General features: G+C 43.3%; 1 protein-coding gene across 10 annotated transcripts; it reads left to right on the top strand.

Moving 5' to 3' along the window:
- The first annotated feature begins 37,091 nt into the window (after window positions 1-37,091).
- ANK2 (ankyrin 2) lies at window positions 37,092-202,743 on the top strand. 10 transcript variants are annotated; one of them, XM_069855102.1, is made up of 51 exons: window positions 37,092-37,898; window positions 70,430-70,531; window positions 79,417-79,515; window positions 80,622-80,720; window positions 95,750-95,848; window positions 99,959-100,144; window positions 100,604-100,627; window positions 102,585-102,683; window positions 103,811-103,909; window positions 111,269-111,367; window positions 111,777-111,974; window positions 114,880-114,978; window positions 115,151-115,249; window positions 117,643-117,741; window positions 118,411-118,608; window positions 120,325-120,423; window positions 120,935-121,033; window positions 122,735-122,932; window positions 124,551-124,649; window positions 124,756-124,854; window positions 127,505-127,603; window positions 130,952-131,050; window positions 134,466-134,538; window positions 141,941-142,085; window positions 147,352-147,454; window positions 148,000-148,100; window positions 151,504-151,545; window positions 152,344-152,379; window positions 158,849-159,073; window positions 160,729-160,827; window positions 161,980-162,134; window positions 163,472-163,683; window positions 164,513-164,717; window positions 166,633-166,729; window positions 169,705-169,933; window positions 170,349-170,474; window positions 171,889-172,011; window positions 173,558-173,590; window positions 175,279-175,300; window positions 178,238-183,994; window positions 185,855-185,929; window positions 187,675-187,806; window positions 188,289-188,435; window positions 189,725-190,007; window positions 193,228-193,513; window positions 195,264-195,356; window positions 195,787-195,870; window positions 196,522-196,686; window positions 197,600-197,782; window positions 198,728-198,819; window positions 200,413-202,743. In XM_069855102.1, exons 1-51 carry the CDS (start codon window positions 37,776-37,778, stop codon window positions 200,594-200,596), a joined length of 12,021 nt encoding a protein of 4,006 aa, XP_069711203.1. In that variant the 5' UTR covers window positions 37,092-37,775; the 3' UTR covers window positions 200,597-202,743. The 10 variants fall into 10 exon arrangements, with proteins under 10 accessions (XP_069711203.1, XP_069711212.1, XP_069711210.1 ...); XM_069855103.1 differs by lacking the exons at window positions 37,092-37,898; window positions 198,728-198,819 and adding an exon at window positions 61,147-61,296 and having other exon boundaries at window positions 200,413-200,571; XM_069855106.1 differs by lacking the exons at window positions 37,092-37,898; window positions 151,504-151,545; window positions 160,729-160,827; window positions 178,238-183,994; window positions 195,264-195,356 and adding an exon at window positions 61,147-61,296.
- Window positions 202,744-219,545: the final 16,802 nt, after the last annotated feature.

Genomic DNA, 219,545 nt, shown 5'->3' on the forward strand with positions numbered 1-219,545 from the left:
TGTAAATCCATGTGAGGAAGCAAAAATCAAATGATCAGGTGCCTCCCTGGGGTTTTCATTTGACTGTTAGATATCCTGGGAACAACACTGTGTGAGGTGAGAGGCCATGAAGACCTAAGGAATCAAAGTGGTTGATTCCATCTCTTTTTTAATCCACGTGAGCGTGGTTTCTTGCTTTTATTGTTTTCCAAGTAAAATGGCCCAGAGGCTTTCAAGGCTGAAACACAAGTGTACACCACGGCTGCCAAATGGGTGCTTAGAAAGCACTTCTTACACTGAGTCTCCGGATTCCAAGTCTTCCAGCAGCTGGTGCATCTTCATCTTCCAAAAATGTAATGAATGCTTAGGTACCTTTTTTGAAGTTGTCTTTTACAAACAGAAAATACTGATCAGGCATTTTCAGTGGACAAAGGTAACGAGAAAAATCTTAATCACTTTACTTGGATGCAGTGGATGTTGGTGCCTCAGGTCTGGTGGTGGAGTATCTGTCCTGAACCTTCACCCTTAATGCTTCCATGTGGAAACACAGCTCCAGGCTTTAATATTCCTATTTTCAAATATAAGAAAATTCTTCTGTCTTCAAAACTGAAAATAAGTAATTTTTTAATGAGAAAGGGGTACCTTGGAATAGCTAAGAGTACAGGATTCCCAGAGTGAATTCCTCTGTTTTTGACTAGGTAGGCACAATGTCTTTTGGGAACAGAGATGAAAGAGCCATGTGCAAGAGCTCCACAATCAAAAGTAACATAGCCTGTTTTCAGCTCCTGAGCTACTTTTGCTGATCGAAGCTGCATTGCGCCATCCAACGTGCCCTCTATCTGTTCTGTGGAAGTTGATCCCTTTTGTGTGGATAATTAAATATTAATTGAGCCAGATGAGTTTGATCTGTGTATTGGGGGAGAAAGAGCGAAATGCATCTTGGATACGGCAATCAGCTGGAGCTTCTGTATTGCTAGGAAGCAGTCTCAGATTTTCTCCAGTTTTCAACAATGTCCATTTTTATGCACTTTTAAATGAAAAAGCTTCATTTTTGTCCTAGTACAGGATGGGAAAAATAGGATTTTTCATGCAGTGGTGAAAATGATGACCACCCAAACCCAAATGTAATCCTAGTGATGATGTTTGTTGCTTTGTGCATTCTGGTGAGTGAGTGACTGCCTTGGTAGGTTTGAATCCAACAGCAGGGTTGCGTCTGATTTCCTTGTGGTACTTTACCTCCATATGGTAACTGGGATGTGGTGAAATTTGTGTTCCTGGGAAAAGATTGCACTAAATTTCTGTGTTGATGCAGGTGTAGTGTCAGAGAGCGTAGGCTGCGTTCTGCTGGGGGCAGAAACAAGCAGGTTGGTGTAACCACATGGAAACCCAGCGAGAGCAGCGCTTGGTCCACATTGCTCCTCCTGTCTCGGCAGCCGAGGTACCATTTGTGTTGAAGCAATAGCGTAGCAAGTGAACCTGGATTTATATTCTTTTAGTTTTTTGAGGCCTCCTTCTGTATCTTGCCAAGTGCATCGTAGAGTGTCCAAGTACCAAATTCCTATAATTGCTCCCAAGGATTTTTTTTTTGTTGTTATAGAATCTTTCAGGTGAAAAACAACTCCTGTTAGTCATATTCCTGTGTCTAGTGCTAAAAACACCGATGGCAAAGAGGTTTCCAGAAATCCCAGGTCCCCTGGCCGCAAAGCACACACCATGGATGGATCAATGCAGAAATAATCTGCTTTAGCTTATTGCAGAATTCCATTCCTGGCACTAGTGTTGCTCATTCCTTTAGAGGAATTGAAAACTTGGAGTCAGGCTCCTACTGGAAACGACTCACAGGAAGTTGTAAAGCTGATTTAAGGGAAGATAAATGAGTTTTCTTCTCCTGACCTAAGCATTGCCTCCTGTTTTAAATGTATCTGTGGAAAATGTTCAGTTGGGTGAGGTGCTTCCAGTGGAGGTCGGATGCTTGCTAATGGCATCGTTACAGTGTACAAGCTAATGCTTTTAATTCATTTTGATTACCCCAAACTTTTCATTCTGTACATAAGGTAATTGAGATCCATTGTGTAATACAAGCTCAGTGTTGGTTGCCTGCATTTAAGAACAAGAATCCAAATGCAAACAAAGCATGTGGAGAGGGATTCCTGGAAGAGAGAGCCTGCCTATGGAAAACCTGGAAATGCTTAGGTTTAGTGTGCCAAAGTAAGAAGCTATCTGAGGAGAAAAGGAAACGAGGCTTGTCTGCAGGCTTCTAATAGATTTAATCACATAGAAAGCAAGGAGGAATTTGATTAATTATGAATGAGATGCAATTTTTCCAACGTATCACTGGACTGGATTCAACTGAAGGAGGTCCTTCTCCCTCCAATGTTCCTGTGTTTTCACCTGTGTAATTTATGGTGCTGTATTAATCATACACAATGGTTTAGTTGATGGCAAACGTGGCTATTTAAGTCTTTCATAGTGTTTGTTTACCTGTTTATTTCACTCTTCCAGCTACCAAATTTAATGGGAAATCGAATGCCATCAGAAGAAATATTTGAAGCAGCGTCCATCTCTCCCTAAAATCAGCATGGAGGCTTGCATGGTGCAGCTGCCAAGTCCCACTTTGCCTTCTCTAGGTGCTATTTCCCTTCTTATTCTGACTGTCCTGAATCTGGTGCAGTGCCTCTGATATTCTTGCATTGCTCAGATCAAGTTTTGCCTTTTCTTCCTATCACGAGGCTTCCAGCACGTTTTGTGCCAGGTATCAAACTAATGACACAGCTGCAAATGTTTTGATGTGTTTTTTCTTCTCTCCATTTCTGCCTTTCCCCTTGCTGTACTTGCAATATGTCATGGTAACAAACCAAAAAGGATGTCTATTCATCCCACATGGCGATACCTTCCCTCTCTCTGTTGCCACCCAGCAACCACCGCTTGTGGTGGTTGCATCAGCACAGTGCCCTGTGTTTCACTCTCGGCAGCCCCGTGGTGCTTGATGCTCTGGAGGAATAATTTCCAGGTATTTATGGCAGTGAGACAGGGAATGCAGCTGAACACCTGGACCTCAGCGTTCTGTGTTGCCCCCGTGCTGAGGGACATGGTTTAGTGGTTGATAGCCATTGCAGTGGCTTATCTAGCTTTGTAAGGTGTGTAACGCAGAGAGCGCGTGTGATAGCGGCCGCACGGCCAAGCTTGGCCTTTCTAGTGTAACAGGATCACTTTGAGTATCACTCTGCTTTGCTGTATTGATGGAATGAGCCATGAACAAGCCTTAGAATAGATACAACTACTTATAAGGTTACATTTAGTCATCGCAGGCTTTAAAGTTTATACTTGTATTGCTTTTAAAAATGGATTTGTTTTAATTAGAGTAATAGGAATTTAAAAAGGGGGGGTTATTTCAGTGTATTAGGAGATTTGTACAGAGTATTATGAATACTGTGAGGATAATGAGGAAATCAGCTGGATAAGAAAGAGTGGTGAATTTTATACAGAAATGTGTGGCGTGTTGAGCCTGCATCTGCCTGCCTCGTGTTCTGGGCTCCTGATTTATCATTCGCAGTTCTTGCTCATTTTCATCAATGTTTGGCAAACATCAATTGAGTCAGAGAAGCAAATCCCTTTTTCCCCGGCCAGCTTCCCGTTCTTCCTGTGGGATGCCTGGGGCTGTCAAGCTTCGCACAGATTGTATCGCATCTGCACATCTCGCAGCCGTGTCACGCGTTCCTGCAGGGAACAGTGACCCGGGCTGAGCTGGGTGTCCCAGTGTGAGCTTGGAGCTGCCTGTTCTGGCTGACTGGGGACACGGAGTCCGCGCTGGAGGCAGCCACGTGTTCACACTTTGCCCCCCCCCTCCTGCTAGTGATGCTGTGGTGGATGTACGAGATCCAACACAAAAGAATTGAGTCTAACCCTATAGCTTGAGAACCAAGAGTGGGAGGGGAGAGACAGAGGGATGGTTATGGAACATATTCTGACCTGTCAGAGAGACAAGGCTCAGCTTGATCGCTTCACTCACTGCAAGTGGACATGAATTCAAATAGAGACGTTTCCTTACCCTTGTTAGGAAAATGTTGATGTGCAAGAATAAACAGTGAGTGAACATCAGGTTTCCTGTGAAACTGAAGAAATTTGCAATTGGAACTTTTCAGTTAATGACTGACAACCGAAGAGATCTCTAAGATCCAATTGGTGCTGAAAGGAATCCATTTTTATTGGTAGAAGATGTGAAAGGAAAAACAATGGAGACCCTCAGCAGACTTTCAGTAAGTGATCTAAGGAATTACCGTGAATGTTGGCAGCATCACATGCTGCGGTGTGTCAGCTCAGAAGGGAACTGGTTTGAAGGTGATTGAAGTTGATTTTCTTAATTTGTTAGAAAGAATTGCATACTGAGTCTTGTTTATTTTGTGTTGGACGTTGTATGATGGAAGAACATCTGGGAGAAGGATTTTCGGAGTAAGACAAGTGAGTGAGAAGGCCTGATACATATAGGTCCGTAGTGAACATTCAGTTGGTCTTCTGCAGATTATTTTTGCTTTATGTCTTTTAAATCTTGGCTCTTGAGCCAATGCTGGACCATTTCTCCCTTCAGGCAGCCTTTGTTCAGCAGGCGTGGCGATCCTGTTGGCTGGAGCGGCAGTCAGGGCCGTATCTGCAGCCTCTCGTGTTCTCTACCTGTCCCTGTCAGAAGTGCCATGTGCTTTGCAGCTCTGTGTCCCTGCCTCCCCTGGACATGCTCTGTGGATGTTTAGGTGGCATTTCTGGCTAGGAAAGTTTTTTCTGCTCTACAGATTGAGACTGGCACGTGCAGCACACAGATATTTAGGCTGGGCACCGGGGAGCCCTGCAGCTCTGAAATGCAAGGAACAGAGGGAGGCCAAGAAAGTAATAAGATGGCTGGGGGCTCTTACATCCTCATTTATTTGCAGGAATTAATTATTTCAGAATCTTATCTAGCTGATTAAATGGGTTGCTTTTGTCTTGGTGACAGAAATCACTGAGCTGAAAGCTTGAACTTACTGTTATTATTCCTACACTGTGTAGGAATAATGCGATATTTCCATACTTCATTTTCAGTGGGAAATTGCTGTACTGTTATTAATTTCGTGCGATCCTAGTAATTTTGTGTTTTGTCATTTATTTCCACTTGATTTAGTTGTGCTCTGGCACCAGATATGGGAGGGAAAAAGAATTTTAAAACAGGAGATAGAGATCATAGAATGATGGAATGGTTTGGGGTGGAAGGGACTTTAAAGCACATCCAGTTCCAACCCCCTGCCATAGGCAGGGACCCCTAGTGTTTAAGGCTCACTCAGAGTATTTTCTAAAATGGCATGAGAGGCTTCAGGTTACCTTTTTGTAAACAGTTCATCATTGAAAATACGTGTAATTAATTTTCAAATTCGTCTGTCTTGTTAAGTGTGGGCTTGAAGGATGGAAATGAGGTGTTAGAGCTTTGCCTTTTAAACCAAAAGAGACTGCATCCTTGCAGGCATCGCAATAAAATGTGTGTGCATTGATCAGTCTTCCCCAAACCCGGTTGAAATAAAAATGTCCCTTGAGCAGACAGCAATTCAGGGAGTAAAGGCAGATGCCAACCAGAATTATCTTACCTTTCTCGTGGCCACTTCCAGCTGGCCTGCAGTTGGGTTACAGGTGGGTAAACAATTTGTAACCTGCTTTCCTCTCAGTTTAGTTCACACACACACGCACACAAAGATGAAGTGCTCTCTAGAGAATAGGATCAGCTCCTAAGGAAGCAGTAGAGTAAATGGCAGTAATTGCAGCTTGAAGTGGTTTTCAAGGTTAAGCAGCAGCTTGTTTTCTGCCACAAGCCGAGTGTTTACAAAGGGGTTGGTTGCTTCTCTTTATTCCATCCAGTCTGGGGTGGCATGTGGTTGTGCTGTGCTGTAGTGCACAGCCCAGGGTTGGAACTGACTGTGCTTCAAGGTCCCTTCCAGACCAAACTGTTCCATGCTTCTGTGGTGGCAATTCTGTGATCTGAGCAACCAGTGTATGGATGTAAATCAGCACTGGGAAAGCACAGATTCCTACAATAATTTAGCTTCACAATCCATGGAATCTGCTAATCATTCCACTCCTAGGCTGTCTAATAGTGCTTGAAGTATGCATCGAGGCAGTGAGGATCATTGGTAATGACTTTGCAATGCATGAGGAAAGCATGAACTGATGATGTTTATAAACAAATTATACCCTTCTACAGAAGATAGAGGAATCATAGAATCATTAGGTTGGAAAAGACCTCTAAGATCATCCAGTCCAGGTGTCAATGTGCTTCTGAACCTTGTTTGTCTCTTACTGTATTAAAAATTGCACAGCTTTCCTGTGACCGAAAGATTCTGCTAGTCCCTCTCTTTTTAATGTTTCAAGTACCCAATACATGGAGCGGCTTTCAGTATCAGAGAGCTGATGTCAGTGTGTAATTGTCAAATAGTGGCAGTTATTAGAAACCAGACCTGGCCATCCAGGGAGAGACGTGGCTATGATGCCACCAAACAGCGAATGAATGGCATAAACATGGGGAGAAGCGAGCTGTGGGTGTATGTGTTTGTTTATGGGTATGTATATGTGTTATTGTGCTGTAACTCGGCCTGTTTGTGCCTGTTCCATTCTGGCACACGGCAACCGGACACAGTGGGCCGTACCCTGGGCGGGATGTTGGCGTAGGTTTGTTAGAGCCAGCTGAAGGTCTGCTCCCTCGTTGCTGTGTACCTACACAACAGAGGGAGTGTGGGGAATGTCAGAAAACAGAAGCACTGGAATGGGCACAGATTTTCTGATCAATCTGTGATTCATGCTCATTAGCTTTGAAACGCTGAAGAAAGACGCTTTATGAGCTGGCATTTCCATTTGCGCTCCAGCTGCTTTACTCATGCTGAGGACAGAATGATGACTACAGCATTCCCAAAAACAAGTGCAAGAGAAGGATGAGAAACACATTCTGTGCCTTCTGTAAAGGTCACTGCCCTGCCAAAGGCTTACGGCTCCGGCTGGAGGTCGTGGCCTCCTCCTCAGCCCCTGGAACCACTGAACCCTGTTATTTTGTATGAAGTGCCAGTTGAACAGATTAAGGGTGGAGTTTGGTTACTGGTTTCCTTTGGAATTGGGGAGGAAGGGTGTAAGCACTCTCCCCTGCGCCTGAAAGACCAGCACAGCTTTTGTGGTTGCATTTATTTTTAATTAACCGCTTCTAACTGTGCAGAAGGTGTTTCCCAAGGAAGCCCGGGCACTGGCAAAGCTCGCAGTCACTGGGATTGTGCTGGGAGGGGTAAGCGTGTGCGGGGCTTATGGTTGATTCCATTGAAGCTGTGTATTTGTCCACGCCTCTCTCCCCACTGATTGCCAGCATAACTGCCTTCTTCGCAGCAACAGAAGCAGCAGGTGATGCTTTCAGTTGTAAAACAGCTGCCGTGAACTCATTAGGCACTAATGTGTACTTTAAGATGCAAGATTGTGCATTTGCAGGGGAAGCTCAGGAGTGTGGCCTGCATGAAATACAGTTGATGGCAATTAGAGTAGTGCTGTACAGCACGCCTTGTCTAGAAATCATTGTTATAAACCAGTTGCTCCCTTTGAACAGCAATAATACAGTCTGGCTCGAATTTGTACAGGAATTCCATGAGTGGTATCCCGGTGTTTTTAGTGAATGAACAGAAAAATCTTACTTCTGACTGTGATTCGTTTGTATTCTAGTTTATGCCATTGTCAAGATTAAGGGTTCTCCTTCCCCTGCACATCTGAATGCTCCATCTCACTCTTGTAAAGGCATTATTCAAGTTACAGGATATGGCAGCGTTTTCCTGCAGGTTGCTGAAGCACTGGTTCATGATCAGTAAGAAGGAAGCTGGAATTAGACGCAAACATATTGATTAGATGAGCCATTATTTTGCTAAAATTTAGTTCTTTTGTAGCTAGAGTAGTATCATCATCTTAATTATTGGCACTGAGGTCAGTATATGGACAATTTGCTTTTCCAACGGTCAGGAAAGTCTGGATAAATTTGTAACAAGCATTGAGATTAGCATGAATGAAATATGAATGGAAATGTATGGAGATGAGTTGGTCAACACCAGAAACAACTGGGACAAGAAAATCAGGGTTCTAAGAAAAGCCTCTGTTGATGATGGGGCAAAATGGACTTTAAAGCCTTTAAAATAAATATCAGATTCCCCTTTGTAAGATGCAGAGTTCTTTCCCTCATTTCCTACAAGCCTTCCAAGTGTTGCTGGAAGTAAGGATGAGTTTTTGGAACATCAGGCTGTGTGATTGCTTCCAAAATAGGAACTGAGATGCCTCTTTATTGTGCCTGAATGTGAAAAAATTGATGCTGCCTTGTTACACAAAGCCCCCAGCCAACAAAAGGGTTAGCGTGACTGGTTTGAGGAATGTCTTGCATGGTCAGAAGGTAACTTCATCGAAAGCGTTACAGTGTTCTGCATCATTGAAAGGCTTCGTCAGGCTTGTGGTGTGTAGATGTTGCAGTCTAAAGGCTGAGCCAAAATGTGGCACATAAATGTGGTGCTCCAAGGGCAGTGGGAAGGGCACGCAGCTGTGAGGATCTTTTGCAACAGCTTCACTGATGGCAAATTTCATTGTAAGATAGATAATGAGTTTCTATCATTACAGGAGTAACGCCAAGGGACTTAGACGATGTTATTGGATCCTTGTGCTAACGGAGAGCATTACTTTCCTTTTTTGTAGCTGTGAGATGTTTTCCTGTGATTGGTGCCCAGAATTTCGATCTCGTGTTGGCTGTGGTTGGGAGTAGTGGGAAAGGCAGATGCTGTGTTGCAGGCAGGTGTTAAGATCCAGGTGAGTGTGGAGGGGATAGGCTCTAGAGCTGCTATAGGGCTGCATCTGCAGAGGGAGGCTCTGAACTACTAAGAGCATACCAGGTGTGGAAAACCTTTCCAAATGATGGCAAGGATTATTTTGGGAGCAGCAGTGTCCAGTGTGATTGTAAGGAATTGGAAGCTCTCTTAGGCCAATGAATTACTGTACCAGTAACTTTACTTACAAACGAGTCAATTCTGGTTTGGGAGAGCATGCTGAATTTAGCTTGTACCCCAAAACTCACTCTACAGTTCCATCTTACGAAACATTCCAGACTGGAGGTGAAGGAAATGTACTTTCTTTCCATTGATCTCATTCAGCATCTGTTAAAGATGCGATAAATCTTGAGGTTTGGTCAAAAGCTGTGTTCATATGATTGCTGGAGACCTATATCTGCTCCAGCCATGCAATGTGTGATGCTCAGTGAGTGTTTTTCTTAGGTTGTTAAATGCCTTCAATGTATCTGTCTGCTTGAATAAAGAAGTATTTCTTCAGCTGTTCTAAATGAAGAAATATTTCTGTAGCCGCTGGGACTTCACTGGCTGCAGAGGCTTTGTGATTGGATTGCTGGCACGTAGTAGAATTTCAGGGGAAGAAAATGGAGACTCACTGAAGGAAAATTTATGGAAAGTTTTTTAGGAAGATAACTTGGAATCCCAAAAGGTATTAATCTGGGAAGAGAATTGCATTATGTTTCTAAGAAATGCGTTTCTTTTGTCAGCAGCTCTCTGTTCTTTAGATGCAATGCTGAAAATAAGATTTATTGTCTGCTTTCCTTCAACTCTTCTCTCTCTCTCGACCAGGCTACTTGCCAGGTATTTAGTGTGAAATGGGGCTTTGAGCAACCTGATCCAGTGGGAGGTGTCCCTGCCTATGGCAAGGGGTTGAAACTGGATGGGCTTTGAGGTCCTTTCCAACCCAACCCATTCCATGATTCCGTGAAAATCATAGAATAGTTTGGGTTGGAAAGGACCTTAAAGATCATCTAGTTCCAACCCCTCTGTGATGGTCAGGGACACCTCCCACTGGATCAGGCTGCCCAACCTGGCTTTGAACACCTCCAGGGATGGGGCAGTCGCACCTTCCCTGAGCAACCTGTGCCAGGGCCTCACCAGTCTCGTAAGTGAAGGAATTCTTCCTTATTTCTAGTCCAAGTCTTGCCCCTCTGCAGTAGTAGGTGTCTGCACCAACAGTACAAGTAGAGCTAGAAGATAGAGATTCTGAGAAGCAAACCACCTTGGGATTCAGAACGATAAATATTTTAGCAAATTATATATGGAAAATTAAATAATTTCCTTTGCACTGCAGTTTCCAATTCAATGCTTTCAGAAGGAGCTGTTTTCCTATGGCTGGTGATGCACAGTGTGGAAGTTTGTTGCTTATCAAACCTCCTGTGAATTTATAGCCTGCAGGCAATCTGGCTAGCAAGTGAATTTCATTACTGGCCACGCGGTGCTGTCTGCCCAGACTTCAGTGAGCTCTGCTGGAGCTGAAGCCGCTCACTGTCAGCGAAAGCAGCGGGAGCACGGCCTGGCCAGGAGCTCTGTGTGCCAGGGCAGAGGCGTGGGTTTCTTTGTTCTCCTTGACAGGAACACTGGCAAACCATCACATGAACAACACATGCCTACCCTGGGCGATCCATCAAGCCTTTCGCTGCCTCTCTTACGGCTTCTGCCCCAGCTGGGCCTTTCCTGTGGCTCTGGGTAATGCAGGATGTGTGGGGCTGCTGCCTGCTGCTTGGGGCACTTCAGCTTTTACAGAAGCATCTCTCTGTGCTGCAGTTTTTGTGTGAGCGTTAATAATACCAGCTGCATGGCTTACTGAGATAAATTATAATTTATTATAGCAGAAGCTGATAGTTGGTTTATGAAAGACACCAGTCCCTGGTTCACAGTCCATGTCAGATGGAACTTGTAGTGTTCTGACTGGGAATAAAGGAGAGAAAAAAAAAGACAGAAACATTAAAGTTAATTTCCTCCTTTGTCTTATCTATGATAATTTCGGTGTTGTATGTTAATTTTCATGAAACGAATGTCCAAATCAAAGACAAATCTTCACTGAAATTAGTTTATCTGCAGCAGGCTTAGCTTTTTTCCCTTTGATTATTTTCAGAGGAAATCTTTTTATGTAAAACTGGACAATGCGTTTGAAGAGGCAAATGGAGTAAGGAGATATGTCTGTTCTGTGTTTGTGTTGGAATTACCAGCTAATAGAATTAATAGATGACTGCAGGAACCCTACCAATTAGAGCAGAAGGATATATGGAATCTGTGTTATGGCAAGAGGGTTGGTTTAGAGCGTGTTTATCATCTGCACTGGCAGAAACCCAGAACTGCTCCCCTGAAATTGGCAGAACTATTGATTGGTGTGTGCTTGCTTTAAAGAAACTGGTTTTGGGTCTAATTTTGCCCAGTTCTGATGTTGAAGTTTAAACCAGCAGTGGAGAAGCAGATGAGACAGATGTGTAGAAGCTCTTGTGACATCACCTTCTGGACTCAGGTTTTTGGCAGTCTGATGAACCAGTAGATCTGGTTCCATCCCCTCCTGTCCTGACTGATGGAGCTCCCCACCGATGCTTTACCTTCCAAACTGCTGAAATTTCTGCATGCTTTACTAAGGCTTTCCCTTTGGTTTCTGACTGACCCTGTTCAGCCTTGGACTTGTGCTCATAAATTACAGGGGGAACCCTGCCGGGGGATACAAAATCCTATCCCAAGTAAACACGGTGGTGCAACCATAGCATCATGGAATGGTTTGGGTTGGAAGGGACCTCAAAGCCCATGCAGTTCCACCCCCTGCCATGAGCAGGGACACATCCCACTGGATCAGGGACTCCAAGCCCCATCCAACCTGGCCTTGAACCCCTCCAGGGATGGGGCAGCCACAACTTCCCTGGGCAACCTGGGCCAGGGCCACCCTCGGAGTGAGTGTTGTCTTCCATTGCTGCTGCTGAGTAATTCCAGCTGCTTTGAAATAACTTCCCTCAGGAGTGGCGTAATTTGAGGGTTGTTGGTTTTGCCCAGAAAAATGCTCAATTGTAGATCTTCACATTCATGAGGAAGTCCTCAGGGTGTGCAACAGTCACCTCTCAGGTGTATTCATTGCTTTTATCCCTGTGGAGGAACAGTGCAGCCCTGTATTTTTCCCATGCTGAAAAAAGCTTGGAGTTACTTTCTGAAGGTTCAGAATTTCTGTTTGCAAGAGCTGTGTACGCAGCTGATGAAAGGTTTCCCCAATCCAGTGTTTTGTCTCCAGCGTGCCTGGGTCAGAGGCAGAACAAAGAATGTTCTTCTCTGTTCTGCTAAGCAACAGCCTTGTTTTTATTTTTCTCTTATCTATTCCATACTGTTTTGATTGCAAAGGTCCATTAGAAAGGCCTTGTTCAAATAGAACCGCCCCCCCAACTGTAATTTATTTGACATGATTAGTTTACAACACATTCACGTTGGCTACTCCTCGTGATCATTATTCCCTTTATGTCAGGGCTCCTCTGTTGTTATTGAAGTCCTCTGGGTAATTTTGTGAAGGTTATCCAATTTGTCTGGAGCTCCCGTCAGCAGGAAGCTGGTTGCCAGCTCCAGTTCTGCTGAGGTGTCTTCAGTCAGTTTTGCAGCTGCGTGGGAGGCTGAGCAGACAAGACGACAGAGCAGGTCTTGCAGAGGCGTGACAGCCACCGTGGACTTGGGATTTAGATTTCAAAGGGCAAAAATGCTTCACAGATGGGTCAGAGGAGCCTTGCCCTGAATCCTTACAATGGGACTCTTTAACAGGGGGGTTGGTATTTTTCTGTGTATGAAAATTTTGTCTGGCTGGTCAAGAATGGTTCCTTCTCTGCTGTTATCTGAACTTGGTGCAGAACTCTATTCTTTGTGTCTAGTAGGCACATTACTTCAAAATTGAGATCGTCATCGAACTCTAGAATTGTTAGGTTGGAGAAGACCTTTAAAGGTCATAGAGTCCAACTGTAAACCCAATGCTGCCAAGCCTGCTACTGAACCATGTCCTTAAGCACCGCATCTCCACATCTTCTAAATACCTCCGTGCCTGGGAACTCTACCACTTCCCTGGGCAGCCTTTTCCAATGCTTGCCAACTCTTTCTGTGAAGAAATTCCTCCTAATATCCAGTCTAAACCTCCCTTGGTGCAACTTGAGGCCATTCCCTCTTGTCCAGGTGGTCCCTAGCTCCAAGTGTCCTAGCTGGCCACCGCAGTTGACTTTCTCCCTAGGAGGCCGTGCCCCCTCCTGCTGGGCCCAAGAGAGCGATGGTGGGAGACCCTGCCTGTCCCTGGAGGAGATGCCTCCACAGCGATTCTCTAAGCAGTTAATTGCAGCCAGTGGCTTTGAAATTTCCTGTCTAATTCTGTGGATCACCTTTCCCTGGGATTAACTACAGGGATGTAGGCACTTGAAGCTCAAGGAAGCATTGCTTCCTTTGGAAAGGCTGCAATTGTAAATGCAACTTAGAAATGGGTAGAAATTTAGGACTGGGTTGTGGAGAGGTATTAAAAAAACATTAGGCCTTGCTTTCTGCAAGGCAACAGCTTGGCTAGCGATCCACTGCTCCTGTTTATACCATTGGCATTACAAGACAAAGGGAGACAAAGGGAATAAACACCAGTTACAGCTGCTGGTACTGAGTGCACCCAGTTTATCAATACAAAGGGACTTTGTCCCTCAGCCTATTGTCACTCCACACCAGTTCCAGTCTCTTGAGGTTTTGCCACATCAGTAACGCTGCAGGGGATTATAGTAATTAGCCCAGGCTTTCAAAGAAAACCATTCAGCCTCCTAGAGCAGCTTGAACAAGTTTTGGATCATTGATGTTACTAGCCAGGACGGAAGGAAATTGTGAAGGTGGTTTGACTCTGTTTGTTCTGTAAATGACCCAATGTGTCTGACAGAGGAGTGAAATTATTTGGAAAGGCACCAGGTGCCAGAGAATGATTCTGTCATTCTGTGGTAATCGGGACAATGTCATGGAATGGCTTGAGTTGAAGGGACCTCAAAGCCCATCCAGTTCTAACCCCCTGCCTTGGGCAGGGACATCTGCAACTGGATTTGGTTGCTCCAAGTCCCATCCAACCTGGCCTTTAACACCTGCAGGGATGGAGCAGCCACTCTGTTGATCCGTAACATCCCCTTATTGCAGTAGTTTAAGCTACTTTTACTTCTTGCTCCTCTGCGCTGATGCTGCTTCCTGTGTTCTTGCTTGAGCTACTCAAAACCGAACTGCAGACTGTACTTGGGAACGTTCTGCTGGAAAAATCTTGAGTTGGGAAGCCTTTTTAGGCAGCTGTAAACACATTAACCTGCAGAAATACAAACTGGAGGTCAACTGTAAAATGTTTTCTTTTAAAACAATGCTAAAATAGGTGGAGTTCCACATTAATAATAATCAAGTATTTGGAATGTTACGTCTGTGTGAAGATCTTAGTTATGTGATAAATACAAAAAAGAGCTGTATTTTGCATCTGGCGTATCAGGACAGGTGTCTCGATGTGGTTATTGGTTCCTCTTGTACTTGGTTGACCACGCGGGTTGCAAACAGGCAATTTATCCTGTGCAGCCGGAGGTGCCAGCAGTGCCGCGCTGAGAACTGACTCTTGCTGTGCTTGTGTCTATAATCTCTTGGCAATTAGTGACGCGCTGCTGACTGTGTAGGTTGGTCTCTGCGAACACAATTTGGCCAAACTCTGTTTTGTTCAATTGAACAGGAAATCTGTTCCTGCCAAGTGATCTTTTGTTCACACCACAGTGTGCAAACAAACCCGTAGTCGCCTTGCCCCATCTGCTTTACCCCACCAAAAAGGACACCCCACTCCAGCCCAGCTCAGCGGTGGGGAGCTTTGTTCCGTACTGTGGTATCTGTTCCCTGTTCTGTCGGGTGGTTTCTCCACTTGGCACTTGTTCCAAACTGTAGGACGTTGTGATGGGGAATAAGGCAGCGGCTGGGGGCTGCTTTTAGAAAGCGGTGTTTGCAGAAATTGAGTGTATCCTACCACCGGCACTAAAATACGTCTAGACAGAGCAGCAGAGCTCCCTGTGCTGTCACGCCTGTTGTTATGGATACAGTACGAAATTCATGTGAGGTTGTTTTTTTAGATTTTATTATTAATGGCAAAAGTGAAATGATTTGCATGCAGTCGCGACACAGAACTACATCAGGATCCTGGAGAAAGAGCACGGGCACTGGTGGTGGAGCCTAATTAGCTGACACAGTGCTGGGCCGTGCAGTCTGTTGCAGTTAGGAAAATTAGTTGTCATGGCAAAAATGATTAATTTAATTTAATTTGAAAAGCTATTTTAAGTCTTGCTCTTTTTGTGCTGAAGAATTAAGCCACAAGACTCTGGGTTCACCAAAGTGCATATAGGTGTACTTGCATTAGTGTTGAAGCTAAATAGACTTGGGGGATCATAGTATCATAGAATCACCAGCTTGGAAGAGACCCACCGGATCATCGAGTCCAACCATTCCTATCAATCACTAAACCATGTCCCTCAGCACCTCGTCCACCCGTGCCTTAAACCCCTCCAGGGAAGGCAACTCAACCCCCTCCCTGGGCAGCCTCTGCCAGTGCCCAATGACCCTTTCTGTGAAGAATTTTTTCTTAATGTCCAGCCTGAACCTTCCCTGTTGGAGCTTGAGGCCATTCCCTCTTGTCCTGTCCCCTGTCACTTGGGAGAAGAGGCCAGCACCCTCCTCTCTACAACCTCCTTTCAGGTAGTTGTAGAGAGCAATGAGGTCTCCCCTCAGCCTCCTCTTCTCAAGAGGATGTATACTTACAGTGAGCCAGCTGTTGCGCAGATTCTTTATCCCAGGTGAGGGATACAGCTTTGCACTCTCAGTACTTGATCCTGGTTGCTTTGGGTTTGGCTTTTATTCATCTGTATGTGCTCTTGTGTCATTAATGGCTGTGAAATAGAGTGATCTGCTCACTTCTTGCTGCTCAGACTGAGCTGTCTGTCTTCCTGATACACAGAACAACGTTTGCTGAGACTTTCCCGCATGCGCTGTTGGTGTTCCTGTGGGGATTCACACAGAGCCTTTGCTTGGGCAGAAATGTTTTGTTTTGCATTTGGGTAACCCTTCTGTGATGGCTCAGAAGAGTTCTTCAGAGGAGTTCCTCAGTAAAAATCACAGTTCAGGATAAACCCAGCTGCAGCAGGACATTTACATCATTACAAGTGTTTTTGCTCATGCTTGACCATCTGAAAGCCCTTCTAAGGGAAGTTTTCTCCCTGGTAAAACATCAGCTTCTCATTTTCTCTTTGCCAACGTAATTCCTGTTAGCATTAGAGAAAATTACAGTAGGTTCTTCAATGCCTTCTTAGTCAATGGAAGCCTTTCTTTGGCTTAGTTGGATTTTAATTTATAAGTGTGTAAAAGGGATGGAAAGTTCCCAATTATAATTTACTAATGCGTTTTAAGAATCTTGTTACAGCAAGCTTCTGTAGAAATATAGTTCAATAGAGTGGGTAAAGCTGCAAGAACTCATTTTCTACTGGATCGAGTGCTGGGTTGATTAGAAGTAAGGTAACTTATCTGTTGTACTTGTTGTCTACGAGAGCCCTGAACCCTAACTATCTCATTCTGGAGATTCTTTCAAGGCTAGGCAGCGCTCCTTGATGGATCTTCATATGTCAGAATGGGGTATTTTGGTCTTCTGTTGGGCCCATGGCATGAGGGTAGTGAGCTCCCTGCCATGAAGAGCTGTCTGCAGGAAATGAAACGCCTTAAATCCTGTCAGACACCCTTCAGAGGTTTCTGCAACATTCCGCGGCTTTTTTTTTTGTGCTGGTCAGTGATTGTTTAGCAGAGACTTGTAAGAAAAATGGTTTTGTTTTGAAAGGCATGAGGATGTTGCTGTGCTGTTATGATCTTTTATGTAACGCCTAGGAAGATACTGGTGATAAATGATGGCTCCTCTTTTGTGTAAAGTAGGAGGGGTTCATTTAACAGGTCACCAGCATACATTTAATTGTTAATTATGCATACAGTATTCCTCATTAATAATCTGCAGCATAATATCTTAATTGGGTTTATTCTTACAGAATCACAGAAAACTGATGTCGGAAGGGGCCTCTGGAGCTCCTATGATTGGCTCCTTGCTTGGAGCAGAGCACAGCCCAAAGCAAAGGTTAACTTTTGACCTAATATAATTTGTATGCATTTTGTTGGTGTGAGGAAATGCACACTGTTTACTTACATCTTCAAGAGACCATCACCATCAGTGTGCTCGGTAACCTCTGCATAAATCAAAGACTCGTAGAATGGTCTGGGTTGGAAGGGACCTTAAAGCCCATCCAGTGCCACCCCCTGCCTTGGGCAGGGGCACCTCCCACTGGATCAAGTTGCTCCAAGCCCCATCCAACTTGGCCTTCAACACCTCTCGGGATGGGGCAGCCACGGCTTCTCTGGGCAACCTGGACCAGCACCGCCACCTCACAGGAAAACATCTCTCCCTAAGATCTCATCTCAATCTCTGCTCTTTCGGCTTCAAACTGTTACCCCTTGTCCTGTCCCTGTGTTCCCTGATAAAGTCTGAGCTGCAGCTGTATCCTTCAGCAAGGAAGGCCCCAAAGGGAGCAGAGCTGCTGCAGCAGTTCTCCAGAGGCGGTGCGGTGCCTCCTTAACTGCCTGCTGCTCAGGGAACTGCTCACCCCATCTCACCTGCCTAAGGAGTCAGCTTATCCCTTTCTTTCACCCTGGAGTCTCTTAAGTGTGTGTAGGTGTCTGGTGAACCACATAGCTTATTTCACATAAATGGATAATTGATGCTTTTGCAAGAGTTCCCTCCCAAGCTCTTGTCCGTTATTGTTGTTTATATTGTGGCACTACTGTGCTTTTGTGTTCCTAGCACAACTACCGTTATCCCATGAACGCTGTTCCCTAGTTCTTCCTGACCCTGGGCTCAGCTTTCCTTATGAACTCAAAAGGGAATCCTTGGATTGGGCTTTCCTCTGACGTTTAGTGCATTGATTGATGGTACCATCTTCTACATCACCTCTTACAGTTCCAGTTGAGCTTGCATGTCTAGGAAGACACATCAGCAGCTGTTATCTTAGGTTAGATGGGTCTGTTACATGGCAGCTCAGACCATTTATGAAAAAGCAGGAAAGGAAATGGAGAGAAGAAATGTAATCAGTTTATTATTCTGTATATTACAATAAGTACTGTAATGTCATGGATGGCATTGGACTGGAAGGAAAACACGTTTTCTTCCCCTCCTTGCTGGAGAGTGGGGGGATAAAAGGTGATGGGAGGCAGAAGTTTATGCTAAAAAGATTAATCTGCCTGGAGGTAGGTTTGTGGAACTTCAGTATCTGTTGTTATCTTGATGTCACACCACATCTGCTGTCAGATCACTGTCTTACTTTAGCAGATGTGTTTGTTTGCTGAAGTTATTAGATTGCTTGGCAAAACCATGGACAATGTCTTGGTCTGCATGTTTTGACAGAATTTCTGTATGTTTTGCCTGAAGAAAAATAGAAAATCAGCAGGTGAGCCCCAAAACCCCTGTGAGTGTGCATTCCCTCTCCAGCTTCTGGAGCACAGTCCCTCCATGGTGTGTCTGTACTTTGTATTCTGCTGGTGATTGCTGCCGGAGGCGGATTTGCACAATGGGTAGGAGTGCCACGGGTTGGTTTAGCAAAGCATTTGTTATGCTGGTCCTTTTGGAAACTCAGCTTGGAAATCCCGCAAACCTCAATCCACTCCTCTGGTGTCAATCAGTGAGGGTGCATTTTGCTCAACTTCTGGGTTTCCGCATGCAGAATTACAGGCTCTGTTGCTATGGAGACCAGGGCTCACTGCAATAACGATCCGTGATAACTGGCATTAATGATGCCGTATAATCAGAGGCAGGGAATGGACATGGAGACCCATCACTAAGCTCCGATGAACCCATCTGCTGGTGTCAACTGCAGCAAGTGAAGCGTGTCCGTGGCCACTCTGCAGGTCCCGGGTGCCCGCACTGGAAATGGTGTGTACGTTGTGCTATGGCTGGGGTTGGGAAGAGGGAAGGTGTTTGGATTCGGGAAGGATGAGCCCAAGCTGGCTTTGCTGCTGAGCTCTTTGATTTTTCTATGTCAAAAGCCTGATGGGTGAGTGAGATAGGGGCAGCCTGGGTGGAATCGGGGAAGAAGAAAGGATATGGGGAAACACTGCTGAGTGGCAAGGATGAAGCATTGAAGAAGAGGTGAGATGGGACTGGCTGCCAGAGGCACGAGGAGATGTCGATAGATGACCCTTCAGGCCAGGGGCTTGTTTGGAAGACAGGCAGCAAACTGGTGTTATGTGCAGTCCTTCCTGATGGGTGGTTTTTGCTTGTGAGTTCAGAAATACAGATCCATTATTCTTTATCTGTAAGATTTTTATCACCGTGCTTGCGTGTGGTCTTTGTGCAGGTACAAACAGTAGCACTGCTGGTGCCCGTCACGGCAGCCTGATGCTTCGTGTTTCAGGCGTGAGAGTGCTACTGAGCATTCAGACTCTCCCTGGAGCAGCACTGAGGATGATTATGCATGAAGAATTATGCCAGCAATAAGGGGTGTGTCTGCTCTCAGATGCAGGTTTCTGGTGATGGATTGTGTGCTGGTTTTCCGTATCTTTGATGTTTTCGGGGCACAAGCTAGACCCGAGTTACACGTGAATCAGAGTTTAATACTCAGGGGAGGGCAGCGTTCTTGTCTGGCTTGTGTTACATGGGGTGTTTGCTAAGACCTGGGATCGTGGGGAAGAGAGAACTGGCCATTTAGGAAACTGAGTGCTGCCCTGGAGATGTGGGTTCTAACTTTCTTCTCGGATGTGATGCTGCTTACATCAGAAAGCTCAGGCTGGCAGCATTTCTATGCACCTTCCTTTTGTTTGACAGCTTGACTTATGATTCATGGTGTACCTGGAGAGGTACTGAGCACCGGTTAGAGCAAATGAAGCCAACAGAAATGTCACTTTGGAATTGTAAATGCTCTGTGTAACATATATATCCTGAAAAATAAGATCCAAAGTGTTTCTGCTTGGTGCAGACAAAATTAGAGGATGCATTTGGCCTGGTGAATTGGAGATTAAGTGCCTTTCATTTCACAAAGCTGCTCTTGAAAATAAATGCTTCAGTACGTATTACAGGTACCTATATAGACACATATGTAACAGAGAGCGCTACAGAAAGGCCTATGAGGACATTATAATAATTTCATTTTCAGGAATCAGGGTTATCGTGCAGAATGAAAGTCCTTCTGCCACCCATTGAGCATCAAAGAGAAAATTAAGTGCTTAAAGCTCCATTTCTTAAGTGCACGCTGCCTGGGCCTGCTCAGTGGTGGAGGCAGAGGTCTCGTGAATGTATGGGATGTGATCTCTAATTACAAGCTGTCTCACAGTACATGCACATAAAGCAGTTGAATAATGATTATGGTCTTAATTAGGAATTTTTTAGATTTTAAGTGCTTGTCTTTGCAACCCAAATGATCATATACTGTGCACCGTTTGACATGTATTGGTCTAGAAGACAGATGCTAAAAGCACCAGTTTGAACGTTGCCTACAGAATTTGGTAGCCTGGCTTTTGCACTTCCCATTCTCTTAGTGCTTGAACTAGTCCAGGCAGTGGAATACATGGCAGAAGAAATTATTAACAACAAGCTCTTTTAGCAACGCACTTCACTTCAGAAAGGCGTACGTGGAATTTGGATCTGCAGCTGAGCTACATTTTGGCTGTGCAGTTGACTCTCTGTGCTTGCTGTAAGGCCCCTAGAAAGAACAGTAAAGAGCGACTCCAGGAGTCTTGTCAGGGAGCCTCCTTGCACTCATTTTTTGTAGCGAACCCCTAGTGTTCAGAGCTCTGGGGTTCGTTTCTCGTTGGAACCCGTAGTGATGCAGGGATCACGTGAGAACAGTGGCTGTAGGCGCACCTCTTTGTGCTCCTTAAAATGAGTAGGATTTTGCGCCATTGCCCATCTGATATGGTTCTCTTCCACAGCCCCCTTGCTCTTCTCTTGGGCTGCCAGCTGCATCTTCCCCCACATGTCTCACCTTGGCTGCATTTCTCTTATGGTGTTGGGCTAAGCACGTATTCCACTGTTTAAGATGTTGTAGAAGGTGGGAAAATACGTAGAATCCTGCCAAAAGTGTCTATTGCAGAAGTTCCTTCTTCTCCCAGTGTAGGAACAGCTTAAACCAGCACCAGTAAATGAACTGGGCAATAAAAACTAAAGGGTAAAATACCAGTAATCAGATTTCTTGTACAAAACGACAGCTGGAGTGAGTATTCCTGCACACACATGCAGTTGGATGTGTGATTAAATCAGAAACAGTCCCCTTGTACCTGGCTCCACAGCAGCCGCTGGCTGATCTAGGAAGCAGGAGGCAGCAGGAGCATTCTCAGTGGTTGCTGTGGTTTCTCCTCTGTCCTTACTGAGCCTGCCTCTGGGAGATGGTTAGGTTGTGGAAAGCACCAGTCTCTGAGGCAACTCTGGCTAAGAAGAATGTATTTTGCATTTGAAAGTGGAAGTTTTGTCCTTCCTGTGTGCTAAAAGGCAGCATTAGATCCCAAATGCATTTCTGTAGGCGAGAGCCCCGTGCTATTCTTTCTCATGTAGAAAGAGTTTGATGCTCCTCTGAATATTATGTGCAGTTACACTGTAGCTAGTATGATGGAACGTCCTTCATTATTAACCAGTATTAACCACAACACAGCAAGAGAAATGAGAAAGGTACCACGGTGCAAATATGCAAGAGGCACACTCCTCTATTCTGGGTGGAACAGAGGGCTGGGAAAGCAGTGGTTCGTCTTAAATGCGACATAGAACTGTACATGTCAGGGTTATATGGCCTGGTAGTGTTTTTTAGCTTCTCTTGCATTGCATTTAACACTAAATGAATGTAAAGGATGGTGACGATGAGAATTCTGTGCCGCTCTTTGTGCTTGTTGCAGTGTAAAATGGTTAGAAAAGAGACTGACCTGGGGAGCTCTGGGCCGTGGGGTGGTGATTCCAGCCCCATCCCACTGCCAGGGGGTCGGGGCAGTGCTCATAGGATTTCCTTAGTGTTTCAAGTATCTTGGGCATCATCGTCAGGTCCTCTCCATAGTTTTGTGTTATGCTTTCTGCGACGAGGATGTTGGGATGGTTTGCTCTTCAGTTTTCCCTTCCCTCTTGCTTGGTGGTGGGAGGAGTGGAGAGCCCTTGCTGGGAGCTCGTCTAGCAGAGTGATGGTTGGAGAGCGGCAGGGTCACTGCGTTTGCTGCAGACAAACAGAATTCCCATTTCCCTGCCCTGGACCTGGCAATCTGGAGGAGCCCTTCCCCAAGAGAAGGTAAAAATTAATGGAAAAGTGGCTTACTCTATTTCAAGCAGTAAAAAGCAGTTGCCCACTGGACAGCTTTTGCTTTTCTAAGCTGTGTTAAGCTGTTAAAGTGTTTCATCTGTGTCAGATACAGTTCAGGTCAGGCTGAAATGTTGGTGACCAGAGGTCAGGCAAGCTGTCGGCTTTTCCTCCCACCATCCCAGGGTGAAGGTTTGAGGCTGTCCAGGAGCGGCTGCTGGAGACAGACGGGCCGGGAGTGCCACCGTGTGGTACAACAGACCCGACTGGGGAAAAAGAATTTCATTTATCGCCAATTAAGCTAGATTTGAGCAGTGGGAAGCAAAAAGACAAGCATTACAGCAAACCCTTATTTTCCCTGCCAGGCTCAACTTCACTCCTGACTCGTGTGCTCCCCTGGAGCAGTGCAGGAAGATAGTACAGGGTTACAGTCCATACGGAGTGGTTCCTTGCTGCCACTCATTCCCTCTCTTATTTAAGAATACATGTAACGTAATACGATAGCTGCTATGTCTCTAAGACTGTTTCAGACTCTGAACTTCTGTATCCGAAAACATGAACCCAGTTGTCACTTGTGAAATGGAACAGTTGGTACAGCGTTGTGTATAGCTGTTCTCTGCTAGGTTGCAGTTCCCCTCTTCTTTTTAGTTTTAGTAGTAGTTTAGTAATAATTCTACCAAAGAGATGATGGAAATGATAAATATTTTGATTTTTTAAACCCAGCTCGGAGTGTAGCCTTCTAGGGGAGGAACAGGACACCCAGGATGTGCTTCTGCAATTCTAGTTACTGTAAAACTCCATATATGCAGGTAAACTGTTCCTCCTCACAAACCACACCACCTGAGGGTGTGCAAACTCTGTTTCATCTGTGGAAAGCCAGAGGTGCAGCTTGTGTTTGCAGCACTCAGGACCAAAGCCCGCTTAGAAATGGCCAGTTAGCTCAGTAGAGAGAAGTGTGGGTCCAAGACTTGAAATTTGAAGTGGTGTAGTTCATCCACCCCTCATACCTGCTTGAGATTGAAATGCTTTCTTCCACTCGGGTGGTCCTTTTGTCTTGATAGGAATGCAGCTTATCAAAGGAGGACTTGAATATTGTAGGCTGGACAGAAGAACACGCAGTGGCTCTGAAATGCCCAAGAACAGAATTGCTGCTGTTTAAGTTCGCAGTGATGTTCTTCTTAGAACCCAGACTTTTTTAACCTCACTGAATTAAAAACTATTTAGAATCTTCAGATCTCATAGGATCTGAACCTACTTGTATTAGAGGAACATAACAGCATATGCTTTACTGTTGTTTTGAATATCCTTCACTGTTAGTCAAACACAAATCTCAGTCTCAGCTAATGATTAAAGACTAATTTTTTTAGGAAATCTCTTTGCTCCACATCCTTGTGTCCTCAAAGAGCAGCGATGACAACTAGAGGAGTGGAAGGGACTGGTAAATCCTCTTTGCAGGCTTGCTGTGGCTGTGGAGAGGTGGAGCCTAGGGATTTTATTGTTCTATTGCAAATATTTCCTTCAGTACGGAAAAGATGATTTCTCAGGATATCGCTGCGTTGTGCTGTGGTGGACAATGTGGTGACTTTCGAGTCAGCACCATAGGGACAAGATGCGCATGTCAGCACAAGGCTACAAGATGTGGTGTGAGGTGCTGATGTGCTGTTTCTGCTTTCACACCCAACCAGTGTGCTCCACCATGCTGGCTCGATGTCTGACTGTGCCTTGACAGTGTGCTCCATTGCACTGTGCTGGGTGCCCATGGAAAGTGTGGGGATTAAGGCTTTATTTGGAGATCTGTGGTTCAGAGGGGTTTCCGAAGTCCCAGATGGATTTATTAGTGCCTGGCTAGTCTCTTCCTGCTTCTTTGGAGCTTTTCTATTTTACATAAATATTATGTTTTAATTGGGTCGTGCATTCATTGAGGTGATGGGACACCTGGGATTTTGAATCTGGGTTTCTCTTATCCTCAATGATGTGCAAAATGTTAGCTTATGTTTGTTATCTCTCACTGGCAAGCCCAACCTCTGCCTTTTCCATACAAGCCAGTTTACTCTTGCTTTGAAACTCCTGTAATTGTTAGTGTCATCGGGAGAACCTCCATGTCTTGAAAGGTGTTCTTGTTCTGGCAGCTCTGTGACCAGGAGGGAGGAGAGTGTCTGTTCAGCACTCCTGGAGTGCTAACATGGCTGAAGGGAATTAACGTGCTGTGTGAAACCCAGTATGGTCTGTTGTGGAGGTACAACCTTGTTTTACTCTTTGCAAGAGCTTAAGGATGATAAATGGAGCTGTGAGGGAAAGCCTGGGATGAGTAGATACTTGGTCAAGACTGAGATTCACTAAGTTCTCATCCTCCTTTTTAATGTGAAGTCTCTGTTCGCTGCCTTTATCCCGTTTCAGTGGAGACCACAGCCTTAACCCCACACGAATGAATCATCTGCCCTTTTGCTACATATGTGCAAACTGCTACGGCCAGCACAGATTTGAAATGGTCTGGCAGCCGAGGGGTGGTTTTGCTTGGATTTTTCCAGGAATGTGTCTAGTCCATCCCAACCAGGGTTAGCTATCTATTTAACTGTGATTGAAGGGATGTCTGATTTTCTAAGAAGATCCTGTGTACTGTCTTGGGAGCGTCTTATTGTACACACTACACACTTCTGGGGCAACAAGGAAGAGCATCCCATTTTATACTTTTTGGGTAAGGTTGAGGAAATAGATGAATTGCCATATACAGGACCTAAAGGAAGTCTGCAGAAGGACTCTTGATCCGGGAGTGCAGGGATAGGACGAGGGGGAATGTTTTGAAGTTGAAAGAGGGGAGACTGAGATGAGATCTTAGGCAGAAATGTTTTCCTGTGAGGGTGGGGAGGCCCTGGCCCAGGTTGCCCAGAGCAGGGGTGGCTGCCCCATCCCTGGAGATATTCAAGGCCAGGCTGGATGGGGCTTGGAGCCCCTGATCCAGTGGGAGGTGTCCCTGCCCATGGCAGGGGTGGGACTGGATGGGCTTTGAGGTCCCTTCTAACCCAAACCATTCCATCATTCTATGATTCTATTCATCATTTTTAATGCTACTGTCTTGGTGAAACGTAAATTGCTAAGTATACAGTGATAGTCAAGGGGGATCAGTTGATGGACTCGGCTGAGTTACAGCAAGGCCTCCAGTTCCATCAGTATGTCAAATTACAGCAGGTTTCTGCAAGGATACATTTTTTGGTAATAATCTTTGCAATGCATTTTCAAATCTCCATAATAGCAAGAGGTTGTTTAGAAAAGTGGTTCAAACAGCTCCCTTTTGGTAAGCTCTTTATTCCCAAGGCTCCCGAGAAGTCACAAAGAGTGTTTCAGCAAGTATTCCTTTTAGAAAGACGCTGCTTTTACAGTGAAGAGGGTGATTAATTCAGACAGGGCACTGCCTTTATTCTTGCTGTGAACTGGGACTTGTTCCTGTTAGTTGTTTGAGGAGACAAGCTCTTCTTCCTCATCTTCCACAGGAATTAATGGAAAATGAAGGCACATCAGAAACAAATCGATGGTAATGTATGAGACATGTTGTGATTCTGGGTAACGCTTTGTTTCATGTAACTGTTGTACAGTGGTGGGCAAGCTCTTTCCTGGTGGGACAGACTTCATAGTAAAAGAAAAAGCTGTGCATCGAATAAACCTTCCTGTATTTAGCTTGGGACATAGAGTGACCTGTGCAAATCAGCTTCAGGTCTGGAATGTTTTTGCCTTCGGTACAAGCTCAAACCCAGAGCTGGCAGCTCAGTTCAATGTGAGCACAGTTCTGGCCTGGCACATTTACATGGATCGGTGGTGCAGTGATCATAGAATCGTAGAATGGCTTGTGTTGGAAGAGAACTTAGAGCTCATCCAGTTCCAAGTCTCCTGCCATGGGCAGGGGCACCTCCCACTGGACTGAGGGCCACATCTGTGCTGCTCAAGTGCAGCACTGTGGAAGTGATCTGCAAGCCCTTTTGACAGGAAGCCAAGCTGCTTCTTGACCATTCAAGCTGATTACAATTAAATTCTTACAGCCAGAATTGGTCTCTTAAGTGTTTGAATGCTCCAGACACAATAGCTGTTACAAATAAGTAGGAGTCTTGCTGTAAAATGTAAAGTAAATGTAAAAATGACAATTATATTTCATTGTCCTTGAAATGCTTATAGGTACTGGAAGTGTGTATGATAGCGGTGGGCTCCTGTGCTCTTTGTGTTATGTAGTCCCATAAAAAACATGAATTATAGTATTATTTTTAGAAAATACAAGAGCAAAGGCAGGTGTTTGGAAAGCGAGATCTGCATTAGGTTTTTAAGTCATAAAAGGGCAATCAGCTACATCCCCTGTGGTTTCTGAGGAGCTATTTCTTCAGCTGACTCAAAAGTGACTGTTGTAAAATTGATGTTATTTAGGAAAGATACTGCTAATGGGTTATGAATTGCTTTCAGAAGGTCATCTAGCAGGTGCCTACTAAAGAGTGTAGACTATTAATCCAAGGTGAGCAGAAGCTCATGAGGAGGGGTCCTTGATCAGCGGGGGTCATACCCTGACCAGAGGCCTGTGGCCTGCCCTTGATTTGGCCTTCAGACCTTACTTTCTGGCATTTATCTGTCATGTCGGTGAAATGTTTCTTCATTCCTGCCACCTCAGGGGTGTTTGGATCCTCTTTCTGTAGAAATTCCTGTCAGTCTGTATCTTGGGACCACCAAGGATTTCATGATGTGTGTGGTACAGAGCTCACTGTGTCTCATCCTGACTGATAGTGGGACAGTGGAATGGAGGTGGAATCTGTACAGTAGGACCCCTCTCTCATGGAGTCTGTCCTTTGCCTCCTCTTTGTAATCAGAGTTAGGTCATTTTGTCCTGTTGCCAGCAGGACATTACCTGGGGGGAGTTACAGGTTCATTAATTAAACCCTACCAGCCATCCTTGGCAAACGGTTCCAGAGCTGTTAGATGGGAAACCGTGTCTGTGGATAGAGATCACAGTGGATGTCCTGAGGAGATGAAATACTTACACAAACCCAGATGGTTGCTGCAGCCTTTGCAGCTAGAGCAGTGGCGTGTTTTAGCCACGCCAAAGCTCTGTGCTGGAGCTACTGGAGTGCGGAAATAAAGGTCTTGAAATGTGGCTCCGTTGCTGCCTTAGCGTTACTTGACCAGGAGAGGGGGATCATTTCCCATCCATTTTCCCTGGTGAGAAATACAACACTGACTGTTTTGCACTTGTGTTGACTCCATTTTCAGCTGAGATAAGCGTATGCCTCGGTGTCAGGTCTGGCTTCTCTGAGCTTTGAAGGTGAACTTTTCAGCTGGGAGTTTAGTCCAAATTTACGGTTTGTTTCCAAGATCTGGCATTCACCACTGATAAAACATTTAGAAATGTGAAGGTTCCTCTTGGTCTCTTTGGTCTTTGCTGCCCTTGCATTCTCTGAGGAGAGGTTTTCGGAGGTGGCAGTCGTTGGCTCGGAGCATGTGCACCACCCACACCATTGGCTGCTGGAGCCCATGCTGGGTCTGAGATTGAGCAGTTGGGCAGCTGTGCCAAACACACATGAATACACACAATGAAATAGGACTGGCACCTGTCCTCAAAAGTTTCTGACCCTTCAGTTTTTCATTCTTGATGCTTCTCTGCAGGTGACGTTACTTGGCGCACGCTGGGGTGGGAAGGTGGCCGGGCGCTCTCCATGGTGCTGGCGGGGCGCTCTCCGTGGTGCTGCCCATCTGCCCGCTCCTGCCGTGCAGTGCCGTGTTCCTCCAGGTGCTCAAATACACCTCCCACAAACGCTGCCCAAGGAGCCTGGGAAGAGCCTCTGGGGGAGCAGAAAGTTCTCATCCTTGGGATTTGCTCTGTAGGAAATACCTCCCATCACTTATTGTGTTCTTGCCAAATAGATGTGTGCTAAAGGCACAGTTTGCCTGTAGGCTAGAGGAATTCAGTACACCATAGGTAATAATGCTACTCTATGTCTTGGTTTCACCAGATATAAGAGACCACTTTAGTTACTTGGATGGGGGAGACGCTCCAAAAGAAAAGCAACCTCAGCATTCTTTCTCTTGTGAGGAAAAGGTGGAAAACATATGGCTTAGGAGAAGGGTTTAATATGTTAACATGTTTAATATGGTTGTTAATTTAAGGAGTATCTGAAAATGTTTTTTGAGAGCTCTTTGAGAATCCTCAGCACAAAATTTTATGCTGTGGTTTTATAAACGTGTCAGATAGGTCTTCTCTTGTTATAAGCAGCGGGAAAATGTGTTTGAAAGACACCTAAAATGGTACAACTCTTTGCCGTTAGTATTTGGTGAAGCAGTGCAATGCATTATTTATCTCTTCTTTATGTTTTTATTACATCAGACAAGCAAGAGAGGAAGGAAGTATCATTATTGCCTTTAGAGTGGATATATTAGGCTTTTGCAAGTTGTTACTTATGTCACATTATTGCTGATCTGCTCTAGAAATTTTGCAGTTAGAAACTTGCTTATGACTGGTTGTGTGTAGTCACTTCATTTTGACATCCCCTATTGTGGCCTAAACTTTCAGGCTCCAAGCCCGAGTAGAGGTGGGTAGGGGAAATGTTATTAGTCCTGGTGGAACGTCGGTGATAGAAATGCCATTTCAGATACCATTTATATGGCAGACAGAAATATAAAGATGTTTCACTTGGTCTCATTCTTCTTCAATACTTTACGAACTGAAATAACCTGTGGAAGACAATTGTTTATTTTGTGGGTCATCTTTAATTTTAGAAGGCTTATTTTTGGGGTCAGACTGCTACATATACAACACAGGCATACCCATGGGGCAATGCTTGTATAATTAGCAATCACTCAAGCCTTTGTTTTGATATCTACAGGTGTGTAAACTTCTAATTCAAGGTAGATGAGGCCATTGAAATGTGAATCCATGTGACCTGATCCAGCACTAATGAGCAGGCACACTTTTACATGTAACAGCAAGGATGCTTAAGCAGAGCTGATTATATGCAGCATCTAGTTTGCAACAGAAAGGATTTGAGGTGGATGAGATCTGGGTCGCACTGGATTACAGCCTTCCAGGGAGTAGCAACCTAGTCAGTTTTACTCTTCTAAGCTCTTGTTGGCCAGGCATAATAATTTTTCCTATCATTATAATTTGCAAAGTTATTTTTGTTTCCATTACCCTGAAGCACTTACCTTTCAGATAACGGTATTCTGTTTCCAGATCAACAAATGCACCTGTTTAATTGGTTATACAGCATACAGCGTTGTAGTCCTGCCACATTATTTTAACAGGATTCTTGCTGAATGTCATGAACTGTTACATTGAATATGTCATGGTCACAATAAGGAGCCCTCCTTTTGCCTCTTCTCACAGCTCATTGGGAAGACTCCCCTGGTGTCTGGGAAAAGAAGTGATAGGATGATTTAATCACAAGTGGTAGGATTGATCCATCAGAGACATGAGTGGAATATATGCAAGTCCCTTTCAGCATGTAACTTGCTTTCTTGTGACTTTGTCTCACGTGATTACCCTCAAGCTTGAAATACGCCCCGTCTCTCAGAGTAACTCAGCAGTATCTGGCTGGAATGCAACTGCTCAGAAAAAAAGGCACAAAAAAGCCTTGAGAGAGCAAGCTGGGCCAATGTATGGGAAGGCATTCAAGCAAAAAAAATAAAACATGTAATTTTGTCATAGAATTCAAAATCTCTGAAGTTTTGGCCACTCCCTTCATCTTTCTTGTCTTCCTGTTAATCTGGTCACAGAAATCACATCTAGTCACACAGAGGAGGCAGGTATCTGCCTTGTGGGATGAGAAGAAGGAGTATTCCCTCAGGGAATGACACTAGGTGGTAACTGGGGAGCAGGCAGGATGAATGCAGACCCCGACAAGCTGCCCTTTGCTATGGGTGGCCTCTGTTGTGTTGTCAGCAGAGCTGACCAGATTGGAACCTGCGAAAGATGGGGCCCTTCATGGGTGAGCGGCTGTCATACCCTTTGCAGCTGGTCACGCTGATGGGAGTGCCAGGGAGGGAGCCTGAGGAACATGCTACCCATTTTGGGAATCAGACGTGGCAGGTCTCCTGCACTTTCAGGATGACCCCTCAGCTGTTTCTTTGCGTTAACAGCAGCTTCTGTCCCAACCAGATCAAAACCAAATGCAATAAAGACAAAAGAAGGCAGGACTGGAAGGAACAGGAAAAAGCACATTGTAGTGTTGAATAATTGTGGTCCTGATCCAAAGTCCATTTAAGTCAATAAAACGTCTGCAGTTGTCCTTAATGAGCTATTGGATCAGACCGTGTTTGACTTAGTTAAAATAGAATGTGATGTCAGTGTTTTCAGTCGATATGAAAACTAAAATAAGTGGAGCAATATTTAAAATTAAAGCAACTTAGCTGTCGCAAGAAAACTGCAAGATGGGCACTCTCAGAAGAACTGTCTCTCTCTAGTTTAGTTAGGATTCCGATGAAAAGAGTACGCTTCTTGAATTGCTGATTTTGTCACAGCTGGGCTGTCTTTACCCCATATTTACGGTATTTATTTAAACCAGAGGCGTCAGGCTGTGAAGAGCTTCTCTAAATCCTATCCTGGGTGTTCAGAAAGGCAGTGGTGTGTGCAGAGCACTGCTTTGTCATGCTACAGCATGGACAGTGGTAAAGGGTGGCAGCGAGGACTTGGGTGATTTGAGAATGGCAATTCTTTCCTCTTGCCTTCGTTGCTAGTCTGTGAGCACTTGTCTGTGACAGTGGCACTTGCAATGTGTAATTGTGCTGCAGAACTCTGCCTGACTAGGTTGTGGATGCTGGAAATTGAGACATTTGAGAGATTTGGGGTTGTTCAGCCTGGAGAAGAGAAGGCTTCTGGGAGACCTTAGAGTGGCTTCCAGTATGGAAAGGGGCTCCAGGAAAGCTGGGAAGAAGCTTTTGATCAGGCATAGGGCAAGAGGGAACGATTTTAAGCTGGAAGACAAGAGATTGAGATGAGATCTTAGGGAGAAATGTTTTCCTGTGAGGGTGGGGAGGCCCTGGCCCAGGTTGCCCAGAGCAGTGGTGGCTGCCTCATTCCTGGAGGTGTTCAAGGCCAGGTTAGATGATGCTTGCAGCCCCTGATCCAGTGGGAGGTGTCCCTGCCCAGGGCAGAGGGATCGGAACTGGATGGGCTTTGAGGTTTCTCCCAACGCAAACCATTCCATGATACATTCTATGAAATTCAGAGAGTGGCTGAACAGGTTCATGAAAAACGGTCGGTGAAGGTGACTATGTAAGTTGAACGTCTGGTGGGTCTCTTCCAACCTGGTTATTCTATGATTCTAAATATCTGTGGACACATGTCCTACAGTATGAAATGCCAAGAGTACTTGAAAATATTGTACACATTTTCCTTCTTCTGCCCTTTGCCAGGTATCTGATTTTGAGACTGAGGGCTTTGATGTGGGATGTTTGTAGGAGCGAGCCTCTGCCCTCAGTTTCTTCATCTGGAATAAATGAAAAATTAGTTTTGTAAGCGTAGATGAGTGCTGTCAGTAGCTTAAGGTGAAGGTAGTTAAGCAGGATCTTTTTTCTGGTGTTATTATTTACATTTACAGTTTTTCAGTGTTGACCTTGAACACCTTCAAGCCAGAAACCCGTTATCTAAGGCAGGCTGTGGTGTTGCAAGTGGTGTGTGACATGCAACGTGGTTTCAGTGCTGACCACTGAAGGCATCAACACTGTGAGTTACACCCAGGTGGGACAACAGAAAGGAAGAGAAAGACATTAATCGTGGTCTGACTGATCTCTATGCCATAACTTGCCCTTTTTCATTTCTTGTTCTGTGTTGCCTCTTTTCAATTAGTAAAACAGATGTAATCAGGATACAGAGAAAAACCAGAACATAGATTTATCTATTATTGTTTCCATACCAAGTCAGTCATTTCCAGTCCAGAGCTTTCTGGAACACATTGCCTTCACCTATTCAATAACATCAGAGTGAGAGAGTGTAGAGCCTTATTTTTCTTGGAAGAAAGAATTATTGAAGATAAGAAGTGCATGGAAAGCCATACAGCGTGGGTATGGGTATTGCTAACTTGTTTCCAGGGTTGCTGTGCCTTTAGAATTGGTACAATTGCTACTATGTACGAGCACTAAATAAGAGTGTGAATTAAACAGTAAGTGAGACAGGAGGCGGTTTATAAATGCAGTGTGTATTTCCATACTGTCTACTTTTGCTTTCCACAAGAATTCTTTTGGCTTTTTTTTTTTTTCCCCCTAGGAATACGTAATTCTGTAGATCTAGAAGTGTCTGAATATGCTAATAAACACAATCCATCTGAGTAATTTTGAATAGTTGAATTATGTGCATTGTTAGCGCTGTTCTGCAAATATTTTCATCCCTATCAAACATACTCCCATTATCCTCCTCCCTCAAGAGGTGTTCGGAGAAGAGTTTCCTGACCAGAGGGGCAAAGATGCCAACCTCTGTTATTATTCCAGCCAGGTTAAACATCAGAGAGGGCAGGGTGACATCCCTGCCTGTGGGCAGAGGTGAGCTAATGCTGCAGGGCAGTGCTTTCTGGTTCCTGGACCGCCAACATCTGTGTGTGTGCATCTCCAAGCTTGGTGTAATGTGAGCAGCCTTTCAGTAAGGAGAAGTTTAAATCACAGTACAGCTTGTACGGACAGAGGCAGTTGTTTCTCCTAATACCCAATCTAAACCTCCCCTGGTGCCACTTGAGGCCATTCCCTCTCATCCTATTACCTGTCACTTAGAAGAAGAGGCCAACACCCACCTCTCTACAACCTCCTTTCAGGCAGCTGTAGACAGTGATGAGGTCTCCCCTCAGCTTCCTTTTCTCCAGACTAAACAGCCCCGCTTCCCTCAGCCTCTCATAATGCTTGTTCTCCAGCCCCTTCCCCAGCTTCATTCCCCTTCTCCAGATGCACTCCAGCCCCTCAGTGTCCTTCTTGCAGTGAGTGGCCGAAAACTGAACTCAGGATTCGAGGTGTGGCCTCATCAGTGCTGAGTAGAGGAGCAGAACCCCTTCCCTGGTGACAGCAGGTGTACTTTTTAGATCCTGTGTACAAGTTAGGCCGTGCATCACCTGATTCCCCTACAGAGTTGTGATCTAGAAGGGTCTTCCAAAATGTTAGAAAGTTGAAGTGCCCAGCTTTCATCCCTACCAAACTGCTGTGTGGGACAGCTGTTTCCCATTTTTAGCTGTTTGAAACCAGTTTTGATATACAGACCATTTCCTGAATGTGCTAGCAGCTTAGCACTGGAGAGAACGGTCTCCGTTCTGCCTGTGGGATGTGAAAGGCTTTTCCCACTCCATCTTTGCCTCCCTTCATTTGTAATTCTGGGAAATGTTGAGAACAGATTTGAGCCACACTTTTTTTAGCCGCACATTCTATCCAGGCTTGGATTTAAAGTTGTTTTTTTGCATTGCCTGTGTGATTTATGTGGCGAGAACCTTATCTTTACCTCTGTTAGCAGATGTGCTTCAAGGAAAGTAATCAGTTGTTGCCGTCCTCTCCTGATGATTTTCATGCAGTAGGTTTCTACAGACAGAAAATGCTGATTTGCTCAGCAAATCCTGCCTCTTTACCTGAAAGCTGGGAGCTAAACTCAAGGGCTGATGGTAGCTGTGGCTGGTAGAGCGCTGCAGCGCAGGAGCTCATTGTCTCAGCTGGGGGGTCAAGTTAGAGCAACAAAACCTGAAGACTGGGAGGTGAGGAGATCAGGCCAGGAGGGTAATGATTTATAGCAGTTTGTAAACCAGGCAGGTAGGAACTGGAACCCCAATTAAGTGCTGCTTCAGGACATGGTTTAGCAGGCACAGTGAGGCTGGGCTGACGGTTGGGCTGCATGAGCTGAGATGTCTTTTCATAGAATCATTAGGTTGCAAAAGACCTTCGAGATCATCAGCTCCAGCCATACCTATCCACTACTGAATCGTATCCCTAAGTACTTCATCTACCTGCCTTTTAAACACCTCCAGGGAGGGGGACTCCACCACCTCCCTGGGCAGCCTCTGCTGGTGCTTAAGAACCCTTTCTGTCAAGAATTTTTTCCTGATGTCCAATCTAAACTTCCCCTGACTTTAATGATTGTATGGTTCTATCCATGGATCTCGTGGTAAGGTCTGTTACTCGCAGCCAGCTCACAAATCACGCAGGACACTGCGCAGCTTGAAGTCTCCCAAGCTTCATTATCCCAAATGGGAATATGTCAGACCTCACGAGTTATGGGTTTCTACATTCAGAGCTAATGATGACAAATGCTTTTTTTGGAGAAACCCCACCCTGTTTCTGGTCCTGTGTTCTTTTTCTGTTGTTGTGCATCTGCCTACTCTCCCACTCCCCTCCCACACACCGTTTGGGGCAGCATCACTGGATATTCTGGTTTTTTTTTGTTTAGCAGCTTTCCAACACGTTTTCTCTGTTTGGGGGGAGATCGTTCAGTCTCCATTTTCACTGAACAGATCTTGCAAATTTAATCTTTGGGCTGCTGTCTGCAGAAGGATTTCCTTTTGTTGAGAGCTATGAACACAGGGCAAAGATGAGCCATTTTCTACTGTTGTTAAAAAAATCTTTTTATCCTAAACCAGAACAGTTCTTTCCTGCAGGGATATCAGGTGCATCAGGTATTAAATTGTAACATACTCAATGTTCTTCAACCCAGACTGGGTGTGTTATTTCCAAAACAATCTATTTGAAAGTAACGTGTTTTTTTTTTTTTTTTTTGCTATGTGACGATGGCACATTTTTATGTAAGGGTAGGGGGAGATGTTTATGGCCATACTGGTGAGGTCCTAGAACTTCATTTTGGCACCAGTTCTGCAGTTCAAGTGTCTGATTTCTTTTCTCTTGTGTAGCATGGGTTACAAAGTACATCCAATCCTTCATTAACTTTTGAGTTTTCTGAAAGGAAAATTATTTGAGACTGAGCTGATGAGCCTGCATGTATCAGTCACCAAAAGGTGACAGGTTGTTCAAGAATCATGACTCCTGTAAACTGTCCTGTGCATCAAACCCTACTGTGTGCACTGCTTACCTGGGCTTAAGCATTTAGTGGCTTAAGGAAACCTTATAAGAAAGCTGGGGAGGGACTTTTTACAATGGCCTATAGTGATAGGACGATGGGGAATGGCTTTAAATTGGAGGGGGGAAGATTTTCATTAGACATTAGGAAGAAATTCTTCATGATGAGGGTGGGGAGGCCCTGGCCCAGGTTGCCCAGAGCAGTGGTGGCTGCCCCATCCCTGGAGGGGTTCAAGGCCAGGTTGGATGGGGCTTGGAGCCCCTGATCCAGCGGGATGTGTCCCTGCCCATGGCAGGGGATTGGAACTGGATGGGCTTTGAGGTCTCTTCTAGCCCAAACCATTCCATGATCTAGGGAAATTGTAAGGCCTGTGATTTGATCTTATTTTCAAATTTCCTGCTTAAGATCCCATGAAAAGGTTGGGAAGACAAATCCCTTCCCACTATATCAGGAAAGTGGAGTTCTTGAGTTCATTTCTGGTTGACAAGTGATGCTGCCTGTGAGTTTCATACAACATTGAGAAGGCAAGGCAATTTCTATTAAAGAATCCAATTTTCTCCTTTATTTTACCCCTTTGGCTGTCTCCACCTGTCTCACTTTGCTGGTGGCTGTTGTTGTAGCTGCTGCTTTTGTTTTAGCAATTTGTTTTCATAGCCTAATTTCTTACAAATGGGAACAACCGTGAGAAAAGCAGGCTGTGCGTACACAGGAGCTGGAAAAAAAGGTTGGCTGGCACTCTCTACCCTGCTTCTTCCACTCGAGAAATCCATTTTTGATTGAATGCACAGATCGCCGGCTTGAACACAAAATAGATGTCTGTGTTAAAGATGCCTTTATGGTGCTTTGTAGTTCCCATATACAAGTACTCTGTGAAAATTCTGTCTTTGAAATTCGTGACATTCTCAAAACCTGCTGCTAACAAGACAAGCCATCTATAAGGATCAGTTCCACGTAATAATAAATGGTCTTGGTCTGCGTGAGCTGAAAATAACCAGGTTCTGTGGGCACAAAATCAATGTGAGGCAGGGGTTAGGCCTGGTCCGTGAGCTGTTGGCACACGGAGAACTCACAGGACATCTTCTCCTGGTTCAGTGGTGCTGTGTCATCGTGGAATTGGCAGCCATCTGGTTGAATTCTGCCTGGAGTCAAGGAATATGTTGCAGAGGGAAGCTGGCTAAGGGAATTGTCTCTTTACTTCGGTTATTTAAAGTTCTGCTCTCAGTGAGCTCCCATATCTCTAGCTTCTCTCAGGTGGTGAAGCCAGGAATGCAAAGATACCTGCTGCGTTGGAGCGTTGCAGTCCTTCTCTCCCTCTGGACCTGCCTGGAAGACACCAGATCAGTGGTCTCGGAGGGAGTTGGAATGTGATCAGCTGTTTGCCAGGGACTAACGCAAAGATTCTCTTTGTCTATGCACGCCCTGTGCCCTATTTTAATGAATAAATGCTTGATGCTAGTAGTGATAACTGCTAGCACCAGTGAAGCAGGAGCAGAGCTTTGCTGTGCTGGTTTTAGCAGGAGGATAAGCAGTGACAGAATGACAGACCCATCTGTCTCTGATATTAACGCTATAAATTAATATCCCAAGCCCAAATAATATTGGGAGGGGAGGTGAACAACATCTTGTCTCCCTCTCTTTTGGTCTCTGTTGCTCCACAGCTAAAATCATTCTACATCTTCAGCGCAGGGCTTTGTAAGTTGTGTTAGGAAGCGTTGAGAGCTGCTTCTGGTGTTGAATAATAATGAACAGCACGCTGGTTGGGATTATTTTTACCTCCGTGGAGTTGAGCTGAGTGGGGCAGGCTGAGCCCAGATTATGCTGCGTGCTTCCCCGAGCATCGTCCCCCTCCTCGTCCCCCTCCTCGCCGCGTTTGGTTTGCTGCTTAATGCAGCTCTCCTGATGCAGCCTCACGTGGCTGCATAAAGGCACAATGAGGACTTGAATATCACAAGCCGTTTCAGTGCTGCCTGCAGGTGAGCAGGCTCAGTCTCTCTGAGCCTGACAGCTTTTCCTCCTGGCTTCCTACTGACTGACTCGGCACTGAGGGAAAAGAGCGTGAGGAGGAGACGAGCTAGAAGGCGCCTGCTGGGCTCCAGCACGGATGGTTGCAGCGGCAGCAAGTCAGTAAGTCAGACTGCACCATTTTCTTCTCACCCTGCATAAACGCGATGTGAGAAGCTGAAGGGAGCTGCCTCCTCCCCCGCCTGGCGCTGATGCTGAAGTGGAGCCTTCCTCCCAGCCAGAAGACGCAGCCCATCCAGAGGAATCCCAAAAGACCTCTCCCATTTGGCGATGTGTGTTTAAAGGCTGATTTTCCTTTTTCTTTTTCATTTTCTCTGCTAAGTCTGAAGATCCAGCCTGCCAGCAGATATTTGTCGCGTGCGTGTGTGGCTGTGAGCACTTTCACACGTTCCCTGTGTGGACGTGGTTCTCGGGCTTCTGAGTTATGGGTGCTGCAGAGGCCGAAGCGGAGCCCTGACCTTTCCCGGGGTGCTGGAGGAGGAGCAGTGGATGTGGAGTACACTGTGAAGTTCTGGCTTGCAGCCAGTGCCCTTGCGGAAAAAATAAATTACCTGGATATCTGCGTGTGGTGGAAAAGGCTTCCTTGGAGGTGGTGTTTTCCTCTTCAAAATGGCTCATGCAGCCGCTTCCATCAAAAAAGTTCGAGAGTCTGAACTTGAAGAGAGGGAAAGAAACCTTGAGAAGGAAAGGAAAAGGCAGCGGAAAATCTCTAGGGCAGATCGGAAACGCAAGGTATGAGAGGAAAACCAACCCCCTTCTCCCTTTCCCCCCACACCCTTCCTTTTGGTGCAATGCTTCACAGGTGTCCATTCCCATGCATTCATTCCCCCTCTTCATTTTCCTAACCTTCCATGGTGTGTTTCCCATCTGCATCCCTTCCCATCCTCTCAGAACCCTGCTGGGGACGTAGCCCAGCTGCAGAGAGGTTAAAGTGCCACCAGTCATGGCAGCACACGGCTACCCAGGGAACGTGCCAATAAAGATGGCCCTTGGCCACAGCACTATTGCCTTCTTCCCTCCTTCCCCCAAAGGGCTGGAGATGCTTGTCATCCTTCAGAAGCCGAGGCATTCCAAGCCTCCAGCTGATCTGAAGGAGATGCCGGGGAAGGAGGTGGCTGTGTAGGTGCTTTGCAGGGTGAAGGTGCATTTCTGTACTTCACAACAGCAGTTTCCCCCCGTTTTTAGCTCCAGCTCCCACACTGCTGGCAACACTAAATGCTGCGGGTGAGCCCTGTCCTGTGCTGCTGGTTGTATCAGCCGAGCCGTGATGCAGTCGGGTATCTGTGATGGTTCCTGGGTTGCAGCTGTGAGTCAGTGTATTCACACTGCAGGTGTATTTTCCTAGCGCAGGTCTGCAATCTGTTGGGTTTTTTGCATCAGTTTGCAATCTTTGCTTCTGTCGAGGCACAGCTAGTTGGGTGCTTCGGGTTCAGGGGAGGTTTCTCCTAATTTGTAATTAACTGTTGTTTTCCTTGTGTTAGAAATGAGGAATGGCATCTCCAATTGCATTAAAAGAAAGAGAAAAATATTATTTCACTTATTTATTTCCCAGATTGCGCTGTAGTTTCCAAGAACACAAAAAAATGTACAATAGTGGAGAAAATATTGAACCCCCCAATGCCTCTGTTAAGGTTAAGCTCTAGGCCTGAATTACATTGTGCCAGTGCCTCCTCGCTGCTGTTTCTGCTCTCCCATCTCAGGAATCTCCAGATCGTGGCAGGCGTTAACTCATTCACTGATGCCCTGGTTTGAGCCATTCTTTATCAATTTCTTCTGGAAGGGATAATATCCAGAAACATAATCTTTCTTCTTTCTCTTTTCTGCTACGTTGCACGTAAACACAGATCTCTGTAAAAAGAAACAAAGCAGGATCGAGCAATGTAACATTTGAATTTAGAGCTGGGTTTGGCAGCTCTCAGGGATTTGGAGGCCATCTGCTCCCTTGGCACACCTGGGAAACGCTGAATGCGTTTTGCATTCACACTGTATGGATTTTCATCTTCTCAGCTGCAGGCTGAAATGAAATAACCAAGGCTGTTTGCTGCCGTTGAATGTGATCCTGGCTCGCTTTGTGGAGTTAGTTGAGTTGTGTTAGAATTCTCTTTATCAAAACAAAAATGCCATTCCTGGTGTGTGCGGGGCTGGGGGAGAGCTGCTTGGGGCAGATTGTGATTACAGTTTAATCCCCTAAATGGGACGCTGCAGCAGGAGGTAGTTTTTGTGATTATGTTTGTGATTGTAGATTCTCTGCAAAATAACCTTTTTTTCTTGGTATTTCTTTACTGGGTGGGTGTCCTTGCTTTGGAGGGTCTTTATTTCATGTTTGCCCAGCCCCCATTTTGGCTTCTTCTTGACGGGGTGTGGTGTTGCGCCTGATTTTCACATATCCTGCTCCCCCAATGTGTTTGATTCAAATGTGCATTCTACTACTTTAATTAAAGCTGGATAGAATTAATGCCCTCCCTTCTGCTCTCTCTTTCCCTCACTGCAAGCAGACAGGCTGAGGCTGTGTTCGAGTTGGCAGTGATGTATGGAGATGCAGGCTATGAAGCAGCTTTTCCCATCTAGGAAACACCAGTAGCCTTCGCTTAGGAAAGATGGAGAGAGCCTTAATGCTTTTGTTGCTTCTTAATATTCAGCCCCGGCACTGGCTCCTGTCTCCCCTTTACTGCGGCGGTTCATTGCTGTTATGTAAACAAGTGCTTGGCACCCTGAAGTTGCCTTCAGACAGTGCGGGTTGGGCCGGGCACCTCCCCTCCTGCTCCTTCCACGCGACACCGACAGGGACACAGGGATGAGTTTGTTTGTGTTTGTGTGCGTACGTGCTCATCCCATGCAGAATACAGAGTGTGGAGCGGGTGGTGGGGTGTGTGAATATGTGGACACACACACTCGTGTAAATACAGAATGTATATTATATATAATATTTGTATTTATGCATCAGTTTAGTGATACATAAATCATGCATAAATGCTATATCCATCTGGGAGCTATATTATATATCTGGGACTTAAATTGCTGACGAACAATAGGTATTTCTGCTGCAAAATGTAACTGTACCCCAGGATGTGCTGAGCCTTCTCCGCTTCTGTTGACTTCCCTGGAAAATGGAGGCTGTGAACAGATTGTATGTGCGGGCCCAGGGGAGACAGAATGTAAATGAGTGGTGTTTGATTGCTCTCTGCACTTCAACTCTTCTTACTTTTGGGGAATATGGTCCCAGCTTTGTCACTGATTTAAAAGCTCTGGCGTTGCGGTGGCTGGATTTTCGGTCCAACTGAGATACATTTTGTTTGTAGGAGCGATGATGAGCAGGGGGAACTGATGTTGGGTGCTGCGACTGTCTTTTCAAAGCCTCACATGGATCCATGCCGTGTACTGGTCCATGTGGTATGTGTGAAGGTGCTTTGGCCTTGGGATGGAAACTTTTCCTCTGACCCTGCAACATCCTGATTATGCAGAAGAGGATAATGAAGGGACGTGACTTTAGCCCTTCCCCTCTGCCAGCATGTCGGGCATCTGTTAGTACTGTCCCAAGGTGCTCCTAGCTTCCAGGGATGCTGCAGGGTGTGGGATCTTTGTGGCTTCGCCTCTTCTCTGGAGTATTTTGCTTATGATGCCCTGCTGTGGGGTCGTCATGTATCTTCATAGCAGTGTTACAAACCATGGCTGTAGCTTCTGTGCTTTTTGGATAGCACCAGAATCTTCTTAAATGTCATCTGTCTGCTCCCAGACACGGCTCTGGACAATAACAACTCCCTGGCCATTAGCAGAGCTGGGAAGAGGGCCAGTGTCAGCACTATCCTTGCTCAGATGATCTCTTTGCAGTCCTTAGACTTTGGTAGTTCTTAAGGATGAACAGCGTTGTTCCACACCCAAAAACTGGAAAAAGGTGTTTGCGGGCTGAAAACTGATTTCAAGGCCCTCTCCTGCGTTTTTCTGTCTTGATGGATTTTTAAAACCAGCTGACAAGAGTCAGCACTGCTCATCTTGCGTTCCGATGGGAAATGTTCGCTTTAATGCGTGCAGTCTTTGCTTGCGCCGCTGCAGAGTCCAGGCTGATGCAAATACCTGCATGTAAACAAAAAACCCCAGCGGTCTGAGATGCTGCATGAAGACCTGAATGGATTAAAACCCAGGTACTAACAGAGCAGGTGAGCAGCTTAAATAGTCAGATAGCATTGACATTTAGGCATCACTAATTCCTTAAACCTCAACTAGGATCTAAGGCCCAGTTCCACTTGCCTCTAGCTGCCTTTTGAGAGAGCTAGAACACGGTTAATTTTTTGCAGGGCAAGGAAAGGGAAACGGTGTGATTGTGTGGTGGTCACTCCCTGAGTCAGCAGCAAAGCTGGAATTACAGCCTTGGAATCCAGCTTCCTTGCTCCTGGCAGTGTGAAACACACTTGCTTTCCCCTGTTTTCAAAGCAGACAGAGCTTCCTCTCTCTTTGTGTGGCAAGCGTTTAAAAGATTTTAGGAAACCCACAAAAAGTAAAACCCCAAACGTAAAAAGCTGTTACCAAAAATGATTTTACTGCCAAATAAAACTGAATTTGAGCAGACAGATATGGTGAACTGATGCCTGTTACCTTTTATCATCTGTCATGAGGACAGAGTTTGGCCTCTGGGTTCTGCTAGCACTCAGTGAGTATTTATTTAGTGTTTAAATACACTGCTTTAAGGAAGCTCTTTAAACTTTTGTACCTTTTTTAAAGGCCAGCCTCATGAGTTCAGCATCCTTTGACGTAAAATGTCTCACGGTGTCTGGAATATTCACTGCTGCTCATCAAGAGACTGGGAAGCAATTGCATCCCAGCGAATTCTGTCCTTCAGTTGACACCCTAGGCATTGTCAAAGCTTGCACGGAGCTGCTGCTGCTGCCAGGCAGTGTCTGCAGAGTGGCAGGGATGAAGGGAGAAACACAGAGCTGCTGCAGTCAGCGGAATTCAGGTGTGTATGAGAGAGAGTCAGTGGTCAGTAAATGGCTTCCATCGTGTACGTGCAGAAAACAGGGATTGAGTTTTGTTTTGCAGAGCTTTTTCACATTACCGTCTTCTTCTCCACAAACCAAATATCAATAAGAAATGACATGTTCCAAAATTCACCTAGAAAACGATGTCAACATTTGTCTCAGAGTGGGGTGGAAAAGCCCATTCAAGCGTGCCTTTGGCAAGGGAAGTGAGTGTGTGTCATCTGGTACCTGGGCTCTGTGCTGAGGCTGGTAGCCACAAAGTTCATCCCTCTGGAAGGGGCCAAAGCTCCAGTGAGGAAGGGAGGACCACAGAGGCATTAACGAGTGCTTGAATTTTATAGTAACAAGTACCAAGGAGAGATGCAGTTCCTCACTCTTGGGCGCTCCAGAGAAGTGGTGGCTGCCCCATCCCTGGGGTGTTCCCTGGAACAGGCTTCCCTGGAGCCCCCTGACCCAGTGGGAGGTCTCCCTGCCCATGGCAGGGGTGTGGGAGTGTATGGGTCCCTTCCAGCCCAAACCATTCCATGATTCTATGCCAAATGGTCTCTCCCCTGGTGCGAAGATGCTGCAGGATCAGTGTGGAGTTCGTATGGGGCTAAGGAAGAGGAGGAGAGCATCTCACTGTTCAACCTCACTATATTTAGAGCCTTCAAGGTTTATTGCAGCTTTAACCTACTGTTTTTTTCTTTAGCACTGAGAATTTATCAGTTCCATGTTCTGCTCGTTGCCTTGGCAAACATCTTTGTGATTCACCAGAATTTCTAGATGTTTCAAATGCCTCTTCAGCCAGGAAAAAAACCCCTCTTCCTGGTGTTTCATAACGGAGTGTTTGCGTAGGTGGTGCCTATTCCTGATGCCCTTTGAGCATTCACCTTCTGTTTGCATTATGGAGCTGTTTCTTGGCATGGATGTAATACCCCACTGTTTGCTTTCCTGTAAAATGGAGCCTCTTTTGATGACACTGCATTTCATAACAGCGAGGTGTTTGCTGCTTCAGTTTGTAGAGTCCTGTCTGAGGGGCGATTCGCATGCGACTGCAGCACTGCTGGAGCTTGCAGATCCTCAGCCATGCAGGCGCTCTGACTGCATTTAACGTGCGTGTGCTGTTCAGCGTCTTTATCAGGCGAGTCAAAGCCCAAGTTCCCCGTGTATTTAATCCAAATGAGGTAAACCAGGTGGGGCTCTGCAAGGATGGCTGATAAAGCTCCATTCACCCTTCTGCAGAAACAGAGTGTTACCATAGTGCCAGGTGTCGTTATTTCTCTGCTCTTCTTTGAGAAATTTGCACTGCTTTCCATAATAAAACTGGTAGCAAATAGACAATATTCCAAAATAAAGCAAGCCAGAAGTTGTAGTAAAGGCTGATGATCTCCAGCTCCCTTATGTCTGATGGGAAAGGAGCAATCTCACAGCATCATTAAGGTTGGAAAAGCCCTCTAAGATCATCCAGTCCATGCTCCATCCCAACCCACCATGCCTGCTAAACTGTCCTGAAGCCCCACATCTACATGGTTTTTGAACACCCCTCCCTCCAGGGATGGAGACTCTACCGCTGCCTTGGGCAGCTTCTGCCAGTGCTTCACCCTCTTTCAGTAAAGAAATTTTTTCCAATATCCAATCTAAACCTGCCCTGGCACAACTTGAGGCCGTTTCCTCTTGTCTTACCACTTGTTACCTTGGAGAAGAGACCAGCACCCACCTCCCTACAAGTGTGTGAAAGGAAGCTGTAGAGAGCCTCCTCTTCACCAGACTAAACAACACCAGGTCCCTCAGCCACTCCTCTACAAGTTTAAATTTGGCATGAGGAATACTGGGTTTGGGACACCTGACTTACTGGAGCCTTCAGGGCTGCTGCTTGGTTGGCAGCTCGAGCATGGCTCCTGGTAGCTGGGGCTCCAGTTCTCATCTAGCCATGAGCAGATGGAGCAATACAAATATGTGCATATGTCTCTGCTTCTTTCTCCCACCTTCCTTCTCCTGATGGAGATAAACTGTCAAGCTCACCGCTTTGTTGTGTTTGATACTGGATACAGGAGGAGGAAGATGTGTTCCTGGCATGCTCAATCTGTCTTTCTGCCTTGTACAGCTTGCCTGATGCAGTTTGATGTAATGATGCTTAAGGTTTTACAACTGAATCGCCTCATAGTATGGTTGTTTCCATAAAGCCGTGAAAGTGTCCAAAATGCCCAAGTTATCATCTCTCCCCCCATTTATTTCGGTACAAAGAGCTTTTGCTGAACTTGAGAAAGAGCAACCAGGAGAGAGGAGAGATGGCAGCACTTGCCTGTGGTGACTGCACCTGTCCTGGTTTCTACAGATTTAAAAAGGGTAGATCCCAATTATCAGGAGCTAGCAGTGATTTAAAAAAGGGAAATATTGAAGGAGATTATTGCTGTTAAAGTTTTATGGCTTTTTGTTTGGTTTTGTTTAATCTTCTCATAAAATGTCTTGTTGTGTCCTTTATGTTGGTGATATTTTCTGCACCACTGGAAGAATTATTGCATTGTGTTTGGGCAGGTTTCTGTTAAGCAATTAAAAAGTGTTTTAAGGGAGGTTTTACCAGTGGAGGTGAAGAGCTAAGAAAGTAATGTAGATGTCAGATGTTAAACTGGGATGTCAAGCTTTTAGGAACCTGGCTTCTGTAATTCAGTGCCTCGGGCTTTTCCATTGAGCTCCTGGGGAAAGTTTGGCACCTGCACTAATAGTGGCATACGAGCATTGAGTGATCATACTTTAATGGCAAGATCTGGAGCCATGCCCCAGTGTTTATATTTGGCAGCCTATAGCGCATCCAGAGCTATAGGGAAACAGTGAGTGTGTCCGTCAGCGGTGCCGTACGATTGCTGCCACTCGGGCAGCGGGCCTTTCCCCGAGATGATGCCCTCTCCAGCAAAGCCTCGCAGCCCAACGGGAGCGCATTGCTGTGGGAAGTGTCATGAGCTGCAGCTGCCTTGTGATGGGAGTTGCTTTTCAGTCTTTTCTTTGCAAACTCGTTTCTTGGTATGGCTTCAGAATTGAAACAAGCATGTTTTTGTAAATACGCCTTTCTTGGTCAAACATGTATTTGGAAATAAGTGTTCGTGTACAGTCTGGGATGCTGCCTGGTGTTTAACTCCTGTATGATGACTTTAAAGCGTTTTTAAAACTGAGTATTGATGCCTAATAGGTGAGTTATTGTGTGAATTGGGACTGGCAGCCACCCCTTCAGTCCTGGCCATGTTCAAGTTACGAACACACATTGGGGGAAGGGATCTTCGTTAGACATGCAGTGTCGTGCTGAAGATATCATGACAAATAGGACTAAAGAAAGCTCAGACCTGCTCTCGGTAATTAAGGGCTTTAGAATCATAGAATAACCAGGTTGGAAGAGACCCACCGGATCATCGAGTCCAACCATTCCTATCAAACACTAACCCATGCCCCTTAGCACCTCGTCCACCCGTGCCTTAAACCCCTCCAGGGAAGGTGACTCCTGACCCCCTCCCTGGGCAGCCTCTGCCAGTGCCCAATGACCCTTCCTGTGAAGAATTTTTTCCTAATGTCCAGCCTAAACCTCCCCTGGTGGAGCTTGAGGCCATTCCCTCTTGTCCTGTCACAGAAAACTTTCTCCTTTCAGTATTTTCGTGCTTCCAGTCAGGATACAGAACACGTTCCACAGTAGAGACTTGAACTCTTTCTTATTTAGGAACAGATCCCCTGGTGTTGGAATGTTATTAGCTGTAGGTCAACACCACCAGACCTGTAGTGTTGTTCAGGTGCAATGGAAACCTTTGTTCCCTCCAGGATCTGGTTTTGTCCTGACAAAAGAGCGTGTGAGTTCCCAGTTTTAATTTTTAAGAAATACTTTGCATTTCTGTGAGCTTGTCACCAACTTTATATGAACTTGCTATTTTTTTCTTCCTCTCTTTTAGTAAATCGCTACAGTTGGTTGTAAAATGCATTTTAATACTTTACTGACTCGACTCTGTGCTCGCAAAATATCTTGTGTGTTGCTTTCTGAGAGTGGAGGTGTTACTTTAAGTTTATTTTAAAACAATTCCTGTTCTCTTCGTGGATTGCAAGCAATTCTTTCTGTGCAGGCGTTGTGGCTTAGTTTCAATCCCTGACAAACCTCTCTTTCCTGGCTGAAGCCGCTTCTTTAGGGGAAGACACATGGTTTGCAAGAACTGCTTTCCTGTACTGAACTATATCCCAATGGACGCTCCTGTTAGCAACCTGTTGGTAATCCTTTAGCCTTAGACAGCTAAAATCAGCATTTGTGTTCCTCACCACTTGCCCAGGTTTGAGCAAGAGCAGATATTCCACGCTGTTGCACAATTCTATTTAGCGTTGGTGCCTGTAATACTGGTCTGACCAATGTAATTGAGTGAATTTGAGGTGGTTCCCAGCAGCGGCACAAGGTGCTCACATGATGGCACTGCTCAAGGGTTTCTCTTGGGTATTTATAAAAGTTCCATCTGTTGTAAATAGATCTAGTGTTTTGCTGATAGTTTATCAGGGTTTGGTTCAAACCCTGTTAACACTCGTTCCTGTATTGAGATCTCCCACGTATAGGTCAATGCAGATTAATTGCTCGCTACCCTTTTAAAAGTGACTGAAGACAAAGGCTGCAACTAAAAAATCCTCTGTAATCGCCATCTGTTTGTTGATGATAATGAAGAATTCAGCACGTTAACCTCTTCAAAATATAGCAGATCTATTAGCTGCTTCAGAAAGAGGCAGTTTTAGGGAATGGAGCCTAAAGAGGTTCCAGGGGACACATTTGGGAGTCATCTTACAATCATAGAGTGGTTTGGGTTGGAAGGGACCTCAAAGCCCATCCAATGCCACCCCCTGCCATGGGCAGGGACACTTCTCACTGGATCAGGGGCTCCAAGCCCCATCCAACCTGGCCTTGAACGCCTCTAGGGATGGGGCAGCCACCACTGCTCTGGGCAACCTGGGCCTCCCCACCCTCACAGGAAAACATTTCTCCCGAAGATCTCATCTCAATCTCCCCTCCTTCAGCTTAAAACTGTTCTCCCTCATCCTTTCCCTCCACTCCTTGATAAACAGCGTCTCATCCTTGAGCAGAATTCCTAGTGTATCTGGTAGGAAATGTATTGTGGATTCCATTCCCTTTCTCATGAAGAGAAAGAAGGAAGAGAAAGGGAAAGGGGAGGAGAAGTAACACCAGATTTAGCAAGTTATCCTGTTTGCAGGCACACTGGAGAAGTGCATGGAGGCTCATTGTGTGCAAGGGAGATGGGTTGGATTAGGTCATGAAAAACTGCAGTGTTTGATAGTTAGACAATATTAATGTGATGCTATTACTGTGTGTGGTCTGGGGAAGGGTGTGGATTTTTTTTCTCCCCCCTGATAATTTAGGTCTGCATTGTCTTTATTTCTGCCTGTAAAATAAAGCCAGTGTGGAGAACCAGTGTTCAACCAAAATGGATGTAGGTCTTGTTTCTCCAGGCTGAAAGTAAATGATTTCAGCCTATAGAACCATAATGACAAACCTTTCTAGGCTGTTTTAGGTTTAATAATTTAAGCTTGTTTTCAATTATTTACTATTCCTGGCTTATGCTCTGTTGGGATGTCTAACAAAGACATGTCACCGCTCCAAACCAGTGAAGCTGACAACGCAATAGGGGGCTTGGACAGCTGAAAGCCAGTTAGTGCCTCTGTGCTCAGGCCAGGGCTTAATCGGGAACGCTGGCGCTTGCTGAGCCTTCTTACTCCCCTGCTTCATCTCTTTTTAAAGGCACCAAAGCAGCAGAGAGGAAAGAAATTCCATACACTGTGTTAATAATATTGACACTTCTTTAGCAATAAGAGGCATTAATTAGGATTTACTGATGAGCAGACCTTCAGGCCCCAGTCAGCTCACAGAGGGGACTTTAGCTGCTCCTCACATAGTGTCCCCTCTAAACCCTTGACCAACTTTGTGGCCTCCTCTGGACGCTCTCCAGTAGCTTCATATCCTTTTTATACTGTGGTGCCCGAAACTGCACCCAGTGCTCAAGGTGAGGCTGCTTGTCGCTGTTGGGAAGTGGTTATTGAAATAAGAACATCAACCTCTCTCATTATAAAACTTAAATTTTTGCACTGAATTGAAAGAAACCCACAAGCTCTATGGAACGGCAAAAGGGAAAAAACCAGTTATTTTCTAATTGATGCCTATTTCTTTTTATGTTGCTCATGGAAAAGGTCTTGTATTGATAGATACCTTGGGAAAATGGTTTGGTAGAGCAACATCGTTCTGCAGGAGGAATTCAGTAAAATTTAAAGCACTGATGTGAGCCTTAAATGGGAGCGTGCCTGCAGTGTGCCGAGCAGGCTGGGCTTCAACGATTATGGAATCATTTTGCAAAATGACATTTGCTGGAGGAAAAAAAAAAGTGAATTACAGTTAGAAAAAAAAAATAGGCACTATTTTGACTGGTCAGTGGCAATCACAATGATGCATGGAGACTCCATAGCAAGTGGATGCAAGATGTGCCGCATCCTCAACGCTGCTCCTGAGGTTTCCGTGGAGAAGCCAGCCTTCACCCCTGCCACCACACGTGCTGTCTGCACCGCTCGGCCCAATTGCACTTGGCAGCTGCGGCGAATGACCACTGCAGTGAGGTTATTTTTAGGGCGACCAAAAATTCCCTGAGCTGTATTTTATTTCCTTTTCTTAATTACCATAAGGCCAACTCAGAGCCTGCAGTGCTGTCTGAAAGGTGGATAAACCACCCAGGCGCTTCTTCAGTCATGATTTATTTACTACCTTCTCCTTCCTCAGGTACAGGTGCCAGCAATAGGTACTCAAACAGAGCTGTCTTCTTGTGCACGGTGAACGATGAGGACTTGAAAAATGTCTCCCAAAGAAGCGGAACTGGGAATCTCTCAATCTGAGCTGTGCACAGAGCTGGCTCCATTATGGAGCTCTGCAGCAGGAGTTCTCCCAGGCTAAAGGAAGTCTGTGTGTGGCGTTTTCACAGACTTGGAGCTGTTCAGCCCTCTGATTTGATGTTTGGGTACCTTGTGGGCATTGCCAGTGAAAATGCCATCAGGGAAGGAGCTCAGCTAGGATGCAGTTGTTTGCTGAGGTGAGGTGATGCCAGGACAACTGATGTGGGCTGGAGGCTCCTGTGTAGCTCAGGGTTATGCTGAGGAGTTGTTCCTGCTGCAGTTGTTTTGAACTGTTTTTTCACCAGTGCTCTGATGGAAACTTTAGCACGTTTGCTCTTAGTAGTGCTTGGTAACTTCATTAAACTGGGGGCGATTCTCCAAGGATGGCTTTGGGGGAACCAAGGTATTGCTTCACGTTACAAATCTGTAGGAAGCAAAAAAAGTCAATTAACGTTGGGTTTCTGTTTATCTCCATTTAGCCATTTTGTAAATCATCTGCGTGGGTTTAGGAGTACAGATTCTTTAATTTCAAGCAATAGAATCATAGAATGTTCTGAGTTGGAAGGGATCCACAAGGATCATGGAGTCCAACTCCCGTCCCTGCACAGCACAACCCCAACATTCACACCGTGGGGCTGAGGGTGTTCTCAAAATGCTAGTGGAACATTGTCAGGCTTGGCGCCGTTTCTGCTTCCCTGGGGATCTGTTTCAGTGCTCCACCATCCTCTGGGGGTAGAACCTTTTCCTAATATCCAACCCAGCCCTCCTCTGGCACATCTTCTTGCCATTCCCTCCGGTCCTATCGTTGGTCACTAGAGAGAAGAGCTCAGCGCCTGCTCCTCCTCTTCCCCTTGTGAGAAACTGTAGATCATGATAAGGTCCCCCCTCAGTCTCCTGTTCTCCAGGCTGAACAGACCAAGTAACTTCATCTGCTCCTCTTATGGCTTCCCCTCTAAACCCTTTATTTCACTAATAATCCATCTTTATTATATAGTCTCTACAGAGGTGTAGTAACAATCATTGGTCCAGAAGCCTGAAATGCAGAAAGTGGTATTTGATTGGTTTTAAATGTAGATAATGAGACCAACTTTAATATGCAATGTTATTGTGATGAAAAGGGAATGTTTGAGAGGAACCAACCTCCCTCTGGAAAAAGGTGTTGAGGTGGACAGGGATAATGTGGAGACAGGGATTTGTAATTCAAAGTTGTAAAAGAACACTTGGTTTTGTAACAGTATGGAATATTATCTTAACACATTGAAATCCCTGAATGATTTGTTAATGATTTAAATAGATTTAGGATTGTGCCCAGAAGTTACCAAGCAGGAGATAATTCACCTCCTATTTTGTAACCACCTGAGCGCTTTGTAATTTCAAGTGTCATTGGTGAGAATTTGTTCACATTCTGTGGGGCAATGAGAGATGAGTTCTGGTGGAAAACAATGTTAAGCAAATACACCTTGAGGACCAAAATGTTCTTTAGATAAGTCTGTTCTGTGCCTTGTGCTGTTCCCATCACCGCAGCATTGGCATGAGGAGAGCTTTGATGTCTTGAAACTATTTATAATCTTAATAGGCTTCTAAAGATAATGAGTAAAATAATTAGAGAAGCAGAAAGAGCTTGAAAATCACAAGTGGAATTGGAGAGAAGTTTGTGAAGGCAGAGAAATAAAGTGAAAGTGGCTTTTCCCAACCCCGGGAACTCGAGATGTTCGTATGCTGTCGATGTGATGCCTTTTGAAGGATGAATGTGCTTGTGTCAGCCTTGCAAAGGTGCTAGTCTGCTTCTAACCCATTTGAACATAATTTCTGAATATTCTTCTCCAGTTTTACATTTGAAAGGAATTTCCAGTCCTTGAGATCTGTGGTCTGTTAAGTTTGTGTGGGTAATAATTAGGCGGTTTAGGAAGGGTCTTGTGAAAATGGTTTGCTGCCTATTTTAGCTTATAGTCATCATGGCAGCATATATGGAACTGAGAGGTTGGATGGCTAGATTCGATGGGACTTCAAGCCCCATGATCCACAGGGAGGTGTCCCTACCTGCGGCAGGGGGTGGAACTGGATGGGCTTTCAGATCCTTTCCAACCCAACTCATTCCACGATTCTAGGATTTATCGGAAGTGTCCCACATAGAAACGCTGGTGACCTTGCTGCTTCCAGGAGGACTGGGGATGCCTGACCACTGCCAGAGGAAGCTATGGGTTGTAGAGCAGCCGGCTGACAGAACTGCTGTGGGATTTTCCTTCTTTGATTTTTGCCCTTGACAGTCCTTTAATGGAAGAGGGAGTCGGAGCAGGGACTGGGAGCCGACTGCCTGGCCCAGGGATAAACCGATCCTTTTGAAATCCAAAGGCAGAGATGGGGTTGATTTCAGTGGGTGCAGGAGGAGGCTTATGGAGAATGGATAAGAATAGCCAAATATTCATTTAATCAGACAGCTGCTTCCCATGGCTGCGGTGTTGATGTCCTCCCATAAATGAGTCATCTTTGCAGCAACACAGAAAGCATTTCATTTGTCACTTTGAATGCAGTAGGACTTTTCAGAGCTCTCGCGTAGGATCTGAGGGCTTTCACTTAATGTTCATTTTGCCTGGGAAACATTTGCCTCTTCAGGTGTTTTGTTACACAAAAATCACTTGGCTTTAGAGTATCATTGCACAATATGTAAACTTCTGCTTAGCTGGATTGTGGGTTTTTTTGGCTATTGTTTACCCTGCCATATAAAGAATATATGTATTTTTTTCCTGTTAGTTTTACTCATCTGAACGTAAAATGGAAATTCAAGTGGGAATTGTAGTTTGTCTGATCCTTTGTCAGTGACCTTAACAACAGGCTGAGGTCTGATTCTGGCAGGAGTTTCTTATTCTACTTTGCAATACAATTAATAATACTAAGGCAAGTATTATAATTATGTTAAGGTTTGTAAGTATTGTTATTAACATTTTGCTTAGAAAAACAGCTGCTTTACCAGAAATCTGGCAAATTTCATAAACATTCGTATCTACTGCTTCACTTTGACATGGAATCAGAGAATCATAGAATGGTTTCGGCTGATAATGACCTGAAAGCCCATCCAGTTCCAACCCCCTGCCATGGGCAGGGACACCTCCCACTGGATATGGGGCTCCAAACCCCATCCAACCTGGCTTTCAACACCTCCAGGGATGGGGCAGCCACCACTTCTCTGAGCAACCTGTGCCAATGTTGATATAAACCATTAAACTATTGATTTATAGCCATTTATATCTCAAGTATAGAGTGTATTTTACATTTGTTCTGAAAGATTGGGTTCCTGGAAGTACGAGTATCATAGGAAATCTAGTGCAATATTCCATAAAATACAGAGTTTCTTCAAGTGAGATTGGAATCTTGTTTCCTTTTCTCTGCTCAGGCTGGCTGTGTGAAGAAGTGCTGCTCTCTGATGGAAAGGGTAACAGGAGTCAGAGCTGGGGAAACTGGAATCCAATTCTGACCCTGCCTGTTAACAACTGCACTTGCCTAATTGGAAATGTATTCATTTTCCATCCTGTGTCATGGAAATTTTATGTGTCTCTATCCCATTTGATGCTATAAAGCTGCTGTTGGAGAGACAAGCTGGAAATGCAGTGTTGGGAGAGGCATTGGAGAGGGGAGTGATTTCTGGAGGCTTATGACCTATTTTCCGTCTTGTCATTGCCTCTGGGCCAATCTTTGGTGCTCGGCTATGAATAAATAAGCTGAAGCAGTGACAGAACGGGGCTGGAGAGAAGGGATACAGATGTGAAAAGACGCTCTGAAATGGAATGGTGCTGTTTTGTGAGGGATGTAACACTTGGTTGCTTGACTTGACTTCTGCTCCTACCCAGACTCCAGCCACTTGCACACAGAATTGAGGGCTTGGGGTAGGGGAGTGGGCATTGCCAAGGGTTTCTTCGATTCTTGGGGCACTGTAGGACATAGAGGATAGCTCAGTCACGTAGTTTATCTGGTAATGAGCAAATATTAGCTTATGATGTAACACAGAAATTAAAATGCTGCCAGCACTTCTATTTCTTGCTAGCAGTAAATCTCACTGACATTATTCATATGGTTGATGCTTCTGTTGTTGTTCATTTTAATTGACTTTTATAGGGTTTACTGGCATCGAATTGTGGTTCTGTCCTGTTTGATGAAGCTATAACCTAGGCAGGACCCCTCAAAGACTGCAGTGTGAGGACAGCACAGGTTTTATTAATATATACTAGAAGATCTGCAACCTCAGTTTGACTAAATGTAACACCTATAAATCTGGAGGCCAGAACTGCGGACTTAAGTTCTGTTTTGAAGGAACCTTGCTCAAAGCAATGCACTTCAGTCCTGATCTTGGATACACACGGACCTTGATGATGCTTCTCAGTCCATCCTTGGGTGTTTCTAAGCAGTGTGGTGGGTGGTGGGCTTTTCTGGATGGCTGATAAACTGCATGAAGACATGTTTTCAGTCACAAGATCTTGAAAGGTGTATTTCGATCTGTGTACGTGGTTGCAACAATGACAGTTTATTTGGTGCCATTGCACGCATACTTGTTTGTGATGCATCACTGTCCCTCCTTTGGATGATCTATGTGACGATAAGGGCCAAATTGTTTGCATACAGAACCCCAGATTCTTGATTGCACTCTGTAAAACTCTTCTGATTATAGAGAATGGCTTTTGGAAGGTTGTCATCTTCTATTTGTCATCTGTTAAAAACTACTCCAGTGTGGGGACAGAAAAAATGTTAGGTAGGAGTGATAGAAACCCAAGCTTTCAGATACTGTTGGCGTACGTGGAGCATCGTGTGTAACTTTGCATTCCATGACTCAGTCTTCTTCAAAGGCTGGAAAAATAAGCCCTTTAGAGTGTGCTCCAAACAGGATGTCTCTATGCGCCTGCACGAGGCCTTATCGACTTGTTAAAGCCAGGTATTTGGAGTCAGTGACACTGGATTCTGTTTTGGTACTTAAAATGAGCCAGTCGTGTGGTTAGTTGAGTGCATCTAACCCACGCTGTACTATTGCAGAATAGAAAAATTACATTAAATGTAAGTCCATTTTGCACAGAAAGGTCGTTATCAATATCAATACAGATATACTCAAGGTGCGTGTATGTGTGTGCGTCTCTCCATCTGTCAGTGTGCATTGCCCCATATTATTGTGTGAACTGGAGGGTATTAGATATAGTTTTCTTTCTTTGATTCTATTTTAGCCATAAAGAGCAATTTACTATAACAAATAGCTTAATCATAGACTCATAGAATGGTTTGGGTTGAAAGGGACCTCCAAGCCCGTCCAGTTCCACCCCCTGCCATGGGCAGGGACACCTCCCACTGGATCAGGGCCTCCAAGCCCCATCCAGCCTGGCCTTGAACCCCTCCAGGGATGGGGCAGCCACGGCTGCTCTGGGCAACCTGGGCCAGGGGCTCCCCACCTTCAAGATGAAGGTATTTTCTTATGCAGATCAGTAGGAACACTCGTTATAGCAGATATATTCGGTGGGCCCTGAGATCATGGACAGGCAGAGGATGCAAAATAAAGAAACGGAGTAAATGAACAATGGGGATGTACTGAAGAACCTCTGTAATTCTGTATCGCAGCAACTGGTAATTAAGTGGGAGAGAACAAGCTAGAAGCAGGGGTGCGATGCTAACGAGAGATGCGTCATTCTGTGAGGATTCCCTAAGAATATCCTTTTTTTTTCTTTAATTGCCAAATATAGAAATGGAAAAAATGTTGCGTGTAATTACATCTGGTGCTCGCTTTTTTTAAGCTTAAGCTGGTAGGTGACACTGAAATTCATGTTTCTGTGTCCTCTTTTCAATTCCTTGGAGCATTTCTTAGGTTTCAAAGGCCCCAGTCCGCCTCTTCCTATCACCAGAATGCCTGCCTGGTCACTGCCTTTGAGGCCGGAGGATGCTTCTCTACCCAGGAAAGAGAAAGAGAGAAAGACTAGTTTTATACAGGCATAATTTCAAAATGTATTTAATACTAAAAGAAATTATGCTTTTTATTTCATCTGCCAGCTTTCCACAGATAAACTGGTTTGCCTGGTTCCACAACAGGGCTAGTGACGTCGTAGAACTCTCAGTTCCCAGCTCTGACATCTTGCATCTGTTAGGCTGTAACTGGGTTCCTTCCTCCTGCTTGGACAGAGCTTTGGGGAGGATCAGTTAATTACAGACCATTTATCTCTCTGAAGTTTCAGTGCAAAAAATATTCAAATCTTTTGATGAAGTAACTTTTTAAGGAAAAAATAATCGATTTTAAAAACCAGTACTGCTGTTTTCAGTGTAAGGGGATGGTTTGCATTGGGAGAAATCTCAAAGCCCATCCAGTCCCGCCCCCTGCCATGGGCAGGATCACCTCCCACTGGATCAGGGTCTCCAAGCCCCATGCAACCTGGCCTTGAACCCCTCCAGGGATGGGGCAGCCACAGCTTCTCTGGGCAACCTGGGCCAGGGCCTCCCCACCCTCACAGGAAAAAATTTCTGTCTAAGATCCCATCTCAACCTTCCTTCTTTCAGCTTCAAACCCTTCCCCCCATCCTATCTGATCTCTGATCAGGAGCCCCTTCCCAGCTTTCCTGGAGCCCCTTTCAGTACTGGAAGCTGCTCTAAGGTTTCCACATGTTTAACTTTACCTTTCACTTCTCATTCAATTAATGAATTATTTTAAACTACAGCTGAACAGAAGATGCATCGTGTGGAAAACCATTATGTATGGTGTATACTGTCTTCTATATGGTATATGTGGAACATCTATTCCCTCAACAAACTGGTTATACATGAAATAAGTTTCGTCTTTGAAAGTTGTATAAAATCTGTAAGACATGAGACTGAAACTCAAAGTAAAAGGATCGGTTTGCCATTCTTCCTAACACAGTGGAAGCATCCATGCAGTGCTTTTGTGGGGAAGGGCACCAGAGCGGTCCGGCAGGCTGAAGGGGAGCTGTTTCTCTCCATTCTGCATGCCAGTAACAAGGAATTAAGAGACTGGGATTTTCAGAGTCAGCGGTGATCTCCTGCTGTTGTAGTCAAAAGAGAAGATGGAATGATTATCTTAGAGAAGAGGATTGAGGCCTTACTTGGATATTCCAAATTCTGAATGAGATCACTTTGCAAAATCCCACGAGATGGCTTTAAGGCAGAATTAGTACCCGTCTGCGTTAAGGAACAAACATTAGAGCTAATCAAGGGCCCGATATTTGATGTAGGTTTAGACTGAACTGCCCAAGACAAATAGATCCCAGGTAGAGCTTGCTGGCACAGAGTCAGTGGTGTTAACGCATGTGTTTCTCTTCTGGTGAGTGTTTCTCCTTGGAAAACACAAGATCGAGGCAGGGCTGAGAAAGCAAAGAAATAGCAACTGTAGTTTTTGAGAAAAATAGGCGTGTGATCCATAAAGTGCAAGGGGATCTCTATCAAACAGAGTATGATAATCTGGTTTGGTTTTATCCCCATGTCACACCACGCATCCAAAAGCTCCCAGACACTGAGAAGGCGCCATTGTAACTGTGCAAAGGAAGGATGTGCCACATTTTAAGATATCTACAGAATGTGGGAGCCTCAGTGGCTTGCATTCGGAGGAAGGGCCTTGTAAATCCTCCAGGGAGCCATGAGTATTTACCAATAACAGCGATTGCATAGCTTTTTAAAAAATGTAAGTGTCATTTTAAACTTTTCTTTCCATGAAACCATCTTTTCCTGGTTCCATCCCACCTGTGCCCCTCTGGGATCTGAATATAACTCCAGGTTATCTATTTGCTACTTCTCCTAGAGATACAAAGCCATATGGTACTGCTTGGATTAAGAGCTCTGTGGCACTGTCCAGAGAGGGTCGTTAGGCTTAATGTGTTGAATGATTCGCTGTCTAAAGCAGAGCAAAATGATTTGTCCTCTTCAAAATGGATCAGAATAGATTTTTTTTTTGCATTGGATTTGGATTATTTAAATCAAAGAGGGTTTGATGCAAGGTCCTCTGTAGCAGGTAACTGCTTGGGTTTCAGGAGTTGTTTGGTGTGGCCTGTGTGACCAACAGGGTAGCAGAAGAATGAAAAAAATGCATTTTGGGGAAATAATAATCATATCAGTGCTGTTATTGTGAAATATAAAGGAGCATAAATGATAAATAAAGGCACAAATCATCAGTGTGTGTAAGCTGCGTGAGCTCAGGATCTGACCCTAAGTAATCGCCAGAAAGAAGTCAAGTTCCCATCCCTGCAGGTGTTTAAAAGCTGGGTGGATGCGGTACTCGGGGGTCTCATTCAGTAGTGGACAGGTACAGTTGGACCCGATGACCTAAAGGTCTTTTCTAACCAAACAATTCTATGATAAGTGAGCAGTGTAGTACTTAACTTTCCCACAGAAGAATCTGTAAAAGTGAAAGACTTTGCATTTAGAAAACGTTCCCAATTTCATGAAATGTTTGGAAAAGTGAAAACAGAAGCCGGTGACAGAAAAACTGCTGTAATGAGGCGAGCGAGTTCTGGTTGGTGATGATGTTATAATCACTACATGGTTATTTTTATTCTTGGTGATGTTATGGAGCAAAACGTGTGCACAAGTGTGATAAAAGTACAATGTCACAAGTGCAAAACCATTGCTTTCAATACTATTTTTGTCTTTAACATTCATCTTTTGGGTGGTAAGGCTTCTGATATTTTCACACTGGGTTTTGTGTCGCCTCAGGCAATGCTGTCTGTTTTTATCTTTGGGGTTTGTTTTCCATTTTTAATTGACAGGACTTTCCAAGTGTTTTACATCTGTATTCCGTGTTTTTGTTCGGTGCTTGAAACCCGTGCCTTTGTGTTCTGGTGTCTGATGGGATAGATTTGCAGCCCAGACAATAGCAGCAAAAAAGAGCATGGGAACGTACAACAAGTTCCTCCACAAAGGCTTTGAATCCCACATGGTAAGGCGGATACTTTGTTAGGATATGATCTCCTAACTTAATCTGGCAAAACATGAACATGATTGCTTCCTGAGTAATTTGCCCTAATGGCTTTGAACCCTTGTGACAAACAACAGTCATACTCTTGGAAGGCTCTGGCACAAAGCTTATCCATCGCTATCCATCAGATGGCTGCCCAGATTGTGGCTTTCTGCGAGCGTTAGTTCAAAGGAATCCTTGGGTTTTGCTTTTTCCCTTGAGCTGGTGCCTTGTTCTGCTCTCTTCTGTGTTTTGCACTAAGTTCATTTCACACTAAGTAGATTTCTCTATCCAAGGATTTCTAGTTCCAGAACCTCAGTCTAATGAACAGTAGTCGAGTTAAGCTTTTGGTGGGGTTCCTTCTTGCATGTGTTTCTTTTATAGCAACATGAAGAAGTCATGGCAATGTGTATATGCTGTAATATTATAGCCTAGTGCTTGGAAGAGCTGGAGACGCTTAGGGTCAGCTCAGTAGGGGAAGGCTGGCCTTGCAGGAAAATTTCAGTTAAAGGCAGTTTCTGCTTTCAGTGTTTTGGGAACCATCGAGTGCAGTCACAGAATCACAGAATAACCAGGTTGGAAGAGACCCACCGGATCATCGAGTCCAACCGTTCCCATCAAACACTAAACCATATCCCTCAGCACCTCGTCCACCCGTGCCGTAAACCCCTCCAGGGAAGGTGACTCAACCACCTCCCTGGGCAGCCTCTGCCAGTGCCCAATGACCCTTTCTCGTCATCGTGACCAGTCACGATGGTTGGGGCTATGGTTGTTCTCAGCACAGTCAGCGGGTGTCTGAACCTGCCCAGAATGAAGGAGTAATGTGTGCGTGTATTAAATTTTATAAAGGTAAGGTGTAATTTTAACATGAGATGAAGCCTGTGCTTGTTCTTTTGCCATTTTACATCACCTGGAGTCCTGCATTCAGTTCTAGAGTCCTCAGCACAGGAGGGATGTGGATTTGTTAGAGTGAGTCCGGAGATGGCCACAGTGTTTATCTGGGATCTGGAGGACAGGTTGGGGTTGTTCAGCCTGGGGAAGAGAAGGCTCCAGGGAGATTTTGGAGCAGCTTCCAGTACTGAAAGGGGATCCAGGAAAGCTAGGGAGGGGCTTTTGATCAGGAGTGCAGGGATAGATCAAAGGGGAAGAGTTTTTAGCTGAAAAAGGGGAACTGCCCAGGGCAGTCATGACTAACCCATCCCTGGAGGTGTTCAGGGCCAGGTTGGATGGGGCTTTGAGCAGCCTGATCCAGTGGGAGGTGTCCCTGCCCTGGCAGGGGGTTGGAACTGGATGGGCTTTTAGGTCCCTTCCAGCCCAAACTATTCTGTGATTCAATGGTTTTATAGTTTGGGTTCTGTTCAGTTCTGTACGAGCACATAACCACAGAGCCACTGTTCTGTGCGCACTCCTGTCCACCGTGCCCTCACATTCATTATGCACCAGAGCACCCGAGGCCTTTCAGAGGAGCCGAACGATCCCATCCAGGAGCGTTCATCAGTGGAGGCAAAACATACAGAGCTATTTAAAATCTATTAACCCCTCATGGTAATTAGCCCGGAGGACAAACCTATACAGATCTATAATAAATCAATTAAAAGGTCACTGGGGAGTGCTTGCGCTCTGGTTGTGACTGGCACTGCCGGGAAGGGCGGCTGGGCAGAAATCAATGGGATGCTCTGGACGGGTGCCTGCTGACGTGTGTGGCCGTGCCGGCAGCAGTTTGAAACCCCAAAGCAAAACACGTTGGCTTGAGGTTTCAGTTCTTTGCAGATCACGCTGTTTGTCAGGAATTTGGGGCTTAAGCTTTTCAACTCTGCTTGCGGAGTGCGTGTGCGTGCAGTGTGTTACCTATGGACAAGCAGGTCGTCACCGTTAGCTCCGTCACCTCCAGCTGTTCCTGGAGCATTTGAAAACTGGTGATGATTTCTCAGCCAACCTCGTGGGATTTTTCTTCTGGTTCAGTTATTTTTTTTAATTCTGCAGTGGACTTCTGTGATAATGGGTAGATTCCAAAAGGCAATCCTCAAAATTGTTTTTAGCCTGCTGGGAACAATTATGATAACTAAGTCAAACCTAGAGGGAATGTCCTTATTCTCAAGTTTGTTGGGGGTTTTCTTGGTTTGTTTGCTTTGGGGTTTGGTTCTGTTTTTTGTTTTTTTGGTTTTGTTTTTCTTTTAAATATCACTGTTCTTGCTAAAGAACCCCAACAACCCTAAACCAAGCCAACAAAAACAAGATCAGAGGCAACACATAGAAAACCTAGAATGATCCAGCATCAAAGATTGTTCTTTTTGGGTACGCTTGAGCTCCTCTGGAATCAAACTTAGGGATATTGGAAGGGGGAAGATTTAGATTAGACGTTAGGAGGAAATACTTCACACTGAGGATGGTGAGGCGCTGGCTCAGGTTGCCCAGAGCAGTGGTGGCTGCCCTATCCCTGGAGGTGTTCACGACCAGGTTGGATGGGGTTTTGGGGAACCTGATCCAGTGGGAGGTGTCCCTGCCCATGGAAGGACGGCGTTGGAACTAGATGGGCTTAAGGGTCCCTTCCAACCCAAACCATTCTATGTTTGTATGATATATCAATTGAAAAGCAAGCTCATCATTGTCATCATCTACCTGCAGATTAAATACCATGTGAATCGCAGGAATGAAATGGTCCCAAAATCTCTACTCATATGTTTTGTCTTGTGTTGTAAATATCAAATAGATGCAACTTGAATTTAATAATCTGAGTTAGAAACTTAGGTGGCTTTATCAGTGTTCTGAAACGTAGCACTTTCTGTAAATGCAGTGAGAGCGGGAGGAGAAAAATCAAAACACTGAAAGGCACACAACTGCATAATTCAATAACCCTCACATGCAGGGGCGTTTGGCTCCGTGGGACTTTTAACTGGACATGCTGGGCAGGCTGGCCCTGTGCTGGAAAGCAGCTCCCCCCTCACCACCTCACCCCTTGCATAGCTGGCCTGGTAGGTGTAAAAATAGACCGGCAGCACTGGAATTGGAAATGGTCACCGACTGCTGCCCGCAGTTGCTGGGGTTTCGGGTTCTGTGTGACACAGGACGGCTCGGGAAAGGGAGCCTGGTACGAGTGGCTAGGGAACAGAGCAGAGGCGGGATCCTCCTCCAGGCTTGTCGGCTGCCCTTAGGGAGCACTGGGCACCCTCTGCGCACGAGGGCGATCCCACTTGTAGGAGTCAGCGCAGCAACTGATATGGGCAATGCACCGATTTGCCAGTCCTGCCATTCCGATAAGGGTTTGAGAACGCAAGGGAGCACGCAGGATTTTGATAAAACCCCTGACTATTATGGATGCAACAGCGAAGAACACAAAGGTCCTGAAACTCTGGTAAGTCTTGACTGAAGAAAATGGGAATCAAAGGGGAAAATTTAGGGATTGTGCATCTTAGATTTGAAAACGATCTCTTTGCTCAGCCTGGATTCACTTGGTAGCTTGCAATATGAAGAGATTTGCTGAATGTGTCCCTGGTCAAGCGTGGCTTTTGTTGTTCTGGCTATACTGAAAAAGCAGCTGTCGCTAAGCTGTGCACTCACTTAAAAGTGTTGTTAGCTCCCAAAACGTTTGGGTGTGTAAGGAAAGAACACTGTCAAAGTTCTTCCTGTGAAGGGATGTATTCCACTATCCTTGTTACACGACTGCTCGCAATTACCCTGCACTGAGCATTCTCAGAACTTGAACTCTGGAGCGTTTTTCCAAGCTGTTGCCTGTCTGGCACACAACAATTTTGTCGGACTTTGCGGTGGAGACGGAGCCCTACGGCTCTTTTTGCAGATGAGGGTAAAGGGGAGCAGGACCAGACATAGGGCTCACAATGATGCCAGTGGGGTGTGAGAGCTGGACGTGCAGGGAGTGAGTAGAATAGGAATGTCACCATTTGTTCAGCAAAGCAGAAGAAAATCATGGAGATGAACACTCATATAATGTCTGTGGCAAGGGAAGCACCTCTTTTCTCTAGTTTTATTCTTTTTTTTTTCCTTCCTCTGCTTGGGAAATTTGCTATGAAATAGGTATTTCAGTCAAAATTGGCAGTGAAAGGAAATGGTTATCAGAACTTCTGGAAGAACAGGAAGGTCAGAAAATGTCAATTTTTACATTGATATATCCAGATATTATGTTCTCCCTTACTGATCTAAAATAAAATTGTTCTCAGGTCACTGTTGTGCTTTTGCTCTTGCATGAGTTGCGTTGCAGGAAATGTAGCTGGGGTGAGGTTCGGTGCTGGTAAGAGAAGAGACCGGAGGCACTCCCAGTGGCAGCTCCCAGCAGCTTCTGCTTTCTCCTAGAAAAAAATTTTGATGCTGTCTTGGTTTTCTGGTAGGAAATATTTTTGGCTGATATTTTCAGACCAGTTCTGCTGCTTCCTTCACCAACAACATGGTTGAACAAGTTCTTCAGAAATAAAGCTGGGCAGGAGCACCTTCCATCTGATAACAAGCTGAGAGAGTTGGGGTTGTTCAGCCTGGAGAAGAGAAGGCTCCAGGGAGAACTTAGAGCAGCTTCCAGTGCTGAAAGGGGCTCCAGGAAAGCTGGGGAGGGACTCTTGATCACGGGGTGCAGGGAGAGGATGAGGGGGAAGGGTTTGGAGCTTAAAGAGGGGAGATTGAGATGCGATTTTAGGAAGAAATGTTTTCCTGTGAGGGAGGCCCTGGCCCAGGTTGCCCAGAGCAGCCGTGGCTGCCCCATCCCTGGAGGTGTTCAAGGCCAGGTTGGATGGGGCTTGGAGGCCCTGATGCAGTGGGAGGTGTCCCTGCCCATGGCAGGGAGCGGGACTGGATGGGCTTTGAAGTCCCTTCCAACTCAACCCATTCCATGATTTTATGATAGCTCTCCTTGAGCTAAAACTTGATATTAAACTACTTCTTTGAGCTTTCAGATACTTTTTTTTCTCCCACCCAGCATTTTTGGTTGAATTAGCAAATAAGCCTCAGCGTTTCTGTTGGGAAAGGTGAAGTCAGGGGGGATGGACAGTGCAAGCACAGAACCTCTTGGGTGGTGGAAGGGGGAGGACAGGCCCACTTCTTTTGCTGAATGTGTGCATTTCAGCAAGTGTTGGAGTATTTTCCTTAAGCTGGGTGGCCTGAAGCTGTTAGGGAATGTGTGGAAGTTCCTTGTGACTCAAATAAGTAAACCCTGATACAGCTCTCTCCCCCAATGTACCAGTTGCCCTTCTGTTTGGGCTTGCAGGAGACAGGAAGGAGCCAAATGAAGCAGTGTGCGATTTCAAAGTTTTTTCCCCCAGCTTTTTGTTTCCTGGATGCAGTTCAGTCAGCCTTCAGAACTTTCCTTAGCTGACAGAGGTCAGGCACTTTGATAATGTCTTGAAATCTTCAATCATAAGATCTTGTCTCTACACAGCTCTGGTAGGGACTGACAGACTTGCTTCAGAATATCCCCCTTCTTCTTTTATAGAAAATCCAGGCTGTATTTTCCAGGCACTTTTGATTTTCAGATTCACACTGATGAGTATAATTCTCACTTGCAGGTGTTCTTTCCAAGCTGGGCTTGTACTTAAAATGTTTGGTATGTGAATAGCCCAGTGGGACATCAGGGATTATACCTGCCCGAAGCTGGAACTGAGGTGCCACTCTGGATTACAACCCAATTACTACTGCTACTTTATTCAGTCTGGATTAAAATCACTTCTGTCAGTTCACATGCTGTATTTGGAAGGGGTGTGCAGCGGGCATAAGACTTCTAATTTATTCTTTTTTGTAGCAAACTCTGCAGTTTTGCCTCAGTCCTTACAAATCCTTCATTGACACAAAGTCGTCTGGCAGCGCGTCCAGTATGTCAAATAATGAACGTGGGGGGAGGACTCCTACAGATGTCTGTGGTGGGTAAGCATCATAAAGGGTTCATAGAAGGCATTTGTGTCTTGGCTCAAGTAAGGGTTGATTTTACTTCAGTTTTCTCTTCCTCTTTTGCTGCTGCTGGATTTGCTGATGTTGGCGCAAACTCAGGAACGCAGTTGAGCATGTATTTAAATCCATCCTTTAGCAAGTAGCTCAAACTTGGTTAATTTGAGATCAGTTGGACCTAAAGATGTGGTAAAAATTAAGCATGTGCTGAAGTGTTTTGCCAAGCATAGCCTTTTATCATTTTTATTCTTCTCCTGGTTAAAACCAAAGCAAAACTAATTAAATACCGATACGTTCCAGGGAAAAGAAAAGAGCGGCTGGATGGCTGCTGTCCTGCAAGCTCTGGATCAGGGAATGTAGCGATAGGATGAGGTGGAACAGTTTAAAGCTTAAAGAGGGGAGATTGAGATGAGATCGCAGGCAGAAATGTTTTACTGTGAGGGTGGGGAGGCCCTGGCCCAGGTTGCCCGGAGAAATATTGACTGCTCCGTCCCTGGAGGTGTTCCAGGCCAGGTTGGATGGGGCTTGGAGCCCCTGATCCAGTGGGAGGTGTCCCTGCCCATGGCAGGAGGTGGAACTGAATGGGCTTTGTGGTCCCTTCCAACCCAAACCACTCTGTGATTCTATGATCTGGAGCAGTCTTATAGCAGGAGCTGGTACTCAGATACAGCTGGGAACTGGGTGTAGGTTTCTCCTCTTTATATTACTCAAAAACAAGTGTTTGTTGGGGTGGTGTAACATCAGTGAGAAATTTTGAAAATAATATCAGCGGCAGCTTTCTGAGAAGAGGCTTAGTAATAAGATATGAAACTACTGCAGAACTCTCTTAGGCAAATGTTAAAATTAATGGAAGAGGTCTTTATATTCTACAATTAAAAAATAAAGTGTATCTATATTACATGTTACATTATAATGTGCATAAATCATAATGGATTCCTCGACCTAGTTTTATTTTCTGAGCTTCTTTTTTATGGTGGTTCTTTCCATCTCTGTTTTCACCAGTGAAATTCATTTCTCAAGGGTGCCCCAGGTCTTAAATGTTGTTGCGCAGTGAATCCTTTGGGTCGCAGCCTCCTTGTCTGACATCAGAAAGCTCTTACTGGGATGTATAATGAACGCAAATAACATTGGTCTTCCCACCAGCCTGGGCGCTGTATTTTGGCTCCTCCACATCCTTATTAGAGCTAATGAGAGGTTATTCCTTCTGAGAAATAAAGGACATACTGAAGGGATCACTGCTGGATCCAGTCAGCTCCATCACACATCTGTGTGTCAGGCAGTCGTTTCCAGCCCCTCCAAACTAGCTCGGATTTGAGGTCACCAAACGTTTTAATCCTGGGCCACATGCAGTATGTAACACAAAAGCATTTTCTTTTCTTTTCTTGTTGCTATTTCACCATTGTGTTATGACTCTGTACTTCTTGCTGTAAAAAGCACTCGTCTTTATGCCCATGTCCATACGTTGTGGGGAGGGCAACTCCAGCCACAGGTCTAGCTCAGTGCCAGCAGAAGTGGTGCCAACTTCATCTCCTTCATAGTTCTATGATTAACTGGCCTCAATACTCAAAGTGCCTTAAATTATTCAGGTGCATAATAAGTACTTAAAAGAATATTTTTATTTTTCTGATTTAGGACCATCATCAGCCTAGAGCGAGAGAGCCCTGAGATTAAAGTAATCAATTGCTGGATGCTGTTAGCCGCATCTTGGTAGAGAATATTTAACTTGCCAGTGATTTCTTGTCTCAGAAAGCTTGTCTTCCTCTTCAGCCTCACAGTTCTGTCATTCATCTTCTCACTGCTTAAAGAGATGTTAGTTTGTTCAGAGGTCATTGAGTCTTTTTCCTGGAGAAGAAGGTGCTTTAGGTTATGAGAAAGAGATTTTTGTTTAGTTAAGGCTCCAAGTTTAGAGTTGTGGGCTCTTTGGTTCTGCTGTTTGTTAACCAGTTGTGTACAACCAAAGGTAGCAGCAGGGTGAGTTAGATCTGAAATGCCTGTACGTGCTTGAACAGGCAAAGCTGTGCGATAAACATTGGTTTTTGGAAATGAAATAAGAAAATCAGGCACATTGTTTGTCCAAGAATGTAGATACTGAAATTTCTTTAAGATCTGTGATTTAATCCATCTTCCTTTAAATCTTCGAGGGGAACACACACACGTTTATAAGCAAAGGGTGTGGCTTTGGAAGTAACAAGCTGTTGTGTTTCTTTTCTTCCAGAAGATGAAGGTTACTTCATTAACGGCTGGGGAAATACGTTTCTGTTACAGCTGTTATTTTCTCATTTGACTCATTTACTAGTGTTAGATTGAGCCTGTTTTGTCACAAGTGCAAGGTTCAGCTCACGCTTGTGTAGCAGAACTGCAGGCTGAGACTCTGCTGGGGTCGTTAAATCTTGCAGTCAGAGCCACATCTAAGGCTCACACTTCACAATATCCCCCTTGTTCTGTTGCAATGCCCTTTTGGAGATCAGTGGTGATTCAGCTCCATAAGAAGGAAGATGAAATGTGAGCTTCTCAAAAACCAGGTGGTAAGGTTAGCAGAAACCCTTGTGGTAGGAAGGAGCATTCCATCCTTTTCAAGTCCCATCCTTTATAGTTGAATGCTGGTATGGAAAAAGCTGCCATGCTGGCAGAAAACACGTATGTGACAAATGATTTGGGTCCCAGCAGTACCTCATGCATGCTGTTTTTAGAGTTGCACCCAATTAAAGGATGGCTGGTAAGAACAGATGGGTTCTGAAATCAGAGAACGGGGACAAAGTTTAGTAGTTATCTCAAAAGCAGGAGCATAAATCGTTCCACTAGAAGATATGGCAGAACAAAAACTTAATGGAATGTGTTGACATATCTGTCATTTTCCCCCTGCATCTTTTAAGTACTGGAAAAAATCAGGAAGCCATGAAACCCAGAGTTTAGATGATGCACCTTGCCTTCTGCAGCGAGCTGGATTCTCTACTCCAGGTATTACCTGAATATATTAACATGATGAGCCAAGAGTCAATTAAGAGCTTTTTAATGAAGATGAATTAGCAAGCCTTCAGCGTTTTGCTAATCATAGAAACAGCTGTTGGACGACTACTGCCTCACAACTCAGAAGTTTGTGAATGGCATCAATGCTGCAGACTGCTGTCTCGCCAGATTCTGTCACAACGCTGATTTTATGGGCAATAATATAAATATGTAATGATATAAAGCATACAAGTAAATAGCAGATTCTCCTCACCTCCCGATCAAGGACAGTCTCTTCAAAACATAGAGTTGAATAAATGTTCTCCATAAAATCAAAGCAATATGTCCCAGAGTTGATGCTTGAAAGCTAAGATTGAAAGGCTTCTTAGTGTTTGTATACGCACTTTAATAGGTATACAGACCAAAAATGCTAAACAGAGATGCAAAACTAGTATTTGATTATTATACATCAGTTCTGAATTCTGTTTTTTGCTGTCATTCAATTAGTAAACTGTATTTAACAGCTGAGAATTTTTCAATAGGCCTGGTTGGTGGGCTTTGTTCTTCCGCAGAGGTATCTGTGGCTATGGACAGGCTGAGGTCCCTCACTATATTTGGAGGAAGAGAAGAAAAAAGCATCCTGCAGGAATAATTTTACTACAGAAGTGATTTCAAACAAGTGTTGTGATGTGTTGGATAGCGTTGTTATGAATCATGGAATGGTTTGGGTTGCATGGGACCTTAAAGCCCATCCAGTTCCACCCCTGCCGTGGGCAGGGACACCTCCAAGCCCCATCCAACCTGTCTTTGAACACCTCCAGGGATGGGGCAGCCACCACTGCTCTGGGCAACCTGGGCCAGGACCTCCCAAACCTCACAGGTAAACATTTCTGCCTAAGAGCTCATTTCAGTCTCCCTTCTTTCAGCTTCAGACTGCGCCCCTTGTCCTGTCCCTGCCCACCTGGAGTAAGAGCCCTTCTCCAGCTTTCCTGGAGCCCCTTTCAGTACTGGAAGCTACTCTAAGGTCTCCCTGGACCCTTCTCTTCTCCAGGCTGAACAAGCCCAGCTCTCTCAGCCTGTTCTCATACAGAAGGTGCTCCAGCCCTTGGGTCGTCTTTGTGACCTCCTCTGGATGCTTCAAGAGCTTTATGTCCTCCCTGTTCCTGTTCATCAGAGATCAGTACATGTTACAGTGAGAAGGTCATAAAACCCCAAAGATCATGTAGGCTGATATTTTCAAAGGCACCTACAAAACATCAAGATCTCATTGTGTTCCACTGGGATTTGAGCACTTTTGTTCCTTTTCTATTCACGACAAGCACAAGTATGTTCTTTCAGAGTGAGAACACACACAGCAAGAGGGGCTTCTGCAATAGAATTGCCTGTGCAGGGAGTAAGTCATGAAGAATTAATTCATAATAACTCTTCCCATAGACAAGCAGCATCCCTGTGATCGATAGCCAGGTGTGCAGTGTGTCTGGAGGTGATGTGCCCTGCCATAATTGATTTGGAGATAACAAAAGTATGAAACAGGGAAAGGAGAATCTGTTTTGAAAGTGCTGCTTGCATATTCTCAGCCAGAAACAAATGGAACATATTCGTGTGGTCTTCTCTACAATCGGAGGCTTGAACATTTTTAGTCTTCCATGTTACTCTGCATGTAAGGAAAACAAGTGATGATTGATTCATCCCTGATAAAACAGAAGCTGTGGATGTTCAGCTGTTGTGCTGTTCTCACTTAAGCTTTTAAAAGTTTAAAACCCAAATGATTGCAGTTTTGGCCTGTTAAATTATTGTAGAAGCAGAAAAGCATAGAAAAAAATGAGGATAAAGAAGGTAAAAATGTGTGTCCTATGAAGGGCAAAGATGCTTTCCCATGTAGTTCAAGCATCTCGATTTACTCTCTGTGCTTAAATATTTGTCCTTGGTGCATCTTTGTACTAAGTCAGTTAATTTTTTAACGACATTTAACTGTTAAAATAGAATTTTATTTCTTTATGTGCACATATGCCTCTCGGCAGGCAGGGCAGCGCTCATAGCGATGGCAGAAGGGATGTCTTTGCAGTACCTGTCAGTATCTGCTCCTGCGTCACCTCAGCCAAACGCTTCCCTGAAGCCTGAAGCTACAGACGGGTTCTGTCAGCGTGAATTCCTGTGCTACCTTCCCCTTCACCCTAGAAAGATGCACTGTTTTCTTAACAGGAAAAGATGTGGAAAATGTGCTGAAGTTTGCTGAAAGGAATTTTAAAGGAAATATTTTTGTCTTGGCATGTAGCGCGGTTGTAAGAGGAATCGTTTTGACGACACCCATCTGTTGCAGATTAAAATAGGTTGGAATCGGGGACTGCGAAGTGAGTTACTACACCAGGAGAAGAAGGGTGACCCAAATAAACGCATTGAAACGGATTGGGTGACTGAAATAAATTGCTTTGTCGATTGGTATTGATAAGCAGAAAGTGGGAGGCTTTTAGGATATCCTCATGATATAAAAGAATGGTTTAAACCCAAGGTTTCTTTTGGGGACGTGAGGAACATGCTCCATGGGAGGTGTTTGAGGGGAACGCTGAGGATGAGTGCAACAGCGTGCGTGGCCTCCTGCACCTCTCTATCCACGGCCCCACCAAACGGGCTTTTACAGTAACTTATCTGCTTCTTGAAAGTCGCTTCTGCTCTGTTTATTTAAGTATTGTCTCTAGAGAAGCTGGGGAGGGGCTCTGGATCAGGGAGTGCAGGCATAGGATGAGAGGGAAAGGTTTGAAACTGAAAGAGGGGAGATTGAGATGAGAAGATTTCAGGAAGAAGCCTTCTTAAGGAAGAACTGTTTCCTGTGAGGGTGGGGAGGCCCTGGCCCAGGTTGCCCAGAGCAGCCGTGGCTGCCCCATCCCTGGAGGTGTTCAAGGTCAGGCTGGATGGGGCTTGGAGCCCCGGATCCAGTGGGGGGTGGTTCTGGATTTAGATCCTCAGTCTTCATCCCCTTTGTTCTGTATTTCAACACTGGCAGTGCTGCCCTGTTCTCTGAGACTTTCCTTTTCCCTGTAGCCGGCCCCACAGGTGACAAAATACATCCATAGGACTGCTTTGCTCTTGGATATTATCTTTTCTCCTGTGTGTGGCTTGCTGTTAGGCCAGCGTGTGCACGTGACTATGCACTGTAGTCCTGTAACTGTTTAAGGCAAGTACAAATCCAAAGCAACTGTATGTTTTCTGGAGTAGCATAGCAAATAACAGGATTGATCAATCATTTTCTAGGGTTTTGAGCAGTTACATATAAAATATATATAAATAAACATATAAAAATATACATACAACCCCCCAAAACTATGGCTAACAACTCAATGTGTTTATTGTTTTCTTGATGCTTATATCAGATACTATGATTCCTGGATTTTTTTTTTCTTTCTTCCCTTTGATTCATGTGAGATTTTGAACTTCGGCAATGATTGCACTGCGTTAAGATCAGCAGTTCTTCGGTGCCTGTGTTGCCGTCTTTAGGTGTATGTGTGCTAATTAATGCAGATCTAATGCAAAATCTGTTTTTTTCACGATTCTATTCTCCCACAGCCTAAAACGTGGAAAGCTTTCCCTACTGATGAAGTTTTGCCCTTTTTTCAGCAGGAGCTAACTGATATTTTTTTTGTTTTTTTCTCTTTTTACAGTCTGACAGCAATGCAAGCTTCCTCCGAGCTGCCAGAGCTGGGAATCTGGACAAAGTAGTGGAATACCTGAAAAGCGGAATAGACATTAACACCTGTAATCAGGTAAGATATTCAAAGGGCAGAAGCTTGCAAGAGTGAGTCATGAGAAACACACCTCAAAACCTAGGTTTTTTTAAGCTGGATTGCTTTGTACAGATGTTTTGATTCACTTTGTTTTTTATCTTGTTCTTTGCTGGTATCTTTCTATAAGAGGTTGATGATGTCTATAAAATGGTGCTGCTTTTAGTAAAGCTTTGTTGTGAGCCTTTTGAGGCTCCTCTTTCCTGCAGGAATGGGTTTATGTTAGTTAAATACCTATAACTGAAACTTGAGGTGCGCTTCGGTAGCCTAACACTAATGGACCCGCTGTTGCTAAGTTCTAGTCCTAATTGAGGTGGTAAGTGCTAAATGCAGTTGTCGTCTTCAAAACATGCAAGCTATGTGAAAAAAAGGTCTAGCTGAGGATGTTATTGTGTAGCGTTCTTTGGATACAGGTAGCAGGAGAAAATGCACCTGGATATCAGGCTGAAGGATCTCCGTAGTTTTGGTTGGATTCTTTGCTGAAAGCTACAGCTCAGGTGTCCTGGGGCATCTGTGTTCAGCTTGACCGCCTCGCTCCCAGGCTGCCTGAGTTGTATTGCTGTGACAGGGCGAGTCTGAGCTTTCTGTCTCACCAGGAGACTCGGAATTTTGAGGCCCACCTTCTATCCAGCTGGCTTTCCCATGCCGAGAGTCTCTCTGTTATTTGTCTGTAGAAATCAGACTATGCCAACACTCGTATTTTTTGCTGTTAGTTTTTGCCATCTACAATTAATGCATTCTTCCTAACATCTAGTTTTAGCTATTCTCTTTTGCCTTTCTGGTACATCTTTGACTGCAGTGGCTCAGTTCTAATGAAGAATTTATTGGTCTGTAGGTTATTTAATGCCCAAATTCTCTCTGGGCCTTTATTAAACTTCAGAAGGTTTTTTTTGCAATGGTGCAGTTAGTGCATGACCTCACGGGTCTCCAGCAGGCTCTGAAACCCTTGTTTATTTTGAAGTCGAAAGGAAGAAGAGAGGGTTTAGCGCTCCATGGTGCCGATCTCCTGCCTTAGGAGCAGTTGCTGGAACTGGAGATGTCACTGTTGCCCTAAGAGCAAGTCCAGCTCAAAATGCACACGCACGTAGTAGAATACTGGGCGGACTGGACATTACAGAAATATTGCATCGGTGAACAGGGTGTGATGAGCCAGTTGATTTGCCTTATCCATCCCGCACGAAGCACCTGATCCCCTGTGACCCGAGGTGCGGAAGTCTGAGGTTTCCCTTGCTATTTCGGTGAGGTGGCAGCCGGTCAGTAGATGCAGCAGGTGGTATTTTTAGCTGACTAGCTAACTGCTGTCCAAGCAGATTAAAGTCTTGCAGCTCACTTGCATTAGCAGTGCCTTCTCAGCACCCTCAGAGTAACTGTGGGTGTCTACGTTGTTTCAGAAAACTGTAAACTTATTTAAGTTTTTATCAGCGGTCGATCTTCTCTGTAACATAAATTGCTTTACATATTGTTATAAAAAGTTACTTAATTTTTTCTGCTTAAAATGCTAGCTCTGCTTTCATGAAAATTATTACTGCTGTAAAAATGCCCTGTTAAAGTTTCACCATTGGTACAACTGAAACGTGATTGAACATTTTAGCTTGGCGCTTTTGTAAACCTGTCACGTAAATCAAATTACTTTTGCTTCACAGCCCAGGGACCTGCACTTGCAGTGCTTATTTATGTGTCTCAGTGCCATCAAATTTAATAGACTGTAACTGTGACTTAAAATAAATATGCAAGTAACTGTCTGCATCCATCCTAAAAAATGTCGTGACATCTTAGTGAAATCAATGGCGTTTCTTTGAAGGGGGCCTTGAAACCTCAGGTGTCTACTTTTCTACTAACTCCTAGCCAGGTTTAATTAAAATGACCATTAACTGGACAATGGCTATGGAGTTTGAAAGTAAAATTGCTTAAAGGTTGTTTTTAAGCAACATTAAAACTAGTAAACCATCCAGTAGAAATTCTTTTGTCTTTGCTGTCCCTTGGGCACACACAGGCACTTCTTGCAAACTCCAGTTCTAGTGCCATAGAGAGGTGCTCACAAAGCTTTTTGATAACTGAGACCCTCAGCATCTCTTGATTAACATTAATGAGGCATTGTAAGTTTTACTGGAAGCGGGAGCAGGCTCTTTCAGGTTAGGGACATGTGAATCAGCCATGGTAGCTCCTCCTGCAGCCTCAGAATTGCAGTTGCTCCTCCTCCATGGGGTTTGAATGGATGTCAACGTGGTGGTGCTCCAGCTGTCCAAGGGGAAAAGCTAATACACCCTGTGCAAATTTGATTTTTTAGAGTGAAATATCTGCATACTCTTTCAAAATTGAAGCCTTGTATATGCAGGATTTTGTTTCTTGGTACAATGCTATTTTTAGGCTCAGAAAATGGTACATAGTGTTAAAAATAACCTTCCTGAACAGAGAGAACATGAGATGCTTTCTTCAGCTGTAGTGATTGTTTCTTGGATCCTGAATGTTCATAGAGATCTTTCTTTATTAGTCAAAGCATTTCCCAAGTCTAACTTGTTTCCGAAATCTGATGGATTCTAACGTTTATGGATATACTGGATACAGGGATCAGTTACAGTTATTAATATAGTTAATAATTAATTATTACTTTATTATGCTTTGTTGAATGCTACCTGCAGTTCAAACCAAGTTAAATTATTGTGGAGTTGCCTCCTTTAATCTGATCTCCAGTGCAATCATGTATTCTATATAATCAATATATCCAGTGGGAGGTGTCCCTGCCCATGGCAGGGGGTTGGAACTGGATGACCTTTAAGGTCCCTTCCAACCCAAACCATTCCATGATTCTATGTTTCTATTCTAGAAATCATAAATTGTTAGTATTTCTGGAGAGAGTTAGAAATGTCTGTGGAAAAAAGTGCCCTGTTTTAAAAACAGTCCCTTTAAAATATCTGATTATTGGCATTTTATAGGATAAAAAATGAATTCCTTTAAAGAAGCTTTTCTTATGTTACAAATGTATTTTTACATTAGGCTGCGGTTGTTATTTTAACTTAAAGTAGCAATAGAAAACACTTTGCTTCTGAATCAATGTTCAAAATGTTCACTAGCACAATGAGCTTTAATTTTACAGTGTGGGTTTGCGCAGTCCCAGTTCCAGCAGAAATTACACCCCAAAATCTGACAGGTCTAAGGGCTCCTCAGCTGCCTGCTGCGTTGTGAAGCAGAACTGTTAATCCTAAAGGCGTCATTAAGTAAGCTTTCACCATCATGTCTTTGGAGGCTTGTCCATTTTCATGGTGATAGAGTTACTTTCTTGGAAGGAAAAATTTATAGTGGATTTTGGCATTTGTTTTGAAGAGGTGTTCTGTTCACAAGGAACGTCTGTGAAGTCTGATGCCTTGAATGGAACAGGATTCAAATATCAAGTAGTTTCGGGGCCCTCCAGCTCCAAGGTTGTTTAAAACTTAGATCTGTTTGGCTTTTGCGCTCATTTTCTTGGCTTCTTTATAATTTAGTTGGTGTCTTTATTGCTTCACCATCTATTAATTACTCCCTCATTAAGTCCACGTTGCAAGCTCCCAGCAGTGCCAACTATAGAGTGAAGCGACACTGCAGTCAGAACAAGGTCGACAGTACCGCGTGTCGATGCCACTCAGTAGGTTAATTCATTTGCATTAGTTCACAGGCTCTAAAGCAACAAAGAATGAACTTTCATCATCTGAAATGATTTTTCATTTTTCAACTGTCCGCTTTATTGCTTTGTGATATTTTTGGGAAAGACTTCAACAAACGTTTGGCTTTGAGAAGGCCCTTCTGTCCAACGTGCCCTTCTCCAAATCGCTCTTGAAAAGAAACTGGCCACAGGCACTTTCTGCTTCCCCGGGAGATTTATTCAGAGGAGAAAATTTGCAGCAACCTTAGGCTGACATCTATTAGAGAGATGGAGAAGAGTATTTGACTTGAACAAAGACTATGATGTTGCTTTTTAGTCTTCGTCCTCTACTGGTGAATGCAGATGCCTTCTCAACTCTGGCAGAACATATAGAAGAGTGAGAGTGACCATGCAGAGTTTGTCACAATAGCTTTTTAATTTCCATTGTGTTTGTAACCTATGCTTTGCTACTGGCCTGCTGGAATGCATAAGGTTGTGAACACAGCATCCATAGAAGGAACTTGGTAACAGAACATTGCATTTCATCCTTCAAGAGAGTCATAGAATGGTTTGAGTTGGAAGGGACCTTATAAGCTCATCCAGTCCCACCCCCTGCCATGGGCAGGGACACCTCCCACTGGATCAGGGGCTCCAAGCCCCATCCAGCTTGGCTTTGAGCACCTTCAGGGATGGGGCAGCCACGGCTGCTCTGGGCAACCTGGGCCAGGGCCTCCCCACCCTCACAGAAAACAATTTCTTCCTAATGCCTAATCTTAATCTTCCCTCTTCCACTTTAAAGCCATTCCGCCCTTGTCCTATCACTACAGGCCCTTGTAAAATCTCTCCCCAGGTTTCATGAATGTCGAAGCATGAAAAAAATAGGTTTTTGTTTTATTTTTGTTGACTTTCATGACGTTTTCTCTGTAAGTTGCTTGTATGGCAAAGGGAGGAGTAATGAGAAACTCAAATGCTGGCAAATCTTTTTGGAAAATATTGCATCCCAGCTTCTGTCAGAGGGGATGGGAGTTAGAAGGGATCAGACTCTTAGTGAAAAAGACAGAGGAGGGTTAATTTTATTAACATACGTTCTTGCTTCCTAGCGTTCTTAGAGGTATTAAGTACTTAATGAATGCCTTCAAACAGAGTTAAAGTTCAGGGAAGCAAGAATAATTATATTTAACAAAGGCTGTTTTCTTTAGACCTTTATATACTGAAGGAACACAAGCAAATGTTCACTTGTATAAAGAATGTTTCCCCACATTCTTCAAACGCTTTCTTTCCCCCATTTGTACAGTTTTATGTTCCTATATGTCTAACTCTCACCAAAAGAAGGCTAATAAAGCTTTCTAGGACTACCAGGTTATTGTCTGTGCCTGTCACCGCTGGGCCTAGAGGGGAGAGGGTGGAAGCTGGCTCTGTGCCCATCTTGCAGTGCTGGTGTGCGATTTGTCAGTGTAGTTGCTAGACAACTGCTGGGGCTGTATTTCATCTTTTTAATAAGTCCATAGCACTCCAGAAGAAGCGATCGTGGCCTTGCCCTGGCTTGGTGGTTGTGATTTGGTGCTGTGCGCTCTCCTGCGCTGGCAGAGGCAAGCGTGCAGACTCACAGTGAACGATTGAGTGACCTGGTCTGCAGAAAGGTGGCTGGGGATAGAAATGAGCAGAGGAGAGGGCAGGGGAAGCAGCAGCGCTTCTGGAAGCAGTGCTGATGTTGCTGATTTAAAAGGTTATTTGAACTGCAGGTTGATGTAATGCTCTGCCAAGAAGTTGCCTTTTGGTGGAGTCAGTTTGCTTTGGCACAACAGGGTTAGGCAGGAATGGTGTAAACTATTATTGCTGTTGGACCTAACAGCAGTTTAAGTGATGTGCCAGAAGGATTAAATGGCACAGCAGGATTGACACTGGACTGGGCAGCAGCTGAAGAACTTCCATTCCATGAAGATCGCTCTGTGAGGCGACTGAATTCCAAAGGCAGGAGTCGTATGGGCTCCCTTGGGTGATTTTCAGACAAAAGCAGTGAGGCGGTGCCTGTCTTCTGGGAGAAAGGGGCCAGCCTTTCAATTAGCTTTGGAAAGGTTGGTGATGTTTATGATGCACAAGAAATCTGGGGGCTTTTCTGCTGTGAAAATATGTAGGGTGAGGCTATAATAAGGGCTGTGAGCAGTCATAGGGTGTGTGCACACTTGCAGCGCTCTACGGGATACAAAAGATTGATGCCTCCAGCTCAGTGGTAGAGGAGAAAAAGAACCAAGGGAATCAGGCTCTGCAGGGAAGCACTTGAAGTAAACCAAGCTTGCAAGGCTTAGTATTATGTTCTTTTGTGAGAGTTAGAATTACAGGTGAGCCTCTAAAAGAAAGGTAGTTAGGGGTACGCTTTGTGGGGAGGAGCAGCCCCTGTGCTGTGCAGTTCTGCTTAGCAGACAACTAATTCCATCGCTCCCCAACCCACAACTTGTCGGGAGGCACAGGAGAGGGAACGGGAAGTGTCAGAAACCTTTGTTGTTCTAAAATACAAGCAGCTGGTTGACAGGAACGGAGGAGTTGCATTGATTAAATCTGAGCTTCCATCGTCATCAGTAGCAGGGATCAGGCACGTGGGCTGGGAAATAATTACAGCGTTGGTTCCGATTACAGAGGAACAAAGCTTGCTTTAAGGCTTGAGTGGCGCTGGCCCTCAGCGTTCAAAGTGCAGGGCTTGCTGTATTGAAGGAGCTACAGGAGTCAAATGTGCAGTGGGAACTGTGTTTAGGCTGGAGTTTCTTCCTGTAACCCTTTATTGTACCTCATATATTCATTTTGCTTATGTTTTAGTGAATAAAATAGCCATATGTAAGAAAAGTTGCATCATCTGGGCAACATTAGCAGCTTTCTGCCACTTAACGCAGTATCATGACATAATGGGATGAGATTCAACAAGGCAACAGGTGATAGGACAAAAGGGAACGGCCTCAAGTTGCACCAGGGGAGGTTCAGATTGAACGCCAGGAAACATTTCTTCACTAAAAGGGTTATTGGGCTCCGGCAGAAGCTGCCCAGGAAGGTGGCAGAGTCACCAAGCCCAGATGGGTAGATGAGGTGCTCAGGGATCTGGTTTAGTAGTGGACAGGTACAGTTGGACTCGATGATCTCAAAGGTCTTTTCCAACCAAGGGATTCTGTGATTGTGTCATGGAGGTACACGTACAGATATTTTAGCATTGTTACTGATGAAGCACCAGGGCAAGCCTTGCTTCCTCCGTACTTTAATACACGGTAAACTGGAAAAAGAAGCCTGTCCTCAACTTTTTGCTTTCAGAAGGGTGGGTGCGCACACGTAATTCACGCGGGCCACACGATATTGCAGTTTCTGTGCTGTTTGTGGACTTCAGTCTGCTTGCAGAGTGAAAAAGGTTAATAATATTTTATAGCAATGCATGGGCTTTGTACAAGTTTAAGGAGCCCGAGTTACCACTCACGCTCTCCTAGAAAGCGTTGATGACTGCATCTGTGGGATTGGATATGAGAAGAGGTCTCTGTTCTCAAACAATGAGAAGAACACTGTGTGTTTCCCCACAAAATACTATTTCAAAGCTTTCAACTGCTGTAGGTAGTAATTATGGTTATTTAATGCTCAGCTGAGAGTAAAAAACAAGGAAGATTAGAGCATTCCAAAATGTTTTCAGCTTGCAAAACATTCCCTTATGTGTACAGTGTTCCTCTTTATCATTCTGGTCCACCTCGCCACGTAATTTTGGCTAAACTCTTGATCCTTGGTGCAGGGCAGGGCGCTGCTGCTCAGGAGCACAAGTGATCCTCTGGGATAAGGAAGATCTGCTTGCTGCTGGTTTACCCGTATAATGGGATTTGAAACCGTATTGCTCATCGACATTCCTACCGACCAGGCTGTGTAAGGGTATTCGTTGTCATTTAGCAGCCGGAGTGTAGCTTTCCTTCTGTGCCCTTGCTTTTCTCATAGTTGCATTTCTGAATTTGACCTCAAAATATGCCTGTGCTGCTTACACGAACCTGGAATTAAATGGAGTTGCTTGGGAAATGCATTTGGATGCTGGGTCTGCAGCTGCTGGACCCACTCCTGTTAAATGCCTCCTGTGAAGTGCTAAGAGCTTTAAAATCCTACTGGGAATGACAAGTTTGAACTGCCTCAGTGGATGGGCAAGTCAAGGACCAGAAAGCTACTTGTTTATTTTGCAGTAGAAGTGAGCACAGCCTGCTTAGAGAAGAGTAAAGTGGTAAAAGTTACGCAGCGCTGAAGTGGCTGCAAGTCACTCAGTACCTGAGTGTCACTTGTGATGCCTGCAATGTGGGAACCTGGAGAAGGCTCAAGGGCAGTGGCAGGATCTGCGGCTGTCACCTGCCTGATGCACTGTGAAAAACACCGTGATGTTGTGAAAAATGGGCTGGTAGTTCAGGGGCAATAGGCCATCATTTTCTGGTTTGCCCTTGAGTGGAATAGGGATAGTGGCAAGAGGAAGGTGGAGCTTCCATGGCTGGAATTTATAAGAGAGAAGGTATCCTATTCCTATTGAATGTGAAAGGATTTAGATGCTAACTTCCTTAGGCTGCTTTTTTTCTTATTTTATTAATTTTCTTTTCATTTTTGAAAGAGGTTACAAAACCGCAGAGTACAGCGAAGTCTTGCTCACCAGAAACCAGCCAGGGTACCAAGTCAAGGGCCAATACAATTTGTAAGCCACATGTAATCAACAACCATTTTGCTCTGCTTTTGGTTTTCTGTTCAATACCGGTTATCCCAGAGGAGAGGAAGAGAGTCCAGGATTCAGGACTGCTCCGTCAGCTGGGAATAGTGCTGACTGCACAGACGCATCGTGTGTGACTCTGGCTAAGTCCTGTGATTGCTCTGTAATGCTTGCTGATGCCTCAGTGAGGCTGGGTTAGGTTACAGTGAAAAGAAAGCAGATAGGCTCTCACGTCTTGAAGTAATGGGCTCCGTGGAGTTACCCAAGGTAGTAATCTTGAGAAATGTGATACTATCAGAAAGGAACGAATCTTTGATAGACTTGGAAAATATGGTTTGTTTTGATGTCTTTGTTGCTATGACAAAAAATTTATTGGAGAAGTTTGTCACACAGTACCCTGGCATAACCAGACAAGTCCAAAATATCTGACTTATGTAGACAGCCAGCTAAGAAATGTGATAGTATTCCAGCTACTAATCTTCTTATACCAGAGTAAGGCAGGAATGTGTGTCTTCAGAGCTGATATTGTAACTGATATGGCCCTTGTGCTTACAGAATGGACTCAATGCTCTGCACCTGGCGGCTAAAGAAGGCCACGTGGGACTGGTACAGGAATTGTTGGAAAGAGGCTCGGCTGTGGATTCTGCCACGAAGGTAATTCATGCATCTCTGTAAGATGATTCACAAAAAGGATAAAGTCAAATACATGGGAGAAATCTAGGAAAAGAATTGTTAATGTGCAAAATAAGAGAATAAAAAAACCTCACTGATATTCAAAATATTATTTTGGTTGTGGCGTGTGAGTTTGTGTTCTTTGCTGAAGCTCATTGATAGTAAATGGAGAGGGCAAGGTTATTATTTGTACAATCTGTTTACAGGGGAAGCATTAAAAGATTTTAGCAATTCCAGATTTTTATTTCCAATGTCTGGTTCCCAATGCCAGAGAGTGAATAGAGTTCAAAATAGTTTTTTCTAAGTTGTGAGAATTAGTAATTAATTGTATCGTACCCAGAGCCTTATCACACAGGGCACAATGAAAAACACACCTGTGTGTCTGCTTTGCCTTCAGCCTGTCCCCAGGCAGGCACATGTGAGTGTCCAAAGCATGCAGTCAGTAGGTTTATGGGTGGCAAATTCCTTCCAACGGGCCAGGTTTGCTGACTTAAACGATGCATTGACTCTTAGAGTCTAGGTGGACTGGTTGTGTTTGGCCTTTGCATTCCATTACCACCCCTGTAGCTCTCGTATTTTATGATTTCTGATGCTCAGGATCTCCATCAAGGTTAACGCTTGGTCCTCAGCTCAGAGTGCTTCTTGCTGAATTTGTGATATTCATAATTGATGAAAAAACTGAAGTTCCCTTCTTAAAAAATACCTTTACATCACCCCTTGGTGAAGCTGTTGGTAGAACCGCCAGGTTCTAGATAGGACTTTGGGGGTTTGTTTTGGTTTTATGAGCCTTGTTTGTTTAATAAAGCCATTTAAATATTGGTCTCGGGATGAGAGATTGGCCTGGAAAAAAATATAAGGCTATTATAAAAGCAGTGATCTGCTGCACCACTTCTGTTCTGTAGAGATAAGTTATGTAAGCAAGAAATCTTCGTGGCTGCGACTATCAGTTCCATCTCTTGTGATGTTTATGGAACATCATGGAGCTGTAAGGTTAAATCGTACACAAGAAATGGATGTTATAAAGAACTGCTGGCTGGAATTATTCCTACAGAAGGGTAATGTCTTTCTTTTTTTCCCCCCCATCACAGAAAGGGAATACAGCCCTGCACATCGCATCCCTAGCAGGCCAAGCGGAAGTTGTCAAAGTTCTGGTTAAGGAAGGAGCCAACATTAATGCACAATCTCAGGTATGAGCGACTCCCTTCTCTTTTCTGAAAGTTATTTGGTGAAATTTTGTAAGACCTGAGAGGTTGGGCAGTGATTCCAAGTGTCTGAGCCTGGTGAAGCAATCGAATTGAGGCTTGCATAGCATTCAGTGGTAAGTAAAATGAAAGTAAATAGCAAATCAGAGTAGTTGTGTACTCATTGTGTAATACAGGAACTCACACTGTTGTTGATTGAAATCTTGTAGGAATTCCTAGTGTGCTTTAATCAGTCGTTTCAGAAATTTTTCAAAAGGTGGAAATATCACATCTATGTTCGAGTTGAATTTAGTGAGACAGAGAATTTGTTTTAGAGAAGGTGATTTCAGGAAGACTTGATTTATAGACTTGCTTTTCATGGTTATTTACTAGCTAGAAAATTGCAGATGACTTACTCCAGGCTTCTGAACTCATATTGGGTCAGAGAGAATGTAAATCAGAGGTTTGGAATGTACATTTGAAATGGGGAATTCATCTTGTCTGGTTAGACAAAGCAGCCATAACCAGAGCCCTGCTATTTCCACTGCTGGGAAGCTTCTCTGCTCTTTTCCGATCTAACTGTCCCTGTCTCCTCTGCCCTATCAAGCAGATGCACAACTAGCACCATAAATTAGTTGACCAAGTTATCCTATCACGTATTTGAGATACCTTAATTTTCCTCTGTTTAGGATGAGGAACAATTTCTCAGATAAACAGTTTGATTAATGTTTGTAAGTGCTTTAACTATGGCAGCTGTCTGTAGCTGTGGGGAACGGAACAGATGGTATGGATGAGGACTATATTTGATAAAGAAGCTGCATCGTTCTATAAAGCGTGTAGTCAGCTCGTGACATTCTTAACGTAAATCATTGAGCTCACTAACAGTGCTCAAACTGAGTCCTAGTGCGTCAGTCAGTGACCACAAATACTGTTTTTGCCGTGATGGTGTAAGCTAAGACAGTAAGAAAAACAAGTCACCTTTAAGGGGTCGATTAATTTCAAATTACATTTTCCTAGCACTGACTTCCTCCAGGTGAGATAATGGCCCTGAGCCTAATCTTGCTGGGGTTTGTGAGCAGAACAAGGAGAGAGTGATAGGATCTAACGGTGCAGCTAGGAACTACTTTGGTTGACGAGTCTCATAGAATAGTTTGGGCTGGAAGGGACATTAAAGATTATCTAGTTCCAACCCCGCTGTCCACTGTAAATTTGTAAGTAGAGAGCAGAAGGTGGTAGGTTTTATAAAATGTTTGTCTGTACCTTCATTACCTTTTAAGACAAGAGAGAAACAGTAAAGACCTTTAAGCTGCCTGACTCCTAGATGCTTTAAATGCTTTCTTTATTACACTTTTTGCCCCAAAGTGTGCTCTCAGGACAGCTGTCGGGAAGTTACTCCCCATGCCCTACTTCCATTAAAGATAAGAAATGTTGTAATTCCATTGCCCAAAAATTTAGCAAACTCCTTTCATAATGACCCAAATGAGTGCTTTCTTCACATGTTTATCAGCCTTCTTATGTGTATAAGAAGATAAAGTAACATCTTTCATGTTAGGATTTTGAGCATGGTGAGGGAAATAATGGTAAAAATGATACTTTCATGAAGCAGCATCCCTCAAAAAGCCTTCATAAGGCTTTTCCTTATGCTGGAAAAATAAATGAAGTTTTTTAAATTGAAAAAAAAAAGAAAATCCTTCCACAGTTGGTAGTTGTTTTCACAGGTATTATTTTTCACCACTGTTCTGGTTTTAAACTTTCTGTGTAATGTGCACAGATATGTTAAAAGGCATTTGCTACTTGAATTGAATGAATCTGATGGAGGACGTTTTTTTCCGAGCCCTGGTCACCGGTTTCCTCAGACAGGGTCTCTTCCAACCTGGTTATTCTATGATTCTATGAATTCAAACTGTTGTGGTAAATGTGCCTGGGATTTGTGCCACGTGGTCTTAATTAAACAAGTCTCCTTGACTTGAATTGGATGGGGGGGTGAATCTTTAATGCAGCGTGATGCAGCTGTGGGGCCTTTGGGTTGTGTCTTCCTGGCCTGTTCCGCTTTGCCAAAAGGGATAGATCGTAGGACTTTGTACAGGGTTTGTGTGAGCGCCTACTCAAGATCACATTGACATGCTCAAGGGTCACGTGTGTAATAGATAATTAATAAACTAGCAAAAAAAATAAGAAAAACAGAAACTTGAAGAATAGACACTTGGTTTATGATAAATGATGAAGAGAGATTTAAGCTTACCTGACTACAGCTGGTAAAACAAATTAAACCAAGACATTATACAGGAAGAGTAAAAGAGAATGATTGACAAAGTTTGAAATTAACAGAAATAGAAATTGAAGGTAAATTTGAGTAAAGAAGTAATAAATTATGAGCTAAAAGCTCAGGTTCTCTTTTTTATGTTTTCTGTGTATTCCATTTTTGAAAATAAATACTATATTGTCGCTCTTAAATCTGTTAGGAACAGCTGTTGCTATTGAGGACATATATTACATCCTTTCCTTGGCATCCCTGCCATTTCCCACTTCAGTTTTCTGAGGCCCCAGCTCAATGCTGTTTGTTGGTTGTGATTTAAAAGTGATGAAGTTCCTCAGCTTGCTCCCTAACTTCCTCTTTAAAGAACTCTGTATCTGTCAAAGTCGTTCTTATTTCCCGCGATGACAATTTGCCGTAGTGATGCAATTTCTTCCCTAATGACAAACTGATAGATAAAGAAGTATTCTCAACTCCAGCTTGCTTGATTTATTATTTTTCCTTCCCTTTGCTCTGCTAAATCACACAAAACCTCTGGCACATCTGAAACACCACACTGATGTCCCAGACCCCTGCACCAATGCAATAACAATATTCACTGAGAAAATGACATAAAAAACCTAATGTAACCGCTGGGATTGCAACCCTCTCTGTGCTGGCTGAGGCTGTTAAGCATTCAGGACTTTGATTTTATGGATTTTGGTTTTCAGTTTGATTACTTTGCTTTGCCCTTCAGTGTCAGGTTGGCCTTCAGAGCTGTGATTTTGTTCATCTTCCTCTTTTAACAAGTCTGTTCCTTCTCAGCTAATATGCCATCACTGCTATTTTTAGAGGAGTAATTTCTATTTTGATACAGAGCCTAATTGCCCTGTGATCGCTAATTGAGTGATTCCACTTCCACCTGCATGCGTGTCGTTAGAGAGCTGGCATCTTCCTTGACTATGTTTGAGGTGGATGCTGAAATGAGGGCGCACCCAGAAATGGCCAGGGATCTGGAAGGTGCTGGTCCCTTTTTGGCTTAACCCCACCTAGAATTTGACAAAGGTGCAGTTGTTTGTCTCCATTGGAATCACCTTTTGCTACAAGTGTGGCTGGAGTGAATATATTTATATAATGGAGATCGGTAAAACCTTTACTTCGTGAAGTGAAGCAGATCTAGATATGTGTCATCAAGCAAAAAAATAATTTTCTGCAATTTCTCTTCTCGATTTGACCAGTTTTTTTGGTCAGGTATAGATGTGACCAAGCTGTACTCACTGATAACGCAAAAACTTGTCTGGGGACGGGGTGGTGAGAACTACGATGTGAAGTGGGTAACAGATCTACTGGGTGTGGCCCAGGCTGTGTTTTTGAGCTGGGATTGCATTTCTTTCTGGAGCAAAACTTCATCCCATGGCATGATGTAAATTTTTGCAATAGGTATTCACTTGGGTGGGCGATCCTCTAGCAAAAAGCCCTCAGGAGACACTGAACTGTTTTGTTATGCAGAACATGGAAGTGGCATTGGCCATTTATTACTCACACCCACCATCACACTCACTGAGCCCACTACTGTGCTCCTTTCACAGCAGGATCACCTCTTTACCACAAACCTCTTCTTAGTTGTTACTTGTGCAGTACAACAGTAATTATTTTCACAGAATCCTAGAATGGTTTGGGTTGGAAGGGACCTTAAAGCCCATACAATTCCAACGCCCTGCCATGGGCAGGGACACCTCCCACTGGATCAGGGGCTCCAAGCCCCATCCAGCTTGGCCTTGAGCACCTCCAGGGATGGGGCAGCCATGGCTGCTCTGGGCAGCCTTGGGCCAGGGCCTCCCCACCCTCAAAGGAAACCATTTCTACCCAAGATCTCATCTCAATCTCCCCTCTTTCAGCTTCAAACCCTTCCTTATCATCCTATCCCTAAACTCCCTGATCCAGAGCTCCTCCCCAGATTTCCTGGAGCCCCTTCCAGTACTTGAAGCAGCTCTAAGGTCTCCCAGAGCCTTCTCTTCTCCAGGCTGAACAGCCTGAACTCTTCTGCCCTCCAGCCCTCAGATCGTCTTTGTAGCCTTCCTCTGGACTCATTCCTACATTTTCAAATCCTTGTTATGTTGGAGGTTTCAGAACTGGACACGTCCTTTCAATAAGTGTCTACTTTTGCGACAAATTAGGAATTTTTATGCCAGTTCTTGCTCTTTTTTCCCAAGTGGAAGAAACATCACCAGATTTAGTCAGTCCAGCCCTTCTCTTTGATAAATTACTGTTTGTCGTTATTACTTTCCTGTAAAGTCAGGTTGTACCATCTGACTCATGTATAGGCGTCAGAGGTGTCTGATAACTGCAGTATTGGTCTGCCAAATGTGGCAATCTCCCTACTGCAATGATCTTGATAACCGTATCTACCTGTAGCCTGCCCCTGTGGCGATGATTTTGAGCTGTTCTGACCTCATACCTTATAGAATTGATGCATCCCAACCTTCTCCATTCCAAACAAGGTCAAAAAAAGCCTCGTGCAAAGAGTTGCACCTTCTAGGATGCGGTGATTTGACAGATGTTGAGTGCTTGAGGTACAAAAGACTGAAAAGTAAAAGACAAAATGGGGAAATAGAATTCTCTCCTGTTCAGTAATTGCAAGGGAACTGTCATGTTCCAGGGCCACCGAAGAAAGAAATCACTCCATTTTTAAACTTACTGCAGCTGAGTTTAGGAGAGAACATGTTCCCGTTAGCAGCTAAGGTTGTGCTTGGAGCACTGCTTCATCTGGGGCCCTCGTAAACCGAGGAGCTACCTTTTAATCATCAGATTATTTAAAGTGACCCAGATACAGAAAGCAAGGATTAGATAAATCAGTCCTCCCCCAAGCTGATCTTGTTATTTAAAAGCCCTCTGGTTTCCTTTCCTCTCTATCCTTCTCTAAGCTCATTGCAAACACATTAGCCAAGAAATATTTTTGTTTAAATTTGCCCCCGTTATTATTCACACTTTTCCTTTCAACACGTAAGAGAAGCTGTCATGACTGCTTGAGTTTTTTCTTGCCTGGACTGTTCCTCATATTGGAACAATCCTTAGAGAAGCACAAAACTTCCAGCATCAATTTGCCACCCCAAAAATGAGCGATGATCTAGCTTGTTGAATGTCCACATTCAGCGTTAGCACAAAAGCAAGGGAGGATTTATGGGATTCTCAGAGGAGCGATCAGCTTGTGTGTCTCTCAGGGTGCCCTAGGATTTGCTTTACCAGGATTGATTGCTCTCCCCATGGTCTGTAAAGATAATCTTACCTTCAGAACGGAGCATATTTTTCAGAGTATTTGCTACTCCATTATGGCAAAAGGCTTTAATTCCAGCAACTGGGCTTTCTGCTTTGACATCCGTATATTTAGGGCACTGGATTTTTAGCTGCTGTTTATCTAGAGGAGTCCTTTAGCTGCAGTTCATCACTGCTAATGTAATAAAGGATCAGGCCCATTATCTCCTCTCTAGAGGGGGGAAACAGGAAAAAAAGAATGCCTTCTGGAGGATTAAATGGATTTTGAGAGATGTAAACAAAAGCCATACATTAAGAACAATGAAAGAACAGATATATTCATTCATCCTGCTTTAAACTACTCCAGGTTTCAGCTGGCTCTTACAGTGATCATCAGTTAATGATAAACAGCCCTTATTCCTGATCTTGAAGTATGATCTTAGGCAACCATGGAAGAGGAGCTGAGTGGGATGGCTGCGTGCGCCAGCCTGAAGTGGTACTTACAGATTGACACAGGATTACAGGATAACAGGGTGTGAACCTGAGATAATGATTGTTTATATCAGCACATGCATGTGGGACCTTCCCATTTCCCTGAAGAATTCACACAGTTGAAATATAAAAGAGCCCTGAGGATGCCCAGTTCTTGGTGTCACCTGCGGAAGCAGCAGCTTGGTGATCTGGAGTTGTGGGACTGGTTGGCTTTCTCTCCAAAAAAGAACACCTCTGGAGCTCCTCTGCTATAAGGACAAGCTGAGAGCTGGGGTTGTTCCATCTGGAGAAGAGAAGGCTCTGGGGAGACCTTCCAGTACCTCAGGGGGGCTGTACAGGAAAGCTGAGGAGGGCCTTTTTACAAGGGCATGGAGTGATAGGACAAGGGGGAGTGGCTTTAATTGGAGAGGGGAAGATTTAGACTAGACATTAGGAAGAAATTCTTCATGATGAGGGTGGTGAGGCACTGGTACAGGTTGCCCGGAGCAGTGGTGGCTGCCCCATCCCTGGAGGTGTTCAAGGCCAGGTTGGATGGGGCTTGGAGCCCCTGATCCAGTGGGAGGTGTCCCTGCTCAGAGCAGGAGGTTGGAACTGGATGGGCTTTGAGGTCCTTTCCAGCCCAAACCATTCTATGATTGTATGAAAAGCTGCTCTGAGGAGCAGGAGCTTTCAAAGAACGCAGGAGGGTACTGAGCCACTCCATTCAATGTCTGTCTCTGGGGTCCCAACTGCAGCCATAAAATAACTGAATGTGTCAGGATCACAGCCAAAACCAAACTGAAAATCTTAACAACATATGCTTTAGTTTATTTTGTTAACTTGCACTCTCTGTTAAAATGCTATAAAGGGACCAACCAGACTGAAAGATTTGAATTTGAACTAATAGTGGGGGTTTTAGCTAAAAATGTGATACGTGGCCTCTAATATTTATTCTTAAAATGAAAAAATTGTAGGAGCCTGCAGTGAGACATCATCTCAGCTGGAAGGGTGAGGGCTCACGAGGCCAGCACACAACATTTCACCCTGCTGTAATGACTCAACCTGCGCTGATAAGAACCAGTGGAAATGTTATCTGCGTGTATTTATAGGAGTGTAGATTCAGCTGAGTCACAAGCAAGTACAGACGAACGGTTTAGGTGCAGATTTTGATGCAGTACGGTCTTCCTTCCAGCTTTCAACCATGTACATAAAATGAATTGTTGGTTTCAGTGCTGCTTTTCCTTTGCTGTGTGTGGAAGGCAAACCCCAAATGCTGTTTTGGGTGACTGCCCAGGACTCAGATGCGAGACTCTGCCTGGGCTGAGCTTTTGAGCTCTGCCCCCTGCTCCCTATCAAGGTTATGTTTTCTTGTATGTGACTAATCTATTCTCTTCCCGTTCCTCTCCACCAGCTCAGTTTCTGTAACAGGGTGCCTCTTTGCAAAAATGACATTTTCGAGGCACAGAACATCTTGATTCCTGCCCGGCTGTGTCTCAGGCTCTGTTGTTGCTTTGCTGTTCTTGCTGAGAAAATCATGATATTTGAAGCAGTGAAAATAGAATGTTTGTGTTCTTTGAATTTGGCATCGGAGCCTGGAAGTGACTTACAGTAAAATGTGTTTTGTAAGAGAGGGGTTCTTGGAAGGGTGAGGCATCAGGTGTCGTGGTGCTGCAGCTGCAGTTCTGTGTGCAATATCCTGAATGGACTTAGCAAGTTCATCGCAAACCCAGACAACATCATTTACCCATAAGCTGTATAATTATAGCTGTGGTGTAAGTATAGAGTGGGAAATGCTATTTATATTACCAGAGAATTAGTGAGACAGCTGAAGGGGTGGCACTGGTTTCAGTGCAGGCTTCTGTGTCACTGCATTTTTAAAATTTATTTATTACAAATTAGTTTTATGATCCATCATCTCAAACTCTTTAATTCTTTTGTTTGCTTAACTGCTTGGTCTAAGAAAGTAGAATCCTCAGCCTCCCTAAATCCAGTAGTTCTGGCCTTTTTCCTAGATTCAATTCTCAGCTTTAATCTTTGCTAACAAAAAAAAAAAAAGATGCTTTTTAAAGTACGTACCTTGATTTATCCTTAATTCACCCTTTTAGGCAGAGAATCTCTTCTGCTAAGATAAAATCCTCTTAAGCAGAGTTTATTTTTAGGCTGGCTGAAAATAATGCTGTGAGACTGGAGCACAACTAAGTCCCAGAATTGGGATCTTGTTGATTCTATCAAGATTTATGTCCTTAATTTAGCTTGCAGGGTTACATTTATGTGTAACTCTTGTATTTCATTGATTAAAATTAATTAATTGCTTGGATTGTTAGAGGATTTTTCCCTGAATCACAGAATGACTGAGGTTGGAAAGTGCTTCTGGAGATGATCTTGTCCAGCCCCTTGCTCAAGCAGGGTCACCCACAGCAGGCTGCCCAGGACCACGTCCAGGTGGGTTTTGAGTATCTCCAAGGATGGAGGCTCCTCAACCTCTCTGGACAACCTGTGCCAGTGCTGGATCACCCTCACAGTGAAAAAGGGTTTCCTAATGCTCAGAGGGAACCTCCTGTGTTTTGGTTTGTGCCCATTGCTTCTGGTCCTTTCTTTGCTGCATAACGTTCTCCTACTGCAGAGAGGTTTGTGGGAGTGGTTATTTCTTCTCTGGTGGAGATTACTGGAGGCTGAGTTAAAGGGAAACAGCTAGTGGAGGTAGAGTGATCTTTTCTAGCTGTTAAGATGAGATGTAGATGTCACTGGCTTAGACTAATGTCTGTGGAAAAATGGAGAAAAAAGGGAGATGAATTGTATGTTGCTGACTGAAGAGTCAAATCAGGAACTTGCCGTTCTTGTTGAAGCTGCGCAATATTCCAAAGAGTAGAAAAAACCCTGAAGTGACTGAACTTAAAGGGCTCAGAAAGCATTGTGATTTTACTGTGTAAAATGCTATATTAACACTTGACTGTAAATCAGTTCTTACCATCCATGTGAGCTGTTCCATCAGCAGTTGAAGGGTTGTCTCACCCTTGCCTCATTCTTGCCTATTCCTTTGTGCCAATATCTGTTCCTTTTTTGGGGCTGGCTTAAATCCTAACAAGAGCAGAAAGAGAAGGAGGCACAGGAAGGAAGGGAGAGCAGTTTCACAAAGGCTTCTTGCATTAAGTGACGAGTCCTATGTAGGAAACTGGAGTTACCTAAAGGAAACCAAGTTTTTAAATGGTGTTTTCTGCACACAGTCCTTTCTGTGAAGTGCGGCTGCAGAGTTGTAGTAGAGGTTGCAGAAAATTCTAAGTAATTTGGTTTTCATGTGTGACCTTGAGAACATAACGGTTTTATTTCCTTGCTGTGGAGCAAAACAGGGAGGGGATAAGGCTACCAAAATGCAGGAGGATGGAGAGGCAGAGGAAGCAAACAGTCTGGGTCAGACAATCCGCTGATTGTGTTGACCTTCTGACTGGTAATTACATCTTGAAGAGTGAGTAGGAATGAGCATTTGCTGTATGTAAACAATTGCATTAGATGTCAGCTGCTTCATCTTCCCTTGTAATCTCAGTGATCTTCTAATACAGTCTCAAACGGTTCCTGGAGGCCTTTAAAATAAAACAGGCATCTTCATCAGGGCTTACATTAGCTGTTTAATCACAAGGCATGTGTCTATCTCTAGTGTGTCATCTTAAAGAATGCAGACTGGAGGAAGAGATAATTCATCTCTATTTTCTCTTTCCTCAGCAGTATGAATATATGATGTTCAGATGCTGTAGATAGAGAGATACTGAAGGCCGCATCTTCATGGACAAGCATTGGCAGATGAGTGATTTAAATGCATTGGCTACTGATCAGAGTTTGGAAGAGGTGCTTCTCATTGTGTGGTACTGCACACTAGGTGTATGGCTCCTTGAAAGCCTGCTGTGAAATATAGCTCAACCCTTCCATAGAACTGTTTGTGTGATTTTCTCAATGCTTTAATAATCCCTCTGCGTCTCCGGGCTGTGTTCTTCATTAGGGCTTGGGCAACAGTTAATGACACAAATTCTGAGTCATAGGCAGACTTGCCAATTTGCATTAATGGCTTGAAGAATCATTGAGAGCTACTCATTTTCTCAAATTAGCCAGTAAATCAGTGAATGGAGTAGCAAGAATGGAGTATGAAATATACTCTATTTGTTTGGCGTTAATTTCTCATTATAACTTTATATTCTAGCAGTAAACATCTTATATACATTAGTAAAGAGAATGAAATTTGAGTACTCCCTGCTTGCTACAAATACTCTGATGAAATCATTTGAAAATGGATGTTCTATATCATTGCAAAATTAATGTCTGCTTTTCAGATGATGCACAAAATCTAAACATCCAGCCGTAATATGATTACACAGCCATGGTTCAGAAAAAGCAAAGTGCATTTCTTCTTTTCCAGGTCATGTTTACATGCCAGAGTCAGTATTTTTACTTTACTTCTAGATTGTGTTTGCACAGTATGGGATCATAAGCTGAAGGAAAATTTCTTGAAATAAAGATTCCCCCCACTCTGGCCCAATAAAAGCTTTATGTCCTAGTCCATGTGCTAAAACAAGGAGGGTAGAGGTCAGTCTCCTTTGCAATACATCCATGGAGAATAATTAACCAGGATGTCATGGATTCAGTAGATGCTTTGGGGTAGTGAAACAGAAATCTAGGGAAAATGTTTTCTTCACCTTGCAGAGATCTGGCATCTTGACCTTTGAAAGTATCTCTAGAAGCAGAACAGAGAACCCAAGTAGGAGTGGCTGAGAGAACTGGGATTGCTTAGCTCGGAGAAGAGGAGACTGAGGGGGAGACCTCATTGCTCTTTGCAGGTCCCTAAAAAGAGGTTGTAGTGAGGTGGGTGCTGGTCTCTTCTCCCAAGTAACAAGTGATGGGATTGGAGGAAATGGCTTCAAGTTGTGCCGGGGAGGTTTAGGTTGAATATTGGAAAACATTTCTTTACTGAGAGAGTGGTGAAGTCCTGGCAGAGGCTGCCCAGGGCAGTGGTGGAGTCCCCATCCTTTGAGGGATTCGAAAAGCGTGTGAGCATGGCACTTTGGGGCACAGTTTAGCAGGCACTAGGGTTTGGTTGATGGTTGGACTGGATAAGCTAAGAGGGCTTTTCCAACCTTAATGATCCTATGATTCAAAGTATTGACATATAGCTCCTTGAAAATAAGGCTGAGAAACTGGAAAGGGGATTTTAGATTGACAAAAGTAGACAAAGGGAAGGTTGTGCTTTTTTTGGTAGGCATTTCCATTTAATTGCAGGACTGGCTGAGAGAAGAAGAATCTTGCTGTGAAGGATACAGGCAGAAACATCACAGAAACTAAGCAGGATGGGAGGAGGCGTGGAAGCCCAGGGTGCCAGGGAACAAAGGAGAAGCAAGAGCTCGAGCAGGGCTATCTGGTCATCCCACTGCAAAGAAGAATCATAGAATAGGAGCTTTCCGGCCGAGCGTTGAGGTCTGGAATACTGCAGTCAGAAGTTCTGAAACTGGCTCTTTGCTGAGAAAGCAGACTTCACCCTTCCAGTAGAAAAAAAATCAGGGAAAGAAATCCAGAGGAAGCTTTTTGGATGTGTCTGGTATGGGTAGTTCCGCATACAGACCTTGGCATGCTGCTGTGATTTTCAAAACAAGCCAGATTTTGAGAAAATACATACAGGAGTTTTAAACTGTAAATAAAACTTGGAGCAAAAAAAGGCTACGATCTTGTGCACAAGAATTTCCTTACTCTGCTGCTGTAGTGCCAGGTGTGATTATAGCACGTGAGGAGAATGTTCCTGGTATTGTGGGCACGCTTCTGTCTGGAAAAACATTTAGTTCTTCTTGGTGCTAAATGGTCATGAAGTCACATATGTATTGTTTATGGTCTCCTAATCCAGGATTTAGCATTCTGATCCTATTCCAGGACCAGGGACTCCAGTTGATTAAAAAAATAAAGATTCTTCAAAGCTTTTAAGCAATTTGATTTACTTCAGCTTGAAAATTCTCTTATTCCCCAAATTCATAGGACTTGATGCGATCCTTTTATTCATCCATGTACTGTCCAGTGCTAGAAGGCTTTTACAAATGGCACGTATTGCCATTTAAAAACTGCTAAATTAGACTGAAATATTAAAATACCAATGAGGTGGGTGGAAAATTACTATTACTTACTCAGAGGTTGCCATTTTATGTCTTTCTGGAGTGAGAATGAAAGGGAAACAGTGTGCCAGCTCGGTTACCTGCAGTTTTCTCTGCTATTCTGCACTAGTGCCATTGAGGAGGAACCTATCTGTTATTAATTCCCACTGCCAGCTCAGTCCCTGGGCCTGGCAATCCCCTCTGCACCTTCCTAATTACAGCATTCCTTCATTTTATGCCATGATGAGATCCATGAGGATTGTGTGGAGCAGCCAGGAGACCAGCGCATGCCACAATCCGCTGGCCTCCAGCTCCGGGGTGGATATGGAAGAGACTGGCTCGTTTGCTTAGTTACAGCTTCCAGTTTGCTGCCTGGTTTGAGCAGTGATTTGGGAAGAGTGAAGCTGCCCGACAAAAGGCAATGCACGTGGTTAAGAGACATGTCTTGTTGTCCAACCTGACTTTGCTCTGCTGCAGCAGCCTTATCAAACTGTCACTTTTCTATTTGTTTTAGTCGTCCTGGACATGCAGAGGACACCTTTGCCCTCCTCTTTAAAGACTCTTATCTTGTTTTCCTTCAGGTTTCCCTTTCCAGACAGAACACCACCAATTACTAGTCTTTTCTCAAAGAAAATTAGCTCCCCCAGGGAGATAGGTAATATTTTTATGGCAGCACAGTGATTGCCTCTGTTAGAGAAGACTGAGCTTGTTGACCAGAGCACTGCGACCTTCAGATCCTTTTCTAGAGAATTCTTCTCTACCTTGTCATTCCCTGTTTGTGTAGTTTGTTTTTCCTTCAGTAATGGAGAAACTCGTCTTTGTCCTTACTGAAGTGCATTTCCAGCTCTTTTCACCAGGGTAACAGGAACTTTTCAGTTCATGATCCTGTTGTGTGGGGTGCTTGTTGACTATCTTGTTCATGCTGTTCTAACTGTGATAAGACCTCACCTGGAGCCCTGCAATCAGTTCTAGAGTCCTCGGCACAGGAAGGGCATGGATCTGTTAAAGCAAGTCCAGAGGAGGCCACCAAGATAATCAGTGGGCTGGAGCACCTCCCCGATGAGGACAGGCCGAGAGAGTTGGGGTTGTTCAGGCTGGGGAAGAGAAGGCTCTGGGGAGACCTTAGAGCAGCTTCCAGTGCTGAAAGGGGCTCCAGGAAAGCTGGGGAGGGGCTCTGGATCAGGGAGTGCGCGGATAGGATGAGAGAGAAGGGTTTGAAGCTGAAAGAGGGGAGATGGAGATGGGAGATGAGGAAGAAATGTTTTGCTGTGAGGGTGGAGAGGCCCCGGCCCAGGTTTCCCAGAGCAGTGGTGGCTGCCCCATCCCTGGAGGAGTTCAAGGCCAGGTTGGATGGGGCTTGGAGCCCCTGATCCAGTGGGAGGTGTCCCTGCCCATGGCAGGGGGTTGGAACTGGATTATCTTTAAGGTCCCTTCCAACCCATCCCATTCCAGGATTCAATGATTCTATTCCACCCTCCAAGTGGATGGATTCCATTCTTACCTGAGAATGTTGGACAATACCTGCTGAAAACAGACCCCTGCTCAAAGCTTGCATCCTGTTGTTCTGTGAGTGCCATTGTTTAGTTATCCATTTCAAAATTGTTGGTGGAAGTGCCAGCATATTATGCAAAGCAGTATTAAAAGCCACGCTACGACGTATATGATGCAAATCATACGACGTACACAACATAAGTGTCATTTGTTGCCTGAGCATCTTCTGTGTCTGTAAATGCAGAGGGGGGGTTGTGAGGCCATCAGTTCTACAATCAGCTTTATTATCTGTTGACTCAAAACCAAGATTTCATTTCATTAGGGAATTACTGGAATGTTTCTACAGTGAGTTTGCTAGAAAGAATAATATCGGCTTCTCTGAAACAAGGTATTTGGTCTCACAGTATTTGCATTAATTCTGACCACTTGTGTAAGTGCGCAAGGTTGTCATTCGTTGTGACAACATGCAAGATAAAAAACCCACAAATGTGGCATGTTTGAAGTCTGGTTTATGGTTTGTGTTCTGGCTAAAGGTGCCATCCCCAGACAGAAGAATTTTTGCAGGAGTGTGGGTAACGATGGCCTCTTAGGTTACATGGTAATCTATGGAATATTGGAGAATTTTCTAAGGCCTTTTAATCAATCTTTAAAAACACTTAGAAGAAAATTATTCATCAGGCAGGCAGCTCACTTCTGTGCCTTTTTTTCAGAAAGATTTTGTAGCTAATTAATAAAAATTGATGGCATTAAGGTATTTTAATGGGAGGAAAGGACTTGCGCTTCTAACGAATTTGTCTGTAGTTTGATTAACTTAGCGGAGTATTTTTAAATGACTGTGTTTAAATGACTGTGTTACCCAGAACAGATTCTTTTGAGGACTTGAGGATGTTTTAATGAGCGTTGATGATCAAATGATAGATGATCTTACTGTACGATCAGAAATGCCGTTGTTACTTTGCAAGGTTGAGTTCCTTTATGTTTGGTGATTTGCAATGTTTTATGCATTACCAAATTCTATGCGGTATGTTGAGCCTTTGTCATCTCTGCTCAGCCTGTCACGAGGCATGGACTGTGCGGTCTCCAGGGGATGAGGGCTGTGGTTAAGTTAATGTAATAAATGGAGGAAACGCTTGCTGCCCTGTCAGCTTTCATAAAACTTTACAGACAGCTTTACAGTCCCTGGGTGTTATCAGCAAGGAATAGCTGTATTAATAATTAGTGTGGCCATTGCTTCCCTAAGATCTGTGTCAAAAGAAAGAGTGTGGAAACATGTAGAGGTTTGTGGGTTTAAATGACGTTAAACATTACCCTATTAAGCAAAAAAATACAAAGTTTTTCTATTTACATACTCAAAACATCTCAGTTAAAAATCACAAATGCATTTTTAGCCATGTTTATATATTTGGGGTTCATTATTGTTGACTTATTCCATGTTCTCATTACAATTTTTTATTTTGTGCCCTTCCTAGAATGGCTTTACTCCTTTATATATGGCAGCTCAAGAGAACCACATCGAAGTGGTGAAATATCTCCTGGAGAATGGAGCCAACCAAAGCACGGCTACTGAGGTGAGCCCTGTTGTTCTTTTCTTACACAAACACACTCCTATTTTCCTCTGCCTTTATATTCAGGTTCCTTAAAATCAGAATATCTTTTAAAGAGTGTTTTTGAGAACTTCCACACTTTAATTTTGTTGTTGAGTTGTATTTCTGGATCTTAACCTTTTTTCCTACATGCACAGAAGACATGGTGAACTGTTCAGTTCTGGAAGTGGTGAGAAATGAAGAGATGAAACCCAGCCTCATTTATTTCATGGCAAAATTCCCACTGGCTTCAGTGACTCCAGGATATTTTCACCTTCAGTTTGTGCCCATGTCTCCTATCAGCTTCCTGGAGAGTTTTCTGAAGAGTGAATGAGGCTTCGAAGCGAGGTCCCTAGGGATGTAGAAAGTACAGGAGGCCAAAGTGGCATCGTCAGGGGAATAGAGTGAGCAGCAGATCGATCACAGACTAAGTGGAGAGGTACAGCATTTCATTTGAGCAGATTTAGGTCCCTGACGAAGCCCTTGAAACTTTGAGCATCTGAGAATGCTGTCACCTGAGCAACAGGGCTATCTTTGTGCTGCTTTTTCATTTGTACAGTAAGATCTGGGGAAAAATAGGTGAATAGAATTGTCACTGCATGGGTCTCCCACTTTTGACTGTATAAGGGGTCTTCTGGGGAAGTTTGAGGGCTTGCTCCAGCTTCTTCCTCAGACAAATGAAAAGTGTGTGAACATAATATGGATATTAAAATCAAAACTAAGAGGACTGTGCCCAGAGGAGTGTCTGCATGTAGGGTAAAATGGTATAAAACCAATTAGTATCAGTCATTAGTTGTTGACAAGCTTCCTTTTAGGTTGAGTCTTGACATTTTAGATGAGTTCAGAGTATTTTCTGCAGAGAGAGAAAGCGTGAGAAGCAGGCAAGCACATGCACAGAAGTGATGAGTGCGGTGGGCTCCTGTGGTGCTGGGCTCATAGAGCCCTGCAGAGGGAAAGGGACCTCAGGAGGTCACTGACTCCAGCCTCCTGCTCCTGTTCCCCTAAGGGAGAAGTGATGGCAGCAGCACTTTCTGGGCCATCTGTGTTACTCTGATCGCGAAGCTGGTCTGGGGCTTCGTGTAACCTGGAAAATGTCTAAACTGGAAGTCAAATGACTAACAAGAGTCACATCAATGAGCTCAGCAAGCAAGGTGCTGTTTTCTCCTTGGACACTTTATTTCTACTGCTGGTATAGATAGGCAGAAGGGTGCTATTAATTGCAAGGTTCTGGATTTAATTGTAGTGCTGTAAGCCTGCAGGGCACGTGCCAAAGTAGGAGGGAAACGAGACTCCATCTCAAGAGGGACTGAATCATCCAAACTTCCTTCTGCAAATGAGGCATTTAAGGGAAATGGGGGAAGCTCCTAGGTCAGGAGCACTGTGCTCATTCTGTTCCCTCCTCTTGTTCTCTTTCTGCTACATGTTCTTTTATTCCAAGCCAAGGGTGGAGCAAACACACTCTATGCTACAGGCTCTGTATTGGCTTTGTGTTTTTCTGTGGATCTGGATGTGCCATGTGAAGCAGTAATCAGAAAGTTCTTCTGTCAGAGCTTTTGCTTTTCTCCAGTCTGTACAGAAACTTTCCCGTTCCGGATTGCCTTCTCAAATGGAAGAATTTTAAATGACGGTGCATTTATGTTCATTCCGCTTTCCTTTAAACCAAACTGCTAGAGTTAACAGCTGCTTCACTGTCCCTTCTTTCAGTGGGTACTGTACCATTTGATGACAGCTCCTAAAATAATCCCCTTGTGGCCTTCATGTGTGGCGATCATGTTACATGTTGGCTTTTTGAGATATGAAGTCCTGTGTGATTGCCAAGCAACGTGGCAGAAACACACTCCTTGTCAAGGAGCCGAGTGGAACTGTGGCTCTCTAAGAGCCCAGCCCAGCTACAGCCCCTAGTCACCTGCTTGCAGCCTTTCTCCCAGTAACTCTTACTGGCTATGGACATTCCAATGCGCCCCTCACTCTGAACCCAAGTCCAGTTCTGTCTTCTGCCATCAGAAAGGGCAGTTCTCACCTTTGTAGCTTGGAAGGTAAGGGCTGTCTGCCTGCTTATTGCTTAACTCGGTAGGTTGCGGTTTCAGGTCTTGCTGAGGTGATGGTGTCAGTGATTCAAGTGTTACTGAACCATTGCCCAGAGTGGTTCAGACGTGCCCAGAGTTAACGTTGTGAACAGATTGAAGACACGGCATATTGAATAAGGTGGGATGGCAGCCTGGACTGAGGATGCCACTAAAACACAGAGAAGGACCTCCTGTTTGCTGTCAAAATTGGCTGTTCTCCTGTCGGGAGGCAGAGGAATAAAATGCCTTCTCCAAGCTCCACTCAGCTGTGACTTCCAGAAGCAATAGGAGAGGAAATTCAGTAAGAATTGTGTCCTTTTAGAGAATGATGGAAGATAAAGTGGTGCAAATCAAACACATGATCTTGTTTTTGAAGCTTTGAACCTTGCACTGCCTTTGGATATATTTCCTTTCCTCTAACGCTTGTATACATGTAAATACAAAATGAGAGTAAGGATGAGCTCGGTTTCGCAGGGCCTCTAATCCAGGATTTGTTCTCATGTTCCCAGAGGCGAAAGGCAAATGCATTAAGCCGTTTCAACACCTAACGTAGCCCCAATCTCAGAATTATCTTTACAGTTCAGCTGTTTCGTCAGCTGTTCACCCTTTTTTAATTCACTGCACAGAATTTAATCTCTATTGCAGAAAGAAACCGTAGTAGTATCGCTGTTACAACGCACTTACCCCCAGTTCTGTGCAAAAGGGAGTGAATGTTATTAGATTACTAAGGGGAAAAATTGCTTTGGCAATTCTTCAAATGTTTCTTTCAGCCTCTGTGAGCTCTCATTCCTTCCTAACTTGTCAATTACTTCATCATCTTTCCATATTCCTATTCCAAACCAGTTCTGCTGTGTCCCTATGCCTTTTACAATGAATCTAAATCAGGTTTCTCACCTTCTGTCTATAATCAACTCTGTAGTTGTTCCTTCCAACCTTGACATAAAAGGCCTTAAAAGAAGGGAGATTGAGATGGGAGATTAGGAAGAAATTGTTTTCGGGGGGGGGGGTGGAGCCCAGGTTGCCCAGAGAAGCCATGGCTGCCCCATCCCTGGAGGTGTTCAAGGACAGGTTGGATGGGACTTGGAGCCCCTGATCCAGTGGGAGGTGTCCCTGCCCATGGCAGGGGGTGGCACTGGATGGAGTATGATATCCCTTCCAATCCAACCCATTCTATGATTCCATGACCTTGTTTTATGCCCTTCTCTTTTTTCATTGTTATTCACCATGCCTCCAGCCACAGACTCAGTTCGAGAGCTGCTCTGATCCTTGTGGTTCTGCTGCCTGCCAATCTGGCACGTGGTTACAGCACGTGTGCTTGGGCAGCGTGCAAGGCTTCAGCTTTATCATCAGAATAGAAGATCTTGGAGCAGGCAGTGCTTCAGCTGAGATAGCAAGCTGTGATCACGTGAAGCATTTTAAAGCATTAGCAATCTAGATGGGTGTAGGGGAGCAAAGCAATTGAAAATACTTACAAAACAAGCTAGAACTGTTAATGAAAAGCAGAGTGATTTTCTGACTTTGTTCTTCTGGAAAGAACAACTAATCCCATGTTTTCCTGGAATAAAGTCCAAAACATGATCTGGCTTTTTTGAGCCGTATTCCATGCGTAAGGTAGAATGGGAAACGACAGCAAATGCATCCAAAGATACACTTTCATTTTGCAGGCACGTGAGATATTCAGAAACAGATTCTCAGTATATTTTTCACATCTACTTTCTTCAGCGCTCACTATCCTGTCCCAATTATTACCAAAGATTTGCTTTGCAGCCCGTGTTAAGGTGAGAAATAATTAAGAGATAGTGTAGAATGATCTTTTGCTTGTACTTATCTTAAAGACTGCTTTGAAGTGGAAAAAGTGTGCTTCTGACATGTTTGAAGTCATATCTAGGTGAAAATGTGATACCTCTGTTGTCGTCTCACTGGAGATGGTGGAGCAGAGGTAGAAAACAGCTGGTAATGTGCTTTATCAAATGTCCGTGTGTGAACAGCATGGTACATCCTGAGCACGTCTTGCTTTTTTCTCTACCAGGACGGCTTCACTCCTCTAGCTGTTGCGCTGCAACAAGGACACAACCAGGCAGTGGCCATCCTCCTGGAAAATGACACCAAGGGCAAAGTGAGGTTGCCAGCTCTGCACATCGCCGCTAGGAAAGACGACACCAAGTCGGCGGCGCTCCTGCTGCAGAACGACCACAATGCCGATGTGCAGTCCAAGGTAACCTGGCGCGGCCGCAGAGGTAACAGGTGGTCACCTGCTGACAGGCAGCAAACTTTACTGCCTTCATCTTAATGGTTAATTTCTTCTGTGGGGAAAGACAAGTGGCTTGACCAGTATCACCAGTAATATACCTACCTCTGCAGAGTTTAGCTACGTGGTAATTACGAGCTATGCATTTTTTTGCTTTTTAGCTATAGCTGCCATTTCTTTGGTAACCAGCTTCCATTATTTGTAAACCAGCAGAGACTGGAATGGAAGCAGAATCACTGCTTCTCTATTAAACAGGATACTGGTTTATTGCCCATGGGAAAATAAGTTGTATTTAAAGTTAATGCATGCTTGAGTGGCTTTTTCCCATAATTAACAGCGTAACTCATTTCAAAAAGCAACATAGTTCTTCGTTTTGCGGCCAGTCTTTAATATTTTTCCTCTTTTTCCCAACCCATGCTGCATCAGATGATGGTGAATAGGACGACTGAGGTACCGAGATCAACAATTTTTTCATTACTCTTTCTGTTACCTATAATTATTTTCTCTGCTCTGTGCCAATATTTCGTGATTATTTCACACTAAAAGTGAAAATTTCACTCTTTTTTTTAATACATAGAAATCTGTGACTCAGCCAACCTATTTTTATTCATTCTTTGTCTTAGAATTTCTTTTTATTGGTGTCACTACTGAAGTAAACTTTTGAGAATTCACATGAGTTCAAAGAAGTCTGAAGCAAGTAATGGAGCTGAGAGGATAAAGATGCTTTTCTAGCTCAGTTTCGTTAATTATGAGATGCACTTGCTTGGCATAACTAAACTAAGGTGTCTGGCCTGGCCAGAATAATGATAAAATTCGTTTTCCTTCTTTTACAATCAGAAATATAATCAAACCCTCCATGATAAAACCTTGTTCAGACCACCTGCGTATTCTACCCATTGTTCTCATTATGATCTTTTCAATAAGATTTGGAAAAGTTGTTACGTGAACGCCTGCTTTTAAATAATGGAGTTTCTCCGTTAGAGCAGGGAATGAATTTTGAATGCACGCACTCACGCGAAAGTGATTCACGTGTTGCCATGAGGGAGCTGACGATGGGAATTGAAAGGGCGACAGCTTCTTGCTGGCATCTGCCCGTGGGCACGTTCTCCACTGTGGCAAACGTCAAGGGGGTTCCTCCCGTCCGCTGCGTTGCTTCTCCCTGCCTCGCGCTGGTCACCAGGCAAAGATGTGTCCACCAGAAAGAAGTTATTAGTGCAGTAGGTGTAACGCAGGATCATGTTTGTGTGCCCCATGTCCTCAGCAGACTTTTCTCTGGCAGTTTACGACAGCAAGAAGACTTAAAATGAATTTAAAGACATTAAATTAATTTAATGAGTATTTTACTGTGCTTAGACTGGGATCACCAGCGGGCTGACAGGGAAGTAAATGGAGGCAGGGTGAAATAGTGTCTGATTGCTGTGTCTTTTGGGAACAGAGTTGATTTCAGAGTGTAACATCTGTCTGCATTTCTTTGTTCCATGCATAGTTTACAATGATGATTTGTGTGCTGTAAGAAAGGAAACACAATTGAAAATACAGCGTAGTCTAGAAGCCAAAAGCATTTATTTCTTTCCATAACTGGCTTTAAAATCTGATCAGATCAGTGTGGACCTCTTCAGAGAAACCTCCAAAGCAAGGTCCTTTCTGCTTGAATTACTTATGAGACTGAAAGCTTGTGCTGTGTCCCAGTTTCTGAAAAATTTATCTTTGTAATGTTCTTGTCAAGCAATTCTATATCTTGTGTCTGGAGCAGGTTTCACCTTCTAGTGTTCAAGAGGCAATAAGCGAATTGTGCTTTCTCTGATGTATAGATGGCAGAGTTTCTTCAGATCCTTTGAGATCCAAACTGTATGGAAATATAAATAGTTACAATATATAATTAATATACCGTGCCACAAAGTAGCTTCTCATGTACACCAGATTCTTGGATTACATGTTGAATAACCAGTGCTTTTTCAAAAGAAAGGAAAGAAATATGTTGTCAATGTTTCTAGTTCTAAGAGCAGTAAAGTAAGAGTCCAACAACTTTTGTGATCATTTATCCAAAACCAGTAAACAGATGCAGCCCAAAAGACCCATGTTGCTTCCGAATTGTAATAAGGAAACGTCCTTTATTTCCTTTAGAAATGGTTAATATATTAATAAATTTTTAGTGGTGAAAACTACTCTTCTTATTGGCCACTGGTTGAGAGCACGAAACTGGAGAATGAGAGAATGAAGAACTTTTGATAACCTCTCATATGAAAACCACACGCTCTGCCTGAAGGACTGAGCTATAATATAGGTGAACCGAGTAGAATCCACACAAGGCATTTGTTTGCCAGCAGCTCTTAAAATCAAGGTCTAGTTAAGTTGATTGTCTTGTATCAAATGTTTTCTATAACGAGGGCTGTGTTTCCCTTTGTAGAGTGGCTTTACACCTCTGCACATAGCCGCGCACTATGGAAACGTCAACGTGGCCACACTGCTGCTGAACCGAGGAGCTGCTGTCGACTTCACAGCAAGGGTACGGAGGGATTTCATTCTCTACTGCACTGTAACAGCCTGCAAAAGCAGGAGTGCTTCTTCATGTAGTTCTTAGTCAAGAGTAAGTGAGGAGCAACATAGTGCTGAAATTCTGTTTGTTTGAAGATTCTTTCTTTGCAGTAATTTTAAAGGTTGTCTCCCTACAATGCACCAGAGTCCTTGCGAGTTGAGCAGTGACCAGTATTCCTAGCTGAAGGAAGCAGGCTCCTTTGAGTAGCTGCAAAAAGCTGATATTCTCATGGCATGTCAGTTCAGCTTCTCTGTCAGTTAGAGAGGCTCCAGAAATCTATGTAGAGTTTATTGGCTTTTTCAGCGTTCACTGTTCTACTTTAATTTGATTTTTTCACATATTTTTTAAAAGCACAGCAAGGTATATTGCTGTGATAGAAATGCAATAAAAGTACTAATTAATCACGACTCCTCTTTTATGGCAAACAACTGAAGAGCTACCTGTTACATAGTCTCTTTGCTGTTGTATGTTATCCTGTTCGGAGCACGGCATCTGCTGCCATGAAAGCCTCTGGTAATCTGCACCTCAACAAAGCCACTGGATCACAGGTTTCAGTTTCCTGTTTAGTTTTGACACACGCTTTAGGGTTCTGCCATTCAGACTGACTCCTTCCCGTTGCCGGTCTGATATAGCTGCTGATTAGCTCTTTTCTCACCCAAAGTGTCTGCAAAGACTTTGAGCCCAAACAGGACCTATTCCTTTACACTGAGAAGGTTCCTTTGTGAGGGACTCGCACATTTGTGTACTCTGTGTGTGTTGCAAAGATTTAAATCCATCACTGTTCTGTGCATATTGACTCAGTGGGACTTTGATATATGTTTGCTTATTTGTCTGACTCTGGGACTGCGATGTTTGCTGCTTTGGCAGATGCGCTGCTTCATTTATTAACTCCCCCAGACAATGAACGAAGGTTCTTGCTTAGAAAGGAATTACTAACTCTAGCTTTTATGGTGTGTGCCCGGCTCTGATATTCAAGTACATTTTTGTTTATTCTCTATAATGTGATGGTCTCATTTTTTGTGATCCCAAACCAAATTCACCACCATTGTAGCCCTTCAAATCCGTCCTGCTCATTGTTTGTTCTTTTCATGGTGTAGAATGGAATCACCCCACTGCATGTGGCTTCCAAAAGGGGGAACACAAACATGGTGAAGCTCTTGTTGGATCGCGGAGGGCAGATCGATGCCAAAACCAGGGTGAGTCTTTCTATTCCCTGAATATAGTGTTGTCCCTTCTTGGGAAAAGATGAGGATTTTGTGTTTTGTTTTAGTTTCTGTTTTTAAGCCAGAGACTGGGAACACCAAGATCTGTAACTAGGAATTCAGCTTCAGTGATTGTGTCTTGTTCTCTGTTCTTAAAATGAGACATTTGATGAAAAAAGAGTTCAGATTTCAGGTTATTTGTTTTATTTAGACTGTTCTCCGTGCTGTCAGACCGAAGAATGGCAGGGATTGGTGATGGCAGGAGACAGAAGTACCACTTCCTTTATCTGCTTTATAATCTACCTACATCATAAAAGAAAATGATCTTTTTGAGGAAATAAGCCTGTTAGTTGGTCTGGCTCCATGTGACACAAGAACACACGTGCTACCTGGCACTGGGAAGCGGAGGGTCTGGCCTCAGTGAAGCCTTTCAACCCCGTGACTCCTAAATGTCTGTGCCACTCACTGTATGCCCCATGAAGACTGCTGCAGTGGGCTGGTGGTCGCTTCTAATAGGAGTCAGGGTTGGGGACAAGTCACTTGCTCTGTGCCAGGAGCAATCCCCTCTTCCCCAGCCTGCCCACAGAGAACTGGGTGACTCTCCCTGGCTTCCTCCTCCCAGCTGGCCTGTTGCAATGCCTCGCCAGTGCTCTTAATTTACCGGTGATTTTGCAGTACAAAATCGGTACAAAAGAAAAGCCCATTATTTATGTGGGCAGAGTTACTTATTTCAAACGGGAGTCACCTAGGAATATGCAGTAATTTACGCGAACTGAACTGCACAGGACTTGGCTCTTAAAAGCTGCTGGTTTGTAAGCACTTATCTGCAAAATTATGTCTCCAGGTAATAGAGGGTGTTTTGGTACACAGAGTTTAGAGATGGATGTAAGAGGTTTTGTTTAATAAGGTAGAAAGGGAGAGGAAGGTGAGGATATTGCGGTCAAGTACCCCGTGGTCGATTCAACCTCTGCAGTTATTTTGCTATTAATTACATCAACCATTTGTTGCTTCATAAGCCAGGAAGACAATGGTGATTATTGTGTAACACTGTGTGATTACAATTTGATTATTTATGAAATGAAGTCTCTCTTGCTTTTCTTTTTTTAACTACTGATGGTGGAAAATGCTGCCTCTCGGGAAGGTGGGCAATAAATCATCCCTGGTTAAATTTTCCATAATCAGTGCCTAAAATCACATGGTGAAGAGGCATGAAATGGTAATAATAAACTGCAGTCAGGGAATTCCAGAGCAGTCAGAGGGAGAGAGCCCCTTTGGCCTGTGGAATGACAGTGTTGAATTCACCTATTTCCTGTTCAGTATTTAGATCCTTGATTTAGACAAGTTGACACAGATTATGGAAAAAGATGTCTTGGATTTTAAGAGGTCAAGGTGTGCTCCCTTCCATGCTCACCTGCAAAGGCTGCCGTGCCATGCAGTTTGAAACTGAAAGAGCAGGACTTTGCCCAGTGTAAGTGGAAGGTGCTAATTTTAGTCTTCTCATTGTCTTGGCTCCTTGCCCTCTGTCAGTTGCTACACTATCCCAAAAACTGTCAGCACGAAGACCCACAAAGGTATCCTAACTCACACATCCCCGTTTGCAGAGGCTCAGCAGCTTCCTCTCCTTTCATCTTCTCCCTGCTCAGAGGCACACGGTGATGGTTGGCTGCGTGCGCTCCACAGTGGGGAGGATTCCAGAGCTCTGCTGTCGGCGTCTCTGTGGCGTGACCTTGTCTTCATGCCAGCTGTTTATATCGTCTCGGTGTCTTTTTCTTTTCCCTTTTGCTTTGTCCGCATGCCTTGTGTGCTTTGCTATGGCCGTGCGCACGTAGGGTGTGGAAGAGGTAGGTTGCGTGTCGCATGCCGTGCGTGCCTGTGTTTTGTACCCTAAAGGACAGACTCCGCCTCTCCACCTTGGTACTAACCTGCTTGCCTTCCCATACTCGCCTTTCCATTCCTTCTGAGGAACACCTGCATTCTTCCAGTAGGTTGGATTCACTGGAAAATAGTGGAATTAACTGTACTGGGATATTTCATTGCTGAATGCTTGGGCTGTTATTTTTGGTCTCCATTCCGCATCAATATAAGCTCTGTGGTTAAAAAAGCACTCATTGCTTTCATCCAGTTGATTTTTAACTTGCTTTATTACCTGACATCTGATCATGCATAATTTAAGATGCAACCCCCCCCTTATTTTAACAGGTTCTAGATGAGCCTCACTGATTTTGCAGAGTTAATCTGTGAAATCTTTCTGTGTTTGAAAATATTCCACTGGAATGATCCACCGGGAACCCCTGGGTTGTCTAAAAATATATCTATATGTTCTTCAAAGGGACTAAGTTATGCATGCGTCCTTGCTGTTAACATTGCATGTCAGAGGAAAGCCCTGCTTGCTGCAGGAATTACCTGTTTTTATTTTCTGTACATTTCATAGTATATTTGCTGAAGTTTTATGGCATCTCACTGGAGATAAAGGTGTAGAATTGCTGATAAATCTGCTTGCTGCATTCATGTATTTTAAACTAAAATTTTCCTAAATAAATTTTTAAAATGTGGAATTTAACCTCTTTTTTATATTATATCTAAAGGAAAAATGTAAACTCCACTCCCAGTGATATAAATAGGATGCTTTTATTAGTTCTTTCTGTTATGGCTATGTTTGTGCTACTTCTGTTTACATACAAGTTTTATTTGCTAAGTAATTAGCAGGTAAAATATCTTATGCTAAAAGATGTCATATTTAAAATCTTAGTCGGACCTATACTCTCTACAAGTTCACTAAATAAGAACTTAAATGACCTCTGTTTGTTTAGAATTTCCAATTTCAGCTAACACTGTGCCCTGTGCAGCTCAGGGGGGCAGAGCTGGTGAGCTGGGTTGCAGACGGCCGCTAGGAATCGGTGTGCAGAAACCTGTTGCCTAAAAGATGCTGGAAGGTTGAGTTTCTGATTAAATCATGTGGTCAAGAGGAACATGGCAATTGCCAGTTCTCCCCTTGAGAGAAGGAAAGCATTTACAGCCTTCCAGAAATGTACTAAGGAGAATTATTTTAAGCATTTCAAGGCAGAGCAGGTTCAGCATGGCTGGAATGTCTCTATTTCTATTAAACCCAGTATCTTTTGATTGAATGGAATAGTAACTATAAAGATACGTGGGATATTGAATTGTTCCTGACTGTTAAAGGGGGTTAGGAGTATTCTTTAGGAACACAGTTTTGGCAATATCCCTATTTTTATCCTCTCTCTCTATAAATTGTATAGGAAAAGAAGAACAAGAACATGAGGCTTTTTTTAGTTTCTGTATGCTTCTTGACTTTTAAAATCTGGTGTTATTGACAGACCTTTGTCTCCTTGCTGGTGTTTCCATTTTTGTGGGATGATGCAAGCACCCTTAGAAGGGGGGAGGAACATTTTCACCCATCTCAGGTGCTGAAGTTGCACTTTTTCTGTTCTTTCTGTTGAATGTCACCAACATCAAAATTATATTTTTCTTGTTCTGGGACTTCTCTTTAGACTCCTCTTGCAGGCTCTTGTCCACGATATTTACAGTTGAGAGTCTCTGGAATGAAACAGAGCATCTAGTGTTGGGATGGAAGGCTTATTGCATGGGGGAGTAGAGGTGCTGTGTGCCTGGGGTCTGGCAGCTGGAGCTGGAGAGGAGAGTGGATGTGGTAACAGTGGGGAGAAAGTCTGGAGTGCCATTTGGCTTGGAGAGGCTCCATGGGAAGGAGAGGAGGCTCACCTGGAGCTGAAAGACATAGAAGATCAGTCCCAAAGACAGGTGATACCAGTGGGAAAAGGAAAGGAAGCAAGCTCTGGGGGTTACAACTTGGATTTTGGTTGTGTTGAGTTGGGGTCTTTCTGTGGTGAATGTGCTTCAGCTACCCCATAATGTTAATTCTGGGAACCTATTGAGATTTATTTGTTATATTATCTTCTTTTGCATATACACATCCTGGAAAAACAAGCACAGCTCTGCTCTTTCCACGTGGTAGCAGGTGTCCTACCATAAAGCCATTGCACAGGATCCTGTCTTGGCACTGTGCGATGTTTGCAGTAGTGTTTTCCAGCAGGATTGCTGCTGTGACATTTTCTCCTGGTCCTCACACATGCACAGAGCACTAATAATTCATTGGCAGTTTTTGCCATTCCTGAAGCAGCGCCAGATTATAAATCTCTAATCACAATGCAGATATTTGCTATAAAAAATTCAGCGGATTCATGTGTTTACAAGGGACCGGGAAGGGATGCTGCACAGATTATCTAAGTGAGCAATAACGACTGTTATTTAGAATCATTTAAGTTAATACCTTACTACCCAAGCAAAGGTGTGGTGTGGCTTTTGCTCTATTTTTAAAGCCTGTGCTTTGAGTGGCAGACCTGGAGGAGTGGTTCAGAGCGTGGTTAAATATGATGCGGCTCTGAGAGCTTCGAGCAAGAGGGAGGCTTGCCTCGTTCATTTTTAAATAGGTAAAGTTTAGCAGGAAGGAAAAATGAACGAATGAAAAGGCCTTTATTTGTCGAGAAAATGTAGACAATTCTGTGTGTTAAACGTACAGAACACTAAAAAATTGTTTCGCCCTCATGAAAACGAGAATCTGCAGGTGCAGTTTGGAAGAATTCTTTGATACTTTGGCATTTGTTGTTCAGTCTTTGTTTGAATGAGCATTGAGTGTGCACTTCTGTTATGGTGCTGCCCCATGATTTCCTGTGAAGGATCTCGCGTAAGCACAGGTTCTTTTTACCTCAGTTACTGCTAAGCTGAAGGAAAGCATCATAATCACTGTGATGTGACCTTGTAATTTACCTTCCTGAGCCCTGCAGTTAGGCGTCCTGCTCAGAGTTCTGAATCCATTTTGCAGGGTGAAAAACAAGCAGGCATCAATTTTCAAGCAAAACAAGGCAAAGTTTACCTTCCATTTTGTGAGCCCTCTGGGAGGAAATTAGGAGTGATGGGATTTCAAGGCTTCCATATGTACAGAGAGGGTGGGAGCGTCGCTTCTAACAGTGACCCAGCTCATATTGTGAAGCCTGAGCTTGGAGAGCACCCCATATGGGAACAGCAGAACACAGGGGACAGGACATCGCTTGGAAGGAGAACACATTTAACTCTCCATTATGCGCTGTTTTGGTTGAGGAGATAAATATTGGACTTCTTAAAATATAAAATGGCTGAGTTTCTTGTCTCCTGGCCCAGCGACCTTTGTGTTTATGGAATATCCATTATCTGTGCTTTAAAGTCTGCGTCTCTGCCCCAGTGTTGATGTGGTGGATATGGTCAATGTGTGTTCTTTGGTTTACGTGATGTGCCAGTTAGTGATGGAATGATTAAAACCGTACCTGGGCAAACTCCCAGAGTAGATTGCAAGCACTATTGCAAACAGATGATGGTGCAAAAAGATACTAATGGGGTGCACCAGTGTGTCTGGATGTTGGCTGATGTCAGCTTGTCCTCATTGCACTATGTACTAATTCTACTAGCACAGCTCTCTTCGCAATTTCCTTCCTTTTTGAAGAAAACATGTAAGAAAAATAGAATCTAAAGTATTAAATAGAAAATAATTTTAATATATAAATACTGTTTTCTCCAGGGAAAAAGGAAAGAGAAGTGGGTGATATGGGAAAGCTGCAAAGTGTTTTGCTTCATTCCCCTCCTGGAAAGCACACAGAGAGTCAATGATGATGCATTTATAAAAGCTCTTGTAGGATAGAATAGGATAGGTAGCAAATTTTAATCTCTACTTTTAGAGGGCATTACAGATAAGGACAGAGGAGAAATTATGCTTTTTAATGATTTAGTTCTTTTTGTTTTAGCTAGACTTTCTTCTGGAGGTGATGCGTTTCTTAGCTTGTGTTTTTCTTCTGTTTTCTGTCTCTGGGGATTTGTCCTGTTTCTTTCAAGGGTTCACACAATTCTGCCTTTCTTTTCTGTTCCATTTAATAGGATAACATCAAAGTCACTATGCAGAGAGGGAAAGTGAACCTCCCACGTTGACTAAAAATGTAGACCACGAAAGGCCAGAAACTGGAAAGGAATACCAAATAAATACCTTCCCTAGCAATACGTTAGGGATATATTCTCACCTTAGTAATACTAATGGGAATTGTGTATGAATCCTTCTTGCAGTGAGATGAAAATATACCTCAGTTGTGCATATGAAGAGTTGACTGAGGGGACGCTGAAGTTTCAGTGCAGAAAAAAACCCACAGATAAGCAAGTTGCGGCCAGTTCTTTTACATTAACCCAATCTGGCAGATGCTGAACAGCCTTGAGTTCTGTTTGTGAGTTTGATCTTGCATCTGTTGAATTTCATTGCGAAGCTTCCATGGGTTTTAATGATGCCTCTGAGATAGTGAGTGTCAAGGCACACCTGACCCCTTCATGTGTTTCTGAAAGACGTCTGGAAACAGTAGATAAGTAAGGGAATAAAATCCATCCCTGTAGACTTCAGTTCTTCGCTGCAGCGGAGCTTTGTGAACAGGCTGCCCAGGGCAGTGGTGGAGTTTCCATCTCTGGAGGGATTCATGAAAGGTGCAGACGTGGCACTCGGGGACATGGTTTAGCAGGCACGGTGGGGTTGGGCTGATGGTTGGACTGGATGAGCTGGGAGGGCTTTTCCAGTGTCAGTGATTCTATCATTTGTTGCACTGCTGGCTCAAAAAGGCACTTTGGGCTTTTCTCCTACCTGACTGATTCATCGACACATCTTTTGCTATCACTGCTGTGATCATTACGGAGTAGCCTGAGCAAGTCTTTTGGTATAGGGTGGTGTTCTGCAAGAAGAAAAATATTGCAGACCCGGTGGTCTCACAGCAATTTTAGCAAAAAATTGTTAGCTGTTTGTTCACCACTCATTTTCAGAAATGAAAGGGTTTGTGCTGTTTGTTTTTCTCTTTCTCTTTTTTTTTTTCCTGTTTTCAAAATCTTCTTTCTCTTGCTGCCTGTTTTAAAAAAACAAATTCTAGAGTGAAATTTCTAGTATGAGCATTTCTTGTTTCATTCGTCCCTGCATCAAAAGCAATCCAAAGGACAAGGCTTGCTTAGTGGAGCATCCTCAGCCCAGTGCGCATTATCCAGGGAGAGGCAATGCAGAGGATAAGGAGGAGAGGAGGCAATGCATGCTCACGTTATCCTCTTTGATACGAGATTTCCTCTCTGAAATGGTAACCTCAGAGGGTCCTTTGCTGCTGCAATGAACAACAGGATTGAAACTTCACGTTGTGGAGCCAGTTTCAGTTAGGAGTCAAAAGAAAGGAGCTTTTTCACAGCTTGTGGGGCTGCATTCCTGGAGGGGTGTTCCTCAGAGTGCTGGGACAGACAGCTGTGCTCATTTGTTTTTCCTCCTTTTATGTTAAGGATGGACTCACGCCGCTCCACTGTGCTGCAAGAAGTGGACATGACCAGGTTGTGGAGCTGCTCCTGGAGCGAGGCGCCCCACTGCTTGCCCGGACCAAGGTACGTGTCATATTGGAATGTGTTAACAGCTCTGTGTAACTTTCCACGGAATTGTCAATGCCACCAAAAGGACGAGGAAGAAGACAGGAACATTGCCATTCTCCCAGAGGAAATGTTCTAATGGGTAGAATGATCCAAAATAAGGTTTTCTTACATAATTAGGAACTATCCTTTCCAAATATACGAAACGGTACACACTTCTTTGTGCCTCTCTCTAATATGGTTTCTCTTAAAGGTATGTTTTATTAAATCATGAGGTAAGACCTTTAGATTCTTTTGCTTTGGTTAAATTCTGAGGTTACTTATTGGTGTGATGTTCTTTTAGATTTTACTGCATTTGCTGGAAGGGGAGGGGTGGCTAGAGCTTTTGTCAGTCTGTACTCAGACGTTCTGTTTTCTTTTGCCACAGAACGGACTCTCTCCGCTTCACATGGCGGCCCAAGGAGACCACGTGGAGTGTGTCAAACACCTGCTGCAGCACAAAGCTCCTGTGGATGATGTCACGCTGGATTACCTGACTGCCCTCCATGTGGCTGCACACTGTGGCCACTATCGTGTCACCAAACTCCTTCTGGACAAGAGAGCGAATCCCAACGCTCGTGCCCTGGTAAACCTGTTCCACCTGTGTCATGTAACAAAGCTATTCAGGGTGGATGAGTAGCACTTACCAGTGAAGCTAAGTGAAAACTGTCAACAAACCCCAAACGCCTTGAATAATTGCAATAAGAATGGGGTTGTCACACCTGCTGGTAGCCAGTATTGTGTCTGGCATCATCAGGCCTAGTCATGGGTCATGTCCCAGGGCTGGAAGAGCTGTTTTTAGCTGATGCCAACGTGGGCATTGGTATTTCACTGAACTAGGAGTTCAGTTTTCCGTACTGTGTAATGTGATACACAGATAATTTCTAAACCTTCAGATGAATCAGTAAGTTAATTTGTACTGAGAAAATATATTAAAAAGCTAAGAATTTTGCAGTTTTCAAATTATGCCATTCACCTCTATTAGGTGCCACTTCTCTTTATTTTCAAAATCCACTTCTGGTGCTTACAGGAAAAGCAAGTGTGATTCCTTTTGCTCAGTGATCAGGCCGTTGTCCCCTCACTGAAAGAAAAACGTCACAGTTGGCTTCAGGAACACGTAAAGCTTTCAAGAGGCTTTAATCTATCCAAAGCCAGACAAACCTCCAGTTTTCTCTGGTAGGAAGTGTTGCCATGAGCTGTTAGCTGGATAGGAGTTAACACGCCCATATATTACACCCAGTGGGGGTCAAAAAAGAGGCTGTGAACACCTGAGGTACTTCTCCATGGCAAGAGGTTTGCCACTGCCTGCTGTATTCAGTGCCCCCACAGAACTTCCACCGTAGGCCACTCTGATGCCTTCCGCAGCTTCTTGCCTTACCCATGACCCTGTGTTTCTCTGTGAAGGCTACCCCTACCCCTTTCCTCCCTTACTTCCCTGGAACTGTTTTTCCTGACATAGTTTTCTTCTGCCCTCTTATTTTTCTTGGCCTTTCTATACCCGCAAATCCTGTAACCTCTCCCGCTTCCCCCTCTTATACTTTTCTTGTTTTGTCTTTCTCAATATTATGTTTACTTGGTTGTTCTTTTTTGAAGCTGTTTTCATCCTTTCTTGTTTTTCTTGCCAGTCTTTGATTATCTTTAGCTGTACTTTCTCACTGCCCACACATACACATGATGTCCTAGCCCCCACTGCTTGTTTCTCTCCTTCCATGACCATAAATAGACCTTCTGTTCTTCCCCTTCCCTCTCAGAGAAACATCTGGAATGCAAGGAGAACTCCCTCCAGCCGCTGCCTCTCTGCTGTCTTCCCTCCAGACCCTTTTTCCCCCCCTTTCTCTTGTTTCCATTCCCATTGGAAACACGTCACCTCTGGCATGTTTATAGTATTTAATATATTCAACGATGCTTGTAATTTCTGTTAGTGATAGGTTTATTTCTGCCTTCTTCCCTTCCCCACCAGAGTGCTCCTCACTTAAACAGAAGGAGCAAAGTTAAATCAACTCAGGCACTAAAATTAAGTGAAAATATTCTGAAACAGTAAACCTCCCTATGGAATATATTGAGGGATGTTGTGCGGGAGGTAAAATATCTGATGATTTTGATTCCTCCTTTAGAAATTGGGAGAAGGCTGATATAATAATAGTCAGCAGAATCCTGTCATGGAATAAAGTTTACAAATAATGTATTTTCATTTGATTTGAAAATCTGAATTTGAATTGTTAAATGATTTAGGGATACAAGCACTATGTGAGTTCTTAGCTTTTTCTGTTTCTATATGCTTTAAAGTGCTTTCAAATCAACTAAATTAACATTTCCTTCGCAGAAACTGACTGTAGAATTGTCATGTAACTCTTCCTGTGAGCTGTCACTGATCAGTTCGTTTACTGCTAGTGAATAGTTTAGCAATACTGATCCTTTTCATTAGAAAATGCAAGTTATTCAGCATTCTCTAAAAATGTCGTCTCTGCTTTTCACTAAAATGTTCACATCTGGTGAATAATACATTTGCTGGGCTTTAGGCACGCACTTAACTTGCAGTAGCTATTAGAGTACATTAAAATCCTTGAAGTCAAAGCACATGTTACAGAGTAGATTATAAAGACATGCTTTGATTTGCACCCCAGTCTCATTCAATAAGCGTTTCCAAAGCAATGGACACATGCTGACGGTAAGCACAGCACTGAAACGATTGTCTCGTGCTACAAAATGCTAGGTTGCACTCTTGATTTAAGAGATTCTGTTCCCCACTTTCCTTTCATTCCTGGCCCTGCCCCATTTAATTGTTATCCAGAGGAGGGCTGGTACCTTGCTTATAATGTTTTGTGACTCAACAGGACAGGAATAAAGGAAGAGGGGCCAAAAATATTTCAAGAGTGAGTGCTGTCATGAAACCATGGCTGAAGAAGTGATTATTTATTTAAGATGCCTTATAGAATACCCACATGCTTCCTATTACATTACAGTATAATGTAAGTTGATGCATAAATATAAAAATAAATACAGATGGATGCTTATATTACAAGATAGTCTAAAAAGACAAGTGAAATAAGGTGGAATCTGGAAGAACTACTCTGTTCTTTTCCTAGAGAGATATAGAATATTCTTTATACATTTCAAAAGACGTCAATTGATTCCAGAGTTCATTTCTTATATTTTCCTTGTGTTAGGCAATCTTGAGACCCACTTTAAATTATCCTCACATACAGACACGTGCAGCCTCCAGAACCACATATATGTGCTCACACATACACCTGAAAGTCAGAATGGACACGTCTGTTTCATTTTTGGAGGTGGAAGTTAGTTTCTCTCCATTGCCTGAGAAGAAAGCAGTGGTGCTGCGTTTTTCTGCCTCAGGCTACTGGGAGATGTCTGTAATTCATAACCTGTTGTGCTTCTGGTACTCTAACGCTTCTGCTCTCCGTGTGCCGGTGTGGAGCTGTGTGGAAAGTGTAGCTGCATGTTTTTGACTAACATGACTGTCTTTTGCACAGAATGGTTTTACTCCACTGCACATTGCCTGCAAGAAAAATCGCATCAAAGTCATGGAACTCCTGGTGAAATATGGGGCTTCAATCCAGGCTATCACAGAGGTAGAAAAATGTTTCATGTCCTCACGAAACATTCCTTCTCTCTCTCCCCTTTTTACTTCCTTTTTTCTCTCTCCTATCATGCCTCACTTCCCACTTGTGTTTTATTTAAACGAAGAAGCCCCTTCCCTCCACCCGTGCAGAGGAGTAAAACTGCTCTCGCTTTGTTTCGCAGTCGGGCCTCACACCAATACACGTGGCTGCATTTATGGGCCACTTGAACATAGTCCTCCTTCTGCTGCAGAACGGAGCCTCTCCCGATGTCACTAACATTGTGAGTATGGCTTTGACTAGGATCATCCGTGCACTCCTCCAGAAAGGGTCTGGCCTACCATGTAGCTCAACCAAAGGTCGCATTTTAATGATGCTGTATGATTTTGTTGCGTTTTAGGACAAATTATTCTAGCACCTTTTGGGGAAAATGGTGATTATGTGTGTGTTTTATACATCTGTGATTTCATGTGTTCTTCAACAATGCTTGAGGAGGTAAAGTTTCCCCTAGAAACAGAAAAAGCTCCCCAAATACATTTAAAACTCATGATAAGCCAAGTCATGGGGAAGACTGTTTTTCCATTCTGAAGGATGAAATTTAAGTCCAAATGGTTGTAGTGAAGCAGAGCTTCACTGACTGCCATGAAACTGTGTCATTTGTATCAGTGAGAGGGTAGAAAATGCTTAAACATAAAGCAAAAGTGTTAAACTCGAGATGTTCACCTTACACAGGAAATTCCAGGAACTAGTGCCTTTCGAAAGAACGTGCTTAAATCTAGAAAATGTGACCTTTGGGAGGTAATGCAAACTGCAGAACCTGACTTACCATAGAAATCAGTGTTTGTATACCAATAGCCTCATTACCAAGGAGAATAACAATAAAAGGCATAGTTTAGTTCTCTGAGCTGGGTTTCATAGATATCTTACTGTTGGAATTTGACAATATAAACAAATACTCAACTTGGGATCGTTTTGAAAGCCGCTTTTTGCAGGTAAATTTATAGATAAGTGTTCCCAACAACCAGAATTTAGTAGTCTGGATATACTGGGCTCATTAGTCAGAAAAATCTCATATGGAACCTGGTGAAAATGTTGAGCACAGAGTTATATGCTTACATCATTAGGACAGATTTTTCTTGACCAAGTCTCTTACTGCTTTTTTTATAGACGCAGTCTCTATATAAAAACTTTATTGGTGGTATGAAAGCCAACAAGAAGTCCTTGTGGAAGCAATTAAAAGCATTGTCTTCCAGGACATTTAAGTGCAAAGTTTAACACTTTACAGCTTGTGCTACACAGGTGTCTTGGCTTTCCCTTGCTAAGCTGAAGTTCCTTGTTGAGTTACTGTTGCCAAAAGCTAAATTGCTTTGCTAATTCAAGTCCAAAAGAGTCTTTATAGAAATGTGATCATTAGAATGCATGAAATGTAAACCTTATTCACATTTTAAACAGCTCATTCTTCGGGTAATAAAGTTTATATAGATTAAATTCTCTATTAGGGTTGTGGGATTTTGTTACTTACTAACAGGTGAAAACTACAAGTTAAATCAACTCCTGATGAAGAGGATTTGCTTTAATTAGAATTTCATAATAGTAGGCAAGTTCAGGCTGCTTCTTTTCCTATGTCTAGATGAAGGAAAAGAAGGCATGATTCTAATCCAAAAAGATCTTGACTAGAACATTCATTTTGGCTGTTTGACTTGATAAAAACGGCAAAAGCCATAAAACAGAATATCCTCCAGTTCTTGAGGGAGGAGAAGGAGCAATTAACACAGAGAAGTGATCAGTCCTGCTGTGTTTCCTAACATGACAGACGAGTACAGAGCTCCGGGCTGCACAACTGTCCAGTGGCTGGTACCTAAAGTATTGGCTCTGCTGAGCTGCACAGTGATTGCTTTGGTCCAGTTCAACCCAGTGCACTCAGAGGACGCTGGACAGTGCAAAATTAAGCTAGGAACACCATCGTCAAGGAACACTCACTTCAGTGTTCCTTTGCAAACCTATGCAAAAAGTAAATGCCTTGAATGTTTCATCCATACTTCATCATCCCAGTCTGAAATTCCACATCGCTCCAGTCAGCTTTCCAAAATTTCTTCTTTTCCTTCAAATTCTGTGAGCTGTAAAAGGTTTGAAACTAGCTTTATTCCATAGCCTGCAGGCAGAGTCAGGCTGCTGAGCACAGATTTTACATGTTTCATGTGCTGGCTCAGTTGTGCGCAGCCAGAGCAAGGCTGTTTGCTGCCAGCTCCACACAGGGTGAAGGAAGAGACCATCTGGAAAAACATCCCCTTCCATCTTGAGGCTCCTGTGCCTCACAATCCCTTGAGAGAGACAGGCTCAGTAGACTTATCTGCTGTGCAGCACACAAGCTGATGCAGTTATGTGGAAGCTGAGGGACGTCCGTGACTAGGGGGATTGATATGGCAGAATTTTCTGTAAGCCAGGATTTTCTGACCCTTATAGTAAGATTGCTGTGGTTTGGGATCACTGAGTCTGCAAACCAAAGGGTACCGAGAAACATGTGTGCACGCCCCCTTCTGAGCTCTCTCTTACTGGGTCTGAAGCTGCTGGAAAGGCAGGTCTCTTCCCGAGCTGACGTGGATGGAGTTTACATCTTCAGAACTCTGTTTCTTCATGGAGGTTTAGGACACTGAATTGCTTTTTGCTTTTCTGCAGCGTGGAGAAACAGCGTTGCACATGGCGGCACGTGCTGGGCAGGTGGAAGTGGTTCGCTGCCTCCTGAGAAACGGGGCCCTGGTTGATGCTCGAGCCAGGGTAGGTGTTCTACTTACAACTTTTTTTTTGCTTTCTCTTACTCAAAAGCATAGTTGAAGCAGAGGTGTAAGGGAGGAGCAATTTAATTGTTATTTGATCTGTTGATTCAATATTAAGCACACATAAAACCAGTTCTGAAAACATAGAATAGAATCACAGAATCACTAAGGTTGGAAAAGACAGAATGGTTGGACTCGATGATCCGGTGGGTCTCTTCCAACCTGGTTATTCTATGATTCTATGATTTAGTCCAACCATCTGCCCAACAACACTGTGCCTGCTAAAATGTATCCTGAAGTGCCACATTGACACCTTTCTTTGAACCCCACCAGGGATGGTGACTCCACCACTGCCCTGGGCAGCCTGTTCCAGTGCTTCACCACTCCTGCAGTAAAGAATTTTTTCCTAATATCCCTGGTGCAATGAAGGCCATCTGCTCCTGTCCTATCACTTGTTAGTTGGGAGAAGAGATCAGCACCCACCTTGCAACAACCTCCTTTCCTGTAGTTGTAGAGGGTGATAAGGTCTCTCCTCAGCTTCTTTTTATCCAGAGTAAGCAATCTCGGTTCCCTCAGCCACTCCTCATAACCCCGGTGCTCCAGATGAATCAGAATACTGTGTTCAGGGTGGTTCTACCTGCGCTAATTGTCTACTTGATTTGAGTTGTAGGAAGAACAGACTCCACTGCACATTGCTTCTCGCCTGGGTAAAACGGAGATCGTCCAGCTTCTGCTACAGCACATGGCCCACCCTGATGCTGCAACGACTAACGGGTACACTCCGCTTCACATCTCTGCGAGAGAGGGACAAGTTGATGTTGCATCGGTTCTCCTAGAGGCAGGTGCCTCACACTCCATGTCCACCAAAGTAAGACAAATTGCTTTACACCTGTATTCCAGTAGCACACGCCTATTCCACAAGGAATGTACTTTCACACTGAGAAATTGAACTAGTTTTGGTCCTTTGTTTTGTTCTTACTTAATCAACAGTGATCCAGTGCACTGATGTATCAGAAATTAATCAAGTTTTGACATATCTGTCATCTGCAGTTGGGAGTTTGGTTCCCACTTCAGCCAAATGCAGATTGTGATGAACACATGTTCCCAACAGGTTTAAAATGTACATAAATCCTTGTTTCTCTCTTTCCTGTTGTGTTATGTGTAGGGCTCTTTTTGCCTCACTTTTCAATAAAAAGAGGGTAATGACAACACTTTTTAAATGAACAGACCTGCTTTTTGTTTGATACCTTGTTTATTTAGATAGTAAAATGATTCTGGGATGTGCTGACTGAAAGGAATGTTCCTAAAACGTACAAGTCAGCATCTGTCCAGTCGCATCTAATGCTGGTTCTATTTTTGGAGGTTCTATAAATGAGGTGTCATATGACACAACAGGCCATTTTGGCTGGGATTATAAAAGAAATCGTCTGCAGAATCGTTGTTGTTTTGTTAGCCAAAATTGTTTACCAATAGATTCCTAACGGAGTCATGAACACATAAGAAAATAGACAGCTGTGAATAGAAGTATGTACTAAGATATCTCTCCCAAATATATCGCATGCGATGAAGTGAGAATCACTTAATTCTCACTGTTATTTTAGGTCTTGATAATCAAGTACCCCCGATTTTACAGCTGGAGCTTAAAAGATATTTTTGAACAGTGGGCTGTCTTCCAGGGTTTAGAAGGCTAAACCAGCAATTTTTAAATTATGATCCACGGATTACTGGGAATGCTAGCTGTTCCCTTTTACCCAGCTGCTAAATCACATTAAAATGGCTAAAAATACACTAAGTACTTTCCTAATTTCCCATATTGCTTCATGGCAATTGCTTTAATACTGCAGGAGCAATCTCTAATTATGAATAGGAGAAGATGTAGTCTACTTGACTCTGTACAAACCTGTGATTCCTGAGCTGAAAATGTTTGAGATTCCTGGACATAAACACTTTTTGAGGCGGGATTAATGGAACAAGATGATAACAATAATAAACATTACACATCACTTATGTATCAGGCAAATAGGTCATTGTAGCTCCCAGGAATGAGTGTCAGAGCGGCGGTGCAGTCTGCCACCTGCTGTCTTGCGTCCCTAAGTTTTCCTTATCAATGTATTTGTTTAAATTAAAAGAAGAGGCAAAGAGTATGTTAGCTTGACATCAGACTCTATAGGAAGTTTGGAGCTTTTCTCCCAGGATTTAGTTGATGTTCTGTTGTTGCTGGCAGCAGTTGGTACAGGACATATTGCTAAAGCTGGTGTCAGGAAACTAAAAAATGCAGTTAGTTTGGAGTTGAAATTTGAACAAGTTCCTTCATTGCCCACACACGTGGTGCGTGTTGCTGCTAGAGGCTGTATCAGATGTCTGGCAGCCTGATAGCATGGACATAGGAAAGAATAATAAAAGAGACAGTATTTTCCTATATTTCATGTTTCTCAAACTACGTGTCTTTTCTAGGTACAACTATTAAATCTATAAGCTAGAACATAGATTGAAGAGTAAGTGCTTAACATATAGTTCTGATGCGAAGGTGTCAGCATGACCTTTAACTCAAAGATCTGCTTTCCGTCTTCTGGAATTTTTTCAGAAGGGATTCACACCTTTGCATGTGGCGGCCAAATATGGGAGCCTGGAAGTGGCAAAACTCCTGCTGCAGCGTCGCGCCTCTCCCGATTCAGCTGGCAAGGTACTGTCGAGAAAGAAAACCAGTCAGCTGCGTTTTGAGTTCTTCCTTAGCAAAGAACTGTGTGGAACGTGCATGTGGAAGGAGGCTCCAGCTGCTTTCATGCGGTGGCTTTGGGTCTGTTAGGGTCACCACCCCCCAGGACGGTTGTGGAATCAACGCTACCCAGTGCGTTGGGTTTGGTCCCTGGCAGGCAGATGTGCTGCGTGCAGCTCTGAGGGTAGATGTGTTTCTGTGGCTCAGGAAGCGCTGCTTCCGTTAAGCTGTTCCAGCTGTCAACATCCTAATGGATAAATGTGGAGGCAAGGCCAGTTTTCCCCCCACACTGTGGGAATTTCTTAGTCTGGGCTCTGGAAAGATGGAAACCAAGCTGCTGGCCTGCCCAGATTCATCCTCCTCCACCCCTTTTCCCCGAGGAGAGGCCAATGATGGCCTTCCTTCCTGTCCCTTGCTCCAGGCAGTCTTCCCAGCACCGGTTCCTTCAGCACTAACAGCTCTGTAACTGTCCTTACAGAATGGCCTCACCCCGCTCCACGTGGCTGCCCACTACGACAACCAGAAGGTTGCGCTGCTGCTGCTGGAGAAGGGCGCCTCCCCGCACGTGACAGCCAAGGTGAGCTGTTTACCATCATCAACAGTAAACCCAGCACTGCCGAGCCCACCACTGAACCATGTCCCTCAGTACCATGTACACACTTATTTTGAACCCCACCAGGGAGGGAGACTCCACCACTTTCCTGGGCAGCCTCTGCCAGGGCTTGACAACCCATTCAGTGAGGAAGTTTTTTCCTAATATCCAGTCTAAACCTTCTGTGGTGCAACTTGAGGCACTTTCCTCTTGTCCTGTTACTTGGCAGAAGAGACCAGCACCCACCTCATTACAACCTCCTTTCTGGGAGCTGTGGAGAGTGTCTCTCTCAGCCCATTTGTATGCTTATGAGCTTCAGTCATAGCTGGAAGTCACGTTAGTGGTGTGTAACGTTACAAATGGTGTGTATATTCTGACCACAAATACAGAGAATTCATTCTGGGGTTAGGAATAGGGTCATGATATCATTGTGTTAGGCAAAGGCTACTAGAAAGTGAAAATAAGGAGCAAATTGGTGCTGATGTCCTAATGTTCTGCCTCGTGGGAGGCTGTTGTGGTACATGCTGCCAAAACACATGGCTGATCTCTTAAGTGCTTAGAATCATAGAATGCTTGAGGTTGTAAAGGACCTTTACAGGTCATCTGTTCCAGTCCCCCTGCCGTGGACAGGGACACCTCCCACTGGATCAAGGTGCTCAAAGCCTCATCCAGTCTGGCCTTGAACACCTCCAGGGATGAGGCCTCCACTACCTCCCTGGGCAACTTGTGCCACTGCCTCACCACCCTCAATGTAAAACACTTTTTCATCATACCCAGTCTAAATCTCCCCTCCCTTAGTTTAAAACCATTACTCTTTATCCTGTTACAACAAGCCTTGCTAAAAAGTCTGCCCCCAGCTTCCCTGTGGGCACGAAGTTCTGGAAGCTGCTCTAAGGTCTCCTTGGAGTCTTTCTCCTCTCCAGGCTGAACAAGGCCAACTAGCCCAGCCTGTCCTTGTAGAAGTGCTCCAGCCCTTGGATCATTTTTGTGTTTGTATCAGAGCTGGTGTATCCATTGCAGTGCATGGAGAGCAGCAAAAGCTGGTGCAGTTGGATTGGTAAAGCTCCATTTAAAAAAAGCACAGACCAACCAACTGAGCGCCCCCAGAGGGATTGTCTGCCCTAACCCAGAAATTTCCCCCACTGTGCGTTTTAAGGCAGTTAAAGGTGGGCAGCTGTCTTAAAGCCAGAAGATACCATCAGTGCCATTCTGCTTTGCCTAAATGGCAAATGTGATCAGAAAAACATTCCTCCCTACTGCTGTTTCCAGCCAGTGCCTTGACTGACATATGTATCAAAATTTGAAAGGCAAAGACACCTCTACCCACAGACTCCAGAAAAGCATAATGCAAAGAGGAATGTGCGGGCATCACAGAGAATGTCACCCATCAGTCAAACAGGAATGTTTACAACACAGGTTATTCAAAATGTAGGTGTTAAACTGGGCATAATGCAGTGGTACCTGCTGAACTGTCCTAGCAAGGTCTGGTGAGCATCAGTGCTGAAAAGAATAGATGGACAAAGCAACACAAGAGCAGGGCCATGTGGGACGTGTCTCACCTTGAAAATTTAGTGAACTCTCATCTCTAGTAACGCAAAATAGTAGTGTTTTATGGTGTCTGATTTCCTAGGCTTACATTGCTGTAGTGTTAATGTCATTCTCGTTTTGTTTCCTGACTGGCATTAGAACGGATACACCCCTCTGCATATTGCTGCCAAGAAAAACCAGATGCAGATCGCAACCACTCTGTTGAACTACGGGGCTGAGACCAACATTTTGACCAAGCAGGGAGTCACCCCGCTTCATTTGGCCTCCCAGGAAGGTCACACTGACATGGTGACCTTGCTTTTGGAGAAAGGATCCAATATCCATGTGGCGACAAAGGTAACTTATGACTGGAGACAAATGCTGTGGGTGGGGGTATCCAGTAGGATGCAAAGTGAGGTGTAGGAATGATGTCACATTGTTAGGAATTCTCGGCTTCGCTTCCTTATTTATATATGTATTTGTGAGTCTGCAGAAGTGACAACAGGTGGGTGAAGAGTAAAAGTGAGAAGGGGCCATCTAGGATTAGCAGATAGATTGACCAGTTAACTTTATCATGTAATTAAGAGCTGCACTGGGTAACACACTGGAGGAGCTGCAGCTGCTTGCTGTGACTGGAAGAAAACGATTTAATACCTGGCTCTGGTGAAGAGGTTATGGGACAGGCAGACCAGGGGAAAATTGTTTCTCAGTGGTCAGGAAGGCAGGACTGCAGTTTTTTTCGTGTGCTGCAACCTTGCGAAGGAAGAGGAATGTTCTGGAGCTTGTGGGTCCATGGGTAGATTTAACAACATGTATCAGAAATCTGAGAGCTACAGTCTAAAATCAGAGAATTGTGGGGTCATGGAATTGATTGGGTTGGAAAGGACCTCAAAGCCCATCCAGTTTCACCCCCTGCCATGGGCAGGGACCCCTCCCACTGGGTCAGCTTGCTCCAAGCCCCATCCAACCTGGCCTTGAACCCCTCCAGGGATGGGGCAGCCACGGCTTCTCTGGGCAACCTTGGGCCAGGGCCTCCCCACCCTCACAGGAAAACATTTCTTACTAAGATCTAATCTAAATCTCCCATCTTTCAACTTAAAACTTTCCCCCTGTCTATCCCTAAACTCCCTGAAAAAGACCACTTCCCTGCATTCCTGTGGGCAAAAATAGTTAAGTGCTCTTGCCAGCAAAGGTGCTTTTCCTCATATATTTACTCTTTAGCCTTCTTTCCAAGTGGAAGAACTTGGCAGTGTCTGGCAAGTAACAAAATGACATTATTAGAGTAGCAAGTGAGAAAAATCCTGCATGGAGGACCTATCTTCATAGGTCACCGGATTTATCGAGGCATATATGTAAGTCTTACTTATTTAAGGTTGAAAGCCTGCAGCTTTTGTTCATAAGAGTCAAAATAGAGGGCTCAGGTCTCTTGTTGTCTGGCATTAATGTATTGTGCCACATAACCAAGGAGAAACAAGGTGATTTTTGTTTCTTGTACAAAATCTGTTCCCTGCCTTGTTCACTGGCCACTACTGTGTGCATGTGAGCATTTAGTTAAAGGCTGCATCCATTCCTTTGTCGTCTCTGAATGGGATATATTTCTAGTATTACTTTCTTCGTTTTGACTTGTGCCTGCAGTTGTCAAGGTTCCTTTTCCCTTCTGAGGAGTGGGAAGTGCAGTGAATGTGCTTCCCTAATTTATTAATGGGCTTCTCAGCTTCTCAAGTGACATTACTGTATAAAATCCAAGCATGACGCCTTAAAGTTTTACTCCCTGGTTATGGTGATGTAGTGGCTTTGGAACTGCTTGTCAGCTGGAACAGGAGAAACATCAGCCCTACTTTGTTTAAAAAAGAAGCTATAGTTAGGATCTCTTCATGTTTTAAAGATGAGGAAGTGGGAAAGTCTAGATTTCTTTCTTCATGTTAAGTAGGTTTTATTCTTAGTTTTAACTTTATTTTGTATCTTCTGCCTCCAGACTGGACTGACGTCCCTCCACCTCGCAGCCCAAGAAGATAAAGTGAATGTAGCCGAAATACTCACAAAACACGGTGCTAACCTGGATGCTCAGACAAAGGTAAATCACCGAGCAGCTGTTGTCTCCAGTGTACTAAGGATGCTACCATTGTAAAAGGAATGTTCCACTGAGCTTGCAGTTTTACTTCTTTGTTCTCTTGTTGTAGCTCGGTTACACACCTTTAATTGTGGCGTGTCACTATGGAAACATCAAAATGGTGAATTTTCTTCTCAAGCAGGGAGCCAATGTCAATGCCAAAACAAAGGTAAGGAATTTTTCATTGCTTGCATTTGCTTTTTATTTTAAACCTGGTAACCAAGCACTAGGAATACAAACCGTAGGTGCCTTTGCGCTAGGGAGCTCCAGTTATTGCGTGGTTGGTGTCGACAAGGCGATTTGTGGCTGTACTGGAACACCTCTCTGTTACATCCCCTTTTGCAGTATTGGAGAAAGAAAAGTCAGAGAACTCTTTCTGCATATGAAAGAAGGATACGGAGAATAAATGTCATTTTTTTTTTCTTTTTACTTCAAACGAACAAACTCAAGCTTGTGTCTGATCTCACTCACACTTGGTTTGCACCAGTGTAATACTGGTATGTCGCCAAAGCAGCCACTACCAATTTAGATGCTGAGGGTGATGCCAGGTTCTCTCCAGCCTGCCAGGAGAAGAGTGAGAATTACTACTGCTGCTGGAAGCGTGGGTGCTGTGACTTTGGGAGAGGAAGCAGCTGTGGTAGGGGAATGCAGGTTATGCAAGACAGGTTGGGATTTTTTTGAGGGGGAACCCGGGTACACTGTCACCAACCAGTTATACTGGAATGGACCTGACTGCCCATAGCCAAAGTCTAAGCGAAATCCACTGGCTTCAGCAGTTTCTTCCAGTATAAACTGGTGGGCACAACGCTGAAAGTGAGTTATCTTGCAGCAAGAGTTGTGTGTCTCCTGAGTATGCACAGAGGGGTTCTGGTGGCAGCAGCTGTGTTGCATCCCAGATATCATCATATCACCCTGATCAGAAAGAGAAGGTGAACTCAGGAGCTGTAGGGCATCAGCTTAGTTAAAGCTACCTTCAGGAAATAGCTGTCTGCTAGCTTCAGATTGGAAGCCTTGGGATCAACATGAAGTCCATTGATATTTCATAGAGTCATAGAATCAGCAAATGCTTTGGGTTGGGAGGGACCTTTACAGATCATGTAGTCCATCCCCTAAACCGAGCCTTCAACCTGCCATGTTTCTGTGAAATATGTAGTATTTCTTATATCCAATGAAAATCACAGCCATGCGGTCTGCTGGTCCTTCTGTCTGGCTCCTCCATCCCCAGCTGTGACCGATGGGTTGGATCCTTTCTCAGAGTAGCACTATTTCTTCCCGGTTGTCACAGCTCAATGTGGTAAGGAACAGCAAAGTAAATAAATAAAAGATGCTGGCCCATCCCTCGTGAGGTCACCCAAAAGCAATGGGCAGAAAGCTGGGATTCCAGAAGAACAGGCAACACTACTAGAAAAACAGCTGATGAGAATTAATAAAGCAGACACTGGCAGGATCCGAATGACAGCTGCCAAGACATTCAGTGAGGTATTTGGAGATGAACTAAAGGCATAGACATACTTGTGTGTGTAGTAGTAGGTCTCACTCTGTATCTAAGGGGCTGCTGGGCCAGATTCTGATGCTGTTTCCCCAGGTATTTCGCTTATTTAGAATAATTCCATTAAAGTCAGCAAGTTTGTATATCAGCAATATTTGTATTTCATTCAAGTCAGCAAGTCTGTCAGCCAGTACTGTGGACTCAGTTCAGAGAGCATAAGCGCATCCATCCTGGCTGGATTGAGGATAGGCAGGTTAAAGACTAAGTAACCTCTAGAGAAAGCCTGCATGATGCTTTGTGCCACCTCCAGTGAAAAATCATGTGGCTGAATTCTGGTTTTGAAGAACTGTTCTAATATTTAAGCACTGCAACTGCAGTAAATTCCTCCTTTGGTTTCTTAGTAGTCCCTGCATGCACACTATAAACGGAAGAACTGTAACAGTTCTGATTTATCACGATTTAATTAGTGGTACAAAGCATTCCTTGCATCTATTCACTTGCAAAAGGGATAACTCTCGGAACCTACCCCCAGGCTTTACATAAGTGTACGGTGAGATCAGCTCAGTGTTTTCTTCTAGTGTATTCTCTGCTTGCTTTCAAAGCCAATTGCAAATAATTTTGTAAATGAATTGCCTGGCTGGACTTACACAATAGCATCTCGGATCAGCCGGCTGAAGGCCACTCTGGGCATGTTTCTGTATTGTGCAACAGTAGGATGAATCACTGGAGCACAGAAGTATATGGAGTTTAGCGTGTTTATTAATACAGTCATTGTGTTCATGGTTTAAGTGCAATTACAGCGTGGTCAAGCCTTTTGAAGGCAGAATAAAGCTAAACTTGATTGACGCTTGCAATAGGTATGTGTTGTTAGCCTTTTTGAAAGCAGTCTCAAGATATATATTTCTTAAATTGGCTAATATGTTTTTAAGGCAAATCTTGGGCTTCTATAGAAGACAAAGATGTGAAAGGCAGAAAAAATGTTCTCTGCCTCGGCTATGATTGTATGTCCTTAGCATGTGACTTTAACTTTAGTGTTCCTCATTGTTCCTCCCTCTGATGCAGGAAATGAGGAATTATCTGTCCTTCCAGAGATTGCTCATATTGTGAGATGAATGAAGATTTGTGTTGAAAAATATTATTTTCCTTTATATTTTTATTAATCTAGGTAAAGAACATGGTTATTACTGAAGATTTATTATCTTTGGGCCAATTGATGGCATAGTTTCTTTTTAAAATGTGTCAAAAGGAGCAGACAGAAGCAAAGCAAAGTGTCTAACCTAATTACCAATCTTTGCTTGTTTGCTTTTATCACAACCACCGTGGACAACAGAACGGGTACACCCCTCTGCACCAAGCTGCTCAACAAGGCCACACTCACATCATCAACGTCCTTCTCCAACATGGGGCCAAGCCCAACGCCATCACCACCGTAAGTCTGAGAAGTGCCAGTGGGATCTTGTTTCCCTGGACAGTTATTTCCTTTCTGAGGGCTTGAGAGCAAGCTTTGTTGTGGTAGGACCCTGGCTGGATGTCGAGCGCCCACCAAAGCTGCTTTGTCACTCCCACTCCTCAATCAGACAGGGGAGAGAAAAAGTACAATGAAAAGCTTGTGAGTTGAGATAAGGACAATGAGAGATCACTTAGCAATTACTGTTTTGGGCAGAACAGACTTACCTTGGGGACATTAATTGAATTGATTACCAATCAAATCAGAATAAGATAGTGAGAAATACAACAAAATCTTAAAAACACTTTCTCCCACCCTTCCCTTATTCCGAGGCTCAACTGTACTCCTGATTTTTGCTCCCTCCTCCCCCTGAGCAGTGCAGGGGATGGGGAATGGCGGTTGCAATCAGTTCATCAAAAATCATCTGCCGCTGCTCCTCACCCTCTTCCCTTGCTCCAGCATGGGGTCACTCTGATGGGAGGCAGTTCTTTATAAACTTTTCCAGCGTGAGTTCCTTCCCTGTAGCAATTAAGCCACAGACCCCATCGATGAGGCAACAAGCGAGATCACCTTTATTGAGAGGATGTAAACCTTATATAGTGTTTCTTTATCCGGTAAGCAGCTATCCCAATGAATTTCCACCTGTGAGAATCCCTCAGTTCAATGATAAGAGTGCAACCCACTATTTTCCACAGATGTGCCCCTTATCTTCATGTTTTCCGTCTAGTGCATTCTTTTCTTATTAACTCACGGGTCTTAATAAAGATTCCAAGGTCTCAACAAGCTAGCAGGCATGAGAACATTGGCTGTTTGTTCTGTGCCTGCTGCTAATATTGCGGATACACCAAGTTATCGACTGCTTGCCCCAGTACACATGCAATCCTGGAATCTTTTATGCCTGCACTTTCCTGGGCTGCAGGTGGGTGTCTGCTCCACCGTGGACCTCCGCGGGCTGCAGGGGGACAGCTTGCCTTGCTGTGGTCTTCCCTAGGAGATGGAGGGGAATCTCTTCTCCAGGGCCTGGAGCACCTCCTCCTCCTCCTCCTCCTTCCTCACTGACCGTGGTATCTGCAGAGCTTCTCTCACACCTTTACACTCCTCTCTCGGGCTGCATTTGTGCAGGGCTTTTGTCTCCCCTTCTTAAATCTGTTATTAGAGAGGTGCTACTACCATCACCGATGGGCTTGGCCTTGGCCAGTGATGGGTCCATCTTGGAGCTGGCTGGCATTGATTCCGTTGGATGTGGAAGAAGCTTCTAGCAGCTGCTAGAAGCTGCCCCTGTAGCCCCCCAGCTACCAAAACTTTTCCAGGCAAGCCCAATGCACAGCTGGTTGTCAGATGTATAAATGTGACTTCCTTCTTTTTTCCTTATCCTCTTACGGTAGTTCAGATCATATCTTACAGAGCTAAGTGTGAGGTGGGCTAACTGATTCTGGAGCTACAGAGTCAGGCTGGCCACAGCTAGCTGTGCCGTGCTTATTTGTTTGCCCCTGCTTCAGTAATTGCATCTCTAAATAGATAATCTCGATAAGTTTTTTTCCATAAAAATTAAGGGGAAATCAGAGCCTGGGGTTTTTGTTTTGTTTTTTTTTTTTTTTTTTTTTTAAGATGTGTACTCAAATTCCTGTCCCTTTATCCGCTGGCTTCATTTCAGGTTCTTACTGAGTTCAGTGATGCTCATGCCTCCTCAAAGACCGTCAGTAACCTCTGGCAGGGCTCTTTGTCCACAGTCAGCCAGGAACACAACTGTCCTGTTTCACTTTGGTGTTGTTACTAGTCAACTCTAATTGGGTAATCTTTAAAACGCAGCCTGACTGTCTGGAACTCGTGTCATTCCCCAGAGTGGATCTGGTTTCTGTGTACATGTGTTGTGCATGCTTACATCAGCACTGGCATCCTGCTTGGTCCTGGAACGATCACAGTGGATAATCTTCCGTACGGTGATCCAAAATATCCATTTATGCCTCAGAGCATCAAGCAAGAGACCGCTGCAGTTGGCTTCTGGGGCTGCTGGTACTATTGGGTGCACTCAACCAAAGGTCTCTTTACTTACCTTTAGCCCTCATGTTAGGACTGCCATGCCCAAATCTAACGAAAATCCAAGGAAGGTCTCAAGGATGTGTCTTTACTGCACAGTTTGCAAGCTTTCTGAGGTGCTGGATCTGTTCTTGTCCACACATAACAACCTGTAGCTTGAGATAAGAGAGAATTTCAAACTGAGCCAACTAGGGCTGGGGGTGGAATAGGAGCAGTGAATGTGCAAGTGACAGTAACAGTCCAATTATTTGTGATGAGAAGATGCTTATCCATTGATTTTGTGTTGCTAATCCATAAACACTGTGTTGCTTCAGGTTTGCTGAGCTAGACTAATAAAGAACTTAGTATTGGCTTTAGCTGCCTATAATCTGAAGCAGAGAGAAGCCCTCGGGCTCGTATCCTGTGCACAGTGCACAAGAGAAATCATCCTGGTGCAGAGAGCGGTACAGTGGCTTTCCATAATTCTCCCGCTAGGCCAGCGTGTTCAGTGCAAAATAATGTAAAACTGTTCTGAAATCATGGAACACATCCCTTCCTTCCCTCCTCAAGCTGAGTGACACAGGAGCCATGGACTGCTAGTGTCCCAGGGGCTGAAATAGAGAGAAATAGGCCTAAACACTTCCTAAATTAGCATTTTAATGCCCGTTTGATGAATGGCATGTCTATATATCAGGGGCATTTAACCTGCAAATAACTTGATTTAAATGGAAATGAATTCTCCACCCTCAAGCCTTATATAGGCTGGTTTTGTGTTTGCTAAATCATGAGCTTTTGTGCACTTTTATTGGACACACATTTTTGTTGTAAGGAGGGATGGATGTGTATGTGGACAATGCAGCTGTCATCTTGTATTCCCCAAAGAGGGAATTGTACCCGATAAAGATTTAGCAATTTCAACTGGAAGTCAATCTGTAACATTTTAAAATCCTTTTTTTTCAGAAGAGCATTTCTGATGTAGAGCTGTTTGTGCAAAATAAAACATGAACGTCTGCAGATGAGACACAGTGTGTGTAATGAAATTTGAGCCCTGAAGGGTTAAACCATACAGCGCTTTTCATGTAGACTAGCAGGCAGCTGGAAGTGTGTTGTGTTGCCATGGCGATCAGGGCTATAGTCTTAAAGAAGTTACAAAGACAGAGTCATGTAATGGTAAAAAAGCAGTGATTTTCCTAGGCTGCGCCTTGTTTTGGATGGAAATGCTGGCTCATGCCGTGCTGAGTGTGATCTCATTGGTTCGCATCACAATCCTCCCTCTCATCACGCTCCCTCTCCCCTTCTCCCTTCTCTCTCCAGAATGGCAACACTGCCTTAGCTATCGCAAGGCGCCTGGGATACATCTCAGTGGTCGATACGCTGAAGGTTGTAACGGAGGAGATCACCACCACCACAACTGTGAGTTGTCGCTGCATTAAGATATCTCTTTTCTTTATTCAGAATGTCGTCTTTCTCTTCTTCCCTCAACTCCGCTGGTCTCTCTTTCCCTTTTTTGTTTTCTAGTTTCAGCCCTTCCTTTCTGATTTTTGCAAAAGTGCTTTCAGTGTATCTTTTAAGCATGTGGAACATGACTTCACGGAGCTGGGTAACAAAATCTATGAGCATACAGCTGGAAAACAACTATTCAAAAGCAGAGTGAAACTTTTTTCTAGTTATGGGTCTGAGCCGCAAACCCAAACTTTGCAGAAGTTTGTGGTTTGTTGTTGAGATCCCATCCTGTTTCTCTTTTCACTTCCCCTGTTTCAGTCTGTCCTTATGTTTCTACTCTTTCAACACCTACTTACGCTCCACCATTGCCGCACACCACAGCAAGTTCCTTGGCATCTGGGCTGTACCAGCCATGGACCAGTGCCAAGCTTAATGATGCTCACTAGATGGCTCTGAATCACATCAATCATCTTTTTACCTGAGTCACTTTCAGTTCAAATAGATCCTAATATTCCAGAATACGAATCTTTCCTTACATGCTCAGTCCTCTGCGCTCTTGGTTGTCTGTGTTTTGACTTCATAGTATGTGCTGAGCATCAGCAAGGTGCTACTGTTTCTTTAAGTTGGGGAAAACTGATCTGACACCCTGGAAGGAGATGGTTTTCTCTTCTTGGACTTTCCCCTCCCTTCTACAAATGTTTTAGCAGGTAGGAAGGGAGAACATCAGCAATAGTGCATCATTGAAGAAATAATTTTGATTTAAATTCCCATCGCTGCATTTTATCTCGGAACAATGTTTGTAAGGTCGTACCTTTGCTTTTTATAATCCAAGAAAGCTTAGCAGTGTAGAAAACCTATCGGATCTAGATTCATTTTGAGATGTGTAATTCCACAGATTGCTTAAAGGATGCCACAGGGAGGGGGCTAGAGGAAGGGAAGAAATCCAAAGTCTCTAGTAAAGAAAAGGGAAAGTAGTTATGATTTTGTCGCATGCTGACAGCAATCCCACTGATAGCCCAGTGAGATGGAATAAAAGTAACGTAGCATAAGGTTACAGAGTGAGCCATAATTTATTAACGACCTGCAAAGATCAGCCTGAGTCAGATTTGGACAAGGAATTGGAGTGTAATTCCAGGAGTCTGTTAACAAAGACTGTATGTTTTTGTTGTTATTTATTTTGTGTTCAAGCAGCACCTCGTACGTGTGCATACATAAACACATATGTATCTATTCTGACATTTAGAAAAGTCAAACCTAGATAAAATTTCCTGAGAAACTTGAGCTTTTTTGAAAAGGACATTTTTTTTTAGCCTCACATGCCACCTTTGCTGCTCTCTGTGCTGGGTCCTGGCACACTTTTCCATTTATGCCTGGTGTAAGTTGTACCTTCCTCCCTGTCACGCGTTGTGTTGCTCTGTGGAGCCTGGTACCGTGCCACATATAAGCTTTAGATGCTTTGTTATGATGGGGATTATGCTGCGGAAAGACGCCTGCGAGTTATTTACTCTGGATAAATGTTTCTTTAAACTTTGAGGGTAGTGGATGTTTCTACCAGATACCACATGCTCTGGGTTTAGGAGTGAATTGAGTACTGAACTGTACTTGCATAGCTGACCTCTAATGCTTGCATATAAGAGAAGTTGAAACCTTGAACTGTGTCTATGTGTGAAGTATGGCTTTTAAAATCAGGTGGGAACCCTTGAGAAACTCAGCGGAGTTTTCAGCTGTGAGTTTGTCTGAATGCTGTGCCTTGGGGATATATGGAATATAAAACTCTGGCGATGTCATTTATGGTGGGGAATGTTGATATAACATAATTTAGAACAAGTCCTAAAAGGAGGGATAAATACCAGGCGCTCTCAGCCGCTCCCTGCAATAAAGTTCTCCAGATGGTTAGGTTGGTGTTGCCAAACCAGAACACAGTGTTTAGCCCTGAAAAAAAAGGTGCTGTAACCATAGCTACTCCATTCTCCGAGGTTGCGGCTGAGGGATGCACGGAGGATGGTAGACAGCCTGATGCTTTATTGATATGCAAGTCACTGGCGTTCAGGGTGAGGAAAAGATCTCCAGTGCCAAGGGCTTTGGTCTAACTTTGAACAAATCTTCCCCTTACTTGCCTTAGTGTTATTATTAGTGGAACCACATGAATATAGAGAGAATAAAGTGCAGTTATTTTTACTCACAGATTAGAGATGAATAGGAGATAAGTCAGAACACACTGGGCTTTGAGCGGTTTGCTGTGCAGTTAAGGTTTGGGGTCCTTGTGCAAGCAGGCACAGTGACCTTGTGGACAAATGAATGTATGAGGAGTTTTGAGGTGCATTCCAGTCTGCTGCTGTTGAGTAAGTCGTTGCTAGGTGTCCATACAGGTTTATATACCTGAATTTTATATCTGAACTATTCTATGCCGCCAGATGAAAATGTGGCTTTACCATGAATGTCTGAAATACAGAAGGCTAAAGTAAAGGACATCATTGAATTCTCAGCGGCACTGGACAGTAGGGAGTTTGAGAAATACACGTGGAAGAGTTTTCACCGAGGGCACATTCTAATGTGCCTCTCAATTAAAAAAACCCACAAAAGTATTACAGTAAAAGTTCATTTAAAAACGTGAATTCACGACTTCTCTTAGGAGTTGCTGTCAAATTAATGATTCTGGCTGATTTCAGACTTCCAGAGATAGCGTTACAGATTTTCTGTTCTTCTGAAACACATATGTACATGGCCTTGCTGTCTTGATTCTGGTTCACCCTTGCCTTGTATCACAATATTTTAAGCTCAGAATCTTCATATAACACCTCCCCATCCACAGTGTATACGTGATTAGGGGGAATACATGTTATTTATGAAAAGGATACCATTAATATGCAGTGTAGCCACTTTGGGGAGGTGGGGGAAGAAATTTTTCAAGGGATCTGTGTAAATCCTTCACATCTTTTTTTAGTTGAAGAATTTCCCATCGTTCATAACTTCATTTCCAAATGCTTTACGATTTAATAATTTCCATCTGTCCCATACAACTTTCTGAAACTCTTCTGTAGACGTTACCTAATTCATTTTAAAATCATCTTGGAAACATCAAGCTGAATTGTTCTACATGCACCATTTATAAATAACTTTGCTGGGAGCTTTCTTTTCATTCCTTTTATTCCTCTGACCAGCTCATTATCTTTATTTGTTTGTACTTTTCTGCCAGAATAAATGTTACCTTATACAGCACAGGGAATAAGAGCTTCTGGAGTAAAGCTAAAAAATAATGCTAGAGGATGGGGGAAGATGTTACAAAGTGTCTCAGCAGATCCCACTGCTGTTCCTGTTGAAAATACCCTGCTGTTTGCTGCTTCCTTTGGTGTTTAATTGAATATTGATGATTCTGTCCTTGCAGACTGTCACAGAGAAGCACAAGCTAAATGTACCCGAGACAATGACCGAGGTCCTGGATGTTTCAGATGAAGAAGGTGAGCAACTTTGCAAAGTTCCTATTCTGTGGTCACTTGTTTAATCTGTAAGAGAGGCTCAGGATAGCTGCCTAAGTACTCCAACAGCTTCATTTTGCCGTGCTTGAGAGGAAGTTCTGTAATGGCCTTTCTTTAATGATGTAGTCATGATGGCATTTGAATAAAGACGCCGAAATTTGACCCAAACCAAAATCCTGGCCCACGGCATCTCTTTCAGAAAAGCTTATCTGAGCCAGATAAACAAATGGGAACATTTCCCAACTTCAGATTTTAAAATTTAAATGCAGAGCTCTCCCAAAGCTCTGGGTTTGACCCTCCCATAAAGAGGGATTTGAGCAGTAACTTTTTTTGGATCCATGCCACCTACTTCAGATACCTGTATCTAGGAGTTCTGCCTAATTGGAAACATTTGTGTAAGGAAGTGCATAAGGTGGAAGGAGAGGAGACTGGTTCCTTAAGGGAGCTGTTGGCACACGTGGATCACAGGTACATACAGCGTGGCATAAAGTAACAACATGCTAAGAAGTTTGGCCCTTTGGAGTCAGGCTCTAACAGGCAGGAGGCGTGTGTTGTACCGCTTAGCTAAGCCCCAAGAGGAATTCTGTGAACTGCTGGATGAAGTGCTCATGATAATAGCCGAAAACCTTCCCTTTCTCAAAGTTCACAAGTGACTCCTTAGAAATTCTAATCGCAACAGCATCTGATAAATGCATGCGCATTTGCAAGAGTTTTCCAAGTTCGTTCTTACTCTTGGCAGGGTTAATTAGTATTACGGTATCTTACATATGCTATTTTATGGTGGTTCTTATTATTTCATGCCAATAATTGATAGAGTGAGTAATTTCCAAAGGTCCTAAGGATATAGGAACATGGCTTACAGGGTTGGTTTTTTTCCTTTTACAAAGAACACAAATGCACTTGTGGTTCTAAATGGCTCTGGAATGCCATTTATGATTATTATTTAATGGCATTCATGTTTCTAAACAGCTTGTATTGCTTTTTGAGGTGGGATTTATGCTGATAAATGAGTTACGCACTTGAGAAAATATGACATTTAGGCTCCAGATACTTTTTAATGCTTGCAAAGCTGCAAGTGTAGTTCAAAAAGAAATTATTTTCTGCTGCATCACGATCAGTGAAATTATTTCTTTCAGGCATATTTTTGCTATGTTTTCTCTGTTTGAAAAACATCCTGCTGCTTTTGTAATTGCTGTGATAAACGGTCCTTTAAGTTGCTTGTAGCCCTGTGCTCACTTGGTTGAATTTTCTCCCAGCGTTGAACTACCATTTAACCATCTTTAAATCCACAAAGCCTAGGATGTCTTTATGCTTTTACAGGATTAATACAGGGTATTCCTTTTTCTCCAACCCATTTATATGTTGTGCAGCCTTTAAACACTCTGATGACGAACGCTTCAGTGATGGTGAAGCATTTAGTGGCACAGGTGCTATTAGCAGAAGTTCGTGGAGTAAGACTTACAGACTATATCTTTTTGTTTAACTTGAATTGTTTGGGTTTTGCATTGAAGCAACGTGATCATGCTTAATCTGGGTGCCTAACACTGCTCCTTTTTGTTACCTTTGAAGTGTGGCTGGATGTGTGTTTCCTGAAAGGTGGGAGGAAGAAGGGAAGCTAGAAAAATCTAAGATTTATTACCTGTTAATTTGAATATGTTGGCAAAACTCATGTGGCCTTCTAGCATGTCTAATGTTCTCCCTTGCTTTGAATTAACATTCTCTGCTTCCCGTTACCATCTGACACCAGATCCGGCATCGGTGCTCTGGCACGTTGCTGCTCGAGGCGCAGTGCAGAACACTCAGGCCAAGAGCACCCTGGTCACCCTGCTGCACAGTGCAAAGTGGGCTCATCACAATTAAAGCACATCCTGCCAGTGGCCTTGTAAAATCTGGTTTTATGGACAAAACATTTGGCATGTGGTCAAAATTCCTAACGTGGGTTGTACTTGTCACAGGAACTTAAAAGAGCAGGGCGCAGGAAAACTGCAGAAGTTTATTAGTAAAGAGGATGAACCTTTTGGTGATGGCGTAGTCGTCAGAGGCTGGCAATAAGGTTTCTGCAATGCTGTGTTCTTAGCTGCTCTAAAGAGACACGCTGTGTTCTGAAATAACTCACTGTGGCACGTTAAACCTGCCAGCTGTAATTATTTAATCATGAAGTTGAACACAAGAAGAGTATTTGAGAAAATAAGTATTTCAGGTCCCATTGTGGAGCTTGTTCATCACTGGTTGTAAGTATTTTGCGTGGGAAACAGTTGTATTGCATCGCTGTATGGTGTTGTGTTAATAATACAGCATTCATATTGCGAAAACAGTAGTCCTGCATCCTTTTAGCAGTATAAAATAAAGGACCATAAATACACACAAGAATGCGTGTGTTCCCGTGGAGATTGTGGGGGTGTTTCTAAAACTGGAAACAGCGTCGTTATGTGTCCTTGGGAAGTAAGACAGGTTAGACACGCAAGTCTACCTTAGTAAGTGTGGCTCAGACATACGCTCGCAGAGGACTGAGAGGTTACTTTACAGGCAGAAACTCCAACAGGGTTCAGGAATTTGCTTCTGGCACTGTTGGTGATTCCTAAATGACTCTGTGGAAGTCATTCCAATTATCTCTATCTTCCGGTTGCAGAATGAGATAATGAGAAGCTGCTTTGCCTGGTGAACTGTGAAGAAAATGCTGCTGTTATCTGCCTTTGCAACTGCTCGCCTGGAACCAACTGGCCACCTAGTTATTATTATGAATGGTGTTATTGCTAAATGATAATGTGCCAACAATATTTTCTTTCAAAGAGTATCGCTTCTTATTTGTGGTAACTGCAGCTTGCACTTTGATAAGCATACCGAGTTCCTTAATATTGTCTCTAACAGCAGAAAACAGGGCTAAAATCTGACAGCGGACTTCCTGAGTACATCCACATGTGGCCTTAGAATACACCAACACGATGGCACTCGTGTAAGGAACAAGCAGTTAAAGCTGAGCAGAATTCATTGCTGTGGTATGTGCACATAATTCCACTGAAGTAGTGCCTTAATTGGTTGTACTATTTAAGGAATAACTTAGGTTAGTTGAACCCAGAAGTTCAAATTGCAGCCAGTAGCTGTTCTTGGTTAGATGCAAGTAAGTTGGGGTAGATACAAGGAGGAATTTCTTCACGATGAGAGTGGTGAAGCCTTGGCCCAGGTTACCCAGAGAAGCTGTGGCTGCCCCATCCCTGGAGGTGTTTGGAGGTTTGTTATGCAAAGTTTCTAACTGGTACCTTTTAACAAATGAAGGGAGATTCTTTTCGGAAAAGTTGCTTAGGGACCTCAAAGCCCATCCAGTCCCAACCCCTGCCAGGGGCAGGGACGCTTCCCACTGGATCAGGTTGCTCCGAGCCTGGTCTTGAACACCTCCAGGGACGGGGCAGCCACAATTTCTCCGGACAAAGTCTTACTTGGATTTTTTCATTGAATTATTTCACAGAGAGTATAGCTTTTTTTTTTTTTAATTAAAAAAAAAATCTGATACTGTCATTGGAGAAAAATATTTTATTGTTGTTGGGGTAGAATTGCTGAAGATTGCTCACTTGTCAACGTTTTAGTAATGAGAGATAGGACATTGTGGTTAGGTTACTAAAACTTTGGTAGAAGTTTAGAAGAAGCTGCTGGTTTTCATTTGCATCAGGATTGATGACAAAAAATCAAATTGACCTGATCAGAGACACTTCTGAGCACGCAGAGGAAGCACTACCTGAAGCCGCCACTTCATAAATTTACATGTTATTTCCTAATTTGTTATTTTATGAGCAGTGTTGAGTACTGAATTACTTTGTTCAGAGATTGAATGACCTACAATAACTTTTAAATCCTAATCAGCCTGTTAAAAAGTGGAAATGTATTTTTGACTAGTCTTATCCATCTGTTCCAAATCTGTCTTTAAAGCTCCTGGGTATCATTCCCACTCATGGCTGATGCAGACTGATTGCTTTTACATATACATTAACCTTAACGAGCTCAAGATTTTATGGCTGCTGACAGTACTTACAGATATTTTGTAGTCCAAGCAAGCTCTCCCAGTTGGAGGAGCATTACCCATCCTGCAGGCAGCAGACATCCTGGGCTGCTGTTCCCTGGAACGCTGTGGCTGTGAAAGATCACTTGTCTGCCAGTACAGTGACAAATATTACAGTTACAAATATTAAAATTACAAATATTTTTAAAGCTGCTGCATAAAAGAGCAGTTCTTGCCATATGCATCTCACAAAGGTAAAATTAGTAAATACTTTGTACCCTTGGGAAGCAGGAAAAGACTTCTCTCCCCTGCTCTTTTCATGTTAATGCACGTGGAATCTTGGCCAGCAGGTTTGTTGGGCATCACAGATGTCTGTACTAGACCAAGCTTTTCTTCCTTACAGCACAATGTGTTTCATATTGTGAGGAAATTTCCTGTTTCATTGGATATATTTACCCGATTAAGGATGGATTTTCCTCTTTCGTGAGAAGAAAGCAGGCTTCTTGTGAAACAAACAGATAAATCAGTTCTCCATCACTTTCTGCACCAGGATCTTTTAATTTCTCTCATTTTTAATGTCATTTGCTCCTCTTGAAGCTGTAGAGAACTCCTTCAAGTCCCAGTTTGACTGTGTGTGGCAGAGTAGCCCCACCATACCTCAGCCTTTTTCTCATGCCGGTTGGTTTTGATTGCCTTCCAGGGCTTCCATGGCTTAGGGAGGTAGGGATAGTCTGGACCAGTTCTAAAAAGGTAAGGCTTTTATTCTGTGTTACCTAGAGCCAGCGTAACAGCTTTATGAATCCTGTAGTAGCCACCTGTGAAATACTGGAATTCATTTTGTACCAGGTTAATCTGTGAGGAAACAGGATTGAGGCATCTCCCCCTCCCTGCAGACCCTGCAGGGCAGGCACGTGGGTTTTTTTCTTTTCGTTTGCTTCACCTTCTGTCTTTGTGCAAGTGCTGCACTAAGCTCCCAATAGCTGAGGTGGTGATTCATGATAAGTCATGTTTCAGTATATGAAACTCCATATGAAACCGTGCTTTCTGGCTGAAAATAAATGAAATTAAAACATTAGCCAAACTGTAATTCAGGGGAACCCGTAGTGTGTGTGGGCCATTAAACAGAGGGTTGAAGTGAAGGTGTCCAAGGCAGGTATCAGATGCAAATTCCTTTATAGATGCTTCAGGACTTAGATGTTCTATAAAAAATCATGCTTACCATAGCTGTGCTGTCTCCATCTGTTACTTGTATGGAGCAGCACTTATGTGGGGAGCTGTAGACTTGTCTGCGTGCTGCGGGGAAAACAGTAATTTTGGCAAACTCAGAGCTGTATCTGGCTTTAAAAATATCTATTAAAAGCAATTTCTGGCAGTTTCTATCACAGCCCTCTTGCTTTCATATTTCTTTATCTTTTGCCTGTATTTTCTGTGTGTTTTGTGAGAAGCAGGTCCCGAGCAGTTCCCATACAGCAGCTGGATTTTGCAATTCCCTTGTGTAGCAGGAGAACTATAGGAACAGGATGAGTGTTACTCAGACCCACTGGTGACAGCTCTTAGATCAGAGGCTGAAGCTGAAATGAGAGGAGAGTTGGAATTTTTTTTTTTTTTAAAGGAAGTGGGTGCAATGGAAGTGGTGGAGACTTTGCCTTTGTTTCTATTGCAGATGGAACGTCTGGTGTGATTATATAAGTATCTAGTTTATTTGAACTATAACTTGAGATTCCTTTTGCTGTTTGATTAACAGCGCTGCCTTAATATCTTCCAAGTTTTCACTAAGCCTCATGCTTTATAATGTGACGTTCCCAGGAAACGGGAGGCATCATCTGTCAGAAGACAGGAAACATGCAATGATTAAATGCATTTTATTGTTTTCTGTGAAACTGTGCCCAGTTTTTCCCTCTTAATGTGGGCAGATGGAATTTTTGAGAGCTTTTGTTGTTACGCTGAAAAGATTTAGGCCTGATTTTTACATATATTTCTATATAACAAAAAATCTTAAATCTCCAGAGTTTTTAGATGACAAATTATAAATTATTTATTTATTAGCTGAGACATCAAGCCAGAAAAACTAGCAGATATCAAGATTTCTTCATTAGTAGTGAGCACCTCTCTATAGCTTGCAACGCCAGTAATGTTTTAGGGGAGGAGGGAAGAAGCTCTACCAGAAACAGCAGCAGTAATGATAATTGAGTTTTGCAGTTTTGCTTTATTAAGACTTTAAATCACACGAGTGGCAACTATCCTGATGTCCAAGTGATTTCTGTTTGAAACAGCATGGATACCACTTGCCTAACCTGTGCAATCCTTTGTGTTCCTTGGCCTGTCGGGGTGAATCACTGGGATGTGGAGCCCCTGATGACTGTTCCGGTCTAACAGTTGCAGTAACTGAGCTTCAGGTTCTTTGCATTTGTCCGTGCAGCTTAGAAAATGAGAAAGTTTGATGGTATCAGTAGCCTAAGGTCATGTTGTGTGGTTCTGTGGGCCACACCAAGCATCTGGTGGGCTCATACCGTAATTCTTGTAATTAAGCTCAGGAAAAGTGACTGAAATCAGCAGGGAGGAGCTGTGGCAGAAGATCGTGTTGAAAGTGGGGAATGAAAAGAAACATCTACATGTTGCTTGGCAGTGAAATCTATTTCATTAGTCTGCTGGGGAAAAGCAAACTGTGACTTCATATGGACAGAATTTCCTGGGAAAAATGATTTTGAACCAAAAAAAAAGGTAAACCCTGTTCTTCAGAATATATAAGAAAAGGTTGCTGTGTCAGATAACCAGTGAGCACTTAGGTTTTGAGTCATAATAAATTACTGCTCTGATTAATGATCATCATCATCTATGCGTGTGAGCTTATTTCCAGTGTCTGGATATTGCGGTGTTTTAGAAATGAGAGTTGTTTTGCTGAGCACAGAAGGATGTTGGAACATGGGTGAGCATCTCACATGATGTTGAGTTTGGACAATGAGGAGTTTAAATTAGGATTTGCAAGGCCACAGAAAGCACTTTTTCAGCTGAAAACACATAGCTTGCAGTCAAATAAGTAGTTATATTTAATCATAAACTGTCAGGCTGTGATACAGCATAGCTGTGACCAGAGGGCTAAAAGGGATAAAGGAACAGAGGTTGTGCTTCAGAGAGCAGCAAAGAAATTTAGCAGTATGTGCAGTAGAGAAAGTTAGATTGAATCTAATTGATTAATCACCTTGATTTCATAGTTCTTATTATATCTTGCTTGATTTTTCATTAAATCCATTAATTGCTTGTGGCTTGCAGTGATCCCTGAGTGGACAATGCCTTTCTGTTTATTGCGCCAGCCAGCTGTTAGATCCCAAGATGTAAATGAACTCAAACTTGCATGTTTGCTTATTCCCTGTCCCTTCTGTGATTGATTTAAAGGTGATGACACGATGACTGGAGATGGAGGAGAGTACCTCAGGCCAGAAGACCTCAGAGAACTGGGAGATGACTCTTTACCGAGCAGCCAGTTCTTGGATGGTATGAACTACCTAAGGTACAGCTTGGAAGGTGGACGATCGGACAGGTATTTCCCTGGGCACATATCTTTTCTTATGATAATTCTGCACGCATTTTGTTATAAATGTTTGAAATCCTTTTTCTTGGAGCCTTTTAACTCAAGGGGGAGGCATGGGATGTGCTTATCGATGTTTTTTTATTGTGTATTTCTGTGTGGCAGTCACCACTTTGTGTGAGGAATAGCTGGTCAGGAGGAATAATTACTGCCCAGACTGGAAGTGAATACATTTCTCACCAATACTGCACACAGAGTCTAGTGCAGAATTTGTTCGGGGTACAGGTTGCTTTTATTGTCTTTGTGGTCAGGCAGAGGAAGAAGAGGCTGGCTGTCTAGGGAAAAGGCTTACAAATCATCCCCATCTCCTCCTGTTGTGAGTCGGGAGGGGTGGACAGGATGTTTTAGCAGTGGGTGAGCTGACTTTATAGAGTTGTAGAGAGAAAGAAAGGAGCAATGGACTTGATCATTCCGCATTGGGTTGGCCGTGAGTATATCGTCAGCGAGCACATTGACTCTGTTTCATCATGGTTGAATTAGGAGGAAAGAGAAGTTTTCCTTCTGTTGGCACAGCACAGTATTTATCTTGTAAATAAAAGGAAAGCACATTAGAAAAAGAACGTCTGTTCAGTCCAAAAAACTTAGGGTTGCATATATCTAACAAGTTGAACTTAAACCAGGGTGTATTTATGGAATAACAGTGCCTGTACCTTTATTTTTTTATTATTTTATTTTAAAGGAATGTCACTTTAATCTACAAAAAATACGGAGTTCCCTTTCCAAAATGAGAACCTCAATAGTGAGCATAAGTGTGGACTCCCACTGCAAATGAACACTCACAGTTCTAGTTCAGAACAGGCTACCAGCATTCCTCTTCAAGTGCCTACTGTAAATCAGTGATGTCTGCAGGTTTACTGCCTCGCAACTGGGGTTCATGAAAGGGGGAAAATAAAGTTGAGATCTTCTTGGCACGGGAAAGAATTTTGGACCTACCTTATTTTCCAGTCTTGATTATTATTCTGGTAGCATTTCTTATACTCAGTGAAATCAGTAGGGTCCATTCTGTTTGCCTCAGTAGGTTATGAATTACTTCTGGAACAAAAGATGTCAGGAAACAGTCGTGTTTGCCTTGCAGCGTGTGTAAATCCCTCGTCATTCAGGTCATAGAAGCTTGGAGTCTTTGTTGGTTTTTAGACGGCTCCAGTGAAATCACTGAAAATAAAGTTGCTGCGTGGCTTTTGGAGTCTCAGGGGATGTGAATGAGCTACATCAGACTGCTTAAAAATCAAAACCTTTTATCACGTACTTTCAATGCTCTGAAATGTTTTATTTCGTTTTAAGATGTTGTATAGAAGTGATTGTGCAGCCAAAGCATTCAGCCAGTGTTTGCTCCCACAGAATATTTGAGCTTTTTAACACTAACAGTGGATTTCAGTAGATTTTCCACTGGTGTGTAGCTGATGTGGTTGATTTTGTCTTGTATGAAAGTCATTTCACATCCTGTATCAAGCATGGTTATATTGACGTGAAGCAATATGATAAAGGGAGAAAGAAGAAAGAAAAAAGCACATCTTTCTAACTCCATGGTCTCATTTTCTGTCACTGTCAGGTTACTCGTAAGAGTTTTCATGAGGCTGCTTAAATTGTTTTGCTTTTGCTTTAATGTGATTTTCACTGCGTTTACACTGACTTCGGCTTTTCAAGAAATTCAGTAAAGTAGTATGAGCAGTCTAGACCCATGTAGCCGTGTGCATTAAACACTTTGATTTAAGAACATATCTTCTTTCTTTTGTAACCATCTTCCCTATTTATTTTATTTCTCTCTCCCCTTCATTCTTTTCCATACGCTTTCATTAGCACCATGCCCAGGTAGGTATTACACGGCATGAAACGTGTTGTCTCTGCATCCTTTCACGGCACCTGTCTCTCTGTTCATCCATTTTGGAGGCTTGCTGTATGCCAGAACGTCAATTTGGAGAACCAACCAAACGCTGCTGCTGCTGGAGATAGTTATAATCTCAAATGAGCGTGATATTTAGTGGGGAATATTGACCCAACAGTTGTCTCTGTCTAGAAAGGTCACAGTAAGGCAGAGCTGCTGGCCCACAGAAACCTGCCTGGTTCCTGGATGGATACTGCTAGGAAGGATGAGGGAAGTGGCACTAGGTCACAGCAGCCGGTAGCTGTCCCTGTGTCACCGTGCTGCAGGGAAGGTTAGCTGTTTCCCTTCTCTGTGGGGAGAAACAATGGTCGAATAGAAAATGAAGAGAATGGGCTGCGCCAGCTGGATTCTCCCTCTGGATATTGAGAGCCAGAACTGATTCAAGCTGTATCAGATCACCAGTGTTTCAAATGACTCTCTCATTCTGAGTCCCTTCTGCCTTTCTGCTCTATTACAGATGACAGGAAGTCTTTAAGTAGAGAAATCAGCCATTTTCAAGGCTGATTTATACAGTTTTCACTGATACCAGGTTTTTTTCCCAGCTTCTGGAACAACAAACAGTTCCCACCACAGGAGATAGACTCAGCTGGGCTAGAGATCGCTAGAGCTCTGTCTAGGTTGGCCAGTGGATGTTGCTGCAGGAGGGTCTCCCAGTCATCCAGATTAGAAACCTGGCCAGAGTGTGCTGCTTGTGTTCTCTGGCTGCCAGCAGGGCTTAGAAGAGGTGGGTGATGCGTGCCTCTGCATTTCCTAACACAGGCAAGGCACGCTCTTATGTTCAGGGCTTTGTAGCGTCCCTGGGTTCCACAGACCTGTCTCTGGGGCTGAGTAGGGTCCTGTTGATGCCACAGCCCCTGTGACCTAAGACTCATCAACATATTTGGTCAGAATCTGTATTTAGATATCAGTTTTGTCTCTGTGATTTAGGATTCCTGAAGATTTATTACAATAATAATAAATAAATTCAGTGCCACCACACCTCAGTAACTGGACGGTTGTTTCCATCAGTACCTTTATTTCTAAGTCATAGAATCATAGAATAACCAGGTTGGAAGAGACCCACCAGATCATCGAGTCCAACCATTTAACTACTGGTTTGCTCTTTGCTCAGCTGGTGCAGCACACGAGAGGGGCAGTGTCATTGTAACACTAGTTTTAAAATGAAGTGTAGCAGGAAATTCAGACGTCTAATTTACTGTTGTGCCTGCGCATACATCACCTGTAGATGAAGTCCATGTCCTCAGTATATTAGGAATTTACTGGAGCTGACATACAGGTACTACATAGTGGATACATACGTGGTGGTAGCAGCAGGGCTGGGTGCTTACAGGAGAATCTCAATGGAATCATCGTGCAGATCGCCAGTCAAATCTAGGACATCCTTCCCCTCGGTCAGTATCTGTCCAGGACATGACAGCTGAATAGTAGAACCTACAACTTGGATGGTGAACCTCTTAGAAGCTTTGCATGGTGCAGCGAAGCGTTTCTGTAAGTGTCCAACAGTGAAATGAATAAAGGATAACGATGGCAAATGGGGTCTGCTACTGAGGCTTGTTTTTCAACCAAAGAACCAAACGTTCACAGAAGTACTCATGTTGCGAAAAAGTAAACTGTGCTCAGCTTACCCAGTTCACATTGAAGTGTTGAACTACAGCACTCTTAAGCCAAGATTCCCTTTTATATTTTTTCCTGAAATATTATATACAGATGGGGAAACTTCCATCCCTATTGAAATGTTGTTATTTTTTTAAATTGGAATCAGAATTTTATTCCAGAAATGCATAATTCCAGTAACACCAGCCTTACGTGTCTCACCTCTTCCACTTGTCTGGCTGATAGACACTTCACAACATGTAAGAGAGAGATTATTTATTGTTGGTTTTGGTTTTTTTCTCAAGGCTTTCCAAAGGCTGATACTTGTGTAATATCTGCCTTTGCTTTCAGTTTTGTGCAGTCCATGTGGTGCTTTGAACAGGCCAGTGGTATGAGTCAATAATCAATAGCATTGATTATTCTTCAGTGTTATATATTTCTAATAAGATAAAAATTTGCTTCTAGATATGGATCAAATAAGTTATTGAGTGACTGTGGCAATTGTTAAAACAGGCTGGTCTGAGTCAAGTGGTAAAAGGTGATTTCCAGCAAGGTCTGTGTTTAAAGCACTTGACTCTTGTGTCCATAATGTACACGTGACTTTTTTATTGCAAACTGCTGAAAATGGATTCTCCCTTAAAAATCAGTGTATCGAGATAAATGGGCTGTTGCTCTGAGTGCTGTGTTAGTTACAACGAGTCCTGCTCAGGGAGGTGTAAGCCATGAAGATCAAAGTGCTTCCTTCAGTCCTACGTACGGTATTCCTCAAGATACAGAACATCACAGAGTGCACGCACAGCATCTGCAGGTGGTTGAGCTGTTCCTAAAAATCAGTATTGTGATACTGCTGCCAGGAATCAGTTAAGGGACAAACCCAGTGGTATTTGGTAGCAGAAACCCCATTTACCTCACTGTGTGCTTCCGTGGCGTCTTATTTGTCTTTTTTGCTTTTCGCTAGCAGATGCTGCAGTTCCGTTCTGAGCCAGTGCCTGGAAGCAGCTTGTTTACTGCCTTGCATCTCTCATTGCTACAGCAACCGGTTTTCTGTGAGGCTGTGTGTACTTACAGAGACAACAGTGCTTGCGTTGGGCTGCCTCTCTAAAGATGCTGTTGGCAGACTGAGAGAGATTTTTGTTTCACACAGGAGCTTGTGGCTGCCCACAATTCACCTTGCTGCGTGTACCTTCCAGGGGACAACACCAAGCTTGCTTATTTACAGTTTTAAGGGGGAAGAGTAGAAGCTTTAGGAGTCATTTCAGCTTTTCTGCAGGCGTCAGCATTCTGGTTTTCCATAGAATCATAGAATCACCAGGTTGGAAGAGACCCACCGGATCATCGAGTCCAACCATTCAGTTCGCTTATGTGATGTAGCAGAAGAGAGACCTTTTCCAAAGAGCCTTATGTAAAAGAAATTAATGCTTCTTATTATAAGGAAACTATCATGCCGCAAAGCCAAGTGTAAAGCATTTGTCACTATGAAATAAGCTGTCATCTAGATTAATCTCTAGGGTCTGCTTTTTGAAGGAAATCAGTCAGTCAAAAGGCTTTGTGGCCCTTGGTCTTAGCATAATGCAGGTTTGTAAAGCTGTGTTTCCCCCTGTGACTGTTCTCTGCTCCCCCTGGAAGCTGCATCAGATGGCTAATAGCACGCTTTTTTCATTCTCCCACTCGTTCTGTCATGACACCTTTCCAACATCACCTGTACTGCTGATGCATTGCTATGGCATCCCACCAACCTCCCAGCCTGCGATCCTTCAGTTCAGACAGGTCGCACACCTTGAGCCACGCCTCCTACCTGAGGGACAGCGCCATGATCGACGATACGGTTGTGATCCCCAGCCAGCAGGTAAGCACGGCCTCGTTAAGTTCACTCATTGGGCTTATGAAATGATTATAGATTGTACTGATGTGTATGCTAGTTTGTTGATTTTAGTAGAAATCTCTCTGGTTTTATTTGCTGTTACGCTATGCAATATTGAACTCCATCCTTATATAAACTGATAAGCTGTGTGAACATAGTACAGGGGCTGTCTTTGTAACGCTCTCCGTTTTAATTGATTTTTGAGTCGTGCTAACAGCCATTGGGCTAAATATTCAGGTGATCTAATGAACTCGAGGCCGTTGTCCCCAGAGATACTATCCTGAAGCATGCCTGTAGTTAAAACAAAAATTATTTAGGGAATGCCACTGTGGTAAATCACAGCATTCATTTCACTGGGATCGCTAACATATGATTGCTTTGAGCAAGTACAAATTGTTACAATAAGGGATTTCTAATATCTTAATGCTACTATGCATTTAGGCACTACTATGCACAATACATCTGCTTATTGTTTCATTATTTAATTGATTTTATCGTAGTAAAAGAGAGGCATTTCTTTGCTTTCCAAGGTAACTCTGGCCAAAGAAGCTGAGAGGAATTCATATCGCTTAAGCTGGGGCCCTGAAAACTTGGACAACGTGGCTCTTTCTTCCAGCCCCATTCATTCAGGGTAAGTGTATCAATCAGCATTATACTAAAACAAGACAAACTGAATACTTGCAGTGGCAGCAGCTTCAACTAATGCTTAGCTAGGGGTTATACTTCAATTCATTGCCTCCTAGAGCTGTCAATAAATTGTTATGGTCTCTTAAGCTCTGTCAGTCAAGCAAATCTGAGCACCAAGACAATCTGCTGAAATCACTGCAGTCAGTGAGCTCTCAGTCAAGTTCAAGAGGAGGAAGGGAGATAACTGACACATAGGAACACACGTTTGTGTGACCTTTATGGAGAAATAAACACAGTGGCTTTTTAAAGTGAGCAATAACTGAGACCAAGGGCCGAATCACACTCCAGATAGCGAGTACTTCCTATGCTAGTGGAGCAGTTTAGGTAAGCACCAGCTCCAGTGTTTGTCATAATTTCTAAAGAAAGCAACCAAGATTTTAAATGACATGAACTGTGTAATAGACAAGCAGCCTAGGCATCGTGCGCTTTACACGTATTTGACCACTATGTCCATGCCTTCTCACAACCGGCTCTTCGTAAGCATTGGCATTTAGGCAAGATCATTGAAATGGAGTGAGACAGGTCACAACTGAGGCCCTGACAAATTCGCACTTACAAAACTTATCCTGGTTGGCCTCAAAGTCTGCGAGCACGTTTAAGTGCTCTTACTTTCTGTGTTTTAAGTAATTTTGTTCTTTACACTGAATTCTACCCTCCTGTCCTGACATCAGATCAGACGAGGCATGCGCAGGTGACTTCATAAGAAACCGATGCGATGAAAAAGCATTTTGTTCCTGTGATGCTACACTCCATGCAGCGTGGCTGGATGTCACAGGGAGAAAGGGTTTCTTTTGTTAACCTGAAAGGAGTTTGCAACAACCCTACAGTCTGGATCTTTCAATAAAATCACACTGGGGCCCTAATTGGAATGACAGGCAGTCCTGGTCTAGAAGAGGAGCAATCTTGTCATAATTGTCATTGCAAATTGACTGCCTTGTAGCATATAGAGGCACTTAGTTGGCTGTGATCAGTGTTGTTTGGATTTGCTTTTTTTGAGCTCTAAAACTAACAAAATAAGTGAAAATACTTAATGCATACACTATTTATATGTCTATATACATGTCAGTATGTAAGCTTTAAAATTGCTCTGGTGGTTTATTCTAACCCTGAATAGTCTGCAGACTTCCCAAAGGATTTATTACTTCTCACTTTTAGAAAGGTAGGTCTTTCAGTGATTGTAGAAGATGCGCTAAATACTTTCTAGAAGAGTGGCAATTATTTTTGGATGTGCAATCATTTTGTGTTTTTCTTTTGAAAAATATTAGTGAAATTTAGATCCTTTTGGATGAGCAGGATGGTAGTGGTAGGATAAGAATATCTGATGTTAATAGGAGCGATGTGCTCTGCAGCCTTGTATGAAGTAGCAACATTTAACACAACGCAAATTATGTTTTATTTTATATGTACCAACAAATTTGCCACTAGATTTCATAATAAAGAAACCTATACTACTGATTACTCAGCCTTTGGAAAAGACTGCACTGCACTTTTATCTTGCTGATATTTGTCCAAGTCATTAAGTTACCATAAACTTTTGGGATGCATCTTGTTTACATCTCTTTTTTTAGGAAAACACATTGGCCACTAGAGTTCCACTTGTAAGACTTCACTGTGTGCATGATTGTAGCTTTCTCTTAGCTGGAACAACAAATCTGTTTGTCGTTGATCCCCCCTCATCACGCACACCTTCCTTTGTACACAGACAGTCACTATCACTGCGTTCTTAGGAGGTAGCAACACTGCTGACTTTTCAGGTAGTAGTGCTTCTGCCATGAAGGAAAATTCTCACTGCTTGCAAAGAAATCCTGTGTACACATTGTTAGTTGCTTTAAGCAAGGGTATGGCCTTGGTTTTCCCCAAGACACTGGAAATATATTGAATTCAGACCACGTTTTTATGAAGTAACACATCAGCAGTAATTCATTTAGCACAGAAGATCCTGAGTTTGAATTCTGTGCCATCTGAGAAACAATGATGCTCTTCTCTCCCTGCACTGCTCCTAGTGGGTAACCCCAAATTGTTGTTGGGTTCTTGCTCATCTCCCCCTGTAGAGAAGTGTTTCTGTGGATCACAGAGTAACATCCTTGGGGATGAATTTTTAGAGAACGGTTCTCTTGGTGTGGAATTTCACAGGCATAGATTTCAGCATAACTAACCAAAATGTCTCCTATGCCTGAAATGTCAGAAGGGGGCAACGCTTTTACTGTGCATTTAAAATTGAAATGTAACTCTTGTTTCAATACATTGGTAATTTCATCAATAAGGAAAGAAAAGCAAGGTATTCGGGCAGAGTCTTTGGCAGCCATTTCAAAAACAAGACAATAATTAATCTCTTAAGAGGTAACACTCTTCTGGTGATCACATCAACATCTCCTGGTAATATGACACAGCTAACAGCTTCCAAATAGTTTCATACGCTGGTTGGAGGAAAAAGCATATATTCCTGAATTTAAACTTCTTTAAACTTGAATTTGCCTCTCCCAGTAAAACTGTCTGATCTTATGTATTGGGTTAAGTTGAGGTTCTCTGACTAAGCCAGAAATTCTGGGTGTTAAATATCCGATAAGGTAGAGTTTTGCTGGTGATGTTAGAGGGTAGGATGCATCATTCCCTGCTGAAGCATTGAGAGACAGAACGGATGCAAATGGGTTTCACAGTTGTAACCTCATATCCCACCACATCCTATTGTGGAAGAATACAAATATTTTCATTAAGTTGAATGGCAAAAAACCCCAGAACTGAAAGATTCCTTTCACCTGCAGCATTTAGACATTGCTTGATGTATTTCTTATTTCTCTCACAGTAGCTAAGGGTGAACAGTAAAGATAAGGCTGACTGTAAGATTTTAAAGTATAAATTGCGTGCAAAATTATGTTGTTTTCATGCCTGGGTTCTGGTGATAGAGTGAAAAAATGTCCACAATGTAGTTTTATAGATTGTATTTCTAAGAATGTTATTAACATGTATGTAATGTTGTGGTAGATAGAGAGGAAAATCTGACACGCTGGGAACCACGGAGTTGTGAGGAAGGAGCTTGGAGTTCATGCTTGGATATTCACTTGATTTTGTGTTCTGCAGCGAGATATGTGGCAGCTCTGCAGTTTGTCCAACTCTGACTTGCTCTCAGTAAAAATATTTGATGAAAGATATTGATTCCTTTTATATCATTTGATAAATCCCTTTTTGAGTATTAGATGATCTGAGTGTATTGAAATAAATAAAACAGCTGGGATATTGTCAGTGAATTTACCTTTCTGGAAGTTGTCGCTTCCATCAGTGGAAATGGGAGAAGGATGAGGGAGTGGACAGCTCAAACTGTGACAAATAACGTGAATTATCATTCTTAGCTGCATGTCTGCAAAAAAGGAGGCTGGATCCTTGCTAACAAGGTAAACTAAATATCTTTTAAGTGTTGTATTTTGAACCTATAATTCTGTTTTCCCCAATGTGAGATGAATTTCCTGGAAATAGTTATGGAAACAGGACCTGGCAGCGACCAGCTGATAGTCATTCCTAAAACGTGAAAATCTAAAGAATTTCAATTTATACTGTAGCCCTTCTGGCCTTTATTCAGAAAGTTACACGAAGGAGAAACCGCAGGTCTGTTCCAGTAATAGCAAATCACTGTTCATGTCAGCGGAAGAAAGTAGCACTGGAGTTATGTATGATAAAAAGCGACACCAGAAAACAAACTGGCCATTGACACATTGCTCCAAGGAATGCTCAAAATTTGTCGTCCTGTAGTGCAGAACAAAAGGAGGACAAGAAACATGTTGGAATGGAAGAAAGTGGAGGACAGAATGTATTGATGGGAGATTTGAAGAAAAAAAAAAAAAATTGTTGTGGTATCAGAAGGAGTGGCTGGAATTACGTTAGAAACCCTACCCTTTCGTATACATACTCTGGTCCCAATTCCCATTTGAGAACATCTGTAGAGAAACCAGATGCCTCTGGCCTTTCTGCTGAAGTAGTAGGAATCATTTGGAACCAAGGGTGTTTATGTAGACTTATTTTCCGTGCTCACTCCTACTTTCTCATATGTAACGAATATGCATATGTATGTTTATGTTCACGTGTTTAATTTAGAAATCCATTTCATTTTTTCAATATTTCAATATTTCATTTAACTCATTCCTTTTTTTCCCTTTCTTTTCCATTTTGATGTTAAATCATCTATTCTATTGCAGATGCTCTTCTCCATGTCTTGATCATGACAACAGCAGGTGAACTTCTGCCTAATTTCTTTCTTTAATCCATTGCACTTCTCACCCACCCTATTTATCCTCCTCTTACCTGGCTTCAGAATGCTTTACTGTTTTGATAATGCACGTTAGCCAAGAGGAAGATAAAATCTACACTGACTGGCAGTACTCACTACATGTGGCCCTATTTCTCTTACACAGCAAGTGTCCACTTTCTCCCATCTGCTGTGTCCTCTGTAAGAGAAGAATACTGGACGCTAATCTCACTTTATAGAAAGAATATAGCAGAGCCATTCCAAATTGTGCCACAGACCCAGTATACTTAACCTTTTTTGACAGATGTGGTTTTGGTGTGACCTTGGTTAATCAGTGCTAGAATGTGCACTTTACATCCTGCACAGAACACCTGAAGCGCTACCTTCCCAAAGGAGAATATATTCACTTGGCAAACCGAGTGTTTATTGGCACAATAACTCTTCATCTCCTTTAACATAACCATAGAAAGGTGTAAATCTTCTAAAATATTCAGCTGGGCAAAATTATTAAATGGCTAAATAAACCTGCAGACTACAAACCCCTATTTCTGGGTCATATCAGTCAATCTCTGTAGCTGGCTAATGCAGGGAAGAGAATGTGACTGTTAAGTTGATCCTCTAGTGGTTTCCTGTGTAGGATCATGTTTTTTGTCCTCCTGGAATGTGTCTGTTGCCTGGTTGATGTATGGCACAGTTGCAGCCTGATGGAAAGCACACAGAGATAGTCGAATGACTTGCTGTTGGGATTCAGCGGGAGCTGGATCAAGGCCTTTTTCCTTAATTCGAGGCTCTCTATCAGTTTTCCTTCTCCAGCTGAATACTTCCCAATGGCTGAAGCACCCTGAGTGTTTGTTTCTGCATCTCCACACTGCGACTAACACTGAATGCTGCTATCTCCTCGTTTCCCAGTTTCTTTTAAATATTAAGATAACATACACGGAAAAGTTCCTCAATATCTACAATAGATGTGCTCTGGTTGGAGCTTTTCATTGTTTCCTGCTTCCTGATGACAGCATGTGTGCCTGCCTGAGCTGGTTTGAAAGAACGATCGTACCTGAACGGGTTGTATGAAAGTGGTGGTGAATTGATTTTGCCCCTCCTGGTTCTGTGCGCTCAAGGAGCTGTTGCCTGTTCTTGAAAGCCGCTCACGGTGCCAGGTTTGCATGGCTCCCCAGATGATTCTGCAGAATGAGGAGTGCGTTTGAGTGCCGACACGCTTGCATTCGCAGCCACCTGAAACTGTGACCCTTCTGCAAAGCTTTTCACGGAACAGAGTTCCGTCACAAATCACATGATGAGGGCCCTCTGGTGTCGACACGTTTTTATTTTATTTGTTCATCTTGCTATTATCTTTCAAATGATTGTAGATGGAACAAAACCAAATTAATTCCAAATGAATAAAATCAGCCAAGGGAATAACTCAGGTTCAGGTTGGAAATACCAATATTTCATGAAAATACATGCCTTTTAGTCCTTGTATGGTGGTTAAATCCAATGCACAGATATTGTCTGTGTTCTGCTCAAGTGGAGCCATAAGAAAACCCAGAAGAAGGCATGGAAATAGCCTGAAAGGGTTCAGGGCTTTTTATGTATGTCCTCAAGCAGAAGGATGCTGTAGCTAGTGCTATTTGATTGTTACTTTTCATATGGCAAATAGGTAGTTTTTAATTGCTCTGAAGCATGATATGACTAAATTGCTAAATTAGAGGAGGGAGGATGATGCTGGATCTAACGGTCAACCACGGGTTTAACAAGCACGTACAGACTCTCCTGCGCTCTCTAACTTATTTCTAGAGAAGAATTGCTTTTGCTCTATATTTTTTCTTTAACAAAAATAAAATCCTTATTTCCCCTTCATTCTCATTAAAAGAGAGAAGGCAGTGGTTTCCTCACACCGACCTGGTGTCATTGATGGGCTGTTATTTTGGACTGACTCCTTGCTGAATCTCACAAAAGCTCAGCACCGATCCTGTTTGCATGTATTTGTCCTGGGAAGGGCTTCTAAAACATGTTCTGAAATAGACTTCTGCTAATGGAAAGTATGTGTAATTTTGATGCACTGCCTTATCCATCGGTTCACTTATTTTGGCCACCTTTGTTTTAAATGGCTCTCAAGAATGTTTTCCTACTTATCAACTGTCCAAAGTTTTCTCCTATTAATATAATTTTCCCTCTCCTCAGTCTTACTTCATTGCTCCTGACCCAAGTTAGTCTCTGCAAAGTTTTCCTTCCCCTAATGTGCTGGTTTTAACCTCTTCGGAAAACTGTTGCTATTATATCTACGTGGAGTTCCTGAAAGCTATTTTTGTTTATTTTACATTTTATTTTTAATATTATAATAAATTATCATAGAAACATGTAAGGAACATTTATCAGCCTAATATTTTTAAGGTGCCTTTCTTCTCTTCTTCTTGTGATAACCTGTAAGAGCCTTTTGATTCCATTTAATCCCTTTTAACAACATATTTCTTTCTGTCTTTCCTTCTTTCTGTCTTTCCTTCCCTTGAGCTCTTCACAGCCATTTGTGTTTCTCTTTTATGAGCTCTCTCTTCTTCATTCGCTGCACGTAGATGGTTGGTAGTGCTTGTAGTAGTGTTTCTTGCAGTTGGAGCACAAAGTAAGCTCCAAGTTTCCTCCTTAGCCAAAAATCATGTTTTGCAATGCCCAGTTAGCATGAGAAGAGGGTGCCGTGTGCCCTGTGCAGAAGGGGCATCTTGTCAAGTTTTAAGTCACAGCGGGGAAGACTGGTGCAAGGATTGAATGGGTGCCTCTTACGGAAGGTAAAGATTGGATCAGAAGAGCCTAGAGGAGGCCACAAAGATGATCTGCGGTCTGGAGCATCTTCCATCCAAGGACAGGCTAAAAGAGTTGGGGTTGTTCAGCCTGGGGAAGAGAAGGCTCTGAGGAGACCTTAGAGCAGCTTCCAGTACTGAAAGGGGCTGCAGGAAAGCTGGGGAGGGACAGGATGAGGGATGAGAGAGGGGAATGGTTTTAAGCTGAAAGAAGAGAGATTGATCATGGGCAGAAATATTTTCCTGTGAGGGTGGTGAGACCCTGGCCCAGGTTGCCCAGAGCAGTGGTGGCTGCCCCATCCCTGGGGGTGTTCAAGGCCAGGTTGGAGGCTTGGAGCCCCTGATCCAGTGGGAGGTGTCCCTGCCCATGGCAGGGGTGGGACTGGATGGGCTTTAAGGTCTCTTACCACCCAAACCATTCTATGATTCTTGAGGCCCCTTCCAGCCTGGTATTGTATGATTCTATGATTCACTGTCTCTGCGTGCAGTAAGAGCAGCAGCTCCACACCTAAGCTTCAGGGAGTATATATGACATTAGGGTTGTTCATATGCATATTAGGTATCATTTTCTTTTTGACCGTGGCATTTATAATGAAAAGGTACAACTTCCCAGAGCAATGGCTTCATCTGCCAGCTATTCCTGCTAGATTTGTTTGGAGTGCAATCTCTTCCTGTCATCTCAGCCTTGTCACTTAACAACATCAGGGAAAAGGAACATTAGGGAGAGGGTAAATAACGTGTCTGCGCGTGGGCAACAACATAATGAATTTATGTTTTACATTTCCTTTCTATTAGTCATACAGGCTTTTTTTTTTCCTTTCCTAAATGCACATTTCACAAAGCATGTTGGATGTCATGCGTTAGTTTTGTTGGTATTATGTGTGTATCGATCCATATATTCCAAATGGCAAAGCTTTTCCCACTCTGGATCAGTAACGTCACCATCCAGATGCCCTATAGAGTAGCAAATAAGCAGAAAGCCAGGCTGCTATGATTTAGAAAATGCTTTGTTATGAAATATTTGTCCTTAGACAATTCTGTGTTTGCCTAGATTTGCTGTGCAGCAGTTGAAGGGCACTTGCAGTTTCTGACTCATTGAGAAGTTGCAGAACCCATCAGGAATCACCCGTTTCACCTGGGAGTCTGATTCAGAGTCACAGCACAAATCCCTTTTTTGTGTTTCACCGAGATGAACAGTCCTGCTTGCTAGGTTGTGTCTCATTATTGAGTAAATGTATTAGGCCATCTTTATGCTAGAAAGAGCTGGATTTACAGTCAAGTACAATGTCCTACTGTTTTAACCCTAACCATTTTTATCTCTGCCACCTTCCGATGGTCCTTCTCTTTGCCTGTTTTTCCACTGTTGGAGCCGTAGTTGGTTTCAGCAATAGACAATTATAGACCCTGTGATAGATTCACTGGCAGACCTTGCTGTGACCCACCAGGCACATTCCAGAAACTCTAACTGCAAGAAAGAGGTAGAGAGTGATCCCTTTCCATCTTGAGTACTTACTAGAGACGCGTGCCACGCTCTGTCTGTGTTGGATCTGTTAGATCCCAAGTTTTGGAGGTGCAGGAATGCAGGGCTCTGGCTGGGTGTGAGGTGAGACCCCAGTTTGATATGGATGGTCAAAATCAAAGACTGCTCCTGCAGAAGGTGATCCTGTTGTTGAAGTGTATGATCTTGAGTATTACATTAGTAACGAAAATAGTTGAACCCTAAAAATTGTATTCGTGACAGCTTGCACAATGAAAAATGTGAATGTTAATGAATAAGTGCACTCATTAGCTTCTGGTAGGTGTAGGGGTAATGTTTCCATTGCTCATAGTATTAGTGTCAAAATGTGAAACTCCTCCTCCAGCGCTCAGTGATATTAACCACCTCTAACACACCCGTTATAACGGAGACCTGGGTTGATGACACAAACATAACTCAGAACCACTCTGATAACACTGCTTCATAAAGTTAAACAGCAATGCAGGCCATAGAGCGTTATTACAACAAGTGAGCATTTAGTAGCTCTTAAGCTCTGCTTTCATTTGTGCTTTAAGATGTGTAACGTATGTATTTTGTGAAGGGAGCTCCCAGTTTTCTCAATTAATCCCCAGCAAATCAAAGCTGTAAAATGTTTTCATTTTCTTTTTTTCCCCCCTTGTTAAAACCACAGAAACACCAACCTCTAAGGAATGAGATAATGGTTGTACTCCCCAGACTTTTACACTAAACAAAACCTAGAGGTATATGAATGGCAGTAGAATAGGAGACTGCATGTGTGAGACAGACCGGCATCCGTGGTGCATGGAGTGCTTCCGACTGGCGCTTGTGGCTCCTTCCCATCATCCATTGTTCTGACTTGCACGGTGTGTTGAGTGTCGTGTTCTTACAGCATGTGGAATTTCTCGTAGCTGTGTGGACAATGAATGGATGCAATGGTTGTTGCACAGAACGGTCAAGGGGACGGTACAAACCCACCTGTATTTGTGACTCGTGTTATAAGGGCTTTTCTCTATTGCAGGTCTTTCAGTAGCATTTCTGAGACTCCCCATGTGATGATTCTGTTTTAGTGGGTAGCATTAGGCCTGATACCGTTCCGTCTCATCTTCTCTTACTTTCGCTTCCAGCAACCCAACATTCCCATCCCACATCGGGCATGATCCTAAGCCATAAACGAGTAAAAATCCCCCAAGTTCTATACCTTTGCCAGTAATGTCCCCAATCTTTGTAACAAATCTGTCCAAATCTACCTGCGGGTTAGAGATGGAACTATAAAAAAGTTCAGCATTGAAGCAATTCTGTGAAATGTTTTTCTCCCATTTAAAGAAAAAGAGACAAATAAGAGAATTTACCTTATGCTAGAAGAAGGCTTCCTGTAGATGGCTTTCAGCATCTGGAAGTTTTCCATTGCTGTGCAAAGTAACACAGAAAACCAAAAATCCATAAATAATGTTCTTATACTTTACCTGTTATCTCACCAAAATCCAAAATTATCTTCAAACAATAATGCCATGTTGGGTTTTTCATATAAATAGGTGTTAGCTCCACTGACGTATTACAAGTTGCACTCCAGAATGAAATCTCATTTTTATTTTTAAATCCAAACCATTTTTTGTTAGAAATTATAGCTTATCAAATAACTAGAAAATTATGTAGACAACCAAAAAAAAACCAAAACCCCAACAACCCCTCCAATCAGAATTGGCTTTATTTTTTTCAATTATAAATAATTTCCTTTAATGAGATGTACTTGCTTGTAAAGTATTCGAAGAATGCCAACTTTACAATACAGAGATAGAGTGATCTTTGCACTGGACTTTGTCTTTAACAGGCACCCACATGTGTGCTCATGTTTATTAGTGACTGCTGGTGGTTTTACCAACAGCAGCGCTGTGAAATAAGGCTTCCTGTGAACTAAAAACTCTCAGATAGCAGATGTCAGCTAATAAATGCCAAATAATAAATAATAGATGTTAATACATGTCAATTAAAATCAATTAATAAATGATCTTAGCATGATTTGGTGCTTCCCATGGGAGAAAGGCTTTTTCTAATTGAACATCTTACAAAAGAGCTATATTTACATATGGAATTTGTTACCTGTGTGGAACAGAACCAAAGGGATTTCTTTATGCTTTGTATCTGATTTTTCTTCCCTGATTTTCCAGCTTCCTAGTTAGTTTCATGGTGGATGCTCGTGGAGGTGCCATGAGAGGTTGCAGACATAACGGACTCCGCATCATTATTCCTCCGCGGAAATGCACTGCTCCGACCCGAGTGACGTGCCGGTTGGTGAAACGCCACAGACTGGCCACCATGCCTCCCATGGTGGAAGGCGAAGGGCTGGCCAGCCGCCTGATCGAAGTTGGACCTTCTGGTGCTCAGTTTCTTGGGTAAGAGGTGCCATATGGCCTCGAGGAAGACACTCGGTCTATTTTTGGTTTGTTTGCAAGTTGCACTGAAATGGTTCCTTTTGTCCAAACTTGAACAGAAAAAGATGTTGGTGACATATGGTAACAGACCGGTTGTGTGAAATACAGATCAGGTTTAGTTAACAATTCAGAAAGCTTTTACACCTTTTCCTTTGAAAACGGATGTTGCAACCGCTAGTACTAAGGTTAATGTGCTTCCTTGGATATAATTTTTACTCAGTGTTGTGATGTTATAGTGGGAAAAGACCCTCCTGCATCCAGAAAAGGCAGATCGTACTATATTTAAATAACCTACATACGAGGTGTGAGTAGCACAGCACTGATCTACAGCCCAAATGGAAAGCCTGCTACAGATACAACACAAGTTACGGCTGCTATTTTAGACTTGCCTTGTGTTCCCAGTAATTTGGACTATCAGGGAAGCACAGTGCTTTTGAGTTTTCTGGGGCTGCAATTGCTAAATTAAGCAATAGGACAGTCCCTGGATTTTTTTTGCTGTTTCTTTTGTCGTGTGCTGCAAACACGTAGAAAGATTGGCTTTGTGTCTGCTGCTGAGCTTGTTTTAGCAATTTTCAGCTGAAAGCAGCAGTTATCCACAACTTTCTTTATTTGTTTTACCAACTGTTCTGCCTATCAGCTGTGGCATCCAAAAGTGGATGATGGAAGGAACCCCTTCTGTTGCAGTAAATGGCTTCATTCACAACCTGTAAAAACAGGGACTCTGTAAACAGTTTAGGTTTATTTTGAAGCAAGTCGGTTGCTCTAAAATCCTGTTGTACAGGGTAGTCATCAGAGCCACTACCTTCATTACTGCTTTTTCTAAAATATGGAGCTTAGGGAGAGAAAAATCGTTTTCCCACTGCTTTGATGTGGAGTGGGAAGGGAGAGCATTCCCAAGGCACATTTTGGCTACTTCACTGTTGCTCTAATCTGGTAAAAAAGCAAGAGCAGGTCTGAAACACTGCGAGTGCGATGCTAAGAGTGAGCCAGCCGTTCCTTTTGACAGACATGTACCTCTTAATATCACAGGCAACAGCAAAGCAGCTGGCTAATCAGATGCTTTGTAACACTTCTTTTCCCATCTTGGTAACTTCTCAAGAGCAGAAGAATGAAATCTAAAGTGCAGGAGAAATGTTGTGCTGTCACATTCAGCCTTCCCATTACCTTTGTCACACGCAAATAGGTCTTAAGTATGTCTCCCATTTCCTTTTTAATGGTTCCTCTATCCCATGAGAATGTCTCACCTGAAAGGCCAGGACGTAGTACAGTTGTACTCATTCTCAGATCTTCATGCCCTTTCTGCAAGTGTTTTTCTAGGTGTTGTACTGGCAGTGAAGTCAGGGAATCACTGTACTGTTTGCAGAGATGCTTTCTGAGGTCCAGCTCCAGTTCCCGTCGAGTTCACTGCCAAAACTCCTGTAAGCAAGCAAAGATTAAATTAAGTCAACTAGTTTACTGATTCTGATCACCAAATTGCCATCGCTAGGACGGAACCTTGTTCGGTGTAGAGCCTAATTCCACTCTGTGGACCAGACAGCGGCACTGGCGTTCTGGCACAAAAAATACATAAAGTTTATTTATGTTCTTTCTTTCACTGCTGCTTTGGATGTACTCAGTAAACTTCATCTGCCTACGGCTCCTCCCCCACTTAATGAGGGAGAAAGCTTGGTCAGCCGAATCCTTCAGCTGGGGCCTCCTGGGACCAAATTCCTTGGGTAGGAGAGACTTGACACAAATTGATGGATGCTGACCTCCCCATTCTTCTCCTCCTTCTGCAATATGTTTTTTTATGTCATTATGCCCATGATATTGTCCCTTTCTATCATTTGGAATTTGTATACCCAACCCTTAGTGGACCATTTTTCAACCCTTGTGGTATGTGGTTTTGTTTTGGTGGTATGTTTGTATCTTTTTCTTAAAGTACTGTGGCCTTCATTTTTGTTTTGGCATGGAATCTCTTCCTAGTTTCGTGCTTGGTGTCTGTAGCAAAGCAACCTGGATTGGGACAAATAAAAAAGGAATCTACTGTAAATTGTAAGATGCTTTTTGTATCAAGTACTGATTAATCACTTAAGTTATTATGTTGGATACCACCAGTATAATAGAACGCGACACTATGTACATGGTAACCTGTGTGAGTCCTCTGAGAAGTGTATGTACAAATATATTCGTATTTTCTCTTATTTCTAAGAGTTTGTATATGTATATATAAATATAGATATATGAACACGTGTTGTGTATGTGTGTATTCATATGGACACATACACCAATACCTGCATTGACATCTGCTTGCAAGGCAACAAGGCAAATTCTTATCTCCTATACTGAAATAGATGAGCTCCTCACACCTCCTTTATCTCTCCCAGAGTGTAAATCAGGAATAAATTCATTGGAATACGTAGAATTATGATGAAGTAAAATTGGCACAGGACATGATCGCCCCCAGATTGCAATGAAATTATTCTGATTTGCACAAGTGAGATCAGAATTTGTCCCATATACATTACAGTAGATTCTCTTTGAAATGAAGTTGCACAGGTTAACCCAGACAGTAGTGACAACCAAAACGAGCTTGAGTTCTTTATGAATTTGCAAAACAATTACCAAATTTCTCGCTACTATCTTACCAATATCATTCACACTGTGGAAAGAGGTGAATGCACTTTTTAATCTGTCCTTCAGTATTTACTGTGTCCCTGTAAAAATCTAATGTGTGTTAGTGACCTACTAATTTAGGACTGTGCCGAAGTATTCCGGTGACGTAGGTAGAATTCCAGGTCACTTTGTACCAGACTGAATAGAGTTGCTGTTAATCCTGTTTCTTCCTCTCTCCCGTGTGCATTTAATGCGCTGTGTTGCTGTGCCAGGCCTGTGATTGTGGAGATTCCCCACTTTGCTGCTCTGCGTGGGAAAGAGAGGGAGCTGGTGATCCTGCGCAGTGAGAACGGGGACAGCTGGAAGGAGCACTTCTGTGAATACACCGAGGACGAACTCAACGAAATCCTGAATGGGATGGATGAAGGTATCCGGCGTGACTTTGGTTTTTATGCTGCTCCTGCATTACTTCTGTAATGGGGGCTCATAGCTTCGTGCCATTTATTCTATTTAGCACCTCATGTTTGCTCCGCCCTAGGATTTCTGGCACTTCATTCCTTAGATACTTCATTTCAGTCACGATGGAGCATAATCCTGCTCCCAGTACAGGAGCCAGCAGAATCGCTGTGTTACTTGCGCTTACTCCCCTCATGTGTTCTGCCCACACAGTGCGACAAAACAAAACCTATCATCATGAAATTGAGAACAGATGCTAGATTTATTTTTTCTACTGCTCCTTCTCATAGTGTTAAACGAAAAGCTTCCATAGCAAACACCTTTCCAAAACAAGGTAATTATCATACTAATCCTTTCTGTGCAGCTACATACGTGGGAGGGAATGTCAGTCATGGGTACTCTTGCTTTCTGAGGGAACACAATGGCCTTGGGCTGTTTAGGAGCTGCACAATTTCTTATTAATTTTGACAGCTTTTTTTTTTTTTGTAAGAAGACCCCAAAGTAAACAGCTAAGTCACATATATAAAGCTGAACTTACACTTGATCCTTTTTGGATCTGGAGTTTAGTTCCCTTGCTGCCACTCCAGGCGATAGTGTCAATGTGTGAGGTAGAAAGGGTCTTAAAACACTTGCCCTTTGCTTGTTGGCCTGCTGGCTTTGTGGATGTTGTCAACATGTTCTGAATCTGTTGTCTGAAGCTCCTTTCAGTTATTTGTTCTGTCTGTTCCTTTGTTGATGTCTCTGTTTGAGCTGAACTTAAAATCATACAATGATGGAATGTTTTGGGTTGGAAGGGACCTTAAAGCCCATCCAGTGCCACCCCTGCCATGGGCAGGGATGCCTCCCAAGGGATCAGGGGCTCCAAGCCCCATCCAGCCTGGCCTTGAACCCCTCCAGGGATGGGGCAGCCACCACTGCTCTGGGCAACCTGGGCCAGGACCTCCCCACCCTCACAGGAAACATTCCTTCCCAAGATCTCATCTTAATCTCCCCTCTTTCAGTTTAAAATCATTCTCCCTCATCCTATCCCTGCCCTCCCTGATCCAGAGCCCCTCCCCAGCTTTCCTGGAGCCCCTTTCAGTACTGGAAGCTGCTTTATGGTTTCCCTTGGAGCCTTCTCTTCTCTAGGCTGAACAAACCCCAACTCTCTGAAAACATTGGCATACGTTTCTTTTAGCACACTGACTACTGGACAAAGTACTTTTGTCAGTTGTAGTGAAACTGTGAAAACCTTGAGTGCATTTTGAAGTTTGCTGTATTGTTTCTAGAAAACTCCTGTCTTCTGAGCATCTTCTCTTTTGGCCTTAGTACTGGACGCTCCCGAGGAGCTCGAGAAGAAGCGGATCTGCCGCATCATCACCCGAGATTTCCCGCAGTACTTTGCAGTGGTGTCTCGGATCAAACAGGACAGCAACCTTATCGGACCGGAGGGCGGCGTGCTGAGCAGCACCGTTGTGCCACAAGTGCAGGCAGTCTTCCCGGAAGGGGCTCTAACCAAACGAATTCGTGTTGGCCTCCAGGTACAATGAAACAATTACAGGGCTTATCCTTTTTTTTTTAATTTCAGTGTAAAGTCACCATCTTTGAATGGAGAACCAGCCTATCAACTTATCACGTTATACGCTGTTGTCTAGAACGCTTCCGGTTAAAATACTTTCAAAAAATTCCAACACGCAAAGGTCAAAGCAAGTGGTAAAGCTTTGAGTATTCCAGTTAATTCAGATTCCTGTTAATGATGTATATGATCTTGGGAAAAGCACCTAATTTTGGTGATGCTGGTGATATCAGTGTAGGTCATAGAACAAGTGCTGTTCTTGAAAGGCATCAGAGAAGTACAAAGGCCTGTAATAACCGGGTCAAATGGAGTTTCTCAGTGCGCAGTAAACCAGCCTAACAGCTCGCGACTGAAAGAGGGGGAAGTTGTTCCCCTACCCCCTTCCCCTCCCCGTGCCGCAGGCACCCACAGCTTGGCCTGGCCAGGAGAGCGTGCTCGTTGAAATCCCCTGTGAATTGCTGAACACCTTACTGACCTAGCTCAGAGCTGGTCTAAGGAGGAAATAAAAAAGTTGACAGGGAAATAACTTGCTACTGGTTAAGTGAATTAAATTAATGCTGTTAAAGGGTCTGACAAGCACCAAGAAAGAGGAGAGGAGGATGTGGGAAAGTTGAAAAAGGAAGGCCTCCCCTTGTCACTTGCAGTCAGTTCTGTTTGCATATTCTCAGGGGAAATTGTGCCATTTAATGTAAAAAAATTAAGAGTTTTGTGGCGATAACACAAACCCAGTTCTTTACATGCTCATTAAAATGATTTCAAGTAACTATTCTGTTATTGTCTTTTGCTTTGAAAAGGCTCAACCTATGCATACTGAACTGATAAAGAAGATTTTAGGCAACAAGGCGACCTTCAGTCCTATAGTCACACTGGAGCCCAGGAGAAGGAAGTTCCATAAACCCATCACGATGACGATTCCCGTCCCCAAAGCCTCCAGTGATGGAATGATGAACGGTTATGGGGGCGACACACCCACTTTAAGGTTACTATGCAGCATAACAGGTAGGATGAAAATTCTAGAGCTTTTAATGTACATCTTGAAATTGTCACCCATTATGGGTTGAGTATCTTGCACTGATGATACACGTGAAAAACTTGGTGAAGACCTGACTGGGATGAGAGGCTGTGAAAATAAACTACTTTCTAAACAATTACGTTAGAGCAGTAATAACATTTCTTATTTGGACTAAGAAGAGATGTGTAACGTAATCATAGACTCTGAGTTAGGTTTTCTTTTTTTTAATTTGCCTTAGGGTTTGTTTCTTGAGAACCAACACACCTCTGCCTAGCAGAGCTAGTGTAGCACAGGCATAATCACAGCATCATAAAATTGTGGAATGGTTTGGGTGGGAAAGAACCTCAAAGCCCATCCAGTGCCACCCTCTGCCATGGGCAGGGACACCTCCCACTGGATCAGGGGCTCCAAGCCCCATCCAACCTGGCCTAGAACACCTCCAGGGATGGGGCAGCCATGGCTTCTCTGGGCAACCTGGGCCAGGGCCTCCCCAGCCTCACAAGAAAAGATTTCTTCCTAAGATCTCACCTCAATCTCTGGTCTTTCAGCTTAAAACCCTTCCCCCTCATCCTGTCCCTGCACTCCCTGATCCAGAGCCCCTCCCCAGCTTTCAAGTATTCAGTTGCAGTGTGCTGCAGAGGAGAATATTGGAGTTAAACCCTTTATACTTACTGTAACTCCAAAGTGATTAGAATCTCATTCAGTCTCAGTTGAGGGGCAGAAATGAGTTGTGTGCGTTTATCCTGCTTAGAAGTTAGCATCTTTCTTAATTTTCACACTGATTTAAAATTCTAACTCCAGGTAGGATGCATTACCCATGTAGATGTGCCAAGCAATCATTCTATAGAACAGAGGCTTCATGATAACTGCTGAAATACCAGAAACAACATCTGGTCAACAAAGAAGTATTTGTGTTTTCAAAAGAGTGAAACAGTGCTCATTTACATAGAGAAGAGTGGTCTTCTCTGTCAAAACAAATTTAAATAAGTTTCATGGAGGACAGTGAAATTGAAAGGATCCTCTAGAAAACTCCACAGGGAAAATTGGTTCCCAGAATGCTTCACTGAAAGGGGAAAGGTGGAAGTTCCCTGAAAACTAGTATTCCTCTACAGATATGGCTTGGTTTAAGGTTTGCATCAAGACTGTGCTGCCTGCTCAAATGGGTATCTAACAGGTCAGCTGTCTGTGAGAGCAAGGGCAGACATGCATTCTGATTTAGCCCTAGTTATGCGGCCTAATTTTTCCTTTAGTTCTTCATATATACTTTATAAATATTCCTAACTGCCGTTAGGAATAAACACTCCTCTTTTCTGTAAGCTCGCAGGGCGTTTCAGGTCACTGGAAACCAACTGGACGCTGTTCTCCCCAAGGTGAGGCAGGGACACACATTGAAGAGCTTGAAAACACAGGTGGAAGGTGACAGGTTTCGCCCACGTTTTCAGCCTCATGGGCCAAATAGGAAGCTGGCAATGGCCGTAACAGAGCGCTGAAATACCTAAGGGATGTGACATTGTCCTTGTCTCCCAAGTGTAACAGTGTAGGTTTAACTGCAGTATTTCTGGGCCCATTTTGCTCTGCGCATGTGAATAGTCTAAAACCAACAAAAGAAATTTCTAATACGTAACATTTCTTGCCACAAAATTCTACCCTTTTAACATTTCTGGAGCTGTGCCACAGGGCTCCTCATTTGGAAATCATTTGGGTGCTTTGTTTTTTCAGGGAAGACCCATGTGGTCCTGTCAGCATTAGTGAAATAACATGGACCTAAGGAAAAGGCGTGCCTGGGATTGTTACTGGTTTCACAGCAATTAAAAGCTCATAAGTGTGTAAAATATTTCTTAGATTCAAGGAAGTTGCAGAGCAGTTTGATTTTAATGTTCTTTAAAACCTCTGTCGTTTCAGGAGGAACCACCCCTGCCCAATGGGAAGACATCACTGGAACAACACCACTGACGTTCGTTAATGAATGTGTTTCCTTCACAACAAACGTGTCTGCCAGGTACCTACACAACACCACACGAGTTTTACAAAGCCTCTTTCAAGTGCATGTCTTTTTTCAACAAATATTTCCTTGAAACTATTTTAGTTGACATAGTGGAAGGAACATAGACATTCTGTGAAGCAACTGGTGAGGTATTTTGGAAGTCCTGAGCCTCCCAGCCAAGACAAATGATGAACAAGAGCTGTAAGCACTACAGTCTATACCAGCAGGAAGAAACTGATGTTGTTCTCGTTTTTACCTCAGATCCCAGGAATAAATTAAAGCACACTGATTTTTTTTTGCTATAGTCACCTGAAAGACAGTTCAATTTTCAGGTATTTAGAGAAAATCTGGTTTCATTTTCATCTCCCAGATGCAGAAATATGCAAAATTCCATGGAAACAGATATCCCCAATTAGGGTAGCTCATTCTGCATCTTGCTTCCAGAATATCCAGCAAATGAGAAATGAAGCAGAAAGGTAGGCCTGTAGGTGTACCAGGCTGTGATGTAGGAGAATCTCTTCCAACCATCTGTTCCTGATGAGATTCAATTGTTTTTCTGAAAACAGAATTTCATATTAAATATATATATGTATGTATGTCACAGAAATGCTCAAAAATCTTTTCTGTAACAGGAGATGCAGTCCATGACCTGGAAAGTATTACATTTAGCGTGTGCAGTCTAGCAAACAATTAGAAAAATCTTGGGTAACTTGCCCATGAAAATCAATGAGTTCCCTTCAGTGCAAACCTCTGGTGTCCAGAGCAGGTGTTACTATGAGATCAGGTTTGCAATTTAATGAAATAATGTATTAAATGTTAAAGTAATTGCAGTTCTCACAGTCCAACCTCTGGTATAATGTTAGGCAAAATAAAGTATTGTTTTTCTGTCCTATCTCAGTTCAGAAATGGCTTTCCTCCCATGAAGCTGGACGCTTTGCTTATATGCTATTTCTTTTCAGTTCAAGTCAATGTTTTTCTTTCACAGCCACCACAAGAGGGAGATCTGTAAGTGTGTTTTTGCTCCCATCTGCAGTGTTCTGCTTGAAGGGCTAAACTAAAGATTAAGTTAAAGAACCAGGTGTGGAGACAAGATGCAAAGTTTAAGAGGAACTACAGTTTATGGAACTACAGTCTGTATTTGTAGTGAATGTTTCCTGATCCCAATGATGACGTTAAAATTGATTACTATTGCCAATGTTCTGTGATGTAGGCAGGGTCCTGTGTGGAGATTTTAATGGGTTCTACCTCTTCTTTATAATCTAAATGAATGTTCAACAGACTACTTTAACCTAAACATGACTTTAAATGCTATTAAATTTAGAAGATGTGATTTTTCGTGTAGTTACAGTCAGAGAATTAATTAGCTTCTTGCTGAAGGACAGGCTGACTTGAATTTCTTCACTCGTGCCTGGTTTAAAGTGCATCTACCTTTGTGCCCTGCTGAGAATCAGCTCATTCCTGACTGTTTGCTATTCATGGTAACTCATTTATGTCTCGTTAAATCATTAATGATGGAGAACAGTTTCCCCATTCATAAAACTAACATGAGCTTGGGAATATATTTATCTGAAATGGATGTGAATTAACCTGCAGATTTTGAGGCAGAGCTGCTTCCCATTTCCCAAGCTGCAGCTTCTTAAAAAAATGTAGTGTCTGTAATCATTTGAACATGGTGATTTCCCAGAGGATACAGCCTGTCCAGTTTGAGTCCAGCACAGTGTAAATCTCACACCCACGAAAAATATGCAGAGCCTGTATGCCCCAAATGTGCTTTCTCCCTTTTAAATGTCATCACCGGCTTGGTTTTTTTAGCCGGTGTGTTTGATAAAAGCTTTAAAGGTGAGCACAGTGTGTAACTCCCTATTGTTCAACCTGCAGATGAGTAAGCCCAGAGAAATCACACTTGAAAGGTATATAACCCACAAGGCATTGTGGGTTATAATACCATGTAATCTACAGTAAGGAATGAGCACCCTGTAGATCAGATCAGCTTTTGAGGTGTTCTCGACCTCTCATAACTTCAATCTCCATCCTACGAGTGTCAAACTCCAGTGTGCTTTTCACCCACACAGTGAATTCTAATGAAAAGAAAAGTCGCCAGCTCCACAGAGAAACTCAATGAGGTGATATCTGGGAAGGAAGGCAGCGCATGTTGCTCCTCACAAAACACTTGGGGCATTTCTGCCGTTACAGTTGGGAGTAGAAGTAACTTTATTTTAAATGAAAGTTGTTGTTACCTTTGCAAAATAACAATTTGGTTATCTTGACAAAGGGATAAGGAGAAGAGACAATGAACCTGAAAGGAAGTTGCAGCGATGCTGGTGCTCGTCTCTTCTCCCAAGTGACAGGCGATAGGACAAGAGGAAATGACCTCAAGTTGCACAAGGGGAGGGTTAGACTGGATATTAGGGAAAATTTCTTTACTGACAGAGTGCTGAAGCCCTGGCAGAGGCTGCCCAGGGCAGCGGTGGAGTCCCCACCCTTGGAGGGGTTCAGAATGCTGTCCATAACACAGCATGTTAGAAACAGCAATGAAAAGTGGGTCAGTGGTGATCGCAGCCTCTGTGAGGCAAGAGCAGAAGGGACTGGATGTGGACACATCTGCTTTCAGGGTATTCAACATATAACGTGGCTCAGATCTAGAAATATAGATCTGCTGCATTCCTCCCAGGTTTGTTTTCAGCTTCGAGCTGAGCGAGATCTTATCAGAAAGGCAAACAATAGCCTGGAATTTGTGCAGCCGGAGGCTCTGTGGAGGCTTTTCCTCAGGTATTTAGGAGAGTAAGTTCTGGTCGGGATGTTTTCCCTGTTGATCTTGCTTCATGCTCCTAAATGCATGGGGGGAGCCATGAACACTCTTAGCCTGTGCTTCCCAAATGGTAACCGTCTTTTCCTCTATTCTGACTTGTCATATCCCAGATGGGAAACCACGTAATTTTTTGCTTAAATCTTTCTGTGCTGATTACACAACTCTTCATTTTCTTTTACAGATTCTGGTTGATAGACTGTCGACAGACACAAGAATCTGTTACTTTTGCGTCCCAAGTGTACAGAGAGATTATCTGCGTGCCCTACATGGCCAAATTTGTGGTGTTTGCCAAATCACATGACCCCATTGAAGCACGATTAAGATGTTTTTGCATGACAGATGACAAAGTGGATAAAACTCTAGAACAACAAGAAAATTTTGCTGAAGTTGCCAGAAGCAGGGATGTAGAGGTACTGAACCAGTTTTTTTCTGTTTTCTGTTTTTAAGCTAGTATTTTCTGCCTTTCATCTCTCATAAATGGGATTCAAATGGGACATCTGGTGTGTTCTCAGGGCAGTCCTCAGCAATTAAAGACAGAGGTAGCAAGAACCTTAAGCTACATTCAAGGAGATGGCAAATACAGAATACTCACTTTATCATTTATAGTGTCGTGCTCTTGTTATCAAATCAACAATGTATTCCACCTGGAATTTAACAATCATCTGAACTGTTTCCACAGATTTTGGGTAACTGCACATAACAAATCTTGTAAATGGTAACAGGTCCTAGCAATTGAAGAAACTGCTGTAGAATTATGCTTAAGGAGGAATCCAAACCACTTCACTGTGATTAATCACTGCTTTGCTTGATTTTCATTTCCAATAGGTATTAGAAGGAAAACCCATCTATGTTGACTGCTTTGGCAATTTGGTGCCACTAACAAAGAGTGGGCAACATCATATATTCAGTTTTTTTGCTTTCAAAGAAAATAGACTTCCTCTGTTTGTTAAGGTAAGGAAGCTATGGATTGTAGTTTTATTTGTTGTCTGCTTCTGAGTTTACAATAAACTGAGGAGAAGTTCCAAATTATTTTATGATAAAATAATAGTCAAAACAACCGGAGTGGCTACCTAAAATTTAGTAATAAATATAACTTTCTGTGCCTGTGGTCTGCATGTGTTCTCATCATTCTTTCAGACATCAAAATGGTACTTCTAGGAATCCTGTTCTCTACCTAATAATCTAAAGAGCCGATTAAAGACACGTTAACAAACCTCTGTTTGTCTAAAATTAACAAATGCTTTAGCCCTAGCTGTCACTCCACTGCCATAAACACCACGAGGCTCATCTGCATCATCCAGGAGCTCTACAGGCAGCAGCAAGTCATGTAAGAAATGGTCTTGCTGTGGTCTGTGCTAGCAGGTGCCACCATCACCACCTCTCCGAGAGAGAGATGCAGAGGGCATGGCAGACCTCTTCCCATAAACTTTTCCTTCTCCTGGGACATTCCGACTACAACAGAGTACACTAGTACACAGAGTACAGTAATTTCAGTCTGATAAAGTCAACACGCGTGTATCTAATCTTAACATTTTTTTCAGTTCAGAAAACTGAGAATGAGATGATGCTTTCAGTTGTATTTCTTTGGTGAAATCATACACAATCCCACTGACGTTATGTACAAAAGCTAAAGCTACATCACCGGTATCTTAAGCTCTAAGTGCTTGCAGTTGTTTCAACTAACAACTGTAAAAGAGATTGTCCTTAGATTCACTGCGAAATCTTAAAGTATGGCATGAGGTGGTGTCTTTTCTAGACAGAAATGGTCAATATATTCCAGCAAATTTCATCATTCTAAGACTAGGATTTATGGATACATTGAAAAAACAGTTTTGCAAAAGAAGAAATTGTCGGTGTAATCCTACACTGTTTTCAGCCACTTGGCACAATATTTAGCACTAATATTTTGAGCAAAGAGTTATTTCTGATATTGGCATAAATAAGTATTCTTGCCGTATGAGGGAAAATGACTGTTCCTTTTGCCAATTAATACAAAGACCTTGAGGTTTGGGGACTGTTTCAGTGAAAAATGGGCATTGTAAGCTATCACAGAAGCCCAGTCACGCTGGTACATCTCTGTTCTTTTAAGAATGTGGGTGCAGCGATAGGACTGCCTTCTGTAAGTAAGTTTCTTAAGTAAGTAAGTAAGACAACCATGCACGTGGTTGTCTCTTCTCTTGCTTTGATGCACAAATACACCTCTACGTACATTTATAAACAAGCAGAAAAAAAAGAGAAAATGGTTTATTTTTGCCTACATGGACTTTTTCTCTCACATCATCTAGGCTCTTTCTGCTAAATACAAGTAATCATAGAGCAAAATAGCAAAGTAAAAGGTTAAATGTCTGGATGTTTGCTCTGCCAGGTGCGCGATACCACTCAAGAACCCTGCGGACGATTATCATTCATGAAGGAGCCAAAATCTACAAGAGGCCTCGTTCATCAAGCCATATGTAATTTAAACATCACTTTACCCGTTTACACAAAGGTACCGTGAAATCGTGCTGTCCTGATCGATCGTCATCAGCGTTAGAATATAAACGAGAAATGGGAGGGAGGGCAAAACATCGTTAAAGCTTTGCAGGCAGGTGTTGTAAAGAGAGATGAACACCACCAAAGGGCTGTTGGTTGGGTTTGGAACTTTAAATGCCAGCGTTCAAAGATGTCATTGAATAATTCCTGAGGACTTGGAATGAGATGAGAGAAGGGAGCCAAAACCCCAGTTTGCATTAGGTAGCTCCCACAGTCTCATTTGGTGCTGCACAAGATCCTGCTAATCTTATTTCACGCAGGAATTTGACCCAGAGTCTGTTTAGGGGCGAGACAGATCTGGGACTCTGAGTGCCTCCAGGTTCAGTTTTTAGTTTACCACAGCCTTCCCACACTGTCCTTGCCATGCCTGGAGACACCTCTCTGGAGAGTAAGCTTCACACAGTGTAAGGACAATGTCTGTTGATCACACGATATTCTTGAGGAATGAAGCACAGAATAACTAAAAATTATTTGTCAGCTTTTTCATTTGGCAACTTGAAACTCGTGGGTTTTGTGGTAGCGTTTTTAGCTGCTGTGCTTCTCTGTGGTGATTCCAGAGGAGCTCTAGAATTTGGGAAGTTTATAGCAGTGCCTGAAGTATTTCCTTAGAGTGGATTTTAATGTTAAGGTGGCTTTTGATGCTGGCTGTTCTTCCTACATCTGATCAAATCTCTCAAGAATCTATAAGTACGTTGCATTGTGTAAATGGACTTTCTTCAGAATATTGTTACAACTGTTATCAATGCACCTGAGGGAGAAAATGGTCTGATAGCAGGGGCAGAAGAAGGAGAGGAAAACTCTAGTGTGAGTTAGTATTTATAAGTAACAAGATTGAGACCACTTGAATTCCCATAAATGAATGGAGTGCCCTTGATTTCTACTTAAGTGAGATCAGATACGAAGCAGCACTTGTTTCCTTAGAAGGAGTTTGGTTTTTTTTGTTTATTGCTATTCTGTGGTAACTCAGATTTTTTACTGTCCTGATCAGACTAGGAGTTGCACACCTTTTAGGAACATATGAGGCTGTTTGCATAAAGTGTTGCCTGTTGGTGTTCTCTTTTTTTTTTTTATCAGCATTTTTAGCATGTAATATCATTTTTATTGTAGCATTTTTGTATAATTTAAAAATAGCACATCTCAACATATTTCAACTTTAAATGGGTAACATAAACTGTTTTAAGTATGTATTCGTGCTAATTTATGGGTGCAAAAGCATGTATGGATATTAAGTTCTGGTACAAATAAGGATCACTAGAAGTCTAACACCCAGAAGCAACTTGTCTGAGTGCAATTTGCTTGATTCTGTAGCCTTGTGTGATTTAACCTGACAGTTGAGTTTTGCTGCTTTTTGACATAAGAAATCAATTGCAGAATCGTACGGCATTTTCTTGTTTGCTGTTAAATGTTATCAGGAGTTCTGTTTTCCTACTCTCCTAAAAAATATGCATTTTGCCTGCTGTGTTTTCCCCTCCTCTTTTTGCATGGCATTTTGGAACTGAAAGGAATCAGAATCCGATCAAGAACAAGAAGAAGAGGTAACGTTGCTCTAACAGCATGTTCTTGCTTACGCATAGTACTAAACAACAACTAACAGATATAGCCCAGAAATCTGTAATTAAACAGGCACATCCATCATCAGCTCAGTGCTACAAAAACACTGAAGTGCTCTTAGAAGGCTCTCGCACAGGCTCACTTTTGGAATTTACTGAGTTTAACTCTCCCTGTGTTAAAATTGAAGTTTTACTAATTCAGATGCACTGATGCTGGAGGTGCACAAGTTTGTTTTGCTTTTAAAACAATTCTTTAATAATTTAAAAGTTACTTGCTGAAGAATAAGCCATGCAAGTGTATTTCTTTGAGCATTTTTCTCTGCAGCACATAAACATGGGGAGGTTTTTCTGATTCTGAGAACCATCCCGCATCCTTAAATTAATATTAGGTTGCTAGGGGACTGGCCTAAAAGGTTCAGAACCAGGAAAGGGCTGCACTTCACACATCTCATCCGTTTGTAAGATGCCACAGACCTTACAGATTTCTGAGTCAGATTACTGGAGTCCAGTACGGAATCAGTTTTAACCCAGAAGTCACAAGTAAGTTTACTCTAAGTAAAAGCTGTGAAGTCTTCATCTTTAGCATAAACCAAATTGCATCTTAATAGAGAAATGTGCCCCAACGTTCCCAGCCCCGTGCTGGCAGTTATAGGTGTTTCTTAGGGTCTCACCCCTATGTGAACGGGTAACATTAGGAAAGCATCCCAACATTTTGATGAGGTTGAGGTGTTGGAAACCAGTGCTGTGGGAGCTCCCACAGAGACGATGGACATCGCATCCATCAACTGCAGAATGGAGTTCAGACGCTTTGGTCCATGGATTGCAATTCCCTATTACAGGAATATTTACCACTCCTGTTTCAGTGCTGAAAGATGCTCTGTCAAGTGCAAACATGGCCAAAGTTTTCAGCTGATTCCCACTATATTCATTCAGAAGGTAACAATTCTCTCAGGTGATCATTCAATTCCTTACAAAAAGTATGAAATGAATTCTTTTAGCCTCTTTGATGCTGTTTATGCATTTGCCAGCTGTTTTTAACAAATCTCTGCTCTGTTAAAGCCGCGTAAATGATATTTGAAAATTATTTTTCTAAACATTGATGACTTCTTGTATATTTATAGAAGAAACAAAAGCAGAAAAAGACAACCTCGTTGATGGCTAAGAACACCTTCCCTTTTAAATTACTTTTTGCTTACTTTGTTCATTTTTATGTTAATAATATTAATTAATATGCTGATATAATTCTAGACTGATTTGGAGGTGCTTAGAGTAAGGGGAATTAAAGTATCCTAGGGTCCCTAGGTCACCATGTAGGGTGGTTGGACTTTTTTGCTTTAGACAGGAGGAAATAAATCAAGAACAATGCAACAACAAGTCCAGTGATGATACAAAACCCTGGGTCCTCTGTACTGCTAGATACGTTTAGAGAAAATATATTGCATGTTTTGCATCTGTTTTTTACCATAACTACAGCAAAGTAACCATTTTTCCTGTTATTAGAAACATTAAATAAATTAAGTCATGCTTTTACCATTACCTTAAATACATTAATTTAAGTCAATGAATCTGTGTCTTCGCTCATTCAGTGGGTCAACCTGTGTTACTTCACTAGTGCCTTTATACATATTGATTATATGCAAGCTTTTAAATTTCCCTCTTTTTTTCTCTTCCAGGTTGATATGACTTCAGAAAAAAGTAAGATTTTCTTCTTTTTGGGAAGTGCTACGGTGCATTTTGTATGAAAGATTGTTAAGAATAAAGATAAGCATGAAAGAGAGCTAAGCTTTAACTGCTATTGCTAATATCATCAATACTTTAAAAATGTAATGAAAACAATTTAATACCAAAGCAGCTGTCCAATTAAATGCATTTTAATGTATAAATTAACAAGTAATTAAACCAGTTCATCTAAGCATTTACTTTCCTTTGACATCCCTAGTGATCCTGCTATTGCTATTTTGCTTGTATGGATGCTCATCCCTCCATTGTTTTGTTCCATTTGTTTGTTGACGAACCTTCTTGCCTCATATTTGAGATTAATGACAGTATCGCTTTTAATGACAACATAATACTCTACTATACTTGATGAAACTCATGTAATACAACCATGCAAAAAAGCGATACTGTCCAAAATAATTGTTTAACCCTTCCCTCCCCACCCCATCCCTTACTGTGGTGAAATACAACTGTTGGGCTTGGTGCCAGAAACTGAGGGCGAGGGGTTCTCAGTTCCAAAGGTCTCCTTCAGTAAAGATACAAATCAAGCAAACATCTAGTCAACCTAGCCAGTATCTCTAATAAGAGCTGGGTTTATATCTAGTGATTTCTTACATTGGTTTAGGAAAAGAACAACTTCTGTCTTGTTTCCAGTTAAAAGCTTTTTTTCCTACGTTGCATTTTGAGGTTTATTTAGTCTTGATGTATTATGTACGTGCCTTAATTGGAAACACAACAGCACCATGATCCTGAAGGTTAAATGGATGATCATTCCTCTACAACCTCCTTTGTCTAAAGCAGAAATGCTTCATCGAGAGGAGAGACAACATCAGGGTGACAAAATAGCTAATAACGGGGTGGGAAGTAGTATGCACTGTGATTATCAACATTATTAGTATCAGATTTTTCCTCTAATCCATTATTATTTATACCAAGATGATAAATGTTATCAAGGTGGAAAAGACACACCCTAGCATTTACCATTCTTAACCATTTAGGAGTTCTCTAATTTTTCTTTAGTAGTAATTCCCTGCTTCCTTGCTCTGACACGAGGCCACAAAGGACACTGGTGAGCAATTCTTGCTACCAGCCAAACACTGTGCATTTTGAGGCCCCACTGAAGCTTCTTTGCTTCAGGCTGATTAACTTGGCTCTCTGGCCAGCGAGTCAGCCATCCATTTGGCATTTAGGAACATATGCACTACAATATAGATGCATTTATGTATTTAAAGCATTGCAGTATGCACTAGTCCAAATTTTCAGCACCAAAATAACCCCTAGTAATCTGGTTATATTTAATGTACAGCACAAACGTTTAGCATTCAGGACCCACAAGAGAAAGAAATACAGATAAGTAGGTATTCATAGAATCACAGAATAGTTTGAGTTGGAAGGGACCTTAAAGATCATCCAGTTCTACCTCATGCCACGTGCAGGGACACCTCCCAGTGGATCAGGGGCTCCAAGCCCCACCCAGCCTGGCCTTGAACCCCTCCAGGGATGGGGCAGCCACCACTGCTCTGGGCAGCCTGGGCCAGGGCCTCCCCACTCTCATTGTGAAGAAATTCCTCCTTATGCTTATGTATTGCTTAGGTTCTCCTTAGTTCCATTACTGCTTTGACTTTTAAGCTAGGGTACAGAGTCAAGTTTTATGTTATGGTACTGCCTTTAAAAGAAAAATGTAAAATTGTAATTTCTAAGCATCACATCCTGTTCATAATTCGCTTCAGCCCTCCAGTGTTTCATCCTGTTCAATACATATTTTCCAGAAATTGCATATTCCCAGCAGGCAGTTATGGCATAGTGGGAATTACCCATATCCAGCTACTATATATCGATTGCACAGATAAAATATTTCACCACAGTATGTGTTATAGTATTTTCACGTATCTTTAATTTATATGATTACTTTTGAGAGCTATTGTTTTTTAACCAAACCTACATACCCAGCAGCATTTGCAACACCTTTGCTTTGCATGGAAATAACTTGCCTTACATGGATTGTATGTGTGTGTCTAGTGTGACTGTCTCTGATTTTTGGTTGCCATACATTACATTTTTGAAAACTTTGAAATCACTTCTAAGTTGATTCACAGTTTTTTCTTCTTCTCTCTCCCTTTCTTCTCTGTCCTCTCTCTCCTCAGTCGATTCATTAGTTGTCAATGAGGATGTTCCAAGGAAAGGACCATGCCTCTTAAAACCAAAGAATGTTTGTTTCATTGTTTAGGTGTGAAATCCCCTTAGATGAAATGCCGGTTTGCAGCTGATTCAGATATCGACAGATTTGGTCATATTTTAGATTCCTGCAGAATTACTTTTAACTTGTTATTTGGGTCATTAAGAAAACAAAACAAAAAAATGTTATTTAACCGAGTGTTATTCTGACAGTTTGCTAACACTGGCTTTCTCTTAGAGGAAATCGACTTTCAATCCGTTCTGATGCTTTCCCCCTTTTTCTTGTTTATTTTTATTTGAACATTGATCTATAACATCTGAACAATCTTGAGATGCCTATCTTTGTGTAACTTCACTGTGTTTCTTCCGTTTTTAATTTTAAACTTTGTGGTTGTTTTGGGTTGGTTTTTTTCAGTGGTGTCCTGATTTGGTTTGTTACGGCTCTGATAACGTATGTGTGGTTGTGCTCTATTGATAAAGTTAAGCAAGTTATTTCCTGCCATTTTCCTTTTCATTTTTTTAGTTTGTTGTTTTCTTTTTTTTTTTGTTCCCCCCCACCTCCTCCGTTAGCTTTGCTTCGCTCTTGTACCCTCAGATCTTGTGGATCCACCATTCCCGGCCCATTTTGTTGACCTTCCTTCCACTGCAACCAAAGACTGTCATTTTCAGTCCTGATTACATTTTCCAATCTCTATTTTTGATTTCCATTTTACTTTCAATGTTTTTTCATTCGCATCAAAGATGACGAGACAGAATCTACAGAAACATCTATCCTGAAAAGCCATCTGGTTAATGAAGTCCCTGTTCTAGCCAGTCCAGACCTGTTGTCTGAAGTTTCTGAGATGAAACAAGATCTGATCAAAATGACTGCAATCTTGACAACTGACCCTTCTGATAAATCAGGCTCCATTAAAGTGAGAGATCTTGGAAAAGCCCCTGAAGAAGAGCCGGGAGAGCCTTTTGAAATAGTCGAAAGGGTGAAAGAAGACTTAGAAAAAGTCAATGAAATTCTGAGAGGTGGATCCTATACCAGAGAGGAACACATTTTGCCAAAGTCTCCTTCCAAACAAGAACTTGAAGAAGAAGAAGAATGGGTCATTGTCAGCGATGAAGAAATCGAAGAGGCCAGAAGAAATGCTCCTTTAGAAGTCACTGAACCTACCTGTGTAGAAGTCAGGGTAGATAAAGGGACAACAGAAAAGGAGAAGCCAGACATGACAGGAATGGTAGATTACCTTGCGGAGGATTTAAAAACATATGTTTCTCTTCATGAGGTACAGCCACAAGCCTTACAAGAAGACTTAGTAGAAGAGCGATTTGAAGCTGTAGTAATAAGCAGGGACTCTGAAAAAGGAGGACAGGAACCTCCAACAACTAAAGCAGTAAGTCCACAGGAGCAACACAAGCCATCCTTAGAAATTAAAAAGCCGGCTAGGACAAAATTAAGAGACAAACAAAAGCCAAAGGAAGGCAAGATGCACAGTAGTGAAGAAAAACCAGGAGTAAAAAAGTTAACTTCAGTTGAGGCGCAAGGTGAGGAACCAGGCTTAACAGTGACAGCTGCTCCTGAGGCTAAAGCTGTATCCCCTGTCATAGAGGAAACTCCTATTGGCTCAATAAAAGATAAAGTTAAAGCTCTTCAGAAACGAGTGGAAGATGAACAAAAAATACGGTCAAAACTACCTGTCAGAATTCAAACAAGAGAAGCCAGCACTGAAAAGGCTTCTAAAAAACCGGTACAAGTCAAAAAAGCAGTAGCACACAAAGCACAACCTCCCGTTTCACCTTCTTCTAAGACAGAAAGACTTGAAGAAACCATGTCAGTTCGTGAACTGATGAAAGCTTTCCAGTCAGGCCAAGACCCATCCAAGAATGTATCTGGACTGTTTGAGCACAAATCTGTCAAACAGAAGCAACAGGTCCCCGAGAAAGAAACAACCCGGAGAAAAACGATTTCTTCACAAAGTGAAACAAAGCGAGTGGTAACCCACAAGACAGAGAAGCCGAAAGACAAACAAAGCACGACATTAAAAGCAGAGAAAGAGCTGCCATTGAAAAAAGGAAAAGCACAAACTTCTGCTGTTGAAACTACCAAGAAAGCTGTGGGAAAAGAGCAGGTAAAAGAGAAGAGCAGCAAAAAACCAGTTGAACCTCTCCCTCCAGTATCCAGTGATGAAAGCACCAAAGACACAGCAGTTGTGATGGGCAGGACTTCTGATGACCAAGGAGATACTGACTTCCAGATCAGCCCTGACAGAAAAACCTCAACAGACTTTTCTGATGTCATTAAAGAAGAACTGGAGGATAATGACAAATATCAACAGTTCCGACACCTTTCGGTGACAGAGGAGGGAGAGCTTAACTTGGAGCAAGTACTGACCAGTCCTTTCAGTGTTTCTTTTCCCACAGACTATGTGAAAGATGGATTCCTTCCTGCTCTTTCTCTGCAAAGTGCCACTTTTGATGGGAGCTCAGAGAGCCTTAAACACGAAGGTGTGGCCGATTCTCCGGGTAGCCTACTTGATGGAACCCCTCAGATCAGCTCTGAGGAAAGCTATAAGCACGAGGGACTGGCAGAGACTCCAGAAACCAGCCCCGAAAGCCTTTCATTCTCACCAAAGAAAACTGATGGACAAATTGAAGATGATAAAGGAACAGCTAGAACACACACAACAGCAGAGCCATGTTCTCGGAAGGAACTCTCTCCAAAGGAAGATGAAAAAGGTATTACTGAAAGGCAGCTAGATGCTGTTACCGAGACTAGTAAGTCTCATTCTGACCGTGTATCAGAAGAGCTTGTACCTACAGCCTCTGAAGAAGAGGCTGATAAACCTAAAGAAAGTAGCTCAGCTTCCATTATGAAAGATGTTAGCAGGGATAAAGAATCCAGAACCACTGCACATTTAACTAAGTCTTCTGAAACACTTGACACTGCTTTAGAGAAAGAAAATGATCTAACCACAACACGGCGCTCACAGGTTATAAGTCCCCAGAAATTGGAACTTGCACTTGCTAGCCATGATAGTGAAAGCTTTAGCCCAGTGGCAGATGACTCTTTTGCTATAAGTCATAAGGACTCACTGGAAGCAAGCCCAGTGCTAGAAGATAACTCGTCACACAAAACGCCTGATTCTTTGGAGCCCAGTCCTATGAAAGAGTCTCCCTGCCGCGATTCCCTTGAAAGTAGCCCTGTAGAACAAACAGCGAAGGCTGGTATTTTGGGGCAGGGTCCTCTTCAGTCTGTTCTTAGCAAAGGAGAAGCCTGCCCAGAGCTGGCATCGGTGCGTTCCAGGATTCTCCGTGACCCTGAGGGAAGTGCTGACGATGACAGTCTAGAGCAAACATCCCTCATGGAGAGTTCAGGGAAAAGTCCTCTTTCACCTGAAACTCCAAGTTCTGAAGAAATTAGCTATGAAATCACACCTAAAACAGCAGACTTGCAGGTACTGTCAAACGTACCAAAGTCGGCCGTGATCCCTGAAGTCAGTGAAGAACCAGAGGATGATTCGGAAAGTGAACCAAAGAAGAGATTCACCCCTGAAGAGGAGATGTTCAAAATGGTGACCAAAATCAAAATGTTTGATGAATTAGAACAAGAAGCGAAACAGAAGAGAGATTACAGAAAGGACTGTAAGCAAGATGAATCTTCTGTAGTTGCTGATTCAGAAGCGGCACGTGAAGTTGAAGAACCAGAGTCCACAGCTGTAGAAGAAAAAGATACACCTACAGTGGTGATGACTGCAGCTGTATCTAGAACAAGTTCTTCCTCTTCAGAAAGTGAGCCTGAATTGACTCAGCTGAAAAAAGAAGCTGACTCAGGCCTCTTAATGGAGCCTGCGATACGGGTGCAGCCACCCTCACCGTTACCATCCAGGACCGACTCCAGTTCTAGCCCCGATGAAGCAGGTTTTAAGCCCATTGATTCAAAACAGTGCTCTGTCAGGATAGGTGCAGTTAAAGCAGAACAGGATGAGCCAACAGAAGGTGACAAAGAGGAACCGCTCATCCTTAGGGAAAGCTGTCAGGCTTCCACAAGAGAATCAAGCACTTGTCATTCTGATGGCTGTGCATCAGCAGGAACTGAGGAATCAAAATGCGACAGTACAGATGACAGCGACACAGTTAGCCCCAGTGCCCCAGTCATGCAGTCTGGGGGGGCTCTGGGTCATGCCGTTGGTGACAATTCTCAAAAAGAAGTTCACGCTGAGTCTTCGCTAACACCACAGCAATATGACACTACTGAAAAAGAGGTCAAAACCACACACACAGGTCTCATTTCTACAGGAGCAGTGACTGAGAAAGCAGACGATAGTTCTTGTGGACACGGTACCAGCGAGTACTCTGTACCACAGGACGGCAAACTGGCTGAAGATGGTACCACTGACCATTCTGCTTTGGGAAATGGTTTGGGAAAAGCAGATACAGGTTTTGAAACATCCCAAGGAGATCTTCATGCTGAGGAACCCTTGCCAGAATATTCATCCCTTACCACTGGAACAGTGGAGCTTGAAAGTTGTGGAGCAGATGCTGCTGAAAGTAGCGCTCCTTACCTAATAAGCCCTTATGAAAATGTGTCTTCTGAACATTTCTTTACTGACTCTGAAAGTAAGGTAGGATCTGGTAGAAGTCTGTTACCTAGGGAAACCTATTCTCTTGAAGGAAGAGATGAGGCTGGTGAAGCTTTGCTTAGCAGAGACACAGGTGGTGAATACCACTCTTCAGAGGAAGTCTATATGGAAATAGAACCAAAACCAGAGGAGGCATTTCAGAAAATGTCGCAAGGGTCTTCAGCCTCAGATTCCACAAAATTAGCAGAATCTGCCCATGAGGACATAGGAGATGAAACGGAGAAACTGATCAGTCAAGTTGTCATCACTAAAACTGATGTGGATTCTGACATGTGGAGTGAAATACGTGAAGATGATGAAGCTTTTGAAGCTCGGGTGAAAGAAGAGGAACAGAAGATATTTGGGTTGATGGTAGATCGGCGATCACAAGGCACAACGCCTGATACGACACCAGCCAGAACACCCACAGAAGAAGGGACACCACTGAGCGAGCAAAATCCTTTTCTTTTTCAGGAAGGAAAGTTGTTTGAAATGACTAGAAGTGGAGCCATTGACATGACCAAAAGGAACTACCCAGATGAAAGCTTTCACTTCTTCCAGGTGGGGCAGCAGCCTCAGGAAGATGTTTCTTTATCTGAAGAAGTGACAGAAGCACCAGAGGTGGAATCTTCTGAGCTTAAGAGCTCACCAGATCCATTTTCACCTTCAGAATCAGAGGATTTAGATATGCAAGAAAAAGATACATTGAAATATTCACCCCCAGAATCCGAGTCTAGCGATAAATCTGAAGAAATGATGGGTGAAGGTGTCAGCACAGGCACTGCAAAAGCAGATCTTAAATCTAGAATTCCAATTAAAATGGGTATTTCAGCTTCTTCAAAATCACCAAAGAAAGAAAATGCTGCCTCTGAAGCTGAGCCCCTCTCTGGAATGGAGACCGACACAGTTGATAGCAGTCAGGTGCCTTGCCCTACCTCTCCTGAGCAGTCTGTGGCAGAAGATGAATTAGATTTTTCCACAGTCGCTAGATCAGTTTGTTCTGAACAGGGTGATGAGTCCCCAGACTCTTCGCCAGAGGAACAGAGATCTGTGATTGAAATCCCTACTGCTCTAATGGAGAGAGTGCCTTCTTGTGAAAGCAAATCCAAAATTCCTGTAAGAACAGCTACTGCTGCAGCACAGCCATCAGAAGATGAGAGCCTTCCTGCAGATGGCTGCCTAGACAGTTTGCAGTGTGAAGGAAAAGATGACCAAGCAAAACCAAAGTCTAAAATTCCTGTCAAAGCAGCTTTCCAAAAAGCTGAACAACAATACCCACACACAGACACATCCGCCCGCAAGCTAGAGTCACCCAAAGCCCTTGACGTGACAAACAAACTACCTACAAAACAAGATAACCGAAGTAAATCGGAATCTGATGCAAGTATTCCCATGGACCCAAAGACTAAACGCTCCATAAAAGCTAGGAGTTATGCTGAGGCAGAAGCAGAGACCAGGGAGAGGGAGAGAGAGATGGATCTTGAGCTAGACTCAGATGAGGCAACAACAGCAAGACCCAAGGTATTTTCATCACGGTTGCCAGTTAAAAGCAGAAGCACCACAGCCTCCCGCAGTCCTTTTAGCCCCACAAAAGAAAGTAAGGAACATTTTTTTGACCTTTACAAAAACTCCATAGAATTCTTTGAAGAAATTAGTGATGAAGCTTCTAAATTAGTGGAAAGACTCACGCAGTCAGAGAGAGAACAAGAATTAGTTTCAGATGATGAAAGCAGTAGCGCCCTAGAAGTTTCAGTTATTGAAAATGTGCCATCCAGTGAGACTCAGCAGTCAGTTCCTGAAGACATCTTTGACACCAGACCCATTTGGGATGAGTCCATAGAGACTCAGATTGAACGTATCCCTGATGAAAATGTCCATGACCATGCTGAAGGTATTTGCCAACGACTGGGATTCCCTGTGCGACGCATGTCATGAATTAAACTCTTTGGTTTTCTGTTTTCTTTGGGATGTGTGTGTAGGTGTGTCTGTATACGCGTGTAATGTGTGTGGCATTTTCTTTTAAGCTTTTGGTGGTTAGTTGTGTATTTTTTTTTCCCCCTGTGAGCTGTGTTTGGGTTTTTTTGTGTTGTGTCTGTGTTTTTCTTGTCTGTGAAACAATCTCAAGATTGCAAACCATGAATGCTTACAGGAAGTGTTGCCTTAAGACAGAAAAACACTTCTAAAAAGATGCATTGTTTTACCATTAAACTGTACTCGGCACTGGTGAGACCGCTCCTCGAATACTGTGTTCAGTTCTGGGCCCCTCACCACAAGAAGGATGTTGAGGCTCTGGAGAGAGTACAGAGAAGAGCAACAAAGCTGGTGAAAGGGCTGGAGAACAGGCCTTATGAGGAGCGGCTGAGAGAGCTGGGGTTGTTTAGCCTGGAGAAGAGGAGGCTGAGGGGTGACCTCATTGCTCTCTACAACTACCTGAAAGGACGTTGTAGAGAGGAGGGTGCTGGCCTCTTCTCCCAAGTGACAGGGGACAGGACAAGAGGGAATGGCCTCAAGCTCCGACAGGGGAGGTTTAGGCTAGACGTTAGGAAAAAATTCTTTACGGAGAGGGTCATTGGGCACTGGAACAGGCTGCCCAGGGAGGTGGTTGAGTCACCTTCCCTGGAGGTGTTTAAGGCACGGGTGGATGAGGTGCTGAGGGATATGGTTTAGTGTTTGGTAGGAACGGTTGGACTCGGTGATCCGGTGGGTCTCTTCCAACCTGGTTATTCTGTGATTCTGTGATTGCTCAGATCATGCACATTTTGGCTTTTGGCTTTCCCTGGCCCTATTCTTAACTATTAATTTTTACTAACAATGAAATATTTGGGCATTAATTGAAACCGAGACAGGCAAATTTACTTTCTTTTCAGCTGTTACACAAATCTGCAGAAATTTTAAACAATTAAGTTTTTCATGTTCCTTTTTTGGGGTCTCAAGAAAATTCTGCATCACCAGTATCTTTAGTACAAGTTTTCCTGTGTTTGGTTATTCTCTCACCTACCTGTGTACTAGTACTGGGTAGCCAAGATGGAAATCCAGTAGCTAAAATGCAACATGCACATCATTAACCCTACGGAATTTCCTGAATCTGAGCTATCACAATCCATGTGTGCATTCAGGGAAAATCAAAGCTCAAATTCTGCCATCTTCAAACAAGCATTGGGGATGGAAGGAATGGTCAGTCTCATGGTATCAAAATAAATGAAGACTGGCGAATGAACATCTGATTTTTCCTCGCATTCATTGTTAAGTATTTTGTATCACTCCTTAGTTGAAAGGGGCAGACACGTAAATTAACAATATCTCAAATACAAACCATAATAAGAAGTGCTATATGGACTGTTTGAACAAAACTCTCCCTACAACAGGCAGATCAGAAGTAGAAGCACCAGTCCAGATGAATTTGTCTTGGTATTTACTAAGGAGACATAGAAAATTATGGCTCTTTACTTAGTTAATGTCTTCAATTTAATGTTAGAATGAAGTTTTAGAATAAAATACTTGGCCAAAAGAGGCACAGTAGGCACTTTAGTCTTTGTCTAGATTAGACAGTCCTGTGCTTCTGAAAAATCAAGCTTTTTTTTTTAACCTGGGTACTTATAGTCCTCCCTTCAGGTATCCAGTAGCTACAGCCTGCCCCCATTTAGATGAACAGTAGTTAGGAAAAAAGCACTTTCCCTTCTTGAGCTTCATCACCAATGAAACTGGTTTTTTAATTTGCAAAAGGCAACTTGTCGCTCTCTTTGACCTTTAGATCCACAGGATGATCAGGAAAGGACAGAGGAAAGACTGGCCCACATTGCTGATCATCTTGGATTCAGCTGGACAGGTAAAACGCATGTTGTCTACGCCAGAGAGGTTTATTTAACAGAGCTGAGACAGTTAATGTTACTGGGGACAAGTGACAGTAGCACAGAGTGAAATGTAGATGCCTGTCACTGCTCCTAAGTGTTCACCATGAAAAGGGGCTTTGCAGAAATCTCAGTGCTGTGTCAAACTGTGCAAACCAAGAAAAAATTGCTCCAAAAGAAATTCAATCAGGTCTGTGTTGTTTTGTGTTTATCCCTAGAGCAGTACCACGCTCCTGAAAGTACACAGGGCATCTTCAGAGTACATGCAAAATATCACTGGTGCTTTTGCATTTGGTACTCACCTCTTCCTTTCCTGCACTCTGTTTCAATCCATGAAGAAGACAGGGAGCATATGTCACTCATCCCAGTGTGGATGGTCTTGGTTTCAGTAGGACTTGGACCTGTGCAATTGTAACAGATTAGGAATCAGCTGAATGCTTTATATAAATGAATAGGCTTCTGAAAACAAAACTAGAAAATGATGGATGCTCACCAAATAGACATTTATGTTTCATAGCATGTTAGAGATCAGGGAATCTACCTGCATAAATATTCCCATCTTACGGTAACGATTGATTTTAGGAAAGATGACCATGTCAAATGTTACTTTGGGGGATAAAATAGCGGTTGGGTTTTGTTCAAACTTCTTTGACTCCCTGGGATTTGAATATTAGGTGTAGTTACTGCGTAGCTGTTGAAGTTTACAGTAGCAGCAGTTTAGGAGACAACCTGGAAATAAGGTTATCTGGGGTTGGGGTTAGGGTTCGCCCCACCTTCTTAGGTTGAGTCCCCATCCCAAGAGGTATTTAAAAGACAGGTACATGAGGTACCTAAGGATATGGCTTAGTGGCAGATAGGTATGGTTGGACTCGCTGATCTCGGAGGTCTTTTCCAACCTGGTGATTCTGTGATTCTATGTTAGAATGTGACCACCCTCCAAAATCAAGTCCATGCCACTATAGCAGTAATGACAATGGAATAGAACAGAATATTAATCCTTGTTTGTGAAAGAAGCAGAAATCTAGAGACCGGGAATGACAGTAGGAATTCTCTATGGCTTCAACACATTTGATGACCCATTGCAGCAGTTGCCTTTTTGGCGATGGCAGAAAGCTGCTGCTGATTCTGGATACAGTGAAAAGATGTCACAGAATATGAAACTCCTCCTCTTCTCTGGACTGCAGGCTGAGCCTGGCTACCTCCAAAAGTTACTCTTAGGTTCACTTTTTCAGGCTTTGATTTTCAACTCTTATTTCAGAGACAATTACTTTTATTTAAAATAAACAAATCTGGGGAGGAGCAGCAGTAGTATTGCGCTTTAATCTAGACCTAGAAAATGCCCTTATGTAAAAGGAATTATTTTACTAGATTTTGATCAAAGTTTCTGCAAAAGCAGTTCAGAGGGCAGAATCTGTTGAGTGTGGTGCTCTGTAGCTAGAAATATTTTTATCTGCCCGTGTGCTATTTCTGCAGCTGCATTGTACTTGGCAGCTTGTCACTGTTAAATGGTGTTAGTAGCCTTGTACCGCTGAGAAGCAGGGCTAGTAGGCAACAAAGAATAAAAGCTCACACAGACACATCGAGCTTACTGCTTAACAGTGTCTCTAAATAGAACACACAGAAGCAAAGAGAAAAGCTTGTAATCCACTTTGCTGCTGACAGCCATAAAATAAATGTAAGGTGGGGAAAAAGGGCATTTTACAGAGGTGAATTTCTTTTTCAGAGCTAGCAAGAGAACTGGATTTCACAGAAGAGCAAATTCACCAGATCCGAATTGAAAATCCTAATTCCCTTCAAGACCAGAGCCACGCACTCCTCAAATACTGGCTTGAAAGGGATGGGAAACACGCAACAGGTTTGTTTCCAGTTACCCTTGAGCATCTCCAGTTTGCTAGTCAAGGTGACAGACGTGTTATAATCACAGCAAGAAAACTTGCCTGAAGTTTAGGCTGTAGAAAGAGTAGCCATCCATCGTACCTAATTTGTTTTAAGCTTGTTTGTATAACGTGGCATATCAAAGGATTCTCAGAGAAAATAACCCTGTTCATATGAGGGTAAGGCAGAACATCTTGCAGCAAGGAGAGTGTAGAACACCACACCTAAACTGAAAAACATTTGGGGAAACTGAAGAAATTTGTTGAAGGAGAAATTGAAATGGGTGGTAATTGTATAGGCAGCCTTCAGTTAATTTTAGATTTTACCTAGCAATGCTACTAATTATATCTGTATTTTATATATGATATTGCTTGGTATCCTGTATTTGTCCTTCATGTGGAAAACAGAAGGGAGAGAGCGTGTGAAGTTCTTAGCTTACATGGTGTTGCTCTAATGCCACAGATACCAATCTTACCCAGTGTCTTACAAAAATCAACCGAATGGATATTGTTCACTTAATGGAGACGAGCGGCATAGACTCCATGCAGGTCCACGGCACTCGCACCTATGCAGAAATCGAACAAACCATAGGATTGGACCACAGCGAAGGTAAATGTCTCCTGATCCAGACTGCCCAGGTTATCTCCGCTGAGCGTTAGCTTCTCTACTGAAATGTTTGACTGGGATAACCAGTTAACTCTTATGATTGAGCACTAGAGTCCAGTTTGGAAAGCACAGATAACACGGATGAATTCAAGCTTAGTATCGCACAGGCCACTGCTGCCCCTGGTAGAAGGTCTCTGCATTAGCTGATTCTTAAAAGTAAATAAAGTAACATTGGCCAGAAACTACTGCAAATAATTTAACCCAGTTTGTTAGAGTATTTTGTTTATGCAAATGCTTTCATACAAGTTAAAATGGCTGCATTAAGATTGGGCCAAGGTTTGTAAAAGGGTTTTGAAAAACCTTTGGATTCAAGTACCCAGGTTATTGTAATTCTGCCATGATGCTGTTGGACTTCTCAAGTTTAGAAGTTCAGCAGATTAGATCAATGGTTGTAAAGTAAAGACACATCTCCAACTGATGTGAAATAAAATGCTTTTTTCTAAAAAGTGATACTTTTACAGCCGTAACTTTATATTGAACTCATAGCACTGTAAAGTATTAGCTGCAAACGTCCCACCTTTAAGAGAATGTAGGAATAGAAGGTTGTTTTATAATTAGCACTCCAATATCACAGCTAATTAGTTTAAGAAAGTTAACTTCCATGTCCTGCTCAAGTTTAGTACAAGCAATTATGTTTTCCCCCAAGCTGTTTGCTGAAGGTCAGTGGGTTCCTTGTAAGTGTGGTTTGTCAGGAAAAACAAAAGCCCAAGGGTGTGACTTGTAGCACATGGAACAGAAACACTTATGTTATTGCACATTTTTTGCTTTGGGAGTAGAGGCTAGGGGGTGACTGGCTGTGTTTACAAGCTTTGAAGGACATCGATTATCCAGTTACCAAGTCCTGTATTAATTTATATTCCCATGCTTTAGTTATTTTTTCTGTAAGCAGATAAATTATGGGTGAGGGGAAAAGAGTCACTAAAACCTATCCTAGTCTGCTGGAAAAACCCTGTTGTGAATCTTCTTTCTTGCTTTGAGGGTTTCAAGATTAATTACTCTAAATGAATGTTGTTTTGCCTGTTACTGTCGAGATGTATTATTTAGCAATACTGGTGGTAATCCAGTGTTCCTTTAGCTACAAGGAGAGATTATGTCTACTCCTACTCAAGATACCGAAGAATTTCACGTAATATGTTCCATCCAGGGGTTTTAAAGTGTACAGGGAAAATGAAAAAGACTTTTTGCATTCTAGTAAGACTTGTAATGACGTTTCTCAACTCTGTTTTTTAAAGGGTTTTCTGCACTGCCAGAAGAACTGTACAGTTCAAGACATAAGCAAGAAGTACAACATAGAATATCTAAAGAGAGTGACCCATCTGAACACCCTCCCATTGTCTCTGAGGAAGACGCGTCTGTCAGTTATTCTCCTTTTCCGGACAGTACTCCCAGGAGCGAGGCCGACATGTCAGTGGCTGAACTCCTGAGGCCAGCACATAAGGAGCAAGTAGAAGCTGAATTCTCAGGGAAACCCCAAGATCTGCCACAAAAACCACCTGCTTCTCAACACGAGTATTTGTGAGTGTCAAGAGACCGGAATGAAGCCTATGTGATACTTTCGGGGTTTGCATAAGTTTTTCAAGTGGAAGATGTAATTTTTGCGGGCTCACAGTTTTTCAGGCTGTGATTCACAGAATCACAGAGTGGTCAGGGTTGCAGGGGACCTCTGGAGCTCATCCAGTCCAACCCCCCTGCTAAAGCAGGGTCACCTACAGCAGCTTGCACAGGAACGCATCCACATGGGTTTTGAATATCACCAGAGAAAGAGACACCACATCCTCCCTGGGCAGCTGTTCCAGTGCTCCAGCACCCTCACAGGAGAGATGTTTTTCCTGACATTCAACAGCTCTAATATAGTTGTCTTCTTTTCACCAATATAAATGAAAAGAGAAAAGTCAATCTCAAAACAAGATCACGGGCAGTGAAGCGGGTAATATCTTCACAATCACAGAATCACAGAATAACCAGGTTGGAAGAGACCCACCGGATCACCGAGTCCAACCGTTCCTACCAAACACTAAACCATATCCCTCAGCACCTCGTCCACCCGTGCCTTAAACACCTCCAGGGAAGGTGACTCAACCACCTCCCTGGGCAGCCTGTTCCAGTGCCCAATGACCCTTTCTGTAAAGAATTTTTTCCTAACGTCTAGCCTAAACCTCCCCTGGCGGAGCTTGAGGCCATTCCCTCTTGTCCTGTCCCCTGTCACTTGGGAGAAGAGGCCAGCACCCTCCTCTCTACAACGTCCTTTCAGGTAGTTGTAGAGAGCAATGAGGTCACCCCTCAGCCTCCTCTTCTCCAGGCTAAACAACCCCAGCTCTCTCAGCCGCTCCTCATAAGGCCTGTTCTCCAGCCCTTTCACCAGCTTTGTTGCTCTTCTCTGGACTCTCTCCAGAGCCTCAACATCCTTCTTGTGGTGAGGGGCCCAGAACTGAACACAGGATTCGAGGAGCGGTCTCACCAGTGCCGAGTACAGAGGGAGGATAACCTCCCTGGACCTGCTGGTCACGCCGTTTCTGATACAAGCCAAGATGCCATTGGCCTTCTTGGCCACCTGGGCACACTGCTGGCTCATATTCAGTCGGCTGTCAACCAACACCCCCAGGTCCCTCTCCTCCAGGCAGCTTTCTAGACAGACTTCTCCCAGTCTGTAGCACTGCATAGGGTTGTTGTGCCCCAAGTGCAGGACCCGGCATTTGGCCTTGTTAAACCTCATGCCATTGGACTCTGCCCAGCGGTCCAGCCTGTTCAGATCCCTTTGGAGCCTCCCGACCCTCCAGCAGATCGACACTTCCACCCAGCTTAGTGTCATCCGCAAACTTGCTAAGGGTGCATTCGATGCCTTCATCCAGGTCATTGATGAAGACATTGAACAGGGCTGGACCCAGCACTGAGCCCTGGGGAACCCCACTTGTCACTGGCCTCCAGCTGGATTTCACACCATTTACCACCACTCTCTGGGCCCGGCCATCCAACCAGTTTTCCACCCAGGAGAGTGTGCGCCTGTCCAGCCCAGAGGCTGACAGTTTCTCAAGCAGAACGCTGTGAGAAACTGTGTCAAAGGCTTTGCTGAAGTCCAGGAAGATACATCCACAGCCTTTCCCTCATCCAGTAGCCGGGTCACTTTGTCATAGAAGGCGATCAGGTTAGTCTGGCAAGACCTGCCTTTTGTGAACCCATGTTGACTGGGCCTGATCACCCGGTTCTCTTGCATGTGCTTCATGATAGCACTCAAGATCACCTGTTCCATGACTTTCCCTGGCACTGAGGTCAGACTGACAGGCCTGTAGTTTCCTGGGTCCTCCCTGCGGCCCTTTTTGTAGATGGGCACAACATCAGCCAGCCTCCAGTCCAGTGGGACTTCCCCAGTCTTCCAGGACTGTTGGAAGATGATGGAAAGGGGTTTGGCCAGCACATCCGCCAGCTCCTTCAGTACCCTAGGGTGAATCCCGTCCGGCCCCATAGACTTGTGACTGTCCAGTCGGGCTAGCAAGGCTCTGACCACCTCCTCTTGGATCATGGGAGCCTCATTTTGCTCCTCTAGCTCCTGGGTTTGTACACAGGCGGAACGACCCTCCTTACGACTAAAGACTGAGGCAAAGAAGGCATTAAGTACCTCAGCCTTTTCCTCATCCCCTGTTACTGTTGTCCCTTCTGTGTCCAATAGGGACTGTATGGTCTCCCTAGTCCGCCTTTTATTATTTATATATTTGTAGAAAGATTTTTTGTTATCTTTCACTGACTTGGCCAATCCAATTTCTAGCTGAGCCTTAGCCCTTCTGACTTTTTTCCTACACAATCTCACTTCCCTCCTGTAGTCCACCCAAGAGGCCTGTCCCTTCTTCCAGAGGCCATAAACATTTCTTTTCTTCTTGATATCCCTCAAGATCTCTCTATTCAACCAAGCTGGCTTTCTCCCCTGCCGGCTTTTTTTCCGGACCACGGGGATGGCTTTCTCCTGAGCTGCTAGGACCACCCCTTTGAAGAGCTCCCAGCCCTCCTGGGCTCCCTTGCCCTTGAGTACTGTCTCCCATGAGACTTCACCAACCAGCCTGCTGAAGAGATCAAAGTCTGCCCTCTGGAAATTTAATGTTACCGTCTTGCTAACCACCCTCTTCACTTCACCTAGAACAGAAAATTTTATAATCTCATGGTCGCTTAGTCCTAGGCGTCCACCTACCGCCACATCCCCTACAAGGCCTTCTCTGTTCACCAACAGGAGGTCCAGGAGGGCACCTTCCCTGGTTGGTTCATTCACCAACTGTGCAAGGAAGTTATCTCCCACGCACTCCAGGAACCTCCTAGACTGCTTCCTTTCTGCTGTGTTGTACACCCAGCAGATATCAGGCAGATTGAAGTCTCCCACAATTAGTGCAGATCAGAAGTGACCGTTTCAAGGTAGCATCAGAGTAATAAGGTTACCTTATAAAATTCAGATGGGAGTCAGCTTAATATCTGAAGTCACTATTATTCACCCATATGCAACAGAAAAACAGGGCATTTACATACATATATGTAGTAACTTTGTGTATGTTGCATAGTAACATACATGGATCAGGAAGATGAGAGGGACTTCCACCCAGATTGCTCTGGAGTTATTGTCAAGGAGTATTGGTTATTTCTGTGCTTTGCTAAATGGCGCATGATGTAGCAATATTTAATCCATGCATAATGTTCTGTTTATGCAAACTGGAAAGGACTGCACGGTAGTAACTTTCCTCAAACCTGTAATTCACAGTGTCACAACTCCAGGAACGGATCAGTCTGCAGCATCAGGGACTGGAATGGCAGCAAGCGGAAAATCTGCACACGTCAGCGCAGCAAAGGAGGAGACAGAAAAAACATCCCTACAGCCCCCATCACCTGCTGAGAGAGGCGACTCTCCCATCGTCCAAGAGCCCGAGGAGCCCCAGCCTCACCAGGATGACCCCCCTCCAAGGAGAACTAGTCTCGTCATAGTGGAGTCAACTGATGAGCAGGCAGAAAAGTTTGGAAGAGGCTATGAAGAGGAATCTTTAGAAAAGGTAAATACCAACCTTGCCTCAAAGTATTTGACACAAGAAAACAAATTTTAGTCTCACTTGTTCATTAAGATGGGAATATTTTTAATTGGCCTAATTAACTCATCTACAACTGAATCTTCTCTGCTTCCCTCCGTGGTGACAAAGGTTAGCTGAATTCCTTTGTGTAGAGGGCTTTGAAAGCAGAAGCAAACCCCAGGTCCTAAAGTCTACAGTGTGTTTCTAGTTCTGCTGCCCTTATCTGTCCTTTGATCTGTGATAGTTCTATTCACCCACACGAGAGAGAATCGGTGTAAATAATGGGTGCAGAAACAGACCACGTACAAGTGAAAGCTGAAGAACAGATGTAATGAAAGACAAAGCAGTAATGTTAAATGCTTATGAATAAAGGCAAGACCAGCCCAGAGCAGCATCAAGAACAACATGAAAAATACTGTAAGACTGGTAAGATGGAAGGGAGGCAGCAGGATGTACGGTGCGGAGTACTAAGGATGTACTGGAAGAAAAGAACTGGAGAATGATGTTTGTGTAGTGTGCAGGCAGCAAAGAGAAACAGAGACAGGAGGTGGAGGAGAAGAACAAAAACTACTTTAGGTGGGTAATTTCGTTGTGTATGACAAAGGAGCCTTACTGCAGTGTTTGGAGAGGGGAGGATGTCAGGAAGCAATGAAAGAAATGGCTTTTAGTGGGGGATTTAAATTGCTTGGTAGATAAACATTTAAGAATAAACAGCTTTCTTTGCCTGTTCTAAGTGGAAGAAGAGGAGAAGGCATAATTGGCTAGGAGATTAGTTTTATCAGTGAAGTTGGAGCAGAGAAAGGAAGCAGAAATTCCCCTAGAAACAGACTCTTATTTCTTTGCTGTGTATGTTGCCACATGTGCTGCCTCTGGGATGAAGAGTTTCAGAGCTTGGGGATCTCAGGAAAAGGCTGAACATAAAATGCAAAGGGTAACTCAGTAGCTGGGCGATCAGCTACAGTAGGACTCAACACAACAGCTGCTCTCAAGGGAAAGGCTGCACTCAAAGATAAAGTACTGCTTTGTCCCTCCAGTTCCTCTATTAAAGTAAAACAACAACCAGCACTACCAATAAGAAACAAACCCTCCCCTTCTTTATTTTCCCCTTTACGCTTTTATACCATCGATATTTCCCAAGTAGTTCTGTTCAGCTTCTCTTTGCCTTCTGACCTCTTTATTTACAATTTTAATTCTTCCCTATGCAGGAGAGGGGACCTCAACACTTGTTAGTAATTTTTCTTGATCTTTCCAGTGCCACTGCTGTTTATATTTTATCCTCTAGATAAATTGTCTCTGTGCTCTACTATATACATCCGAGTATGGAAGATTAAAAGGCTTTCTTATAAATTTCTGTGTAATTAAAACAGAACCCACATGCAATATGTATGAATTCCAGAGTTGGTGTTAGTAATACCTTCTAGGCCACCTGCAACCACAAGTCTCAGGCTTGTCCCTGGCACCCTGAGAGGACCAAGACCACTAAGAGCATCCTATAGAGGTAGTACCACGAAGATCCATCCTTTTTTACTACGCAAATGAACAGCTAGTGCATAGTCATGTGGCTAAAGCCTCCCATCCCGCATTAGGGTTCCACAGGTTAAAGCCAGGTAAGAGGCCAGCGTCCTAAAAGCAGAAATTTTCAGAAGTGAAGATAATTTTAGATAAAAAGAAGACAGAACCTGTAAGTACTCATCCTACCACGTAAAACAGAGCCCTACTTCCACGCTTCCTCTAGGAGTTAGCAGAGGAGTTAGGTGAGCTGGAGATCAGCTCGGATGAGGATGAGATGGTCACTACCAGAGTCATTCGTCGCCGGGTGATTATTCAGGTACCGAGTGTGGAATGATTGCACGAGCCTGTGGTGACAGGGCCCCAGTAACACCTTGAGGCGTGCTGCCCACTGGGCTGGCATCTCACCTGAGCCGGGAATGCTCCCGAGTGATGCACGGGCATTGGATAAGCCATTTGCAAACCTTCTCTGGAAGGGAGGATTATAGCAACACTGCTAACCAGCTCTATACTCTGTTTGATGCCTCCACAGGAGGAGGGTGAAGACTTCCCAGCCCCATACAGAACACGATCAACTAACACATATTTGCCGTAACTTGTCTTTGCATGCCTTTCTAAGTTTGTGGAACAAATTTTTTCCTAGTGTATCTCGATTTTTTCATTCTTTAACCAATTAACACGTTCTAGAAGAGCTTAAAGTTACCTACTTGAAGACCTTACTTCATAAAACTTTGTTCTTTGTTGTACAGGCTGATAGTATGCCTGACATGCCACCAGAAACAGTCACAGAAGAGCAATACACAGATGAACATGGCCACACAGTGGTAAAGAAGGTATTGTCAGTTATGCCCCTTGCCACCTTCGTACTGCCCTATAAAAGGAAGGATAAACACATCCACATCCATGACAAATTTCCTTCTGTGAAGGGGCATGATTTTTAAGAGTAGAGCATGGAAGGAGTTGGAATTTCTGTTCATGAGAGATTCCGAAGTTTGAAGACTTATTTTGATTTGCAAGATCATTCTGTTTTACAGTTTTTAACTTAAGATGATATACTTTGTTAATTTTTGCACTTAAAGACACTGAAAATTCTGCACAGATCCACATTTCTGAGAAACAGAGCTTTTCTGTTAAAAAATGGAAAAGTCAGGCCACCACAATTTTATCTAAGATCACGTATTAATGAAGGCCTAGGTCTGCAAGGGTCATCCAAATCGAGTCTTTAGATCTTCAAAATATCCCTCAGCTGTGCCTAAACAGGTTCCTGTACTTCTGTATCTGTACGTCCTGTTCTGTTTTTATGGCACAAAGGATCTAGATACTCATTGGTGTGATGGCCTCATAAAATAAGCTTTGTCAGACCCTGCGAATTCTGCACAGCATGGAGGTGGAAGAGGAACTTCTGCACTCCTTGCTCTATCCGACCACTCGGTGCTCAGAGAATTGGTCTTAGAGAATTAGAGAGCTGTATTTCGTTCCTTCAGGTCACTAGAAAGATCATCCGGCGATATGTTTCTCCAGATGGCACAGAAAAAGAGGAAGTCCTCGTGCAAGGAACACCACAAAATCCTGTCACTGTTGAAGAAGGAGATGGCTATTCCAAAGTTGTAAAACGGGTTGTGCTGAAGAGCGACAGTGAACAGTCAGAGGTCAGGTCTTCTCCTTGCCTTGCAGTGGTGCAAAGCAGCAGTACATCAACAGCATCCTTGCATCTCAGTCACACCAACAATGCTCAGTTCTGAATGACACTTTCAAAAGCTTTCTTGCACATGGAAAGGTCTCAGGGGAAAGGCAGGAGGCGGGTAGGGAAAAAGGGCAGTTTTCTATGAAAATAAGTCAAGATACAGATTCTGTGATTTATGAGGAATAACAAGTTCATAAAGAAAGCAGCTTCATATGAAGATGACAGAGATAAATGGCAAATCTATACATTTATTTTAGCTCTTAATCTACTAAGAAAATCAGTGAATGTTGCTGTGAAATGATCTGATGTTCTCTAGGTTTCTACAACTCAGCCCTTCTAGAACTATACAGGTGTATTAAGTTTATCTTACTGCTGCGTTCTTTGTCTTGAAGAGGGTAAAAAAAAGAAGTAGTACTGTAGATCCAGGAGATTTAAAAGCAAAAAACAACCTGAAAAGGTAAGTACTTCTCAGTTTATGTTTTTATGCCTTGGTTGACAATGTACAGATGTTTGTATTGGCACAATTGAGGCTTTGACAGAGGGCCAGAAGCAGTAAGAGGGGTTGCGTTCAGCAGCCCGGCCATTAGAAATGCCATGAACATGATTACAGTTCTCTCTTGCCAGAGTTAATCATCAAAATTAATTCCCTAGGAGTAAGGTAACAAGAAAACAAAGCGATTCTTTTTCGGTTAGCTGACCATACCTGAACTACTCTTTATCACATGGAACCCATATACATTAAATCTGTATTTTGCCATGTAAAAGCAAGTTTATCACTTTCTCCGGGTATTCTGGTCTCTTGACAGAGTAACCCAAAGCTTCGTTAGTGTCCATTATGTAATTCATACCCAGTACATTTCTGCTTTTTAACCTTACAGGTGACCCTGTCTGAACCTTCAGTTTTGCCCAGTGCCTCCAAATTCCAGTCCGAACCAGTGGAAGGCCGGAAGGTCAGCAAAGTCATAAAAACCACTGTAGTGCAAGGAGAGAGAACGGAGAAACACCTGGGGGATGCCAGCTTAGCTACTGATCTTCCGTCAGCCAAAGAGGACTTTGAAGAGGTAAAAATGCCTTTTAAATATAAATATTAACACAAGTGCCACAACGTAGCTGGGGACAAGTTCTGCTCTGTTGAAAGGTTTGTTGGTGAAGCATCATACTCAGCTCCTGCATATAAACCCTTGTTGTTATTTGAATGGGTTAGTGTTCAAAGTGTGCATGTGGGAAGCAAACATTACAGAATTAGCTATGAAACATTTTAAAATTCCAAAAAAAACCAACCCCAAACCCTATGGAGACTTTGAGTAAAATTGTTAGAAACCGCTTGTGTGGTTACTGGCAAAGAAAATTCATTCATATATTACCACACGTGGAGCTAACATTAGAAACTGATAGAGTGAAGTCTGTTCTCTGGGTAAACTGATGTGTGTGTCCTGGGAAGGAAGAAATCGCTACCAGCTCATTAGTGCCTTTCCTGGTTTTAGGCTTTTTCTGATCAGTTTAGACATTTTAGTAATACAAAAGCGATATTGAATTAATGTAGTTTTTTTCTATACGGAACTGATAGCACTACGCTCTTAATCCCTTCTGTTTTCCCTTCCAATAACATGTGTAAAACATGCCTTAAAGATTCACGTGGATAAGAGTTTTGTGTCCAACGTAAGTAGTTGGTTTGTTTTTGCACTTTGACAAAGTATCATATGTCAGGCCTGTATGCCAGGCCTTGAGTTGGGCTTCTTCAGAGTTGAAAAGAAAGCACCAAGAAATGCTTCCATACAATTATTAGTAAAATGAAACTATCCCGCACAATAAATTAATTGCTCTGTAAATTTGAGTAGTATTTGAAAGGATGCAAGTGACAGGCAGATGCTTCCTTTATTTGCCTATTCATCATTTTCTCAGTGTTCAACTTCATACCTTAGTGCTTTGTATTAATGAAGAGCAATTATCTTCTGTCCTAGGTTTCTGGGGTTTGTTTTAATGTGAAGTTTATGTTTTACTTTGAGGCTCTGAGCTATACAGGTAACCACATGAAAGTTCAACTTCCTGCTTTAGTAGAGAAAGAAATCACGAGAGAGGATGGCTCAGTGATTAAAAGGTTTGGCTTGGCATGTCAAGGAACTGTTACTAGAAAAGGATTAACAAACTTATACCTGAGTGCATTTAAGCAAGTGCCTGAAGTGGAGGCACTGGTAGCATTTAAAGCTTTATTTGCAAAAGTACTAAAGATTCCTGCTAACATTCTGTAACATGAAGGGCTGCATGCGCCGCAGGGGTCTACATTCACTTGGAAAGACTCGGTCAAGAGGGTTGTGGTGCATCCATCCTGGCCAGCAGCCCAGCACCACACAGCCGCTCCCCAAGCCTCCTGTCCCACAGTGGAATGGGGTAGAGAACAGGAACAACGCACTAAGAAAACCAGGGGGTTGAATGAAGAGAGTTTAATGAGTGAAGGGAAGAGGGAAGAACAAACTAGCAAAGGCAATCACTCACCACCCCCCACAAGAAGACTAATAGCTGTCCAGCTAGTTGCTGAGCAATTATCACTTTGGAAGATGTAACCTCCTACCCCTCAGCTTTTGCCTTTACCCCCTGTTTTTAGGGCTAAGCATGATTCCATATAGTGTGGAATATCCCTTTGGCCAGCTGGGGTCAGCCCTCCTGGCCACGTGCCCTCCCAATCTCTTGCTACTCCCAGCCAACTTGCTGAAGGGGCCAGTAGGGGAAAAAGAGAAAATGTTGATGCTGTGTGAGCTCTGTTTGGCAGCAGCCAAAGCTCTCACCTGTTATAAACACTTACACCCCAGTGGAGAACACTGCACAAGCTGCTCTGAAGGAAGCAAACACCATCCTGGCCCGACCTGGTACTGGCCAGATTCCGTAGGAGATGATACAAGAATGCCATCTGCGTTGGGATGAAGTGTGAGCATTCCTGTTGGAGTACTCCGTCTAACAGAGGGACCTTTTGGTCCTCCAGGGCAAATTAAGACGCGTCAGCTGTCTGATAAAAATCAAGCTATTCCTGGCTGAGCACACAGGAATTTCCAAGCATGCTTGGCTTCATGTGATCCTCTTATCAAGGACCAAAAACTGGGCTACGGGTAAGGCTAAGCAAGACCCACCCAACTCTCCTATGACAACTGGATTTGTTTGCCTACATCTGGAAGGGACTTGGTTAAGTTTAACGTTCAAACAAATAACAGTGAGATGGTTCTAACGATGTAAGAGAGTAACAGGATAGCGTAGGACGCGAGATTACCACAAACGTAGCTTTACAGGCTCTTATGACTTTTTCAGAAGTAAGTGTTCAATCAGCTTAAATCAGTGTTGTACCCAACAACTCTGTATGTTTAAGTTAAATATCGCAAATGGGAGCCTTGTGTGAATTTCAGCATATGTTGCATGGCTGTGTGTTGCAGCATGGTTTTGCTGGGCATCTCAACTGTGTGCTTAATCAGCGTATTGAGGTGATTTGTTGTTAGTTTACATCATGAAAGGCAAGTGCTGTGTGGTGTATTCAGAATGCATAATGAATATCTGAACTCAGTAGCTCACTTAAACTGTCGGCTATGGTTCTGCTCAGGTTATTTGAGATGAAAGGGCCTTAAACTGCAGCTGCGAAGGAGCATTTTTTAAAACCTTCGGGAACTGCAGGCTTTTAAAGACAGTTTTCTCATTTATTATGTTTCAGGACAACACTAAGTAAAGCCAGCACGCAGAAGAGGACTGTGATGAAGGATCGGTATGGAAAACATGTTCACATAGAAGAGCTGGAAGACACACCAGAAGCACTACCCCGGGATGACCTCCAACACGACCTCCAGCAGCTTCTTAGACACTTCTGCAGAGAGGACTGGAAACAGGAGGCGAAGTGAGAAGCTGCCACCCCTCAACACCACCACATAACGATCCGTCCCATGCGCAGCATTCATCTTCTCTAGGTGTAGACGTTATTTCCTACCTGATCACTGGATGACACTGCCATTTCTACTTGTGCAGATGCAGCAAATTAATTTCTCACCCCCGGCCCTGTATTTGATTTTGGGTTTTTGTTGTTTGTTTGTTTGTTTTTTTTTTTACCCTGTAAGCTAATTTGTGACCAAAGATAGCATCCTCCATTCAGGATGATTTATCCACCCAATCGTCGTCTTTGTGCTGTACTGGGAATTTGTCAGCATCACCACTTCTTGCTGTTCCTTTGCTTCTGCACTAGCTTCACAAAATTGCATTTGTCAAGCCAACTTCATCTACAGGCCTCTTCAAGTGACTATGTACATGCATCGTAAAAAAAAAAAAAGGGAGTTAACGTGTAAACTGTATATAGCAAGAGGACGTGGACTTACAAGACTGCAGACAACACACTGCCTGTGACTACAATTAGCATCATGGATTGCAAGGTCTATTGACACTGCTGAGCAGCAATTAATAACCTTAACACAATCGACTGCAAATACAGACTGACCAAGGAGGAAGCGTGGCAGATCTACTGCATCCATCAGACTTCCAGTTTAGGGATCTATTATAGTTAAAGGCTCTAAGAGTCAGGCTGAAAACCTGGAAATACAGCTGTTCTCATGCAGGAACAGCTGACTGTGGCCATTAACGCTTCTGAGACCTTCGGACAGCCACCGAGAGATTTCCAGAAACAGAAAATAATAATAATAGTAAAAAAGAATACCCAATTAGGTAACCAACTTGCTAGCAGCTATATCTATGGCACATTTGCATACGGTATTAAAATCTTTTAGATCTGGACATGTGGCAGGGTGTATTAAACAATTATAATTCCAGTAGTTTCCCGTTTCCATCACTGCTTAGCGAACCACACTGTCTTATTGGTGGTACTTCCCGCTGGCCACTGCACTATAGATAACTATGGGAGACAGACTTACCCACTATACAAGGAGAGTAATTAATTCACCGTGTTTTATCAAGATTGCCTCTTATCCGATCCATGCATGTGGCATTGAAGGTCAAAACCAAACCCTCCAATAATCATGTCAGCTTGTTAGCCCTCTTAGCACTGAGCGAGCAGTTTTTATCCTCCAATCACATGTTTTTTAAAGGGAAAGTGCTCACGGTCCTTGAAAGCCAGTTTCTGTTCATATTTTGTTACCTATATATATAATATATATATATTTCTAAGCCAACCCTCTGAAAACCACGACAGCATGTCTGCACTTTTATTTTTCCAAAAAGGGAACATAGAGATCTGACATTTTGGATGTTCTATACCTTAATATTTAACGGTGGGAGCTCTGTACGGTTTTAGCATATATAATACACACCCACTAACTAGATGTTTTTAAACAGCTATTTGATTTTTTAAAAGCATCCCCAAAACCAGAGTAAACCAAATCCTCTCCTGATACTTTTTCCAAGCTTATCTGGCCCTCTATGATTAGATTATGGGGTGGTTTGTTTTTTTAATGACTCACTCAGTGCTCAGAACAAGGGCACTTCCTCAATAACGCAACGATGCCGAAAGCATGAAAACATCTTGGGAGTTCTGGCTTCCTGCAGGCAAAACAACCTGAGGTGCCATGCTAACACTTTTTTTTTGGGCAGGTAGGAAAAAGGAGGAAAAAATAAAAGAAAAAAAAGTGTTTTGGCAGCCAAACCAAATGAGACCCATGATGGAACATTTCACAAGGCATCACGGCTTCCTTATTGTCGGAGACAGCACAGGATGATCTTCAAGGATGGGGCTCTAAGAAATGCATTTCTGTTGTGTTACTTGCGGTGCAGATGATGTTCTGTGTAACAACATAATGGTTATTCACCTCTTATTTTGATTTTTTGCTGTGTTATCAAAGAACTTGAATACTGTGAGAAGAAGTGAATTTTAAGTTGACGAATCAGCATCTTGTTCCCATGGTGATAACACTAATTGAATATATCTATGAGGGCATGTATTAGTTAAAAATTAAAAAAAAAACATACAACACTAACAATACATAGCTGCAATGTGTACAATGGCTGATTTAACTAAATAAAAATGTACAAGTGTTAAATGTAGAAATCATGGCTCATTCTCTTTTACTGCCAGTGCAGCGTAAAAAGGAAGGGCACTCACTTGGGTCCCTTAACTGAACTATCAGAATTTAATTCCCCTCTACCAAGTTCCTGGAGATAGAGAGATATATATCCTTGATTTTATTTTTTTATATATATTAATTCATAGGATCGTTAAGGTTGGAAAAGCCCACTCAGCTCATCCAGTCCAGCTGTCAGTCCAGCCCCACCGTGCCTGCTGAACCCTGTCCCCAAGTGCCACCTCTACATGTTTTTGAACCCCTCTAGGGATGGAGACTCCACCACTGCCCTGAGCAGCCGCTGCCAGGGCTTCACCACTCTGTCAGGGAAAAAATTTCCCATAATATCCACTGTAAACCTGCCCTCGTGCAACTTGAGGCCGTTTCCTCTCATCCTATCCCTTGTTAACGTGGGAGGAGAATTCTGCTATTCGGTACTTACTGGTAAGTGGCAGCCTATTATAATGGTCAAATATGAATATATTTTAAAACATTCTTAATAGTTTGTCAAAGGGTATCTACCTGGGTTTTCTAGTGATTTTATTGGGCCTGAAATTACAGAATTTTCCTTCAAAGGATGCCCAGATTGTTTCGTACAGTCAACTAATTACTTGTCCAGTGCCCACTACTGATTGTTTCTCAACCAGAGGAAAGGTAAGGAGGAAAAACTTAGGGTGAAATTCTGCCATATTCTACATCCTTTTACTGCACAGAAAACGCTGAGAAGTCTGTTTTGCTGCCAATTTAAATTTATGCAATATAAACCTCTAACAGTCCTGTTAGTGCAGCTGGATCGCCGGCTCATGTAAGAGGTCACCCTGCAGCAGCGTCCCCACTCTGCTCTTCCCTCATGTGCTACCGTCACAGCTGTCGGAGGAGTCCTCCAACCTACAGCTGAGCCATCAATGTAAGCAGTTTCTGTATCTGTCACAATACAATTCCAAGGCATTGAACTTCCCAGAAGAAGGGACAAAAGGTCCCTGAGAGAGGCACACTTGAACTCCCTGCTGAGCCCAGGATGGCTCAGCCCTGAGCAGAGCTTGCACCCAGAGCAGGGAGGGATGGGCTCAAACCACAGGTCAGTCAGTTGGGACGGACTGAGCAAGACCATGTCAAGACTGGCATATTTGATGCGAGTGCCTAAGCCAAAGCCTACTGACTTTTTCTTCTCTTCCCCCTTCTCTCCCCAGTGAGAGACAACTGTATTAAGAAGAACCCCAATAATCAAACAATACAACCCCCACACAACAAGCAAACCACCCCTCCAAGACACTACCCTGACAGTAGCCTGAGGTCAAATAGGCAGAACCCAGCACTGGGTAAACATGAAAACATGCGTGATTTTTTTTTTTCTTTCCCTGCAGATCTATTAAATTTACTCATTACCACAAAGCAGATAAAAACACAAGTCTATTCCTTCCAACCTATGCATATCAGAATGTGTCAGTTGTAGGACAACGGTAGTGGCTGTAACACCACCTCGCTATTCACTACGCTGCTGAAACTCTATTCTCCTGAAAGACTTCTGACAGTTTGCTAAATAATACACAAAAACACCTTTCCTTTTAGGAATCACATTAATTAATTAATTTTTTAAAGCAAATGTAAGTTGTTAAATCCAGGGACTAACCCTTGTGTGTGACAAGTGGCAGCAGCAATTTGGGCACTAGCTCACACTTCCTTTCCACCTTGCAAAAAGGAAACGCTTTGTTTCTGTATATAAATATACAGCATAAAGAGTCTACTTACAACACCAAAGAGTTTTATAAAAAGGGTTTGTATGATCAAGCTTTTTCCAGTCTTGACTGCACAGCTCTGTAAGCCAGCTCAGAAATGTGAGTGTTATTAGCAAAGCCTCTGCTATCTTCTGCCTCTATTCCCCAGCAAACCCCAAAAGACGATGGTTTGGATCGATGACCAGCAGGGAGCTATTTATTCAGCACATTTTTACATCTCTGATGATCTTGGTGCTCACTGCCAACCAAATAGAGTGACCCACACAGTGCCATGTGCCAGCTGTGACAGTTGTCCCCTCATCCTGTGATAGGATGGTACCAATCCAGTTTATCCCCATTTTGCTAACAAACGTATCATCGCAGACATCGGTCCAGTGAGATTTTTATTTAGTTGACCTGTTCCATAAAACAGGTCAGAAAGTGGAGCTCCTTGGCAGGACCCATGGGTGCTTTCCAGATCACGCGAGCTAGATCACATTCATTTACAAATCAAAGAATTAAATGAGCCAGAAGCCCCAGAAAGACTGAATTTACAGGTAACAGCTCATCACATACATACACGAATGATGAATTGTTTAGGTACAAGATCTATTCCACACACAAAGCCTATAATTTTAGGCCTTTGCTAGTGAGCAATTTCAAAGAACAGCATATTCCCCTGAGGAAATAAACACAAATCCATTCAAGTGCATCATCACCTTTTCCTTCTGCACCGTACCCCAGCTTTTCAACTGCTGCAAGAACATTGCCCTAGGAAGCATCATTTTTGAAAATCCCAAAGCTAGAGCAGCAGTCGGGTCTCAAAATAGCTAGTAAAGAGGACACCAGTTCATGTAAATTTTGCCAGTGAAGCATCAACACCAGAGAAAGAAGCTACACCCTCAATCTTTGCCACCCTTTTTCACTCCCCTGCACAGACTTAGTTTGTCTTCCGAGGTTTGACCTTCTCCATAGGAACAGCAGCAATGGGCACAGTCCACCTCCACTTCTCCTGTCAGGGCTGCCTCCTGCTCCTACCAGCAAGGGAGCAATTAATACTCTCTAGGAGAGCATCAAACACAGGCTGCTTTAATGGGATCTCTACACTGAAAGGGAGTATGGTGAGCTATTCTGGAATGTATTTCTGTCGCATTGCAGGGATACTAGGAATATCACTCATTCTGCAAGCACGCTACAGCGTGGCTAAGATCAAGGGCTGTGCACAGAGCTGAGTCGTCTTTAGGTATTAAAGAACACCCCAAAGAAATAAGGGCACGCACCCGCACAACCACCATCCCACAGAAAACCCACCTGCACATACTGGCAAGACAGCTCTGGACACACACATCCCATTAAAGCTAACACGACATTTCCAGGTCACTGCATGCCTGAGGAGGACACCAGCTTTTTGATTTCAGTGAGTGACTCCCTTTCCCCCCTTTTCAAATCCACTAAGTCAAATCAATGTCAGGGAGTCACAGATGTCCTTCTTGGTGAGACTTAAGCTTTGTTTGGATGACTCTGACACCAGCTTTCTGTATTTACTAAATCAATACCTGAGTGACCATTACACGAGCCAAAACATCGCTGCTGCTGAGCTCGAGGATAAAACATGTCAACCTGCCTCCCAGTAATTATGGGGTATGAATGTAAAAAAGGCACACCATTTAACCACATACAACTGAAGTGACTGAAGCACCAGCACCCACCAGCAGCTGCAACGTGTGGTGTGCTTAAAACCAGCCAGACTTGTGGTGCAATACCACAGCTTTTACTGCACTAATACAGTTGTAAATATAGACCTTGCAGGGAAGGCAAGGGGAAAAAGATTACGTTTGGTTAGGGGATGCTCAACTTAGAAACAGCTGAAGGGTACAGATCCAACAAGGACTCTCTCCTACATTAAAATAACCCCCCCCAAAATGATGTAAGAACAAAGAAAGACACATAGAAATATCTCAATCCAGTTCATTAACTTGTTTGTGCTTTGCTCTTCACATTTCAGCAGACCATGAGCACTCTCTCCTCCTCTTTGCAACGCTACAGCTTCAGCTCCATGTTCTCCTACCTGCACGACTCCACAGCGGGAGCTTACAGAGTAATAGGATTCAGTAAAACAAAGGTGGCTGCAAAAGGCTCCAAGGCTGAAGATCAAGCATTCCTCCTAAGCGCCTTAGAGCTTCCCTTTGTCTCTCTGAGAAACGAGATGCTGACTAGTTGGTTGAAAGGTAGGGGACAACATCCCAAAACAACCCCACATGCCACCACATCATCCTGTTTTTTTAACGCAATCGAAATAATGCAAATAGACTAAAAAGAACTATGAGGAGAGCACAAGAAGCATCTGGAGGAATGCGTCTTCTCCTTTACCCTGCCCCAGCCAGCTGCATCACTACAGGAGCGGGCTCCGCCTTTGGCCACAGCCAACAGGGCTCTCATCCTGCCATTTCAATGCAACATCATTCCTGAAGGGGTGAGAGACACCAGCCTCACCTCTGCAAGGCTGCTCGGCCCGCTTGACTTTGTGTCTGTTAGTTTTTTTATTTCTGCCTCTGAGGCTACATGCAAAACTGGGGGCAATTTTAAAAAAAACCCCAAACATATAAAAGCTGGTTAAGCCTTTCTGAAGCCAGACAGAATAAACTTCGTCTGTAGCTGGCACCACATAAAACCTTTATTGAATAGCCACTAGAGTGCAGCAAATCATCAGTGTTTAACAGAAAAAACAACAAGCCTACCATTTTTTTGAAGTCAAATACTCCAGTATTAGCAAGAAACTCCCCAGCCCTTAGTTCCAAACTAAAGTACGTGTGTTCTATTTACTTATACACACAGAGATTTCTCACCCTGCAACAGCAATGGTAAAAGCCAGGCAAAACAAGGATACCAGAATACTTTGGGAACGTATAAATTTGTTTAAACAGCCTTTATGCCCCATCACTGTTCACTTTCTGCGAGGAACATAAACAGGACATAAACACACTGTAAACTGGTGCTTCCAAGCAGACCAGAGCAAAACATCAGGGGTTTTATTTCAAATACCTTCTTCCTGATCTGTAAAGCACTAAAATTGTTCAACAATTATTAATATTTATAGCCAAGAAAATATTTTCTTCAGGTCAACCGAGATAATTTAAAAGAAAAGGGGTGGGTGGGGAGGAGGGATAAAGAAAAAAGAGATCAAATGTACTTGCCCTACTGTTTGTACCTTAGATGATGAGGCTCAGAGAAGGTTTTATGGTAAGAGGCATGGCTGCACCCCACCTGGAGGCTGAATCCAGCCCTATGTGTCAAGAGTTTTTATATAAAGCCACATGTGCTGCTGTTAGTGAAACACTACTGGGAAATGGAAGCTATAGGCACTTTCTAACATCTCCGTTCAACGCCTTTCTGTGATTTTGAAGTTGAAGTATATGACAATTTTATAAAAATAGATATTCAGATGCAGAATACTCCTGTATATACCCCATTCGACACGCTTCTTTTCCCCTCCACGTGTTCAGCTTTGATCACCTCCCTGCCTGCCTCCAGCCCCCACAGGCACCAAGGCCAAGCAGGGTCCTGCTGGCATCAGCCTGTCCTGCCTTTGGAGCTGCGGGAAAGCAGCGTCTGCACCACCAAGCATGTGGTAGCCAACAACAAATGAGGGAACTGAAAACCCATTTTCAGAGTTGTAATACAATGCTGTAGACTTAAGAACAGACATTCTTTATGTCAACTTTTAAAACAACATTTCTGCTCTGCAAGTGTTGCAAAATTCTGCGTTCCCACCTCGGTACCAGCTCCCAGAGCACCTCTTCTCCTACCATTTTTCCACAGTTCTTTACCCAGGGTGATTTTTGGTGGCTGAGGACAGATGCTTTTTACTCCGGACCTGCTCTAAATCACATTAATATCGTAGCAGCAGATCAGAGCAATGCAGACACTTATCCAGGGTTCTGGCTTAAAAATCCCACTGCCTGTACATTATATCACCCTACACAGAAGCTGTTACAAATGAATAAACTCACTGCGGACCAGTGATGCATTTGGAGTACAACACAGATAATACTAATCAGTATTACTCTTTTTAGCCTTGTTTCCTTAGCAGATTAGGTACTGAACAGCCATAGTGCCATAATCTTACTTTCTAACAGGAGCGTAAAGCAAGACTCAAATACAGCAAAGAGACTTTCTGTTGTTGCTTTTTCTATGGCTTTCTACAATGACAGAGTTCTTCACAAATGTTACCTTCACAAATACAAAGAAAGGTCGCGTTTAAATTTTGTGAGATCAGGTAGTGATTCTGCAGATGTGATTCTATTTTCCCCCTTTAAATAGAAATCCACAGGGGAATTCTCAGTTGGTGACAGAGGCTATAGTTCTTAATTTCATTTTCTACATTTCTCTCTTTGGTGAAAATAAATAAACAAATAAAAATCAAGCATTACACAACCGCATCCTTTGCAGATACAAATTCACCTGACAGACTAGACTGACTTCCATCAGCTGTGGAACGCATACACAGGGATGTGCAGAGCTCATATTAAGCTCACTCACTGCAAGGTTGTGACGTTTCATGCTTCAATGCATTCAGAAATTCTCTTCCCTCAGATACCTCTGCTGTAGACAGATATATCTGATCTTCAGTACCAGGAGATTATGCAATCATTTTAGTAAGTATTTTTAGTTTCCTTTGAGGTTGGTTTGTTAGAACAAGACAGTTAAGTAACCAAGATGACTACAAAACAAGGCACCATGTTTTATTCAGTTGGTAATTAAGAACTCCACTGTACAAGCCATTTAAAAAAACAACTGGGAAAGGGTAGGGATACAAACCCCATTTCACTCTTCTCCTCCCCAGCTCCTTCTCACAGGTGGAAGCGTGTGCCTGTGCTTGATGACGGTGCTGGGAGAAAAGCCTAGTTAACGTTCCAGAAAGGCTGAACTACACCTGGTACTGTGGAGGGGTTTTCTTTAAGCTGGCAGTAAGGGGAAACTACTGCAAAATCGTTCATTGAACTCAGAAAGCATTTGCATCGCTCTTCTGAATTCTTAAAATTCCATAGGATGAGAGAAGTATCTATCCACAAGCAATTTTCATGGGGAAAATAAAATTAAAGTGAAATCAAACACCTCCCCTCTGATAACCACACCCGCAGACACATGCAGTGAGGCTTTCCCCACCCCTGCCCTCAAATTGCAAAACTAAAGCTTAACACCTGGGTTTAATGAATATTGTTTTTCATCTTTTTTACTTGCAATCTATGAACAAAGTCAGGTTCTTCTCAGTTACAATGCTGAAATCAGAATTCAAGCTATGACACACTTATTGGGTTAACTCTCGATACACAGGGAGAAGTATGACTTCTATGGCATCGAAATGGTGGAAATCATGTAATTTTGTTGATCTACTTAATCCCCACGAACTGACTTAAACAGAGTCCGAGATCATTATCAGACAGGAGCTCAGCATGATCCTGGAAGGGAACGCTTGGCCCCTCTCCCCAGCAGACCCTGACTCTAGATGCCTTTGCAAAGTTCCTGGAAACCAATGCTCGATCTCTACATTGTGAATACCTTCCACTCTGGGACAGACACCAGGTAGCACCTCTAAGGTTTTGGTGCTGGCTTCAGTAACTCATTTTTCACGTCCATAAAAGTGTTTGTCTTCTGCAGATTTCTGTAAAGCAGGTTTTAGTGTTTCCACTTTACCAGCTTTATTTCTGGATTGCTTTCAAAAAGTAAGGCAAAATTCTTCACGTAATAACTTAGAGGAGACCAGACCTCACATCATCAGTTTGACTGAATCCCATTATACAGCTCAGCTCTAAACCAGCATTTCAAGGATATTTGCACAAGTCATTATTTGCTCAGAGAACAAAATCTGGACAAGTACATTTCAATCACATATACATCACAGAAAGCTCAATAAACACATCCAGAGATGGTTTTGTCATTACTAATGAAGCTAAACTGTGCTTCTACCTCTCCACGGTACTACCAGAAAAACAGTGACTGACCCCTTGGCATGGTATCTGTTGCCAGTAGGGAACCACATTAGGTGAACATCACATCATTCGCACACAATGTGAAATTCATTCTAACACAGTAAGGAAACAATTTCACTATTTATCAATCCAAGAAGAAATGGCGAGAAGTTAATCTAGCACATTATTTTCCATAAAGAGTATGCTAAGGTTTATCCAAGAGTCTGGTGACATACGAAGAAAGATTTTCATGCTCTTTTTCCTCATGTAGTCTGACCAGAATGAAGAAGAACACGTGTAACATACGGGAATAATCAACAGCAGACAGGGCACTTAGATAAATTCTTTTGAGTTGTGTGAACACTTACTCCAGTCAGCACCTCCTAAGAATTGTAGAACCTAACTGCTCTACTTACTTGGTTTTGTAAGGTGTGGGCAATTCTAAAGATACTAAAAAACTCAGACATTACAGTCCTGGCACACATCAAGTGGAAATATCAATAATAATAACAATAAAAAAAAATGCTTATAAGCAGCATTGTCACAAAGAAGGAATATGAAGGGCAGCATATTTGTCACGAAAGGGCACCTAACGACAAGCCTTTGAAAAATCAACCAGTCCATGTAAATAAACTGTGTTCACACTATGGCTTGAATACACGCAAAGGTTTTTTTAAAAAAATGAAACACATCATTCAAACAAAGCTGTGCATATGGGGTTAAATATCAAACACAGATGTCGACCAGCACAGGAGCAATCTTGCCTAGCAAACAGGTGCTCCATTTTCTAGTTTTAAAAGACACTTCTTAAAAAAAAAAAACCTTCTTGCCCACAGCACAAGAGGCAGGACCAACCAGCCCATGCTTGCCCATGAGGGCACACACAGCCTTTTCTCTCAGTTCCTACAGCAAGACCAGACCACCACTTTCCTAGCCAGAATGGAATAACAGCTCTTAGCAACACAGCCACAGATCTTCACCACCATCATCTAGCAGTCTCCTCCCTAGTCCTAAATCACACGCTGCATACAGTAAGTAACACAACAGAGCCCCTCCATCCTGTACTCACCATATGTACGCTGCTTGCAGGAAAATCCACTTGTCTGCCTGAAGCTGAAACACATCAACTCCCATCGCTAATTCCTGAAGGCTTTCTTTTTGTTCAGTGCAATGCTTCTCTCTGAGAGCCCCAAGAAGATCTGCAACTTTTCAACAGAGCCCAGCTTCAGCTGCACTTGGAGCCAGCTGGAGTCACTTACCCTGATGAGGAACAGCTGGCACCTCACCCACACCTCCTGCTGCAGCAATCGCCAAAACCAGGCTCAGGTGGGACTGGGCTCTGGGCAACCTGATCCAGCTGAAGATGTCTCTGCTTGCTGCATGGGGGTCGGACTAAATCACCCATAAGGGTTCTTTCCAACCTGAACCATTCCACGATTCTATGAGAACTTAGCACAAACTACAGATACAGCTGTTCTTGGAAATGGTAAGGGACTGGAGGCTGGCTGATGTTGTGCCCACCTACAAGAAGGGTCGGAGGATTCAGGGAACTAAAAGCCTGTCAGTCTGACCTCAGTGCCAGGGAAGGTCATGGAGCAGGTGATCTTGAGTGCTATCATGAAGCACATGCAAGAGAACTGGGTGATCAGGCCCAGTCAACACGAGTTCACAAAAGGCAGGTCTTGCCAGACTAACCTGATCGCCTTCTATGACAAAGTGACTCGGCTGCTGGATGAGGGAAAGGCTGTGGATGTATCCTCCTGGACTTCAGTAAAGCCTTTGACACAGTTTCTCACAGCATTCTGCTTGAGAAACTGTCACCTCTGGCCTGGCCAGGCGCACACTCTCCTGGGTGGAAAACTGGTTGGCTGGCCGGGCCCAGAGAGTGGTGGGAGATGGAGTTAACTCCAGATGGAGGCCAGTGACAAGTGGGGTTCCCCAGGGCTCAGTGCTGGGTCCAGCCCTGTTCAATGTCTTTATCAATGACCTGGATGAAGGCATCGAGTGCACCCTGAGCAAGTTTGCGGATGACACTCTATTGCTCTCTACAACTACCTGAAAGGAGGTTGTAGAGAGGAGGGAGCTGGGCTCTTCTCCCAAGTGACAGAGGACAAGATGAGAGGGAATCCTCTCAAGCTCCACCAGGGGAGGTTCAGGCTGGACATCAGAAAAAATTTTTTCACGGAAAGGGTCATTGGGCACTGGAACAGGCTGCCCAGGGAGGGGGTTGAATCACCTTCCCTAGAGGTGTTTAAAAGAGGGGTGGACGAGGCGCTGAAGGACATGGTTTAGTGGTTGATAGGAATGGTTGGACTCGATGATCCTGTGAGTCTTTTCCAACCTAATGATTCTGTGAAATAATAATAACAAAAAAAGCTGCCAGATGCACATATATATATGAAGGTATTGCAGCTAATGAAGCCTGAAAACATAGCTGAGTGCACACTGGGGTCACTCACTCCAATCTTTAGCAAGTTAAACCATCTCAGAAGGTTTGTGTCCCTGCTGCTCCATGTGCACAGCTGTGAGCCCCATGCCACTGATACTTGCCAGCAAAATGCCACTAACTCTTAACAGGACACCCATCCACTTCACACACGCTGTCTCTGTGATGGGCTTAGGCAAACTACTAAGCCACTGCTTCGGCCCAGCCATGAGGTCACGCCAACAAAACAGCATCTGGGAAACTACTGTGCACGAGGAATGACTGGGTGAAGCAGATGAGAGTCAAGAGCTGACAAATATAGATGGTGCCATGAGGGATGCCTGCTGTTCGCAGGGGCTTAAGGGGAAACTGGGACCTCACAGGTGACCCCAGGAGAGTGCTGGGGACCTCATGGAAAGCCGATGCTTGTGAGGTAACCACATCCACAATGCCCTCTAAGGGAATAATAATAACAATGATACAACTATAAAAATTATATGAGAATTATAGCATTATTTTCAATGCTGCTGCTGCTATTATTATTATGATGATGATTATCATAATGATTATTATTATTCCCTCTAGAGAACAGGATCAGAAATACTAAGTGTGGGTATGGAGGGTATGGATCTAGTAAGACTGGGACCATCTAGAAAAGCATAATCAGGAGCAGGTAACTTACTCAGGAGAGGGCTGAGGCAGAGAAAGTGAGCTATGAGGGTGGAAGAATGGAAGGTTAAGAAATGGGATAACTGAGTCATGTGAGTGGGGTCTGCACATGGTCACAGCAGGTGGAGCAAGACAAGGAAACAAAACCCATGCTCCTGACGCTGCCAAAAGAGTTGAACCTGCTTCTGCGGTGCTTCTTCTGACACTTCTACCAGTGCGTCTCATTGCTCTGTATCTGGGCTTGTCAAATCCAGCATTATTCAGCTTACTTGCCACCAGAACCCTGGCATTTAACACAGCTGCACATGCTAGAACTCGTAGGAAACCAGCCCTAGGTGGGGCTTTGGGTTTGTTTGCTTCTTCCTTTGCTTTTGTTTGCTTAAAGTATTTAAACCCAACTCCACAGCAATAAAACCTGTGGGGAAGCAAAATTCCAAGTTGTGTTTTCAGTCACAGCAAGGTTTTATGTTCTGGTTAAAGTCCGGTTAGTTTAGCATGACCACGGGCGATGCTTCTCTTTGCAAAGCAAAGCGCTGTATCTTAGCCACGTGCACTAATATTGCCTCTCTGTTTACCCCATCGCCAGTAGTGCACTATCAAAACCTTCTTGATAATCAGAAATGGTTTTAGGATACTGTTGAGTACATGAGAAGATAAAGCCAAGCTTCAGGAAGCCGGACTATGTCTTCTCAGGTACTCGACAGTTTCCTAAAATTGTTTCCGATTATCGAGAAGGTTTCGAGTGCCTCCTTAGCTGCAGAATGATGGCTCCATTCAATCGTGCCTTTAATGATAGCCACGGGCGGGCAGGCATGATTTTCCTTGCTCCCATCTCACCACAAAGCAGACAGACCAGCAATATGAGTCTAAACAAATAAGCCATTAGTGCCAGTTGGCTATTTCCAATTCAGTTATATCTTTTCTCTATTATATTACACTGTTGCCTAGAGGTCTTTACTTCTGCTCTTCATTTCTCTGGCTTGGTTATTTTATTACCCGAGTGTCACGGCTGGATAGTGCACGGCAGTAGGTTTTGGGCATTGACTCCAAACTGATGAAAAGAATCGACTTTGAAAACCTCAGAGCCATTTCTCTGAGGTCTTTGCCATACAGAGTCTGAAACACACATTCCAGAGGGGTGCCAGTTAGGGGTTTGCCTGAGAATTCAAAGGCACCAGAAAAGCTGTTGCAGATTCTGGATGTGAAGTCACTTGAATATTTAATAGTGCCCAGACTCTCTGGCTGGTCTCCCAGATAGATAGTATTCCAGTGTCAAAAAGAAAGTCCTGTGCAGGGAGAATGCTTACAAACCAATGTTACAGAGACAGGAAAATGACTGATCCTGTGGGATGCAGAAGTACGTGTGTAGGAGGAGAGTGGTTAAACTGCACATGGGAAATCAGACCCAGTTTGATAGCCACAGGACTTCTAAATCCCTTACAACTTTTAAGCTCGTAGCCCAAGTCTGCAAGCATCTTTAGCATCATTTTGCTATAAGACTTAAATTAATACTCATCAGAAAGTTTTGTTCGGTACAAATCACTGGATGTAGCTCCAACATTTGTACCAGGGACTGTGTCAGGGTCCAAGTCTCTTACTGTATTAAGCCTTCACAGCACTTGTTCTTAGCACTTCTCTAACATCCCCTTTCCATTAGTTACAGCATCCATTTTATCTCTTTGTTATGATTTCTGAAGCCACCTCCAATTTTATATCTGTCATTATGAGAATTTTTCACCTGTAGGTTCCCATTTGCCAGTCTGTGATGTATTTATATGTGTACCTTGAGCCTAGCAACATAAAACCAAAATCCCCTTTGCAGGAGCTACTGAAATCACAATGGTATTCACAGATGTTAACGGTCGGAATTACCTTAGACAGGTTTGGATGGGCTCCAAAATAAAACTGCTTCCTCTTTTTTTATCAGAGGTAACTAATTTCTGCCCCCAGTTATCACTTAGTGGTTTGTTAAACTGACCAGAGGAAGGTCACTGAAATGAGATGCTGCAACACAACTGTCTGTAGAGATGTACGATCTCTTGGTCTTTCAGAGATTCTTGAATTAGGAGTAAAAACTAACAATGATGATGAAAAGAAATCTTTTTCCAGTCAGCTGACGTTTTTAGGATATGTGAGCAAGAAAAATGGTCTGATTTCCAAACCAACTTACAGTATGAGTCCTACACTTGCAGTAGAAGCATTTCTAGGTTCATTATACGTTTCTGAAAATTGTCTCCTTTTTAAATAAAAGCTGCTTTTTTTTTTTTTTTCATTTGCAATGCCTATAAATTGGTTTCAGCTGCTCAGCAGCATCTCTGATATCCCCAAAGGCAAAGCACCGTTCAGAGAGATATGTGGTGCAGGAGAGTGTGAGAAAGCCTATACTGTGGCCGTACTGGTTCCTAGCACTAAATTCACGCTTTATTATTTGACTGCAAAGAAGAAAAAAGGGGAAAATTACAGTCTAAAGAGGAGATGGAAGATGTGAACACAGTATTTTTCTCTCTCATACTTCCATTTTATCTGTCCATAACCACCCTTTCATTCCCCGAAACCAACTCCTATGAGTAGCTGCAGCTCAGCTCTAAGTACTCCCATCTAGAAACTTCTCAAATGTTATCCTGAGTTATGAATCAAAAGCATCTCATTTCTCACTGGTCTGACCTAAGCTGACTCCTGAGAGGAGACAGACTGGCTGGCAGCAGTGAAGCAAAATGAACATTTCCCATAGATACAAATATGTATTTATGTAGGTTGTGCTCAGACTCTTCATCATCACTGTCGTCACTGCTGACAACAATAACAAGTGGGCACTCTAATAAATAGTCACAGAATTGATGAATGCCTCCTCCGGGGTTATTTTCTTGTGGTGGGACAGCTAACCACACTGGACTTCTGCTGCTGAGTGTAACATAAAGGATACATTATTTTATGAAAAACAGCAGTTCTGCTCAAATCCTGTTGTGCACAGCTCAAATGAGCCGACTGCAGCCATACAAGCTGTGCACTGAGCCCCTTCTACTCGAACAACTGTAACGGCGAATTATCTGTACAGGACTTGGACCCCCAAAAGCTCTGGATTGCAAATCTAGACGAGGTTTAGTTTATTTTTCATTCATATGTTTTAATTTTCTTTAAGGAGCAACAGGAATAAAGTCAGTCTTGATTTTTTTCATAGGTCCCAGTTAAGACACATGCTCCCCCAAATAAGACGGAAGTTGTAAACCTAAGAGATCTATTTCATACCATGTGTACATAAATTCTACATCCTGGACAGCAAAAGGAAGGCACCAACTCCTAATACGAATATATCTAAACTCTGTTATCCAGCCCATCTTTCTGAAAGGTAATAAACAACCAGCATCGAGCTCTGCAAGAAGATGCTAATGAAAGAATGAAGAAGTTTTCACTGCCCCTAACTCCCCCTTTTCAATCACACTTAATTGCAGACTGAAGACACCAGTTATTTGGCTGCTCACCTCTATTGTGTTAGCTTGGAGACTGCAGCAAGCATTTTCAGCCAGTAGAAAGGAACTAGCTTCTTTGCAACAACCGCCAAATGACAGACTCTCACAGCAATGACCTGGGCAGTTATACAGATTTTTTGTGCTCTGGGACCTGGAATAGGACCCAGAAAATTCAGTACTCATAGTGGAGCTTTCTTGGGGTGGCTGTTAAACTTCCCTGGTCTTACACGGATATTCCCAGGTTTTGGAACTGCTGCATAATTTCAGCTGTCACGACAGATGTGAACCTTGCCTCTCAGAGGGATCTTACTTGTGATACTGCCTCTTCCCCACTAACTTGGAAAACAAAAAGGATCCTGTGGCAATGACTTGGAACATGAGCAAACACCACAAACCGTGACATGCTACATGTCATGCAGTGAGCAAGCATGAGGCTCTCTAAGCTCTCCTTACAATTCCATCCATAAATCCTTCATACGCAGACTGTAATCACTGTCATTCAGGGAATGAAACTCACTCTTGTACCTAGAAACCCCTGTCATCAATCAACTTCATGTCTTGGTCAAATTATATACCATCAGTTTTTTTAGCCATAAACGTAGGTAGGTGATGCTCATCTACCATCAGTGACATAGTAAGAATTAATTACCTAATGTTTTTAAAAGCCTCCTGATCAAACATGGCAACGCTACCTGCAGTAATACTGCTTATTGCTCTGGCTGCTGACTGTGCCCCAGGAACGGGTCTCACGTAAATGTGAGAGGCAAAAGCTAAGTGGAAAAAAACCAGGAGAATGGAGGGATTAGAGTTGCAGACATATAAGTAAATGATTCATTTCAAGGAGTGGCACGTATTGTCACTGTTTTTAACACGATAAATGCCCTGTGGTAATAACTCCAGTGTTTCTTGCAGTTGTGGGAGGATGAGAGGGTTTGGGAAGAGGAGGAAGGCAGGGCATGAGCACCAGGCAGCAGAGGGAAGTGATTAGCAGCTGAGCAGAAGGGCAAGGAGCAGCACAGGGGCAGGGAGCAGCCGCAGCGTCTTTTCTCGCCATCAAAATGCTTAGATCTCCGTGCTAGCTAATCCTCCTCAGGGATGAGCAGAGAAAGCTGCTGAGTCTTTTTAATGAAAGCGGCGTTCTTCCCATCTTCTGGGTCTTCCACTCTCACAAATACCCCCTCACACTCTTGGCAGACAGCATGGGCCTTGTGGGACATAAAGAAGCTCTGCCTTGTGTGAAAAGCTGGTCTTAATTGGGAAACAGGGCTTATAGAAAGGTGTGAATGCGATAAGACTCAAACACCGAGATGCTCTATTTAACTACGGAGGAGATATTTTCCCATGCTGCCTCCTGGTGTCCCTCAGGGTCCCCATCTAGAGAAACCCATTAGAAAGAAGGGATCATTGAAGCATCAACCGATGACTTTCAAGCCTTTGTGTTTTGTGTCTATTCACATATTGAAATCATCAAACACATCCACTTAAGTAAAGAGACTTGTAACCTCTCCTGCCCTCAGCTTTGTGTTAATTAATCCTCATTCTGTTCTTCAGCATTTGTAGTGCCTTCAGTTTACAGATAGCCCAGAGAGGGATCCTTTCTGCTCTTGTTCCTCCAGAGATTTTGACAGTATTTCTGAGCTGCACTGAAACACAAACCTACATCCTTCCCTACTTATTTTTCAGTGTTAAAAAAGAGGATTGTCTCAAATATTCACTCAGTGGTTATGGCACTGACTTGGCACAAGGGACACTTACGCTCAGATTCCTGGCCTGACTGAAAAAGAGCAAAAACTCTCTCTCGTCTTCTAGATCCCTGCCAAAGTGCTTTAAATCCGAGCCCTGAAATCAAGCTGCTGCTGCTGCACTTGCTCGTCCCCATCACAGAGTGTTTAACTGTTGATACAAAGTGGTTTAGTCCCAAAAGGAGACTGAAACAGTGTCTCCAAAACCAGAGCAGAGAGTAATGCGTCAACACATATACCTTTCCAATCACATGCACACAGAAAAAAAAGACGTTACATGGAAGAAAATTTTCATATCAAATAACCTGTGTTGCTGAACATATAGATATATTTCAAACTGCAGCAATAGTTTGGAGAGACATGTCACTTCAGCTCTCATCAGAAGCCAGCACAGGCACGGCTGCCACGCTTGCACTTCTTAAGAGCGTCAGAACACTTTATTAGCTCAACACTCCTATTGAAGAATGAAAATTCCCTCTTCTTTTGCTTATTTTATTCTCTGCCCTGACCAAGTAGTTGGGCAGAATTAAAAAAACCCAGCCCTATTATTCCTCTTTAGAACAGCTTTCATTGCATGAGTACTTGCTGTACCCATTTTGTCTACCAGCATGTAGAACTCCACTATTCTAATAAATCACAAATGTGCCATTTTCCGTGATTTCAGATGCCTCAAACTGTATCCAGCAACTTCTTTGATCATGTTGTGAAAATGTTGTGACCTGGAGATCTGAAGAAAACTCCTACAGAAGCAGACCTTAGCCAGGTCCCTCTCAGATGCTGGGAACTAGTTCATACTCCCAGG

Source organism: Phaenicophaeus curvirostris, chromosome 4 (genome assembly GCF_032191515.1).
Source record: "Phaenicophaeus curvirostris isolate KB17595 chromosome 4, BPBGC_Pcur_1.0, whole genome shotgun sequence".
Lineage (NCBI taxonomy): Eukaryota > Metazoa > Chordata > Aves > Cuculiformes > Cuculidae > Phaenicophaeus > Phaenicophaeus curvirostris.

Excerpts from the sequence above, each read along its gene's own strand:
- ANK2 (XM_069855102.1), top strand. The coding sequence starts at position 37,776 with ATGGCTCATGCAGCCGCTTCCATCAAAAAAGTTCGAGAGTCTGAACTT. Across the intron at positions 70,532-79,416 it reads ACATTAACACCTGTAATCAG|AATGGACTCAATGCTCTGCA; the intron begins GTAAGATATTCA and ends TTGTGCTTACAG. Across the intron at positions 195,871-196,521 it reads GCCACACAGTGGTAAAGAAG|GTCACTAGAAAGATCATCCG; the intron begins GTATTGTCAGTT and ends TCGTTCCTTCAG.